Source organism: Oryzias latipes, chromosome 13, assembly GCF_053564925.1.
Source record: "Oryzias latipes strain Hd-rR chromosome 13, Olatipes_Hd-rR_3.1".
Lineage (NCBI taxonomy): Eukaryota > Metazoa > Chordata > Actinopteri > Beloniformes > Adrianichthyidae > Oryzias > Oryzias latipes.
In genome coordinates this window covers 16,098,268-16,346,632 of record NC_136249.1, presented here as the reverse complement: position 1 = coordinate 16,346,632, position 248,365 = coordinate 16,098,268, and the positions used below count along the sequence as shown (strand labels likewise).

The following is a 248,365-nucleotide window of genomic DNA, read 5'->3' as shown; positions in this document are numbered from 1 at the left end:
GAGCAGCACTCCAAACAGCTGATTAGGAACTGTTTCTTCCAGTTGAGGAACATTTCTGAGATGTTGACATGCATGATGATGCAGGGCTATTATCAACATGCTGCATGATGTACGTATAATTTGCTGTCAACATAAATGTAAACTTTATTTTGTTGAACCTATATACAGTATACTACGACTGGGCTATTATAGTAATATAGATTTATACATTTCTGACTTTTCTTGCAGGTTTCCAATGGATTCAGACTTAAGGAAAAAGTTGGCCTTACTATCACAAGAACTAACCCAGATAGATCATAGTGGTTCCCAACTAGTAATATAGTCTGGCTATGTTCAAAACATTTTGTGGAAACAGATTTTGATAAGACTGGCCAGACTCTTTGCTTGAAACCCAGCACCATACCATCTGTGTTACACCAATTGATCACTCACATGAATCAATAGGGTAAATCTATTGTTTTTTTTTGTTTTTTTTTTAAGGTATATCTGTTGTTAGCTTTTGGACTTTTTGTTGACTCATTATTGATTTATTATTATTATTTATTGACTTATATTAATTTATTATTATTATTATTATTATTATTATTAGTAGTAGTATTATTGACTTATTGTTGGGTTTTTTCTAAATAATTAAAATTACATGTCAAAGAGGTCTAAAAATTATTTGTAATAATTATTTTATTTGTAAAAAGTCCTCCAAGTACGCATGTTTCATCAAAGTTTGAGCTTTTAAGGCTGCCTGCTTCTCTTATTTAACACCAACAAATGATGTAACTAGAACATATATATATATATATATATATATATATATATATATATATATATATATATATATATATATATATATATATATATATATATATATATATATATATATATATATATATATATATATATTAAAAAAAAAAACGCCCTTCTCACCCTCCGCGGGTGGTTTCTCCTCCAAGCTCAGGTCCTCTACCAGAGGCCTGGGAGCTTGAGGGTCCTGCAGTATCTTAGCTGTTCCTAGCACTGCGCTTTTCTGGACTGAGAGGTCTGAGGTCTTTCCAGGTATCTGTTGTAGCCACTCCTCCAGCTTGGGGGTTACTGCCCCGAGTGCTCCAATTACCACAGGCACCACTGTCACCTTCACTTTCCATGCTTTCTCCAGTTCTTCTCTGAGTCCCTGGTATTTCTCCAGTTTCTCATGTTCCTTCTTCCTGATGTTCCCATCGCTTGGCACTGCCACATCCACCACAACGGCTTTCCTCTGTTCTTTATCCACCACTACAATATCTCAAGTTGTGATGGAAGTTGCCGTTTGTGGATGTTAGAGCACTGAGCTACCAGTTGTTTGGCAGTTAGCCTTGATTGTGGGTTTTGAAGCATCCATTCATTCCTCATTCTCTGCATGTAACCCCACTGGGTGGGATTACTTGAGTAGTAGCATTCTAACAGAACCTTGTTCTCACATCTAGTCCATTTCCGTCTTGTTCCAGTAGCCCACTTTCCATCAGGGTGCTCTGGTTCCTCAGCACCTGACGCAGACCTTGTTTGGCCGGGAGACATCTGAGCCGCCATGACATATGGTTCATTGTCTCTCATGTTGTGAGGTAGGCATTAACGTTAAGGGTCTTGCCCAAGGACCCTCACTGGGTGATGTAATTGCCCGTCTTTGTTATGGTAATTGCCCCATTTCCATTGTTATGGTAATTGCCTCCATTACCATTAATTGTCCGTTCCGCCCTGGGAATCGAACCCGGGTTTCCTGCATGACAGTCCATGACAGTATATAAATACGTATATATATAAATACGTATATATTTATATATACGTATAAATATATGTAAATATATATATTACATAAAAGTTACTTAGATGCCACTAAAGGCTATAGAAAGCAATGTCATGTGGGCGCTGACGACCTCACCAAGATGGCATCACGCTCTGAAACTGGGATTGAAAGATTTAATTGTGAAATATTTAGTTTTGAAGCATTTAATTGTGAAGCATGAATATTCAGAAGTCTTTGGCGGTTGGGCTCAGGGCCGTAGTCATAGTGCATTCTAGTGATGACCTGGGACCGAGTGAGGAGACCCCAGATCCCAAACGTTTGTGGTTAAGACGGACCAAACCAACGGCCAAGAGAAGATCAGGGCGGAGGCGGGCTGGTTAAATGTATGGAATGTCATCGAATTGAATGGCGAGAATTTGATTTTTATTGGCTGTGAAGAAAGTAGCACCCAATAGAAAGCGTTCCACACCCTGGAGGTGAACTGGGGGCCTCGGTCTGACACAATGTCCTGGGACAGCCCATGCAACCGGAATACCTGCTGGACCAGGAGTTTGGCTGTCTCGAGGGCAGATGGGAGCTTGGGAAGTGGCACAAAATGGACAGACTTTGAAAAACGGTTGACAATTGTTAAGACTGCTGTGTTTACCTTCAGAAGGTGGGAGGCCAGTAATGAAATCCACAGCTATGTGGGACCAGGGTCGATGAGGAACTGGGAGTGGTCGCAGAAGACCAGCTGGTGCTCGATGAGAAGCCTTTCCACGAGCACAGACAGATCAAGCCTGGACAAACTCCTGTGTGTCCGCAGATATGGAGGGCCACCAGAACTGTTTAAGCAACGTCAAAGTCTGGTGTATTCCAGGATGGCAAGCCACCTTGGAGTTGTGGCCCCACTGCAGCACAGAAGAGCGAGCAGGTGGGGGAACAAACAGGAGACCTCTGGGACATTTAGGAGGAGAGGGAAGGTCCTCCAGAGCTCTCTCAACCTCACGCTCCACCTCTCAGATGGCAGCACCGACAACACAGGAACGAGGTAGGGTGGTGTCTTGAGGAGTGTCACAGGAGGCTGGCAGCTCAAATTGCCTGGACAGGGCATCAGGCTTTTGGTTGCGAGACCCTGGGTGGTAAGTCAGTGTGAAATTGAAGCGTCCCAGAAAAAGGGACCACCGAGCTTGACGGGGATTCAGTCTGCGGGCAGAACGGAGGTAAGACAAGTCCTTTTGATCTGTCCATACCATGAAAGGTTGAGATGTTCCTTCCAACCAGTGGCGCCATTCCTTCAAGGCCAGCACAACTTCAAAAAGCTCAGGATTCCGTAAAAAACTGTTTCCTAATTTTCCAAATCGCCCACCAGAAACTCTTCTGGATGTTCTTCTCTCCAAAGACCCTTTTGTTAATGGATGCATTTCAAGCGTTTACAAGTCAATTTGGACAGCATCCTCAAAGCCGTCCGATACTGTCAAAACTGCGTGGGAAGACGGTCTAAACCTTAACATTACGGAACAACAATGGAGGTCGGCATTGTCTCTTGTCCATTTGTCCTCTATTTGCGCCCGCCATAGATTGATTCAATGTAAGATTGTTTACAGGGTCCATTACACCAATGCCAGACTGGCCAAAATCTATCCTTCTATTAGTGATGCCTGCAGCAGATGCCATCTCTCTCCTGCCAATCATGCCCATATGTTTTGGTCATGCCCAGTGATCGCAGCTCTTTGGACAGATGTATTTGATACACTAACGAGGGCTTATAGATACACCGTCAAACCAAATCCCATGTCGGCAATATTTGGTCTCCCCCCAACTTCAGACACGCCGAGTGCACTAAAGCGGGCCGTTGCATTTACCACCCTATTAGCACGCAGGCTGGTCCTGCTGAACTGGAAGCTCCCCCGTCCCCCTTCGCATGTCCGCTGGGTCCGCGAGGTGCTTTACAATCTCAAACTTGAGAGGCTTAGGTACTCACTTCATGGCTCACTCAGGGTGTTTCATGAGACCTGGAGCCCTTTCCTACAATATATGGACTCCTTGACATTTCCTCACAATCTGGAGGCTGACTGAGCACCAGTGCAACAAAAAGCCACTGCTGTTACCCTGGTTTTCTCACTTATTACTACGTATTTAATTACCTTTTTTTTTTTTTTTTTTTTTTCTGGACGTATTTCTTATTTAAAAAAAAAAAAAAAGCCCAAGTGATTTGTGTTTTTTATTTATTTACTTTTTTTTTTTTTTTTTTTTTTGTGTCTGACTTGGCCTCTGGGGGTTGTTGACGGGGGTGGGTGGGACGGGTTGACATGTGAGTGTTTATTTTTACACATTGCCTTTTTTACATTTCATCATTTTACACTCTGTATGTCTGTTTAATACAGAAAATGTTCAATAAATAAAGTTATAAAAAAAAAAAAAAAAAAGCTCACGATTCCCCACGTCGTCATTCCTCTCCGCAGGAGACAGCTGTCGGGAGAAGAAAGCGCAGGGATGCATCTTCCGATCTGAGGATGAATGCTGAGAGAGCACCGCCCCAACTCCAGACTCGGATTTTTAAGATTTTTCAACTTAATAAAGGCCGCCTCAGCTCCTGAGGACCAGGAGAGGGGTTCTTTTACAGAGGTCAGCAATGGAGAAGCCACAGATCTGTAGTTTCTGATGAACCTTCGATAAAAGTTGGCAAACCCCAAAAACCTTTGGAGTTGCTTCCTGGTTGTGGGTGTAGGCCACCCTTTTACAGCTTTGATCTTTGGAGGATCTGGCTTGAGTTGGCCCTTCTCAATCACAAACCCAAGAAAACTGACATTGAAGGCATGAAAGTCATATTTATCACCTTTAGCATAGAGCTTGTTTGCTTAAAGCCTCTGTAACACAAGCCTGACATGTTTAACGTGCTCATCAAGAGTCCGTGAAAAAATCAAAATATCATCAAAATAAACAAACACAAATCTATTCAACATGTCATGCAGAACGTCATTGATGAGACATTGAAAGACAGCTGGAGCATTAGTCAGTCCAAAAGGCATCACTAAATACTCAAAATGTCCCAGAGGAGTATTGAAAGCCGTTTTCCACTCATCACCCTCCTTTGTTCTCACTAAATGGTCAGCATTTCGAAGGTCGAGCTTGGTGAAGATGGTTGCAGTCTGGATGGAGCTGAAAGCTGAGTCCATGAGTGGGAGAGGATACTTGTTTTTGACAATTATATTGTTTAGACCTTTGTAATCAATACATGGGGGAAGGGACCCATCCTTCTTATCAACAAAGAAAAATCCTGCTCCAACAGGGGAAGAGGATGGATGGATAAATCCAGTAGCCAAACTCTCAGCTATATATGTCTCCATCGCATCCCTCTCAGGTTTGGAGAGGTTGTACAGTTTACTGGAGGGTAGAGAAGCACCAGGTAACAACTCTATCTCACAGTCATAGGGTTGATGGGGGGGCAGAGAGGAAGCACGGCCCTTACAAAAAACGTCCTTGAGGTCATGATAATCCGATAGTACAAAAGAAAGGTCAATAGGTTTAGGAGAGGTGGAAACAGGTGGTACAGCAGCATGTAAACAGTGAGAGTGGCAAAAAAGACTCAAATTAACTATGGATTGTGAAGACCAGTTTATGTGTGGATTATGAAGTGAAAGCCAAGGTAGACCCAACACCAGCAGGGAGGATGGAGATGAAATGATGTTAAAACTAATCAGTTCTCTGTGGTTGCCAGAAACCAGCAGGGACACAGGACGTGTACGGTGAGTTACACAGGCTAACAGTCTACCATCCAGAGCAAACACTTTTTTAGGGCAAGGTAGAAGTTCAGTGGGGATGTTGGATTGGGACACAAACTGAGAGTCAATAAAGTTGTCATCTGCACCAGAGTCCATTAAAGCCTGGATCTGTAATGTTGTGGTGTCATATGAGATTGTAACTTTGAGATGGATGCGTCTGGAAGAGGGATCCACAGGGGTTTGGCTCACCAGTGCCCCTCCTGAGCCTGATGAGCCCGGTCTTTTGTGTGCTGCGTTTAAATACCAGTGGAATTTTCATATCAGCCTTCCCAGACAATGAGTCAATCAATACATGAAGACAGTAGATGTTAGTGTTGAACATAGAGGCTACTTACTTCGAGGCGCTGACCACCGAGATGGGCCGCCATTCGTCCCGTGACTCTCTCAGTCTGACTGCCTTTGATTTTTCCGGAAGAAAAAAAAGTGCCTCCTACTGCTCGTTCCTGTTACGCATTTTGTATCAATTCGGTGTCTCGGAGAATAATATACTTTTAATATATATATTAGCATTTAAAAGTGAACGTCATATTCTCAGATAATAATTTTTATTTTCCTTTAAAGTTTTTTTAGGCCCTGCTACACCCACTGAAGGAAATATGTTTAGAAGGGAAGGCTTATAGGAAAACACACAACCATCTCACCAGTAAACACCCCCCTGTCTCCACCATCATAATCCACGCAGGTACCAATGACATTAAGTTCCAGCAGTCTGAGACTTTGAAAACAGACTTCATATCTGGTTGAAAATTTACTACCACTCCTTAAATATCCACTACATTGAAAATTTCACCACTGTTCTGCTTTTTAGATATAAAGTCGTGGATGGCAGAAAACGTCTTGCTTCTTACTGACAAAACTGAAGTTTTAATCATTGATCCTGAAGACAAGAGAGAGATGATTTTATCCAAACTTACCGTAGGAATTTTAAACCTTCTCAATGTGTGAGAAACCTGGGCTTACTTTTTGACTCTGAGTTGAGTTTTGTTCCTCACACCAGAAACATTGTGAAAATAGGATTTTTTTCAACTTAAAAACATTGCCAGACTCCCCCCATTGCTCTCTTGCCAGCACAGAGGTGCTGATGCATACTTTTATTTTTATTATAATTTAGATTATTGTAACGCCCTGCTCTCTGGTGTACCAAAAAAGTCTCTTTCAAACCTACAACTATTGCAGAACTCTGCGGCACGAGTTCTGACAAGGACCAGAGGGTGGGAACACATTACACCACTTATAAAAATCGCTGCATTGGCTTCCCTGTGTGTTTCACGATTGATTTTAAGATTCTTTTAATGGTTTATAAATGTTTTAATGGTCTTGGGCCCTTTTACTTAAATAATATTATTTAAAAATATGAGCCCTCTGGCACTGGCCTCCTAGTTGTTCCTAAGGTTAGGACAAAAATGGAGAGGCCTCGTTCCACCATTACAGTCCTCGCCTGTGGAACAGCCTGCCGGAGAACCTCAGGGCAACAGAGACTGTAGAGGTTATTAAGAAGAGGCTGAACACTCACCTTTTAGTCTGGCTTTTACATGACTTTGGTAATTGCTTAAGTCTTTTATTCTTTATCTATTTAATAATGTATCTATTTTCTCTACTTAATAAATTATATAAGGACTGTTGTTATTTTTATGTTTTGATATACTAGCCTTTTTAATGTTATTATATTTATGACATTTAAGGTTATGTTTGAATAATTGACTTATTTTTTTTAATTACTAATATTGTTGAATCTTAATTTTTTTTAAATTATTGCTATTTTACTATAATTTGTATTCTTATGTTGTTTCTTACTCCAGTTTATCCTTTTGGGGATTCATTGTTCTGGGGCATTTCTGGCTTCGTCTTTAGGGGGTGCTGGGGTGCTTGTTCTCATTGGGCCGGCTGGGGTCCCGCTCTGTCGTCTAAAGTGAGTGGCCCCAGTACCAAGCCAGACTGTGTCTTTTAAACTGCAGTTTTTATGTTTTTGTTGAGGGTTCCACTGGGGGAACTGGGTGGGTGGAGGGAGAAATCTGGTGAGGGAGGGGTCCCATCTGTGTGTGTTTGTCTGGTCTTTTAGGTTTTGATTAATTTTCATATTTTATAACTATTTTATTTGCTTTTATGTTAAGCGCTTTGTGTTTTCCAAAAAACTGAAAGGCGCTATACAGATAAAAAAAGTTAGAGTTTATTTATTTATTTTGTCTAACTTGTCTTGTCCAACAGCTGAGTAAACAGATGAGAGCTGAAAGGTAATTTTCTTTTACCCATGTCATCTCACAGGGTCTGTAGTTTTCTACTGACCTATTTTGACCTTTTTTCCTTGCCAGACTTTGGATGATCTTAACACGTTTGTGCATGGCACAATTGTGTTTATGTGTCCACTTGGAAATAAAGAGAAATACAGTTAAAAAATGTTAAACTTATTATTAGTGTTAATACTAAATTAGATGTTTCTGCTCACATTTCCTGCAAGCTGTTGTGTTTTTCTTTTATCTCCAAATGATGAAATGCATCCTATATCTGTAGAAAGGAATTTCTGTTTTCTCCAGAAAAAAAGCTATAATTTTACTTTTGGAAAGCAGTTTCATTTCGCCATTAGCTTGAGAAAGTACCCAAACAAGAATTAACAGATGTTCTCATCGTGTGTACAAACAGGTCAATCAATGACTTCTTCTTCTTCTTAAAAAAAAGAAAGAAATAAGTTGTCTATACATCAGTCATTTTCTGTTTATATCATGGAGGTGTTTTAAAAGCTCCACTTCCACAGCTTCCACAGAAAAATGTTTTTTGCATGAGGTGAGATAAACGATATATGAAACCAATGTCCTGTTTCAGTACATTTGAAAATTTACATTTGTAAACAAAAACATGAACTAAAGATGTGTTCCTTACAGCTCCAGACACCATCACCACCTGGGAAACAGAGACTTTCTGTTTGTCCAGTCAGGGTAATAAAGAGTCCATAGCATTTATTCTGGGGGAAACCTTCTTTTATTACCGTCATCCGTAACACACAACATGAATGCGCGCCCACACTGCCCCCCCCCCCCCCATTCTCTATCGCGGCACGCGCTTGCACACACACACACGCGCGCGGGCGCGCGGCTCCAACACATGCACATTTCCTTTCCACAACAGTGGGTACAGACAAACCCGACTCCATTACCTTCTTAAATTGTAATTGTGCTGCTCCTTCGTGAAAATAAATTTAATATTACAAAAAGAGCTCCGCTTTTGACAACACTGTTGTTGACATCCATTGTTAACGTTTGCTCCGCAAACAACAAGTGACATCGTTCACTGTTGTTCACTGTATTCTTCTGGCTTCTGCGCATGCGGGTCTTGTTTGGGTCGTGTCACGGTCACACTGGAGATCACAAAAGTTCGGATTTACTTGGAAATGTGAACGGTCTAGCAAACAAATCAGATTTTTTTCAAAAAATCCGAATTGAGCATTAAGCCCTGCAGTGTGAACGTAGCCTTTGTGGCTCTTTCAGAGGTTATGATCTCGCCAGCACCTGGTCCTGGTAAAGCTAGGCCAAATAAGTAGCACTACATTCTTGAAATTATATTTTCATTGTTTTTTTTTTTTAATCACGTTTTGTCTAGTCCCACCTTGACCTGTATTTTTGCAAAATAGGAAAAGGTCCATGGGTGGGTAACTGGGTGATGGGTCATCAGTCCAGTAATAGCCGAACGACCGTACTTCACGCTGCAGCAGATAAAAAACACCTCCTATTACAAACATGAGTTGAATGATGAGTTTTTTAGTATTAAGTCATAAAGCTCAATACCAGTTGAGCTGTGTTTTGTATTGTTGGTCTTTGGTATTGTGACTGCTGGATTTTTACTAAACATCTCTATATTTAGACTTGTAAAACTATCAAAGTTCAAAGCATTTTGTTTGCAGGATCCACCATCACTTGGTAATCCAAAGGCCTTTTCATGTTAGTAAAAACAAGTAAACTAATAAGAAAAAGACAATCAGGTACAGTACATTAGACATAAAATACCAAAACCTTTTTTATGGAGTTTAAATTTAGTCATAGTAGCTCCTTGACTTGAAATGGGGAACTTGAAATGACTGATGCGAAAACTTAAGGCTTTAAAATCCTTATAAACAATGTCAGGTTATCAGTGTACATAATGATCATTCCAAGAGTAAATGTTTTTGAATGAACTTTGTTACAGTTAATTTAGCTGCTAGTGTCCCCATGTAATAAGTTGTACTGGAGCAGTAAACATTGACATCCAATCATCTCAGAGAAGTGATGGTTACATTATCAAACAAAATTCTTCTTCGTCTTTTGAACAGGTGAGAGTGACTCCAGGCCTCTCTACAGGTTACGTTCTCACACCTGTTTCTACTGAGGAGTACACATCCTGCCTGTGTGGCAGTGAGCGAAAGACCTTCCACTGGAACATGAACCCCACAGCATTAGGTGAAGCTCAGACTTTTTGACATCACAGCCGTTCCCTCGTCTGTAACATTTCATGTATCTTTACAAATTCCATAAACCTGCAGCAATCTACAGATCTTTGCCACACCATGACAATCCATGACTTGTGTACATTATCTTTAGGGGCTGTAAATATAACCGTTACTGCTGAGGCTATACCGTCCCACGCATCGTGTGACAATGAAATTGTGAGCGTTCCAGAAAGGGGTCGCATTGACATAGTCACAAAATCCTTGATAGTAAAGGTATGTGTTTTACTACTAAGATCACAAAACTTGGCATTAATAAAAAAGTATATTTTTTCCCAGTAAGTAGCTATATTATTTTAAACTATTTGAAGGGAAATTATTAAAGATTGTATTTCAATAAATACAGTAGCTTATACTTCTCCCCATTTTCCCATCAGGCTGAAGGAATTGAAGTCACAAAGACTTACAACTGGCTGTTTTGCCCAAAATGTCAGTCTGTTCGACATCACCAGCAATCCATTGACAGCTTTAAGTCTCATTTTACATGTGGAGAGTAACAATAAAGGCATATCTATATCCATATAACTAAAACAGTTTTTTTTTTTTTTTTTCTGAGCAGGAGAAGCTGTGATTGAGGAAACCGATCTACAGCTCCCTGAAAATGTGATTGATGGATCTGTTCGTACCACAGTATCAGTCTTAGGTAATTTATAGTCCCACTCCAATCCTCTTTTGATCTATTTTTAAAACGTTTCCGGTGGTTATAATTATGCTTTTTTTTAGCCAGAATCGATAAATGTATGTCCTTTTTCTAGGGCATAGTTTCTGCAGAGCTGCAGTAGTTCATTAAAATTTGCCTCTGAGATGTGGCCTTTGAGGCAGAGTAAGCCTGTCCACACTTCCTATCATCAATTTGTTTAGACTCTTTCGCCAGCTCACACCCTCCCTCACACCCCCAACATAATATTATAGATGCAAAAAAATAATGGAGAGCAACGTTGGAGCTAGCCAGCTGTACAGTTTTGAGCCAGATGCCACCGTAGATGAGGAAAACAACGACGTACATGGATCTATGTCTACAAGTGGATGCATCAGAATGGAGCAGAGCAGGGAGCTTGTGGACCTCCTACTATAGCACTTAAGTCACACCAACAAGCTTTTTCCAAAGGAATTTTTTTATCTGCCCCTGGTTTAAAAAAAAATTAAATAAAGGAAGACTCAGAAATGAAGAAAAAATACCACAAAAATATGCTAAAAACATAAAAAAGACCATTTTCTTTATGTGAATTTAATGAAATGTTACTTGTGACGTAACTTACGTCCTATTATCCCCGACATGGGAACACATTCTTTCTGTACCAAAGCCTGGTCTCCAATCATGGACAAACTGTAAGCCCACCTGACAATCGAATGGAGACGACAGTTCAAGAGCATTGAATGAGCAGTGAATTTTTACTTTGTAAAAGAATTCCTGGACTGAATGAATAAACCTGATAAATCTGTACTTCATGAAACAATTTGGGTTTAAGTAATAGTGTCTTCTGTAGAAGCATTTCTGTCATTAGTCGTGCACTGAGGAATATAGAAGGAAGATGCCATATGGATGTGGAGAGCAAAATATGGCTCTTTTGGCCCCCAACATCTATATCCTCCATTATCTTCAGAACACACATCAACTGACCCCGGCCATCAAGGAGAAGGCTTTCAACTTTCTGACCAGTGGTTTGTTTCATTTAATTTCATTTTAAAAACAATCTTCAAATGTGACGTATTTCAGGACAATGTGAGAAACTGTCTCAAATGACTGTGTATGTTTTGTTGGATTTCTTTTACTGCACAGGTTACCAAAGACAGCTGAACCACAAAGATTTTGATGGATCATACAACACGTTTGGAACAGGACCAGGAAACACTTGGTAAATAGATTTAAACTTCTAGTGTACACTTTTGTTAGAAACATTCCTACAAGTGAAAGATAAGCTGCAAGATTGCAAAGAAATACACAGAATTCATTCTTCTTCCAAAAAACATTATTTCAAAATTTCTTTGATTCTTTATTATTTTAGTCTTGTGATAAATAAACTCCTATAAATGTGACGTGGTAGTTAGTGGACTTAATAAAAAATAGGCTGTTTCGGGCCATTGCTAACAACACCACCATATTGTACATGTCAATGAAAGAATATTTCCTCCTGATATCAAAATACTTTACAAACAAACTTAATTTTAATGTTAAAATTAATATTGTGTAAATTTTTCATTTCATCATTAAAATTCCCACTCAAAAAACAATGGATTTTTTTTGCTGCCTTTATTTTGAAAGGAGAGGATGATAAATAACGGATCTCTTTGGATTTCCACTGGGCTGACTGCTTTTGTTGTGAGGTCTTTTTTTAAAGCCAAGTCATTCGTCTACATTGATCCTAATATGGTTGATATATCAATATCGTGGTTGAAATCCAAACAAAAAGAAAACGGCTGTTTTAAGAAGTCTGGCAAACTCTTCAACAACAGAATGAAGGTAAAGTAACATCGTCTTGAAGTTTCTGCTGTTTCTTGCTGCTGTAACTGGTAACCAGATCATAAATGTATCTTTGACCCATAAGAACCTCGACCCATTTTTTCTTCAAAATAAAATTGTGGTTTTTATTGCACAAACCAAGTGTACCACGGAATCCATGTCTGATTTTTGTCTGTTACATTGATGTCATCATGGGTTCTTATGGGTTAACATTGGGACAAGCAAAAATATGCTTACGCTAAATAGACTAAAAACAAGAGGCAGAACAAGCTGACCCTGAAGGCTGGCCCTGTTCTTGGTTCGCTTCTGAAGCCTCTTAAGATTAATGTTCAAGAAGGACGTCTTTGTTTTCCTCATCTGGAAATCTGGCTCTAAACTGTACGGCTGCATAACTCCAATATTTCCCGCCATTTTTGTTGCAGCTGTATCATTAGGTTGGGTTTGGTTTGTGAGGGCTGCAAGCCAACAGGAGAGAGTATATGGATACACTTTGGAAATATATCTAAAATGATTGGAGTGGCACTTTAAGATGTAGCCGCTTCTCTCTACAACCTTCCATGGGCCCAGACAACCCAAAAACAGGCATGTGACTAAGCCTATAACCTACCAGCTGCTTATGGCTGCTTTGGAATTGTGGAAGATGTACTCTGGTATTGACCTCTTTAAAGTCGGATTATAAAACTTACTTAGCTGATTATCCAAATAAACTCCAACAGCTGTAGGATATCAGTTATTGATCTAAAGACATTTCTTCTGTGGTTTGCCGTTTTTGTACGGGGGGGGGGGGGGGGGGGGTGTCTGATGAAATGACTCTCAGTGCTTACATCACTGCTGCATTCTTGGAGATGAACACATCCACAGATGTAAGTACACCTAGATTCATCTCACAGGTCAAAGTTTTAAAATCTGCAACACCACTGACCACTAAAGATTTTTCCAGTCTGAATACACCCGTAATTATGATCACAAATCCATTGTACTGCCTAGATGTGCATTGATCTAATCCAGGGGTCTGCAACTTGAGAGTCCGGAGCAACATGTGGCTCTTTTACCCCTTCATTGTGGCCTTTCTTACGAAAGGAAATAAAATTGCTGATAATTTAAAAGATGATGGGTTATTTAGTCAGTTCTGATCCAATAAAATTATGGCTGAGGTTCACCTTAAACAGGAAAATATATTGTGTAAAGTTTTTTAAACGAGTGCTTACAATTGACTTTTCCTTTTTCATTGGAGAACATTTACTCATATGAGCCTATGTCAAAACCAACAAGTAATTTAATTATTGGAAAAACATTTTTTCTCGCTTTTTATAAATGGAGATAAAACAAGGTTACATCATATTTATAAAAAGTTACAGCAACACAAATACCGTAATTTCCGGACTACAAGCCGCTACTTTTTTCCTGCGCTTACCGCCCTGCGGCTTTTTCAGTGACGCGGCTAATTTATGGATTTAATTGGCGGCCGCCGTGTACGTACTTTCGAACTTAGTGAATAGTTTGAACTCTATGTCCAACTCCAAGCACAAGGCATTTCTTTTCAACACACCTCTTGGCAGCCAAACAGCATGGACTTGACTTTAGGTCTTAGACACTTCAGTCATGGTTCAACAAAACGAAACACGCATGCCCGGCCGCATCCCAGAATCCTTTGGGGCCATTAGACCCAACGTGCACGTGATCGCCGCTACAATATGATGAAGCTTTCAAGTTAAAAGCAATCGTTAAAAGCAGCGTAAAAAAGTCCACCATCACCAACGGGTTTGGAAGAGCCGGTTTGCTGCGTGACGGAGAGAACAGCGCATGGAGTGAATTTACACTCCATTTACGGTTTCTAAGGAAACCGTAAAAGTGGAATTTTGCTTTGAAAAGCTCACAGCCTCCGTGTGAGTTGGAGACATCTTCTCCTCCTGCTGCTCTTAGAGCTGCGGGGCCGATGGCAGTCTGATGGCTCCCACACGTAACAACGCATCCGCCCCTCATACACGAAACGTACAGTATTAAGTCCGATTGCTTTGCACAGACACGATTTGCTCGGTCCACCGGCGCAATGGGGACGAAGTGCTCCTCCTTGAAGCCGCCCTGGCCAGAGGTGTCAGAGTAGATAGGAAGGGGAGACAAGGAGCGCGCGGGGCGGGAACGGAGCGCAGAGGCTTTTGAATTCTGACGCACGCGCCGCACTGAGGCGCGCGTATCGCGCTGAGGCGCGCGCTTTTCAGTCGCCGCTGCTTTATTTTACCGGTGTGTTTTTTAAACAGCCCTGTTACTCCCACAACGCTGCCGCGACACAAACGGAAAGAGAGCTTTTCCCGTTCACCCCTCCATGCACTGCTGATACTTGCTCATTCTTAAACACATACAACAGTATGGCGAGCCGGGCGTTGGCCCCGCCTTTAGCCCCTAAGACTCATGGGAAATGTGGAATCGCGGATGTAAATTTCCTCATCATAACTGAGGGATGTAATGTTGATTATATGGTTACTGTTTGTAATTTTATGTATGATACCTAGATTGTCAATAAGTAAAAAAAAAAAAAAAAGAATGAAATAAAAACACCATAACTGAGGAACTTGTGAACAGAATACAGGTCCATGCTGTTAGACAGATGTCGATACACTCAAATGCATGAGCCAGAGGCAAAGCTGTCTACACCCACAACGTACTAATGAACTGCACTCACTCTGGGATGCTGGCCCGTGATCTGTCAGGATGACAATATCGCCTAACACATGCGCGGCTTGTACTCTGACGCGACTTGTGTATGTATAAAAGTAGTTAAACACGTAAAAATGGGTGGGTGCGGCTTGTAATCGGGTGCGCTTTGTAGTCCAGAATTTACGGTAAATGGCAGAGTTGTGTTTCTCTGACAGCGAATTGACTCTCCTTCTTGGTGGTGGTCAGTGAGTCACAGGCCCAAATGGCTCTTTTAGTGTTAAAGGTTGTGGACCCCTGATCTGACCCATAAACTACTAAAGCTAATCACTGGAGACAATCAGAGCTGCTTTCAAACAGTACATTTTAAAAATCTGTTTCAGAACCATGTGGTAACTAGGAGCCTCTCTTGCCTAAAAGGATCCATTAATGAGCTCAACAACACCTACACCACAGCTCTGCTAGCATATGTCTTCACACTGGCAGGAGACATGGAGACTCGTGCTCACCTTCTGCAGCACCTTGACAGAGTGGCAGTAAAAAAAGGTGAGTTATCCTCTTGCTGAAAATCATTCATTGTCTAAATTGTCAGTTACATTGTTGATTGTGAATTTATTTTTTAGGAAATGTCATCTACTGGACTCAGGCTGCAGCTGAAACATCTGACTCTCTGTCAGTGGAAATCAGCTCTTATGTCCTGATGTCTTTACTCAGTACCTCCCACACTGCTGAAGACCTGGGATATGCTTCAAGTATTGTTAGGTGGATGACCGGGCAACAGAACTATTATGGGGGTTTTTCTTCTACCCAGGTACAGCAAGAGTCAAGCTCTCCAAACCCACATTTGGTTTTTGTTTAAAGATTGTCAGCATCAATATCCAGTTCACTGCATAAACCCACAATAAAATACAACAATTCTGAAAACTAAAGTCATGCATTTTCTTCCTGTGTACCTTAAATGTCATCACAAAAAGCATATATTCTGTCTCTCTGAAAGCTCATTGATGTAACTCGCATATTTTTAACTTTGTATTGCAGGACACAGTAGCGGCCCTTCAAGCTCTGGCTCTTTATGCTACAGTCGTATTCAGCCCAGAGGGTTCCAGTACCGTTACAGTCCAGTCCTCTAGTGTCCAACTGGAGTTTGATGTGAAACCAGACAACAAACTGCTTTACCAGGAGAAGGTGATGAATGATGCGACTGGAAAGTATACCCTTCAAGTGAAAGGGACTGCATGCTCCTCAATCCAGGTAAACAAATACAAATGTTCTTACCTGACAGATGTTTGTTTCCATTTTTTGCATAATTCTTTCTAAAAGTTTTTGTTGCTGTTAAGTGATGAAGTGCGGAAAAATTGATTCTGTTAAATATCCCAATATTTCATTTGGCAATACTGGTATAAATTTAAAATACTGACAAAACACATTTTGAATTAAAACTTTATAAGCAAATATGCAGTTCAGGGTCTTGCTTTTCTGTTCCACCAAAACCTGACCAAAAATAAGCAGCACACGAGCCTCTTTAACAATAATAATAATAATAATATTAATAATAATACATTTATTTCAAGGGCCTTTCAGGTCACTCAAAGTCACTGTACAAGGTTAAAAAATAAGAAAAAAATAGAGTAAAACATCAATAAGAAATAATAAAACAGGACAGAAAAAGACATACTAAAACGGATACAAAAAACAGAAAAAACAGGATAGAAAACAGCAGCTCTACACTAAAACATATGTCGCATGAACCATCTTGTGATAGATGTTCTCTCAGTATTCCCACAATCGTTGTTGTTACAGAGCTCAATGACACATATAAAACAGTTTTTACTATGGATGGGCACTGGAATTTTGTGCCAAGTTGGTACCGATACTCTGGATCTACTGGCACCACATAAAAATGTGGATGTCAAAGCTACAACTCAATGTTTTTTGTGTCAGACATGCCAGTCATTTACATTCTATATAGTTTTGCTTTACAATTCTAGCCAATCATTTTACCTTTCCAGCGACTGTGGGCAGGCTTATATAAGAATAAGTGAGGCTGTGAGGATGGGTGGAGCATCCGGTCAAATGCTGAAAGTGAAAAGAGCAAAAGTTTGTCTGTACTACAAAAGATTTTAATTTAGGGAATATGGAAAAGAGCGACATGTGCAATGTCTGAAAAAAGACTTGTGGTGATTAAAGCACCTGTTCAAGCACTGTTCAGGCATCAGAAGTACTGATTTGGCACCAGATCAAATCCAAACAGTATCCATCTATAGTTTAAACTGAAAAAGACAGATTGCTGTGTTGGAGATTGTTCATTGTTTGTTTAATCCAGTTAGCATTTGCCATCTCATAAAGTACATTTCAGCAGGTTGGAAAAATCACTATATTTTCTTAATCATAATTATCATACTTTAAAATTCTTAACGGTTAAAGCACCTTTAATCTTTGTTTTTTTAACTGAAATAAATTCTAATGTGGAAACCACAGCAAACAAGAAAAACAGCGAGACACATTTTTTCAACAGTGTTGAAACATTTTTCTCTTAATTTATCAAAAGAAAGGCCTTTGGAAATTACTTGGGTAAGAGTAACATGTGTGTAGGAATGCAGACGACACTGCAGTATTAGGAATCGAAGGAAATAAGATCATTGGATGTAATTTTTTAATGTCGTTGAATAAATTACGGACATTGCGGATACAAAAAAATTAAGAACCATGCACAAAAAATTTGACAAATCTTCATCAAACCCCAGAAATGAATAAGAAAGAACAGTATGAAGGTCAAGATGATCTTAAAGACCATTCCAATATAAACTTTTTGGTGTTTTTCAGATGCATATGTAGCATTTTTCTCATGATAGAGGACATATATTGAGAGAAGTCCAATCAAAACCGCATTTGGGAGTATTTATTTATTTGAATCATGATAATGCAGGTGTAGACAAAAATACTGTTTATAAAAGATTGCAGTTTTTACATACAAACTACAATTTGCGGTCTACAAGCTACCTGTTCTCCTTCATTCTATTGTAGACAAGTATATCCACTAACGTCTGCTTTTTTCATGTCCATGCTGGCATCTGGATCAAAACTATACGGCTGGATACCTCCAATATTGTTCACCATTTTTGTAGCACAGCAAATGTTAGCTTGGGGTTGTGAGGGGCTGTAAGCTAGTAGGAGAGAGTGTTAACAAAGGCATGATGGGAAATGAGGGCATGCTTATCCTGCACAGCGTGACATTTGATTGGCGATTTCTATGGGTCACGGGATTCCCTTGGGATGGGAGTCATCTCTGCCATTAATGATGGGATGGCATGGGATAAAATTCTCAGGGGAGCGGGAACAAACAGTCTAGCTCAGTGCTTCTCAAAAAGTGGGGTGTGCCCAGGGGGGGGTGCGCAGTAGTTGCGGTTTTAGGGACAGGTAATGCTGGCAATTGCCCCGGACGTAAAAGGGGGGCGGTGGCGGCAGCGGCTCAGTGCTTGGAAAAAATATCTGCGCCACAATTGTGTTCCTAATATCTCTTATATCACAGACTTTGTAACAGCCTGAAACCTGTGAATTGCCGTCCCTGCAGCTGCTCCTGTCTCACGTGTGTGTGAGAAGGGGAGGGGTAGTGGACTCAGGCTGCGAGGTGGAACAAGAAGGAACGAGAAGCACTGCCTCTGTTGCACAACACCAGGATCATTGCGTGCCTTTAGATCACTCGGCTCATTCTAATAATGTCATTCTTCATGAACTATTGTAGACATTTTCATGATGTCTTTATTTTCCATTTAAACACTTTCCATTTTCAAGTACCAGATGGCGCCGTGAACAGACGCCTGTTGCCATAGCTCATGTAATCGTGTTGTAATCAAGTTTGTAATCATCTTTGTTTTTACTTATTCTCTTTTTTTGTTCTTCCATTATTTCTGTTTACCTTCATTTTTCCTTTTTTGCGCTTTTCCCTCGTTTATATTATCCTTACGTCAGTTTTCGCATCTGAGGTAATAACACTGGGAAGCATGGCCCTTGTTTACACCACCACGGCTCTGACGGAGTCTAGTCTGCTTCATGGAGCTCGGCATTAGATTCCGAAGGAGATATGGAGACGTTGGGGTCGCAGCAGAGCTGGGACTCACATTAAGATGAACAGGAGGAGATTTAAGCCCGTTGTGCCTGCAGTCATTATGGGGAATGTGCACTCACTGGCCAACAAGACTAAGGAGCTAACAACGCTTATAAACACCCAAAAGGAGTGTCGGGAATGCAGCCTACTGAGCTTCATTGAGACGTGGTTGCATTCCCACATCCCGGAAAGCAGCGTCGCGGTTCCCGGTTTTATGACCTTGAGGGTGGACAGAGATGCAGCCGGCTGCGGTAAGAAGACGGGAGGCAGGATTACTCTCTATGTGAGTGACGGTTGTGCAACCCCGGACACATCTGAGTCAAGGAGTGACTCGGCACGCCGTATGTGGAGCTGCTGGCGATCGGAGTCCAACCTTATTATCTGCCGAAGGAGTTCACAACGGTTGTGGTGGTGAATGTCAGATGGATGAGGGTGAAGCCCCAGAGCTACCAAAATTTTAGGGATCCGCTGGGGAGTTTGCCAGTCGCTCCAGAGACAGTCAAAGCCTTTGTAGGTAAAAGGTTTTAATAAAATACTCTAAAACCGGGAAAGATAAAAAAAAAAAAAACAGGATGACACAAAACACATTTAAAGCCATGCACTGTACTGGTGGCCTGCATTCCAGGCCACCAGTACACATGCAATAAAAACAAGACAAACCCACAGATAGTTTTAAAAGCACTAAAACAATTGTGCAAAAGAATAAAAGTCAATCTCTAACCCAAATAAAATCCACTGGCGACTGAGCTACAGGCTGTTCATCAAATCTTGGGGTATAGCTGGCACACTTAACTTTAGGAGCGGTGGAGCCCGTTCACCCCTCTGCATCTCCAAATGGCAGTGCACGGGGAATGCTGTCTCCCTCCTCCACGCGAGTGTTTTGCTGGTCCTTGCCCCGATGAAGACCTGTGATGGCTGTGGCCGGTGCTTTGCCGCCTCCGCGTCGTGAATTGCGCGCCACCTCCAGCTCCTGCCTGCACCTTGCAGGTCGCGCCCAAATGTCACGGACTCCACACGCTGGCTTCAAATGTTCTCTCTCTTCTGTAGGCTGCAACCTGGGTCCAATAGTCGTCTCTCTGCCCTTGCATGCCGCGCACTGGTTTACTATAAGAAAGGAACAACCTCCCTGCTCTGTGTGTAACCACGCCCTCCCACACAGGTGTCTCTCATTCACCATTAGCAAGTTCTGAAAGCAGTCCCATACGACTTGCTGACATGAATGTTTCTTTTTCCTCCATCCACCGCTGACGTCATCACTACCACCGTTTCCCGCCTGCGGATACAACAGCCTAACTCCTTTTGCATTATCACTGGAGACTTTAACCACCAAACCATGGACAGAACGCTCGGGGACTCAGTATGTGAAATGTCCCACTTGGGAAAATAAAACTCTGGATCTGCTGCATGCAAATACCCCCCCCCCCCGGCAGGTCTGACCATAACCTGGTTCACCTTATCCTGAACTATGTCCCTATTACCCTGCGGGAACGTGTGCACAAAAAGTCTGTGAGGAGGTGGACCCCAGAAATGGAGCAGACCCTGCAGGAGTGTCTGGGGTCCACAGACTGAGATGCTCTTTGCATGCCTCATGGCAAAGACATTGACGGCATGACAGACTGCATTACAGAATATATTAAGTTCTGTGAGGAGTCTGTTGTGCCTACTCGAACTGTTTGATGCTTCCCCAACAACAAACCCTGGATAAGCAGTGACCTGAAGAACCAAATGGCTTTGAAAATGAATCTGTCCGTGTTCCTGGCAATAATTCAACCGTTTTTCGTGAGATCAAACTGAAAACGAGCAGATATGCAGCATCACAGGACGGCAAGGACAAGCAGACATCTCAGAAGATTTCCTCTGGATGCCCTGACCAGACAGAATAACTTGTGAGTTAAACTTAAAGCTTTTTTTTTAGTTAAACTTAAACTTTAACTTAAACTTTGTTACTAATCATGCTCAAGGTTACACAGTCTGCTGGGTAAGAGTTTAACATTCTTTTTCAAGTGAGTTGTGTAGTCCAATTACATGAAACACTTGTGAGTTCAAAGTTTAGAATTTTTTATTCAGTCAAACCATATCACTTGTTTTAAACAAAAACAAAACAAAAACTTTCATTTTTAAAAGTTTAAATGAAAATCCAAAAATCCAGCCAAATAAAAACCACGAGATTTTCCAGAATTAATAAATACTTCATAATCTAAAATGTAAGACATCAAAATAAATAGAAACATTAAAAAAATGTGATTTAATTTCCTCAATGAAATAATTAATGTTGCATTTTCCAGGGTCTTCCACGTCTCTACTGCTTTACCAACACAAAGGTGTCTGTCCTGGCCCTTTACGCTGACGGTCAGTCCGACACAAGACTGGATTTTCGGTTGACCCGCAGGACCATCGAGCATCTGGGTCGATGGTCCTGAAGCATCAGCTTCGGGTTCCTCACACTCTGGGGGGTCACAGGAGACTGACGTCCTGGTGTTTCTTTTCTGGCTGGCGTGTGGCACATCTTACAGTGTGGTAGCCAGAGTCTTTGACATGACACGGTCCACCGTGAGCGATGTTGTCCACAGGACGGCAGACCGCATCCTCCAGCTGATGAGCAGGGTCACCCAGCTTCCCAGTGGGAATGAACTACCATAAGTCGCCTCTGGATTTTAGCAGCTCGCTTGGTCTTTCTCCTTCAGTGATGAAAGTCAGGTAAGGAAAAAATCCCTGAACTTTTCTTTGAGCGATATGGCGGGCACAGAGCGAAATTTTGGAAAAATACGTGGTCTTAGATGCATTCTGGTGCATTCTGGCAGCTAGTTATTCACTTCTTTATCAAGAAACTAAGACTAATTAGAGCATCATGATTTGTCATTCTAACCCCTAGTTTGACTCTCCATTAAGGACTTGCTGGTCCTAAAAAAGAATTTGGAAAATTGCTCAAAGTAACACAATCCTACAATCTACGCTTTTCCTTAAAGCTGCAAAACATACAATTGCTAAAATATAGTAACATCAAAGCCCCAAATGGCAAAAAGAACACCAGTAACTATGATATTCTATGAAAATACCTCAGTTATTAGGGCCCGAGCACGGAGTGCAAGGACCCTATTGTAATTCGAATGTTTATTAGGGCCCGAGCACGGAGTGCAAGGACCCTATTGTAATTCGAATGTTTATTATTATTAGGGCCCGAGCACGGAGTGCAAGGACCCTATTGTATCTGTTAGAGTTATTATTATTATTATTATTATTCTTTTTCTTCCGACGGAAGAGTCGCCTTTTTGAGGCCTTTAACATACCCCAAAACTCACCAAATTTGGCACACACATCAGGAGTCGCGAAAAATTTCGTATTTTACAGGAGATTGGCATGGGCGCACAAAAACGGCTCGACAGCGCCACCTACAGTGACATTTGTCCCGAGCCCCCGCATATGCTTTAACATACAAGCTTGATTTTTTCAGGACATGTTCATCAGATGGAAACCTACAAAAAAGTCTCTTGGTACCAAGCTGTCAGTTGCACAGGAAGTCTGCTATATTGATGTCAATATGTCATTTTTGCTGCATTTTGGACATTTGCAGGTCTCGTTCTAGAACGAACTCCTCCTAGAGATTTATGAATAATGACTCCAAACTTTGGTTTTGTAAACTAGACCCATGTCCCATGTTAAATTGCAAAGCTTTTAAGTTTTTACGGTTGTTTGTGACCGTGGCGGCGCGTCAAAATTCGAGGTCATTTTGAAAACACGCCATGAAAAGAAAAATGGCCATTATTCAGCCATGCATAATCCAATTTGATCCAAAATTTATGTGCATGATTGTAGTCTGACTCTGAACACATCTGCAGTGGAAGAATCCGGAACAGGTGTAGCGCCACCTGCTGGCAAGAGGAAATGACATGTTTGACTTGGAGCATCACTGCTCCAAGTAGGATGAGCCGACACACCTCAAAATGATATCCACCTGTTGAAAAGCCATTGAAGTTTACTCTGACAAAAAGCCATAACTTTCAATGCGGCGGTGTGGTCGTGACAGAGCGGCGAAGTTGGGCGTCTCGCCATGCACACAAAAGTTGCTCTCACGTGCACATTCCTTGTCCGATCTCACTTAAATTCGATGGAGATGATGATGCTTCCATTCTGAAACCATGGATATGACAATCTTGGACGAGCTCTATAGCGCCACCTAGTTATTGCATTGGGCACATTCTGCCCTGTATTTTCTCTTTGCTTTGTCCGATGTGCATGAAATTAAAACTGGAGATACTCAGAAGGGTCCTCTCTCATAATCTGAAGTTTCATGGGTGTACACCTGACGGTGCCTGCGTAACAGGAAGTGGTCGATTATGTGCACCCAAATAATAGAAATTTATTATAAATCAGCCGTTTGTCTCAGGAAGCTGAGATTTCAGAATTAGATGCCTTTAATAACCTCCAGCTTTGATATGTAACACAATAGGGTCTATGAGAAACTTCATACCTCTTTTTTTCCTATGCAATTTTGGACTGAACAAAGATTTTTAGCATAAATTCTGTTTAGGTTATCAGCACCAAGAATTCAACTTTCATAGGCATTTATGTGCTACTGCTTCCTAAAAAAATTCAGAATGATTGAAGTTACAGGTGAACTTTTAGACAACATTTCATCCAAAAAGGTCCGAAAACGTCTTTTTAGGCAAAACTACAAACACCTATCATTTTTCATAACTTAATCATCATATATCAACACCATTTATTTTTTTAAATGTAGGGATCTGTGTTTGCTGCCTTCCATATTTTTTTCAGAAGTCCAGGTGAAACAGATGATTTTTAAAAAATCCTGATTCATCCCAAAACCTGTGCTTTTTTCGTCTGGACTCCAAACAAGTGTGTTTTAAAATTACTTATGCTTCAAATATCCACACCAAGTTTCACACGCATATAGCTGAACATGTCTAAATGCTTCTTGAATATTCTTTACAGATATAAAATGAACTGGTCAACTGTAGGATGTCATTTCCTCTTACATGCTTCAGTCTTTTCCTCATGCTGCAGCCTGCTCCTCAATCTGCCCTGTTGCTGGAGTCAAATTTCACCCCCCCCCCCCCCCCCACACACACACACACCGGCTGCCTGTTCATATGCTAACTAACCCAGAAGTGAGGTGACAATAGTTTAGACACAAGAGGGAGGGCAGACTGCTTTTTCATTTGTTTTGTATGTCTTTCATAGATTTTTATGAATAATCATTGCTTTTCTAGTCATGTAAAATGCAATTAACTTAATATTTTATCTTTTTTTTTTTACAAACAAAACATATGAATGTGCTCCAAAACAAAACCCAACTCTCAGTACAGTTCTACAGATGTAACATAAGACTTAGACAGTAAATGTCTCTTTTATCCTTTTTTAATCAATGCTGCAACTTCTTTTCCTTAATATAAATCCAATGAAATTAAACTACAAAACCAAAAAACACAACCTATAGCAAATTTCTCTAAATAAATTATGTGTATATACAATATGTAGCACTTTTAAACAAAATAATAACAAATCCTTCCAATACAAGCACAGAAAAATGGAACACAAAATTTAAAACCCAAATTTGAAATGGCAATTTTAAAAAGATAATTTTTTCAGCCTGCTAAAAGTGCACAATTGTAAAAGCTCTTTTATATAGACAAATGTTTGGTTGCCTAGAGCTCTAAATATAAAAACAATGCCTTTATGGACGTGGCACGGATGGCACGGATGTTCAGCAGGGTAAACCCCAGGAAAGCGGGGGGACCTGATGGAGTTCCCGGAAAGGTTCTGCGGGCCTGCGCCGATCAACTCTCCCAGGTCTTCACAAAAATCTTCAACCTGTCGCTAGCTCAGGCTTTCATCCCTGCTTGCCTGAAGTCATCCACTATGATCCCGATACCCAAAAAGTCCTCATCCACAGCCTTCCTCACGGACTTCCGCCCAGTTGCACTCACTGCTGTCATCACAAAGTGTCTGGAGCGGCTGCTCCTGGGACACATCAAAGACTCCCTCCCTCCAATCTTCGTCCCCCACCAGTTTGCTTACAAAGCAAACAGATCAACGGATGATGCCATTTCCATCACCCTCCACACTGCGCTGAGCCACCTGGAACACAGAGACACCTACGCCAGGATGCTCTTTGTGGACTATAGCTCAGCCTTTAACACAATCATTCCTGACATTCTGGTCAACAAACTGTCTGAACTAGGACTCCACCCACTCACCTGCTCGTGGATCAAGGACTTCCTGACAAACAGACCACAGACAGTCAAACTTGACCCCCACCTCTCCTCCACCCGGACGCTGAGCACAGGCTCCACACAGGGATGTGTGCTGAGTCCTCTGCTGTACACACTGTACACAGCAGACTGCAGACCAGCCCACACCAGCAACACCGTGGTGAAGTTTGCAGACGACACTACTGTGGTGGGGCTGATCTCTGGGGACGACGAGACGGCCTACAGAGACGAAGTCCTGAAACTCTCAAGGTGGTGTCAGGCTAATAACCTCATCCTGAACACCACCAAGACCAAGGAGATCATCCTGGACTTCAGAAAAAACAGAACAGATCCACCCCCACTCTACATCGATGGAAACTGTGTGGAGAGGGTCCACAGCTTCACCCTCCTGGGCACCACCATCTCTGCTGACCTCACATGGTCTAACAACACCATGACTGTCATCAGGAAGGCCCAGCAACGCCTGCACTTCCTGAGAAAACTTAGGAGGAACGACGTCAGCCAGGAGCTGCTGGTAACGTTCTACCACTTAACCATTGAGAGCATTCTGTCCTATGGCATCACAGTGTGGTTTTCCCACTGCACTGAAGCAGAACGGCAGAGTCTCCAGAGAGTGGTAAAGACAGCGCAGAGGATCATCGGCTGCCCCCTCCCCTCACTGAAGGACATTTACCAGTCTCGCTGCCTCAGCAGAGTGACTAGCATCACCACTAACTCCACCCATTCTGCTTTCCCTCTGTTTGAACTGCTGCCCTCTGGAAGGAGGTACAGGTCCATCAGAACCAGGACAAACAGACTAAGAAACAGCTTTTTTCCATAGGCAATTATCATACGGAATGCACATACGTCCACCAACCACACCTCACTCTAATTTTACTACAATGCGTGCAATATCCTGACTGTCTAACCGGGTCACTGTGCAATAACTTGATATTTATTAAGCTGTGCTCACAGCAACTCATGTAATTCCATTCTATTTTATTCACAAATATTTAATATTTAACAGTTTCTGTCCATATTGTTCATTTTTTGTTAAGAGTTGTAAATACAGTATTTCTTTTTCTATTCTATTTTTATTTTTATTTTATGTAACTCCTTCACTCCAAGGCTGCTGCAATTTCATTGTATCCCCATGTACAATGACAATAAACGATTCTGATTCTGATTATATCACTTAGACACAGATGGAGAACCATATCAACTGGATTAGTAACAGGGTGGCATGTGTAGGTTTAACTAGGTTAAAAACTTACATCACTAGACAACATGAAGCTATTCATCACATTTTTGACCTAAACATGTAAACACATGCTTGGCTCTGCGGTTAAGAAACGGTATTTGGGAATCTCTTCATACCAGGAGCCAGCCTGGCCATAGGAACATCGCCACAACACCCACCCAGACTGGAACATCAACGGGGTCCACTTCACAGCTGTGAGGCTGCTGTGTTTGACTCCAGCTGCCCCAGTAAGGAAGACAACTGCAGCAACAACCACCGACCAAGCCGGCAAGCCCTGGCAGAAAAGATCCCCAAAAGAAACACTGCAGGCTGTTCCATAAACAATATAGTATTAACCTTGCCTTGCAGATCACAGTTGAAGTGGTTTAGTTTTCCAGTAAAATTAGTCAAAAATGCAATTTCATATTTACCATATTCATATTCACCATATTCAGCAGACATTTCCTCCAATAGCACCTTGAAAATCCTGTGCTGTTTTGCTTTGCAGCTGAGGTTTTTTTTTATGATTTTCACAATAGGAGTCTTTATGTGTCCAGAGCCAATCACTTCTCCACATAAGGCCTGCTGGTGAATGAAGCAGCAGTAATGCAGACATTTTGGGAAGTCTGGGTCAGCTTTACAGTGAGTGATGAAACCTGTTTGTCTATTGATCATAGCAGGAGCCCCGTCTGCAGTCACTGCTACTAGCTTTTCTAATGGTACCTTTTTCTGCACAAAAAGTCCTTCACCGTGTTATACATTTCAACTCCTCCTATATTTGTTTGTAAGTGCAGTTCTGTCAATAGTTCTTCTCTTGATGTTGATTTCTTGATGATGTTAAAAAGATTCAGAATGATTGAAGTTACAGGTGAACTTTTAGACAACATTTGATCCAAAAAGGTCCGAAAACGTCTTTTTAGGCAAAACTGCAAACACCTATTTTTTTGCATAACTTATCTTTCAAATATCAGCACAAAAAAATTAAAAACGGTAGGGATCTGTGTTTGCTGCCTTCCATATTTTTTTCAGACTTAAAAGTGTAACAGATGATTTATAAAAAATCCTTTTTCATCCAAAAACCTGTGTTAAATCTGTCTAGACTCCAAACAAACATTTTTTTATGGTAACTTATGTTTCAACAATCGACACCAATTTTCACAGACCTATAGCTGAACATGTCCCATAGCTCCCTGAATATTTTCATAGATATAAAATGAACTGGTCATTCTAACATCTAGCATTCTAACATCTAACATCTTACATGTCAAAGCCTCTCTCAGCCTGGCTCTGCTGAAGGAGTCGTGTTACAACCCCGCCCCCTCCTGCTGGGACCACGGCTCCTATGTAAATTAGCAAGCAGTGAACAGAGAGATGAGGAGTAAGAATGGCCATTACTCAGGCATGCATAATCCAAAGACAGCCAGTTAAACACTTAAAGACATATTTTTTCGGTATGTCTTTCATACATCTTTAGTATTAAAAACTCTCCAAGATGAATGTGCCTGACTCCACCTGCAGGTGGATCACAGACTTCCTGACGGACAGACAGCAGTATGTGAGGCTGGGGAAGCTCGTCTCAGATACTCGGACCACAAGCACCGGATCCCCCCAGGGCTGTGTCCTTTCACCCCTGTTACTCTCCCTGTACACAAACAGCTGCACAGCTGGTCACCTGTCTGTCAAACTCCTGAAGTTTGCTGACGACACCACACTCATCGGCCTCATCTCTGACGGAGATGAGTCGGCCTACAGGAGTGAAATAGCCAGGCTGGTGTCATAGTGCAGCGCTAACAACCTGGAGCTTAATGCTCTGAAGACAGTGGAGATGACAGTGGACTTCAGGAAGGCCCCAGCCCCCCTCCCCCCTGTCATCCTCTGTGACTCCCCGGTGACCTCTGTGGAGTCCTTCTGCTTCCTGGGAACCATCATCAGCCAGGACCTCAAGTGGGAGCAGAACATCAGCTCCATCACTAAGAAGGTCCAGCAGAGGATGTACTTCCTGAGGCAGCTGAAGAAGTTTCACCTCCCTGAAAAGATGCTGGTAGACTTTTACACCGCCATCATCGAATCCACCCTCACGTCCTCCATCACAGTCTGGTTCGCTGCGGCCACGGCCAGAGACAAGGCCAAGCTGCAACGCGTCATCCACTCAGCAGAGAAGGTGATCGGCTGCCACCTCCCGTCTCTCCAGGAGCTGCACATCTCCAGGACCTGGAGGCGGGCAGCCAGGATTGTAGCCAACCCCTCTCATCCAGGACATAATCTCTTTCGGCCCCTCCCTTTTGGCAAGAGGCTCCGGTCCATCAGGACCAGGACCTCGCGCCACAAGAACAGCTTCTTCCCCACTGCAGTCAGCCTGCTGAACAGTACCCCAACTCCCCCAGGTGACCCCCCCCCCTCCCCGCCCACCAAAGGACTGTCGGTGCCACTTACAGGCCCCACCATCCCAGCCCATCTGTGCTCCCACTTTAATTCACCTTACTCTACTGTATATAGTGTGTTGTTGTTGTTAACTTAATTTTTAACTTATTCTTAATTGCACTATACACCAAGTCAAATTCCTCGTTTTGTATAGTGCGCTCTACTGAACCTGGCAATAAAACTTTTTCTGATTTCTGATTCTGATTGTTATTCTATTAATCATTGTTTTTTATTCATTCAAAATGCAATTAAATCAATATTTTATCTTTTTTCTTTTCCTTTTTCTTTTTTTTTATCTCTTATATCCTTTTTTATAATCAATGTTTGAACTTCTTTTCCTTTCTATTGTCATGGTTTCAGTTTGTTGTCTTGTTTTTCGCTTTAGTTCTTGTTCTGTCTTGTTTGGTTCTGTTTCCTGTTTTATTTTGAAAGGTTTCCTGTCTTGTCATGTTTCTTGAGTTTTACTTCCTTTGGTCCCCATCTGCCCTAATCGTGTTCACCTGTGTCTTGTCTGCCCTGTCTGTATATAAGTCTTGTCTCTGCCTTCCTCCTGTGCTGGTCCATTAACTTCTGCTCATGTTGATCACGTCTTCTTGTCTGGCGTCCATGTCCCTTGCCATGCCACAGTAAGTTTTTGTTTTTAGTTTTGTCATCCTGCTCTGCAGCGCTTTTTGTTAGTTAAATAAACCCACTTGCCCTGAACCCGTTTGCCTCCCGTTTCTGCGCCTGGGTCCTACCTGCTCTCGAGCCTCCCCCCCACACGACATCTATACATCCAATGAAATTAAACTACAAATCAACAAACACAACTGATAACAAATGTCTCTAAAAAATGATGTGTATATTTGCAGAACCTTAAAAACACCAAACAAATAACAAATGCTTCCCAATTAAAGCACAAAAAATGGAACACAAAATGTAAAACCCAAGTTAGAAATTGCAATTTGAAAAAGATACTTTTTTCAGCAGCTTTTCAAAATCAATCACCAATTCTACTCTTCTGTGGATGAAACAAAGAACTCCAGAACAATGAAGCCATTTCTCTAAGTCTCTCTCACCTTCAGTTTTAAACAAGGTCTGTGAAAATCCACCATACATTGGTCACATGAACTCAGAGACCTGCTAAAAGTGCACAATTGTAAAAGCTCTTTTATATAGACAACTGTTTGTTTGCTTAGAGCTCTAAATATAAAAAAAAATGCTTTTCTATCACCTAGACACAGATGGAGAACCATATCAACTGGATTAATAACAGGGTGGCATGTTTAGGTTTAAACTTACATCAATAGACAACATGAAGCTGTCCATCACATTTTTTACCTAAACATGTAAACACATCCTTGGCTCTGCGGTTAGGAAATGGTATTTGGGAATCTCTTTATACCAGGAGCCAGCCTGGCCATTGGAACATCGCCACAGTGCCCATCCAGACTGGGACAGCAACGGGGTCCACTTCAGAGCCGTGAGCTGCTGTGTTTAACTCCAGCTGTCCCAGCAAGGGAGACAACTGCAGCAACATCCACTGACCAAGCTGACAAGCCCTGGCAGAAAAGATCCCCACAAGAAAAACACTGGCTAAGGCAGGCTGGTCAAAAAAAAATAGTTTTGCCATTGTCTTGCAGCTCGCAGATCAAGTGGTTTAGTTTTCCAGTAATGTCAGTCAAGAATGCAAGTTCAGATTCACAATGTTCATATTCACCATATTCAACAGACATCTCCTCCAATAGCACCTTAAAAATCCTGTGCTGTTTTGCTTTGCAGCTGAGGTTGTTTACGATTTTCAGAATAAGAGTCATTATATGTCCAGAGCCAATCACTTCTGCACATAAGGCCTGCTGGTGAATGACGCAGCAGTAATGCAGACATTTTGGAAAGTCTGGGTCAGCTTTACAGTGAGTGATGAAACCTGTTTGTCTATTGATCATAGCAGGAGTCCCATCTGCAGTCACTGCTACCAGCTTTTCTAATTGTACCTTTTTCTGCACAAAAACTCCTTCACCGTGTTATACATTTCAACTCCTCTTGTAGTTGTCTGTTAGGGCAGATGTGTCAGGAGTTCTTCTCTTGTGGAAACCAAAAGCTATGCTGTACTGTTGCCGTCCACAGACTCATCACACTGGACGTTAACCACCTGCACTTTGCAAGATCCCGGTCCAGCTAATTGGCCAAGTTATCAGACATAGCTGACACTCATCTAGACATTGTAGTGGAAATTGAATGAGTTCTATTGTTCTCATCCTTAGGGACAGTGATAGCAATTATCATCATTGCTTGAATTTTTTTCATGCTATATGCAAAAGTCTTTGTCCCTTAAGGCAACAGATTACAGCCCCCCCCCCCCCCCCCCCCCCCCCCCCAGGCTGCTGTCGTATTAACATTAGCTTGGAGCTCCAGAATGGACAAGAAAAAACGACGAGAATGGCTCGAGCAGGGCGTTGCTCACGGGGCGGTCGCTCGTGCCATGCGGTCGCACGTGCTCGGGCCCGCTAAATGCTACTTGTAGCTTTAATTATTATTATTATTATTATTCTACCGGAAGAGTCGCCTTTTTGAGGCCTTTAACATACCCCAAAACTCACCAAATTTGGCACACACATCAGGAGTCGCGAAAAATTTCGTATTTTATAGGAGATTGGCATGGGCGCACAAAAACGGCTCGATAGCGCCACCTACAGTGACTTTTGTCCCGACGCCCCGCATACGCTTTAACGTACAAGCTTGATTTTTACAGGGCATGTTCTTCAGATGGAGATCTACAAAAAAGTCTGAAAGGACCCACCTGTCACTCGCACAGGAAGTCTGATATATTGAGGTCAATATGTCATTTTTGCTTCATTTTGGACATTTGCAGGCCTCGCTCTAGAACGAACTCCTCCTAGAGATTTTGGAGTAATGACTCCAAACTTTGGTTTTGTAAACTACACACATGTCCGATGTTAAATTGCGAAGCTTTTAAGTTTTTACGGATGTTTGTGACCGTGGCGGCGCGTCGAAAATGGAGGTCATTTTGAAAACACGCCATGAAAAGAAAAATGGCCATTACTCAGCCATGCAAAATCCAATCTGATCCAAAATTGATATGCATGATTGTAGTTCGACTCTGAACACATCAGCAGTGGAAAAATCCAGAACAGGTGTAGCGCCACCTGCTGGCAAAAGGAAATGACATGTTTTACTTGGAGCATCACTGCTCCAAGTAGGATGAGCCGACACACCTCAAAATGATGTCCATCTGTTGAAAAGCCATTGAAGTTTACTCTGATAAAAAGCCATAACTTTCAACGCGGGGGTGTGGTCGTGACAGAGCGGCGAAGTTGGGCGTCTCGCCGTGCACACAAAAGTTGGTCTCACGTGCACATTCCTTGTCCAATCTCACTGAAATTCGATGGAGGTGATGAAGCTTCCATTCTGAACCAATGGATATGACAATCTTGGACGAGCTCTATAGCGCCACCTAGATATTGACAAATACATTTTATGTCACATTCTGACCTGTCTTTTCTCTGTGCTATGTCCGATGTTCATAAAATTACAACAGGAGATACTCACAAGGGTTTTCTCTCATTATGTAAAGTTTCATGGGTGTACACCTGACGGTGCCTGCGCAAGCCACCGCCAAACAGGAAGTGGTTGATTGCGTTGCAGTCAGATAATTAAAAATTCATAAAAAATCAGCCGTTTGTATCACAAGGCTGAGATTTCAGAATGAGATGCCTCTTACATATTTCCAACTTAGATATACAGCACTTGCATGGGTGAACAAAAACGGCTCAATAGCGCCACCTACCATGTTTGTTTTTGAGAGCCCCGCCATGTTCTTTAACATACAAGCTTGATTTTTACAGGACATGTTCATCAGATGGAGACCTACAAAAAAGTCTCTTGGTACCAAGCTGTCAGTTGCACAGGAAGTCTGCTATATTGGTGTCAATATGTCATTTTTGCTGAATTTTGGTCATTTGCAGGCCTCGTTCTAGAACGAACTCCTCCTAGAGATTTTTGAACAATGACTCCAAACTTTGGTTTTGTAAACTAAACACATGTCCGATCTTAAATTGCGAAGCTTTAAAGTTTTTACGGTTGTTTGTGACCGTGGCGGCGCGTCAAAATTTGAGGTCATTTCGAAATCACGCCATGAAAAGAAAAATGGCCATTACTCAGCCATAAATATTCTAATCTGATCCAAATTTGTTGTGCATGATTGTAGTCTGACTCTGAACACATCTGCAGTGGAAATATCCGAAACAGGTGTAGCGCCACCTGTTGGCAACAGGAAATGACATGTTTTACTTGGAGCATCACTGCTCCAAGTAGGATGAGCAAACACACCTCAAAATGACGTCCACCTGTTGAAAAGCAATTGAAGTTTATTCTGATAAAAAACCATATCTTTCAACGCAGGGGTGTGGTCGTGACAGAGCGGCGAAGTTGGGCGTCTCGCCATGCACAAATGTTGCTCTCACGTGCACATTCCTTGTCCAATCTTACTGAATTTCAACGGATATGATGAAGCTTCCATTCTGAACCCATGGATATGACAACTTTGGACGAGCTCTATAGCGCCTCCTAGTTATTGCATAGGGCACGTTCTGCCCTGTATTTTCTCTGCGCTTTGTCTGATGTGCATGAAATTAAAACTGGAGATACTCAGAAGGGTCCTCTCTCATCATCTTAAGTTTCATGGCTGCACATCTGACGGTGCCTGCGTAAGGCACTGCCAAACAGGAAGTGGTCGATTGTGTTGCAGTCATAGAAAAAGCTTGATAGGAAATCAGCCGTTTGTCTCAGGAAGCTGAGATTTCAGAATTAGATGCGTCTTACAAAGCCCCACGTTTGAGAAGCAGCACTATACGTACGAGAAACATTTAACCACCTTAATCACCCTATTGTGCTGAAAGCAAATTTTTGGACATTTTGACTTAAGCAAATATTTTTATTATAACTTCTGTTTAGTTTATCAGCACCAAAATAAAAAAATATTTACATTTATAAAATGAACTGGTCAACTCTAGGATTTTATTTATTCAATCTTACATCCTCAAGCTTTTCATCAGTCTCCCCTGCTGCAGGAGTGGAGTTAGCCCCCCCCCCCCAACCCCCGGCTGTGTGCTCACATGTAAATTAGCCAGGAGTGGCAGACAGAAAGTAGAACAGTTAGAAAGCCTAGTTCAACACTAAAATACAGCAATTTCCTTTGTTTTGTTTGTCTTTTATACATCCGTAGCACTAATCATTGCTTTTTTATTCATCCAAAATACAATTAACTTTATATTTTATCTTTTTTTTTTTTACAAACAAAACATATGAATGTGCTCCAAAACAAAACCCAGCCTCAGTACACTCCTACAGATGTAACATCAGACAGTAAATGTCTCTTTTATGCTTTTTTAATCAATGCTGCAACTTCTTTTCATTTCCTTTCTATACATCCAATGAAATTAAACTACAACGACAACAAACACAACATATAGCAAATGTCTCTAAGAAGATTGCATATATACAATATGCACCACCTTTAAACACCAAAGAAATAACAAATCTTTCTAATAAAATCACAAAAAATGGAACACAAAATGTAAAACCCAAATTAGAAATTGCAATTTTAAAAAGATACATTTTTCAGCAGCTTTTCAAAATCAATCACATATTTTACTCTTCTGTGGATGAAACAAAGAAGTCCAGAATAATGTAGCCACTTCTCCAAAGTCTCTGTCACCTTCAGTTTTAAACAAAGTCTGTGAAAATCCATTATACATTGGTCACATGTATTCGGAGACCTGCTAAAAGTGCACAATTGTAAAAGCTCTTTTATATAGACAACTGTTTGTTTGCTTAGAGCTCTAAATATAAAAAAATGCTTTTTATCACCTAGACACAGATGGAGAACCACATCAACTGGATTAGTAACAGGGTGGCATGTTTAGGTTTAAACTTACATCAATAGACAACATGAAGCTGTTCATCACATTTTTGACCTAAACATGTAAACACATCCTTGGCTCTGCGGTTAGGAAATGGTAATTGGGAATCTCTTCATACCAGGAGCCAGCCTGAACATTGGAACATCACCACAGTGCCCATCCAGACTGGGACAGCAACGGGGTCCACTTCACAGCCATGAGGCTGCTATGTTTAACTCCAGCTGTCCCAGCAAGTGAGACAACTGCAGCAACATCCACTGACCAAGCCGGCAAGCCCTGGCAGAAAAGATCCCTACAAGAAAAACACTGGCTCAGGCAGGCTGGTCAATAAAAAAATATAGTTTTGCCAATGTCTTGCAGCTCGCAGATCAAGTGGTTTATTTTTCCAGTAATGTCAGTCAAGAATACAAGTTCAGATTCACCATATTCATATTCACCATATTCAGCAGATATCTCCACCAATAGCACCTTTAAAATCCTGTTCTGTTTTGCTTTGCAGCTGAGGTTTTTTATGCTTTTCACAATAGGAGTCATTATGTGTCCAGAGCCAATCACTTCTGCACATAAGGCCTACTGGTGAATGACGCAGCAGTAATGCAGACATTTTGGAAAGTCTGGGTCAGCTTTACAGTGAGTGATGAAACCTGTTTGTCGGTCAATCATAGCAGGAGCCCCGTCTGAAGGTATGGCTACCAGCTTTTCTAATGGTACCTTTTTCTGCACAAAAACTCCTTCACCATGTTATACATTTCAACTCCTCTTGTAGTTGTCTGTTAGGGCAGATGTGTCAGGAATTCTTCTCTTGTGGAAACCAAAAGCTATGCTGTACTGTTGCCGTCCACAGACTCATCACACTGGACGTTAACCACCTGCACTTTGCAAGATCCCGGTCCAGCTAATTCGCCAAGTTATCAGACATAGCTGACACTCATCTAGACATTGTAGTGGAAATTGAATGAGTTCTATTGTTCTCATCCTTAGGGACAGTGATAGGAATTATCATTGCTTGTTTCTTAATCTGATAAAACCTTCTTCTACTTGATGAGAAAATGAGCAGGCCTAAACGAGGCTTAGATTTAAGAATTTTTTTCATGCTATATGCATAAGTCTTTGTCCTTTAAGGCAACAGATTGCAGTCTACCCCCCCCCCCCCCCCCCCCCCACAGGCTGCTGTCATATTAACATTAGCTTGGAGCTCCAGAATGGACAAGAAAAAACAATGAGAATGGCTCGAGCAGGGCGTTGCTCACGGGGCGGTCGCTCGTGCCAGGCGGTGGCACGTGCTCGGGCCCGATAAATGCTACTTGTAGCTTTAATTATTATTATTATTATTCTACCGGAAGAGTCGCCTTTTTGAGGCCTTTAACATACCCCAAAACTCACCAAATTTGGCACACACATCAGGAGTCGCGAAAAATTTCGTATTTTATAGGAGATTGGCATGGGCGCACAAAAACGGCTCGATAGCGCCACCTACAGTGACTTTTGTCCCGACGCCCCGCAAACGCTTTAACGTACAAGCTTGATTTTTACAGGGCATGTTCTTCAGATGGAGACCTACAAAAAAGTCTGAAAGGACCCACCTGTCACTCGCACAGGAAGTCTGATATATTGAGGTCAATATGTCATTTTTGCTTCATTTTGGACATTTGCAGGCCTCGCTCTAGAACGAACTCCTCCTAGAGATTTTGGAGTAATGACTCCAAACTTTGGTTTTGTAAACTAGACACATGTCCGATGTTAAATTGCGAAGCTTTTAAGTTTTTATGGATGTTTGTGACCGTGGCGGCGCGTCGAAAATGGAGGTCATTTTGAAAACACGCCATGAAAAGAAAAATGGCCATTACTCAGCCATGCAAAATCCAATCTGATCCAAAATTGATATGTATGATTGTAGTCTGACCTTGAACACATCTGCAGTGAAAAAATCTGGAAAAAGTGTAGCGCCACTTGCTGGCAAGATGAAATGACATGTTTTACTTGGAGCATCACTGCTCTGAGTAAGATGAGCCGACACACCTGAAAATGACGTCCACCTGTTGAAAAGCCATTGAAGTTTACTCTGACAAAAAACCATAACTTTCTAATCAGCGGTGTGGTCGTGACAGAGCGGCAAAGTTGGGCGTCTCGCCACGCACACAAAAGTTGCTCTCACGTGCACATTCCTTGTCCAATCTCACTGAAATTCAATGGATATGATGAAACTTCCATTCTGAACCCATGGATATGACAATCTTGGACGAGCTCTATAGCGCCACCTAGTTATTGCATGAGGCACATTCTGCCCTGTATTTTCTCTTTGCTTTGTCCGATGTGCATGAAATTAAAACTGGAGATACTCAGAAGGGTCCTCTCTCATCATGTAAAGTTTCATGGGTGTACATCTGACGGTGCCTGCGTAACAGGAAGTGGTCGATTATGTGCACCCAAATAATAGAAATTTATTAAAAATCATCCGTTTGTCTCAGGAAGCTGAGATTCCAGAATAAGATGCCTTTAATAATTTCTAGCTTTGATATGTAACACTATAGGGTCTACGAGAAACTTCATCACTTGATTTTTTTAATGAAATTTTGGACTGAACAAAGATTTTTAGTATAAATTCTGTTTAGGTTATCAGCACCAAGAATTTATGTGCTACTGCTTCCTAAAAAAATTCAGAATGATTGAAGTTACAGGTGAACTTTTAGGCAACATTTGATCCAAAAAGGTCCGAAAACGTCTTTTTAGGCAAAACTGCAAACACCTATTTTTTTGCATAACTTATCTTTCAAATATCAGCACAAAAAAATTAAAAACGGTAGGGATCTGTGTTTGCTGCCTTCCATATTTTTTTCAGACTTAAAAGTGTAACAGATGATTTATAAAAAATCCTTTTTCATCCAAAAACCTGTGTTAAATCTGTCTAGACTCCAAACAAACATTTTTTTATGGTAACTTATGTTTCAACAATCGACACCAATTTTCACAGACCTATAGCTGAACATGTCCCACAGCTCCCTGAATATTTTCATAGATATAAAATGAACTGGTCATTCTAACATCTAGCATTCTAACATCTAACATCTTACATGTCAAAGCCTCTCTCAGCCTGGCTCTGCTGAAGGAGTCGTGTTACAACCCCGCCCCCTCCTGCTGGGACCCCTGCTATGTAAATTAGCAAGCAGTGAACAGAGAGATGAGGAGTAAGAATGGCCATTACTCAGGCATGCATAATCCAAAGACAGCCAGTTAAACACTGAAAGACATATTTTTTCGGTATGTCTTTCATACATCTTTAGTATTAAAAACTCTCCAAGATGAATGTGCCTGACTCCACCTGCAGGTGGATCACAGACTTCCTGACGGACAGACAGCAGTATGTGAGGCTGGGGAAGCTCGTCTCAGATACTCGGACCACAAGCACCGGATCCCCCCAGGGCTGTGTCCTTTCACCCCTGTTACTCTCCCTGTACACAAACAGCTGCACAGCTGGTCACCTGTCTGTCAAACTCCTGAAGTTTGCTGACGACACCACACTCATCGGCCTCATCTCTGACGGAGATGAGTCGGCCTACAGGAGTGAAATAGCCAGGCTGGTGTCATAGTGCAGCGCTAACAACCTGGAGCTTAATGCTCTGAAGACAGTGGAGATGACAGTGGACTTCAGGAAGGCCCCAGCCCCCCTCCCCCCTGTCATCCTCTGTGACTCCCCGGTGACCTCTGTGGAGTCCTTCTGCTTCCTGGGAACCATCATCAGCCAGGACCTCAAGTGGGAGCAGAACATCAGCTCCATCACTAAGAAGGTCCAGCAGAGGATGTACTTCCTGAGGCAGCTGAAGAAGTTTCACCTCCCTGAAAAGATGCTGGTAGACTTTTACACCGCCATCATCGAATCCACCCTCACGTCCTCCATCACAGTCTGGTTCGCTGCGGCCACGGCCAGAGACAAGGCCAAGCTGCAACGCGTCATCCACTCAGCAGAGAAGGTGATCGGCTGCCTCCTCCCGTCTCTCCAGGAGCTGCACATCTCCAGGACCTGGAGGCGGGCAGCCAGGATTGTAGCCAACCCCTCTCATCCAGGACATAATCTCTTTCGGCCCCTCCCTTCTGGCAAGAGGCTCCGGTCCATCAGGACCAGGACCTCGCGCCACAAGAACAGCTTCTTCCCCACTGCAGTCAGCCTGCTGAACAGTACCCCAACTCCCCCAGGTGACCCCCCCTCCCCCCCCCCCGCCCACCAAAGGACTGTCGGTGCCACTTACAGGCCCCACCATCCCAGCCCATCTGTGCTCCCACTTTAATTCACCTTACTCTACTGTATATAGTGTGTTGCTGTTGTTAACTTAATTTTTAACTTATTCTTAATTGCACTATACACCAGGTCAAAGAGTTGGGCGTCTCGCCATGCATAAATGTTGCTCTCACGTGCACATTCCTTGTACAATCTCACTGAAATTCAATGGACATGATGAAGCTTCCATTCTGAACCCATGGATATGACAACTTTGGACGAGCTCTATAGCGCCACCTAGTTATTGCATGGGGCACATTATGCCCTGTTTTTTCTCTGTGCTTTGTCCGATGTTCATAAAATTACAACAGGAGATACTCAGAAGGGTCTTCTCTCATCATTTAGAGTTTCATGGGTATACACCTGACGGTGCCTGCGCAAGCCACCGCCAAACAGGAAGTGGTTGATTGCGTTGTAGTCAGATAATTAAAAATTCATAAAAAATCAGCCGTTTGTATCACGAGGCTGAGATTTCAGAATGAGATGCCTCCTACATATCTCCAACTTAGTGTCCAGAGCCAATCACTTTTACACTTAAGGCCTACTGGTGAATGAAGCAGCAGTAATGCAGACATTTTGGAAAGTCTGGGTCAGCTTTACAGTGAGTGATGAAACCTGTTTGTCTATTGATCATAGCAGGAGCCCCGTCTGCAGTCACTGCTACCAGCTTTTCTAATGGTACCTTTTTCTGCACAAAAACTTCTTTACCGTGTTATACATTTCAACTCCTCCTATATTTGTTTGTAAGGGCAGTTCTGTCAAGAGTTCTTCTCTTGATGTAAAGAAAAACAAAAAAAACAAACAAACACACAGCTGAGCTGCACTGCTGCTGTCTAGAGATTCTTCAAACTGGATGCAAAACAACATGCGCTTTTGCAAGATCCCGGTCCACCTGATCGGCCAAGTTATCAAACATAGCTGACACATGTCTAAACATTGTAGTGGAAATTAGATCACTTCTATTTTTCACATCTTTAGGTACAGTGTTAATGATTATCATCATTGCTTGATTGACAACTTTTTAATCTGAAAAGGCCTTCTGGATGAGAAAATGAGCAGGACTAAACAAAGCTTTGTTTGAATTTTTTTTTTCACAATATATGAAAAAATATCTGTCCTTAAAGGAAACAGATTACAGCCCCCCCACCCACCTTTCGCCGACAGGCTGCTGTCATGTTAAATGTGGCTTGCAGGTCCAGAATGCAGAAGGAAGAACGACACAAAACGGCTCGAGCAGGGCGTTGCTCATTCACTCACTCGTTCATGCTATATGCAAAAGTCTTTGTCCCTTAAGGCAACAGATTACAGTACCCCCCCCCCCCCCCCCCACAGGCTGCTTTCCTATTGACATTAGCTTGAAGCTCCAGAATGGACAAGAAAGAACGACGAGAATGGCTCGAGCAGGGCGTTGCTCACGGGGCGGTCGCTCGTGCCAGGCGGTCGCACGTGCTCGGGCCCGCTAAATGCTACTTGTAGCTTTAATTTATACATTATTTCTGCTTTAGAAATGACTGATGTACAACATCCACTTGCACTGTTTTCTCAAACTATAATTACATCAAAATATGGGATCTGCTTTAAACTATAATTCGATAACATAATACATCAATTCTTTAACACCAATACTAAGTAATCTTGGAAATATCAAAACAAACATACAAACTAAGCTAAACATTGTAAACATTATTTTTTAAGGGAGTGCGGGTCCAAACCATCAAATACTTATAATTAATGTCAACTATACTGAACTAAATCATGGTAATTAGGAAATACAAATAAATTAGATAGAGAAATGTATTCAAAATAAAAACTGAAACTCAAAACTAAAATTGAAATTATTTCAAAATGTGGTTTTGAAATTATTTTACACAAAAAAGTATTTGACCTACACTACCTTAAAAATCTTTTTTTTCCAGCCAAGACCACTTCAATTTGTTTTTTATCGTCTTCTCACAACTGAGGTCGTGACCACGCACAATAATGACGATGCCTGCCATTATTTTAACACAAATTTGATCGCAAACTCTTCAGATGTGTTTGTGAAAGTTTAGCGTGGGTCCGCCAGTTTTGGTCTCTAGGGAAGCAAGTCACGCTGACCACGTGGTGCAGACAGAGCCAATCAGACCCGTCGACGCATCCGAAAGCAACTAAAACGTCCCGTCATTGGTCAATTAGGCCGGGAAGACGAGAGATGGCCACGGCCATAGAGGAAGCGATCTGCGGAGAAATATAGAAAATAAAGCTAAAATTAGCTGATTTCAGACCATTTTTTAATCCGGAAAGCGATTTGTCCGTAGAGATCAGGTCTTTATTTCCCGGAAAGTACGTTCGGTTTGCTCAAAAACCCGGATTTCCGGGAATTCCCGGAAGACTTTCATCACTGCTCCTTCCAAAGGGTCACAAGGAGCATTGATGGCTGCCACATAAGAAATAAAGGCCCTAAAAGAAAATGCAGCTTGTTATTTTAACAGGAAGCTTTTTTATTCCATTAAAATGCATGCTGTATGTGACTCTAATGCCAAATTTATAGATATTTTTGTTGGGAATCCAGGATCAATCCATGATTCACGGGTTCTACGTAAAAGCCCAATTTATGTAAATCAAACAAACCCACCTGAAGGATCCTTTTGGGTGATGGTGGGTATCCCTGCATTGCACATCCCATCATGCTGCTGACACCCTACAGGGAACCCATGAGGAATGCCATTGAGGCAGTTACAACCAGAACCACTCCAGAACACGCTCTGTTGTGAAGAGAGCATTTGGCATGATAAATATGAGGAGGAGAGCAATATTTCTGGGGGCACTGGAAGTAAAACCAACCTTTGCAATGAAAATCATTGCCTGCAGTTCAATTCTGCACATTCTGTGCATCAGCAAAGGGGACTGCTTAGCCACAGATGTTGAGCCACAGCAGGACAACACCAGGAACATGCAGGACGAGCAGAGTCACGTCCGTCTGCAAGGACAAATCTTTGCTTTCCTTTCAGCTCCAACTGTGACACACATGACTCTAGAAGACCAGGATTATTGTTAACATGTATAAAAATAAATATTAACATATAAAACGAAATTCTAAATATGTACATCTGATATTTATATGAAAATCCTTTTAAGATTGTTAAAAATAGCTCAGATTTAAATAATACATGTAAATTATTCATTTTTGTTCATACATTTATTAAACAAATTGGAAAAACAATGGCTGCATTACATTTTAGAACAATAATTTCAACTCAAGTAAACTTAACAGACTCTCCTGTCGCTGTTCCTCCCTTCTAGCCCTTTCCTCCTCTCTCTTCTGGGTCTTTAACATAAACCTTTAACCCAGTACGACAACGATTAACCGTTTATTAAAATGAAGTCAAATCTGATCATATGTCTCTACCCATCTGGCACGAGCTAGCTTGAAAACAAACAGGCTATCTTTCTCCATCCGCAAATGGATCGGATTTTCCTCATCCTCGTCTGTCCCTACATATATGAACACATTTAAAACATGTGTTAATAACTTGTGACTACGGTTAGAAGTCACTGCTTTTTGATGTAATATCTAGCGTTTGTTTTTAGCCTTCGGCGCTAATTCGCGTTAGCTTTAGCATTACTGAAATTGATGAGCTTCAAAACAATCTAGGTTGTTGATTGAGGAATATAACATATTAAACACATCATCTTAAGTATTTACAAATATATTTTACAACAGATACTGGATATTTTTTAATATACTTACACGTTTCGGTGGTTTTCCTTGCGCAACCGGCTGCCATTTTCGAATGATTCAGACGAATGATTATCTCGCGATAATCAGCCAACTTCCGTTTCTACTGAAATGCCTTCCGTTTCTGTCGAAAATTTCAGTAGTGTATGTGAGAGCGTTTTGGATAGTGTATGTGAGAGCATTTTCACATGTGTATGTGAGAGGATTTTCACATGTGTATGTGAGAGGATTTTCACATGTGTATGTGAGAGGATTTTCACATGTGTATGTGAGAGCATTTTCAGTAGTGTATGTGAGAGCATTTTCAGTAGTGTGTGTAAGAGCATTTTCAGTAGTGTGTGTAAGAGCATTTTCACATGTGTATGTGAGAGGATTTTCACATGTGTATGTGAGAGCATTTTCAGTAGTGTATGTGAGAGCATTTTCAGTAGTGTATGTGAGAGCATTTTCACATGTGTATGTGAGAGCATTTTCACATGTGTATGTGAGAGATTTCACATGTGTATGTGAGAGATTTCACATGTGTATGTGAGAGATTTCACATGTGTATGTGAATGCTAATTCTGAATTATGTCCTACACGGCACCTCATAGTTTATACACTTAATTTGTAGGAAACATTGGGGAAAATAAGTATTGAACACGTCAACATTTCTCTAAAAAAACATATTTCTATTCCAGCTATTGACACGAAGTTTTCATCAGATGTCGGCATCAACCCAAGTAATGCACACATAGAAAGAAATCCAACCATTTATGTCCATAAATGAAGTTATGTGTAATAAAGTGAAATGCCACAGGGAATAAGTATTGAACACATGAAGAAAAGGAGGGGTAAAAAGGTCTGGCAAGCCAAGAAAGCAGCTGGAGTTTGTCAGTATTCAGAAGGTTAACCTGCCCCCTATTAGTGCAAAGTAATATCAGCTGGTATAGTCCTGATTGATGCCTTTTAAAAAGGTTTCTCACCAGCAAGGTGTTAGACAAGAAGCATTGCATGATGGGTAAAAGCAAAGAGCTGTCCAAAGACCTACGCAACCTTATTGTTGCAAAACACAATGAAAGCATTGATTACAGGTGCATTTCTAAACTTCTGAAAGTTCCAGTGAGTACCATTGGGGCCATCATCCGAAAGTGGAAAGAACACGGCATTACCATAAACCTGCCACGGCCAGGTGCTCCTCGCAAGATTTCAGACAGAGGAGTCAGAATAATTATCAGAAGTGTTCTCCAACAGCCCAGGACCGCTGGGCGTGGAGAGCTTCAGAAAGACCTGGAATCCGCAGGTACCGTTGTTTCAAAGAAAACAATAAGTAATGCACTCAACCGCCATGGCCTCCATGCACGCACACCACGCAAGACTCCATTTTTGAAGAAGAAGCATGTTGAAGCTCATTTGGAGTTTGCGACACACCATTTGGATAAACCCATGACTTTCTGCGAGAAGATACTCTGGTCAGATGAGACCAAAATTGAACTCTTCGGATGTCATGAGACACAACATGTTTGGAGGAAAAATGGCACCGCACATCACCCCCAAAACACCATACCAACAGTCAAGTTTGGAGGTGGGAGCATCATGGCGTGGGGCTGTTTTTCAGCATGTGGTACTGGTAGACTTCATATCATTGAAGGAATAATGACTGGAGAAAAGTATCGAGACATTCTTGATCAGAATCTGCTGTCATCTGCCAGGCTGCTGAAGATGATCTTTCAGCAAGACAACGATCCCAAGCACACAGCCAAGGTAACACTCAACTGGTTGAAGAAAAAGAAAATAAAGCTGCTAGAATGGCCCAGTCAATCACCAGACTTGAATCCAATAGAAAATCTTTGGAAAGAACTGAAGATCCGGGTTCACAGAAGAGACCCCCGGAACCTTGAAGATTTGAAAGCAGTTTGTGTGGATGAATGGGCCAAAATCACACCTGAGCAATGTATTCGACTGGTTTCTCCATACAGGAGGCGTCTTGAGGCTGTAATCACCAACAAAGGTTTTTGCACTAAGTATTAAATAAATTTCAGTAAGCGTGTTCAATACTTATTCCCTGTGCCATTTCACTTTATTACACATAACTTCATTTATGGACATAAATGTTTGGCTTTCTTTCTATGTGTGCATTACTTGGGCTGATGCCGACATCTGCTGAAAATTTCGTGTCAATAGCTCGATTGTTTTTTGAGAGAAATGTTGACGTGTTAAATACTTATTTTCCCCGCTGTATTTGATACACTTCGTTGTTTAATTTAACTATGAAATAACATTGTCTGTGCAATAATCAAAAACAGCAATGCAGTTGAAATACTGAAATTGTTCTTCTATTTGAGTAAAAAACAAAAGAGGGCAACAACATAAATATAAATTTTGAAAGACTCTTAAGTAACTGAATTGAGAGAAAAAAATTGATTCATGTACACAATCATAAACAACAAAGTAAAGCCATTGTGCAAATCTGATTGCTGCTGATTGCACAGCATTGCATTGAGGCTCATTTCAGCAGTTTACTCACTAAACAAAAATGCTTCATTTGTGTCCTATAAATGTAGGAATGAATCTTATTTTGAAAAAAAGGTTTTACATTTACAGGTTTCTGGTAAAGAAATCAAAGTTCTATGTGAATTGAGGGATAAATATTTTGTTCTGTTCTACACATTTCAATAAGGAGAGATCTTGAAACTGGGATTGAATATTTAGTTTTGACATAATCATAACACACTTCTAAACCAACAGAGCAAAAGGACACATTACCAAGCAACAATAATGAGAGAGAAATTCTCTGAAAGGTAGTATGTGTGCCTCCTCATCCATTTGTAGTGGATGGATGGAGAATCAAGACCTGGATGACTAACAGTCCTGCTCCTTTTAGTGTAATGCAGTTGGTCCACTACAGGTGATGCAGACAAATGTTCTTGTGATTTAGTAAAACTCTCTTAGACTGACTTTATGTTGATGATTAAACATGTGAAACAACCATGAAACATCCTCTACAAATAAAAGAAATGAAACTTTGAAACTGCAAACATTGTGAAAGTTTATGAAGCAATTCTGTTACATTGACCAGAAGAAAAGACAACGTGTTTTTCATCAAATGTCATGGTACTACTTCATTAGGATCTCTCTAAAATATTGTCATACATGTGTCAATGTCAATTTGTTAGTTTTTGGTTTGCTGAAGTAAATTCTGATGATTAAAACAAATGAAACCAGTACTATTGAATTTTTATTTTTTTATTGTGTATTTATAGCTTGAAATGCTGGAAAATGTAGTTTTAACAACAAGTGGCTTTTCAAGAAGTATCATGTGTTGCCAATTAAAGACCCTGACCAGAGATGTGGGTTCATAAATGACTAAAAGATCTGACAGATAAGAAGCCCCAAGAACATTAAGACATGGAAAAACATTTCAAAATATCTTAAAATCATTTCCTGAAGTATATGGGGAGCCATTGCAGGGATTTCAAAATCAGGGTGATGTGAGCCCGCCTTCTGGTCTTGTTGAGAACTCGTGGAGCAGAGTTCTGGAGAAGCTGAAGGGTCTTAATGTTAGTTTTTTTGAAGACCAGCAAAGAGGAAATTCCAACAGTCAATTCTACTGATAATAAAAGCATACATTAGAATCTCCATTTTAGCAAGAGAGAGCAGTGGGCGGCCCAAGCCAAATTTCTAAGACCATAACAACCAGTTTAAATATCCTGCTTAATCAAAGTTAGTTTAGAGTCGAAAATAACACCCAGGTTTCTAACTATTTCTGAGTAACTTAATGAAAGGTATGTTAGCTTCAATAGCTGTTTATCTCTTTTGGCTTAAGAACCAATGACTAAAACTTCAGTTATTTCCTAGTTTAGCTGCAGAAAATTATTTGCCATCCATGATTTCACATCGTAACCCTTGTGCTATCCTAGAGACTTAAACATTGGGAGTTGGGTCATCTAGATCCACTAGACTGAACCTTTTTTCTTCAATGATTTGTGAACCTCACTGGTGTTCATTGATTATATGAAATCTTCATCCTCCTTTGTCAGGGTAGGGAGAACACGTCAATGTAAGGGTGGGGTCATCTAAGATAGCACAAGGGTTAAATACAGTCAAAAGGTGCTTCTGTTGGTCTTGTGTCACCAGGAGATGTAACTCTGTACAGCTGGATGTAATCAGCATAGTTATAAAAGCTGATGTTGTGACATCTGATGGCATTCTCCAAAGGAAGCATACATATAAAAAATACTACAAGAAGCTCAGTAAAACAGGAAAAATGATTTATATCTGTACAAATAAGTAGTAAAAACTGTGTTCAGAATTCTAATGACTGTTGAAAATGCTGTAGAAATTATTTGATTTATAGAAATCCTGTTTGAAACAAAAGACTCCTCATTCAATGTGTTTTAGCTGCTGGAAAGCACAAAAAAAGAAAAAAAAAATTTAACAGGTAAAAAAAAGTTTGCACAATGACATCATCAGTGATGATGTCATCACTGATGATGTCATTCTAAACTTTAGATGTAATGACATCATTTGACATCAGCGGCTGGATTGTGTCACTTCTAATTTTAGTCTTCAGAGGCATCATTTGACATCATGTGACATCATGTGACATCATTGGACCTACTGAATTTCATCCTCAAGTATGAGGCATTTTCAGAGCAAAGGGATTTAGAGTTCGTGGGCAAAGACACGATAGAGAAAGAAACAGGAAGGTTTCACATCTTTTGAAAACAAGAACTTGGTGCGCGTCAACTTTTTGAGATTTCTTGACAAATTCCTTCAAAATGTCACACAGCGAAGAATTTCAGCAGACGGCCGTTTCCATTGAAGAATTAAATAACGTCACAGAGAGCATTCTGCAGCAAAATGACACTTTGAGCAAACATCTGGAGAAAATTTGCGAGAGTTTGCAGAAAAGGAAAGATTTGGACGCTTCATGCAAAGAATTGAAAAAGACACGCAAAGCTGCTATGGAGGAAAACAAAACACTGGTGAAGCAGCTGGAGAGTCTGAGAGTGGACGTGGAAAAACAGATCCACGTGGAAAATGTGTGTGAAAAAGAGAGGACAAAAAGATCTCAGGCCTTGGAAAGTAACCAAGACCTGGAAACAATAATAGCCTCTCTTCAGGACAGACTTCAGCAGCTGCAAGAAATGGAACTAGAAATTTCTGGCATGAAAGGTGAACGTAAACTTTTGGAACGGGAGAACAGAGGTCTGCAGTCCCAACTTAAGAAACTCCAGAAGAAGACTGCCCGCAAAGCACACCTGGAACCTGATTTGAAAAATGAATTTGATGAATTCCAGGCTTTAAAACAACAAACTGAAGAACTGAGGCAAAACCTTCAGGAGCTGCAACAACAAAATGAGGAACAAAAAGAGATGGCAGACAACTATCCTAGCATGATAGAAGATAGGCGACGTCTCACAGATCTGAGGGCTCAACTGGAAAGAGAGATTTCTGATCAGAGACAGCAGCAGGAGGAAACACGCCAGCTGTATGCTCGACGTGAGGAGGAAAAGAGAGAACTGGAAATGCTCAGAGAACAAACAAACGCCTTCACAGCAGAGAAACATGCACTGGCAGATGAACTGCAACACCGTGAAGCGTTGGAGTCTGAATATAAGGAGATGCAAGCACAAACTAATGACTTGATGACAACATTCCTCCCCCTAAACATAGAAGTTGCCGAGCTGCAGCTCAAGGTTTCAGACATGGATGAGGTGCAGGAAAAACTGAATGTTGAAAAGGAGAAAAATTTGAAGGCAAAGACTGAGGTTGCAAAACTAAAACAGCAGAAAAAAGAACTTTGTGAAGTGGCTGTGCAATACAACAAGCTACTGAGCAAACTGGGACCTCTTCAACAGCAAACAAAGGAGCTCAAAGATGAAAAAACCATGCTGACTGATCTTCTCAAACACCGTCAAACATTGGAGTTTGAATACAATGAAATAAAAGCAGAAACTGAGGAGGCAGAAGCTTACAACAGTCAAGCTCTGGAGGAGGTTGATTTTCTGAAGGGGAAGCTTTCAGAGCTCGAAGATGTGGAGACAAGAATTTTAAAAGTAAAGGAGGACAAATTGAAGGCAGAAGAAAAATATGAGCGTCTCTATAAGGAACTACAAGACGTTACAGTTCAGATCATGGCTCATAAAGGAAGCAATGCTGCTCTGGAGAAAGAAATCCAAGATCTCCAGAGAGAAGAACAAGAAATAAAAGAGCTCAGCGATGTAGTGAACAGAATCTCTGAAGAAAAGTCCCAACTTAAAGACAAAAAGAAGCAGCTTCAGGATAAAGTTTCAGAACTAAAACAGCAGAAAAAAGAACTTTGTGAAGTGGCTGTGCAATACAACAAGCTACTGAGCAAACTGGGACCTCTTAAACAGCAAACAAAGGAGCTTGAAGACGAAAAAACCATGCTGACTGATCTTCTCGAACACCGTCAAACATTGGAGTTTGAATACAATGAAATAAAAGCAGAAGCTGAGGAGGCAGAAGCTTACAACAGTCAAGCTCTGGAGGAGGTTGATTTTCTGAAGGGGAAGCTTTCAGAGTTCAAAGATGTGGAGACAAGAATTTTAAAAGTAAAGGAGGACAAATTGAAGGCAGAAGAAAAATATGAGCGTCTCTATAAGGAACTCCAAGACGTTACAGTTCAGATCATGGCTCATAAAGACAGTACTGCTGCTCTGGAGAAAGAAATCCAAGATCTCCAGAGAGAAGAACAAGAACTAAAAGAGCTCAGAGATGAAGTTAACAGAATCTCTGAGGAAAAGTCCCAACTTGAAGACAAAAAGAAGCAGCTTCAGGATAAAGTTTCAGAACTAAAACAGCAGAAAAAGGAACTTTGTGAAGTGGCTGTGCAATACAACAAGCTACTGAGCAAACTGGGACCTCTTCAACAGCAAACAAAGGAGCTCAAAGACGAAAAAACCATGCTGACTGATCTTCTCGAACACAGTCAAACATTGGAGTTTGAATACAATGAAATAAAAGCAGAAGCTGAGGAGGCAGAAGCTTACAACAGTCAAGCTCTGGAGGAAGTTGATTTTCTGAAGGGGAAGCTTTCAGAGTTCAAAGATGTGGAGACAAGAATTTTAAAAGTAAAGGAGGACAAATTGAAGGCAGAAGAAAAATATGAGCGTCTCTATAAGGAACTCCAAGACATTCAAGTTCAGATCATGGCTCATAAAGGGAGCAATGCTGCTCTGGAGAAAGAAATCCAAGATCTCCAGAGGAAGGACCAGGAACTAAAAGAGCTCAGAGATGAAGTAAACAAAATCTCTGAGGAAAAGTCCCAACTTGAAGACAAAAAGCAGCAGCTTCAGGATAAAGTTTCAGAACTGAAACAGCAGCAAAATGAACTTTGTGAAGAGGAGTAAACATTGGGAAAAGCCTTTATTTAGTACATAGTAGGACACAAGTAGGCAGAAACTAATGTTTAAAATAGGGTCAATGGAAAAATAAAAACAGAAATGTGGTAAAAAGTTGGGAAAAGCCTTTATCTAGTACATAGTAGGACACAAAATGGCAGACTTATAAAAAATAAATAAAAATGGGATGAAAAATAATGTAATTAAAAAGGAAATGTTTTTTTATTGGTTTCATAATCCTTGTGTTATCTTGGTATATTATATAATGCATGTGTTTGATGTGTGTGTGTGTGTGTGTGTGTGTGGGGGGGGGGGTGTTAACATAGAGTGCTCCCCCACCCACTCAAGTCGCCTCCTTAACAAGCAATGTCACTTGTTAGGGGGGGACCTGAGGGGGGGGGTGCACATTTTTAAAATACCTGCCTCCCCCCCCACTGGACAAATGCAAACACAACACACACCATTCATGAAAAAAGGGTTAATTAAGTTCTCAAGATCCATTCCGGTATTTTAAAAAAAAGGGCGACACACTGATAAGTGTGTTTGTGTGGGTTTTCTCTGAGCACTTCAGTTCCCCCCACCCAACCTGAGTGTCTTTAGGAATATTATTAGTTAGAATTTGTAAATTGAAGAAAAAAAATGTTGCAATTCTTTCTGCTGGTTGAAAAAAAAAACGCAGAAAATGAAAAAAAAAGAGATGATTCATTAATTATTTATAATCTGTCCAGACTTAAAATGAAAAAAAAAAGGGCGACACACTAATAAGTGTGTTTGTGTGGGTTTTCTCTGAGTACTTCAGTTCCCCCCACCCAACCTGAATGTAGTGTCTTTAGGATTATTATTACTTAAAATTTGTAAATTGGAGAAAAAAAATGTTGCAATTCTTTTTGCTGGTTGAAGACAAAAAACGCAAACAATAAAAAATGGATGAGATTTATTCATTATATAAAATTTGGCCAGACCTAAAATGTAAAAAAAAAAGGGGCGACACACTAATAAGTGTGTTTGTGTGGGTTTTCTCTGAGCACTTCAGTTCCCCCCACCCAACCTGCATGTAGTGTCTTTAGGATTATTATTAGTTAAAATTTGTGAATTGGAGAAAGAAAATGTTGCAATTCTTTCTGCTGGTTGAAAACAAAAAACGCAGAAAATAAAAAATAGATGATTTATTAATTATTTATAATCTGGCCAAACTTAAAATGAAAAAAAAGGGCGACACACTAATAAGTGTGTTTATGTGGGTTTTCTCTGAACACTTCAGTTTCCCCCACCCAACCTGAATGTAGTGTATTTAGGATTATTATTAGTTAAAATTTGTAAATTGGCGAAAAAAAATGTTGCAATTCTTTCTGCTGGTTGAAGACAAAAAACGCAAACAATAAAAAAAATTACAATAGATTTATTAATTATATAAAATCTGGCCAGACTTAAAAGGAAAAAAAAGGCAGGCACACAAGTGTGTTTGTGTGGGTTGAGTACTTCAGTTCCCCCCACACAACCAAAATACAGTTGTAGCAACTTCAAAACCAAACAGTGTCTGAGAGGCTGATGCTGGGTCTGGGTATTGAATGAAAAAAAAATGCATAATTACGTTTGTATTTTGAAGATTTAATAGTGAAAAATGAAAGTAATTAAATCCACTTCTTATATTGTAATTAAAAAAAAGAGAACAAACAAGAAATCAAGAAAAAAACACAAAAGCGTATAGAGCGTATAGAGAGGTCAACAACAAATACAGCAACCCATCTCACCCCCCCCCCCCCCCCCCCCCCCCCCTTCCAGATGACACAGGGAAAAACCACAGGGGAGTTAAAGTCAATTGATGTCACCGCCCACAAACATGTGACCCACCAGCTGATTACCTACTCAATGACCTATAATCAAAACAAATCAAATCATTCACCATAAGAAAGACCACACTGAATTCATGGCACCTACAACAGTTCCTGTAAAAAAATTAACAATTTGATAATTTATTTGTATTAAAATTAGTTTCATTCATTAAAAAAAGAAAACATGAAAAAAGTTGAAAAAGAAAGAATTGCAACACACTAAATTTATCCCCTCCGTGAACCGCCACCTTAACGTGGTGGAGGGGTTTGTGCACTTGAGTGATCCTAGAAGCTAATCTGTCCAGGGCTAATGCCAATGGCATGGTGTCCCATGACAGACAGGCTCTAGGTGACGAGTCAGACTAAGAGCGGTTCAGAATCCCTCAACTGAGTCAGAAAGAACAAGGTCCAGTTGCAACACAGGTTGCAGTCAGGCCAGGCCAGGCCTATGAAGCCTAACCCTGCTTCACATGAATCTCTGTCCTCTGTGTCTCTCACCACTGATGTTTAGAATTTACTGCTCCAGCAGGCTGTTCCACCATTTCCATTTGCTCCTCAGGTCGGTTCGATAAGGTGCTGATCCGTCACCAGGTCAAGTATCTGGGTCTGATGGAGAACCTGAGGGTGAGGAGGGCTGGCTTCGTCTACAGACGGCGTTACGAGGTCTTCCTGCAGAGGTGATCTGCCACAGTTCAGAGTCAAGCATCGCTGAAGCTTTTCATGGAGATCAGCTGAGAGAGTGTGGAAGTAGAGACACTTTCTATAGCTCCACATTCTAAAATAATTCTGTGGAGGTGTATTGATTTAGGGTTGAGGGGAGGGAGACATATAACTGTAATGATTCTCCTCATCTGAACAGATGAAACTAAAGAATAGCAGTACATCTTTATTCTCTAGACATATTTAGGATGTATTCAAGCTAGACACATTTGCCGTTTAAAGTGAACCAGAGTTCATTTCCCCAGATAATCCGGAACAAATGGTCAATTTTCAGTCTGAATACACCCAGGAGGACCCTGGTCCAGGACCAGAAACCGCTCTCTGACCCTTCTTTGGTTCTTTGGTGTGTTTCCAATCAGTCTGAGCTTCAGTTTGCTCTGAGATTCCTGTCTGAAAACTGATTAACTCCTCTGTGCACTTTGTGTTTAGGTACAAGTCTCTGTGTCCAGAAACGTGGCCTAACTAGCACGGAAAGCTGTCAGACGGAGTCTCCACTTTGGTCAAACATCTGGAATATAAACTATAATCTAATATATAATCTAAAATTTTCATCCGTTTCCCGAAAACTCTGTGGGCCACTGAAGATGCTCTGGAGACCCGGAAACATGGTCTTGGTGAAACGTTTAGCCCCTGGTGCTCAGCTGTACTCCATCTGGAGGTCGCCCTTCCTCCTTTGTCCGCCCTTTCTTCCACAGCTGTTTCTCATGTCACTCTGATTTGGATCCTTCTTAAGGTGTTCTGTTCCTGTCTATGTTAGTCGCAGCGTTTCTTTTTGATTATCTTCTGTTGGCTTTCGTCTTTGGCATTAAAAAGCCTTCCTACTCCTTCTGTCTCCTTGTCGTTCCTGCATCTGGGTTACCTCCCTTGGTTTCACGTATCACTTGGTAAGAATCCACTGGTTTGTCCTGGCCAACAGTTTCGGTCAGCAGGTTCCTTGTTTCAAACATCAAAAATGTTTTTATGGAATCTCTGTTATGTGACAGCCACCAAACTGCAGGCGGGATGGAAGGGCTACAGCCAGAAGTCCAAATACCAAAACTCAGAGGTTCAGGTGAGGAACACAGACCCAGTTATGCTGAACCATAAATGGTATCGTACATTAATGCATTTGCTGCTGTCTCTCAAAGCCATCGCAATCCAAGCGTGGTGGAGGGGCATCCTGGCCAGGAGGAGAGCAAAGAGCAGACGGCAGGCTGCTGATACTATTCGCAGGTATGAGCTGTGCAAGAATGGCCAGCAGGAGGCGCTGTCCACCTCCTAATCTGCCTTTGATTTTTGAAGATACTATGAGAAAACAGCCAGAAATGTGTGCCTTTATATCATTTTTAATTTAATATTTATACATGTTTTTAACGGTTTAGATGACTTATTGTTGGACTGAATTACTATTATTGCTATTGTAAAGTATCTATCCTTTCATTTCACTTCAGGTTTATCAAAGGTTTCATCAATCGCCACAAAGAACGCTGCCCAGAGAACGAATACTTCCTGGATTATGTTCGTTACTCGTTCCTGACAAATCTACGGAAGAATCTGCCCAAGAACGTTCTGGACAAGAACTGGCCGACACCTCCAGCGGCTCTCACTGAGGTGGGACAGCTCACTGTTTTCATGGAACTCCATGTAAATTGGATGTCTTTTGACATAAAGGGGTCATGTTTGCTCATAAAACATCTGACCTGTCTAGAGCAACAACTTTCAGGTCATTTTAACGTTTTTCTTTAAACTTCAGCTGCTTTTTCACTTGTTCCCATGTTCGTTTCATTCCAGGTATTTTGAAAATATATTGAAGATTTACATTTATTTCCTGGAAAGTTTAGTCTCACTGTTTCTCCTAATTTTCTAGTGTTTTTCAGTTTAATAAACTGAAATGAATACATCCAAAAGTACTTTGGCGAAAGAAATGGATTTTTGCAAAAACCTAAAGTAATTTTGTTCCAAAAGATTAGTAAGGAAAGTCTAAAATTCTTGAAAAGAAAACAGAAATGTGTGAGAATTAAGACCGATGTGGTAGCATCACGTAAAAGGTTTAAAATTCTGTGAACAGAAAACCTGTTCTGCTGATGTCCTTTAACTGAAGGGTCTAAGCGTCCAGCAGGACCTTCATTAGAAACTAAAGACCAATCTGTTTTCAGGCCTCAGAACTTTTACGGAAGATGTGCATGCAGAACATGGTGTGGAGCTACTGCAAGAAGACAAGTCCAGAGTGGAAACATCAGGTGAATATTCATCATTTAGATTTTGTTTTCAGAGATGGCTCCTTTTTTTTTTTTTCACACCGTCACTCTTGTCTTCTTAGATGGAGCAGAAGATGATTGCCAGCGAGATCTTCAAAGATAAGAAGGACAACTACCCCCAGAGCGTGTCCAAGCTGTTTCTCAACACGAGGCTCAGTAAGGCTGGTGTGATTCCTGCTGCATCATCATATCTGCTTTACCCTAATCCAACATGTCTGCCTCTGCTCAGCTGGAGAGAACATCAGTCCCAAGGTGCTGCAGGCTCTGGGCAATGAGAAGATGAAGGTGGGTGGAGCTCTGAACGACACAACAGCATGAATTCCTCATGAGCCTGACTTCTCCTCCTTCTGGGCACAGTATGCAGTGACGGTGACAAAGTACGATCGGAAGGGCTACAAGGCTCGGACCCGCCAGCTGCTGCTCACCGCCAACTCTGCCATCATTGTGGAGGAGGGCAAACTGAAGCAGCGCATCGACTATGGAGCCCTCAAAGGTCAGACAGTCTGGGTTTAATCTGACTTTGCTTCGTTATTTTTCAATAAACTGAACTTATAATTTCATGAATGTCAGCCAAAAACATGACAAAAAAAACGCATTAATTTAAATTGCTTGTTCATGAAGGCTGACGTGGAGAAGTGACAGTATTTATGAAGGTGGGCGGGGTCACAGAAACAGTGTTGCATGATTAGACCCTTTCCTTATGACGCCATATGGGAAAATAGCTCATTATGAGAAGAGATGATCATTCGAAACAGATTTTTTTTAGTGAGTAATTTTGAAGTGTTTATTGTCGTCACACCCCCGGAGCCACTATCTTTCCCTCTGTGTGCTAAATGTGGTGCGCGTGCCCCAGGTTGCGAAGAAACGTCTGCATGTTTTTGACTGAACTTCTAGCTGTTGTGACTAAAACACGACTTTGCTCTTGCTTTGTTCTCAGGCATCTCGGTCAGCTCTCTCAGCGACGGCCTTTTTGTTCTGCACGTGCCCAGTGACGACAACAAACAAAAGGTAAAACGCCGTCTCAGGCTCGCTTTTTGGAGGTTTCTGTACTCATCTGGTTTGTGGTGGATTCTTTTCAGGGTGACGTGATTTTGCAAAGCGAGCACGTGATTGAGATCTTGACCAAGATCGCCATCTCTGCCGACAAAATCAACAACATCAACATCAGCCAGGGCAGGTGAGTTTGGTTCTGTTCAGTCCTGATTGAGCCAAACACAAAAGCAGCTGAATTAAGGAGAGCCAAAGTAGAGCAGGGGTGTCAAACTCATTTTCACCAAGGGCCACAGTAGCAGAGTCGCTGTCCTCAAAGGGCCAGATATAACTTAAAATAAACATAACTATTCCCTAATGTTAAATAACTTATTTATTTATTTGTTATAACTTTTTAAAGTGACAATTATAGTTGCATAGAAAATATGTTTCGTTGTTACTCTAGCATAAATCCATCTACATTTGATTCTGTCAGGTTTAGTCAGGGGTGTGAAACGTACGGGCCGTTTTCGGTCCGCCAGATGGTTAAATCCAGCCCAGTCATGAAGAGTAAAAATTAAAAGAATGTTAAAAAAAAACAAAAAAACATGCACGTTTCCAGTCCATTCCAGTGGCGAGTTATGATTTTCTTTTTTTAAGATACAGTGATCCCTTGCTATAACGCGGTTTACTTTTCACGGTTTTGCTACTTCACGGATTTGCATCATGCATTGTGTTCTGCATTCTAAAGAGTCACTCCGCTTTTTCTCTACCTGTGCGTCAATAACGTTGCAGTTTAATATGTACAGGTACGTAAATCAGCTTGCCAAATTTACAACATGTACGTGCAAATTCTCTTGCAATTTCGAGTTTCTCTAAAACCCATAGAAAAAAGAGCGACAACACCTGCCTATCACTATGTTCTTCTCCCGAACAAACACAGCTGCACCGCGGGGTTCAAAACAAGAAAACACTGCAGAGCGGAGTCAGGATGCAGCGGCTCAGTATGAAGAGCAGGGAAATACACCTGAGTCACTATTTGTCCCACTGTACTTTGTATTTTTTTTATTATCATTTTAAAGTTTCTCCCGTTTAATTCAATTACTCTCGGGTCGCGGTGGGCGGGGCTTAACTCCGCGATTTGAAGCCTTCTGTTCACATTGATGATTAAAATTATTATTTGACAGTACAGAAGTTATTTGTTGAAAAAAAAAACGTTTCTAAAGTACTTTTATTTGTGAAACAAATGCTTGAGCCTGTAAAATTGTTTGATCTTTCTTTTCAATGTATAATAGAGGATTTAATAGTATAATACTTGTTAAAAAAATAGAGGTTTCTACTTCACGGATTTTGCCTATCACGGGTTCTTTTTGGAACGTAACCCCCGCGAAAAACAAAGGTTTACTGTATAACCGAAATGAGCACTTCCACAACTAGGGGAAGCAAAGGAAATGCAAAACAAGTGAAACAGCATATCTATGCATGTGCCTAAAGCGAAACTTAACAGCTCTGCATCTGGGTAAGATGCAGTTTGGTTCCCCGCGAGCCTCAACACTGTTACATTGCTATAAGAGTGATCAGCAGTGACACAATAATGACCAAAATGTTGTCAAAAAGAAAAAAAGGTTGAAGTAGAGGGCTGAGCTTTCCAGGGAAAATGGAAAGGGTTTTATTTTTTTCACAGAGATGAAAGTAAAACCTGTGTGCTTTGTATGTCATTGTGGCAGGATTAATTGGCCCCGGTGCAGTGGGGAAGATAATGACAGGCAGGGCGCTATAAAAAGGCCAAGAAGCCATCGGTTGGTCATGGGTAGCATTTGGCCAATGGAACTGCTCTCTTCCTGTTGCACACCTGCGGTTAGCCTCACAGGTAATGTAGCGGTGGTAGGCTGATTAATAAAAGCGAAGGTTTACCAACTATTAGCTGGAGTGACAAAACAACCGTCTCCATTTACTGCAGCCTTGACGTCAGTGATGGAGCAGTGACAGACACCTGATTGCAAACAAATTGGAGAAAGCATCCAAACCATTTTCGGATGGTGAGCTTGTTGAAAAATGGCAGAAGTCTTGTGCCCCAAACAATCGACCTTTGCTAGCATAAGTCTGTCAATGATTACGATCAGATATAGCATCTCTGAGGAGACTTGGGCAGCAAAATGAAGGAATCCATTTACATACATACATTTATTGCATTTTTGGTCGCTGTTGATGAGGGCACCAACATCACAGATATATACAGCTGTGCATATTTATTAAAGGTGTTGAGACCATCACAGCAGAGTTTCTTGAGTTGATGGACATAACAACAGCTGATGACATAGTCAGCTCTCTTGTTACAGTGCTGGACGATGTTGGAGTGAACTGGTCACGTGATGTCAGTCTGGTCACTGTTGGCGCCCCATCAAAGGTCAGGAAGAAGGCAGGTGATTCCACAAAATTTCGGCAGAAGAAAAAGACTCTTGGACATTTTATTGTGTTTTGCGCACTTGAATGACAGTAAATGTGTTTCTGCACAGGATTTGAATCCTGATATTGATGGCCGAGTGAAGTTTCAGGAGAGAAAGGGAGATTAACTCCAAATTCTTATGTTTGCAAGTTTAACTTAGTTTAATTTTTCATTAAGTTGTACATTTACATTCTAGGCAGGGTGTTTCATTCTTTTTCCATATCCCCTCTTGAGTTTATTATTGGGATTCCTTCAGTGTCAGATGTAAAATATTCAGTCTGTATAAAATTGAATAAACCAATTTTTTTCTTTTTCTTAAAGTTTAATGCATTTTATTTGAGATCCATTAGCCTCTGTGAATGAGTAGTAAAAAGTGATTAGGCTACCATGTTGGTTAAGGCATTTTTCGTACTGAGTATTAAAAAAAAAAAAAAAAAAAAAAGCTGTTTTTTTTCTTGCTTAATATGATGCTTAATAGAGCAGACGAGGCTCAAAACAAAGACAACATGGTCGTGCATGTTGTCATGCATACTGTGTGTAATGAAGGGGGTTATGGGCATTTTGTGTTATATATATATAATTTTTATTTACAGTATATTTAATGTGAAGGCCTTTGTTTCAGTTTTGAAATTTGAAACGATTTGTCAATTTTGTAAAGCATTCTATGTTTTCCATGTATGAAAAGTGCTTTTCAAATGAAGTTTGATTTGATTTATGAGTCCTTAATGAGTTAAGGCAAGTCAGGTGGGTGGGGCTTAGTAAAAGCCTATAAAAGGGATTAAGACTATGAGGATCATTATACCAGTCATGGTTTGTCCACGGACTCGGTTGTGGATATGGACACTTTGTGTCTTGTGTGGGATGTGTTTGGGTCAAGAGTTGACCGAACCGTAAGTTTTTGTAAACATTCTTGTTTGTGAGAGTTAGAGCCTTTAATAAGCATGTGGCAGGAATTTGTTTTGGTGTGAAACTGAATCTCCCTTGTTGTAGGCATTACATGGTGGCCATACCTGCTGTTCTTGAAGCTGGAACTGTGAATAAGTTCTGTGCGAGTCTCCTGGAGCCAAATGAAATTCTTACTATGAAGGTTGCTCTGATGTACCAGCAAAAGAACACAACTCTTTTTGAAAAGACGTCCAACACAGAGTTTCATGAGTGCATTGATTTTCAGGTCAGCTCTCACCATAGCTTAAAAAACGTTTATCTTTTGTTTACAGACCTTATGAAATACCTTTATTTTTTTATTTTTTGACAGACTCCTTTAGTGCTAAATTCAGAAGTGCTGATGTTTGAAGTGGTGGTACAAGGCAACACATTTTACTCCAGAGAAGAGAGAAAAGTCATGATCAAAGTCTATAAACCAGGAACATTTGTTCAAACAGATAAACCAATATATCTCCCTGGACAGACAGGTAACTGGGTTCATAATAATTCTCCTCGATAGTATGCAACTTTGACAAAAGCAGAAAATGAAACAAGTACATAAACAATTCTGTGTCATTGGTTCAGACACATTTTGGTCTCAAAACTCAAAAAAATATTTTTTCCCCAATGTCTATAAAAAGTATTTAATGATCTTCCCACAGATTACTGTAAATCTGTTACATCTATGTGACATCATGTGTTTACATGCTGCACTCAAGGCTGCTCTGGGTGCAGACACTTTTCATTATTGTTTCATTTATACACAAAGATAAAACCTTATGCAGTCCAAATGACAGTATAGCTCTAGTTTTCAAAGATTTAATAGCTATTCTTTTATTTACTGTTGAATTTCTTTTAGTGCATTTCAGAGTCGTCTCACTGGATAATAAACTACGGCCTGCCACCCAACAGGTGAGTAGATACCAGAAAAACAACAATCTGAGTCAAACCTTCTGGGAAAAACACTGTTTACAGTTGGGGCCTCTTGCACTTTGCAACATAAACACCAGATATTGAACTTTAGTTGAAGTTACTCAATGTTCTGCTCTTTAACCAAATCCATATTTATGTCCATAACAAACTGGCCCCAATAAGGAAACCAATTCTTGACACAGGATGTTTATTAAATCAAAAAATGTTTCATTATTAGCCCAAGTAACATTATTGATGCAGTGATCCAATTACGTTACAGTCACAAACAACTGCCATCGGGCGATGGGGAGGCATTGGCAGAATCCGTAAGATTAGCTGCCACTGACCAATTCTTTTAATAACCATTGTCGTAGTCATGAATGCAGACGGCGACAGTCCGGCGGCTGTCAACCAGGCAGGCATGACGCCTTCACAAAATCGTGCAACAACTGGGTGGCCACAGGCGGTGGTAGTCAGACTATCAACCAACAGCAGCTCTGATTGGACTGTGTGTAAATGTCTCTGGACAGTGGCCGTTCATATGAAGTGCAACCAGCTGGCAGCTGCCTCGGGGCAATGTTCCCTGTGCACATGCACAATCGTGCACTCCTCAGACATCCTCAGCGCACAGGAAAACATGTGCAGCGCACAAAATAAAATTACATATTAGAATACACATTAACATTACATTATACTATTTACATAAAAAACTAAATGACAAACTCAAATTGCTCAAACATGTTGATCCTTCTTATTTCAGATGCAATTATCACATTTTTTGCACACACCTGATTTATGTGAGTACCTGCCTCTGCAAAAAAAGTAAAAAAATAGAGCCTCAGAGCCGCAGCACGGGGGTTGGTGCTCACAGTTGTCCTCAGTTTACTTAGGGAGCTTTTGTGTATGCACAGACACATGAAATATTCAAGAGAACAGTGGTCCGGGGGTCCACAGTGACCGGGGTCACCAGATTGCTGTCTGGGTATCGCCGGACCCCTGGCCCTTTTTTAACAGCCATCGTCGTGTGCGCGCACTGCTACCATACAATGTCTAACAACTGGACGGTGGCAGTGGAATGGCAGCGGTGGGGAAGGGGTGTGCCTGAAGGGAGGCATGCGCAACTTCCAAATGTGCCAGGGCAGCCACTGCCCAATGTCAAAACATCGTCTGCTCCCCGCTCAATTTAAATTTTTTCTTAAAACCTCGGCTACCGCAATGCAGCATGTGATAATGAGACAGACACAGACAGATTTGCTGAAAAACTGGCATTTAGGAGGCCCGCGGTGGCATTTTGCAAATGTGACCATAATCCTAACAATATTTTATCCCTTAACTGTTGATTGAAAATTATTTTCTTGTGAATGAGGTCAATATTAAGTGAAAAGCACATTGACTTTCATATTATTAGCTATTGTTTATTTATTTTTTTGTTTATTTAAAATGGGGACCGGACTGAAAAACTAACGTCTAAGATATTTTTGTTAAAGTTAACATATGTGTGCTTTTGTGACTAATCATTTAGTTATCTTCATAAAATGTATTTCTGCAGTTTTTATAAATATATATATATATCTTTTCCCTTTTTCAGTACCATTCAATTGACCTGAAGGTAAGATATTTTCTACCTTTGTGACTCTTATAATTTTAGCATCTTTTAATGAGCAAAAAAGGGAGCATTTCTGTAAGATATAAAACACTTTTTATGTTCAACATTATGTTTCACTAATCTGAGCCTTTTTAAAATGTTTGCTCCTCTAATCTTGCAAAGTTTTTCTATAAGATTGCTCAGAGGTGGTTTCCACAAGGAAATGAAGCTATTACTCAGGTCATATTTTTTACCCTTGGCCTGATGAAGAAAGTCTTTTTCTATGAGTTCTGTCCAGCAGCTGAGCAAACAGACAGGACCTGAAGGCGTCTTGTGTTAAGGCCCGTACACACCGGGACAAATTTCGCGCGCGATATTAGCCGACGTTTAACACCTCGTGACTAAACAAAGGGCACCAATGTGAGTGTGCACACCAACGCGAAAAAACGCCACGCGTCATAGCGTCACTTTTTAAAAAACGCCTCGGGTTCGTTTTTTTGGTTTGACGCGCCGCGTCGAAAACTATATGACCAATGAGAATGGCACTTTTGCACATATGTCTGGAGCTTCTGAAGTTACAGTAAAACACAACTTGGGGGCGCTCAAACACAAAACTGCCTTTCTGAGCACATGTACCAGCGAAGAAGATAGACGCCAAGAAGCCTCTACACTGACGCGAAGAAATAATGACGGACATTCTAAAATATCGCCGAACAACTTGTATTCATGTTTTCTTTGTATGATTCTGACAAGCGCGTAAATACTTGCTCTCTTCTTCTGAGTATACTTGCTCTCTTCTTCTGAGTGAAAAGCGACTTTAAGAAGCGTAAAGTTGCGCAGCGCCACCTTGTGTACAGGAGTATTTCAGTTTTACATTAAGCACCATCTAATGTCAGGGAATGAAATTGCATGTTCGCTCGGCTCATCGTCAGCGAAAATCGCCTGGGTGTGAACACAAAAAATGTGTCGAAAAACGCTGGCGAATAACGCCTGGCGATTATTCGTCCCGGTGTGTACGCGTTTTTAGACAGATTTAACTGTTACCATAGGGAGGTTTGTTGCAACACGAGTTGTATATTGGGGAGCAGCGAGACACAGTAATGTTGTTCTCAGTCAAAGTTCTTTGGTAAAACATTCCTAAAGTCCTCAAGAATCTTCTTTGTGGCTCACCTGTATCTGTATGTAAAAAACAAATTGCAAAAGGATTACATTTCTAAGGGTTATGTGGAGTTTAAAACAGTCTAAAGTTCTCACAGTGCCAGTTTGTTTACCTTAACAGTTCTTGAGGGTAATTTCAACCTTTTTTCTATTATATATTCATATATTTGTTTTTGTCCTTGAAACAGGATCCTTTAGGCAACAAAATTGGACAATGGCAAAATAAAACATCTAATAGTAAAATTTTGCAGCTTTCTTACCCTTTGAGCCCAGAAGCTCGTGTGGGACGCTACAACATCATTATAAAAATTGGTGAAGAGGAAGTTGATCTCGATTTCAGGGTGGAAAAACATGGTATGTTTTTTTTAATTTTTTTGTTTCATTTATTTTCATCTTTAATAATGTATAAATTTCAACACACTTTATTTTCCATCCACAGTTTGGCCCAAATTTGACGTTGTAATAAATGTGGCTGAAGAAGTAAGTGTTGCAGAGGAAACTATTGGTATAGAAATATGTGCTATGTAAGTAAAAATTCTGTCTTGACAAACATTTTCAAATACACTCTGTTCTCCATTACTACATATAAATTAAATTCTAAATAACATTTTGGTTCATTTTAAAATACCAGGTACACATATGGACAGCCCGTACCAGGATATTTTTTTGTAAGGCTATGCCGGCCCATTCATCGAGATCTCATAAGTGGCCTTTGTAACATCCAGAAGAAAAGGGTCTGTAACATTTGTCTTGTTGCCTCCATGACCCTCATGTACCTTCATTCACAGCCTGCTCACTTTTTTTTGTTAATGAGAGATATTTCAACAATCGTACAATTTTTGATGGTATAAGAACAGCAGGGGAATGGTTTGACACGCTTGCAGATAAGGAGAGGAAAAAAATAAATAGCTTGCATTTGAAATTTACAGTATCTGGTCAAAGAGAAATAAAGAAATGGGACTACATTAAACCTAGCATAATACTAAAGGGATCGGCAAAGAAAACAAGCAATAATTAAATCATAGTTCGTATTCTTAAAGCTAACTTAATTTACCTAATCGTGTTTTGTAGGTAGATAAAAAAGTCTGTGAGAGATTTACTTTTGAGATGTCACATTTCATCAAGGATCAAAAGAATTTATTGGATGACATACATATTCATGCAATAGTTCAAGAAGATGGTTCTGGTAGGTTACATTTTAAATTAAAAACTAAATTATGACTTTTTGTGTATTCTTTTGCTAAAAATGATGGACATAACAAATATAGTTGATTTGATCTGGATTTTTTTCTTTTGCAGATTTTAAACTCAGACAAGAGAAAATAATTAAACTTTCACATGTTACTGAAAGGCTCTTCTTTCTTGACACTGCAGAGGTTTTTATCCCTGGATCCAACTTTGAAGGAAAAGTACGTAAAAATTATGAGCATTGTCTTTGTTGTGTTGGAATTCAGAATGCTTGATGTGAAAATATTCTTGTTTTACAGGTGAAAGCAGTTTATTACAACAATACACCGATTGCTAACATGCTAGTGCACCTTTCAGATGACCATTTATGGTCTATGGATAGGCCACTCAATCTCACAACAGACAGTAACGGTGTTGCCACATTCACACTGAAAACAACAACCTATAGAAGAGTAATTCGGCTACGAGTAAGTAAACAACAAAACTAGATATTTTCAAAAACATGTTTGGACATTTTGTCATCATTTTTAACCTTTAATTTTTTTTAGTCCTCAGGAGTAAATATGAATGTATTATTAACTCTGTCTTCTGCTATCTGCTTCCCAGTGTTTTCAAAGCTTTTGTAAAATACTTAGTAACAAATGTGTTTTCCTGTAAAGCCTTTATTTAAAAGGATTGATTTTAGATTACTAACAAAGTTGGTTGTTATAAACCAGATAAGTAAGAACATGGACCACCTACAGAGGAGGTCATATAGGACAGAATCGCACAGGCTTTTTGAGTCACCTCCAGTCAGCTCTCTGGATGTAAAAACTGACAGCAAACCTCTTCCCTGTGACTCGGAACAAGACATTTCTGTCCACTACAGATTAACGGGAGAACCAAAGGTTTCTGTGAAAATCATGTACTTGGTGAGCATTTTTATATTTATATTCATTCTGTTGTAAAAATACAAAAAAGTTGTTGTAGCTAGAGTGTTACATGGTTCATATTCATATTTTTTTTAATTTGCCAAGTCATAACAAAGTCTTTGTCCGGGGTTAGCTATGATGGCCCAGAAGGGTCACAACACAACACTTTAACTCACAACACAACACTTGATCTCACAACACAATAACTCGCAACACAGCACAATAGCTCGCAACACAACACTTCAACTCAAAACGGAAGTATACCTGCTACAGAAGTTGCTGTGCTTTTATTCTGAAAATTCAACTGGGCTAAAACATTTGTAATCACCAGTCTCCATTCAGGGTTTATAAGAACGTTCAAAGATTTTTCCGCAGCTTACTCTCCATGTGACCCATTTTGAATGCTCACTTTTCTGCAATATTCCGAGAGGGTAAAATTAAAAACCAAAAGAGGGGATCTTTTATGTTATAATTTGCATTTTTGCAATGAAAATAAGAAAAACGTCGGTTTGGTAAAGTTAGAAAGATATTCACAGATTGGGACTTCCAGCCTCAATAATTCTTCTGATAAACGTTCAAATGTGACAGCAAGTATCTCAATCATTTTGTAATAACACAGAGTCAACTACTACTGAGCCCGTGTCCTGAAATGGAAAAAATAAAATATATCTCGTTCCCACAAATGAATATTATGTTCCCACAAACTAGTATCTTGTTCCCATGAAATCATATTACGTTCCTACGAAATAATAATCCGTGTCATTCATAAACACCGATATGCTCTCCGTCCGGCTGCAAAAGCCGCTTTCAGTGTTAACTTCCGTGTCTCTGTGACCCACATTTGTTCGAGGATGGAAAAAGAAGAACAAGAATGATCAATTTATTAGTGTCTCAATGAATATAAGAAAAATATCATAAGATTTACAATACCTAGGCTGCTTTGCCACATGATTCACTGGACATAGCTCCTAGCTCCGCCGCAGAGCTCTTTTGCTTGTCATGCCAGCATTCGGGCAGCTGGCTGGTCGGTACACAGACAGACAGCTGATATTGTAGTTGTAGTTTCCTTTCTTGAACAAATGTGGGTCACAGAGACACGGAAGTTAACACTGAAAGCGGCTTTTGCGGCAGGACGGAGAGCATATCTGTGTTTATGAATGACTTAGGACGTGAATAATTACATTGTTTGCACAAATTAATTATTTCGAAGGAACGAAATATTATTTTGTGGGAGCAGGATATTAATTTGTGCGAGCAAGATATTAATTTGTGGGAACAAAATATATTTTATTTTTTCCATGTCAGGACACAAGCTCAGTAAACTACAAATGCATTTACATGTCTGTAAATTCAGACATGCAGTGAACCGGCTGCCAAGGGACGGTTAACAAAGTGCAAACGCAGAAAAAAGACCATTCTTTAAAAATCAATAATTTCTCAAAAAGGAATAAATGTCAACATTTATGTGAGCTGGTAATGAAGACTCGTCAGTATATTCATGCTACAATCAATATTTTGCAATACGATCAATCTTTATTTTATTTTATTGTATATATTTGTTTTAAATTTTAATAGTTATGAATTACAATAAAGGTGCTCAATTGCTCTGAAGATACTGAAGCTTTTGTCACCATACTTCCTGTACTGGTGACAAAGAGTTGTAGTGTGTTATTTTGTGTTGTGTTGCGAAATCTAAAGTGTTGTGTTGTGACCGTTCTGGACAGCCGTAGTTAGCTCTTCTAGAGCAATATTCTCATGTCTCCCTTGTTTCCAACCCATATCCTGCTTAAGAGTCTAATGTTTAGAGTCTAATGAGTCTAATACTTTTTAATTTCCCTGAAAATGATGACTTACAGACTCTTGTAATGTGGAAGTGGAATAGGGAATTGGGAATTGCCAGGTTAATTAAACAGAAAACAATGGGAATTGTGGGAATGTGGTTGTTATGTACAACAGGTGCTTTGGTCCAAATTATTGGTAAGACACAAACATTGTCACATAATTTATTTTTTACCTTTTGTGTATTTAGGTGTTGTCCAGAGGAGTAATTGTTTCTCAAGGAAATAAAAAAATTCAAGTACAAGATGAATCAGGTTTGCAATGTCGGATTATTTTTATGTTTTTGCACAGTAGGTTAATTTCTTAAGCAATTTTCCTTCACATTTAATGTATTTTCTTTGACTCCATTAAACATGTGTGGAAGGTCATTACTAGTAGGTTAATACTCTACTCTTGCAGAGAATGTGGGTAAAATAACATTGAAACTCAGAATTACCCCGGACTTGGCTCCAGAATTCCAGCTGGTGGTTTATGCTGTCCTCCCTAGCAAAGATGTGATTGCCAGCAGTGGGGGCTTCTCCACAGAAAAATGTTTCTCCAATAAGGTGAGATTAAAAATAAGTGAGACTAACAGCCTAATTGATTGATTGATTTGATTTGATGTATTAATTTATTTCAAGCATTGTAGTCAAAGCAATAAAGAATTTACACATATTTATAAAACTCATTACAGAAATGTTGGAATGCATAGATTAAAAAGACAGAAAATAAAACAAAAACGTCACGTAAATCACATTTGGTTAATTAAATACAGTGATCATTTACTATAGTCAAGTAGAGCTTGATTTATTGCTTGAAAAGGAGTGGGAAGAAGCAAGTTTATATAATCCCACCCCTACTGAGTTAATTTATTTGATAGATTTACAGTTTTTTTTATGCAGTTCTGATCAGATAGATTCTCTTCAAGTAACAAAATCTAATGCTTAGTAATGATTATATTCAGAAAACAGTCATTCATGATTTCAGTAAACAGCAACGGTAACCATTATTACATAATGCTGAACATTATGCTGACCATTATTACCATTATTACATAATGGTTACCGTTCAGAGGGGGGGCACATCAGAGACCACCTCCCAACTGACTTGGACACCCACCAGTTCGCATACCGCAAGAACAGATCCACAGAGGACGCCGTAGCCGTGGCTCTCCACTCCGCAGCAGAGCTACGTCCGGATGCTCTTTGTGGATTACAGTTCCGCTTTCAACACAATAATCCCGGACAGACTCTGCGATAAACTGATCACTCTTGGCCTACCACCCCTCACATGCAATTGGATTAACAACTTCCTCACAAACCGAACACAGATGTGAGACTTGGCCCCCACCACTCCTGCACCCTGAACATCGGCGCCCCACAACTTCTGAAAGTTCCAGTGAGTACCATTGGGGCCATCATCCGGAAGTGGAAAGAACACGGCATTACCATAAACCTGCCACGGCCAAAGAGGGTGGATCTTTTAGCAAGACAACGATCCCAAGCACACAGCCAAGGTAACATTCAACTGGTTGAAGAAAAAGAAAATAAAGCTGGTAGAATGGCCCAGTCAATCACCAGACTTGAATCCAATTGAAAATCTTTGGAAAGAACTGAAGATCCGGGTTCACAGAAGAGACCCCCGGAACCTTGAAGATTTGAAGGCAGTTTGTGTGGATGAATGGGCCAAGATCCCACCTGAGTATTGTATTCGACTGGTTTCTCCATACAGGAAGCGTCTTGAGGCTGTAATCACCAACAAAGGTTTTGGCACTAAGTATTAAATAAATTTCAGTAAGCGTGTTCAATACTTATTCCCTGTGCCATTTCACTTTATTACACATAACTTCATTTATGGACATAAATGTTTGGATTTCTTTCCATGTGTGCATTACTTGGGTTGATGCCGACATCTGGTGAAAATTGCGTGTCAATAGCTCGATTAGAAATATGTTTTTTTAAAGAAATGTTGTCGTGTTCAATACTTATTTTCCCCGCTGTATATTTGCACACTTGTATATACTGTTTGTTTGTTTGTTTGATTCTATTGTATTACAATGTTTTTTTTGTATTATTTTTTTCATTCCTTGCTGTTCTTGCACTGATGGCGATGCTTAAATCTCATTGTGCAATGCACAATGACAACAAAGCTAATCTAATCTAATCGAATCTAATCTAATCTAATCATTGATTAATAGAACCCATTATCACAATAAACCAGTAATTATTGCTACAAAATAAAATCAAGTAAACAAAATTGATAGCTTATTGGTTGTAATTCAAACCTTTCAGTAATCATTAATGCACATTACAATGTAATACTCATTGGTTGTAGTTAAAAGAGCCTTGATTATTTCATCACAATCAAGTTCACACATGCATTTGGAATTATTCAAACACCTGTTGATCCTTAAATCCACTTATCTTCATATCCTGAAATAAGAGTTTATTTCTACATTTTTTGAATATTTGGATATTTGAACATTTTTTGAGCTCATTACTTAACCCGTTCCAAAGTTTAGTGCCATACACCGACACACAGAAACTTTTCTTTGTGGTTCTTATCAGTTTGATCTTGAAGTTCCAACATCCCCTCAGTTTGTAGCCTCCTTCATTTTCTAAGAACTGTTTTTGGATATTGAATGGTAACGATTTACGATAACAATAACGATTTCCCACTAGCTCTGTATAAAAGTTGCGCAGTGTAAAAATCCACAAGGTCATACGGTTTTAAAAGTCTAGATTGATAAAATAAATTGTCTGTATGATCAAGATATCCGGCTTTATGTACAATTCTGACGCTTGATTTTGAAGTAAAAAGAGAGGATGTACTGAGCTCCTATAATTATTCCCCCAAATTTCTATACAGTAGGTGAAATATGGTAATATTAAGAAACAGTACAATAAATATCGACTGTTGTATTCTAAGATATGTTTAGATTTATTCACGATTGAAATTTTTGACATTTTAGTTTGTATGTGTCTGATGTGTGGCTTCCAACTAAATAAGAATTTGATTTCTGTAACACTTTCAATTAAGAAAATTATTTATTTCAATTGAGAGCTCTTTATTTGGGTTATAGTTTTCAAAAAAATCACTTAGGTTTTATCTTTGAACCTAGATAAAACCAAAGTGATTTTGGATTTGTTGTAATTCATCCATAATTTTATTTTGTTTAACTCAGTGTTTACCACATTGATAATTTCCCTATGATTATCTGTAGAATAGAATATATTTGTGTCATCAGCAAATAATATGAGTTACATAAGCTGTGAAACATTGAATATATCATTTATGTAAATATTGAATAGCAGCGGGCCCAGAATTGTTCCTTGTGGGACACCACAACTTATCTCTTTGGTTTCTGAAGTAAATTCATCAATCTTGACGTATTGTTTTCTACCCGTTAAATAGCTTCCAGTTTGTCAAGTAGGATGTCATGATTGATAGTGTTAAATCAATATAAATTCCAGCTGCATATTTCTTTTTGTCCAGAGCATTTGTGATTTCCTCCACAGCAGCAATGATAGCCAATGAGGTCGATTTGTTTTCTCTAAAACCATATTGATTTTCATTTATATTGTTATATTTATCAATAAATAAAACTAATTTATCACTCAATATTTTTTCTAAAGTTTTTGAGAATTGTGGAAGAAGAGAAACAGGTCTATAGTTTATAAATTGGTGTTTGTCTCCACTCTTGTAGATAGGAATCACTTTTGCAATGTTCATTTGTAATTAAGTTACTTTTTAAAATTCACATTTGTAAACAAAAATGTGTGATGTTTTAAAAGCATCATTACACTCTTATCTTAAATAGAAATATAAAAAAAATACTCATACAGTCAATTAATTCTAGTAAAGCTTGTGTCTGGTTGATTACGGATTCAAACTTAATGACTCAATGTTATTTTCTGTCTGTGTTCATAAGGTGTCGCTGACGTTTTCCCCGTCATCAGCCGTCCCAGGAGAGCAGATCAAACTCCAGCTCACTGCCCAGCCCAATTCTCTATGTGGTCTCAGTGCAGTCGATCAGAGTGTGTTGATAAATGACCCTGGGAAGACCCTTAGTGCAGACAAGGTAACATGAAATGGACTGTGACAGATGTAAAGTTAATAAAGGAGAGATTTTAGGATTGCAAGTAAAGATGTATGCAAGTAAAGATGTATTTGTGATACAGGAAGATGTGCATGAAATAAATCCATCGTTATTTGCAGTCAGTCTCTGGGCTGGTGACGTAAACCTCAGAGCCTAGATGCTGTGGTTAAGAGGTAGACAGTCCAAAAACATTGTTCTGGTTTGGAGAACGGAGTGGAGGATGGCCAACAAAACCAGCTAGAATCAGGAGAAACTACCATCCATTAAATTAAAAGCAAAAACAGTGGAATTTTTGATTTCCGATTTTGAAATTTTTTTGAAAAATTTCACGGAAGTGGTTTGCAGTGTGTAAAACATCAGTGGTCAACAGATTTGGAGGCTTTATTCAAAGCTGCAGCCCAGATGATAAGGACCAGTTTTGGCACATAAATTCCTATTTTAAGATTAAGTTGAGATTAAGTTCTGCATTGCGGCTTCACGTCCTTCTTTCAAATGAACCAATGAACAATGAACAAAAACATGAAGTTAATATTCTCTGTTAAGATGTAAACTCATATGAAAGTCACTTGTTTTCAGTAAATTTGAACTTTTTTATGCAGTTTAACCAGAGCATTTTGTTTGTTTGATTAGAAACAAAACAGTTTTTATTCTTTATATTATAATTGTCAATCTGCTGCTCATAAATTTTACAGTTATACCTTTTTCAGATTTTTGATTTATTACCTGTAAAGAAAGCATCTTCTGTTCCACATGAAGTTGAGGGCTCTATGGAATGTTTGACTCTGAGACACAAGAGGTCCAGCACATCATCTTATCAGAAACCTGATGAGGCCTATAGAGTGTTCCAGGTAATTTAAACATGTGCCGCAATTCAGACCCTGAAATGTATTTATTCATTTCTTACAGTTTACTGTTGTTATTGCATCTCTGTGTTTAACAGGGCGTAGGTTTGAAGATTGCAACTAACTTGATGATTCGATTCCACCAGTGCATTGTGTATAAGGGACAAATTTACGATCTAAGTTAGTTCAAATGCTTTTGTAAAAAGGTTCAGATGATTGTTAAACCAGACACGATGGAATTTTGCTTTATGTGTTTGTTTGTTTTTTCTTTAATTACAGATTATCGGTCACGATATACACACAATTCAGTATTTGAATCTTATCCTTCTAGCAAATCTTCATTTTCTCCCCCACCAACAGTCCGCTCCTTTTTTCCTGAGACCTGGATATGGGATCTGGTTGAAGTTGGGTAAGGTTACATTTAACATTTATACTTATGTTTAGGATTTAGATATGTTTCATTTTAACTCTTTAACTTTCATTTAGCAGCATGATCATCCTGACAAATCACGTCATGACTCCTAGGATGAGTGTGATTCATTAGCACACTGTGGAAGGGGTCAGCCTTGCCTAAGGCTCATGTATTTGAGTACACCCACATCTGCCAGACAGCATGGACCTCTATTCTGTTCACAAGTTCCTCAGTTATGTTTTTTTTTTTACTTATTGACAATCTAGGTATCATACATAAAATTACAAGCAGTAACCATGTAATCAACATTACATCCCTCAGTTATGATGAGGAAATTTACATCCGCGATCCCCCATTTCCCATGAGTCTTAGGGGCTAAAGGCGGGGCCTTTAAAGCAGCGGCGACTGAAAAGCGTGCGCCTCAGCGCGAGACGCGCGCGCGTCAGAAGTTTCCTTCCAAAACAAACACTGTTGCTCCGCCGACGCTTCTGCGCTCCGCGCTCGCCAAGCGGGCTCCTTGTCTCCCCTTCCTATCCGAAAATCTCACACGGCGGCTGTGAGCTTTTTAATGCAAAATTCCGCTCAGTCCTTAGAAACTGTGAAACGATCACGTGGATTTGTGTTTCCAGTTGTGTCCCGACAAAATAAAGGCTGATGTTATTCCCACATATTTACGTGCACCCAGCCGAGTCACTATGACTCAGAGGTAAATTCACTTCTGAGCATGCGCTGTTCTCTCCTTCACGCAGCTGACCGGCTTTTCCAAACCCGTTGGTGATGGTGGATTTTTTCACGCTGCTTTTAACGATTGCTTTTAACTTGAAAGCTTCATCATATTGTAGCGACGATCACGTGCACGTTGGGTCTAATGGCACCAAAGGATTCTGGGATGCGGCCGGGCATGCGTGTTTCTTTTTGTTGAACCATGACTGAAGTGTCTAAGACCTGAACTGAGGTCCATGCTGTTTGGCTGCTTAGAGGTGTGTTAAAAAACTAATGACTCGTGCTTGGTGTTAGATAGAGAATTCGAACCATTCACCGAGTCCGAAAATACGAACATGGCGGCCGCCAATTCTTCCACTTTCGGCTTCTCCCATCCGGGGTCGCCACAGCGAACAAGTCGCATGGTAAATTTGGCAATGTTTTACGCCGGATGCCCTTCCTGACGCAACCTTCTCAAACCGGGCTTGGAACCGGCACAGAGGTAGAGAAGGGAACAGGGAGCAGCCCGGAGTCGAACCCTGGTTTCACGGACGGAAGGCGCCGCAAACCAGCACGAGCTAAACCAGCTCCATGGCGGCCGCCAATTAAATCCTTAAATTAGCCGCATCACTGAATAAGCCGCAGGGCTGTAAGCGCAGGAAAAAAGTAAAGGCTTATAGTCCGGAAATTCTCTTTTGTGGAAGTTTTACTTCGTACAAACAGCACAGACATTTTGTACGAAGGGGACAGACAGATGAACATGATGCATTCAAAGTCTGAACTCCGAAGCGCAGGAAGATGGGCTTGGTATAAAAACCCTACATTTTCATTATGAAGATTATAAAATGGACAATGACGTCGGGTCCCCGGCGGAGGACCACTCTGGCCTGCAGGACCATTTATTGAAGGCTGGGCTGGCCTGCGTGCTTCCTCAACTGGAAGTGAGACTAAGACGCCTCGTCTGACCCAGCTGTCAGACAAAGCGGGGACAGCATGGGCTCTGCTTGTGCAACTAAACAAACTAGATGTACTGGACTGGGCACGGGGATTCAAGTTTGCAATACCACCGGACGAGCTTATCTCTGCTTCTGCCACTAATGCCCCAGCACTGGCAGCTTTGCTGCTAGCACTAGCTTTGGCAACCAGAGACAGTTAACTCCAGTTAACTCGTTTCTTGGCAGTCAACTCCAAAAAGGTGAGCGACAGATTAATAATGACTGATCGAATAATTTCAGTGATAAACAGCAGACGAAACTCTGACCAGCGGCTTAGCTGAGATGACTGGTGTGCCTGTGTCTACTGAGACTGTCAGCGAGCGACAGAGTGAAATAAGATTAAGATCAACTTTATCAATCCCCGTTGGGAAATTCAGTATTAAGTAACTGCACTCTCTGTCTCCCTATGCCTCCCTGCTCTCTGGCTTTGGGGGCCCCGGCGGGCGGTTGTTTTCTATCAGCTACCTTGCGCGTGTTAGGGGGGAGGGGGGCTGCCGTTGCTGCTGCGACGGGGGTCTTGGTGTGGTGATGACTGGGCACTTTTCCTCCTTCCTTTTACCAGGAGGGAGACCACTAACACTCACTCAGCCACAGGAGCTATCTCAGCTTTGCACAAATAGTTTGCGTGACTGAATGAAATGTTACACGAGTTGGTCTGAAGGCATAAGTAAGCGTGTGGGAACATGAGTTGTATTGTGCACATGTTGACATGTCAGCCACAGGTATGTTTATAACATTTGAGTGTGTGTATGGACAGGCCCCACCCTTTCTAGATTTGTATTACTTTTAAACCTGACTGTAAGGATTATCCATCCAGCAACTTGTTGCTTTATGCTGCTTCATGGTTTAACCCTCCCCCCTCTCTAACATCCCTCTCTTCTTCGTCCTTCTCTTCTTTTCTTTTCGGTCCGGTCCAAAAATGTTTCATAATATAAGTAAGATGAATAAAGTTTACCCTAAAGTACAAAAGGGGTTCATTCAAATATACACCTAGTGTGTCAAAAGATTCATAACCCGTGTTGTAAAAGTAGAACATGTCCAACACAAGAGGCCTTCAGCTCCCTTCTGTTTGCTTTGCTGTTGGACAGGACAAGTTAAGAAAAATAAAAATAAAGTTTAGTCTAAATTACAGATGTCAAAAGATTCATAACCCATGTTGTAAAAGTAGAACATGTCCAACACAAGAGGCCTTCAGCTCCCTTCTGTTTGCTATGCTGTTGGACAGGACAAGTTAAGAAAAATAAAAATAAAGTTTAGTCTTAATTACAAATGTCAAAAGATTCATAACCCGTGTTGTAAAGTAAAACATGTCCAACACAAGAGGCCATCAGCTTTTCTCTGGTTGCTCAGCTGTTGGACAGGACAAGTTTAAAAAAACACACAAAAAAAGCACACATGGACAAATAGTATTTTATGATATTGTACCACAACCAGTAACACCGCTTTAACCATGCAACCATGTGACATGTCTTTTTTTGTGTCTCTGCTCTTTTAGAGAGTCTGGAACAAAAGATGTGTTCCTTACAGCTCCAGACACCATCACCACCTGGGAAACGGAGACTTTCTGTTTGTCCAGTCAGGGTTTTGGGTTGGCTCCTCGTAAGAAGCTTACAGTCTTTCAGCCTTTCTTTCTGGAACTGACCCTGCCCTCCTCCATCATCCGGGGGGAAAGCTTTGAACTAAAGGCAACTGTCTTCAACTACCTGAACAGCTGCATCATGGTAATGAAGAAAATCCAATATTACATCTCAACAAACCCCCATGAATGTGTTTCATAACAGTTTAAAAAGAAAAAGCATTTAACAGCAAAGAAAATATAGTTCTTGTGTGATCTCAAGGAAATATATTATGCAAAATAAATTCCAGATTTGATTAATTTGTTAGTTTTGGATTTTAAATGTTCATTGTTTAAAAAACATACAAAAAATATTTATTACAAACGAAACAAGTTTACATTTACATTTAGTCCTTTAACAGGTGATTTAATCCAAATAAGTAATAAGAATATAAAAAAAACTTAAGCAGAAACCAAGTCAAAGTCAGCACAATCCCATTTAAATGTTGTTTAAAGAATCTTTCTTCAAGCAATTCCTCATTCATCTGGCTGATAATCATTGTTGCCAATTTGGAAATGTTTAGTTTTATTTCCTCCTCAAACAGTAAGCCAGAAACTCAGAGACTCCGAGGAGAAAGCCTGAGGGGTTTGGGTTAGCCCATGCATGTCTTACCTACTTGGTTTGTTGAATGTCTCTTTCGTACAGATTACTGCACACAAATTCATAACTAAATGCACTTACAACAGAACATAATATAGTCTTAAGTTGTCTAAACTTAAACTATTTTACAGCTGAGTTCTTTTTAACCATGTCAGAAATCACACCCCCACCATCCAGCAGCTGAGTCCCCAAATCTCTGCATCCTCAGTGGAAAATGTGTCTGTGGGATGGAGGAGTTCACATTAAAAATATGAAACGCAGTAACTTAAGGCCTGTTAGTCCTTATAAACAATGTCAGATTGTTTATATACAAAAACTATATTTTCAACCTTGACCTTTGTAAAAGTTAATTTAGCTATTAATGTCACCAAGTAACTTTTTGAACTAGAGCAGTAAAAAGCTGACATTCAACCAGGTCACGTAAATAATAATGTTTTTAAAACAAATTATTTGACTATTTCAAATGTTACATTATGAAACAAAATTCTTCTTCATCTTTTGAACAGGTCAGCGTGACTCCAGGCGTCTCTTCAAGTTACGTGATCACACCTGTCTCTACTGAGGAGTACACATCCTGTCTGTGTGACAGTGAGCGAAAGAGCTTCCACTGGAACATGAACCCCACAGCATTAGGTAAAGCTCAGACTTTTTGATATCACAGCGTATATTTTATAAACATATAAAATATTTTATATATTTCATAAAATTCACCTATGACCTGCTGGAATCTACAGATCTTTGTTGTACAAGCCATGACAGATATTTATTGTCTTTAGGGGTTGTAAATATAACTGTAACTGCTGAGGCTATACCATCCCACACAAGGTGTGACAATGAAATTGTCAGCGTTCCAGAAAGGGGTCGCATTGACATAGTCACGAAATCTTTGATAGTAAAGGTATGTGTTTTATTATAAAGATCACAAAACTTGGCATGCATGACAATGTATCTTATTGCCCAGGTTTATCTGTTAACTCAGTATTTTAAGTTTTTGTTTATCAAGAAGATATTGATCCAAGTAAAATACAAGTCTACCATGCTGTGTTAAGTATGTGTGCTTATAAATTTCATGATTTTATTGTGACACCAATATCAGAACAATGAGTTGTTGGGCCAATAATGTTGTGCAGTTACAATTTATCTTTTATATTATTGTAAATTATTTGAAACAATGACGGATTGTATTTAAGTTATTACAGTAGCTTTTACTTCTCCTCATTTTTCAACTAGGCTGAAGGAATTGAGGTTAGAAAGGCTTACAATTGGCTGTTCTGCCCAAAAGGTCAGTTTGTTTTTCGTCAAAGGGAATACGTTGTGTTGGCTTCTGGTTTTGAAGATTAGGCACTAATTAACAGCAAATTCTTATCTCAATGCTCATCACAATTTAACTTTACAGCTAACAGAATAACACAAAGATGTAATATGTTCATTAGGAAGTCAGCATCTTATCCCCATCCATGGCAATGGGCACTTCTTTACCAAAGGCCCAAAGAGTTTTACACTCACAGTTCCATTCACACACACTTAGAGATTGATGGTAGCAGATGTTATCATCGATTGGAGACAACTATTCTTCATAAAACTGTGATTTCTTTTTTCTGAGCAGAAGAAACTGTGATTGAGAAAACTGACCTAGAGCTTCCTGACAATGTGATTGATGGGTCTGCTCGTGCCTCAGTATCAGTCTCAGGTAGATTTACCGTAAGGTTATGTCAAATTTAAGTTTAACCCTTGTGCTATTCTAGGCACTTTACCATTGGGAGTTGGGTCATCTAGGCCCACTAGACAGTGCGCTGAACATGTTTTCTTAAATGATTTGTGATCTTCACTGGTGTCCATGGATTACATGAAATCTTTCCACCTTTATCATGGTAGGGAGAACAAGTAAATGTAAGGGTGGGGTCATAGGATAGTGTAGCACTTATGTCAAACTTAACCAGCAAAAGCTACACAAAGTTAATAGGTTCTATTTACAAAGAGAAGAAAAACAACAATGTGTTTAAATAACAGAGGGCAGGTTTATTCCATCACCTTTCACAACACAAAATAGAACAACAACATAAACAATAATTTCTTCCTAAAAGTGAATTTCTTTTACAAAATAAATCAGCTTTATAAAAAATAGTATAAAATAAATTGTCCTTTGTCTCGTTTGTGCACTCAATTTGTTCTCTACCCGGGTAGGATAAGTGAATGTGTATGGAAATGTTCCTTATCTCTTATCCTGTCAGATTGGGTTCAATGTTGATGGGAATCAGTAACAGCTGGCCACACTGTACTTCAATCTTCAACAGGATACTCTTGTTCTACGCCTGGCTCGCCATCGACTTCCAACGAAGAATTGTAGTCCGAGTTACAATTGAGGGTCATCAAAACAATTCTGCACATAGTACAGAATGAATCAGACACATTATAATCTATATTTTAAGTGAGATCTCATCTTTCAATAAACTCAATATCTTTTCCCTGTAATTTGGAAATTGTTTTTATGGTTTTCTCTTTTTTTTTAGTAGTTCGCCAAAACCAATTTACAAACAAAAAATTCAGTAATCCTTTTAACAAGTATTTACTATTAGTAAAAGGAATTTCCCTTTGCACAAATCTGAAAAAATGACTGTATGAATTAAGTTTTAACAAATAAAATTATTATAACCATGGTATAATACAATTCTTTTTAAACAATGAATACTTCAACCACCATTTCAATTAACTTATCAAAAGTACATATTCACGCATATGTGTACCAGAAAGAAATCAGATAAAGTAAACATTTATAACACAGAACAAAAATTAATATTTTCTACATACTCCAAATTGTTTTGTTCCCCTTTTTAACAGAATTTAATTTAAAACATAACCATCAACTCCATTTTACAACTCTTTCCTACTCACCGGAGTTTCGACACGTTCACAACGTAGCCGCTCTGAAAATGTTCTTTCGGCACACAACGTAACCGATCTCAAAAAACCAAAAAGTAGCTTCTTTTAACTCTTTAACTTATTTTTCTTCTTCCGTCTATAACACTGCCGATCTTTCTCTGCTGGTCACGCAGCTCCTTCTCTCCCTCGTGCTTGCAAGAAAAAAACACGCAGACACAAGATGGCATCCTCCACAGAGCCCTGCATGGTATGCCTGGAGGGCCAAACCATCTCTAACGCAAAGGAAAAATTAACCCTTTAATTGCCTGTAGGGAAATTAACCCATTAAAACCTGTAGGAAAAAATAAATACTTTTTATAAGTGGGCTACAATAGCACAATGGCTAATTCAGATTAGCCCAAGTACAGTACACAAAAAGCTTCATGGAATGAGTTTCCATGGCCACACATCCCCAAGTGCAATGCAAAACGTCGGACACAGTGGTGTAGAGCATGCCAACACTGGACTGTAGAGCACTGGACATGCGTTCTATGGAGTGATGAATCAAGCTTTTCCCTCTGGCAATCTGATTGACGAGTCTGGGTTTGGAGGTTGGCCTCTTAGTTCCAGTGAAAGGAACCCTGAATGCTTCAAGATGCCAAAACCTTCTGGGAACAGTTTGGAGCGGGCCTCTTCATCTTCCAACATGACTATGCACCAGTGCACAAAGCAAGGTCCATGGATGGCAGAGTCTGGTGTGGATGAACTTGACTGGCTTTTGCACTGAGTCCTGACCTGAACCCTATAGAACACATTTGGGATGATTTAGAGCTAAGTCTGAGAGCAAGGCCTTCTCGACCAACATTAGTCTGTGACCTCACCAATGCGCTTTTGGAAGAATGATGAAAATTCCTATAAACACACTCCTCAACCTTGTGGACAGCCTTCCCAGAGGAGTTGAAGCTGTAATAGGTGCAAAAGGTGGACCGACATCATATTGAACACTATGGGTTAGGAATGGGATGGCACTTTTATACTTTTGGTAATGTAGTGTTTGTCCTCTATCATCAGAAAAATGCCACAAGTTAAAAACAACAAAAATACAATCTTCATCGGAATGGGTCTTTAATTAAATGTTCCCTGTCATGCACATTACATGTCTTGTTATCCCCCACATTGGATCACACACATCCTTTCAGTTCTAGTGCTGTACCAAAGCCTGCTCTCCAATCATACATAAACTGCAGGACCACCTGAGACTCAAGTGGAGAGGTCAGTTCAAGAACAATAAATGCAGATCCAAATTTTGTCACTGACTCACACTAGAGCATTGCATGTTCAATTTAATTTGAAGATGTTTTTAGTATTGAACTGGAAAAATTAGGTACACCTGATAATGTACACCATGACATGACTTGTTTTTGAGTAATATGGCATTTATTTGCAGGAGATGTCATTGGTCGTGCACTAAGGAACATAGAAGGACTGCTGAAGATGCCATATGGATGTGGAGAGCAAAATATGGCTCTTTTGGCCCCCAACATCTATATCCTCCATTATCTTCAGAACACGCATCAACTGACCCCGGCCATCAAGGAGAAGGCTTTAAACTTTTTGACCAGTGGTTTGTTTCATTTACGTTTTTTGAAGCTAATTTTCAATTGCTATGTCTTTCAGGACAAATTAAAAAATGATCTCAAATGACTGTGTGTGTTTTGATTTCTTTTACTCCACAGGTTACCAAAGACAGCTGAACTACAAAGATAATCAAGGAGCATACAGTACATTTGGAACAGGACTAGGAAACACTTGGTAAAAAGATATAAATCGGTATTCGGTAATATGCAGAAACTTTTCCAGTCAAAGGATGTTATTCCAGCCTTAGACTGCAAAAATATCTGTGTAGCCATACTGACTTTGGAAAGGCATTTGACTTGGTTGACCAAAAATTCTTTATATGTAAACTCTCCTGTATTGGTCTGTCTTCTTCCTGCTGTGACGCTAACTGCTTCTCTGGCTGCGTCCAACAGGTGAAAAGTAAAAATGTCATGTCTGAACCATTCACCATCTCCAAAGGTGTGCTGTAATAATCCATTTTAGGCCCCACCCTTATTTCAATGTACATCAATAACATTTCTAAAGCAGCTGGGATCTCCCAGATCCATTTTTTTGCTGATTACACCATAATATACTCAGTTGGCCCCATTCCATGGTCTGCAATGTAGCCTCACCTCTGCCTTAATATGAGAAAAACAAAGTGAATTATTTTCAGTCAGAAGCCTGACTTGTAGCATCCTCTCTCTAGCATGATCTCTTAGACCAGGGATCAGCAATCTGGGGCACATGGAGGGAAAGACAATGGCACACAGAGGTGTGAAAACAATACACACTTGATCTGTTTTCTGCTGCATTTTTTGTATTTCAAAAAAAAAAATTGGGTTTGCGTCTCTTCTCAAAATGATTTTTTCCCCCTGTGGCGTCATTGGGGAAAGGGTCCAGTCATGCAAGGCTGTTACAATGACCCCCGCCCACCTGAACCCTATAAACACTTCCTCATTTCAACGGCAACCTTCATGAACAGGCGATTTAACACGACTAAGAATCATGGGCCTACTCACTCTGGGTGCAACATGTTTAATTTTTGAAAAAGCTGCAAAATATTCAAGAATACAGTAATAGGCTCCGTGCACGTAACTAAGGAGTTCTACTTCCGCCGCCTTGAGTGTGAGGCCGACCATTTCTGGCTTGCGACTTCTATTGCAGCGACACGGCAAATTATGATTGTGAAAGATGGCATATTTCAACCGTTGTCTGCAAGGTCTCCCAAAAATCGACGTGAAAGACATCTACAGGATTGTCGAACAGTGCGTGGTTACATGGGCAAAATATCGTGTCGAAAAAATATAGTGTTGAAAATACCGGAAGGGAAATGTGTCCCGTAAGCAAACCTTTGCTGTCACATGTATTTATGCAGCAGCTCGATAATATACAAGGCGATCTTCCAAACGTGCTTTTATTATTGTTATGAATGTTATGAAGTGCCTATTCGCTCATCATTTTATATTTAATCCTTGTGGTCAGTGCTTTTTTTGTGGAAGAACAGAACTAAAGAAGAACCCAGTGTTAGGATAGGCTAACAACACGGGCTAACAACATTAGCCTTTTGATGGACACAAAATCCAGGACAAACCATGTGGGAAACGCTGCAATCTGCATCCTGGCTGCACGTAAATGTCTGGGAATAACATCAGCCTTTATTTTGTCGGGGCACAACTAGAAACACAATTCCATGTGATTTTTTGAACAGTTTCTAAGGACTGAGTGGCATTTCTGCTCTGCTCTGTCCTCGCGAGTCCGGCAGCCGCTAACCCAGAGCGGCGGTTCGGCTCGCTGCCGAATTCTCACACATAACAAAACGCACGCGTAACAAAGCACCCTCCCCTCAAACACATTAATAAATCCAGCTGCTCTGCTCAGAGAGGTTCACCCGAACGCAGAGCTCGGATGCCGGGTCCAGACGTCAGCGGACACGCATCCCCCCGCATCTCCCTCGTGAGGGGTGAAAGAGAGGGGAGAGCCAGCGGGGCGTCCGCAGAGCAGCTGGTCGGTCCCGTATGAGCTCCAAAGCTTTCTCTCAGCGAAACACCGTCTATGCATGACGTAACCCAGAGCAGTAGTGACACACGATTGGAATGACCGTTTACATGAAAAACGATCGGTAAACCCAGCTATCTCGATCGGAAAGAAATTTTGATCCGAACGAGTCTGACCGGGGTACAGTATTCCGAATGGCGTGTTTACATGACGCATTTTCTTTCCGATTGCTGCAAATTCGAAACACGACTCGTCTTGCTTGGGGTAAAGTCCTCCCGCCGTGTTCACCATCCATTCGGCTCTCACCGACCCATATACTGGAAAGCTCTGAAAGCTTATAGTATTGTTGTACTTTGACAAATTCGCACACGGGTACACAACAATGTTGTGATGTCTTTGTCATGCGTTGAAACACCAAACGCCTGTCTTTTACCCGAAATCCGCTCCTATTTACTCGAAACTAGCAACTCAACAAAACTCCCCACAACAATAGTACGGCTAACAGGAAGTTGTCGGCCTTACACTCGAAACACGGAAGTTAACCGGAAGTTCTATCGTGCACGTAGGCTATAGGAGCGCACTTTGTCACATACTCTGTAGACTCGCTCATCTACGCTCGACTACGCTTCTTCTGCTGTTGTCAGCTACTGATGGATTTACATAACCCTTTACTATTACCACATACAATAAACTAGTACTGGCCAAACACAGAACCTAGCTCTTTAGCAATATCTCTCAAAAACATGGCATTATGCCAACAATGGTACAGTTCTGTATGATTTTACAGATGACAACCTTCATGAAATCACAAAATGTTTTTTACTCCATCAGCAAACACTTGAACTCCTAACATAAGAACTCCCTTTACCGTGCCAAATTGTCTTTTACTCTTTTAGACCTGTTTTTAATCTACTTGTTCACTGCTTGGGAATTTCTAGTTTGGATTGTATCTACTTAAAAAAATCTATATTTCAGGAAAACTTTTGTCATTTTATCATGATAAAACGAAATTAGGCTCTCTGGTCCCGGGCCAGCCGTTTACATTCAGACATAAATAAATATTTCAATAATAATATCAATGTGATATCAGTCTCTTACAGTGTGGTTCCTGATGAGTATTGCACAGAAGTATTTTTCAAATTGCACAGTATATTATGTTATGTATTGCACAGCCCTGTGATATTGCACTTGGGAATTAGCTTGTTGTCCATAGAGGGGGGGCTGGGGTGGGGGTGGGGGGGGGTGCAGTGATCAACCGGAGTTCAGCAGTCTGACTGCTTCAGGAAAGAAACTGTTCCTCTGTCTTGTGGTCCTGCTCTTTATGCTCCTCAGTCTCCTGCCTGAGGGGAGCAGGGAGAACAGAGGGGTGAGGGGTGAGTGGGGTCTTTCAGGATGTGGGAGGCCCGTTTCCTGCATCTGGTCGTATAGATGTCAGTGGTGGACGGCAGGCTGCAGCCCACAGTCCTCTGTGCAGCTTTGGTCACTCGTTGCAGAGCTTTCCTCTCTGCTGCAGAGCAGCTGCCGTGCCACACCGTGATGCAGGAGGTCATGGCGCTCTCCACCACACACCTGTAGAAGGAGGTCAGGACTGAGATTCCCATCCCAGCACGCTTGAGCCTCCTCAGGAAACAGAGGCGCTGGTGTGCCTTCTTGACCAGGCAGGAGGTGTTGGTGCTCCAGGTGAGGTCGCTGGAGATGTGCACGCCCAGATACCTGACGCTGGAAACCCCTTCCACCGAGTCCCCTCCGATGTGAATGGGGGGAGGGGGGCATCTGTCCTTCCTGAAATCCACGATCATCTCCTTGGTCTTCTTCCCATTGATGCAGAGGTTGTTGTCTCTGCACCAGCTCTCCAGATGTTCCACCTCCTGCCTGTAGTCGGACTCATCGTTGTTGGTGATGCGTCCAACCACAGCTGTGTCATCCGCAAACTTCACGATCAGACAGCTGGGGTGACTCGTCGACAGTCGTGCGTGAGCAGGGTGAACAGGAGGGGGCTTAGCACACAGCCTTGGGGAGAGCCCGTGCTGAGGGTGATCGGGGAGGAGGAGACGTTGCGGATTTTTACAGACTGCGGTCTGTCTGTCAGGAAGTCCAAGACCCAGTTGCACAGAGTGGGGTTCAGTCCAAGTGTGTGTAGTTTCTGGGTGAGGGTCTGTGGGATGATGGTATTAAAAGCTGATGTGAAGTCCACGAAGAGCAGTCGAACGTACGCGTTCTTGTTCTCTAGGCGGGTGAGGGTTGTGTGGACCACAGAGGAGATGGCGTCCTCTGTGGATCGGTTTGACCTGTATGCGTATTGGTGCAGGTCCTTGGTGATGTCGATGGATTCTGTGATGCGGGTCATGACCAGTTTTTCGAAACATTTCATGACTATCGGTGTCAGGGCAACCGGCCGATAGTCATTCAGACCTGTCACTGTGGATGATTTGGGTATTGGAATGATGGTGGCGGTTTTCAGGCAGGTGGGGACCACTGCCTGCATCAGGGAGGTGTTGAAGATGTCTGTCAGCACCTCTGTGAGCTGGTGTGCACAGTCCTTCAGCACCCGTCCAGGGATGTTGTCGGGTCCAGCAGCTTTGTGAGGGTTGATCCTCTGGAGGGTCCTCCTCACCTCAGCGGGCGTCACACTAAAGGGCTCTTCGCCAGGGATGGTGAGTTTGTTGCTGGGAGGGGCGGTGTTGGAGTCCTCAAAGCGGGAGTAGAAGAGGTTGAGTGCGTCTGGTAGAGAGGGGTCCTCAGGGCATTGTGCATCTCTGGTGTTGTAATTTGTGATGCACTTAATGCCCTTCCACATACTCCGAGGGTCATTCGACGTAAAGTGTCCCTGAATCCTCTGAGCATAGGCGGCCTTGGCCCTCCTCACCCCAGCATGCAACTCCCTTCTTGCTGCTCTGAGTGCCACCTTGTTACCTGACTGGAACACAGCATTCCTGTGTTTCAGCAGAGCCCGCACCTCTGCGTTCAGCCAGGGTTTCTGGTTGGGGTAGTCCGTTACAGTCCTGGTGCTGGTGACATCCTCTGTGCACTTACTGATGGACCCGAGGACTCCTGATGCATAATCCTCCAGGTCCACCTCCCCCTCATGCGAAGCTGCCTCCCTGAAGATCTGCCAGTCTGTGTGCTGGAAACAGTCTTGCAGAGCTGATGCAGCCTCACTAGGCCACACTGTGATGGTCCGCTGTGTTGGTGCTTGTCGTCTGAGGAGAGGGCGGTAAACAGGGGCCAGCATGATGGCTATGTGGTCTGAAAAGCCCAAATGAGGATGGGGGACAGCTCTGTATGCGTCTTTTTTGTTGGTGTAGACACAGTCCAGAATATTATTTCCGCGTGTTGGAAAGTTGATGTGCTGGTGGAACTTGGGCAGAGTGTCTGTCAGGTTTACATGGTTGAAGTCCCCTGCAACCACGTAAAAAGCCTCCGGGTGCCTGTGCTGGAGCGAGCTGATGTTGTTGTGTAGCTCCGTTAGCGCTTCGTTAGCATTAGCATTAGCATTAGCGCCCGGCGGGATGTAAACAGCCATGATAAACACCGCCGTAAACTCACGAAGCAGATAGTGTGGCCGGCATTTAACAGTCATATGCTCTATCGCAGGGGTCGGGAACCTATGGCTCGCGAGCCATATATGGCTCTTTTGATGGTCACATGTGGCTCGCAGACAAATCTTTAATTATAGTTTTTTTTTTCATTAGACCAGTCCTTCTCGGGCGCGATGTCAGAGGCGCGCAGTAGTAGCAGTGCTTAGAGAGAGAAATCTGCGCCAGCGCTATCAGTTACTATTATCTATTATTTCACAGAGTTTGTACCAGCTGGAAACCTGTGAATTGCCGTGGCTAAAACTGCGCGCTCCCGTCTCTGAGAAAGAGCGCGCAGTTGCGGGGACGGGATGTGTGAGGGAGAAAGCAGAGGGTGGGGCTGAGGTGTTGTGGGGACAGGCAGCAGGTGAATCGCGCAGGGATTATAAAAACGTAAAACCCGCTTCCCGTCACTCACTGCAGCGTGTGAGTGTGTGTTTGGCTCCACGTCTGCATGTGATCAGTCTTTGTCACATCTAAAGAAAATTCAGACCTACGATCACGTTTAAAGTCTCAACGCCTGCATGAAGCAGAAACTCACCACGTATCAACCAGACTAGACCATCAGCAAAACTACCACGAGAAATACTCATCATTTATTAGCAACAGCATAACAATGTTATTAAAAAGAATCCACAGACTTATTGTACTTTAAAAATGTTGAAATTAAATCAAATGCACATATTGATTTGTGTATTTAGTTTTAAACAAATTGTCGCGGACTGAGTTGGATGGCTGTTGGGCCGCGTTAAAAGTTCTGGAGTTCATTGAACGCGTCAAGCAGAGATCTGATTGGCCCTCAGTTCTGTCGCTCAGCCTGTTGTTAGGTAGTTTGGACCAATGGGGTTCAGCTATGGGCCGAATAAGGGAAATGGGAGGGCTGCAGCGGGAGCAGGGGAATATAAAGTTGGGAGAAGCGCTCTCGTCTCAGCGGGAGAGATTTAGGAGTTGCTGAATTAATTGAAGGGCGTTTGTTGCGGTCTGCAGTAATCGGAATAAAGAACTTTAAAAGAGGTTAAGTCTCCATGCCTCAGTGTGGGGAAGGGACACTTCATTATTGTATGGCTCTTTCGAAATTACATTTAAAAATATGTGGCATTTATGGCTCTCTTGGCCAAAAAGGTTCCCGACCCCTGCTCTATCGCCTCGGAGCAGTGGCTGTTCACCACTGTGCAGTTCGTACACCAGCCTTTGTGGCTGTAGATACACAGTCCACCCCCGCTGGTTTTCCCCGACTGCTGGTTGCGGTCCGCCCGGAACAGAAGCCGTCCGTCGAGCTGAAAGCCTGGGTCCGACATGTTGTCTTTCAGCCAGGTTTCCGTTAGATCAGGGGTCGGCAACCTTTTTTACTCAAAGAGCCATTTCGGACCGCCCCTAATGAAAAAAAAAGCACCCGGAGCCACAACCCGTTTTGACATCATTATATATATTATGCATGTATATATTATATCAAGGGTGCTCATTACGTCGATCGCGATCGATTTTCAAGGACATAAGTGTAGATTGCGGGCCAGAAAAGATTAAAAAAAAGTACTTCTTTCTTTTCATCTTCATGTTTATTTGTTACATGTTTATTTCAACATTTTTGTTTATGTACTGATGATTAAAAACTACACAGTGAGTTTACATAAAGATACTTTTGTATTAACAGATGAGGCGTTTTATTACAAAGACAGAAAGCAGCGACCATCGTATTCATGCTCTGCTGTAAACGGTGCAATGCGGGGAGCGTGGCATATTGTGAGGCATTTGGCGCTGCTGGCTCCATATTGATCAGTATTGATGGGGAACAACGACTACTAATTTAGTGCTCCGTCCTCCGAACACACAATATATTTCACGCACACACCTCCGCTCCGTGCTCACACCCCCATCTCCACCTGCACGCGCCCCTCCCTCGTGGCACGCGCGCAGCTCAGCACAAACACACACTCCGCAACAGTATAAAGCGCGTGCCTCACAGCTTCCTTGATGAGCTCGTATTTATCGGGCGAGAACTGCAAAGCTTATAGCAGGAGGAGAAACGCGGGGCGGCTTTAATAAACTCCGGTTGCTGGACTTCTACCGGGGACATGATGTGCCGCGGGGAGAAAAAGACGTTCTGAAGGCAGAGTTTGTCAGAGGATGTCCGATTGGCCATTCTGCATGTCAATCTGAACAGACCATAGAGTCTGTTAACAAGGCATAGTCATCGAAAGCAGTCCTGTAAACGGTGTTGGTACCGGGAGCATGAGAGGCCGCTGCACCCCTGCGCGCCGCCATACTAGCCAAAGACTGTTATTTTACCCCATTTGTTCTCTTTTTACACAAATGAAATTGCTATAAGTATTTTACAAAATCTGGTAGTGATGAATACAGACTCCTGTACTTGCTTCTTGACTGAATTAACACTGTTATAACTCCACACATGTATATATGCTTTAGATTTACTTAGCTCCGGATCTAACAATCTCATATTCTCAACACTTTCATTTTTGTTAACGTCTATTCCATTAAGTCGCACTTGTGCAAAGCTTTTATACATCTATCAAGATTTTGCTTTTTACATTTTAGCTGACACCGTTTCTTAGGTGTGTTACCACGCTCGCCATCAATCCACATCCACCATCATAGTAACAAAATGTGGTGTCTGAGTCATACCAAGTGAAAACAGGTTAAACTATGCATTAGCTTCACTAATGTTCTCTTTAAAGGACTTAAGACATCTTTACAGTTACATATCATTTGTGTGTTGATTTCAACCAGCTCACCTGCAAAATATACAAGAATACGGTTATACAAGCACACTTGCTCACATACTCACAGGGCTGCTGGAGCCTATCCTGGCCACTTGTGGGCTAACGCAGGGGACATTCTGGACATGTCACCAGTCTGTCGCAGTGACACAAATATTACACCCATGCACACTCACATTCACACCAAGGGGCAATTTAGAATAAGCAGTTAACCTATGAAGCATGTTTTTGGACAGTGAGAGAAAACCCTAGTTTGCAAGGGGAGAACATGCAAACTTTCTTGCTGCTAACCAATGCGCCACTGTCCAGCCAATATCCAAACCAAAATATGTAAAATACATTTGACAACACACTGAATGTTAAAAGAATAATAGTGCAACTTTGAAGGACTATAATAATTTGGAACTACCTCAATGGATTTTACTTGCCTTCTTTATTTTGAAAAGAGATAATGATTAATAATGTTTTTTTTATTTCCTCTAGGCTGACTGCTTTTGTTGTGAAGTCTTTTTTTAAAGCCAAATCATTCATCTACATCGACCCAAGTGTGGTTCAAAGATCTACATCGTGGTTGAAATCCAAACAAAAAGAAAACGGCTGTTTTGAGAAGTCTGGCAAACTCTTTAGTAACAGAATGAAGGTAAAGTGAAACTTAATTAAAGTAATTAGCATAATCATATATCATGAATGTGTCTTTAACATTGGGACAAGCACAAATGGACTTTAAGGACCTATATCTTGCAAAATCAACTTTTTGAGCTTTTCCGTGTATTATAATGTTCATTCCTCACTATAAACAATCCCAAAGTGGTATATTGATCCATTCACACATTTCAGAGTATTACTCCAAAAAGCTGCGCCCCTCCCAATCCACGAAAATGAGTTGGTTATCACATTCATACGTATGAAAGTGAAGAACAACCCCCAGGCTAAGACACACATCCACTTTATCCCCGAAATAGCAGCGATCGGCAAAATGCTTTCATTTTAAATGCACAATAACCACATCATTCATTCATTCATTCATCTTTTTCCGTTTATCTCTTTCGGGGTCACGGGTCTGCTGAAGCCTATCCCGGCTACTTGTGGGAGAAGGCAGGGGACACCCTGGACAGTGCGATAGTCTGTCATAGGGTCACAATCACACACCCATTCACACTCACACCCATGGACAATTTAGAGTTGCTAATTGACCTATGAAGCATGTTTTTGGATGGTGGGAGGAAGCCGGAGACCCTGGAGAGAACCCACATATGCACGAGGAGAACATGCAAACTCCACACAGAAGGATCCCCCATTGATGTTCTGTTTCAGGTCACCCTGCCGGGACTTGAAGCGGGGGCCTTCTTCCTGTGTGCCACTGTGCAGCCCAATATGAACATCCATCTTTGCAAAAGTTTGGGTGTTGTTTGTTTTCGTGAGTGATATGCAGACATGCTGACGGTTGATGTTATGAAATGGGCGGCACCCACACTGAGCGAAATCCGGGTCCTCAGAGATGAAGTCGTCTGTACTTCAGGGTTGGAAATTTAGCTACGAAAGTAACTGATATTTAACTTTTTCAAAATTGTTCTGTAGTGTGCCAAAGGTAATAGATGATCATATATAGTTTATTCAGAAAGGTTTAAGAGAAGCATGATATGACATGGGCCCTTTAAGCAAAATAGAGCTAAAACAAGAGGCCGAACAAGCTGATGAAGGCTGGGTCTGTTATTAGTTCTGTTCTGAAGCCTCTTAAGCTTAATGTTCAAAGTCAGACACTTCTTCCGACACAACAGGATTTCTTTCTGTCCACACCTGTAAATGCCTACAATGAGACTGAAGAATAATACAAAATAGGTTACCACTGTTTCCTATTTAGTCCCAGAAAGTAAAGTAATACAACTTTGCAAGAAGATGACAGATATTACAATTACTAAATCTATATGCTGCTTAAAGGTGCTTTGGAATCGTAAAAGTTGTACTATAGGTTTTGATCTCAATAAAAGTTGGTCTATACTCTTAAAACTTAATTTACTGTTTATCTGATTAGCTCAAGCATCTGTCAGACATCAGTTTCTTGATATCATATCACCACTTTTTATTTAGCAAATAACAACAGATACAAAAAAACACTGGTTGGTCTCAACAGTTTGACATCAAATTAGCTCATCGGTTTTCTATTAATAACAAGAATTTGGGCTTTGGATACACTTGAAAAGATTTATATTAAGTCTCTTCTGTGGTTGTTGTGTCTGTACAGGGTGGGGTGTCAGATGAAGTGACTCTCAGTGCTTACATCACGGCTGCTTTCTTAGAGATGAATCCATCCACTAATGTAAGTACACCTACATGCACGTTTTACAAACCATAGAGACTTAAAAATCATATATCATGTTAAATCATATATCAAATCATACAGAAAAAGAAAGAATCAACAAAACTCCAAACTGCATAAAACAGATTTTTACGTCAATATATTAGTAAGGCTGTGAATATGAGAACTGGACTGAGTGAATCACATTTCTCACATTTACCTCAAGGTGACAACGGGACAGCCTCCACCGCCATCAGGAGCTCTGGAAAAACTATCCTCAAACAGACGGGACACTATTGGCCTGGTCTGAGAAGTTAAATCTGTCTCCCACAGGATGTTCTAGTTACAATTTAAAATGCCAAAGCTTTCTTTATGCGTTCAGTGAATGATGGAAAATGATGTGTGCATTAAAGGACTAATGCGCTAATACTGCTAATACTGCACCACGCTCATCAAAGTTATTCCTGCAAGACCTCAAAGACAGAGGTCTAGCATTTTCTATGCGTTTTTTGTTAACCTGTCAGTTGTCCAATTAACCTGGAGGGGTTTAGTGAGTTTACTGAAAGTTAATCCCACTATTTTACTGAATGTTTTGAATTGGCTGTTTTGAGCCATCCTCTTGAACTACGGGCAAGACGACTACGTATTCTGAGGACGAACAGCATCATGAGCTCAGCTCTGTCAGAGGATTGAACATTGATATGAAGAGGACAGCTGTAAGGCAGAGGAATTGTTTGTCACGGGCCTCATCACACAACGGAAAATCGTTCACAAAGCAAAGATGTCATGTAGGATTGTCGAAGCTGTCATTGGGGCTTATAATAACAAGGAGTTGGGTTCCTCTGCAAGTTTGTTCCATGTGTGGGAAGGTGCTTTTCTTGGCTATTTTATTTTATTTATTTTTCCAGGGACAGTGCACTTTAAAAGCATCACTGCAATGAGCCATAATTAGCATAATGGCAATTTTTCCGCTGGTGTCCCCGATTCAGGGACATATGTAAAACTATCATATCAGTGAGGCAACAGCCCATATTTTTTCTGGATTCTATAAAATATGTGTACCCTCATAGACTATGTTCCAGGCAGTATTGGATGTGCCAATTTAGATTACTTGGATGAATTTTTGCAGTCTCTGATTAAAGCTTGACCAACAACACAGGAGTTTCCTCGTCCCATCATTAAATGCTGAAGCTAATGTTTTAAACAAAACGTAAAGTGAAGTGTCATCAGATGACCAAACTTACCTAGAACAAATGGGGATGTGCTTACTAAAAAGTTAGGAGAAAAGTGGATGTTCAACACATAGTAGGAGGAGGGCCCTCCTTCTAGTGTTTGCATTTTTTTCTGTCTGCCAGTGAGAAGTTGCGTCATGTGAAAATGGTTATGGTGACAGCGCACAGTTCCAATAGTGAGATACCCCTCTGATGCCTATAGTGAGCTACTCCTATGATGTTTCTGAGAACCAGGGTTAATTCCTTAACCAAATATTTTACTTTCTGATAAAACTGAAATTAAATGGTTATAAATGATCACCACAAATCCAATTAATACTTCGATGTGCATTGATCTCACCCATAAGACTAATAACTGGAGACTATCAGAACTGCTTTCAAACAGTACATTTTTTAATATCTGTTTCAGAACCCAGTGGTAACTAGGAGCCTCTCTTGCCTAAAAGGATCCATTAATGATCTCAGCAACACCTACACCACAGCTCTGCTAGCATATGTCTTCACACTGGCAGGAGACATGGAGACTCGTGCTCACCTTCTGCAGCACCTTGACAGGGTGGCAGTAAAAAAAGGTGAGTTATCCTCTAGCTGAAAATTATTCATTGTCTAAACTGTCAGTTACATTGTTGATTGTGAATTTATTTTTTAGGAAATGTCATCTACTGGACTCAGACTGCAGCTGAAACATCTGACTCTCTGTCAGTGGAAATCAGCTCTTATGTCCTGATGTCTTTACTCAGTACCTCCCACACTGCTGAAGACCTGGGATATGCTTCAAGTATTGTTAGGTGGATGATCAGGCAACAGAACTATTATGGGGGTTTTTCTTCTACCCAGGTACAGCAAGAGTCAAGCTCTCCAAACCCACATTTGGTTTTTGTTTAAAGATTGTCAGCATCAATATCCAGTTCACTGCATAAACCCACAATAAAATACAACAATTCTGAAAACTAAAGTCATGCATTTTCTTCCTGTGTACCTTAAATGTCATCACAAAAAGCATATATTCTGTCTCTCTGAAAGCTCATTGATGTAACTCGCATATTTTTAACTTTGTATTGCAGGACACAGTAGCGGCCCTTCAAGCTCTGGCTCTTTATGCTACAGTCGTATTCAGCCCAGAGGGTTCCAGTACCGTTACAGTCCAGTCCTCTAGTGTCCAACTGGAGTTTGATGTGAAACCAGACAACAAACTGCTTTACCAGGAGAAGGTGATGAATGATGCGACTGGAAAGTATACCCTACAAGTGAAAGGGACTGCATGCTCCTCAATCCAGGTAAACAAATACAAATCTCTTACCTGACAGATGTTTGTTTCCATTTTTTGCATAATTCTTTTTCAAAGTTTTTGTTGCTGTTAAGTGAGGAAGTGCGGAAAAATTGATACTGTGAAATATCCCAATATTTCATTTGGCAATACTGGTATAAATTTTAAATACTGACAAAACACATTTTAAATTAAAGCTACAAGTAGCACATTTTAAATTAAAACTTTATAAGCAAATATGCAGTTAAGGGTCTTGCTTTTCTGTTCCACCGAAACCCGACCACTAATAAGCAGCACACCTCTTTAACAATATTAATAATAATAATAATAATAATAATAACAAATAATTAACAAAGGCATGATGGGAAATGAGGGCATGCTTATCCTGCACAGCGTGACATTTGATTGCCGATTTCTATGGGTCATAGGATTCCTTTGGGATGGGAGTTATCTCTGCCATTAATGATGGGATGGCATGGGATAAAATTCTCAGGGGAGCGGGAACAAACAGTTAGTCTAGTTCAGTGCTTCTCAAAAAGTGGGCCGTGCCCAGGGGAGGCGCGCAGTAGTAGCGGTTTTAGACACAGGTAATCCTGGCAATTGCCCGGGACGTAACAGGGGGGCGGTGGCGGCTCAGTGCTTAGAAAAAAATCAGCGCCACAATTGGCTTCCTAATATCTCTTATATCACGGACTTTGTAACAGCCTGAAACCCGTGAATTGCCGTCCCTGCAGCTGTCCCTGTCTCCTGTCTCACGCGTGTGTGAGAAGGGGAGGGGTAGTGGACTCAGGCTGCGAGGTGGAAAAAGCACGAGAAGCGCTGCCTCTGTTGCACAAAACCAGGATCACTGCGTGCCTTTAGATCAGTGTTTTTCAACCTTTTCTGAGCCACGGCACACTTTAACCTTAAAAAAAATCCCGCGGCACACCAGGATCCAAAAATTTAAAAAAAAAAAAAAAAAGAGAAACTCATAGTCTGTATTGATCTACAGTCCCTCTGCAATCTCACATGCATTTTAGTGATAATTGTGGCAGAAAAAGCTGGAAACTACAGCTGTTTTTTTCTAAAAGATGCAATAAAAGTTAAGTTAGAAGATGTAAAAACAGTTTGATGTGTGTTCGTTGATTTCAAGACGTTTAACAACAGATCTCCTTGAGCGCTGTCACTCTCACAACCCAATGCATCATGGGAGATGTAGTGCATTAAACGGCCGGCGGAGATCGCGTCTCTGAGCTTCCTTGTTTTGTTCACTTGTTCCACGGTCTGATACCGGATTCTGTGGAAAGCTGCACCGATAAAGACGAGCTTTAGCTGGTATTTATGTTAGAACTGAGCGACTTTACGAGCTAAATCAGGAAAAGGAAGTGAAGACTTTAACCACTTCTGATTGGTCACACTGATGACATGTGATTAAGCTCCCCAAGAAGGATTGGTGGAGACAGTTAAAGGGGCGGGACTTTTCCAAAATACAGCCGGAGTTGCAGCTGAATCGCGGTACGTCATTCTTATCAAAATGTCTTTAATAAAATAAAATAAACGCAAAGAAAAAGTATTTTTCGATCTTTTATATTCCTAACTCCTCAGTGTTTTATCAGGGCCTGTTTGGATGAACAGAGAGCTGAAAACCTGGAGATGGGAAATGTTTAATTTTTCAGTTAATGAGGGCAATTCCCCACGGCACACTTGACCATCTCCCACGGCACACTAGTGTGCCGCGGCACACTGGTTGAAAAACACTGCTTTAGATCACTCGGCTCATTCTAATAATGTTATTCTTCATGAACCATTGTAGACATTTTCATGACGTCTTTATCTTCCATTTAAACACTTTCCATATTGAAGTACCAGATGGCGCAGAGAACAGACGCCTGTTGCCATAGCTCATGTAATTGTGTTGTAATCAAGTTTGTAATCATCTTTGTTTTTACTTATTCTCTTTTTTTATTCTTCCATTATTTCTGTTCACCTTCATTTTTCCTTTTTTTATATTATCCTTACGTCAGTTTTCGCATCTGATGTAATAACACTGGGAAGCATGGCCCTTGTTTACACCACCACAAGCTGCTGGCTCTGACAGAGTCTAGTCTGCTTCATGGAGCTCGGCATGAGATTCCGAGAGGAGATATGGAGGAGACGTTGGGGTCGCAGAGCTGGGACTCACGTTAACATGAACAGGAGGAGATTTAAGACTGTTGTGCCTGCAGTCATTATGGGGAATGTGCACTCACTGGCCAACAAGACTGAGGAGCTAACAACTCTTATAAACACCCAAAAGGAGTGTCGGGAATGCAGCCTACTGAGTTTCATTGAGACGTGGTTGCATTCCCACATCCCGGAAAGCAGCGTCGCGGTTCCCGGTTTTATGACCTTGAGGGTGGACAGAGATGCAGCCGGCTGCGGTAAGAAGACGGGAGACGGGATTGCTCTCTACGTGAATGACGGTTGTGCAACCCCGGACACATCTGAGTCAAGGAGTGACTCGGCACGCCGTATGTGGAACTGCTGGCGATCGGAGTCCAACCTTATTATCTGCCGAAGGAGTTCACATCGGTTGTGGTGGTGAATGTCAAAGGGATGAGGGTGAAGTCCCAGAGCTACCAAAATTTTAGGGATCCGCTGGGGAGTTTGCCAGTCGCTCCAGAGACAGTCAAAGCCTTTGTAGGTAAAAGGTTTTAATAAAATACTCTAAAACCGGGAAAGATTTAAAAAAAAAAAACAGGATGACATAAAACACATTCAAAGCCATCACATCAAGAGTCTTCATGAGAACGGTGGTGAGTTGTCCATGTGACGCGATAGTCCAAGAGTCCACCTTGATGTTTGTCCCACCCCCAAGTTCTTCACATAAGCCAGCCTGCATTCTAGGCCACCAGTACACATGCAATAAATAGCGTATGGTAAATGGCGTATACTTATATAGCGCTTTCTACCTTCTTACGAAGGCCCGAAGCGCTTTACAGTCACAGTCCCATTCACCCATGCACACACACATTCACACACACATTCACACACTGGCGGCGGCTCCGCTGCCGAACACTGGCGCCAACCTCCCACCAGAGGCAAGGAGGGGTTCAATGTCTTGCCCAAGGACACTTCGACACATGGGCGTGCAAGGCGGGAATCGAAGCTGCAATCTTACGATCATGGGTCGACCGCCCTACCGCTGCACCACGGCCGCCCCAATAAAAACAAGACAAACCCACAGATAGTTTAAACGGACTAAAACAATTGTGCAAAAGAATAAAAGTCAATCTCTAACCCAAATAAAATACACTGGCGACAGAGCTACAGGCTGTTCATCAAATCTTGGGGTAAAGCTGGCACACTTAACTTTAGGAGGGGTGAAGCCCGTTCACCCGTCTGCGTCTCCAAATGGCAGTGTACGGGGAATGCTGTCTCCCTCCTCCACGCGAGTGTTTTGCTAGTCCTTGCCCCGATGAAGACCCGTGATGGCTGTGGCCGGTGCTTTCCCGCCTCCGCGTCGTGGATTGCGTGCCACCTCCGGCTCCAAGCTCTCCTCCTGCCTGCACCTTGCAGGTCGCGCCCAAATGTCACGGACTCCTCACGCTGGCTTCAAATTTTTTCTCTCTTCTGTAGGCTGCAACCTGGGTTCAACAGTCGTCTCTCTGCCCTTGCATGCCGCGCACTGGTTTACTATGAGAAAGGAACAACCTCCCTGCTCTGTGTGTAACCACGCCCTCCCACACAGGTGTCTCTCATTCACCATTAGCAAGTTGTGAAAGCAGTCCCATACGAATTGCTGACATGAATGGTTCTGTTCCTCCATCCGCCGATGCTGAGTCCGTCCGTCATCACTACCACCGTTTCCCGCCTGCAGATAGAACAGCCTAACTCCTCTTGCATCATCACTGGAGACTTTAACCACATAACCATGGGCAGAACGCTCGGGGACTCAGTATGTGAACTGTCCCACTTGGGAAAATAAAACTCTGGATCTGCTGCATGCAAATGCCCCCCCCCCCCTTCCCCCCCGCAGGTCTGACCATAACCTGCGGGAACGTGAACAAAAAATCTGTGAGGAGGTGGACCCCTGAAATGGAGCAGGCCCTGCAGGACTGTCTGGGGTCCACAGACTGGGATGCTCTTTGCATGCCTCAATGGCGAGGACATTGACGGCATGACAGACTGCATTACGGAATATATTAAGTTCTGTGAGGAGTCTGTTGTGCCTACTCGAACTGTTTGATGCTTCCCCAACAACAAACCCTGGATAAGCAGTGACCTGAAGAACCTCCTGAACAGGAAAAAGAGAGCCTTCAGGTCTGGAGGCCGAAGAGGGTGCAGCACCAGCTTAGGGATCAGCTGAGGAACGGGAGAGACTCCCACAGGAGGAAGCTGGAATCCAAACTCCAGCAGTACAACATGAGAGCGGTGTGGAATGAAGAAGGTCACAGGATGTGGAAGGAGAAACATTTTCTTATTCCTAGGGGGGGCCTTGCAAAAAATAATTGAGAAGCACTGGTCCAGCTCATGAATGAAACGTCTGTGCACAAACGATGTCTTAGAAATCAACAGCTGGTTTTATCTTGTCTAAAAACGGGATAGTCATAATTAAAAGACCACTGGCAACACTTTTGTAATACAGTACATCAAAAGATGGTTGGAGTGGGACTTCAATACTATCGAACAACAAAAATTGAGCCTTTATGCAATCACCTTCACTCAGTCAGCGTGTGATTGATCATTGTAATGAAGATAATCTCTCACTAACATACATGTTTTTTCTTCAGATTTCTCAACACTACAACATCCCTCCTCGTCCAAACATCACAACTTTGAGTGTGGAAGTTGAAGCACAAACCAACTGTTCGGACATATCCAGACAAAAGCTAACTTTGCATCTTAAGTCTCTGTGCGTGAGCTACAAGCAGATTCTGTCTGATTATGCTTTCTTTCCTGACTGACAATCCTGCGTATTCACCAATAGATACAGTGGAAATGAAATGAGTTCCAACATGATCATCCTGGACATCAAAGTGCTCACTGGATTTGTTCCAGTAAAGGACTCTTTGGAGAATGTAATGACCAGAGTTTTGACACAAGTCTGAAAATGTATTGCTTTTGTCTATTGAGTAACGATAGACAAACTTGTGTTTGCAGCTGAAAAATGCCTTGCTGGTAGATCGTGTGGAACAGAAGGAGGATCACATTGTTATTTACCTGAGGGAGGTAAGAAGCATTCAAAAGATGGAGATTAATTGATGATAATATCTAGATCTGTGAGTACGTGAACTGACCTTTCTTTTTTTGTCAACAGTTAAAACAGGGAGAAGCCATTACTCATTACTTGAAGCTTGTACAGCAGCTGCCAGTACAGAACTTGAAACCTGCCTTGGTCAAAATCTATGACTACTACCAGCCAAGTAAAAGCCTAAATTTGGACAATTTACTTTTTGAAATATTTAAATCCTGTTATTATTTAAGTTTTCAAAAGTTACGATATTACTAACGAATGAGAGACAAACATTAAAAAATGCGTTACAAACGTTGACACATTTCTTGGTACCCTTCAGTTAATCAAAGACAAACTCACAATTGTAATAGAAAACACATACATTTGACAAAAGTAAAAATAATAAAAAATCTATAAAATATAACTGTCACAAACATTATGCACTGTATGAAGTTTACTGGGCTGCTTGTCTTTGATTGTACGTCCCTTTTTTGTCTTGCAGGTGACCAGGCTGAGACTCAATACATCTCCCACTGTGCTTAAAGAATCAGTGTGTAAAGGAGCTGAGAAGACTTATCCAGTGGTTTTGTGTTCTTTACACTCAGTGATCAGTTTTTAAATAAAATGTATAGCAAAAGCTGAGAATTCTGGATTTGTCTGGTATATGTAAAACATAAGGTTTTTACACTTAATTTGTAGGATATTTGATACACTTCGTTGTTTAATTTAACTATGAAATAACATTGTCTGTGCAATAATCAAAAACAGCAATGCAGTTGAAATACTGAAATTGTACTTCTATTTGAGTGAAAAACAAAAGAGGGCAACAACATAAATATACATTTTGAAAGACTATTAAGTAACTGAATTGAGAGAAAAAATTCATTCATGTACACAATCACAAACAATAAAGTAAAGCCATTGTGCAAATCTGATTCCTGCTGATTGCACAGCATTGCATTGAGGCTCATTTCAGCAGTTTACTCACTAAACAAAAATGCTTCATTTGTGTCCTATAAATGTAGGAATTAATCTTATTTTGAAAAACAGGTTTTACATTTACATGATTCTGGTAAAGAAAACAAACTTCTATGTGAATTGAGGGATACATATTTTTTTCTGTTCTACACATTTCAATAAGGAGAGATCTTGAACCTGGGATTGAATATTTAGTTTTGACATAATCATGACACACTACTAAACCAACAGAGCAAAAGGACACATTACCAAGCAACAATAATGAGAGAGAAATTCTCTGAAAGGTAGTATGTGTGCTTCCTCATCCATTTGTAGTGGATGGATGGAGAATCAAGACCTGGATGACTAACAGTCCTGCTCCTTCAAGTGTAATGCAGTTGGTGCAGTGCAGGTGATGCAGACAACTGTTCTTGTGTTTTAGTAAAACTGTCTTAGACTGACTTGATGTGGATGATTAACATCTGAAATAACCATGAAACATCCTCTACAAACAAAGGAAATGAAATCTTGAATTTGTAAACACTTTGAAGGTTTATGAAGCAATTCTGTTACATTGACCAGAAGAAAAGACAACGTGTTTTTCATCAAATGTCATGGTACTACTTCATTAGGATGTTTCTAAAATGTTATCATACATGTGTACATACATGTCCATTTGTTAGTTTTTGGGTTGCTGAAGTAAATTTTGATGAATAAAACAAATGAAAGCAGCACCATTGAATTTTTTATTTCTTTATTTTGTATTTATAGCTTGAAATGCTGGAAAATGTAGTTTTAACAACAAGTGGCTTTTCAAGAAGTATCAACTGTTTCTAATAAAAGACCCTGACCAGAAATGTGGGTTCATAAATGACTAAAAGATCTGACAGATAAGAAGGCCCAAGACCGTTAAGACAAGGAAAAACTATTCAAAATATCTTAAAATCATTTCCTGAAGCATATGGGGAGCCAGTGCAGGGATTTCCAAATCAGGGTGATGTGAGCCCGCCTTCTGGTGAGAACTCGTGGAGCTGAGTTCTGGAGAAGCTGAAGGTTCTTAATGTTCGTTTTAGGAGGACCAGCACACAGGAAGTTCCAACAATCAATTCTACTGATGATGAAAGCATGCATTAGAATCTCCATCTTAGCATGAGAGCGTGGGCGGCCCAAGCCAAATTTCTATGACCATAACAACCAGTTTTATTATCCTGCTTAATCAAAGTTAGTTTAGAGTTGAAAATAACATCCAGGTCTCCAACTGTTTCTAAGTAACTTAATAAAAGGTATTTTAGCTTCAATAACTTTATTTCTTTTGGCTTCAGAACCAACGACTAAAATTTCAGTTGTTTCCTGGTTGAAAAATTATTTTCCATCCATGATTTCACATCTTAACCCTTGTGCTATCCTAGACACTTTAACATTGGGAGTTGGGTCATCTAGACCCACTAGACCAGGGGTCGGCAACCCGTGGCTCAGGAGGCGCATGCGGCTCTTTAGCGCTGCCCTACTGGCTCCCTGGAGCATTTTCAAAAATGTTTGAAAATATAAAAAGATGGGAGAGAGAAATATATTTTTGTTTTAAAATGGTTTCTGTAGGAGGAAAAACAAGATACAAACATTCTTAACGTTTTCCAATGCTGTAAGAATGTGTAGAATAAATATTAAATTCAACATTTCTGTGCGTCATAGCCTGCGACACACGTTTCTACCAGCAGGGTGGCGGACCGCTAGTGAGTGATGTAAATGAACCACTGTCAGTTCCGTGCATTGCTTTGTAACAATAGACCTTTTTCGCAAAAACCGGAAGTACGTCATCAACGTGTAAACCTAGTTCCGGTTTGTGCTTCGCTGGCGGAGGAATGGCAGAGCCTAGAGTGTTTTCGAAGAGCCTGAGTTGTGTTCCGAAGTTCACCAGCGCCGATGTGATGAAGAGTGTGAAGATGCAATCGTCCACTAAAGGAAACAAATTGGACATGGGATATAAATTCGTCCACGAAGAGTTTATCCACCATTACCAAGGTAAGCTTCAGCTAGCTTTAGCCATAGCCGCATCACCGGTAACTCTTTGTTTACGTCAACTGTAAATCCTGGTGTTATTAATTTGTAATATAAGGTATAACACATCGCAGTGAATATGTTGTGTGTATGTTTAAGTGAAAAGGCATGAGATTAACATAACACCCAAAAATTTGGTGAAGCTGTAAATAAGAAATGTTAAGTTGCCCGTATGCGTGTTCATTTTGCTGCGGTTGCGGCACATTCTTCACTTACTAGTATTATTTTTCTGAAAGTATGGTGAGCAGAAGTCCTCTTTTCCTGGACATGTCCTCTCTTTTGATACTTATATAATAAAATAACATTGAACATAGATGAAATGTAATTATATTTGCTTCATGTATGCAGCTCTGAACACCAATTACTCTCGATGAAATATCTCACAAACTCACTTCACTCCTCTTTTTTACAAACTCAAATCTGGTCACCCTACTGACAGTTATAGTTTCATTTTACATTGATGTAGCAACATAAGTATGTCCTAATTTTAACCTATATAATTTATTGTGTCTAGATATCACTGGATGCAGAAAGTGCCAACCTGAAAGCTTTCTTCTGCAGTTGTGTGGCTGGTAAAGGATTCTGCAATCACATAGTTGCCATCCTGTTCCAGAGCGCACATTATTCACAGCTGGGTCTGCAGGCTGCTCCACCCCCCTGGCCTGCACGAGTGGCTTGCAAAGATGGCACAGACCAAGAGCACAGGTGGGTTTGTCATCAAATTGTCATTAGGATTTAAGAACGTATGTGTATCCATAACAACTCTAAATTATTATAAAAACACCCCAAGTAGTTACTACAGACTTTAATTGCTTTCTGCCTTTTACTTATAAGGGAATCCATCCTGAACCGGTTAGTGAGCTGGTGGTGCAAAAACCCAAAACAGTTGGCAGAGACGGTCTGAGCTCCACACTGTACAAGGCATTTACAGGTGATTAACTTTTTGTTGCTTTGTGAGCAAGTTAAGTTTTTTTTTTTTCTAATCTTATGACTAACCAAATTATGGTTACAGCAGATATAATGAATTAAATTGAAATGTAGTTATGCACTTATGTCTAACTTTTGTGTGTTGTGTTTCTCTTGTGTAGGACCACAGCCAGATCCATATATGATGGCATCTGGAAGCAGATTATGCCAGGTGCAGCCCCAACCTCTCATGGCTGTGTTTGGGGTTTCTGAGATGGAATGAAAGAGAACTTGGATATATATTATGGCAAATGCATGAATGCATACCTTAAATTACACTTATCTTGTCTTTAACAATCAGTTCAGCCTTCTGTCTTACTGTTGATCTGTAATGTTATTTTTTATTGTAAATGTTTGATGTTATTTGAGTTGTGATTAATCAGTTGTTGTTACGCATACCAAAAAATTAAATGAGGCACAATTTTGACCAAAATTGTTTTATTTGTTCATCAAATTTTTTTGTGAAGTCAAAGTCACATTTCAACAGAAAAATATTACGAATATAACAATTATATTTAATTAGATTTTAAGAATATGTGGAAACACTAAATTTTTCCATACTATTTGCACATTACACATTATTTACATACCAAACATTAATTCACTCTTCAAAACAAAAGTCCATGATCATTTGCCAAAACACAGCAGTTAAGCCAGATCTGATTCCCACCGCCCATCAGTGTGAGCGGCACAGAGAGTTCCTGATGTGAAAGGACTTTATCCTACTGATCACTCTTTCCACCATAATTCTGAGGCGGGTGATGGCTGCGGTTTGTTCTGTTTCCTCCTTGCTGATGGAGTCGAAAGCTTAAAAGGTGGAATGATGATCTTAGATCCAATGTCAGTTAGGAGGTCTTGAACGAGGAACTCTTTGTCCGCCATGACCGTCTCCTGGCTCCAGCAAAGGAACTTGGCTTCTAAGTCATGGATGTAATCCAAAGCCTCATCCAGAGCACCTGTGAAGATAAAGAAATTAAAAATCAGTCTTAATATATTAATGCTACCTTTCAACACAACACAGTAATCATGTTTTGAAAAGTATGTTAAGTATTTAATTACAAATACATTTCATTTATTTTTGTTAAGGAAATTACAAAATGACAAAATACCCAATATTAATTAAATACATGTAATTAAAATAGGTGAGAGCATGAACATCTTTTATTATAAATATTAATTTGTTCAGGTAGAAATGCATTTATCCAATAACGGTACACATAGTTGACTAACGTTAACCAAACACATTATGAACAACCTTACCTGCAGGTGGGGGTGTCACGTAGTCGTGATCCATCTACTGCCTTAGCTTAGCTTAGCCACCATGTCGCTAGTATCTTCACAGCTTAGCTGCATAGCCTGACGTTTGAGGTTCTGTCATATACTGACTCCCTTCTCAAAGGATCAGTAAAGTTGTTCCAAGGGAAAATACTCGGGGCAACACCACTCTTCAGGCGACGAACGACGCAGCTGCACCACAATCCGGAGTGAAGTTAGTAAGTGCCGGCAGCAGAGGGTGCTACCTGTGTTTACATTAAAACTATGCCCTTCCTCTCTTCGGATCGCCTATATCCATTTGGGTTTCAGGTTTGGATCCACAGGAAAATAATGAAATGAAAGGTAAGGCTGTTTTTGGTTGGAAGACGAACAGCCTGGAACGCAACAGAGACTGCAACTCTTCGACTCTGCCATTCTTCATATCTGCTGCTACGCTAACAGGAAGTTGTTTTACACGTCATTGACGTATTTCCGGTCGAAAAATGCGGAAGTGTGAAAAAGGTCTATTCACCCTCCACTCAGCGAGGGGAACATCACAACGCTGTTCTACGGCTGGGGCATTAAATACCAAGACAATCTGCTCTCTAATATTACCAAGAAAAAAACTCATAACAGTTTGTTTGTGCAGCCGTGTTGTGTGAGCGTGACAAACGTACATTAAACACTTCGCCCAACACTCAAACATCAAAAACCCAATTTCCCCAAATACACAATATATACAAAAACCCACAGTTCAAACCCAAGTCCCGCTGTTTTGCTAGTAAAAAAAAGAAATGTTCTGGAGGAAAAATGATAGTTCGACAGTCTCACGCGTTTGGTGGGAGGCCGCTCGCCTCACTCGATGGAACGCATTCCACCCGTCAAAGAAGCTGGCACAGATCCTTGTACCGCACGATCCGAGCTCTTTGGGAAAATATATTCAGTAGGCAAATAATCCTAGCTGGGAAAGGTAATCCGTATGAGAGATCGCTTGCTCCTCCACGCTTCTGCGTCTCTGTCAGCTGTGCATTTCCCCCCTCGCGCTCCCGCGTCTCCTTAAAAAAAAAAAGGTGTGTCGCACCGTCACCTGGCTGTCACCTGTCAGCTGGTACAGTTCAACCAATGGGGTGACGACAAATACAACACATGACGACAAAGTTTCATTGAAATAAAACTTTTCAATAAATAACCCAGTTTTCAATCTTTACGTCAGGCGCTGAAACTCATCTGTAGTGGCAACCATTACAGTTTGATGAAGTTGAAAGCGAATATTCTGATCTCCTGCTACACAACAAAGTCCGATGGCTGTCCAGGGTGACGTTTTGCGTCACTTTGTCGTCTGTTTAGAACACGTGAAAACATTCCTGAAAAGCAAAGACCTGGGGCCTGTTTCAGAAAGGAGGTTCAACCAACTCTGAGGTTAAACTTGAACTCTGAGTTGGTCAATCGGGAGATTAACAACTCTGAGTTTTCTGTTTCAGAGAAGCTGATCCGAGTTAGATCAATCAACTCTGAGTGGACTGATTCGGAGGTGAGCGTGCGCACCGCGACTATAAGAAGCCATTATCAATGGAGCGCAGATATCACGAGTCACCATGGTAACCGTGAAAAAAAGAGGTCTGCGTATTTTTCGCCAGCTGAACTTGACGTGCTGCTGAAGAGTTACAGTGAATATGAGCACATATTACGGAAGAAAAGCAACACCGCTGCATCTGCAAAACAGAGACAGTTAGCGTGGGAAAACATAGCTGCTCAAGTTAATGCGTAGGTTTGCATTTAAATCATTGTTATAAAATATTGGCTGTAATAACTTTCTAAATAGCGTAAGGAGTGAAATACAAAATGGCGATATTAAGGTGTACTTTTGAAGTGTTATTCCTGGTGTAAATGCATGAAATGCTGCATAGTGTACAGAACCAATCTGGGGGGAAATGCATTTAACGTCGGTAATGTTTAGAGGACTTTTTTGTTAACCTTCCCCTCTTGCAAACGTTGGTCAGTTTAATATTAATACATGCAATTGTGTTTTAAAAGTGAACTTTTGTCTACTGTTGAACCTTTCGCTGCGCGAAGACTTCTCCTTTCTTTTCTCTCGTCTTTCCGACCGTGGTCAGAAGCGCAGGGGAGATTTCCTCCAGGGCCGAAGGGAATTCTCCTTCGGGGTTCACTTCCCGTTCGAAACCCTCAACCTCCAGAGCGGATTAAGAATGACTCCAAAACAGCTATTCTGGGAATGACACCTTCTCTTTATTTAACTAAGTGCTCCGTCCTCCGAACACACAATATATACCACGCACACACCTCCGCTCCGTGCTTACCCCCCCCCCCCCCCCCATCTGCACCTGCAATCGCCCCTCCCCTTCTCTCTCGTGGCTCGCACCCCGCTCAGCACACACACGCTGCAACACTACCCTTGTATTGATCAAGTGGTATAGGTTTATATGGGATTAAGAAAGTAAGCAGTGCTAGAAAATTGTGTTTCCAAAAAGTAATTGTTACATTAATCTAATCCAATGTCCCTGATTTCATTTTCATGTAGATGCAATCCTGCAGGAATTAAAAGAACATGGCAGCAGCTAAAAATGAAGTATAAAAACATAATTCAATCAGGTAAAATTTGAGCATGTCATGGATGTAGGCTTTGTTGACAATATTTGACATATGAAACATCTACATAGCAATACATATCTAATGTTGTTTTCATTGTATATATGTAATTGACTGCAACGAAAAACGGTAACGCTCAAACAAAAACGTATGGGGAAATGACAAAAAATTGAGTCTTCTCAAAGTCTTCGTACGAGGTAAATATAATTTTCTACGAATTAATGCAGCCTCCTCGTCTATTGGGTCCTCCAAAAAAGGACAAGCCATTCTTGTCACTTAGACCGTCTCTGTGTGACGGACATTTGGGTAATGAAGGTTAAAGCGAAAAATACCGCTTCGTCTTTAAAAAGGGGAGGGGACCAGCAGAAACTTTGAGTTTGGAGAATAAAACCTGCTCCCGACCAGGTTAGGTTCACAGCATAAGTAACCATGGATACTGACTCCGAGTAAAAGTTACCTCTCTTTCAGAAACGGGTTTGACTTACTCTGCTTTCTCTGGTTTAACAAACCTCCCATTCTGAAACGAAAAACCCAGGGTTTCCCTGATTTCAGGGTTAATGCACTCAGAGTTTACACTTAACCTCCTTTCTGAAACAGGCCCCTGAATACCCGCAACTGGAAGATCCTGAGTGGCTGGAAAAGCTGCACTTTTTGGTGGATATGACTGTGACAAGCCATCTAAACGAGCTGAATGAAAGTCTCCAGGCGCCGCAAATGCTTGAAGCTGTTCTGTCATTCGAGCGCAAGCTGACTGTCTTTGCCAGATATGTACAGCGAAAGAAGATGATGCTGCTGCGTTTTACCCATGCACTGACTTGCTTGGCGTTTGCACAGAAATCAAACTTAACTGTATTAATTTGATTTTATATACTTTACCTTTTCAAAAGGCTGTTTTCTTTTTTATTAACGCAGTCTGTGTTTTATTGCACTCTGTTTAATTCCCAAAGGGGTCTCGTCATGCACGTTCCGTTTTATTGTTTTTTGTTCGAATCCTCAAAATAAAAATGATATCAAAAATCGGATTTCTTTATTACATTTCTTTAATTTTATCAAAGCAATGAAACATAATTCATTAATATTGTAATGAAGTTAAACTTGCACAACAGAGCAGTCACGTGACGCGTCGTTCTCCACAGAATGCACTGCAGGGCAAATAAACATTTAATCGTTAATGCTCATTATGTATTTGTAACAACATTTTGATAGTAGGCTAATATAGCTAATATAGATACATATTGCATGTGTTGCCTTCATTAGAAGGCTTAGATAGGGCTTTTAATATTTTGCGGCTCCAGACATATTTGTTTTTTGTCTTTTTCGTCCATTTTGGCTCTTTCAACATTTTGGGTTGCCGACCCCTGCACTAGACAGTGCGCTGAACCTTTTTACTTCAATGATTTGTGAACCTCACTGTTGTTCATGGATTATATGAAATCTCTCCACCTTTATCCACCTTTGTCATGGTAGGGAGAACATGTCAATGCAAGGGTGGAGTCATTTAAGCTATAGCACAAGGGTTAAATACAGTCAAAAAGTGCTTCTGTTGGTCTTGTGTCACCAGGAGATGTAACTTTCGGGTCGGGCACTAAATGACAATCGATTACGTTCGGGTCGGTTCGGGCCGGGCTTCTCTCTCGCTGACTTTTTTAATAAATATATTGTAATGTCTGCAAAGAAGCTCCTTAGGCGGGCGGCTGTCAAGCAGCTCTTTATTAATCCTGTATGTCAGAACGGTTACCGCACGAACCGAAAGGCGCAGCCAGCTTCTTCTTACTCGGATTGAAGTTGGAACACACAGACACAGGTAGACCCCGCCCCCTCCCACCAGTCACCAGCCCACCGTTGATTGACACAGTGTTGTCCAGCGACTGGCAGAAAGAGGGGGGCGCCGGCCACCCGCAGCTCGAACTACCCCTGGCTGCAGCCCGCAGAACTGCGCACGTGCCGTGAATGTAATCTTCCCTCGCAAGTCCGCACCTATTTTGTTTAGTTATCCCCGATATGGAGCAGCAAGAAGTCAAGGATAAACTTTAGACTGGGGTACTGAAAAGGCAAACATGCAACACCGCAGCTGCAGTATTTCTCCGCGTAATGAAGGAGTGCGCATCAAGATCTCTCTCACTCAAGCTTTCTATGGAACAACAAACCTGCAAGAATTAGTCTAAAAACTTTAAAATCTGCAAAAAGCTGTGGAGGATTAGAACTACCTAATTTCCACAAATACTTTCTTGCAAATAGATTACAATATATCTTAAAATGGTTAAAAAATAATCCAGAAACCAACTCATGGTTAGACTTGGAACAGGTGTTATGTGGAAAGATCAACCTGTCACAGCTACCATTTATTAGCCAAATAGTTAAAAAACAGGATTGTTTCAAAAGCATTAATATAAATGCCACCTTAACAGCCTGGTGGGAATTTCTCAAAATATCAAAATCATCAATTCAACCGTGCAAAATGACACCCATCTGGAACAACCCGGACATCCTTATTAACAAAAAAATGATTCACTTCCCAGCTTGGCAAGCAGGGGGCATAAAACAACTAGAGCACGTAATTATTGATAGAAGATTCATAACCCCCCAGGAACTTCAAGACAAACATGGAATAAATAACTTCTTGGAATATCAGCAACTTAAATCAAGTATTACTAAAAAGTATAAAATTAAAGACGACGATTTAAAGCTACCAGATGTAGTTACCACTCTGATTAATTTTTCAATGAATAGAACTCTCTCCAAAATATACAAACTTTTATGCAATTTAGATAACAATATTGCCCTTCCAACAAAAAAATGGGATGCAGATTTGAGCATCAGCACAGATGAAAGCTTCTGGTCAGAACTTTGTCTAAACACCTTTAAACTGACAAAAAGTTCAAATCTACAGCTAATCCATCTCAAAACTCTTCACAGAATTTACTACACTGGACAGAGGATGTTCAAGATGGGTCTCAGTAACTCAGACATTTGCGAGCACTGTGATAATAATCTACCCGACAGCTACATGCACGCACTGTGGTTCTGCACTCCTGTCAGGGCTCTCTGGCAGCAGGTATGTGTCGATTTATCAGTCTGGCTTAAGGTTTCAATCACTGCCTCACCGTCACTTTGTGTGCTTGGTGACATGAGTGCCATCGATATAGAAGAAGGATTAGCATCTATCATTTTCATAACTCTTTGTATTGCCAAAAAAACTATTTTAATAAATTGGAAAAACAAGAAAAATATAAACATAAGTCAACACAGAAATCTGCTGTTTGATCATATCAGCTTGGAAAAAATGTCAGCCCAAAGCTCAAGTAACTTTGAAAGAATTCAGTCTCTCTGGTCTCCTGTGGTTGACTCCATGACTTAGGGGGTGGAGGGCTTGGTCGTCGCTGCTCCTTGCCCTTCTGCCGTGGTTTGGGGTGGGGGTCGGGGCTTCCGGTGCCTGGCGGGGGCGGTGGGGGGCTCCGTTGGTCGGGGGGTCGGGTCCGGTGCCTGGGTGGGGCGGGCTGGGGCGCTGCGTGGTCCTCTGGGCTTGGGTGTGGGGGTGCGTGGTGGGGGGGTGGGGTGGTGGTCTGGCTCGGCTTGGGGGGGTGGTCCCTTTGCCTGTGCTGGGGGGGGTTGGCGGGGGGCCCTGCTCGGGTGGGGGGGGCCCAGCGGCGCCGGATGGGCTGCCCATCTGCACCTGGGGCTGGGATCGGCCCTTCCCTGGCTCTGGGACGGGACGGGACAACCCTCTCGGGGCCCCCGGTCGCTCTGGGTATCACCCGCTTCGGCTGCGGGGTCTGGGGTGGGGTGGGGTGGGGGGCTTGTCGGCCCTGTCCTGTGGGGGGGCGTTCTGGGGGGGAGGGGGGGCCCATTATTAGTACGGGTCGGGGGGGCTAGCGGGTCGGGGTCTCCGCTGAGGCAATCAGTGGTTGCCTCGGCCGGTTGGCCTCCTCGGTCCCGTCGAGGCCTGACCAGAGCTCTTCTAGGGCCGGCGTCTGGGGGTGGGGGCCTGGGCTTGCTCCGGGGGGGGGCGACGCTTTCTGGCTCCTCTCTCTCTGTGTGGGGTGGGTGGTGCCGGGCCTGGGGTGTCGGCGCCTCCGGGGGTGGGCCCCTGGGCTGGGTGGCCCTGGCCCCTTTGCTGGGGGTGGGCTGGGGGACGGCTGTTTGACCACCGGGGGACAGTCTACCAGCTGTCCCCAACTTACCCCCTTCCTTATATAACCTCATATTAGGGTGAGGGGGTGGGGGGTTTAGCCTGCGATGCGCCTTGGGGGGGGGCTACTTGGGAGTGGCCCCCCTCCTATGGTTGCCGTATGGAGTGGGCCCCCCCTCTTTCGGTTTTATTTGCACCTTAGACACGTAGGGTCCTTGGTAGGGGGGGTGCCTGGACATCACTGCAAGCAAGCAGCAGATGTCCTCCTGGCACCCTACCCGCCAATTTTAACCGCACCTTAGACATTTAGGGCCCCTTGGTGTGGAGGGTGAGGGGACATCACTGTGAGTAATCAGGAGATGTCCCCTTAGTGCCCTACTCGCCAATTTTAACTGCACCCCCCTTAGTACACACACCCCTCCCCCTTCAATATATACATTCAAACATAAACACACACACATGCACACAAACACCCTCTCAAACACCCATACACGCACACACATTTTACAAGGAAGGTGGGACCTGGGTCCATCTGTCCCCTACCCCGTCCCTGGTGGGGGGTGCGGGCCTCTTGGCGATGGCGGCCGTGTCCCTTGGGTGCCGGCTCCCTGGGCCCGGCGGTGCTCTCTCCGCGCGGTGGGGGGGTTCATATTACACCTGAGCCGGGGGTGTTCGTGTCCCTGGGGGGTGGGTCCTGGTCCTTGCCCCTGGGCGCTGGGCCCCGCCAAACTTCCAACATGGCCGAGCCTGGTCGGGCCATATTTATAACATCCCTTATGGGCCGCCCTTTTTTCCCCGGGGTTCCCCCCTCCTGGGCGGGGGCGGCGGGCCCCTGCCTTGCTCCTACCTGGACCAACCGTGGGCCGGGTGGGTGGCTGCCTGGAGTGCGGAGCGGGTCTCCCTTGGGGGGTCCTGGCTCGTACCTGGGGTCGGGGCGGGGGGATGCCCGGAACTCCTGGGTGGTGGTGGGGTGCTCGTCTGGGGCTGTGGGCGTCCCTCTCCGGTGGGGCCCTGCGTTGGGCTCTTCCGGCGCGGCGGGGGGCTGCTTTCCTGGCTGGGCTGGGGCGGCGCTCTCTCTCCCTCTGCGCCTCCCTGCTCTCTGGCTCTGGGGGCCTCGCGGCGGTCCTGCTGGCCCTGGCCTGGGTGGCGGTCTTGGTCGCCCGGGGGGCGGTTGTTCCCTGCCTGTTCCCGTGTGGCGCTGGGGGAATTCCGGCTGCCGCTGCTGCTGCGGCGGGGGTATGGGTGTGGGGGTGGCTGGGCGCTCCTCCTCCTTCTTTTCACATTCCACCATCCATTTTAGAAGAACATAAACACTCACCTGAGCACAGGTGTTAGCTCACCTTTGCACTAATAGTTTGCATGATTGAATGAATGAAAGATTTCACACTAGTTGGTTTAAAGGCATAGGTATGCGTTCGTGAACACTATCTGTTTTGTGTGCATGCTGACATGTGGACATTTCTGCGGCTAGCAGGTGTGTTGATAATATTTGAGTGTGTGTGAACAGGCCCCGCCCTTTTTGTACTACATTTGAACCGTACCGTAACGATAAACAACCAGTAAACCTGTCTGCTCTATGCTGCTTCATGGTCTTACCCCCCTTCCCCTCCTATTATCACCCTCCTACCCCCCCCTCTCTCTAACGTCCCTCTCTCTTGTTCCCCTCTTTCCTTTTCCGTCCGGTCCAACACCAAAGATTTTCAAACATGATTGAAATTAATAAAGTTTGGCCTCAATTACAAAAGGGGTTTATTCAGACATACCTTTGGTTTGTCTGAAGATGAATAACCCCTCTTGTTAGAATAAAATATGTCCAACACAAGAGGCCCTCAGCTCTCATCTGTTTGCCTAGCTGTTGGACAGGACAAGTTATAAAAAAAAAAAAAAAAAAAAAAAAAAAAAAAAAAAAAGATCTCTCTCACTCTTTGTCTGGCCTCTTATTCTGTGTTCCAGCGTTATTTCGTTGTGCAAATGCATTCATCATGTAGGGAGGAACCTACATGTTCCGGCGGCGACCACTCTTTTTAAAAGAAAATAACTTTCATGATAATAAAAATATGTCGATTATTTTACCTTTAAGAAATCTGGCGTTTCTTTTTCTGCCAAAAATACTATGGGATACATTGAAATTTCGGGTTTGCTTCGGGCTCGGGCCTGCATATCAAGTTAATTGGTCAGGTTCGGACCGGGTTCGGCTTTAATGCCCGCGGTCGGGCTGGATTTTTTAGGTCCAATCTTACCTTTAGTAACTATGTACAGCTGGGTATATGTCAGGGTGAGGGGGGGCTTGAGAGCAGGTAGGACCCAGACGCAGAGGCGGGAGGCAAACGGTTCCAAGGCAAGAGGGTTTATTGCAAAACAAAAGGCGCTGCCGAGCAGGATAACAAAAACAAAACTAGACTTACTGTGGCGACATCCAAGACATAAATAAAGCTATGACATGAAGACGTTAATGGACCAGCACAAGAGGAAGGGAGAGACGAGACTTAATACAGGCAGGGCAGACAAGACACAGGTGAACATGATCAGGACAGATTGGGACAAGGAAGTAAAAATCAGGAACATGAACACACAGAACACCTTTCAAAATAAAACAGGAAACAGAACCAAACATGACAGAACAAGAAATAAATCAAAAACCAAGACAAAAGAAACCCAAACCATGACAGTACTCCCCCCTCAAGGAACCGCTCCGAGGTTCCAACAGTCCACCAAGGAGGAGGGGGCCCGTGAGACTAACTTTGACAGGCAACACAGTACAGGGAGGCCGGGCTTCGCACGCCAGCAAGGCCGAGAAGAGTCCGGAGGACGGCCGGGAGTCCGAGAGGTCCGGCGAGGGAAGGTCCGGAGGACGGCCGGGGGGCCGAGCGGTCCGGCGAGGCAGGTCCGGCGTGGAGTCCTCCGAGGCAGGTCCGGCGTGGAGTCCTCCGAGGCGTCCGGCGCGGAGTCCTCCGAGGCGTCCGGCGCGGAGTCCTCCGAGGCGTCAGGCGCGGAGTCCTACGAGGCCTCCGGCGCGGAGTCCTACGAGCCGGTCGGGCGTGCAGTCGGCCGGCGGGTCGGGCCAGCAGTCGGCCGGCGGGTCGGGCCAGCAGTCGGCCGGCGGGTCGGGCCAGCAGTCGGCCGGCGGGTCGGGCCAGCAGTCGCCCGGCGGGTCGGGCCAGCAGTCGCCCGGCGGGTCGGGCCATCAGTCGAGCTGGGGCCAGAGTGGGTCCGGCACCCCGTTGGAAACAGGGGTGAGTTGGGGTGCGTCCGGCACCCCCATGGAAGCAGAGATGGGTCGGGGTGCGTTCATGACTACCACTGGAGCGGGTTGTGGTGCGTCCGGGACCACCACCGGAACAGGATCGGATTGGAGTGCAGCCGGCACCCTCCTGGGAGCAGGGATGGGTCGGGGTACAGGTGGCATCCCCCTGGGAGCCGGGACGGGTCGGGGTGCAGGTGGCACCCTCCTGGGAGCCGGGACGGGTCGGGGTGCGTCCATGACCACCACTAGAGCGGGTTGTGGTAAGTCCGGGACCACCTCTGGAACAGGAACGGATTGGGGCTGGAGTGCATACAGGACCACCACTGGACGGGGTTGTGGTGCGTGCCGGACCACCTCCGGAACAGGAAGGGGATGTTGAAGGGGACGGCGGGGACGGCGGGGACGGCGGGGACGGCGGGGACGGCTGCCTTCCCTCATGGTCAGACGGCTCCCTCTAAGGTCAAGATGGCTCCCACTCCAGGCATAAGAGGAGAACTGGGCCTGGTCAAAAACCCCGCAAGTCCTGGTCCGCTCTGCTTCTAGGCAGTAGGCCTCTAGAAGCCGCATGTCCCGCTCTGCTGGGTCCAGAAAAAAGTGTGGCTGGTCCATTCTGTCAAGGTATGGGGGGCTTGAGAGCAGGTAGTACCCAGGGGCAGAGGCGGGAGGCAAACGGTTCCGAGGCAAGAGGGTTTATTGCAAAACAAAAGGCGCTGCCGAACAGGATAACAAAAACAAAACTAGACTTACTGTGGCGACATCCAAGACATAAATAAAGCTATGACATGAAGACGTTACAGACGTTAATGGACCAGCACAAGAGGAAGGGAGAGACGAGACTTAAATACAGACAGGGCAGACAAGACACAGGTGAACATGATCAGCAAAGTTAGGGACAAGGAAGTAAAACTCAGGAACATAACCAAACAGAATACCTTTCTAAATAAAACAGGAAACAGAACCAAACATGACAGAACAAGAAATAAATCAAAAACCAAGACAAAAGAAACCCAAACCATTACTATACTATAATCAGTATAGTTATAAAAGCTGATATTGTGACGTCTGATGGCATTCTCCAAAGGAAGCAGACATGTTAAAAATGCTACAGGTTGGTAAGAAGATCAGTAAAACAGGAAAAATGATTGATATCTGTACAAATAAGTAGTAAAAAATGTGTTCAGAATTCTTAGTGACTGTTGAAAATGCTGTAGAAATTATTTGATTTAAAGAAATCCTGTTTGAAACAAAAGACTCCTCATTTAATATGTGTTTCAGCTGCTGGACAGCACAAAAAAAGAAAAGAAAATTAAAGGGAAAAATGTTTGCACAGTGACATCATCAGTGAAGGTCTTTCCTTTAGCCTTAAGAGCTAATGACATCATTTGACATCAGCAGGTAGATTATGTCGCTTCTAATTTTAGTCTTCAGAGGCATCATTTGACATCATTTGTCATCATTTGACATCATTTGACATCACTGGACCTCCTGCATTTTATCCTCAAGTATGAGGCATTTTCACAGCAAAAGGATTTAGAGTTTGACACGATAGAGAAAGAGAAACAGGGAGGTTTCACAACTTTTGGAAACAAAAACTGAGTGTGCGTCAACTTTTTGAGATTTCTTGACAAGTTCATTTAAAATGTCACACAGCGAAGAATTTCAGCAGACGGCCGTTTCCATTGAAGAATTAAATAGCGTCACAGAGAGCATTCTGCAGCAAAATGACACTTTGAGCAAACATCTGGAGAAAATTTGCAAGAGTTTGCAGAAAAGGAAAGATTTGGACAATTCATGCAAAGAATTGAAAAAGACACGCAAAGCTGCTATGGAGGAAAACAAAAAACTGGTGAAGCAGCTGGAGAGTCTGAGAGTGGACGTGGAAAAACAGATCCACGTGGAAAATGTGTGTGAAAAAGAGAGGACAAAAAGATCTCAGGCCTTGGAAAGTAACCAAGACCTGAAAACAATAATAGCCTCTCTCCAGGACAGACTTCAGCAGCTGCAAGAAATGGAACTAGAAATTTCTGGCATGAAAGGTGAACGTAAACTTTTGGAACGGGAGAACAGAGGTCTGCAGTCCCAACTGAAGAAACTCCAGAAGAAGACTGCCCGCAAAGCACACCTGGAACCTGATTTGAAAAATGAATTTGATGAATTCCAGGCTTTAAAACAACAAACTGAAGAGCTGAGGCAAAACCTTCAGGAGCTGCAACAACAGAATGAGGAACAAAAAGAGATGGCAGACAACTATCCTAGCATGATAGAAGATAGGCGACGTCTCACAGATCTGAGGGCTCAACTGGAAAGAGAGATTTCTGATCAGAGACAGCAGCAGGAGGAAACACGGCAGCTGATTGCTCGACGTGAGGAGGAAAAGAGAGAACTGGAAATGCTCAGAGAACAAACAAACGCCTTCACAGCAGAGAAACATGCACTGGCAGATGAACTGCAACACCGTGAAGCGTTGGAGTCTGAATATAAGGAGATGCAAGCACAAACTAATGACTTGATGACAACATTCCTCCCCCTAAACATAGAAGTTGCCGAGCTGCAGCTCAAGGTTTCAAACATGGATGAGGTGCAGGAAAAACTGAATGTTGAAAAGGAGAAAAATTCAAAGGCAAAGACTGAGGTTGCAAAACTGAAACAGCAGCAAAAGGAACTTTGTGAAGTGGCTGTGCAATACAACAAGCTACTGAGTAAACTGGGACCTCTTCAACAGCAAACAAAGGAGCTCAAAGATGAAAAAACCATGCTGACTGATCTTCTCAAACACCGTCAAACATTGGAGTTTGAATACAATGAAATAAAAGCAGAAGCTGAGGAGGCAGAAGCTTACAACTGTCAAGCTCTGGAGGAGGTTGATTTTCTGAAGGGGAAGCTTTCAGAGCTCGAAGATGTGGACACAAGAATTTTAAAAGTAAAGGAGGACAAATTGAAGGCAGAAGAAAAATATGAACGTCTTTATAAGGAACTCCAAGACGTTACAGTTCAGATCATGGCTCATAAAGGGAGCAATGCTGCTCTGGAGAAAGAAATCCAAGATCTCCAGAGAGAGGAACAAGAACTAAAAGAGCTCAGAGATGTAGTGAACAGAATCTCTGAAGAAAAGTCCCAACTTGAAGACAAAAAGAAGCAGCTTCAGGATAAAGTTTCAGAACTGAAACAGCAGAAAAAAGAACTTTGTGAAGTGGCTGTGCAATACAACAAGTTACTGAGCAAACTGGGACCTCTTCAACAGCAAACAAAGGAGCTTGAAGACGAAAAAACCATGCTGACTGATCTTCTCGGACACCGTGAAACATTGGAGACTGAATACAATGAAATAAAAGCAGAAACTGAGGAGGCAGAAGCTTACAACTGTCAAGCTCTGGAGGAGGTTGATTTTCTGAAGGGGAAGCTTTCAGAGTTCAAAGATGTGGAGACAAGAATTTTAAAAGCAAAGGAGGACAAATTGAAGGCAGAAGAAAAATATGAGCGTCTCTATAAGGAACTCCAAGACATTCAAGTTCAGATCATGGCTCATAAAGTCAGTGCTGCTGCTCTGGAGAAAGAAATCCAAGATCTCCAGAGAGAAGAACAAGAACTAAAAGAGCTCAGAGATGAAGTTAACAGAATCTCTGAGGAAAAGTCCCAACTTGAAGACAAAAAGAAGCAGCTTCAGGATAAAGTTTCAGAACTAAAACAGCAGAAAAAGGAACTTTGTGAAGTGGCTGTGCAATACAACAAGCTACTGAGCAAACTGGGACCTCTTCAACAGCAAACAAAGGAGCTTGAAGACGAAAAAACCATGCTGACTGATCTTCTCGAACACTGTCAAACATTGGAGTTTGAATACAATGAAATAAAAGCAGAAGCTGAGGAGGCAGAAGCTTACAACAGTCAAGCTCTGGAGGAGGTTGATTTTCTGAAGGGGAAGCTTTCAGAGTTCAAAGATGTGGAGACAAGAATTTTAAAAGTAAAGGAGGATAAATTGAAGGCAGAAGAAAAATATGAGCGTCTCTATAAGGAACTCCAAGACATTCAAGTTCAGATCATGGCTCATAAAGGGAGCAATGCTGTTCTGGAGAAAGAAATCCAAGATCTCCAGAGGAAGGACCAGGAAGTAAAAGAGCTCAGAGATGAAGTAAACAAAATCTCTGAGGAAAAGTCCCAACTTGAAGACAAAAAGAAGCAGCTTCAGAATAAAGTTTCAGAACTGAAACAGCAGCAAAAGGAACTTTGTGAAGACGAGTGAACATTGGGAAAAGCCTTTATTTAGTACATAGTAGGACACAAAAAGGCAGAAACTAATATTTAGAATAGGGTCAATGGGAAAATTAAAACAGAAATGGGGTAAAAAGTTGGGAAAACCCTTTATTTAGTACAAAGTAGGACACAAAATGGCAGAATTATAAAAATTAAAAATTAAAAATGGGATGAAAAATAATGTAATTAAAAAGAATTATTTTTTTTATTGGTTTCATAATCCTTGTGTTATCTTGGTATATTTATATATAGTTTATACATATGTGTGTTGTTCAATGCATGTGTTTGGTGGAGGAGGGGGGGTTAACATAGAGTACTCCCACACCCACTCAAGTCGCGTCCTTAACAAGCAATGTCACTTGTTAGGGGGGGACCTGAGGGGGGGTGCACATTTTTTAAATACTTGCCTCCCCCCCACTGGACAAATGCAAACACAACACACACACATGAAAAAGGGGTTAATTAATTTGTCAAAATCCATTCCGGTATTTAAAAAAATGGGCGACACACTGATAAGTGTGTTTGTGTGGGTTTTCTCTGCGCACTTCAGTTCCCCCCACCCAACCTGAATGTAGTGTCTTTAGGATTATTATTAGTTAAAATTTGTAAATTGGAGAGAAAAAATGTTGCAATTCTTTCTGCTGGTTGAAGACAAAAAACGCTAACAATAAAAAAATTACAATTGATTTATTAATTATATAAAATCTGGCCAGACTTAAAAGGAAGAAAAAAAAGGGCGACACACTAATAAGTGTGTTTGTGTGGGTTTTCTCTGAGTACTTCAGTTCCCCCCACCCAACCAAAATACAGTTGTAGCAACTTCAAAACCAAACAGTGTCTGAGAGGCTGATGCTGGGTCTGGGTATTGAATGAAAAAAAAAAAACTTGACGCATAATTACGTTTGTATTTTGAAGTTTTAATAATGAAAAATGAAAGTAATTAAATCCACTTCTTATATTGTGATTAAAAAAAGAGAAAAAACAAGGAATCAAGAAAAAAGCACAAAAGCGTATAGAGCGTTCAACAAAAAATACAGCAACCCATTTCACCCCCCCCCTCCAGATGACAAAGGGAAAAAACCACAAGGGAGTTAAAGTCAATTAATGTTACCGCCCACAAACATGTGACCCACCAGCTGATTACCTACTCAATGACCTATAATCAAAACAAATCTATATTCCTTCACCATAAGAAAGACCACACTGAATTCATGGCACCTACAACAGTTCCTGTAAAAAAATTAACAATTTGATAATTTATTTGTATTAAAATTAGTTTCATTCATTAAAAAAAGAAAAAACATGAAAAAAGTTGAAAAAGAAAGAATTGCAACACACTAAATTTATCCCCTCCGTGAACCGCCACCTTAACGTGGTGGAGGGGTTTGTGCACTCGAGTGATCTTAGAAGCTAATCTGTCCAGAGCTAATGCCAATGACATGGTGTCCCACGACAGACAGGCTCTAGGTGACGAGTCAGACTAAGAGCGGTTCAGAATCCCTCAACTGAGTCAGAAAGAACAAGGTCCAGTTGCAACACAGGTTGCAGTCAGGCCAGGCCAGGCCTATGAAGCCTAACCCCGCTTCACAATGAATCTCTGTCCTCTGTCTCTCTCACCACTGATGTTTAGAATTTACTGCTCCAGCAGGCTGTTCCACCATTTCCATTTGCTCCTCAGGTCGGTTCGATAAGGTGCTGATCCGTCACCAGGTCAAGTATCTGGGTCTGATGGAGAACCTGAGGTTGAGGAGGGCTGGCTTCGCCTACAGACGGCGTTACGAGGTCTTCCTGCAGAGGTGATCTGCCACAGTTCAGAGTAAAGCATCGCTGAAGCTTTTCATGGAGATACGCTGAGAGAGTGTGGAAGCAGAGACACTTTCTACAGCTCCACGTTCTAAAATAATTCTGTGGAGGTGTATTGATTTAGTGCTGAGGGGAGGGAGACAAATCACTGTAATGATTCTCCTCATATGAACAGATGAAACTAAAGAATAGCAGTAAATCTTTATTCTCTGGAAATATTTAGGGTGTTTCAAGCTGGACACATTTGCCGCTTAAAGTGAACCAGAGTTCATTTGCCCAGATAATCCGGAACAAATGGTTAATTTTCAGTCTGAATACACCCAGGAGGACCCTGGTCCAGGACCAGAAACCGCTCTCTGACCCATCTTTGGAAGTGGTCTCGGTTTGTTTCCAATCAGACTGAGCTTCAGTTTGCTCTGAGATTCCTGTCTGAATAAAATCCGTCCTCAGAACGGAACAACTGAACCAAAACGGCCACCGTAGCCAACATAAACAGTAGGAATGAAGCAACAGATGAGACACAGACAAATGTAACGCAACAGAAAAAAGGGTCCAACTGCTTACTTGTTAGAACGTTTAATTTAACACAGCAGAAAATGCTTCTTACATCTCTTTGTGATCAAATGAACCGTCAGCCGATCAGAAATTTCCCAGGATTCTGTCTGCTCCTGTGCAAATCTCGCCTCCAGTTTAGGAGAAGCAGAAGGAAAAAAATAACTATCAACGTTTAATCAAAGGAAGCTCTTTAAAGACTTTAATTTTAAAACCAAACATTTGATTGACTCCTTTGTGCACTTTGTGTTTAGGTATAAGTCTCTGTGTCCAGAAACGTGGCCTAACTGGCACGGAAAGCTGTCAGACGGAGTCTCCACTTTGGTCAAACATCTGGGATATAAACCTGAGGAGTACAAAATGGGCAGGTCAGATGTTCTGCTGTAGCTCCTGCAGTCTGAGGATTCTGTTTCCCTAATTTTTTTATTTTGTGTCTTTCAACCGTTTAGATCTAAAATCTTCATCCGTTTCCCCAAAACTCTGTTTGCCACTGAAGATGCTCTGGAGACCCGGAAACATGGTCTTGGTAAGAATCCACTGGTTTGTCCTGTTTCTGTCAGCAGGTTCCTTGTTTCAAACATAAAATATGTTTTTGTGGAATCTTTGTCACCTGACAGCCACCAAACTGCAGGCGGGATGGAAGGGCTACAGCCAGAAATCCAAATACCAAAAACTCAGAGGTTCAGGTGAGGAACACAGACCAGGTTATGCTGAACCATAAATGGTATCGTACATTTATGCATTTGCTACTGTCTCTCAAAGCCATCGCAATCCACGCGTGGTGGAGGGGCATCCTGGCCAGGAGGAGAGCAAAGCGCAGACGGCAGGCTGCTGCTACTATTCGCAGGTATGAGCTGTGCAAGAACGGCCAGCAGGAGGCGCTGTCCACCTCCTAATCTGTCTTTGATTTGTAAAGATGCAATGAGAAAACAGCCAGAATTGTGTGCTTTTATATCATTTTTAATTTAATATTTATACATGTTTTTAACGGTTTAGATGATTTATTGTTGGACTGAATTACTATTATTGCTATTATAAAGTATCTATCCTTTCATTTCATGTTTATCAAAGGTTTCATCAATCGCCACAAAGAACGCTGCTCAGAGAACGAATACTTCCTGGATTATGTTCATTACTCGTTCCTGACAAATCTACGGAAGAATCTGCCCAAGAACTTTCTGGACAAGAATTGGCCGACACCTCCAGCGGCTCTCACTGAGGTGGGACAGCTCCCTGTTTTCATGGAACTCCATGTAAATTGGATGTCTTTTGACATAAAGAGGTCATGTTTGCTCTTAAACATCTGACCTGTCTAGAGCAACAACTTTCAGGTCATTTTTTTACATTTTTCTTTGAACTTGATGTTTAGTTTAACATGTTGTTTAAACATGTTTAACATGATGTTAGTCTGCATAAAATTGAATAAACCAATTTTTTTTAAGTGAAATGCTTTTTATTTTAGATCCATTGGCCTCTGTGAATGTATGTGTAATAATAACTGATTAGGCTACCATGTTGATTGAGGCATTTTTTTCCAACTCAGTTAAAAACAAAAAGCTGTTTTTTTCACTTAGCGTTTTGGAGGTTGAAGGTGGAGAGAGTTGTACGTGGCGCGCTGAGGACAGCGGAGCTTGAGAGGAGAGACGCGTGGACGGGTTGGGGCGTGGAGCCAGAGGGAGTGAGACGTGGGCGCTGAGGACGGCAGAACCAGCTTGGAGTGAGGTGTGGAGCTCTGGATGAGGAGGAACCAGCGAGACCCGTGGAAAAGAAACTGAGGGTAAGTACAAGGCTTGGTAAGTTGGAGGCTGACAGGAATCATAAGCTTTGACTAAAAAGGCCAGACTTAAGCACCGGAGTGAGTTTAACGAACTGGCGATGGATACTGCTGTGGAGCTCCCTTAAGAAGGTCTGGCAGGATGATGAGGTGATGAAGGGCAGCTGGTTCCAATCAGCAGAGCAGTAGCTGTGAGTGGGGAGGTGAGCTGACAGAGGCACCATGACACTACTATCCTCTCATCTATGGAAAATATGAAAAGCAAAAAAACATATATCTTGTGGTTAGTCTATAAATCCTTTGAGTCTCTAAGCATTTTTGTTGTCTTCCTATTACTATTACAGTTTTTCCCTATTGCTAAAACACCAACTGCAGACCAGGTTCTTTACCCTTTTTCTCAAAAACAACACTCTTTGGTCTAAATCTAAAACACAATTTGCAGTTAACAAACACTTGCAAAAGTCTGAGTCTATTCTTTGCAGAACACATGACACATTCTCACTATTAAAACACATTTAATATTCATAACGGATGAGGCAAATAGTTAACACAAAGAGGCAAAACTCAAACTCTGTTCCAATACAGCAGTCGCCAATCAATACACAACTAGTCAACGTCAAGACACGTGACCAATCAACTGCAGCAAATAGAAGCTCAGTTCTAGAATAACTGAGTGGCTTTGAAAGATGGTTAATAGAGCAGACGAGGCTCAAAACAAAGACAACATGGTGAAGTGCATACTGTACGTAATGTAGGGGGTTAAGGGCATTTTTTGCTGTGTTTTTTTAATTTATATGTAATGTGAAGGCCTTTGTTTCAGTTTTGAAGTTTGAAAGATTTTTTTTTTACATTTTGTAAAGCATTCTATGTTTTCCATGTATGAAAAGTGCTTTACAAATAAAGTTTGATTTGATTTATGAGTCCTTAATGAGTTGAGGCAAGTCAGGTGGGCGGGGCTTAGTAAAAGCCTATAAAAGGGATTAAGACTATGAGGATCATTATACCAGTCGTGGTTTGTCCACAGACTCGGTTGTGGATATGGACACTTTGTGTCTTGTGTGGGATGTGTTTGGGTCAAGAGTTGACTGAACCGTAAGTTTTTGTAAACATTCTTCTTTGTCAGAGTTAGAGCCTTTCATAAGTATTTGGCAGGAATTTGTTTTGGTGTGAAACTGAATCTCCCTTGTTGTAGGCATTACATGGTGGCCATACCTGCTGTTCTTGAAGCTGGAACTGTGACTAAATTCTGTGCGAGTCTCCTGGAGCCAAATGAAATTCTTACTATGAAGGTTGCTCTGATGTACCAGCAAAAGAACACAACTCTTTTTGAAAAGACGTCCAACACAGAGTTTCATGAGTGCATTGATTTTCAGGTCAGCTCTCACCATAGCTTAAAAAACGTTTTTCTTTTGTTTACAGACCAGAAATACCTTTATTTTTTATTTTTGACAGACTTCTTTAGTGCTAAATTCAGAAGTGCTGATGTTTGAAGTGGTGGTACAAGGCAACACATTTTACTCCAGAGAAGAGAGAAAAGTCACGATCAAAGTCTATAAACCAGGAACATTTGTTCAAACAGATAAACCAAAATATCTCCCTGGACAGACAGGTAACTGGGTTCATAATAATTCCTCTTGATAGTATGCAACTTTGACAAAAGCAGAAAATAAAATAAATACATAAACATTTCTGTGTCATTGGTTCAGACACATTTTGGTCTCAAAACTCAAAAAAATATTTTTTCAACAATGTCTATAAAAAAGTACTTAATGATCTTCCCACAGATTACTGTAAATGATGTGACATCATATGTTTACATGCTGCACTCAAGGCTGCTATGGGTGCAGACACCTTTCATTATAGTTTCATTTATACACAAAGATAAAACCTTATGCAGTTCAAATGACAGTATAGCTCTGATTTTAAAGTTTTCAAAGATTTAATAGCTATTCTTTTATTTACTGTTGAATTTCTTTTAGTGCATTTCAGAGTCGTCTCACTGGATAATAAACTACGGCCTGCCAACCAACAGGTGAGTAGATACTAAAAAAACAACAATCTGAGTCAAACCTTCTGGGAAAAACACTGTTTACAGTTGGGGCCTCTTGCACTTTGCAACATAAACACCAGATATTGAACTTTAGTTGAAGTTACTCAATGTTCTGCTCTTTAACCAAATCCATTTTACGTCCATAACAAACTAGCCCCAATAAGGAAATCCATTCTCGACACAGGATCTTTATTAAATCAAAGAATGTTTCATTATTAGCCCAAGTAAGATTATTGTTGCAGTGATCCAATTACGTTACAGTCACAAACAACTGTCACCGAGCGATGGGGAGGCATTGGCAGAATCCGTAAGATTAGCTGCCACTGACCAATTATTTTAATAATCATTGTCGTAGTCATGAATGCAGACGGCGACAGTCCGGCGGCTGTCAGCCAGGCAGGCATGACGCCTTCACAAAATCGTGCAACAAATGGGTGGCCACGGGCAGTGATAGACGGACTATCAACCAACAACATCTCTGTTTGGACTGTGTGTAAATGTCTCTGGACAGTGGCCTTTCATATGAAGTGCAACCAGCTGGCAGCTGCCTCGGGGCAATGTTCCCTGTGCACATGCACAATTGTGCACTCCTCAGACATCCTCAGCGCACAGGAAAACATGTGCAGCGCACAAAATAAAATTACATATTAGAATACACATTAACATTACATTATACTATTTACATAAAAAACTAAATGACAAACTCAAATTGCTCAAACATGTTGATCCTTCTTATTTCAGATGCAATTATCACATTTTTTGCACACACCTGATTTATGTGAGTACCTGCCTCTGCAAAAAAAGTAAAAAATAGAGCCTCAGAGCCGCAGCACGGGGGTTGGTGCTCACAGTTGTCCTCAGTTTACTTAGGGAGCTTTTGTGTATGCACAGACACATGAAATATTCAAGAGAATAGTGGTCCGGGGGTCCACAGTGGCCGGGATCATCAGATAGATGTCCGGTTATCGCCGGATCCCTGGCCCATCTTTAACAGCCATCGTCATGTGCGCGCACTGCTACCATACAATGTCTAATGTGGCAGCGGTGGGGAAGGGGTGTGGCTGAAGGGAGGCACGCGCAACTTCCAAATGTGCCAGGGCAGCCACTGCCCAATGTCAAAACATCGTCTGCTCCCCGCTCAATTTTAATTTTTTCTTAAAACCTCGGCTACCGCAATGCAGCATGTGATAATGAGACAGCCACCGAGCGGACAAATTTGCTGAAAAACTGGCATTTAGGAGGCCCGCGGTGGCATTTTGCAAATGTGACCATAGTCCTAACAATATTTTATCCCTTAACTGTTGATTGAAAATTATTTTCTTGTGAATGAGGTCAACATTAAGTGAAAAGCACATTGACTTTCATATTATTAGCTATTGTTTATTTATTTTTTTGTTTATTTAAAATGGGGCCAGGACTGAAAAACTAAAGTCTAAGATATTTATGTTAAAGTTAACATACCTGTGCTTTTGTGACTAATCATTTAGTTATTTTCGTAAAATGTTTTTCTACAGTTTTAAAAATATATACATCTTTTCCCTTTTGCAGTACCGTTCAATTGACCTGAAGGTAAGATATTTTCTACCTTTGTGACTCTTATAATTTTAGCATCTTTTAATGAGCAAAAAAAAGGGAGCATTTCTGTAAGATATAAAACACTTGTTTAAGTTCAACATTATGTTTCACTAATCTGAGCATTTTTAAAATGCTTTCTCGTCTAATTTTGCAAAGCTTTTCTATAAGACTGTTCAGAGGTGGTTTCCAAGAGGAAATGAAGCTATTACTCAGGTCATATTTTTTTCCCTTGGCCTGATGAAGAAAGTCTTTTTCTATGAGTCCTGTCCAGCAGCTGAGCAAACAGACAGGACCTGAAGGCGTCTTGTGTTAGACAGATTTAACTGTTACCATAGGGAGGTTTGTTGCAACACGAGTTGTATATTGGGGAGCAGCGAGACACAGTAATGTTGTTCTCAGTCAAAGTTCTTTGGTAAAACATTCCTAAAGTCCTCAAGAATCTTCTTTGTGGCTCACCTGTATCTGTATGTAAAAAACAAATTGCAAAAGGATTACATTTCTAAGGGTTATGTGGAGTTTAAAACAGTCTAAAGTTCTGACAGTGCCAGTTTGTTTACCTTAACAGTTCTTGAGGGTAAGTTCAACCTTTTTGTATTAATATATGTGTTTTTTCCCCCCCTTGAAACAGGATCCTTTAGGCAACAAAATTGGACAATGGCGAAATAAAACATCTAAGGGTAAAATTTTGCAGCTTTCTTACCCTTTGAGCCCAGAAGCTCGTGTGGGACGCTACAACATCATCATAAAAATTGGTGAAGAGAGAGTTCAACTGTATTTCTGGGTGGGAAAATATGGTATGTTTTTTTTCCCGTTTATTTTCATCTTTAATAATGTATAAATAGCATCACACTTTATTTTCCATCCACAGTTTGGCCCAAATTTGACGTTGTTATAAATGTGGCTGAAGAAGTAAGTGTTGCAGAGGAAACTATTGATATAGAAATATGTGCTATGTAAGTAAAAATTCTGTCTTGACAAACATTTTCAAATACACTCTGTTCTCCATTACTACATATAAATTAAATTCTAAATAACATTTTGGTTCATTTTAAAATACCAGGTACACATATGGACAGCCCGTACCAGGATATTTTTTTGTAAGGCTATGCCGGCCCATTCATCGAGATCTCATAAGTGGCCTTTGTAACATCCAGAAGAAAAGGGTCTGTAACATTTGTCTTGTTCCCTCCATGACCCTCATGTACCTTCATTCACAGCCTGCTCACTTTTTATGTTAATGAGAGATATTTCAACAATCATACAACCTTTTGATCAATTGAAGTTACAAATTATGACATAAATGTTTTTCAGTTTAGTAAAAGAACTCAGCAGGGGAATGGGTTACAAGCTTGCAGATAAGTAGGACAAGAAAATAAAATAGCTTGCATTTGAGACTTACAGTATCTGGTCAAAGAGAAATAAAGAAATGGGTACTCGTTAAAACAAGCATAACAGTGAAGGGATCAACAAAGAAAACAGACTAAAGCAAAGAACATTATCAATAAAAAAAAAAAAATTAAAAAAAGCTAAACTAAGAGTAGCATCAAATGGGTGGAGCACCCTGTCTGCCTGTCCATCACCACAGCTAACTGGAAGGAGCTCAAATCACACATTTTTGATTTTCAAATATTCTTACTTTCCCTCTATAAAAATGGCAAAATAAATTCAACCATCATCAAAAAAATACACAAAACCTACTGTATTAAAATAATAAAACTTCAAATCAATAAGTAAATCATAGTTTGTATTCTGAAAGCTAACTTAATTTACCTAAATGTGTTTTGCAGGTAGACAAAAAACTCTGTGAGAAATTTTCTTTTGAGATGTCACATTTCATCAAGGATCAAAGGAATTTATTGGATGTCATAAATATTCATACAGTAGTTCAAGAAGATGATTCTGGTAGGTTACTTGAAAAGAAAATATAAATTCTGAGTTTTCATGTATTCTTTTGCTAAAAATGTTGGACATAACAAATTGAGTTGGTGTGATCTGGTATTTTTTTCTTTTTCAGATTTTAAACTCACACAAGAAAAAAGAATTAAACTTTTACATGTTATTGGAAGGCTTTTCTTTCTTGACACTGCTGAGTTTTTTATCCCTGGATCCAATTTTGAAGGAAAAGTATGTAAAAAATTATGAGCATTGTCTTTGTTGTGTTGGAATACAGAATGCTTGATGTGAAAATATTCTTGTTTTACAGGTGAAAGCAGTTTATTACAACAACACACCGATTGCTAACATGCTAGTGCATCTTTCAGATGACCATTTATGGTCTATGGATAGGCCACTCAATCTCACAACAGACAGTAACGGTGTGGCCACATTCTCACTGAACACAACTACCTATAGAAGATTCATTGGCCTAGAAGTAAGTAAATAACCCAACTAGATATGTTCAAAAACATGTTTGGATATTTTGTCATCATTTTTAACCTTTAAATGTGTGCTGTCCTCAGGAGTAATTATGAATGTTTGCACGTCTTCTTCTTTTTGCTTTCCAATGTTTTCAAAGCTTTTGTAAAATACTTAGTAACAACTGCGTTTTTCTGCAAAGCTTTTATTCACATTGATTGTTTTAGGATTACTAACAAAGTTGGTTGTTATAAACCAGATAAGTACCGGTAAGAACATGGACCATCTACAGAGGAGGTCATATGAGACAGAATCGCACAGGCTTGTTGAGTCAGCTCCAGTCAGCACTCTGGATGTAAAAACTGACAGCAAACCTCTTCCCTGTGACTCGGAACAAGACATTTCTGTCCACTACAGATTAATGGGAGAACCAAAGGGCTCTGTGAAAATCATGTACTTGGTGAGCATTTTTATATTTATATTTATTCTGTTGTAAAAAATACAAAAAAAGTTGTTGTAGCTAGAGTGTTACATGCTTCATGCTCATATTTTTTTAATTTGCCAAGTCATAGCTCTTCTAGAGCTATATTTTTATGCCACCCTTGTTTCCAACCCATATTCTGCTTTAGAGTCTAATGTTTCTCAGATGCTCTGGCACACTGTTATATGACTACATTCAAATTTCATGCTTGGATTTAAAAATACTTCTTAATTTCCCTGAAATAGGTGACTTACAGACTCTTGTGATGTGGAAGAGGAATAGGGAATTGTGAATTGCAAGGTTAATAAGACTTAAGATTTATTTATTTTGTTATTGTCATTAATGAACAACGAAATTCCGTTTAGAGCATCAACAATCACCTTAATTATGTGTGAAAAGCTCCCATTCACCATATAAATACCCAATGAATAAATAACCAAAGTGCAACATCCCAATCTGTGTGATGGAAACAGTCCTGAAGGAACAGCGTCATGTTGCCATGTTTCCACTGTATTTGTTGTATTCTTCACCCTTTTGATTATGGATGTATACACTGGGTGCAACACAAAAGAAAGGTGGTCAGATTGTCCTAGATGAATGTAAACCAGGGCTTTGTATTCTGCTACGCTTGTGTACTCCTGGTCTGTTCTTATGTCCTCTGGTAGCACATTTCACATTTTGGCGGAATTTATGAAGGACTGATTTTAAGTCTGCGTGATTGAAGTCCCCAGCTGCAATAAAAATACAGCCTGGATGTTCTACTAGGCTGTTGTTGATGCTACTGTGAAGCTGTACTAGCACTACTTTAGCATTAGCATCAGGTGGGACATACACAGCACAGATGTAAACAGCAGAAAATTCCTTCTGCTGTAAGTATACTTGCAGATGGTCTAGCTATCTTCGGGGGGATGAGGTACTAATCTAACAGGTGATGTTCTCCGGTGTTTAGTTGGCAGAGTTCCTTATGACTGTACTGAAGTGATAATGTTCTTGATATATGCAAAATAATGCACAGCACCAGTGTTAAATTGCAAAAAAAAAGAGTGATTGTGTGAGCTCCAGGCCACTTCATCTATGCGCACCGCCATCTTAGTCAGAAAACAATGAAGTTCTGGGAATGTAGTTGTCATGTAAAACAGCTGCTTTGGTCCAAATTATTGGTAGGACACACACACTGTCACATCATTAATTTTTTTACCTTTTCTCTCTTTAGGTGTTGTCCAGAGGAGCAATTGTTTCACAAGGGTATCAACAAATTCAAGCACAAGATGAATCAGGTTTGCAATGTCAAATTATTTTTATGTTTTTGCACAGTCAATTAATTTTTTGACTGACCTGGAGTATGCTGACGACACCATCCTGCTCAGCACTTCTCTTAGCCAGCTAAAAAACGGCCCTGGGTATTTACAGTGAAGAACCAAAGAAGTATAGTCTCCAGGTGAACTGGACAAAAACCAAATTTATGCAAGTTGGTGGTGGCCCAAACCCACCGCCCCTCTGGCTTGGCAATGATCTAATCAGGCATGTGAAGAGCTTTGGATTCCTGGGATCCAAAGTGATGGCTAACGGTGACCTAAAACCAGAGATCACCCGCAGAAGGGCAATGACAGCATCAGCTCAGAAGTCTCTCAAAAAACCAGTGTGGCGTCATCAAAACATCGCACGCAAGACAAAGCTCCAGATCTACAACTTAGCTGTACTCTCCATCCTGTTTTATGGTTCTGCTTTATGTCTCCGGCTCGACTCGCGCCTTTGACTGTCCCCACAACCACGGCTGGATGAAGCTCGTCTGCTAGACTTTTATATATGTAGTTGTAGATTTAGATAAGTTAATTCTTCTCTAAGAGTTCTGGTAAATCGCCTGTCCGTCCTGGGGGAGGATCCCTCCTTCATGTGGGCACCCCTGAGGTTTCTTCGTTTTTTCTGGTATCCGTTTTTTGGGAGTTTTTCCTTACCGCGAAGGGGGGTCTAAGGGCAGGGATGCCAGTATAGCTTAGTCAGTTTGTTAGTTCATTTTAGTATTTTCCTATTAAACTCTTTGCATTCGTGATCCTTTTGAGTTCATGTTTTACCTCGAAGCCCATCGAGACGACTGTTGTTGTGATTTTGGGCTATACAAATAAAATTGAATTGAATTGAATTGAATTGAATTGAATTGAATTGAATCTAATTGAATTGAATTGAATTCGGAGACATGGCCTTGAAATAAGAGCTTAGCTCTAACAGAGCCTTAAGAGTCCGAACTTACCAGCCCCAAGCCTCCTGCCTTGCTGCGCAACGCTGTACCAGACAGTTCGGCCATGTTATCCGTCTTTCCTCTTACCATCCGACGCGAGCCATTTTGCAGTTTAATCCAGGGGCTGCGGGCTGGAAACGGCCTCAAGGCAAACCCCGTACTCGGTGGACAGACGTCACTGCGGGAGATGTTAATAATGTTAATCCTTATTGCGTTGCTATGAAGAATGCCGAGCTTCTGGCACAAGACTGGAAAAAATGGAAAACCCTGATGATGATGATGATGATGATGATGATGATGATGAGTTAAATTCTTAGGCAGTTTTCCTTAACAATTAGTGTATTTCCTTTGACTCCATTAAACATGCATGGATAATAGGTGATAATATTAATCTACTCTTGCAGATAATGCAGGTAAAATAACATTGAAACTCAGAATTACTCCGGACTTGGCTCCAGAATTCCAGCTGGTGGTTTATGCTGTCCTCCCTAGCAAGCATGTGATTGCCAGCAGTGGAGACTTCTCCACAGAAAAATGTTTCTCAAATAAGGTGAGATTAAAAATAATTGAGACTAACAGCCTATTAAAAAAATAATCAGAAAAGCTAAACTAAGAGTAGCATCAAAAATTCACATTTTTAAACAGAAAAATGTGATGTTTGAAAAGCATTACTATACTCCTAATATAAAATATAAAAAAATACTCAAACAGTCAATTAATTGTAGTAAAGCTTTTTTTCTGGTTGATAATGGGTTAAAGCCTAATGACTAGATGTTATTTTCTGTCTGTGTTCATAAGGTGTCGCTGACGTTTTCCCCGTCATCAGCCGTCCCAGGAGAGCAGATCAAACTCCAGCTCACTGCCCAGCCCAATTCTCTATGTGGTCTCAGTGCAGTCGATCAGAGTGTGTTGATAAATGACCCTGGGAAGACCCTTAGTGCAGACAAGGTAACATGAAATGGACTGTGACAGATGTAAAGTTAATAAAGGAGAGATTTTAGGATTGCAAGTAAAGATGTATGCAAGTAAAGATGTATTTGTGACACAGAAAGATGTGCATGAAATAAATCCATCGTTATTTGCAGTCAGTCTCTGTGCTGATTATGTAAACCTCAGAGCCTAGATGCTGATAGTAGTTAAGAGGTAGACCATCCAAAAACATTGTTGTGGTTTGGAGAACGGAGTGAAGGATGGCCACCAAAACCAGCTAGAATCAGGAGAGACTACCATCCATGAAATTAAAAGCAAAAGATTGGAACTTTGGATTACTGAATTTTAGGAACAATTTTAAAAAATGTCAAATAAGTGATTTTTTTTCAGTGTGCAATGTAAAACATTCATCAACAAATTTGGAGGCTTTACTCAATGCTGCAGCCCAGATGATAAGGACCAGTTTTGGCACATAAATTGAATTGAACTGAATTAAATTGAATTGAATTACACTTTATTAATCCCCCGAGGGGAAATTAGGTTCCAGTAGAACTCGAACAAGATCAGATATACAACAGAAATACACACATACATTTTAAGTTGACTGAGGTTGCAGCTGTGACGTCAGCGCACCTTCCTTAGCGTGTAGATGGTTTACAATATGGGGAGGGGGGGGGTCATTGGTGACAAAAAAAGTTTATTTGTATAGCACAATTCGTTCAGACAGTAATTCAAAGTGCATTAAGTCATATGTCAACACTGCGTCCAATGTGTAGATACAAGGAAAAACTAGTAGACCAATTTGTTTGTTTGTTTAGAAACAAAACTCAATTTCTTCTTCGTTATATTGTAATTGTCAATTTGCTAGTCATATGAATTACATTTTGACCTTTTTCAGATTTTTGATTTATTACCTGTAAAGAAAGCATCTTCTGTTCCACATGAAGTTGAGGGCTCTATGGAATGTTTGACTCTGAGACACAAGAGGTCCAGCTTGTCATATTATCTGACCCCTGATGAGGCCTATAAAGTGTTCCAGGTAATTTAAACATGTGCTGCAATTCAGATCCTGAAATGTATTTATTAATTTCTTACAGTTTACTGTTGTCATTGTAATTTTGTGTTTAACAGGGCGTAGGTTTGAAGATTGCAACTAACTTGATGATTCGATTCCCCCGGTGCATTATGTATAATGGACTAATGTACAACCTAAGTTAGTCCAAATGCTTTTGTAGAAAAGTTCAAATGATTCTTAAACCAGACATGATGGAATATGCTTTAAGAGTCTTTTTTTCTTTAATTACAGGATATCACGTACAATATACCCACAATTCCATATTTTATGGACGGCCTCCTAACAGATCTTCATTTCATCCCCCACCAACACCAACAGTCCGCTCCTTTTTTCCTGACACCTGGATATGGGATCTGGTAGAAGTTGGGTAAGGCTCTGGAAGTGAAAATTAAATCTCTTTTGAAAAATTTATTTTTTTCTCTTTGCCAGTGAAAACCTTTTATGAAAAATACTTGAAACTACTTTTAAGGTCTCGACAAGTTATAATTCAATGTCAATTCAATTCAATTTTATTTGTATAGCCCAAAATCACAACAACAGTCGTCTCCATGGGCTTCGAAGTGAAACATGAACTCAGAAGGATCATGAATACAAAGAGTTCAATAGGAAAATACTAAAATGAACTAACAAACTGACTAAGCTATACTGGCATCCCTGCCCTTAGACACCCCGCGATAATAATTTTGTTAAAAAAAGAAAATTTCAATTGACAAATTTAACACAGCTCACAAATGGATAAAGCTTTTGTTTTGGTGGATTAAATATTGGTTCAGCTCATTTTCAAGTTTAAAAAATAAGACATTTTTATAGTTATTTAGTTATACAGGTTAAACAGAAGAACCCAAAGATATCTAAAAAAAAAAAAAGAAAAAGTATGTGAATGCCATACTTAAATAACTTACAAGAAAGGTTAGATTTAAGTGCAACAGCACACGTCTGCACACTCAGACGTCCATGCAAACAAAACAGATAAAATATCATGGATTTGGAGTATACTAAGAATCCTACCAAGCCTTAAAATGCATTTAAACTGTGCTAATGTGCGTTATTGCTATTGCTTACTGTGATCCACTTGTTTTCTCTTCACGGTTTTATGTAGTATGACATTTCTGACACTACCCTTTGCATTTGTCCAGGCTTGGGGGCAATGCAAGTGCAGTGATCAGTGCAGTCATCTTTTGTAATTTTTAATCCCTTTTGCATATTTTTGGTTACTTTAATTTATTTTTAGCCTGTCTCTCCGTTTTATCCATCTCTTTTTTAGTTTTTAGTTTTTTAACCATTTAAAATTTATGACGTACTTTGTGTCACTTTTATTTACTGTTAAGTTTGTCATTGGCTTAGTTTTTTTGTCTCCTCTTTTTCTTTAATTTCTTTTTAAAAGCACTTTTTGTCACTTTATTCACTTATTTTAAAGTTTTTTCAGCCATTTATTCTTTTGAGTTATTATTTTTTCTTTTATTAATTTTTTGGTTATTTTTTGTCACCTTTGTTTATTTAGTCGTGAACACACAGGATGGGTTATATCAGTCATTGCAGCATTAGTCTTCTGTTATGTTTTGTTTTTGCAAAAGTCCTAAAAAATGCGACCAAAGTTCTTTTTATGGCCTTCTCATTAGCCTAAATAACTACATTTAGTTTTCTTTTGTCCTGGCAGTAGGGTCCTCGCCTGTGGAGAGTCTCAGGGTCGCAGAGACTTTAGAGCTTTTTAAGAGGCTAAAGACCCACCTTTTTAATTTCGCTTTTATTTGATCTTTTCTGCTTATTTATTCTATTAGTTTATATGTATGTTTTATAAATATATAAATTATATTTATTCTTATATGCTATTTTATGTATTTAATTTAATTTTATGAATCTTTTTCTCAATTTTATGTTTTTATATTCATCTTATGTCTTCAATTTTAGTATCTTATCATGATTTTGGGCCCCAGTGTTTCTTGTGGGGATCTTTTCTGCCAGTGGTTGCCAACTTGGTCGGTGGTTGTTGCTGTAGTTGTCACCCTTGCTGGGGCAGCTGGAGTTTAACTTTGCAGCTTCACAGCTGTGAAGTGGACCCCGTTGCTGTCCCAGTTTGGGTGGGCATTGTGGCGATGTTCCTATGACCAATGTGCTCCTGGTATGAAGAGATTCCTAAATACTCTTTCCTCACAGAAGTTACTTAGTCAGTATTCATTGTGTGTGAGGGTAACAGAGGGGAGTGGGAAGGGTGAAAGGTGGGTTGGGTTTTTATTGTGTGTTTTGTGAGTTTGATCTGATATTTGATTTCATGTAACAGAGAGAGAGAGAGAGAGAGAGAGAGAGAGAGAGAGAGAGAGGGATATCATAGAAGGGGTTTGTTCAAATATAAACCTGGTGTGTCAGAAGATTCATAACCCTTTGTAAAAGTAAAATATGTCTAACACAATAGGCTTTCAGCTCTTATGTCTTTACTCAGCTGTTGGACTGAACAAGTAAAAAAATTATAAAATAAACACATACAGACAAATAATATTTTTGTGGTACTGTAGCACAACCTGTAACACCGGTTTAACCATGCAACCATGTGATATGTCTTTTTTTGTGTCTCTGCTCTTTTAGAGAGTCTGGAACAAAAGATGTGTTCCTTACAGCTCCAGACACCATCACCACCTGGGAAACGGAGACTTTCTGTTTGTCCAGTCAGGGTTTTGGGTTGGCTCCTCGTAAGAAGCTTACAGTCTTTCAGCCTTTCTTCCTGGAACTGACCCTGCCCTACTCCATCATCCGGGGGGAAAGCTTTGAACTAAAGGCAACTGTCTTCAACTACCTGAACAGCTGCATCATGGTAATGAAGAAAATTCGGTGACCATTTTACATCTCAACAAACCCCATGAATGTGTTTTATAATAACAAAAGAGAAATAAAAAATAGTTCTTGTGTGATCTCAAGGAAATATAAATTAAATAAATAAATAGATTCCCGATTCGATTATTCTGATAGTCTTGGATTTTAAATGTTAATTGTTTTAAAAAACATACAAAAAAAAAGTTATTGTTACAAACGAAACAAATTTCCATTTACATTTAGTCCTTTAACAGGTGATTTAATCAAAATAAGTAATAAGAATATAAAACAGGTAATGAGAAAAAACAAAGTCAAAGTCAGCACAATCCCATTTTAATGTTATTTGAAGAATTTTTCTTCAAGGAATTCCTTATCCATCTGGCTGATAATCATTGTTGCCAATTTGGAAATGTTTAGTTTTATCTCCTTAAACAGTCAGCTAGAAACTCAGAGACTCTGAGGAGAAGGCCAAAGGGTTTGGGTTAACCCATGCATGTCTTACCCACTGGGTTTGTTAAATTTTCATCACTACATGCACCTAAAACAGAACATAATATAGTCTTAAATTGTCTCAACTTAATCTTTACAGCTGAGTTCTTTTTATCCATGTCAGAAATCACACCCCCACCAACCAGCAGCGGAGTCCCCAAATCTCTGCTTCTCCTGTGAGAAATGTGTTTGTTGGATGGAGAAGCCCACATAAAAAATGTTAAACACAGTAACGTAAGGCCTTTTAGTCCTTATAAACAATGTCAGATTGTTAATACACAAAAACTACATTTCTAAGTGCATGTGTTTTGTGAAAAACCTCTGTAAAAGTTATTTTAGCTATAAATGTCACCAAGTAACTTTTTTAACTGGAGCAGTAAAGAGCTGACATTCAACAAAGCGCGTAATAATAACGCTTTTAAAACACATTATTTTACTTTTTCAAATGTTACATTATCAAACAAAATTCTTCTTCATCTATTGAACAGGTCAGAGTGACTCCAGGCGTCTCTTCAAGTTACATGATCACACCTGTCTCTACTGAGGAGTACACATCCTGTCTGTGTGACAGTGAGCGAAAGAGCTTCCACTGGAACATGAACCCCACAGCATTAGGTGAAGCTCTGATTTCTTGACATCACAGCCGTTTTCTCGTTTGTAACATATTTTATATATTCCATAAAATGTACTTAGATCCTTCTGGAATCTACAGATATTTGTCATACAAGCCATGACAGATATTTTTTGTCTTTAGGGGTTGTAAATATAACCGTGACTGCTGAGGCTATCCTGTCACAAGCATTGTTCCAGAAAGGGGTCGCATTGACATAGTCACCAAATCTTTGATAGTAAAGGTAGGTGTTTTATTATAAAGATCACAAAACTTGGCATGCATGAAAAAGTATGTTATTGCCCAGTAATTATCTGTTGACTCAGTATTTTGAGGTTTGGTTTATCAAGAAGATATTGATCCAAGTTTAAAAAAAAAGGCTACCATGCTGTGTTAAGTTTGTGTCCTTATAAATTTCCTGCTTTCATTTTGACACCCATATCAGAACAATGAGGTGTTGGGTCAATAATGTTGTGCAGTTATAATTTATCTTTCATATTATTGTAAACTATTTGAAATTATGAATGATTGTATTTAAGTTATCACAGTAGCTTTTACTTCTCCCCAATTTTCCATCAGGCTGAAGGAATTGAGGTTACAAAATCTTACAACTGGCTGTTTTGCCCAAAAGGTCAGTTTGTTTGTTTGTCGTCAAAGGAAATCAGCTTCTGGTTTTAAAGCTTAGGGGCTAATTAACACCAAATTCTCATCTCAATGCTCATCACAATTTAACTTTACAGCTAACAGAATAACACAAAGATGTAATATAGCCATTAGGAAGTCAGCATCTTATCCCCACCCATGACATTGATTCAATTCAATTCTATTCTATTTTATTTGTCAAATCCAAAATCACAACAACAGCTGTCTCAATTGGGCTTATATTTATAAGGCACTTCTTTACCAAAGGCCCAAAGAGTTTTACACTCACATTTTCATTCACACACACTCACAGGTTGATGGCAGCAGATGTTACCATCGGTAGGAGACAACTATTCTTCATAAAACTGTGATTTCTTTTTCTAAGCAGAAGAAACTGTGATTGAGAAAACTGACCTACAGCTTCCTGACAATGTGATTGATGGGTCTGCTCATACATCAGTATCAGTCACAGGTAAATTTAAGGTTATGTCAAATTCAATTGCGACTTTAATCATTTTTTGTTCTGTTGTAGTAGTTTTTCTAGCAGTCTTTTAATTATGATTTAGCTGTTTTTAGCCACCATAAAAAACTGCCATTTTCTAGGACATAAATTTTGCAAAGCAGCAGTAGTTCATCAGAAATTTGCCTCTATATTTTGGGCAGAGTAAACCCGGCCCTTTCATCCTTCTGTTTACACTCTCCTGCTAGCTTACACCCAATCACAACACCAACCTAACATTCAGTGCAGGAAAAATGGGGAGCAATGTTGCAGCTACCCAGCCATACAGTTTGGAGTCAAGTGCCAGCTCGGATGAGGAAAACCAAGACGTTATCGGATCTAGTCGTCCACAAGTAGATGCATTAGAAAGGGATTACGCAGGGAGCTTGTGGCCTTCCAATTGTAGCCTCTACGTCACAGCCACAAGCTATTTCTAACCGCATTTTTTCATTTGTTCCTGATTCACCACAATTTGAATTAAGAAATACTTAGAAATGCAGTTTTAAGCTTAATTTTCATAACATACACTATGGTACCAAAAGTATTTACTCACCCATTCAAATGGTCAGAATCAGGGGTCCTAATCACTTGGCCTTGCCAAAGCTGTATAAAATCAAGCACTCAGGCATGCAGACTGTTTCACAAACATTTGTAAAACATTGGGCTGCTCTCAGGAGCTCAGTGAAATCCAATGTGGACCTGTCATAGGGTACCACCTGTGCATCAAATCCAGTCCTGAAATGTCCTCGCTCCTAAATATTCCAGCCAACTATCAGCTCTTTCATAACAAAGTGGAAGAGTTTGGGAACAACAGCCACTCAATCAGAAAGCCAGGTAAACTGACGGAGTCCTCCACAAGAGTCCTCCACACGGAGGCAGACTGCCTTGTGTCGAGTGTGAAATTTGGTGGAGGAGGAATTATGGTGTTGGGTTGATTTTCAGGACTTGGGCTTGGCCCCTTAGTTCAAGTGAAAGGAACTCTGAATGCTTCTGGATACCAAAACCTTGTGGGAACAATTTTGAGTGGGCCCCTTCCTCTTCCAACATGACTGTGCACCAGTGCACAAAGCAAGGTCCATAAAGAAATTGTTTGCAGAGTCTGGTGTGGATGAACTTGACTGGCCTCCACTGAGTTGTGACCTGAACCCTATCGAGCACCTTTGGGATGAATCAGAGCAAAAACTGAGAGCCAGGCCTTCTCGACCAACATTAGTCTGTGACCTCACCAATGCGCTTTTGGAAGAATGATGAAAATTCCTATAAACACACTCCTTAACCTTGTGGACAGCCTTCCCAGAGGAGTTGAAGCCGTAAAAGGTGCAAAAGGTGGACCGACATCATATTGAACACTATGGGTTAGGAATGGGATGGCACTTTAATACTTTTGGTAATATAGTGTTTGTCCTCTATCATCAGAAAAATGCCACAAGTTAAAACCAAAAATACAATCTTCATCGGAATGGGTCTTTAACTTAATGTTCCCTGTCATGCACATTACATGTCTTGTTATCCCCCACATTGGATCACACACATCCTTTCAGTTCTAGTGCTGTACCAAAGCCTGCTCTCCAATCATACATAAACTGCAGGACCACCTGAGACTCAAGTGGAGAGGTCAGTTCAAGAACAATAAATGCAGATCCAAATTTTTTCACTGACTCACACTAGAGCATTGCATTGCAAGAGCATTCAATTGATCTTAAATATTTTTTTAGTTTTGGACTGGAAAAATTAGTTAGTCCTGATAAAGTACACCATGACATGACTTGATTTTGAGTAATATGGCATTTATTTGAGATGTCATTGGTCGTGCACTAAGGAACATAGAAGGACTGCTGAAGATGCCATATGGATGTGGAGAACAAAATATGGCTCTTTTGGCACCCAACATCTATATCCTCCATTATCTCAAGAACACGCAACAGCTGACCCCGGCCATCAAAAAGAAGGCTTTCAACTTTCTGACCAGTGGTTTGTTTCATTTACGTTTTTTAAAGACAATTTTCAAATGTTATGTCTTTACGGAACAATGTAAGAAACTATCTCAAATGACTGTGTGTTTTGTGGGATTTCTTTTACTCCACAGGTTACCAAAGACAGCTGAACTACAAAGATAATCAAGGAGCATACCGTACATTTGGAACAGGACTAGGGAACACTTGGTAAAAAGATTTAAACCACTATTGGATAATATGAACAGATATTCCAGTCAATGGATGTTATCCCAGCCTTTAACTGCAAAAATATCTGTGTAGCCATCTTTACTGACCTTGCAAAGGTGTTTGACTTGGTTGACCATAAATTCTTTATATGTACAGTACAGACCTCAATACCTTCCCATTCATTTCAATGAGAAGGTGTGTCCAAACTTTTGGTCTGTACTGTATGCTCTCATGTATTGGTCTGTCTTCTTCCTGCTGTGACTCTAGATGCTTCTCTGGCTGTGTCCAACTGGTGAAAGGTAAAAATATCATGTCTGAACCACTCACCATATCCAAAGATGTGCTGCAATGATCCATTTTAGGCCCCACCCTTATCTCAATGTACTATACATCAACAACATTTCCAAAGTACGTGAGATTTTCCAAATCCATTTTTATGCTGATGACACCATTATATACTCAGTTGTCCCCTTTCCATAATCTGGAACTTAACTTTACCAAGTTCTCAGAGTCCTGCACTTTGATTGGTTGACTCCCCCCTCCTTTAACCCTCCCTCCCCCCTAGTTCCATTATCGGACACAGATCAGTTTTGACACAAGTTTCTCACAAGGCATGTGTCAGAAGTCAGAGCGCCATTGTAGCGCAATTGTGATTTGCGCCAGCAGATTCACACACATGCAGAAGCACATTTGAGCAGTTGTAATCACAGATTTGACGTAACTCTAAATGATGACGTGCAAATGGGAATTTGTCAGTTCACAGCAGACGATTTTTACACACAGATGCAGATTTTTTGTGCACAAGTTTTCACTTTCTGTTTTACAAGTTCTCACATCAAATCTACAAGCTCGTCCATTTGGACACATTTTTACCATAATACAGGGGTCAGCAATCTAGGGCATGCAGAGGGAACAGTGGTATGCAGGAGTGTGACAACAATACACACTTGATATTTTTTCTGCAGCATTTTTCAGATTTGAAAAAAAAGTGTCCAGTCACGCAGGGCTATTACTGTCACCCCCGCCCACCTAAACCCTATAAACACTTGAATGAATGCACAACGGTGCAACATATTTAATTTTTGAAAAAGCTGCAAAATATTCAAGAATACAGTCATATGAGCGCACTTTTCATATACTCTGCAGACTCGCTCATTCCATACCAACTACACTTCTTCTGCTGGCGTCAGCTACTGATTCATTTCCATAACCCCTGTACTAATTACACATACAATTACGACACGCAGGGAATAAGTTGGTAGTATTCTTTTCGAGCCCCTTACCACAGGCCACAGTGTTTGAGTCATACCAACTGAAGACTGGTTAAACTACACATTAGCTTCACTAATGTTCTCTCTAAAGCACTTAAGACACACCCTTACTGTTACATATCATTTGTGTGTTGATTTCAACCATCTTACCTGCGAAATCTACAATAATACAGTCATGCAATCACACTTGCTAACATACTCTGCAGACTTGCTTATCACGTACTGACAGCACTTTTTCTGCTGGTGTCAGCCACAATATCTAAACATTCATTCATTTTCTAAACCTGTTTCATCCCCTTCGGGGTCACGGGGCTGCCGGAGCCTATCCCGGCAACTTGTGGGCGAAGGCAGGAGATACCCTGGACAGGTCGCCAGTCTGTCGCAGTGCTACAAATCATATACCCATGCACACTCACATTCACACCAAGGGGCAATTTAGAATAAGCAGTTCACCTATGAAGCATGTTTTTGGACAGGTCAAAAAAACCTACCCTTCTAACCACTGCGACACAGTGCAGGCAATATCCAAACCAAAAAATGTAAAATATATTTGACAACACACTGAATGTTGAAAGAATAATAGTGCAACTTTGAAGGACTACAATAATATGGAACTGCCTAAATGGATTTTACTTGCTGGCTTTGTTTTGAAAAGAGATAATGATAAATAATGGATTTCTTTTGATTTCCTCTAGGCTGACTGCTTTTGTTGTGAAGTCCTTTTTTAAAGCCAAATTATTCATCTACATTGACCCAAGTTTGGTTGAAAGATCTACATCGTGGTTGAAATCCAAACAAAAAGAAAACGGCTGTTTTGAGAAGTCTGGCAAACTCTTCAACAACAGAATGAAGGTAAAGTGAAACAAAGTGAGACCAACTCTATGTTAACGTTCTGAAATGGGCCATGTTCTTGGTTCTGTTCTGAAGCCTCATCAGCTTAATGTTAAAGTCAGACACTTCAAACACAACAGGAATTGCTTTCTGTCCACAGCTGTAAACACCTACAATAAGACTGAAAAATTATACAAAATAGGTTACCACAATTTCCTATTTAGTCCCAGAAATTAAAGTAATACAATTGCACAAAAAGATGACAGATATTACAATTACTAAATCTATATGCTGCTCAAAAGTGCTTTGGAATCATGGAAGTTGTAGTTTTCTTACAACTTTTGTACTTTTTTGATCTCAATAAAAGTTGGGCTATATTCTTAAAACCTAATTTGCTGTTTATCTGATCAGCTCAAGCATCTGTCAGACATCAGTTCTTAAAATCACATCACCACTTTTTATTTAATCTTAGCATTAAAATTTTTTAACAGATACAACAAGACACTGGTTGGGCTCAATAATTTGACATTAAATTAGCTCATCAGTTCCTATTAATTACAAGGATTTGTGCTTTGGATACACACGATAAAATTTCTAGTAACCCTGTGCTATCCTAGGCACTTTAACATTGGGAGTTGGGTCATCTAGACCCAATAAATAGTGCGCTAAACCTTTTTTCTTCAATGATTTGTGATCTTTATTGGTGTCCATGGATTACATGAAGTCTTTCCACCTTTATCCACCTCTGTCATGGTAGGGAGAACACGTCAATGTAAGGGTGGGGTCATCTAAGATAGCACAAAGGTTAAGTCTTACATAAATATAGTTGCAGTACCCCACTCCACCCCCATTCCAACACATACTATTATTATAAAACTCAGAAATAAAAGCTAATCAATGCTTATTGCCACAAATGCATGAACAAATCTCTTCTGTGGTTGTTGTGTCTGTACAGGGTGGGGTGTCAGATGAAGTGACTCTCAGTGCTTACATAGCGGCTGCTTTCTTAGAGATGAATACATCCACTGATGTAAGTACACCTACATGCAATTTTTACAAATTTGTAACTTACAAAAAGTTACAAATTTTACAAATTCATGTATTATAACAAATCATATATCAAATCACACAAAAAAAGAATGAATCAACATGCAAGGTTTTTGGAGGTAAACAAAAGATAAGAGCATTACAAAAATCAAGGCATGAAGTGACCAGACTATGAACCAAAATGGAAGCGTAGTGAACAGTAAAGGAGGGACGAAGATGATTTATAATACACAGATGACCAAGTGATATTGTTGATGTGGGGTTTGAAGAAGAGTGAAGTATCAAGGATGACACCCAGACTCTTTACCTGAGGGGAGGGAAAACTGAAGCAGTCAATGGAGAGCGTGAAGTTTGGAACTTTAGAAAGCATGGATTTAGAGGCAACAAGTAAGAGTCTTGTTTTATCACTGTTGAGTTTAAGAAAGTTTTGAGTCAACCAGTTTTTAATTTTAAGCAAACAGGAGGTAAGGGAGGAGGGTGGGAGAGAGGAATTGGGTTTACTGAAGAGAGAGCTGGGTGTCAGCCGCATAACAATGAAAGTTAATATTGAATTTACGGAAGATGTTACCAAGTGGAAGGATGTCAGTGATAAATAAAAGAGGACCAAGACAGTGCCTTGGGAAACACCGGAAGAGATAGGTGAGGAATAGTAATTTAAAGAGTTCAGCTGAATAAACTGAGTGCGGCCTGAGTAATAAGAATGGAGCCAACAGAGGGGGTCTGAAGAAATGCCAAGAGAGGAAAGTCTGGAGGAGAATTGAAAGGGACAGTGTGAAAGGCTGCAGTCAGATCAAGGAGGATGAGCCAGGAGTGCGGAGAAGGTCGTTCAAAATGTTTCAAAGATTTAGTGTAGCCCTCTTTGAAGTGGTAGGGGTGAGGCCTTCCAACAAGCTTACTCCTGACGTGGGTTGCCATAGAAACGTTGACTCAGACCAATTCTGACCAACCACTGCTTACAGATGTCATCTGGCTCCAACATGATGGCGTCCATGACACAAATGGCGATTGAATTGGCTTCATGGCAGTAATTCATAAGCCAATTTTTTGTGTGAATTCTCAGTAATTTGGTCCAGTTTCATATAAAATCTATAGTCATGTATGTATGTGTGTGGGAACAAGTGCTGGGGGCGACACTCTGATTCTGGTTCGTTACTGGGGCTGCATTATATCAATAACACATCAGCATCTCTTGTCACTTGTTAGCACTACAAACATCTTTGCCTTAAAACCTGCTATTGCAGGCTTACATGTCAAGTTAGCAGGTCTCTTTCTGTAGAGTTGACCAACTCCACATGCACAGTTTGCCTCAAAGGAACGTCAGCTGAGGCGATGATTCAGTACCAAATCTGGCATCTGAGCTCTCAGCTGCTCTGCATCTGCTCTGTCCGTGTTACGGTGGGGAAAGGGGAGTACCCAGGTGCAGAGAGGAGGAGGCAGGAGGGTTCAGGAGAACAGGATCTTTAATAACTAAAACTAAACAAACCAAAAACCACTGCAGAGCAGGCTAGAAACACCGAAACTCGAATTACACAGGAACGGGGAAACATTAACCTATGGAGCAGCACAGGAGGAAGGGAAAGACAGGACTTAAATACATACAAGGCAACAAGACACAGGTGGAAACACTCAGGACTGATGGGGCAAGGTAAAACTCAACAACGGAACAGGAAAGACTACAAAATAAAACAGGAAGTTAACTGAAATCACAGAACAAAAAGGAAACAAACCACAAGGGCTAAGAAACAGAAACTGTAACAGTCCGAGGACTGCACATTGATATGAAGAGGACAGCTGCAAGTCAGAGCAGTTGTTTATGTCATGCGCCTCATTACACAATGGAAAATCTTTCACAAAACAATGAATGTCATGTTGTATTTTTGAAGCTATTGTGAACCTGAGGGAATTTATTTTTCTATTGGCGGATGCACACAAAAGGCAGGAGACGGAGATACCAAAATTAGAATGATTCAATTACGAAATGTTAAAACCAATTAAATGGACCAGTTTAAAAGCCATGCACAGACAGAGCGAGTATGCTGAGGACCAGAAGACTTAAAGGTGGAGGCTCCCAGAGAACAAAGATAAAATTTCACCCCACTCACGTGATGCAGACCACACACACACTTGTGCACCCTTCACCCAAGGACACGTCTGTCATGATCAGATCAAGGTGGACCCAGATGCTGCAACCCGGAAGGAAGAGGCAGGTATGTGAAAAGGTAAGTAACTAGTTTTATTTTGAAGGGGCTAGCGGATCCAGTAGGGGAGAGCGGCGTGCAGCTTGACAGCGGCTCGTAGACCAAGGTGAGCACGGAGATCTTACAGCGGCGTGACCGGAGCTCACAGCAGTGGCGTGAATGGAGTCTTTTGACTGCAACGTGGCTGGAGTTCTTGGCGGAGGCGTGGCTGGAGTTCTTGACGGTGGTGTGGCTGGAGTTCTTGAGGAGCGTGAGGGATTCAGCTTCTGCTCGCGTCGGCTGAGGACTCGGGAGACTCTCGTGGGAAAGGCAGACCTGAAGCACAGCAACAGAAGGTAAGCGAGGCAACATGACACACAGAGGGCCAGACAAGGCATGAGGTGAGTTTAGCACCATCAGGTTTAACGATCTGGCGAAGAATGCTTGAGGTGAGTCTCCTTAAGTAGCAGGTGCGTGGATGAGGTGATGAGTCACAGCTGAGAGTCTGGAGCAGAGCTGGGAGGGGGAGGAGTCTGACAGGCCACCATGACAGTACCCCCCCCTCAACGACCACCTCCAGGTGGTCCAGGACGCCGATCCGGGTGTGCACGGTAAAAATCGGCGATGAGGGAAGGGTCGAGGATGAGGGAACGGGAGACCCACAAGCGTTCCTCAGGTCCGTACCCTTCCCAATCCACCAAGTACTGAAAACCCCGGCCACGGCGGCGAATGTCCAAAATCCTGGAGACCGTGAACGCCGGAGCGCCGTCGATGATCCGGGCGGGTGGTGGGGAGACGGAAGGCGGGCACAAAGGGCTGTCCTGAAAGGGCTTAATTTGAGAAACGTGGAACGAAGGATGTACCTTAAGGGCTGCAGGCAGACGGAGGCGAACGCAGGTGGGATTGATTATTTTCTCGATGACGTAGGGCCCGATGTACCGGGGCGACAGTTTGCGGGACGAGGATTGAATGGGGATGTTCTTGGATGATAGCCACACCTTCTGCCCAACCTGGTACACGGGACCCTCCACCCTGTGCCTGTTGGCTATGCGACAATTGGCATCCTTGGTACGTAGGAGTGCCTCTCGGGTTTGGGTCCAAATGCGCTGGCAGCGCTGAAGGTGCTCCTGGACGGAGGGAACGGCAAGGTCGAGCTCCTGTGAGGGAAACAGAGGGGGAGAGTAGCCCAGCGAGGCTTCAAAGGGGGAAATGCCCGTGGCCGTGGAGGGGTGAGTGTTGTGGGCATACCCGATCCAGACTAAGAACTCGGACCAGTCAGATTGGTTCTGGGCAGCGAGACAACGGAGGCCGGCTTCGAGTTCTTGATTGGCACGTTCAGCCTGTCCATTAGACTGCGGGTGGTAACCTGAAGACAGGCTGACGGAAGCACCAAGCGCAGTACAGAAAGCTCTCCATACTTGTGAGATGAATTGTGGTCCTCTGTCGGACACAATGTCGACAGGGATGCCATGATGGCGGAATACATGGTTGACAAGTATCTTGGCAGTCTCAGTGGCCGAGGGAAGCTGTGGAAGGGGGATGAAGTGTACTGCTTTGGAAAATCTGTCGACAACGGTGAGGATAACCGTATTACCCTGAGAAGAGGGTAACCCCGTGACGAAGTCTACAGCAAGGTGGGACCAAGGACGGTGAGGAGTGGGCAAGGGATGGAGGAACCCAGCAGGTGGAGAGTTGCCGGACTTCGACCGAGCGCAGATGGTGCAGGCTCCAATAAACTCCCGAACATCCTTTTCCATTTTAGGCCAAAAGAATCTCCTGCGGAGGAGAGAGAGAGTCCTATGCACTCCCCCGTGGCAGGCGATACGGGAACTGTGCCCCCAGGCAATGACGTCAGACCTGAGGGACGTGGGAACAAAAGAGTGCCGTCAGGACAGGGGGTGTCACAGGTCTCCTCACCTTGGGCATTTTTGACGCGGGTTTCAATGTCCCAAGTTAGATTGCCAACGATGCAGGTAGCAGGTATGATGGTAACAGGAGGCAAAGCATCATCAGGGCTGAACTTTCTGGAGAGAGCATCGGGCTTGGTATTGCGGCTTCCGGGTCTGTAAGTTATCGTAAAGTTAAAGCGATCAAAAAAGAGACACCACCAGGCTTGACGGGCGTTTAGTCTTTTGGCTGTGCGTAAATAAGCTAAATTCTTATGGTCCGTCCAGACAATGAATGGGTGAGTTGCTCCCTCCAGCCAGTGACGCCACTCCTCCAGTGCCAATTTAATGGCTAGCAGTTCCCGATTTCCCACGTCGTAGTTACGTTCAGCCGGGGATAATTTGCGGGAGAAGTAGGCGCATGGTTTTATTTTGCTGGAGGCTTCCTCACGTTGGGAGAGGACAGCTCCTACCCCAGTGTCTGAGGCATCGACTTCAACGATGAATTGCTTGGTAGCGTCAGGTTGAATGAGAATGGGTGCAGAGATGAACCGAGATTTTAATTGGTCAAAGGCTTCTTGGGCTTGAGAGTTCCAGGTGAAGGGCTTGGAGACGGAGGTGAGCTGAGTGAGGGGAGCGGCTATGGTACTGTAGTTACGGATAAAACGGCGGTAGAAATTAGCGAAACCCAGGAATTGTTGAAGTTTCTTTCGGGTGGTAGGGGGTTCCCACTGGGAAACTGCTTCGAGCTTGGCCGGGTCGGGGCGAATCTGACCGGCTTCAAAAATGTACCCCAAAAACTGAATCGAAGTAGCGTGGAATTGGCATTTCTCTGCCTTAACGTAAAGTTGATTCTCGAGAAGCCTGGATAAGACGAGACGGACGTGATTTTCGTGTTGAATAGGATCGCGGGAGAAAATGAGTATGTCGTCGAGATAGACGAACACGAACCGGTTAAGGAAATCGCGGAGGACATCATTGGCAAGTCTCTGAAAAACGGCGGGGGCGTTAGTAAGGCCGAAGGGCATCACTAGGTATTCGTAGTGGCCAATGGGTGTGTTAAAAGCCGTCTTCCACTCATCGCCCTCCTTGATGCGTACGAGGTGATAGGCGTTTCGAAGGTCTAATTTTGAGAAGACCTGGGCCCCCTGGACCGAGTCAAAAACCGAACTGATGAGGGGAAGAGCGTACTTGTCTTTGATAGTTATCTGGTTGAGTTCACGATAATCAATGCAAGGGCGGAGGGTTTTATCCTTCTTTTCTACAAAGAAGAAACCAGCGCCTACTGGAGACGAAGAGGGGCGAATCTGGCCGGAGGAAAGGGCTTCATGAATATAGGTTTCCATGGCGGTTTTCTCAGGGCCGGAGAGATTGTATAAGTGGCCCTTGGGGAGCTTAGCGCCAGGAAGTAGTTCTATGGCGCAATCATAGGGACGATGTGGTGGTAACGAACCCGCCTTACTTTTACTGAAAACTGCTTTGTATTCGTGGTAGCAAGAGGGAACGGATGATAAATCGATGTCCTCGAGCTGAGGAATAATAGCAGGAGGAACGGGTGGAATAGCTGATTGAAGGCAGTTAGCCAGACAAAACCCACTCCAATTGGAAACGCGTTGCTTGGCCCAGTCAAACTGAGGGTTGTGGACCTTAAGCCACGAATAACCCAGAACAACAGGACTGTGTGGGGATGTGGTGACGAAAAACCGAATATACTCGTGATGGTTACCAGAAGTGATGAGTAACACGGGTCTCGTGCGGTGGGTGATGCATGAGAGATGTTGACCCCCCAAACCGGCGGCGTTGATGGGATTGTCGAGGGGCTCTAAAGGGAGAGAGAGACGGGAAACCAAAGAATGATCAATAAGGCTTTGCTCAGCGCCAGAGTCTATGAGGGCATGAGAATCAGAACACTTAGACTGGAAACATAGCTTGACAGGAACATAACAAAAGTTATTTCGGGTAGAAACAACTGACTTATCCTCCCGTGGCCTGGCTTTTACCGGGGGGGTACGGGGTTTTAAACGAAGAGGACACTGAGAGACTTGGTGACCATGACCCCCACAGTAGAAACATAGCCCTTCTACACGACGTTTGCTACGTTCAGCTGAGAGGCAAGAGAGACCAATCTGCATTGGTTTATCAGGGTTTTTACGTAGAAAACTCGGTGGTGGAGGTTCTAGGGCGGGCGGCGCTGTAGAACTGACCATGGTGGTCTTACGTACAGGATGCGGGCGTTCATGTTGGCGTTCTTTAAGTCTGATGTCAGAGCGCAGGGAGGCGGCCACAAGTTCCTCAAAAGAGGTGGCTTCTGGCTGGGTACATAAATGATTTTTTATGGTTTCATTGAGTGATTGGTAAAAAACACCCCGCAAGGCGGGATCTGTCCAGCCTGCCTCCACCGCCAGAATGCGAAAATCTACAACATGGTCGCTGACTGACCGGTTGCTTTGTTGGAGATTGAGGAGTCGCCTGGTGGCTTCTTCTTGCTTGCGAGGTTGGTCGAACACGAGTCTGAACTCGCAGATGAAGCGTTCGAACGGCAACTGAGCGATGGGGTTGGCGGCGAGGAAGGCTTGAGCCCACTGGAGCGCCTTACCCCTCAGGGAATTAACAATCATCGTAATCTTGCTGTGGTCTGTGAGATAATATCTGGGAGCCTGCTGAAGTAATAGTTGACATTGGAGTAAAAAACCCCCAAAATTCTCTACATTACCAAAAAATGGCTCTGGCTGGAGACGGTAGTTTTCTGGGTTGGCGGTGGAAGTGGAAGGTTCCAGGTTGACTGAAGGTGGAGCAGGGGCTGGTGCTGCGGAACCTGAAAATTGTCCAGTTAATTCCAATAAAGTTTGTGACAAACCATCGAGGCGGTGAAAAAGTTCTTGTTGAGCTGAAGCCATTTTGGAAAGGGCGTCGGCTTGGTGTCCCAGCATAATGCCTTGATGATTTACGGCCGAACAGAGTCTTTCCGGGTCAGCTGGGTCGGGGTAATGGCCAGATCGTTCTGTCATGATCAGATCAAGGTGGACCCAGATGCTGCAACCCGGAAGGAAGAGGCAGGTATGTGAAAAGGTAAGTAACTAGTTTTATTTTGAAGGGGCTAGCGGATCCAGTAGGGGAGAGCGGCGTGCAGCTTGACAGCGGCTCGTAGACCAAGGTGAGCACGGAGATCTTACAGCGGCGTGACCGGAGCTCACAGCAGTGGCGTGAATGGAGTCTTTTGACTGCAACGTGGCTGGAGTTCTTGGCGGAGGCGTGGCTGGAGTTCTTGACGGTGGCGTGGCTGGAGTTCTTGAGGAGCGTGAGGGATTCAGCTTCTGCTCGCGTCGGCTGAGGACTCGGGAGACTCTCGTGGGAAAGGCAGACCTGAAGCACAGCAACAGAAGGTAAGCGAGGCAACATGACACAGAGGGCCAGACAAGGCATGAGGTGAGTTTAGCACCATCAGGTTTAACGATCTGGCGAAGAATGCTTGAGGTGAGTCTCCTTAAGTAGCAGGTGCGTGGATGAGGTGATGAGTCACAGCTGAGAGTCTGGAGCAGAGCTGGGAGGGGGAGGAGTCTGACAGGCCACCATGACAACGTCACTCCAAACTGGGGGGATAGCCTCCACCTAGAACTCAGGGCTGGCACCAGAGTCCTCAGCACTGAGGGAGGGGGGAAAACAAGGTGGATTACACGATAAAATGCACAATTAAAGCAGTTCTAAAAGAATTGTGTAAAAATGCTAAAAACAAAATAAAAGAAACTCTCGAGATGTAAGTCCGCCCGTAGGGTGCTGCTCAACGGAGCGCGGCCGAGCTTTTATTCTTGTTGGTGGTGGAGGAGGATTCAGGCGTGATGCCCCGTTTAGTCCTCCGTCGCTCTGGCTCAAAGGCAGCTGAGGAGCACCCGGGCCCGGCAGAACCCTGGTCAGGAGTCTGCAGGGATTCTGATCACGAGCGGTGACAGTTCCTTAAAATATTTCTAGCATTCAATATATAAGAAGCCGCAGCTGTTCAGCAGGTGGGAGTGTCAGAAAGTCCCCGGCGCTGCAAGAACAACGAACGTTACCAAAATAAAAATAAAAATAAAAAAATAGCTTAAAGGCAAGCGCAGGACTTGACCCTCGCCGGCTCACCAGACAGACTGTTCGTCACCTGGGAGGCGCGCTCCATTGCAGAGGCTGTATTTTGCTTCAAAATCTGTGCCTGCAGGTCTCATCCGGAGCTGAAAGAGCATGTCAATAAGAAGCAGCGAACAAACTCCTGTCATTAGCCTACCACCGCTACTTTACCTGTGAGGCTAACCAGAGGTGTGCAAATTGGAAGTGGGCGGTTCCAATGGCCAAATGCTGCCCATGGCCAAGTGAAGGCTTCTTTGCTTTTTATAGCGCCCCATGAGGCCACTGCTAGTAATTATCCTGCTTACTGCACCTGAGCCAATTAATCCTGCCACACTATCATTGGGGCTTATAATAACAAGAGGTTGGATCACTCTGCAAGTTTGCAAGCTTGTTCCATGTTTAGGAAGGTGCTTTTCTTGGCTAGTTTCAATTTTATTTATTTTTCAGGGACAGTGCACATTAAAAGCATCAATGCAATGAGCCAGAATTAACATAATGGCAATTTTTCATCTGTTGTCCCCCATTCAGGGACATATGTAAAGCTATCATATCAGTGAGGCGGCAACAGGCCATATTTTTTCCTGAGTCTTTAAAATATACGTACCCTCATAGACTATGTCTCAGGCAGTATTGGATGTGCCAATTTAATTACCTGGATGAATTTTTGCAGTCTCTGATTAAAGTTTTCCAGCAACACAGGAGTCTCCTCATCCCATCGTTAAATACTGAAGGTAATGTTTAAAGAAAAATGTAAAGTGAAGTATCTCATCAGATGACCAAACTTACCTAGAACAAAAGGGGATGTGCTTACTAAAGAGTATACTAGTAAAGTGGATGTTCAGCACATAGTCAGAGGAGGGCCCTCCTTCTAGAGTTTGCATCATTTTCTGTCTGCCAGTGAGAAGTTGCGTTTTATGCAAATGGTTTTGGTGACAGCACACAGAAGAATGTTCCAATCGTGAATCGTGAGTGGCATCAAAGTATACCCCTCTGATGCCTATAGAGAGCTACTTCTATGATGCTTCTGAGAACCAGGGTTAATTCCTTAACCATATATTTTACTTTCTGAGAAAACTGAAATTAAATGGCAATAAATGATTACCACAAATCCAATTGATACTTCGATGTGCATTGATCTCACCCATAAGACTAATAACTGGAGACTATCAGAGCTGCTTTCAAACAGTACATTTTTTAATATCTGTTTCAGAACCCAGTTGTTACTAGGAGCCTCTCTTGCCTAAAAGGATCCATTAATGATCTCAGCAACACCTACACCACAGCTCTGCTAGCATATGTCTTCACACTGGCAGGAGACATGGAGACTCGTGCTCACCTTCTGCAGCACCTTGACAGAGTGGCAGTAAAAAAAGGTGAGTTATCCTCTAGCTGAAAATCATTCATTGTCTAAACTGTCAGTTACATTGTTGATTGCGAATTTATTTTTTAGGAAATGTCATCTACTGGACTCAGACTGCAGATGAAACATCTGACTATCTGTCAGTGGAAATCAGCTCTTATGTCCTGATGTCTTTACTCAGTACCTCCCACACTGCTGAAGACCTGGGATATGCTTCAAGCATTGTTAGGTGGATGATCAGGCAACAGAACTATTATGGGGGGGTTTCTTCTACCCAGGTACAGCAAGAGTCAAGCTCTAAAAACCCACATTTGGTTTTTGTTTACCTCCCCTTATCTATTATTCAGCTGTTGTTAAAATTGAACATTTTCAAGTAGGGTAATTCTAAAAAAAACTTTTTTACCCACAATCTAATTACACAAACTACAACCCATGTGGGCTTGTTTTGACATTGAAGTAGAGGAAGGAATTCCACCTCATTATCCAGTCAACTGGCTAAAAAACATTATAACAGTGTTTACATTTGATGCTAGAAAAAGAAATGAGTGGAATCAAACCCACAGTCTTTCTGTAGTTCTGAAAACAAAAGTAATATGTTTTAGGGATGTCTAGACCCGTCTTGTGATCTAAAATATTGGCCAATCATGTGGTTTCAGACTTGAAAGAAATGTTGTTTCCCCTTCAGGATCAGATATTTAATTTATATATTTTTTTTTGTTTTAACCTTGTTATGTCACATAAATGCCTTAATACAGGGGTGTCCAATTCCAGGCCTCAAGGGCCGGTGTCCTATATGTTTTCCAATCAACCTGCCATTAAAGCTCCTAATTGGCTAAACACACCTGATCCAGGTAATCAATAGCAGAAGAGGCAGGGTGTCTGGAAAACTAGCAGGAGGCCGGCCCTCGAGGCCTGGATTTTTGGCACCCCTGCCTTAATAGAAGTTTGCATATCGTGGATAGAATTACTGCCATAAAGTGCAGCAGAAAACAACACTAGTTTGAGCAGGAGGCTGGCCCACAAAACCAGTTAAAATGTGTTCTCCACATTTGATCCATCCCCTGGGGGAGCGGGGAGCAGCAGGCACAGCCGCGCTTGAGAACCATATGGTGGTTTAACCCCCCAATCAGGCTCACCAACTCTTAATAAATGTCTAAGTCTATGAAGACTCTCATTCATTCAGGTTGATTCCATCATAGTAGTAGGTTTAGGGGCTGTCATCTGGACTTCGTTTTAAAGTTAGAACCCTTAACCCTTAACGACCTGAAAGCATGTAGGCTAAGTTGACAATTCCATCCAGTTTCAGGTCTGACTCCTCCCCCATGAGCGCATATATACCAGCTCTTCTACCAGCAAATTTAGAATTGACAAAGCTTCTTGGATAAGAGGTGAAACGTCTTCTAACTTTAAAACTAAGTCCAGATGACAACCCCTAAACCTACTAATATGATGAACTCTTAATAAACATTTAAACAGACAGGAAGTGTCTTTTGCTGTTTGTCTTAACACAAACAACCTACAAAGGCATTTCAACAGAACAGATCGGATTTTTGTTTCTTTTTAATGAGAATGGCTCTCTTCTGCTGCTGACAGAGACAACAGTGAGATGGCTGCAGAGTGCAGCCTCTGGGAAAAGGTGATTGGGAAAAAAAAAACCCAAAAATCCATAATGTCTCAGAGACAACAAAAACTGATAATTGTAAATTGATACAAGCTAGTTATGAAAACTCATCATATTAATGCTACAACAATGATTATGGAAGAAAGTCATTGCTCTAGTTTTTTATGGAGATGTGAATAACATGACAAAATGTTCTGAAGATACTAAAGCTACAGTCACCAAACTTTGTCACATGACTATTATTAACTCACTGTCGTACTGGACCATTTTTTTTAAATCACCTGTTTTTGCTAGTTAACCATTTTTTTCTTGTTAATAGTTACACCAATTTTACTTGACTGTTCAAGCTACTTTATAGAAGTGCTCTGTTACAGTGTTAAAAAAAATTGGGAGCAACCTGGATCAGTTTATGACTTTTTTTGTTGTCATTTTCTTAAAAATGTTTAACAAAAGTATCAGGTCGGGACTATGTATCGGTATCAATAATCAAATGACTTGGAATCAGATTGGGGATACAAAATTCTGCTTGGGATATCCTTAATGTGTTTTCTTTTTATCTACCTGTTATGCTATGACAAAAAGTATGTATTTTCTCTGAAAGCTCATTGGTTCAAAGCTAACATTTTTTCACTTTTTCACTACTTTGTGTTGAAGGACACCGTAGCAGCCCTTCAAGCTCTGGCTCTTTATGCTACAGTCGTATTCAGCCGGAAGGGCTCCAGTACAATTACAGTCCAGTCCCCCAGTGTCCAACTGCAATTTGATGTGAAACCAGACAACAAACTACTTTACCAAGAGAAAGTGATGAATAATGCGACTGGAAAGTATACCCTACAAGTAAAAGGGTCTGCATGCTCCTCAATCCAGGTAAACAAATACTGACCATAAAAAGGGTAAAGATGGGATGGAAAAAGGCCACTGGGCCGAGAGGCAAAGACTTTATAGAATCAAATTGTTGTACAACTTTTCATACTAGTTCTGAATTTTTTAAAATATCATGTAAATCTTCATATAATTTTCTCCTATTGTTTCTATCAGAATTGATTTAGATGTTTAATGGAACCAAAACAAACTTTTATTTAAATACCATTGATCACTGTAGTGAAGACAATATCTCACTATCTATGTTGACTTTTCAGATTTCTCAACATTACAACATCCTGCATCGCCCCAACATCAAAACTTTGAGTGTGGAAGTTGATGTAGAAGCTGAATGCTCTGCTGTATCTCAGGGCCACAAGTTAACTCTGCATCTGAAGTCTCTGTGCGTGAGCCACAAGCAGATTCTGTCTCATGATGCTTCCTTTTTAGACTGCCAATCCTATGTATACAGATACCATGGAAATCAGTCAAGTACCAACATGATCATCTTGGACATCAAAGTTCTCACTGGATTTGTTCCAGTAAAAGACTCTTTGAAGAACGTAATGACCAGAATTTTGACACAAGTCTGAAAACGTTTTGCTTTTGACTTTATGAGTAACAAGAGACAAACTGTTGTCGTTGCAGCTAAAAACTTCCTTTATGGTGGATAGCGTGGAAGAAAAGCAGGATCACATTTTCATTTACATTAGGGAGGTAAGGGGAGTCCTGAATCTAAGTGATGATGATCTCTAGATCTGAGCATGTGAGTTGACTTTCTCTTTTCTTTTGTCAACAGTTAAGACCATGGGAAGTCATTACTAATAAGTTGAAGCTTGTACAGCAGCTGCCAGTACAGAACTTGAAGCCTGCCTTGGTCAAAATCTATGACTACTACCAGCCAAGTAAAAAGCCTAAATTCTGACACTTTACTTTCTAAAACATTTAAATCCTTTTATTACATAGTTTTTAATAGAGGAGACACAAACATTGGAGCAGCAATATACATTACATTCACTCCGCAGAGCTTATTAGCAACATACAGGTTGACAAAAGTGGAGGGTGTTGTGTTTGAGACAACTACTTTCTGGCAGAGAACTGGTGGTGAGCCGAGCAATAAATAAGGTAGGTGAAAAGATACATACAATGAGGATCATAGCTGGAGAAGACAGACACCAGGAGTGGCAGAATCCTGATAGGCCCATTTCTCTTTTAAACTTCAACACCATTCTTTGCCAGAAAGTATATCGTGAGTAGCATTTACACTATTTGGGAGCTTATGGTGTACTCTTAACACAACTCTTCTCTTTTTTCTTTTCTTTTGGTTGTTGTTGGATTAAGCATCCCATTTTGTTTGCAATATGTAGCCTCTTTTCTTCTTTAGATCTGTGATGTGATATTCTAAGTTTCTTTTCTTTTATTCCTTAAAAATGTTGTAGCCTCTCCTCACCTGAGGATCAAAAGAAATTATTTGGGGAAAGAAAGAAATTTGGAAACCGTAAGAACCTCCTGTCAATTGGCTTTAAAACTTCAGGTTGTCCTCGTAGTTGTTTTAGATCTTGTTCCCTCATTATCCACTGAATGTGAATGACCAGGTCAATCAATTCTTCCATCTCTTCCTGCACTTCCTTTGCCACCAGTTTGTCTTTGAGTGTGCTGTCAAGACCAGGAAGAAGAAAAAAAACAAAGTCTCATCCAGAAAGCAAGTGCTGACACTCTGATCTAGCGAAGGGAGGTTCTGGTCCTTTTGATGAGGGGAGGGGTTCAAAACATCTGTGTCCAGGGTGAGAAGGGTCAGTCATGATCCATACTGCACATCATAAAGAACAACATCTTACCACTTTGAGGAACTGGGTGATTGGGGTTCTTAGATAGTCTGTGGAGGTGGAATGGGTGGGTGCATGGAAAGAGGTCTATGGGTTGCCAGGTTATTTTTCAAGGTGGCAGTAGAATTCATTTAGGCTGCTGGCTCTTTGCAAGTCATCAATAAAGTGAGGGGGCCTTTGGCTTGTACTTTGCCTGACCCTTTTACCACATAAAGGCCAAGTCATTACCTGGCTGCTATTGTTAAAGTTTTTCGTCAAACTGATTTAGCATTTTTCAGCTCTTTGCTAAACCTGAACTTGGGCTTTTTATAGGTGTCCTTGTCCCCACCCCTGAATATAACCGCAAATGCTACAAAGCATGACTGTTTCTTAGAGTCTTAAGCTTTGCTGTGAACTGGGGGGTTTGCCATTAATATAACTCATACTAATGCATATTGGAATAATACTTTCTTCACAAAATGAAAGTATGAGGTTGCAGTGTCCATGTAGTCTTTTAGACCATGAGAAGCAGTCTTAAATGCCCTACAATTACTTGTATCCAGACAAGGGCAAAGTCCTTTACAGCCTCACAATTCCACTTCTTGGAGTACCTGAACTCAGGTCTGGAGAGCTTCAGTGTCTGTCTGTATGTAAGGATCATGCAGATCAAAGACTCGTTGAACAGTCCAAACCTTTCACAAATGGTTGTGTAACAATGACCCAACGTGTTATCCTGCATGGTGAGGCATTCAACGAGCTGTTTATATGTAGGAAGTTCCTGGCTCAAACGTCCAACAACAGTATCTGATTCATGAGTGCACTTTGAGCTTCATGCTCACTTGGGCTTGGCAGGATGTAAACTGCAGCCAGAATTCAGGCGTTTCCAGCCCTGTTCCTTGTGGAACCTATGACTAAAATGAAAAAAAAAAATGGGTGAAAAAAGCAACTTAAAGTACACAGTCCTGACAGAACTTGGGGTATTGTTTGGACATAATATGTAAAGCCACAGGTTTACATGACAAAGTTGTTCTACACCTCCTGAGTGCATGTATGCAACTTAAGGAAAGAATGGAGCTGACAGGCAGGCATGGGGAAGAGGACCTTTTCTTTAAAGAGGATATAATATGTTGGTGAGTAATTGTCACAGGTGCACAAGTCAACTTGGCTCCTCCCCCTACCTCATAGGCACTTAAAAAAAGACTAAACAAATGACCACACGAAAGTAACAAAGAGGTCCAGGTCTGGAGTGTCAACACATGTTTTGCTAAGCTTAACTGCTGCAAACAATTATGCATTGTTTGAAGTTTATTTGGTTTGTTATGCATTCAATCATTGTCCTCTTTTTTGTCCTGCAGGTGACCAGGCTGAGACTCTATACATCTCCAATTGTGCTTAAAGAAACAGTTTGTGAAAGAACTGAGGAAACTTTTCCAGTTATTTGGTGTTCTATACACTCTGTCATCAGTTTTTTTATAAGTCTGAAGTAAGAGCAGAGAAAATTCTGTATTTGTCTGGTAGATGTAAACATTTTGTTTTGTACTTAATTTGTGGAAAATCTTATGCATTTACTTGTTTACCGGTGAAAACAAATTCTCTGTACAGTAGCAAACATCAGCAATTCAATTGAAATATTGAAAGTGTTCTTCTATTTTAGTGAAAGGTAAGGACGGTAAATACAAAGACTATGAAATAAATACCCTAAACTCCATGATGCCTGAATTTATTTTTAGTTATGAAAAAAAATCAAGTTTGTCTTTGCATTCAAGTAGGTGCTAAATTAAATTGACAGTTTATTTTAATATAGAACATAAAATAGATATAATTTTAGGTTTGTCACAAAATACAGCAGCATCTCTAAAAAACAACTGTTCCCATCTCCAATACCAAGAGACTTTCATTTGAACAACACAATTATTTCAAGTATTTTCACTTTTATGACTGCCATACTATCAAACCACAACTTTGAGCAAAAAAATAAACATTACAAAACACAACACTTAATCTGACTGTCCTTTTAGCCTGGAAATTGTGCACTGCTTTATTCTCATTTTGTCTAATTAAGAATAGATGCTAGGTTCTCTCCTGCAGCTGCAGCATTGGTGCTTGAATATACATAATGTGTTCCATCAGTGTCTTCATCACTGCTCCCATCAGCTGACCGCTCACCTCTACAGCTGTTTGCACCACGTGGTGTAGAAATAAAGAAATCACTTCAGAAAAGAGCAGCCATTTAATGTATTTAATGTGTTTACACTATTATATTCATAGATATTACAACCAGGCTGAAACTTTACACATCATATAATATAGTTCAGAAGTGGATTCCTCATCATTGTCCCACAGACACAGCTGTCAGTCCTGAGTCGAGGATTACGTAATGGGTTTCTGTAGAATGATTCATTTAGATCATTCACTTATAGAATTAGAGATATACAGAAAATAATTAACACAGATTAAATCTATATCACCACAATATTTCTGACAGAATCATAAGTACTAGCTGGACTGGCAGTTTCTAAAGAGAATATGTATGAGTGTGGTGCGTCAGTCAGAAACAACAGCTGATTTGCAGTCATTGTGGCAGAGAGTAACCATTGTGGCTGAATGAGATGTTTTAGCATAGAACACAAATCGTCAAATATCTTAAAAAATATTCATCATAGGTACTCCACTGCTTCGCGGTACTGATATAAGTATGCAATAAGCATGTATATATTTGTATCTATGAACAACTTACCTTAGATTGGACAATTTTTCCAAGATTGCTGCCAACAATGCCTATGCAACACCAGGTGATTTTGTCACCAGAGCGAGCAGGGAGACCAGGGAGATCCCACTAGAGCAGTTGGTCATTTTGAGGAGCATACCCCGCAGAAAACACTGGAGTTAACATTAAATGTAAAAAGAGTAAATCCCTAAAGGAAATGTAGCCAGTGGAAATAATGTAGCCTGACAGACACCAAAACTGGGGTTTGATAAAGCAATTTATTGTGTTGAAAGACCCCCATCCCCATCATCTTTGGATCTGAAGGCGTTCCCAGTGATCTTTTAATTAGACCTATGTGTAACGGTTTCAGTTTCTTTGTGTTTTGTTCCTTGATTTCCTGTTTTATTTTGTAGTATTTCCTGTTTTGTTGTTGTTTCGAGTTTTACCTTGCCCCATCAGTCCTGAGTGTTTCCACCTGTGTCTTGTTGCCTTGTCTGTATTTAAGTCCTGTCTTTTCCTTCCTCCTGTGCTGCTCCATAGGTTAATGTTTCCCCGTTCCTGTGTATTTCGAGTTTCGAGTTTGAGTGTTTCTAGCCTGCTCTGCAGTGGTTTTTGGTTTGTCTTTAGTTTTGTTATTAAACCCCGTTCCCCTGCAACCTCCTGCCTCCTCTCCTTCTCTGCGCCTGGGTACTTTCCATTCCCCCCGTAACACTATGCTGTTTTAGCCAAAATAAAGAAAAACCTGTGTCACTCTGTAGAACATAGTTTCTGCAGGGCTGCAGAATGTCATTAGAAATTTTGCCTGTGTCGTGGGCCAGACTGACTGCTGTTATTACCAATTACTGATTTGATTACCAAATGAAATAGTTTTCATGCCAGAATTTTTATGTTCTTAATACAAGGTAATCAGGTATATTGATCTTGTCTTTCCTTAAAAGTGCACTTTGGTGTAGAAAAGTAAATTATATAGGTCTAGTGTCTTGCGGTAAAGAGAAAGCACTTCCAAAGGAAATGGTTGCCTCCTGACTTGTAATTGAGGTACCCATCCCTAGTTTTTCGCTGTCTTCCACACTTTGGAACACTGGAAATGGCGGCGTTTTCTTTCCAGCTATGCATCTGCAATGGCTTCCTTATGACCCAGAGTCCCGAAACATAGATTGTTCAAATTGCGCGTGCACACTGAGGTTCATTTGTTAAACTAAAATAAAATAGGACTTTTTAGAATGTTATTGATCCCATAACGGATAAATTATATTGTTACCATAACTATGTTGAAAATGCAATAAAACAGACTGTAATACAGTGATCTCAGCCCGCATGTTGTCAGTGCTAGGCGACAGCAGCTGAGAAAACAATGCACCAGCAGATAGTTACAGACCCAGAAGTGGTGGAAAACCAGTGACGTGCGGTGAGGTGTATGGCTGGTGAGGCACTGAATCCTCTGGATTCAGATTTACAATGAAAGAACTCAATATGTCACCTTTCATCTAACAACAGCTAACAGCTTATAAAATACACACAAGAAAATATTTGTCCTACAGAAAATATTTATTTTATAGACATAGATGGAACACTCTTCTTGATAAATTATTCATATATACTGTAAACAAATGAAACATCATACAGATGTGTTCAGCACACATTTGATCCTCAGTAATTATTTCTGGTAATTTTCCATCTTCAAATTCTGGTGCTTTATCAGTTATCAAATATTTTCTGTGAAAATGATCATAAAATAAATGATTTTACTTACATTTTTTCTACTTACTCCCAAGTTATTTTTAAAAAACAAACATTGAAAAACATGTTTGGCCTTATTTTTTAAGTCCAAGTGTCAATCTTTTTCCACAAAAAGCTCTATGATCTGTTGGAAAACTCTTCCTTATTTTCCTTTAGTTTATATGAGTTTCTCCCTCTCGATGGAGAAAGACATCCTTAGTATGTTTCTACGGCAGCAGTGTAGCTACAAAGCAGCTATCAGCTCACGTCTGCCCCCTGCTGGTGAGGCATGCCTTACCTCAGGGGTCGGCAACCCATGGCTCCGGAGCCACATGTGGCTCTTTGATCCTTCTGTTGTGGCTCCCTGTGACTTTGGAAAATAATGAGTATTTTATAAAAATTCAATTTTATTTTAGTTTGTTCATTTTTCATGGCATTTCAAAGGCGCTGCTGGCTCCATACGAAGCGCGTGCGACGTAAAAAACAGCTTCCTTAATGAATGAGCTCGTATTTATCGGGCGAGAACCGCAGAGCTGATAGCAGGAGGAGACACGCAGGGCGACTTCAATAAACACTCCGGGTCCGGAGTGGTTTTCTGCGGGGAACTTGACGTGCCGCGGGGCAAAGAGCAACTCTCTGATGACAGAGAGCTTGCGCTCAGTGTTTTTAAACATGCATGTGCATTGATGTATGTTTCAGAGCAGGGGTGCTCATTACGTCGATCGCGATCGACGTTCGATCTTCACGGACATGAGGGTAGATCACGGGACAGAGAAGATTAAAAAAAAAAAAACTTCTCAAAAATCCACCAGCCAATCAAAATCCTTGATTGACATGCAGAACGGCCAATCGGACATCCTCTGACACATACGTCACTGCAGACGCGTGTTTAAATTCACTAAGCGCAAAATCTGTCATCACAAAGTCTTTTTCTGCCCCGCGGCGTATCATATCCCCGGTAGAAGACCAACAACCGGAATGTTTATTGAAGCCGCCCCGCGTGTCTCCTCCTGCTATCAGCTCTGCAGTTCTCGGCCGATAAATACGAGCTCATCAAGGAGGCTGCGAGGCACGCGCTTCGTACGGAGCCAGCAGCGCCAAATGCCTCATAATATGCCACGCTCCCCGCATTGCACGGTTTACAGCAGAGCATGAAATACGATGGTTGCTGCTTTCTGTCTTTGTAATAAAACGCTTCATCTGTTAATACAAAAGTATCTTTGTGTAAACTCACTGTGTAGTTTTTAATCATCAGTACAGAAACAATAATGTTCAAATAAACATGTAACTAATAAACATGACAATGGAAAGAAAGAAGTACTTTTTTTAAAAAATCTTTTCTGGACCGCGATCTACACTCATGTCCTTGAAGATCAACCAGTCGATCGCGATCGACGTAATGAGCACCTTTGATATAATATAAACATGCATAATATATAAAATGATGTCAAAACGGGTTGTGGCTGCGGGTGCTTTATTTTCATTAGGGGCCAAATGGCTCTTTGAGTAAAAAAGCTTGCCGACCCCTGCCTTACCTGAAGCCTTTTCTGCGGGTCTACAGCAGCATTTTGAGTGCACGTTTCTGTTAACATTGAGCCCTACCGTCAGAAAGGAGGCACAGCACTTCAGAGCCTCACCAGGAGTTTCCGCTCCATCTGTGATCGCGCAATACTCAACTTCGGCGATTTTAACCTCAGAAACTGTGGGGAACGTGTTTATTTGACTGAAAATGTATATTTAACACTGTCATTTTCAACATCTTAGCTGTTGGGAATGTCTCCACCCGGGCCAAACCTACAGTCTCCACCCGGGCCATATATGCCCATGTCAACATCAAACAGACACCTAACTCAACTCATTCATCACTGAAAAAACTTACACCTGCATCTTTGTTTGGTCTGATTCCACTCCAGCTCCAGAAACCAAATCAAAGACACAACTGGTATGGACTGATATTGAATTAAGAATCTGTTTTATGTTGAATGCTGGTTATTGGTTATAATTTGAATTTCATGAGCATTTTGATGTGTTTTTACATGTTAAGGTTTGAAATGTTAAATTGAAATTCTGATTTATGTCTTTTAAGGTTTTCAACCTGTCATGTTCATCTAATATCAGAGAGCTACCAGCCAAAAATAAATACAAAGGCAAATCAAAGTAGATGTGTGATTGAGTTGATTCCATGTCCTTTGGAAAACATGATCTATCGAGTCAGACAGGAGCTGGGGGAGACCAAAAGTAAGGTGGCACTCGACAAAAACAGATCGGTGAAAAGTAATATTTACTTAATTTAGCTTTTTCTATTTTATCAGCATTATGTTAAACTCTTATTTTGTTGTTGCTGATTTTCTTCATTCTTACAGTTATTCTGGACTGTGAAGCATTTTTGTCAAAATTGTTTTGGTTTTTCAGTGTTGTTGTATTGAATTCTAATGGATTTGGATTTATTGATGCGTATTGATCTCCACTGGTGGAGCTTGCTGTTGTCCTGTGAGCTGTTCTTGGTGGATAAACCAACATGACAAATAGGAACAGCTGAGCTTACTGAAAAAAATCCAAAGCAATTATTGGTGGAGCAGTGAATCTTTGCAGTCTAATAGTGCTCTCTATGTTTCTTTTCAGCTTTTAAACTAATTCAAGATTGATTGCTAATTATCGGTGAGGAGATCTCCAGAGACAGCCAACCTACCTCCCACCCCCCTTTGCCTTTATCACAACTTGAAAGCAACTAAAACTTTACAGCTGCAGGTCCTCAGAGCTCAATGGCCTCCTGGATGCTGAAAAATCATTGCACCTTTTTCCCTCAGCAGCACAAAGCTTGGATGCAGGAAAATGTCCTTAAAGATTAGAAGTGGGTAAAGTGGATCATACATTTCAAATCAACAAAATCTAATAAGCGTGTGGCATTGAAAATCTCCTCGTCTCCTGATCTCCTCATAGCTCAGTGATTGATGCTGGCGGTTTGGATGCGAGTCCCTTTACCAGCCTGCTAACAGAAGCATTAACAAAGGAGCATCATTGGTGACAGCGTGCCTATTTCTTCGAAGGGCGGATCAATTGAAGCACAGGTTTTATCTTGGATATCCATCCTCAAACTTGCACTCTGCTGCAAGATCTGCACTATAAAGGAGGAGCCAGTGTGGTGAAGCAGCCCAGAGCCAAGAAAACCCCAGGAGCTCATGCTGGAACAAATGCAGGTAAAACCTGGTATTTTCATTCATATTCTGAGGTTTATAAAGAGTCATTTGAGGATAAAAAAAATGAGCCATTTAAAGCCAACTGATGAAGACAAAGTAGCTGCCTATGATAATCAGAATAGAGTCAAAAAGATTATTAGAAAAATGGAAAAACTATGACTAGTAATTGATAAGCTAACAACACATATCCCACATAAGGTAAACCTCTGTATTTGAGGAGTTATACGCTTTGTTTGACATTTTTAGCGGAAAGTTCCTTTCGGTGTTTTTGATGACTGATTCTTGTTAAAGTAGATCTATAGTAGCTGGTTTTGACAGGTTATGTGTAAACAAAGACGATCCCTCTGAAATTGAGCGTTCTGGTGCATTTACTGGGCTTTCAGAAGTGGAAATATTTATAGCACTCATACAGTTTTCTTTGCTCTTGCTTCTGATGATGTTGGTTTTTGTCTTGAAGTTGATTCATGGCATCTGGACTTAAATTCTTCTTTCAATTAAATGTTTTAACTCTGACTCAAGTGGCATCAGACTTAAGGATGCCACTTAGGGTTATATGATTCAAACTCAAGACTTTCTCTTGATTAATGCCTGTTATATTCTGTTTGTTTTTGACAGACGCCTCATTTATTTCCAGCACTATCTCATCCATATTGGGTTGTTTTCTACAATGTCGTACATCAGGAGCAAATGAAGAATTCTAAACAGTGAGGAGGTTCAGTATTCTGCTCAACGGCACATTAGAACGTCCAGAATTCAAACCATGAAAGTAGTTCTGCAGACAGGAACCAGTGGGGCTGCTGTGACTGACATCAGTTGATGGTATCGCTACTCTGAGTCCTGTTTAAATGTGTCCCACACACCAACCATGCTGAACATCAAAGCTGCTTTAGTGATGCTGATGGACTATCATTCACTTCACCTCAGGAAGCTGCTACAGAAAATTAGAAACAGCTTAATTTAGAATATTGGTTTCTTCGTGAGTTTTTTTATTTTATTTATGTTATTGCAATAAAACCAAAATAAATGCAGAGAGCCCTTATAACACCCAGAAACACATCATTTTGCAAACAAATTAGTTCTAAAGAATATTACTTCACAAAAAAATTCGCAAAGAAATATCCCACGACTAACTCACTTTTGGATCAAGTATACTAATGGCTAGCATGTGTCTACACGCTTGTTAATTAAAACTAAAGGATTTGGACTAATTTTAGTCTAAAAAACTAAGCTTTTGCTCCAGTTTTTCCTACTACAAAAAATAGTCACTGACTTTTTTTCCACACAAAATTTTAAAGTAATGGGGTTTTTCAGCACCAAAAAAATGCTGTCTTGTCTTTTTTAAGTAAGCTCAGCTGTTCCTATTTGTCATGTTGGCTTATCCACCAAGAACAGCTCACAGGACAACAGCAAATGTTCCAAAAAAATGTTCTCCCATGAAATTATATTTACTTTTCTTTCACAAAACTTTATGATCTAAAACAATAAGCAGAAAGAAAAACTTAGATTACTCCATTTGTCTGCTATCAAGGTATCAGATTAACAGTCTGGACTACACTATCACAAAGATCCAAAGTGAGGCGCCAGAGCGCCATGCATGAGTTTCTTGCATTGTTCTGGGTTATTGGGTCTGGGGTATGCTGTCTGGAGAAAACACCTTGTTTGGTTCTGCTGTCCGGGCAAATTCTCCATAAAGGTCCACCCACAGTCTTCTGCAGCTGCAGAGAAAGTGGGCTCAGCAGACTTTAATACGTTTGTTTCCTTATTAGACACATTCTGTGAGGATTTTGCACTCTCGTTTGGATTTTTACTGACATTTTCGAAGTTCTTGTCATGTTCTGTTTCCAAGTTTTCCCTGTCAGCCACACCAGGCATAGGGTTGTTTATCATCCACAGCTGTTTTGTTTTGTGGTATTGATCCTCAGTGTATTTAAATGTCTAGTTTTCTGTTCTTCATCATCAGGTCATCTGCTTTGTCACCTTTGTGTTGCTCCCTAATTTATGTAAGGGTTAATGAACGACGAAGTTTGCATTATTACTTTTTAACGCACGCCGTGGAAACCTGAACCGTCCGAAGTGCGTTAAAAAGTAATAACTCACACTTTGAAGCCCATTAACCCGCTTATACCATGGTTACTTACAAAAGCAATACATATGAACCGGTTTTTAGTCCTTAATTCTTGTTTTTTTTTCCGATTTGGATCGTTTTTCTCACAAAAAGCGGACTATTTGTTACGTCGTCGCGCCGCACCACCGCTGCAGTTAAGATTCAGCGATATATATATGCTGATCTTTCTGATGGGTTGAATAAAGCATCAGTTCAGAGAGAAAGTTCACCTCTTACCGCTTGTTTTTGTCCAAATGATGAAGCTAAAGGTTATTTTAAAGTAGCCGTCGCAGTAATATGAAACATTTAAGCTAGGCGACTTCTTTTTTCACCGTGCGGTTATCACTGTGGTTTATCACTTTTTAATGTACACCCAGCAGCCAATCAGAATCGAGTATTCACCCGGACCATGGTATAAGTCATGTTTAAGTTTATTTATTAAATGTAAACACTTTTGCAACAAAGCCTGGTCTTCTGCATACCTCTGGTTCCTGACACATTATCCCTACCTGCCTACTACCTCTAAAATGCCTAAATACATTAAAAAAACTGAAAACACTGAAACATGTGTCTACCTGCATGCATGTTTGTATGTTTGTTTCTGAATGAGCGCCTAAACGCTTACTGCAGCCAGTTCTTAAGCTATGTACACTCAGGGCATTTGACGCGTGTTAAAAAATGAGCTAAACATACATTCTTGAATGGACTTTTAGCCCATGGTGTTCACACTGGACAAGGAATGAGGGACTTCTTCTTTTTCTTTTGTTAATGTTTACTAACGCATATCTGCCACCTACAGTCGGAAGAGGCTTGGTGCGAAACGTCAAAGAGGTGCAAATCTCAAAAATCTTGCTCCAGGCTTTTTATTTCACGACTGTTTCTCCTGGTACTGATGTTACCAGGAAGACACAGCAAACACCAAACCCCTGAGCTCCGTTTCAACAGGACCTTTTGCTCCTTTAACTGGTTTATTCTTGTGGATCAACTGCTATGTCACTTATTCTGCTTTGAACTTCTTGTAAAAAGCAGTGGGCTTTTTAATCAAAGCACTGCAAATACATTGGTTTGCGACCAGCTTCTCCAGTCAAAGAGCAGCCGTCAGAGGAGTCGACGTCTAAAAGCTCTGTCAGCCTCTGTTTTAAACAGACAAGCTGTGGGGTTGAATGTTTTGCACAACAGCCAAGTTGTAGTTAATGACCAGGCTTTGTTCATTGTTGGGTTGACCACAGACTATGGTCAGGGTCAGAGGTCCTCAGACACCCAGGGTCACAGCCAGTCTAATGTGTCAGTGCTGGTCTTAGACCAGAGTGGTGATGGGGTCTGCAGTGGCACGGCCAAGGCTAATTGATTTTTTATTTTATTGTATTTATTTTTAAAAGAAGGCTTTATTCAAGTAGAATTTCATCACAGACTGAGACGTTTCCTCTGGACGTCCAACACAAATAATTTTTAGTTCAGAGTTTCCTTAAAGCCCCACTCTGATGAAAATGGTGTTGTTAGTGTTCTTATGGAATTTTTCTGATGATGAAGGACATAAAAAGACAGTTAAGGTGAAAATTGCATTTCTGAGTATTTCTGTGTTCAAATCATTATGAATCAGATCAAAACTAATCAAATTTTTTTATTTGTGATGGAGAAAGTACAATTCGGATACATCTACTTTTAGACAGATCCATTTATGTCTTTGTTTTCCTCATCTGAGCTGACATCTGGCCCAAAACTGCGAAGCTGGATAGCTCTGATGTTGCTCGCCATTTTTGATGCACCACTAGGTTGGGAGTGTAAGGGGCTCTAAGCTAGTGGGAGAGTGTGTAAACGGAGAGCTTTCAGCAACGGGGAAGGGAAGGGAGTTGGGGAACTCCATGCCAAATGTCCCACTCACACTCAGAGAGAAGTTTCTAATGAACAACTATCGCTTTGCAGAAACTGTGTCCCAGAAAACGACACAGGTTTTCCCCTTTTTTCTAAAACAGCATAATCATAATTAAAAGACCACCGGGAACGCTTTGACAATAGATCAACCGATGATCGGAGCGGGACTTTAAGCTTACTAAATGTTTATTTTTTTATTATCATCAGATAATACACGTCACACTAAGACACATTCTTTTTTAACAGTCAGGATGACAATACAAACTAATCAGATCATGACGAACAGACTAAAAACGTTTTTTTATCCAACAGCAAGAAATGCAGTAAACAACCCAAAAAAATCACAGCCCTCTTCAGTTTCTTTATTTTACTTTAATCTCTTTTGTATGTATATATCTGTTTTAAACTGAAAGACTTTAAAATTTAATTTTACATGCTGTATTATGTCATTATAAACTCCTTACTTTATCTCATGAGCAGTTTTCTTCAGGATGAACTGTTGTTTAGATCCGAAGATGCCTTTTCAGTATTGGTATGACGATACTTAGTATAGGAGAAATCTGATGACACAGAATCAAGATGATCAGTCCTTTTGAATGTTTCTGTGCTTTTATTGATGCTGTGCTTTCGTGGTGATAAAAATATTCCTTTTAAAAGCCTTTCAACTTTTTCTTTTTTAATGTTTATCTTTGCGTTCTTGTCAAACATTTTCTTTTGCCTTAACATCTTTGAGAAATTGATCTCAAATAAAAGTCTTGGTCCAAAGCAGGTGTAGGATTCAGCGTTAATCTTAATTTCAGTCATACAATGCTTTAGTGAGACGCTTCTGACCTCACTATGAATTGCAAATAAATAAAAAGCATGACGAGTGTCTTCAGTTAAAGACATTTCATGTCGATCATAACTAGAAACCATTGCAGTCTCTGATAACAATGGTAATAATAGTAATACTAATAGTAGTTTGCTGTTCATAACAGGGATTTTAATGGTTTTCTCTTTGAGCTAGTGGTGTATTTTTCTGTTTGTTTAGATGTAAATGATATTTGGGTTTGAGCTAAATCCGCCGCAGCATTACTTTGGATGCTCCCCTTCTTCAGACTGGGCTGACCCCCCCTTTGTTTGTCTTTTGTGTGAAGCTTTTTAATTCTGATCTTGTTACTCATTTGCCCCCATGGCCCGTCCCGCCATCAACTGCCACCAGTTCGCCACAAGCTGCTCCAGCTACTGCAGCTGTGGGGCAGGCCACTCCTCTTCAAACTGACCTGCTGTTTCCCATGATCCCTGACCTCACGAGGTCAGCCGTCTGGACCTCCTCCACCTGGCTCTTATCTCCACCCTTCACATGTTTGAGATGGATTACTCTCTGTACCAACAGAGCATCGTTCTGAGGAGCTCCGCTCTTTTTGTTTTGCGTCCTCTGGTGTCTCTCTGACGGTCTCGTCTTCGACTCCTTCATTCTGCCGCCCACTTCTGACAGACAGTGTCCTGATATTTTACCAGGGAGACTGTGGATCAGCTGGAGAAAAGGAGAACAACAGTGTGCTGCTGGAAGACAACAGTATTGACTTTACCTCAGTTGCTCCTAAAGGACAGTTCTTTTTGCTCCTGAAGTTGACAGGCTTTGATTCAGCTCCTGGTTTCAGGGTCTGGGAGAAAGGAGGTGGGGAGACCAGCGAGGGAGGAGGGGAAGGCATGGACAAGAGAGGAAGTGAGTGTGCATTTCAGAGCGGGCCTTTCAATGGTGGGCATGTCCAGGAGAGCTTTCCCTTAGCCTCTAAATTTGACTAGAATTGAGAAGAGGTCACCCGTTTTTAACTGCTGCTCATCCTGCCTTTACTCACGATGGAGCGCAACGGTTTCCTGTCACGGAAAAAAGGAAATAGGCAGGATCCTCTTCAGTTTAAAAAGAAAAGGTAGAAGAGAGAAGAAGACAGTAAAGGAAAGGCAGGAGGACTCCTTCACACCCTCCTCCATCCATGCCTTTTACCTCCGACAGAACAGTGAAGCACCTTCGAAAGGCTGTCAACGCGAGATGGAAACAATTTCAGCACCAAAAGGAGAAGCAGAGCGGCTTTTCTGGAGCTGTCCAGGTCAGTCACGGTCAGACCCCGTCTTTTGTCTGTGATTGTCATTAAGGGATGGTTTATCCTGCTTCTGCATGTGGTTCCTTCAGTTTCAATAGTGTCTTGTGTCCTGGCATGAATCTGCATGATCACAGTCTCCGACCAGCTGGAGAAACTGCTGCTGCTCGCTCAGCATTGTGTTTGGGGTCTGTTTGAATTTGTGTCTGCATGTGCAGAGGAGCACTGCTGCACGCAGACACGTGGTCGGAATCCAGCAGGAATCCCAGATGAACTCCTGGCTGAGGAATTGTTCCCAGGCGGGTGATTGTTTCTGAATATTATTAATCACATCAGTTTTTTTTTTTTCTGTGAGCTGCTGCAAAAGGACCTGCATTATAACTGCTTTGTTGGGTTTTGTCGGATTTTAGCGGACCTGCTTCACGATCAGCAGCCTGCTGACTGAGGGCTGATGCTCTCAGAGATGACAGCGACTTAAGATATGAAAAAACCCAGAGTGAACATACATAATTTTGCTTATTTCAAGAAAAGTTTTCACTTCTTAAGAATTTTCGACTTATTTCTAGAGGGCCTGTTCTTGCAGAGCAGTTTGTACTCTCACAAAAGAAATCTTTAAAACATATTGCATTCTTATTCTCAATGGATCTGTTTAAAATTCCTCCTGTGTTGCTTTCTGTAGCAATGCCTTTCATTAATGGGTCGGTTTTTACCCACATCTTAACCCTTTAACATCAGAGATGTTGCCAACCATAAATACCACACGCTCTTGACATACCATAACTCTTTGATCCTTTACGTGATCAACTTGGATCGGCCGATTCTGACGTGGAGAGAAACGGCTTTTCGTGTCAGCTTTTGCACACACACATACATAACCAATGCAAGACATTAATTATTGGTACTTTTTGTTTATTTCTACCAATTGAAATAAGACTAGACTTACACAATTCAAGATTGAGTTCTCTAAATTATATGTAAACTCTGAGTGAAAGCAAACTTGTTTTGTTGAGATTTTGCTTAGAATAAGATGTTTGCAAGATCAAATGACTCAACATTTTCAAGATTTATTGTCTTAAAAAAGGAAATTTCATAAAACTGAAAATGTACTAATAAGTTAGTTTTGTAATATATTATGTGTAATAAGATATTGATTAGGCACACATCTGACATTTTGTTTTTTTTACATTTTTTACAGTGTAGTAATAATTTGAGCAATTAGTATCAATCAATTACATCATAGGACACTTGAAACTTTGAATTCAAAGCAAAATTGCTGTTTAAAATGTGTGCTAACATTAAATGTTAGTATTGCATAGTCCAGTTAATTTGTTAAAATGAACAGATGGTTATTCAGTCTGTAGTTGTGGTTGTAATTTAACATCCCAGAGATGTCACATGACCACACAGAAACATTCAAGCACCTGAAGGATGATCCGTTTGTTGTGGATTCTATTTCTCGTAAAGTCTTTTCTTAGCATCTCCAGGAAAACCTTTTCTAGTTCTATCTTATTTCAGATGTTCTTTAAATCAATAAGTGGCGCGTTGCTGTGAGCAGAGCCATCAGAGGCATCAGCACGTCATTTTTCAGGAGCAGCTTTCAAACAGCAGAAGCTGCCTAACCCCTAGAAGTTCATGTGGTCTCTCAGCGGGATGATTCCCCTCCTTCAGGGAAATTGGGTTCCCATGCTCTCCCGCTGGGTGATGGACCGTCTGCGGCTCCGTGATTCATCACACAACAGGCAGCCGGGTCTTCAGAAAGCCCTGTGAACTTCTTACCTCTCCCGGAGTGCCTGAATGTCAGGCTCACTTTTCTTTTCCCTTCCAAGGTCCAGAGGTGTAAAGTACTTGAGTAATTTTACTTGATTACTGTACTTAAGTATTATTTTTGGGGATTTTTACTTTACTTGAGTACAATTAAAAATCAATACTTTTACTTTTACTTAATTACATTTTTTTAGAAAAAAAAGTACTTTTTACTCCTTACAATTTTATTTACAGTCAAAAAGTACTTATTTTTTGGAGATCACTTCATTCTATTTTCCCTTGCTATTACCAAACCAATTGAATTGCGCTGATGCCCAGTTTAATTTAAATGTTATTTATTCTGCCTATGAAAATCGTTTTCACATTATATGAAATTGGTCAGACATGTTCATTGGTCCTTTGGAAGTGACGTCATGTCACATCTATTACCACAATGCACAGCACCTTGACCTGGAAATTAGGGAAATTATAACAGTCAATCAGTGGAAGAAAATGGAGGAAGTATGTGATTCATCAGCAGCTGCGAGCAGCACAGTCCAAAATCAGCCACAGGATCAAGAGCACCCGTGGCCGTATCTTCGCGAATTCTTTTCTTTAAGTGGTGTAAATAAAGATTCATTCAAGATGAAATGTGTCCTCTGTCTCCCGCTTAATAAAGAAATATCGGCCTTCAAAAGTTCGCCATCAAACCTAAGGAAGCATATTGAGGTAAGTACATTAAGTATTTTGTTTTACTGATAGTTTTTTTTTTTTTTTTTTTTTTTTTTTTTTTTTTGGGTGTGCATGTTTTGACGTTGATGGCGCGCCTTTTATATGTGTAGTAGGCCTATTTTCACTAATGCATGCGATTGACAATATAAGGCTCACGTAATAAAATGCTAAAATGCATTTGTAATTGGTAACGTTAGGTCCACGGGAAATTTGGCGCCTATTGCAGCTTTGAATAATCATTATCATTCCGTGCTCTCATTGTGTTTGAATTCATGCAAAACACAAGAAAACCAAGCGAGAAATTTTTTTCCAAACATGTTGTATTGTCAAAACGGTAACACTTTACAATGAGGTTGATTAGTTCATGTATTAACTAACATTAAATAACCATGAGCAATACATTTGTTACTGTATCTGTTAATCTTTGTTAACGTTAGTTAATAGAAATACAGATGTTCATTGTTTGTTCATGTTAGTTCACAGTGCATTAACTAATGTTAACAAGATATAAAGTATTAGTAAATGTTGAAATTAACATGTATACGTGCAGTTCATTATTAGTTCATGTTAACTAATGTAGTTAACTAACGAACCTTATTGTAAAAGTGTTACCATCAAAACTAATGTAATGAAATCAATTCACCCTGTCATGTCAGCCTTACAGTCCTGTGTTTTTGTCAATATAATCAGAAATAAAATTAATGTTTGATTGTCACTAAATGCTACTGTATTTCTAAAATCAACAAGTATTTAACATTATAAAGTGTGCAATTGGCTGCAAATGTCAGTTTTATTAAAGGGTTAGTTCACCCAAAAATGAAAATAATGTCATTAATGACTCGCCCTCATGTCGTTCCAAGCCCGTAAGACCTCCGTTCATCTTCAGAACACAGTTTAAGATATTTTAGATTTAGTCCGAGAGCTTTCTGTGCCTCCATTGAGAATGTATGTACGGTATACTGTCCATGTCCAGAAAGGTAATAAACACATCAAAGTAGTCCATGTGACATCAGTGGGTTAGTTAGAATTTTTTGAAGCATCGAATACATTTTGGTCCAAAAATAACAAAACCTACGACTTTATTCGGCATTGTATTCTCTTCCGGGTCTGTTGTCAATCCGCGTTCACGACTTCGCAGTGACGCTACAATGCTGAATAAAGTCGTAGGTTTTGTTATTTTTGGACCAAAATGTATTTTCGATGCTTCAAATAATTCTACCTAACCCACTGATGTCACATGGACTACTTTGATGTTTTTATTACCTTTCTGGACATGGACAGTATACCGTACATACATTTTCAGTGGAGGGACAGAAAGCTCTCGGACTAAATCTAAAATATCTTAAACTGTGTTCCGAAGATGAACGGAGGTGTTACGGGCTTGGAACGACATGAGGGTGAGTCATTAATGACATCTTTTCATTTTTGGGTGAACTAACCCTTTAATGCTGTAATCAGAGAGTGTATGTGTAATTGTTACATTTATTGCATACAATATAAATATTTATTTGTTGTTTTTACAGAGAATGCACCCAAATTACCTCAAAAACTACTCTAAATTGACAGCACAGAAGAGAAAGATCGGGACCTCCACCCATGCTTCCAGCAGTAAGCAACTGAAAGTTGACTCAGTTTTCCCAGTCAAACATGTGTCTCCAGTCACTGTGAACAAAGCTATATTAAGGTACATCATTCAAGGACTTCATCCTTTCAGCACTGTTGATCTGCCATCATTTAAAGAGCTGATTAGTACACTGCAGCCTGGCATTTCTGTCATTACAAGGCCTACTTTACGCTCCAAGATAGCTGAAGCTGCTCTGATCATGAAACAGAAAGTGACTGCTGCCATGAGTGAAGTTGAATGGATTGCAACCACAACGGATTGTTGGACTGCACGTAGAAAGTCATTCATTGGTGTAACTGCTCACTGGATCAACCCTGGAAGTCTTGAAAGACATTCCGCTGCACTTGCCTGCAAAAGATTAATGGGCTCTCATACTTTTGAGGTACTGGCCAGTGCCATGAATGATATCCACTCAGAGTATGAAATACGTGACAAGGTTGTTTGCACAACCACAGACAGTGGTTCCAACTTTATGAAGGCTTTCAGAGTTTTTGGTGTGGAAAACAATGATATCGAGACTGAGGCAAGAAGGTGTGAAAGTGATGACACTGATTCTGAAGGCTGTGGTGAGGGAAGTGATGGTGTGGAATTCCAAGATGCCTCACGAGTCCTGGACCAAGACGATGGCTTCGAATTCCAGCTACCAAAACATCAAAAGTGTGCCTGTCACTTACTTAACCTAGTCTCAAGCGTTGATGCCCAAAAAGCTCTCTCAAATGAACACTACAAGAAACTCTACAGATCTGTCTTTGGCAAATGCCAAGCTTTATGGAATAAAAGCAGCCGATCGGCTCTAGCAGCTGAAGCTGTTGAATCAGAAAGCCGGCTTCAGCTTTTAAGGCCAAACCAAACGCGGTGGAATTCAACTTTTATGGCTGTTGACAGAATTCTTCAAATTTGCAAAGAAGCAGGAGAAGGCGCACTTCGGAATATATGCACCTCTCTTGAGGTTCCAATGTAAGTGTTTTTCCCCTCTATCGATGTAAACAAATGTGGGTTGTTTTTGTTTAATACTCTTTGATTATGCTGATTTCTCCTGTAGGTTTAATCCAGCAGAAATGCTGTTCTTGACAGAGTGGGCCAACACAATGCGTCCAGTTGCAAAAGTACTCGACATCTTGCAAGCGGAAACGAATACACAGCTGGGGTGGCTGCTGCCTAGTGTCCATCAGTTAAGCTTGAAACTTCAGCGACTCCACCATTCTCTCAGGTACTGTGACCCACTTGTGGATGCCCTACAACAAGGAATCCAAACACGATTCAAGCATATGTTTGAAGATCCTGAGATCATAGCAGCTGCCATCCTTCTCCCTAAATTTCGGACCTCTTGGACAAATGATGAAACCATCATAAAACGAGGTAAATGAATGCAAGCAACATACACTTGACGAATTCTAATCTGGGCAACCTTTGAGCCATACCAAAATTATTCTTTTATTTATTTATTTTTGCACTTTTTAGGAATGTTATATCCCATCTTTGGCTGTGATCTCAATATGAATATTGATGTAAAGTATTCTTGCAGCAGGTTGTAGTTATCCCTCAGTGTTTCTTGAAACCAAACTCATATGTATCATATGTGGTTTGGAAATGCAGTTAGATTTTATGCTAAAATAAGGGATTTGCATGATTTTAGATGTAGATGACTGCACGTAAATGTAGTTAATGACAAAATCCATAAAATTTGTTCCCAGTCAGAAGCCCCTCAACCAAACTTTTCTTTGTGTCTGCTCACTGTGCTTGTAGGCATGGACTACATCAGAGTGCATCTGGAGCCTTTGGACCACAAGAAGGAATTGGCCAACAGTTCATCTGATGATGAAGATTTTTTCGCTTCTTTGAAACCGACAACACATGAAGCCAGCAAAGAGTTGGATGGATATCTGGCCTGTGTTTCAGACACCAGGGAGTCTCTGCTCACGTTTCCTGCTATTTGCAGCCTCTCTATCAAGACTAATACACCTCTTCCCGCATCGGCTGCCTGTGAGAGGCTTTTCAGCACTGCAGGATTGCTTTTCAGCCCCAAAAGAGCTAGGCTTGACACTAACAATTTTGAGAATCAGCTTCTACTGAAGTTAAATCTGAGGTTTTACAACTTTGAGTAGCGTGTACTGGCATTAGATTGTCTGTCTTATAGTTTGATAATTAAATACAAACAGTTCTAAAGCAGGATAAAACCTTGTATGCATTTCATTTAATGTTTTTTGAGATTAAAAGCTTAAACAAGAATCTCTAGTTTTCTTTCTTGCTTTTACTTTTACTTCCTTAATACTCAAGTACAATTTTAATGGAGTACTTTTTTACTTTTACTCAAGTAAGATTCTAGCCAGATACTTTTACTTTTAATTGAGTAAAATTTTCCCTAAGTACTTGTACTTTCACTTGAGTAAAATTTTTGAGTACTTTTTACACCTCTGCCAAGGTCTGAAGATGTCCTGAAGCAATCATGCTGGCGGCACATTCTGAATAGATCCACGGCATTTGGTGACACCACTTCTCATGACCTTCTGTCTTTTCTGTACCCCTCCTCTGAGGTTTGATGGTACATCCTCATGACTTATGCCTCAAGGTGGAACAACTGAATTTCCATGGTACTTCATTTACAGTGGGTGAGCTGTTCTCCTGTGGTCTGCTCTTCCATGGGATCCAGCCTGGTCACTGTGGCATCCATTAAAAACTGAGAACCTGAAAGGGTTTTTTTATTCTTCTATATTCTCTTTTCTTTCTGTTTATCTTTTGAGACGTTTTGGGGGGGGAATGAAACCAAGCAACCTTACAGTTAGAAGAAGAAGGAGGAGATATCCATTTGTTTCCTCTGAGAGAAGAAAATAATCAATGTGAAATGAATCATTTTTTCAATAAAAGAAGGTGATGGAGATGTCTGGGGAAGAGGCGGCAGAAGCAGTTCTCGTTAAGGAGTCAGAGTACCAGCGGCACTTTAAATTTCCACCTTTATTTCAGGGGTATCTGTGGAAGTGGGGAAGAGGACTGTCGACAGTAAAAGGATGGGTGCCTTCAGCATGAGGGTCATTTACATGGTATCAAATAATTATTTTAAAAACTGAAGGCAATCTATTCTAAATAAACAGTAATTTTCATAGCACTTGATATACATTGGTCTGTGTGTATACTGGGTTCTGATTGGCTGCAGGGTGTCCATTAAAAAGCGATGGACACATAAAAAATAAGATCTGGTCTCATGGCCTGAATGTTCTAAATCATTGCACTGGCCTAAACAGTAGTTGGTCACCAGAGCAACAGAAACTTGAAACATAGGTGGACACACGTTATTCCACAGTTTATCACTACAGGAAGACAGTAGAAAAGATCTCTGTCCTTCAAATGACTCCATGATGGACATGCAGGTATCTCTATCAAATTTTGCCATCAACATGTTGACTTTAAATGCAAATAGTTTGATGTCTGCTTATTTGTCTTGTTTACCTGACGGCTGTATATAGAGTGAATATGGGTTTATAAGCAATTTTAGAATTAATGAATGAATTGTTTGTCGAGTCACATTTAATGATCAGAGAGTTGAACTGGTTTCAGACGTTGCTCTTCCCCTGTTGCCGGTTTGGTATTATCCTTTTCTCAGGCCAGTATCTGTTTAAGTCACTTTCTTCCCTTTTAGGAATATTACATAAATACCTCGCAGCTGTATTTAAGTCTTTTTATTATTTTTTTTTGTGGAGAATTTGTTCTCTGTGGATCCTGAGAACTGAAAATCACATCTAGAAGAAGTATAGAAGTATTACTCAACCCAGAGAGCCTTTTCCAGGCTGATGCTACACCTGTTCTTTAGAAAGTATTGTCTGTAACTGATGCTACTGCTTCTATACGGCTGTAAATGTATGGCTCATTTGAAGATTTAATGTGAGGAGAAACACGAAGAAAGTAAAGAAAAACTTGAGCTATATCACATTGAGCGCCTGGAGTTTTTCAATGTTTTCATTGGTTAGATGTGGAATGTTACAGGTGAGACAGTTTTCTTCCTAATTTTTAAAGCTTTCATGTATTATTCAGACATATCCTCAGGGTTCATTCATGTTTCACTCTGAAATTCACTCTACAGTTTCTCTCAGAGCAACAGAATGATGTGCAGTTTGAACTCACTCAGCTCCAAAGCTTCGGCTACCTCTGTGCCCTCTGGCCCATTCATATGCTAATTCGGGTCAAGAGATGAGGGGGTTCTCACATGGAGCTTCAAACCTGATCATTTCAGCAGCTGCAGCTCAAATCACTCAGCAAGGCCAGAGGGGAAATGGAATTCCCCAGTGAGTCTGGCCCTGGACAGGGCTGCATTTGGCCTGGCTGGAGGGGTGGGGGGGGTGGGAGTGGTTAGACTGCTGTCTAAGTCACAGTTTGGGGTCTGACCGGATGTTTGAAGGTGTTCGATAAATAAACAGTTACGACTGAATAGAAATGGAAGCTAAGGGGCCTTTAGATCAAGATCTTGGAACAAATGGGTCAGAATCCAAAAAGATTTTTACACCTTCATCCCCATAAGTGTTAAAGTGCCATTGGGCAAGACACTGAACCCATATTGCTTCTGGTGGCCTGGCGAGAGCTGTGGGTGGCAGCTCTACAATCTTTGATGAGTAAAATTTGGTGAATCCCAATTCTTCACCTTCCCCTATGGCTTCTCTTTACCACTACATTTAGTCCTCCAAGGAGAGAGTTATGGAAAAATAGTGTCCTCAAAATCGTATAAAAGTATAAACAGAGAGCTCTCAGCAATAGGGAGAACAAGTACTTGGGGTTGCTCTGCGCCAACAGTACTGCCAACAACATTTTTGATTAACAACTGCTGCTCTCAGAAACTGTCATAGAAGTCTAAACAGGTTTTTTGATTTTGGTTAGAAATTGTATATTCATAGTCAAAAGACCACTGGGAACACTTTGAAAATAGATTAAAAGATGATTGGAATGGGACGTTAGAGGTGTGAAACTCAGGTGATTGCAGCAAACCTTTAGCAGGTCGGCCTGTATCTGAGCTGACAGCTTTTGCAGGAGGGACTGGAGACAGGGTTCAGGCAGTGGCGATGGTCGTCATTGTCAGGTGTAAAGACCACGGAAGGGAAAACTTCCAGCTTGAAACACTGACTGCAGATTTTGTGCATGAAGTGGTGAAATTCCTAATAGGCAAGATGTTCTGGGTGACCCAGAGTCAGGCTAACACAACAAATGCTGGTTAAAGATGGGGTTTTTAAATCTTTCATACACGACTGAACCTGCTATTTGTTGAATGATTAAATCATTAATTGTTATGTTTTGTTCCTTTAAAATTTAATAATCTGATCCTCCAAACAACAGTCAATATGGTTAAAAGAAGAGATGTGCTTCAAACTTAAATACATCAACTATTTATGAACCTTCCTCTGGATTTTTTATTGGACTTCTCACACAGTTTTCCAGTATTTTGAATTATCACATAAAAATAAAAAAGACACTGAAGCACACTCTGAGGAGGAAATGAGACAAAGTTCAGTACAGAAGGGATTTGAGTCTCAAGTTAGCCTGTTTGCTAATGATTTGGCTTTGTGCTCAGCCTGGAGAACTCGTCAAATAATGTGATTTCATTTGAATAAAGAATGGGTGTTTCCTCTCAATGTGAATTAAAGGAAATGTCTGTTTAATAATACAAGTTCATTGGGTTCATTGTGTCATTTTTATCCAAATTTTCCTTTGCTGCCATGATTATTTATCTTAGCGCCTTCTAGAATGTACTCTGTGTCCTCCCGGCCTGTTCCATACTCACACGCTTGTTTCCAGTTTCCTTTCTGGGCAGACTTTTTAAAAAATGCAGACTGTGGTGCAGAGTTTATGCCACAGCAGAAGGTCCTATGACAGCATAAGAGTTATACCCCTGAGAAAAAAAAGGTGGATTCCTTTTATCAGCTGTGTATTTTGTCTCTGCCCCCCCAAAAAAATGTAAAAAAGGGAACTAATGATGATGCAACATGCTTGATAAAGTGTATCATGATTCTTAAGGCTAACGGAAGTTACACCCTCTCATTACGTACAGTCTAGTCGTTATATGGTGCAATACTGGTCTCTTACCTACCGAGAGCAAATGTAGAACACACAGTGTGCTCGTAATACTAAAGTGCCCGTCGACACCCCTAGGATGTTCACACAAACTACTCTGTTTGTCTAATCAGTCAGCAAGGATTTGGGGGATTGAAAGAAAATGAAAAATGAAAAATCTGTACGACACGCCTGCGTCTCACCTATTGTACACTTAATTACCCCTAAATGTCTAAGTTTTCCCTACAACATGTTGCCTGCAGCGTGGCGTAGTGTGCCAGAACATTTTTGTTCTACGGGTTAAATGTGTGGTTTTAGGCCTTGATGTTTTGCACTGGTCTCCTGTGTGCCCTGTACAGGTTTAACCATTTGTCACCTGCAAACAGCAGGTATCCACCTGTGAGGGTTTGGGACTGAAGCTGCATTTACATCAAACGCAATGCATGCAACAGAGTTGTCCAGTTACAATGTCAATAAAGTCAACATACAGACACAGTCAAAGCTCCTGCAGCACGATTTGAGCGTTGCAGTGAGTCCAGAGTTAAAAAATCTGAACTTTAGCAAGGACAACACGTCGCTTCAATCAATCAGAGACTCAGCTTTAGACACACGACCAACTCTAAGCTCATTTGGCAATGGCACCATCCACATGGGTCTGGGGTGTCAAGCTTATGAACACATTTTTGGACAAGCATCAAGCAGAGACTTCGCCGGACGTTCAATTACGGGCGGCTGACGCAAATTTGACCCCAGTTTGTTGTGAACGCAGCATTAAGCTACATTCACACCGTGTTGCGTGTTCGAGAATGCGCTTCATGCAGTTTTGTGAACGTGCATTCAGCCGATGGTGGGAGGGACGTCTTCTTTTGTTTCTTTATTGATAACTATCTCCTGTCCGCCACCAAAATTGGTAGAAACTCTTCGTGAAATCGTGCTAATCTTGCAAATCTTGCTCCAGGTTTGTTTTTTCACAACTATATTATGATGTACATATGAAAGACCTGATGTCGTGTAATTCCGGCAGGACACATGCTGCAATTATTAATTTCTCCTTTGTGATACAACACTTGGAACTGAAAAGGCCTCTACCCTTATGTCGCTGCCAAATCCGAGTCCCTGATTGGTCAAAGTCATGGACTTATGAGATCACTGCTTGGTTATAACGCAACATTTAGAAATGTTGTGTGTGGCGTGTGCCCGCTAAAAGGTGGTCATGGTTCTTCAACCTGCCGCCTTCTGTCCCTCCCCTCTACCCCCTACCCCCCGCCTTTGTCTGTGTCCAGCCAGAGTCTGCTGGGCTCAGACAAAAGGGTGGTTCCTGCCATGGAAAGAGCAAAGGTCTTGACTTTGGTGTTTGGTCGGGGGGTTGGTGTCTTGTCTGTTTGTGGCCTCACTCTGCCTTTTCCATCTCCCTATTCTAAATATATCCACTGTTTAGATCCTTTATTTGTTTTTGATTCTTTAATATCAGGGGACAGAAATGATTGACATTGTAGATTCTAAAGGACGATACGGTTTGAAACAAAAATCTCACCCACTACATGAATGGTGACGCATTTGCTGCAGTTCATTTTATTCCTCCAAGGAGAAACTAATTAATAACTGAGCATATCCCATATCCCGGGCACAAAGCTGGGTGTGGTCAATGTCGTGTGTTGTTAAATTCATTCAGATCCATAAGCTTTAACGTGTTTTTCTCCACTCTGGCAAGACAAACCTACAGTGACGTGACCTCCTGATGTCACTGTGTGTTTGTGTATTTGTACACCAGCCTTTAATCTGAAAGGTTCAGGACAGAAGTCAGGCAGCAGCTGTGAGAGGTAGAAGTTTACTTTTTTGGTTGCAGGACAAAGCTGAGAGCTGCTGTCAAAGTAGAACTATTCATGATCTTTGAGATCCTGAATCTGCTGAACTACATTAACAAAATAGTTTTCAAAAAAAAGATTAAATCTTTTTTAGAGATAACTTTTAAACATAGCGTTTTGAGATTTTACCCAAAATGTAAAGCACATTCTAAATAAAATATATTGTTATTATTATTATTATTATTATAACTCTTGTGAAAGAATTCAACGTGTGTGGTAAACCTGCTCTTTTGTCAGTCTGGAGACAAATGAAAACCCAGAGAGCAAGTTGTCCACTTCTTGCTGTGATTTGCTGAAATTTCATCCACATAGATGGATGTTGTGATCTGTACCTCACCTTTGGAGTGAACAGAAAGTAAAATGAAAGGGGAGAGCCCCCACCCCCTTCTACCTGCCCTCGCAGGCTGAGCGACTGCTACAGGCCCCTCCCCTGCCTTTGTCACCCGGGTCAGAGCTTCACATGTCAAATTCATGACATGTTGGTTTCATCCCCATAGCAATCATTTTATTATAATTTTTTGGTTGCCTGGAGGTGATGAACATGTCATTTCTAGAAGAATCGGCAAAGGTAAATTTCCGTGGCAATTGTGGTTTCTTGTTTACCGTGTACCTAATATATTCATTATGTAAGTCATGTTGTTTGAATGATCTTGAGCCAACAATTTATGTGTTACACATAAATTTATGTCACACAGAAATCACAATAAAAATGTGAAAATCACCAAATTTCACACTTCACCACAAAATGGCCGTCAAGCTATAGGTCCTGTGGCCATCCCATAATAATTTTTGATATCCCCAAACCGTGTGTTTTGGTTTTGTTACTTAAATCTGAAAAAAAAAGTGGAGCCCCATAAGTGATCTCGATCCAGATCATTTTTTGAACGTTTCTCCCGCTGTGATGTCATTCCTTTTTTGTGGGGATCGTACTAGATGTGCAACTTTTTGTGAGTTTTTGAGTTTTTGGCGAGGGTCAAATTTGCTCAAAGGCGCTGTAAGAAAGAAAAATTGTGAAAAGAATCTGGTCCTTACAGTCCACGATGGCTGTGGGACAGAATCATCTACGATGTCCTTCACAGTTTTTCCCCCAGACTAATATAAAGATCAATCTGCATGACACGAAAGCTTAATAATAAAAGCAAAAAGTGAGATTTAGGCATCCGTCTATTGTCCTCTTTTGTAGTTCCTACCTTAAACCAGCAGATGGAGAAATGAGACAAAAGAGACAAAAGCAGTTCAGCAGAGGAGCTCAGTGTGAGCGAGGCGGCTGAGGTTCTTTCAGGGCGACAAAAATGATCCGTACTGTGAGCAACCCATCTATAAAACACAATTTTTAAGGTACAAAATATACTTTTTAAAGGAAAATTTAGGCTGTATTTTTATTTATAGAAATTATTTTCAATTAGAAGTCGTCATTAGTATTTCTAAATTGTGAGATGACATCCAGCAAAGTCAACAATATGTAGAGACAGAATATTGATTCTTTAATTATTTATATTTTCATTTTTACCCATAACTGTAAATTTTACCTGAACATACGTTAAACTAATTGATGATCAAATTGTTTATGCTACAATACATTTAAATAAATTGAGGTTGGCAGATCAAAAGAATTGAGTTCCCAGTTCATTCCAAACCTCTGCATTTTAATATAATTTTCAAACCACATTTGAATTTTCGCTACATCTAAATCTGTCTTCAGGATGAGCCTCAGCACTGAACAGTCACGTTGGGTGGAGAAGTGGGTCCAGATGAGGTTTTTTTTTTGTTTTCTAAGAAACACACCTTCCAGCCTCAAACCCCCTCCCCTCAGAGAAATGAGAGCAGAGATGATTTCCTTCCCTGCTCGCCGTCTCCCTCGCACCCCCTCGGCTCGCCCCCCTCTCCTTTGCTGTGCAGTGTAAACACAGCGTTCCAGAGGAATGTTGGACTCGCTGACCTCCGCCGCAGTTCATCGGGTTCAGCCTGGCCGCGGTGTGCTCCGGCAGCAGCAGCAGCGACGGCGCTGATGATGGCAGCAGCAGAACCCTCCCAACTCTCCTCCTCCTTTTCTCCCATCCTCCTTCAGGGACCCTCCCTCTCACCATCACTCTTTTCTCCTCCAGTCCCCCATTCTGCTCTCCACAAATGCAGCCTCCCCTTCCTCCTTTCACTCCTTTCTTTCATCATTTCTCCTGATTATATTTTTGATAATAGTTCTTTTGATGACTGCATCACTCTCGTTTCCTTACACAAAGACCGTTGTCTGCAAAGCTGCATCATTACTACAATCCCATTCTCTCATTCCACCTTAAACCCAAAGTAGATTCAGCTTCTCCTAGTGAAAGTCAGGTGGATCAGGCGGTGAAGAAGAGCATGCTGATTCTTCCAAAGTGTCCACGGCTGACATTAGGTCTGGCAGTTTTGCCTGACTGCGCAGCGCTGAGCAGACTATAAATATTCTCGCGATGTCACTCAGCATGAATGTGCAGCAAGGCCAGACGGTTTATTTGTGTCCCGTCCCGATGGTGTTGCAGGATCTGCCGCTGTGTCAGACTGACTGGCTGCCTGTATGCATGTCAACATGCACACTAAGCCCACCAGCGACATCCAGCTCTGCAGCATGCTTATGCTGGATTCATGAGGGGCCTGCGCTTCAGCACTCTTTGGTCTTTGCAGCTCTAAATTAAATTCAACAAGCTATAAATGAATAAAAAAATCGGAAGTAAAAAATTGATCAAATCTGTTTTTCCTTTGGTTTTAAAGACCCACTCCAGATAAAATTGTGTTTTGGGGGATTTTAACATGTTCTTGTAGCATTTTTCTGATAATGGAGGATTAAACCCAAAACTGCATTTCTGAGTATTTGTAAACAAAGGGGTTGATGGGAAATAAGGGTGGGCTCCCACTGCCCCAACAGTCTCGCCCACAACCTAGAGGTGAATTTCTAATGAACTACTGTCGCTCTGCAGAAACTATGTCCTAGAAAATGGCACAGGTTTTCTGATTTTGGCTATAAACGGAATAACTTTATTCAAAAGACCACTGGGGATGGTATTAAAATAGATCAAAAGATGATCAGTGGGTCTTTAAGCGAGCAGAGAATGAAACAACGCAAAATGATTTTCCACCCAACAGGAAGAACTGATTTCCTTTTTTTAAACCACCTTGAATTATAATTTGAAATCTTCACATTTATTTACCAAAATACACAGACTTATGATGGAAATCAGATTTCAATGCAAATCAATTATTTTGAATTAAAGTGATACATTTCGATAAAAGTGAGACTACAACATGATAAAAAAAAGTCCCTCTGTCATTTTTCCCTCAACAGCTCAATTGAACTGGACCTGTGTGTTTGTAGTTGTCGTGTTAACAGCGCTGCAGCCCACGGTGTGCCAATAACAGAAATGTTCTGTGTGCACTCTGTTTCATGTTCTTTTTACGTGACCAACCTCGGAGCATTTCAGAAAAGATGAGGCGGATTAGCAGCTACATCTACCGTTGAGAATTTGACGCTGATCACTCACTGAAGATATGCTAGTGAAGCGTGGCGCTCAGTTTAGTGCGAACGCACATGTGCAGAGGATGTTCGATTGGCCATTCTACATGTCAATCGAGTGATGTACTTCACAGCGAGTATGATGATTAGCTGGCGGCAATTTAAAAAAATATTTTATTGGTTCATTTATTTTTAATGGCCCGCGATCTACTCGTTCCTCTTTCACGATCGACATGTTGGGCACCTGGGGTATTGAGGAATAAAAAACTAAAGAAAGGATAGACTTGATATAATTGATATAATTGATATTCTTCACATCACTAAAGTACTTTATCACTGTAAGGTAGAAATGATCTATTTTCTTTAAACAAAACCTCATGTGGTCAAAGAAGTACTAAAGCGAATCTGAACATTCTGCCTTCTTTTTAGGTTTGACGTTAAAATAATGGAAACAATTTGCAGTGAATTACTTTGCCCTTTTAATAGTTATTTTTAGATCATATTTATAACATATATTTTTAGTGTTGAGGAAACAAAACACCTGATTAGACATACAATTCACCTATTTAGATCATCATTTACAAAGGGTTTCATCCGAATTTTTCTTCAACCAAATCTCTTGTTGTGAAAAACACATTTTTAAAATCAGTTTTAGGCTTTTTGTTAGCCAAGTCTGTGCTAAAAAGAAAGACATCAGAACCTGCAACATCTTGACTGATGTGACTGTTGTGATGTCTGTCTGCACCAGTTACCAGCTTCATTCTAGATTAAATATTTTGAAGAATACAGTATATTGTCTTTTGGAGTTTTTTATCTGCAATTTTTTTAGAACGTAGACACTTTTTATTTTTCTGTCTTTCTGAATATTTCTGTTTTGATGCTTATGTAAATGTCTTTATAAAGCAAAAGTCACTTGACCCTAATCTGTCAGCACCAGGTTTGGTAGAAATCTAAAAATAAAAGCAGGTTTGATTTATACGATGTGGCGGCGTTTGTACTCACATCAAGTGATTGTGTGGCGGCGTTTATGCTCCCACCCTGAGTCTGTACCGTCAGATGATGCTAAATGTAGGTCAAATTAATCTACTAATGTGGGCTAAAATGCAGATTGTAGCAGGTAAACTTTAGAAAATTCAACTTGAAAGAAGGAGAAAAATAAATTAAAATGAAGAAATGATTACCATCAGAGTTTCATTAGTTTTTTTCTGAGGGATCTTTGGCGGCTTCGATGTAGCAGCGCTTCCTCAGGAACTCATCAGGTTCACAGCCTAAAGGACCGAGGCTGACCTCTGCTGGTCTCTGACCAGTAGTGTTGAGTTGCTGCCAAATAACTTGTCCGTCACAAAACGTCTTCAGTGCTGAATGAAGAGTGAATGACCACAGGCTGCTGACAGAACAGAACGTCTGCTCAGAAGCTGCAGCAACATCTCTGTTCATCAGAAACAACCTGCAGAAGTCTGAAATAATCCTCTGTCCATTTACATTCTAAAAAAGTGAAGATACTTTTGTAGTCATCTGTCATGTGGGGTGAAAGTCCATCAGCATCCACAATATTCTTCCAGACAGAAGACTCTGGTCCGGGGACGGAGAAAGCAGAGGATTGATGGAGAATCTGGCAGATGGCTGGAAATATCCCCTACTAAATTATTCATCCAGTTCTTAGGCAGAACAGACACTTTTATTGCTAAAAGTGAGTGTTAAAAAACAACTGTTGATGAAATTAAATCTTAATCAAGTTAGTCTAAAGCTTTGTTTGGGTGTAAAAAGCTTTGGAGGTTCAAACTCAGGGCAGCGTTTCTTATTTTTTATTTGATCTTTATTTATCCAGGCAACACCAATTAAAAACAATATTCTTTTTTTCAACTGTGGCCTGGTAAAAGGCAAGACCTTTTGAGAGAGGGAAAGAAAAAGGGGTTACAGGAAACAGGCAGAAAACATCAGCAAGAAGACAAGAAAGTCTAAAATGACATAAATTATCATGCTGTATTATAGCAGCTTTTTCCTTTAACATGATTATTAAGATACCTTTCAAAACTGCTTTTAAAATAAAAGTGTCCAACCTGAGTGTTTTTTTGTAAATCATTCCAGCCTCTGGCAACAGCAGACTAAAAGGACAAAGAACCAAATGCGGAGCACGCTGATGTAACTGCACCTTTTTATGTGCAAACCTGCAGAGGAGACGGGGATCGAGAGTTTGGCTCTCAGTTTATGTCATGTTAACGTTGTGGGCAGACATAGGTGCTTCACTGCAAAAAGAGGTAGCCTAAATTATGGAAAAGGACACTAATCTTTAGAAGAAAATTGCTGGAAAGTAGTAAGAATATCTGCTTATTCAGTCATTTTTGCTGAACAAGAGTCTTATAATATAATATCAAGAAATGAGGAGTACCACATAAGCATTCAAAAAGGGAAGCCTAAGCTAAAAATCTGACTGTTAAAAAGAATTACTTCAAGTTGAATATAATACAGCCCAATAATATATATATTTTGCTAGTTGGAAGCAAATGGTTTGTATTTTTGGAGTGTTTCCTGTAGTTCATTTTGATTACAGTGACAAAAAACTAGTTTAAAAAACTAGGCTCATTTCAGAACAAAATGTGAACAAAATGACAATCTTAGTAAGAGTATGACCATCTTAATAAATCCTCATAAATTCCCAAACTAGCACTTAATCTTAGAACATAAATCTACATTTTTGTTTCACAAAATAATGACAATGAATGCCAGTCTAACTTCATAAAAGTTGTTTGCCTTTAAAAGAATCTCCTTAAAATGAAATCCAAAATTACAGGTTAAATTATTTGGACTCATTTTATTGCTAAGATCAGAAATATACTTTCTAAGAGTGATGCTGAAAAACTCATCCATGCATTTGTTACGTCGAGGCTGGATTACTGTAACTCCTTGTTAGCAGCGTGTCCTAAGAGTTCCTTAAGAAGTCTCCAGCTTGTTCAGAACGCAGCAGCTAGATTGTTAGCTGGAACCAGCAGAAGAGATCACATCACTCCTGTGTTAGTTTCGCTCCATTGGCTCCCAGTTGATTCCAGAATCAAGTTCAAGATCCTCCTGTTAACCTATAAGGCCTTACATGGAATGGCCCCGTCCTATATTAAGGACTTCATAGTCCCTTACCACCCAAATAGAACACTTTGCTCGCAAAATGCAGGACTTCTTGTGGTTCCTACAGTTAGTAAAAGTACAGTTGGAGGTAGAGCGTCTGGCCACCAAGCCCCTGTCTTATGGAATAAACTCCCAGCTCATGTAAGAGAGGCCGATTCAGTTTCTACATTCAACGCTAGAATGAAAACATTCCTCTTTGGACAGGCTTATTATCAGACTAGTTAGTATTCAGAGATTATTTAACTTAATGTTAATTTGTTTAAATTAAACTTAATAACTTTTTCCTTTAAAAGGCTGCTAGAAGTTGAAGCTGGGGTAACTATGGTACACTGGGGTTCTGTCCTCTTTCCTTTTTTACTTCTACCCTTCCTCTCCTCTATTCTTGATCATAATTTATCATTTAGTTCTCCATGCCTCTGTTTGGTGCAGTGCGATTCATGTATTGTCCCTCTTTTCCTCTCCCCTCCTGGGGAGTGGGAGTGCTTCCAGACTCCAGTTGGCTCATCCGTGCTCCAGTTCCTGACCATCTACCTCGCCTTTGCTCCTGCTCCTACACCTGGCTGTGGATCCTGCCTTTGGCTCATCTCTGGCTCGTCTCTGCTCTGTACCTGACCGAGTACCTCGTCTCTGCTTCTGCTCCTACACCTGGCTGTGGATCCTGTCTCCGGCTCGACTCGCGCCTTTGACTGTCCCCACAACCACGGCTGGATGAAGCTCGTCTGCTGGACTTTTATATATATATATATATATGTAGTTGTAGATTTAGATAAGTTAATTCTTCTCTAAGAGTTCTGGTAAATCGCCTGTCCGTCCTGGGGGAGGATCCCTCCTTCATCTGGGCACCCCTGAGGTTTCTTCGTTTTTTCCGGAATCCGTTTTTTTTGGGAGTTTTTCCTTACCGCGAAGGGGGGTCTAAGGGCAGGGATGCCAGTATAGCATAGTCAGTTTGTTAGTTCATTTTAGTATTTTCCTATTGAACTCTTTGTATTCGTGATCCTTGTAAGTTCATGTTTTACTTCGAAGCCCATGGAGACGACTGTTGTTGTGATTTTGGGCTATACAAATAAAATTGAATTGAATTGAATTAATAATAATTTCCTTATTTCCAGATCAAAGCTCTTGATGAGACACAAATTCTGGATTTTGCTGATTTTTAGAAAAGCTTTAGAAAAGGTGTAGAGCAAAGAAACGTTAAAAACATTCTAAATGGTAAAATATCTCTAATGTCTAAAACCTAAATCTGTGCAATGATCGAATAGCTTCCAGAGGTGCTAGGTAGTTATGAATGTTCTGTACTCTGAGTATCAGAATAGCACTCAGCAGACTCCATCTGGCTTCTCTGTTGTTTGGGTAGTTTAGGTATCCCATTACATATGGTATAAGATGTAAAAACTTGCTTTACGGAAGAAAATCTTGAACAGTTGATCATGAGAACATCTTATTTTAATTCATGTCTCTATGCAATATTTTTAGCAGAGAGTTTAATTGTGATGGTGAGCAGTCTTGTTTCAAGAGACAAGTTACTTGATTTAGGGAAACTGTGAAGCTTTAGTCGACTCATGAAGCCAATGCTTTTGACAACAGCAGGTCAGAAATTTGACTTTGAATTTGATAATATTTTCTAGAAATAAAGATAGCTGGACTTTTTATTTAAGGGGGAAATGTAAACATATACATATTTTAACTCATTTTCGAGCAATGCACAATTAATGTAACACATAATGTTTCCAATTACCATACTAGGTATCTAAATAGGTGTGTTTGTGGCTAATTGACGATTACAGTTCTCTTGTATTCTATACTTTTAATTTGAAGGACATGTTTTCCAGTGTGCTACATGGGGGTGTAGTGGTTAGCCTTACAATGAGAAGGTCCTGGTTCAAATCCCATCTGGGCTCCATCTTGTGGAGTTTGTATGTTCTCCTTGTGCATGGATGGGTTTTCATAGGTTCATTAATGTCTCTAAATTGCCCTTAAGTGTGCATGTGGGGCCTGGAGGGCAAACAAGTGAGAAGAGAGCTGGTCCAGTCAGGAGCAGGACGTACGGTCTGACTGTGGAGGTCACAACTTGCAGAGTCCCTTATCTTCAGCGACCAGCAGCTGTTCCTTATGAGGATTACTTACGTGAAAGCAGGAAGTACCTCAGTTTTTGCAGAACTTCATCCTGACCGTCTCTCTGCTTGATGTAAAATACCTCCTTCTTTTATTCACCTCTCTAAGTAAAATATTCCACATTTGTGGGACAAACAGATGCAGGTGCGCTCCTCAGCATTAGGCTCCAGGGAAATAGAGCAGAGAGGAAGCTACGTGCCTTCACCAAGCCAGAGCTGTCTGGTGTCATAGCAACCAGTGCAGATTACCCCACCCTCCATCCGTCAAAGAGGAAGGGAGTGGAAAAACAGAGATGACATCCACCACAGGGTTTTAAATGATCGGGCATGAAAAATATTCAGCTGTAAAGGATTTCCACACAGTTATGAAGTCGTCGCCCCCCCCAAATCAAACAGCTCTGATAAAGTGAGTGGAGGACGCAGATGTGCAGCTTTGCTTTTTAGATCACGTGTGCACAGGGATGCAGAGGCGGTTGCACATGGCTTAAGCACAGGGAGAGAAAGAGGATGAAAGAAGATGAGGATGCTGGAGCCTGCGGGGCGTGGAGCGCCGCTCCATTGTGTAAGACGGGCGTGGAGCGACTGAATGGCAGCAGGAGGAAGAGGAGGGAAAGAGAGGAAGAGGGGAAGAAGCCAAGGTCTTGTGAGGACACTGACTGCAGTCATAGTCTGAGTTACATCACAGCTGAGCTCAAACTCAGCCCCCTCCCCTCGGTTTCTGCCACCATCTAACTCCTATTTAACTGTCAGGTTAAACACTGGGCTATTTGTGATTTTAACCTATACACATTACAATAAAAACATTTCTCCATCTTTTTTTGCTCATGAGAAACCTAAAGATTTTTCACACCACATATCTTTCAAAGAGGAATTATTTCATATGGCAGTGAAAGTGCTCAGAAAATATCCACCTTTGACAGAAACCACAAACAGCAGCATCCTGAACTCCAGGATTACAATGTTGCTCACAACCAATTTTCAATTTATGAAAGGATGAAATCCTACGCTCATTCTGGAAATAAGAAGGTTTTAACTCTTCTTGTTCATCTCTGAAGAACCATCTTAAAACCTGCAGTACTAGAAGTTCTGCTGGTTGTAGCTTCAGAATCAAAGTTTGACGCTGAAGCGGGATGCTTCTTCATGAAAACTGGACATCTATTACCGTGACGGAGATCAGCAGGTACATGTTTCCTTTGGCAGAAAGGAGTTATGTAGTTTGACTTTTGGCTCAACATAAATTAGCATTTTTTTATATCTAGAGCATGTATGAATGCTGAAAGACAGAGCTGCTGCAATACAACTTAACAAATTAATCAAAATTTCACATACAAACAACCTAACCAAAACCAAACAGATGATTTTAGGATGGAAAAATTATAAAGAAAACTCGGTTTACTTCTATCACCTGTGTTAAAGTTTAAGTTAGAGATGAGGAAATTACACAGTCAGAGCGGAGTTTGCGTGGCACCTATGTATCACGTGGAAATCCCATGCATGCAGCATTAGGTCAGTAAGAAGCCACCTCAATAATGACTAGAGGTGGTGTAAGGACGCCGTATGACAGCAACACCCGTACATCATAAGTGTGTGAAACTTCCTTTAGCCTTACGAAAAAATTCACTATAAAGTTACCTCACGCATCAACAATGGTGCGTTCCACTTTTATGTTGTCCCTTGGGGTGGCTGTAAGAGACTGCAAGACAAACCTGCGCTCCTCTTAGGATGCCACCACTCCTCTCTATAACCCTTTACGGGCCTGGACAACCCAAAAACCAGCAGCACTTGTATGGACCTTAGGTTCACAGGAATCCAGAAAAAGTTTAGAACCTGAAGACTTTCTCAGAAACCGATACTGGGTCAGAACCACGAGAAAGGCTTGAAGATAAAGGCTGGAATGTGCAGGTATTGCAAACTGTAATTGGAGAGTATAATAAATGACTAAATTGGACCGAGGACAAAAACTGACAGAAAAAACCTTGTGGAACAAGAACAGAAACTATATAACAACCAAAATAAAACCATCACTAAAAAGCAAAAATAAAAAACAACAAAAAGTGCAGGGTGTCACTGAAACAGGAGATAAAAAGTTGCCTGATCGCAATCATTCTGTGTAACATGTGGAAAAAGTTTGGATTCCTAAAAGAACTTCTCACATGCTGGTATAGTCACCTTTTGGTTCTAATTGTATCAACAGCTGAACCACCAACCCAGACGTTTTTTTTACATATTTTATGTTGTAATACGTGTGTTTGGGGGGATGCTGATCTCACATTTAAAAGACCTTTAGCCGTGATTTCCACATAGAGGGTAATATTTTCATCAATTCAGATAAGCTTCTGGTTGGAGGATAAAAATGCTGGAGGTGGTGCTGTGCGTTTGGTGCAGTGTTTAATTTGTCTGGACCTCCGTGCAGAGCATTCAGAGCATTGGGCGTGGCTTGCTCAAGCTCTGAAAAACCTGATGAGAAAGGAGAACATCTGCTAAATGTGCGCATGTGTTGTGTCTGAAGGTCAAACTATCTCCTCACCCAGCTTCATGGAGACCTGCCAGCACTGACAGCAGCTGATGCTGCTGCTGCCGCTGCTTTGGGTGTCTGCTTCTTCCTCTGCAGGTCAATGATCAGGTAGCAGAGTCCTGCTTTACCTGCTGAACCAGCCGATGAAAGAACAGTTGGTTCTTTACTGAGACAAGCAGCGCAGAAATGTTTTATTTTTTTTTACCTCATCCTTCATCTTGTCCACATATTCAGGAAAGATTGGATGTTATATGAAAGAGTAGTTAAAATGGGACATACCGTAAATCTTCATACCGTTCATCATCATGGAGCGTGTGTTATTTCGTGTCACCGGCGACATCGCCTGTGTTAAAGAATTTTTGGATTTGTAGATAGAATTTTTGTGCTTCAATGCCAGACTAACTGTATTTAAAATCAGGCTTTATTTAAATGACCTTAAAATCAAGACTTCTTGGGTTTTTTGGGTTTGGGGATTTTTGTGAGTGTGATGAGCCAGTTCTAGTGTTGTTGGACCATGTTGGGGATATGAACGTGCCCAAGTCAAATCTGGACCAAGAAAAACTGCAAATGTGCAGTCTAATTATTCTTATCTCTATGTGATCTTTAACCCATTGGTCAGATTACCAGGTGTTTCAAGAATGTGTCTCCAGAATGTCCAACCTTGATCCACTGGAGTCTATGCTTCTGTTTTTGTTGGTCCTGATCAGTCCGAACAGGTGATTTCAGATTTTGATTACACAATTCCCTTGTTTGGGTCATTATAAACTTTGGTGAAAATACTAAATAATGCACACAACATAAAAAAGTTACCTTCTTTTTCTTTAGGCCTACATACTGAAAGCAGCATAGAGGCAGAAAGTGGATGTTGCCCAAAAAATGAGAGCATAAAAATGCAGACTCAAGCTTTTTTTCTGGTTGGAATGTGAAGCCAGATGTTGAGGATCTTAGCAGGTATGCCTGAAAGAAGTCCAAAAACAACACGTTACCAAAGGAAGCACACAGAGAAGTTAATAACGTTCAAATGCAAGTTAATAAAAATATAATAAACACAATAAGTGACTGTTTACTGTCTTTCTCGTGATCCTCTTTCTATAATCAAAATGTCGACAGCTGGACGGGTGTAGTGTTAGATTTTGTGAGTACAGCCTTTCTCACGTCGCCCTGGCTTGTGTCCTCTTTTTCAGGTATCCACTTTCTGGAGCCATATGCTGTGCGTGGTGTTAGAGTCCCAGTCTGCAGGCCACGCTCAGTGTCCTGCTGTTTTCAGGTCACAGCTTTTCTCATCCAAACAAAGGCCACTCCGATAAGAGCAGCTGAGCGTTAAAGAAAATTTCCAAGTAGACACTTCTTTCACTGATCCACTTTCAGCATAACTGTTTATTTTCTGTAACAGCAGGTCCTGTGATAGCAATAACAAAATAAAAAATAGCTGTCAATTATTAGTGGAAAATCCTTCTTCGAAATCAAATCTGTTTTGTAGAGCAAAGATTAATGTTCCTTCATGTTTTAGAGAACATAAGTAATATAATTTTTATAGATGACTGTCTGAGACAGCCATTAGTTTAACTAAACCATTATAAAAGCATCTTAAATGTGAATTTCCATTTAATTTTTTACCAGAAAAACACCCTTCTGATATTGCACTGTGGTTACATGTCACAAAGGTCATTTTATCTATGTGCTCCAAAAGCAGAAGAATCAAAATAATCTAAAAAGTTCTTGTAATCATTCAACAGTCTTCGCTTCTGTCTTGTCTACAGTGCTAAAAAGAAAATAATTCATATAGCTTTTTGAATTCCGATTCTGTCACTCATGTATATGTGACAGACAGAACTGTGGGGGGTAGTTTGTCCCTCATGGTGCACCATAGGCCTACCTTCATGGCCACCACGGTTGTGTCCGACTTCCTTCCCCACACACTATATAGTGCACAGCACTTCTCGTCTAAACATGGATTGTTTTTTAATGCTATGATGGTATTCTCTTTCTGAATTTTTTGTATAGATTGGTTATTTTGATGCATGATAGCTCAGATAGGGGTTTTGAACAAGACACTGTGCTGCTGCACGAGTGTAGAAACAGGAAGACTCTTCCTCACACTACTGTCCTAGAAATGCTCTCAGAGCTGCTCGGTGTATTCTGTTTGAAGCTCTGGTTTGACGGCTTCATTTGTGAAGCATCTCAATTAGGAGGCATATTTTTGCCGACATAGCCCCACTCCCAGACTGTCTCACCAGAACATGAAAGCCGGGGCTTAAAGAAGTCATCACACTTCTCGGCGAGATGGGGAGAGACACACACACATTCGCTCGCTAAAAATAGAGGCAGCTATCCTACTAAGGCTGGTTAATGCTTCTCACTCCAGACAGTTGAATTTGCATATCTTTAGTGTGTCTTTTTTCCTTGCTCTCTGTTTTTCTGTTGTGTGAAACTGTCTGGTTTCTCATCAGAATTCTCCGGAGGCCTCACACTGCACATCAGTAGGGAGCTTTTTGCATAAAAGAAGCCCAGAAAAAAAGAGCTTGAAAGGATTTCAACAGTTGTACCACCACCTACTCTACTTTCCCCTTTCAATCCACCCTACTCGGGCTTTCAGGTCACAGACATGAACTCTGTCTGGTCTGTAAGGATAGACAAGAAATGATGGAGGCTCTGTTCTGTACAGATTAGCCTTTGGAGCTGTCACATTCTCACGCCTCCATGGCCACCTCTTAAGCTTCCCAACCAGCTGCCAGAACATAAATACTTCATATGTGTGAAGTTTCAACGTGGCTTTGGTTTCTTCACAAATCAGTGAAGCTGAACGCTAAGAAAATGGACAACTCAGAAACAACACAGGACCATACTGAAGATTTGTTAAGCTTGGTGAGCCTGTAGAGAGAAAAACGAGTTGAGACGAAAGTGCGTTGCCCGAATTGTTCCTTTTTTTGGACGCCCCAAAACTTTCACACTGCACAAGGAACCCCTTAGTGCTGTTCGTGTGATAAGTGTGTGCTCTTTGAATCCAGCATGACTGTTAGAAATGAGGAAATTAGACAATCAGAGTGTAGTTGTGTAGATATTCTGTGGGCATCCTACTGTCACTCACCTTTCACATGCGCCCCCTGTGCATGTGACATTCCCACGCGGTCAGTAAGGAGCCAGAACTCACACCTTACTGATAACTAGAGTGTGGTGTAAGAACACCGCAAAACAGAATCACCTGTGCGTCATGTGTCCGGGTGACTTGCATTATCCTTGCAAATTCTTCACAATAAATTTACCACACGCACAACAATGGAACGTCCTATTTTCATGATGTCCCTTGAGGTGACCATACACAAACCTCAAAGGAACTGCAAGACACACCTGCGCTCCCTTTAACCCTTGTGCTATCTTAGATAACTCCACCCTTACATTGACGTGTTCTCCCTACCATGACAAAGGTGGATAAAGGTGGAAAGATTCATATAATCCATGGACACCAGTGAAGATCACAAATCATTGAAGAAATAAGGTTCAGCGCACTGTCTAGTGGGTCTAGATAACCCAACTCCCAATGGTAAAGTGCCAAGGATAGCACAAGGGTTAGGATCCGGCCGCTCCTCTCTACGACCCTCCACGGACTCGAACAACCCATTGTTCCCGTAACAACCTTAATCCACCCCCCCCCCCCCCCCCCCCCCCGTGTGTTTGAATGTGACTAAGGCTTTAATGAGATGGTCCTAATATCTTTCTGTAATGCACTTGATCATATTTATTATAATGCTACCTGTGGTTTTATCCTCCATTTCTGTATTTCTATTTCACTGTTCTATGATGCAGACAAGCATGTCTTATGTCTGTCTGTGGATCCTGGTCATTCCAGCGTTGTCCTTTGCTGTTCCAGCTCAGCTTTATGTTTATTTATTTTATTAATTTTTCATTTTACAGTCTGGTTTGCACTGTTTATGTGGATGGCATTCATTATGGATGGCAACGTACAAAAACCCAATTCCTTCACTCTGCACATAACAATAAACTCCTTGAACCTTACAGATTTTGACTGATAGATGCATTACCGGCCAGCCTTCATGCTTGTTGAACCCTGAGAAGACATGAAACTAGACTGCATGTGTTGTTGGCTGGCATTAATGACACTGAAATGTGACCACAAAAAGAGACAAAAGCACAGTGTTCTCCTGGTTCACTTAGATCGCTTTTCCCTTGGTGTAAAATGTGTGCACTTCTTTCCGTGTTTGGTACAGAAATGGCTTTTATCATTCCATTTTGGATGGAATGGACTTTAGCATAAACCTGATAGCTCTGTGATCCATTGTTTTAATTACAGTCTAACTCAGTTGTTGGTGAACATGGTTTTTTCTGTAAACACAGGTTGGGGGGGTCAACAGCTAAATTATTTAGACTTCAGTTTAGGTAAGAATTTTTTTCAGGAGCTCCAAATAAATGTCTGTGTTTTTAAGTTCATGCAGTGTCGGCAATGTATTGCATAAATTGATATTTAATTAAAATTAAATGTTTTTCTCTTAACACTGAAAAACAAAACAACATTTTAACATAAAAGCATGAGTTAAAAGGCAAGTCAAGATAACAACATTTGTTGTGTTAACATAACCTTTCCTTGTATTAAATTTCAATATCTTGTTTAACCAAAGTACTGGTGTTGTATTCTGATATGGATTTGTAAGTAAAGTAAACTTTCTTTTGGCTTCGTTTCAATTTAAAAGTTTTTTTTCAAACAAATTTAGAAACTTAAATTGTGTGAACCAAGAGGTTTCAATCAAAATAAATTGCAAATATCATTCAAAAGAACTCACATATTTGACTAGACCTAAGAAAGACCATAAAAGAATTATAAATTAGAGCTACAATAGGGCAACACCAAGATTCCTTCTCTCATTCATCCATTTTCTTAACCTGCTGCATCCCTTGGAGCTGCCTCAGCCCAACCTGGCCACTGAAGGCAGAGCATACCCTGGACAGGTTACAAGTTTGTATTAGGGCCACACAATCACAAAACACAAACCTACAGGGACAATGTAGAGAAATCAATCAACTCATGAAGCATGTTTTTGGAGTGTGGGTGGAAACACAGGTGGAATGAACATAGGAACTCCGCACAGAAGCATCCTGGCAGGGATTTGAATCACAGCATTCTCACTGTAAGGTAGGAGCGCTAACCACTGCACCACCACGCAGCCTATGGAGTCTGAACTTAATGAAGGCTTCAAGAGGCTTCTTCTTCTGAGAAAAAGGTGAACATTTCCCCGCTTAGTGCCATCTAATTGTTGCAAATTGGAAGTGCCAGAAGAAGATTGAACTTCTAATGTTAAATCAACTGACCGTAAATTCTCTCATATTAAGACGTTTTGTTTAGTTGAGACGTATTTGACTTCAAATTTTAATTTACAACATGACCAAGAGTTTCAAAAATTTCAATATGTAATTTACAGTGACTATGGTGGGTCCATAGAATAAATCAATCAATCAATCAAGAGTAGATTCAGGACCATTTGTTGTTCAATATTTCAACACATAATGGAAAAGGCATAGTATTCTGTGGAATTTGAATTTGTGCCGCTGCTCTAGTCCTCCATGCAGCCTCCCAGCAGTCAGCTAACACTATGGACGGCCCAGGTTAGAGAAGGAATGCTGGAAATAGAGCCAGATAATCAGGAGCCAACTGGACGGTCCAGGAGTGGCATTAATGACATGTCATTCAACCAGGCTTCAACTCCTGCAGTGAAGCTCCCATGCTGCTACACGGGTAGGGGGGAGGCCCTCCACCCTGCCTTCATACTCGCTCTGGGATTCTTTAGAAAGTGCAAAGAGTTTTCTCTTTACATAACTAATGTGACAGTCAGTCACTCAACAAGCTGCTTTAGATTTCTGAAATTAAAAACCCATAAACGTAAGAGGGTGGGTGGGTCAATTCTGTCTGTATCCTTTTCAATTCTTAAAACGAAGGGAAACAAAAGATTAAACTTGGTTTTCTGACTCTGTTTAGTTTTTACAAAGAACTACAAAAAAAGTACAAAAGTACTGGAATTCAACTTGTTTTTTTCAAATGACAATTTCTAAAGAATCTTTGAAATGGAGAGCATATGTGTTTGGTGCAGCTAAAATAATGTCTTTTATTGATTTAGAAACACTGTTGTTGTTCTCTCTGCATCCCCATCACTGCAGGGATGGCTGAAATGTCCTGGTGTTGCGGGTTTTTGGGTTGTCTGGGTCCATATGGTCATTGAGAGGAGCGGCTGCATCCTAAAGGTAGCAGGTGTGCCTTTCATTTTCCTTAAGGAACGTACCATTGTTGTAAGTGTATTGTGAAGTATTCGTATGGTTAATAGAAGTTACACGCACTTATGGCGTGCACATGGCGCTTTCGTACAGTGTCCTTATGCCACACCTATACTGACTGCGCACGAATGCTGCACGCACAAGGTGTGCACGTGACACGTAGATGCTAATGTAGGACGGCCACACAAACTACACTCTTGTCTACTACACTCTTGGATTGTCTAGTATCCTCATTTCTGACAGACAGGCTGCATGCAAGGAGCACACACTTATCACGTGAACAGCATTGATGGAATCCTTGCGCAGTTTTTGGACTTGGGGAGGGTTAAAAATGAAAAATTTGTAAGAAAAAAAACGTGTAAAATCTGCGTCTCACTTCCTACACCCTGACTTAACTTACATGTTGTATACGTGTTGACTAAGACCTGTTACCCGCTGCATGCCCGTAGAAAGTACACATACACAAACATTTTCTCTGTGCGGGCTCACTCAGCGGTCTTGACCCTTTTTTACCAGCAGACAGCTCAAATCCACTTGTGAGGACAGTTGGGAAACGGATTCTTGATTATTTTTAGAAAATTGTCGTTACGAAAGTTGTTATTCTAAGGGTCCAGTCTTTGATTTTTTTTAAAACACAAACACTGATGTTTTGCAGATATCATCTTAATTTGACACTCGGGGAGATTCAGAAAACAGGAAAAGCCTTTAGTCAGACACACAAACAGGTACTGCAGGAATTTATAGTTTTTATTCTTCATTCTTGAATGCATGGGTTTTAAATAAACTCCCAGGTTCACCATAATCGGTCTACATATATTGACAGTAATAATGTAGCTTGTTTGTGGAATGCAGGATGTATTAATGTGTAAAACAAAACAAAACTTTCATTCACAGGAACACAAACTCTTATCTGCTGACAGGAGAAGGTGTTTGTACGTTAGTAAAGCAGAGTTGTTGAACTGCAGCCTGGCTGGCCTTGACCCAAAGGTTGTTAAGATTACAACTCTCATCGCCTAATAGTCAATGCTGTCACATCTGTTCATCAGGCCATAGTTTTACTGAATTGACTCTGAATTGAGTCTGTGTTTATTCTCATTCATCCACATTAATTCCATTGAGGTTGCTGTTAAACTTTACAGCTTTTTTAACCAACTAGTCTGATAAATTCTAAAAACACTGAAAACAAAGTTTAAAGTTTGAAGGGGACCGTGCTTTTGCTGCAGGAGCTCCAAAACTTTGGAACCATCATTCACTTAATGCCAGACCATCTTCCTCACTGGGTTAAACGTTAAACTTCAACCCATGAGGATGTTGGATCCCACAGATGCTTGTGCTTGGTTGAGCTGCTCTGATGGATGTGCTGGGCATGATGAAGCAGTAACAGGAGTGAAGACGAATCCAGGAACAGAGCAAACCAGCAGGCACCATTTTGAATGAAACTATAGAGACTCCATCTTGATAATTTGTTGGAACATTTGCTGCAATGGCTGCTTCCCCACTGAAGAGAAGCAGAACAAAGGAAGGCGGTTGTCTCTCTTTCCTGATAGTTAGACGCTTTCCTTTGTGCTGCCCTTCATGGGTCAGTGCCAGACCCGCTGCTGACTCTGGAATTTTTACTGTAATCTGTATTCCTCACGAATGCTAGTGTCTCCGAACACTAGTAGAATTTTTTTCCCCACTTTCTGATGAATTCAGGATGCTGTGTGGTGCTCTTAGGCTTTTCCCTTTGCAGAAAGTGTTCCTATTTGAAATTTGAGAAGCATTAATCAAATTTCATGTCCAAATCCGCAGAAAAACCCAAAGCCCAAAGTTTCCCTGGAATGTGCCCCCCCCCCTTTCAAAGCTGCTGCCGCCGCTGCAGATCTCAGGCGGTGTCTGATAAATTCATCACAGAAATATTGGTGTTGCACACATACTGTGTAAGGGAATGGGGTGGGAGGAACGGCAGAGGTATCGACCGGCATAGTAACTAATGGCAGGCAGTCAGGCTGTCAGCGCCCTGCGACAGCCCTCCACGGGGGGACTGACAAATGACAGCAGCAGAACCCTGGGAGGGGCATTACAGCTGCTAAAGAAGTATAAAGAAGTTTCTAATATACCGGTAAGATAGGTACTACAACATAACATAACTTTATGTTTCTTCACTTTAATACACCCTTATACATTAAATCTGATTTAATATCCCTCTTAATTTCCACGTGTCACACTCAAAAGAAACATGCATTTGTTTATTTGTTGGTTGGACTCATAAATAAATCTTTCCTAAAAATGCCAAAGTGTTGTTTTGAACCCCACCCCCCACCCCACCCCCCCGCCGCTGCAGTGGTCAGGTGGTGTCTGCTACAATAATCCAGCCACAATCCATGCATTTAGGTTGATTTGGATGAAGCTGATCTTCAGTAAAACATAAGTTGTGGCATCGATTGGAGTTAGCCCTGTTACTAAAGTGAAGGTCAGTCCTCACAACAGGGAAGTCATTTGCTGTGCCATGGTCAAAAAGACCAACATAACTCTGTTGGCTGGCTGGTTGAAGGATATGGTGCCATCTCGCAGCAGTGTGTGACCAGGCTGGTGACCAGCATGACAAGAAGGTGCCAGGCTTTTGTGGCTGTTCATGATTCATCCATAAGGCTTCTGTTTGTTATGAATTGAATTAATTACTGTAGTGTTTTCTGCTTATATTCATTAGTGTGTCAACAGCTGCACCACAAGCTGTGGCCATTTAGATCAATAAAATAAAATACTGAAGACAAGATTGATTGCAAAATAGAGACTGTTCTAGAAAACACATTTGTTGGTTCTCATACGCACCAGTTGGTTGAAATTTACTGCAAATGTATTGATTTGCAGCTTAATTGTAGACGTCCACTGTATTCTTCTTTTAATGATTTTAATGATAAAATGACACCCCTTTTTTTATGTCACAGCAAACAACCTTTGAAAAACATCTTTCTGTTGTGGAAACTAAGAGAGACTCCCAACCTATTCAGGTTTAAACCCTCTTCGTCCAACAGTGCCTGGGATGGGGTCCATCAACCCCCTTGAAAGATGGATGGATGGACGGATGGATGGAGGAATGGGTGGATTTTTCTATAGCTGTTAATGAAATACAACTAGAGATCAATATAATGTTTTTTGTGTGTGATAACTAATGTTAATAGAAAACTACACAGCCATATGAAATTAGTCATTATTAAAACAGATTAACATTTCTCAGGAAGACTACCTACATCTCTTCAAAAGCTTGTTCTGAACTATTTGTCATTCAATATGCTGTCCTTATCACACCTACAAAGCATCATGGGAAACTGTATGTACCCCCTATAAGTAGCAGGCTGCTCTCCTTAGGAGTATTTTCTTTGCTCTCTTTGGTGTGTTTTTCTCACTGTCATGGTACCGATGCAACTTCATCCTATAGGGTGAAAACACACAACCTCCACTTCCTGTTCCTAATCAGTGATCTGACGGAACAACTTCTTTTGTCTAATTTTTTTTTTTGTTATTTTATTTATTAATTAGATGCTTGTACTTTGTGTTAACTTTTAATGTATATAAATAGTAATTATGGGAGAAATTACAAATTACTTCAAAGTACCAAAGCAGAGAAACCATAGAATTCTGAGAATCTTCTATGGTTGTCGTACAGAGACCTTGTTGTGCTTGCCACTGGTGTCACCAGCAGTTCCTGATTCAAGAGGCAGCTATTCAGTCAGGCAAGGGTCACACGAGGACACCATGGGGGAGAGGGGGAGACAAGGATTGTAGGATGGAAGGGAGTGGGATCTTAAAGTGTGGAGAAAGTGAAAAAAAGGAATCAGGGAACAAAGACTTGATTGGACCTTTTCTGAGTTCTCTTGAAGTCTTCCAGTCTGGATTCTTCCTCATTAATCTTTATTCCTGTCTATTGGACACACTTTCAATTCTGTAATCTTGCCTGCCTCACTGACTTTATTTAAGAAGATTACATATATTGTTTGTGGTAATAGGTATACTTCCTATTATATTAAAAACAAAATACTTTTTACAAAAAAGGTTCTGTTGATCTACCAAATGTACTATGTACTACTTCTATCTGTGAAGACTCTCCTTCATTGAGGATGGTTCCATGGCAGAAAAGGTTTAAAAAGGGTCATCTGAACAGGAAATTCAAACACATGGAGACAAATGCATATATTAAGAATATTAAGCTCAAAATTGCATTCTGAGGATTTCTAAAGTTAAAATGTTTGGTATTGTATTTGGGACATAGAAACCATGGCAGTCTACAAGGTTCCTGCTCCACTCCATTCTGATGCATCCACTTGTAGATGACTAGATCAAGGTGTGTCTTCATTTTCCTCGTCTGAGCTGGCATCTGGCTCAGACCTGTACGTCTGGATTGCTTCAATATTGTTCGCCATTTTTCTTGCACCATTACTGTAAGGCTGGGGGGGGGGTGAGAGGCTGTAAGCTAGCGGGAGGGCGTGTAAACAGAGAGCTCTCAGGAATGGGGAGGAGAAGGGGTTGCTCTGTGCCAAAGGTTTCGCCCACAACTCAGAGGTGAATTTTTAATGAACCATTGCAGAAACTATGCACTAGTTTTAAATTTAGCTAAAAACTGCATAATCACAATTAAAAGACCACTGGGAACAAAATAGATCGGATTATCAGTGTGGGTCTTAAAATCATCTTTACAGAACTGGGGGGTCATTTCTTTTCCGTTTCTAACATGTCTTATCATTTCTGAGTGAACCATTTTCAGAAGGCAAGACAGCCCAAAACCATTGTATTGTTTTTTTTACACAGGTTTTTTTCTTGGACTTGACTGTCAAAGAATGACTCCAGCGATAAACCATTGAAGACCATGAAGGGTTTTGGCATTACAATGAAACCATCCTGAGTTTATCCTGTTGAGGTCCTCAGTTGGTGTTTTTCCTATTTTATGCTTTCATTTCATCGAGCATTTGTGTTTCTCTGCACTCTTGAAAGGTGTCTCCACTGAGTGCTTAAAAAACCTGAAGAAAAAAAATAAAAGCATTCAGGCTCCATGTGGCACCAGTTATGCAGCAGGCCTTGTATACCATTTATCAATTTCCAGAAAAGCGGTTAAAGTTCTGCTTCTCTAATATTTTCTGCTGAAAACATCTAGTGTGGAATTACATCCACAGCATTTTGGAGCCTATAAGTTTAAAAAATTGATTACATCAATTTGGCAAAGTAAGCTCTGAGTTTTTCTTTGAAAGCCTTAATTGAAAAACTGCAGTGAAGCAGTTTCTTTGCTTCCTTTGAGATAGGATTTCACTAAACTCCAGATTTGAGACTCTTTAGAGACTTACACAAATCATGGTGAAAAGTTGTTAGATTTGTGTTTATGTTTGAGTTTCTGATTTGGATGATCAAAACAAGATGGTGGGAAGATCTTAATTTGAAACATGTTTTGTCAGAACTTTGAAGTGCAGATCTTTAGGTTGTCTAGATGGTCTTCCTGTGGACCTCAGAGTTTCTGTGAAGCTTCGACATTGTTGCAGTCAATAAGCTGTATAGGCTAGAGGTTCTACGCTAGCTTGTTGCATACGCAAAGTTGGACGCCACATTGGACATGTCGAGACGCTGGTTTACTGCTGTGCTACAATTGCACAAACAGAGCTGGAAAGACACATGAATGTGACTTTTCACAAGTAAATGATTTCTTTCAACTAAGAAAGGAAAACATTTTAGGAAGATCTGAGTGAGTTTACTCTTAATAATGAATGTTTAGACTGATCTTGTTGTCTATTAAAGGTCAATGATAGAACTAGACTCAGCACTGTTTCCACATTTTCTGGCAGGACCACAGATATTTTTATGTTTTTTGGAGGATGATCATGGTATTTATGTGTGTGTTCCACTTCAGACCAGATCTGATCTGCTGGATTTAAGCAACAGATCAGATCTGGATTTAAGCATATTACGGAGCAATAAAGTGGTGGAAAAGAAACTAACCAGGATTTACTCAGTAGCTGCTAGCGAAGAGAGAACAACCCAGTGCCGATTCCCCGTCCAGCGGGCCGACAGGGACAAGTGGCGTACAGAAAACTGCCTGCCCGGTGTCGCATGGGTGATATACAGTAGGGTGGGCGGGATCCACTTGTGTGTTTGCCCCACGGCGGGGCTTCTTGACCGGCCGCGTGCTTTAAGGCGAATGCCCCCCGGTGTCGCTATCCACCGGACCCATTTATAAACACGGGCCGAGGAGCCAGGGTCTTATTTTTGTAATAGTAAAAAATAATTCTTTTTAAAATCAGACCAAAATTAAACATTTTATGGTTATTTTACTGTATCTGCTAAGCCGTATCTCATTTTTTACTGACCTTTCTAATATGGTGTCGCACTTTGCCTATCTTGGACAATGGGAACAGGCTAGCGTAGTGTCTCTAGCAATAACTCATTGGTTGCAGTGATGAAGTTTTATTTTAAAATGACATTGGGGGGATTAGAAGACAACTAGGCAAGCTTTAAAGGTTTAAAGTTAAAGAAAATAAATGTGATTTTGGAAAGACAAAAAAAACAGACAAAGAGCTGCACCGAGAAAGACAAACACAAAAGGGTCTGAAGAGGGAGAAGGCCAAATGGGTCTGGGAAAGTTTTGAAGCAGAGGTGCATTGTGGGAGAGCAGACAGTGTGTCTGGGGGGTCTGAGGTGTGGAATAATGCCAGCGATTGGAGGAGGGCTGCTGCAGTTGAACGTGAGCAGAATATCAGATGTGAGAAGAAGAGAAGGAAGAAGGGATTGAAAGAACACAGAAATTTGGAAGAAAAAGGATTCTTTGTTTAGGATGATGCAAACATGGGGTGGCTGGATGTGAAAATGAGCAGACGTTGTTGGAGAAGTAACGGATGATCCACCGGCCTGGACTGATCGTGCCATGATGACTTCTTCATTTAAAGCAGGATAAAGGAAGGAGCTCAAAGCGATGTCTGAGACAGTAAAACTGAATCCAGGGTTCATCAGGTACATTCAAGTAAGAACCCATAATCCACTAAATGGCTCTGTGCAACTTTTACTCCAGTATGAAAAGCAATTTAAAGGGATTTTACAAGCAGACGACACATCTCATGAACCTTGACACTGGCTTAAGGCTTGACACAATAAAATTTCATTACAACAAGATTATGGATCTACATTGAGTTCACGGCGTGCATTTGTTATTGTTCCTGCAGAGAAACCTTCTGGGCGCTACCTGTCTGCTGCAACCTGTGCTGGAGTCAGCCAATCACAGCCTGACCTGTGCAGCCTAAACTGATTTTAAAAAGTACAGTAGATTTTGCTGTTTTTAATGTGTTTACATCACATTGCTGTTCATTTAAAAAACAAAAATTGTTTTGTCTATTCTCTCCTTGACATTAGTTCATCAGCTGACAGTGTTGTCCATTAAGGTATAGCTTTAATTCAATTACATTTCAGTTAGTTTGTGTTGTCTGTGAAATCTGCCAGAGGCCTAAACAGGCTGTCATTTGCTGTCAGCAGGAACAACCAACCAAATCTCGGGATTGAGTGGAATTTGCACCATTGACTGTGTATGAGATCTGGACTGAGTGACCCCTCCCCCCTGGCGTTGTTCACTGCTTACCGACAACATCTGACTCCAACACTGTTGCGTCAGTATTTTGAAAGAAAGCGACTGCAATAATTTAATTTTGTTGGAGCCGGAAGTAAACCATTTTCTATCGGACGTCACACTCACTCCAGTTATCACGTATAGTCGATGGAGTGTACATTTTCTACTGAAAACTCCCATGTTTAGCTTTGCTCTTATTTATTTAACACTTTTCAAACACAGTGTGCTTGACACTGTGTTTGTGTTGGTGATTGCAAACATTTGACACCTAATGGTTAAAATCGTACTGATCTGCTTACGCGTTGTGGGAGTTTAGGATTTCTATAGTTTTAATACATTGGTGGGGCTGCATGGCGTGGTGGCTAGTGCCCTTGCCTTACAGCAAGAAGGTCCTTGCTCAAATCCTGTATGGCACATGTCTGTGTGAGGTTTGCATGTTCTCCCCGTGCATGTGTAGGATGTCTCCGAGAACTCCGGCTTCCTCAAAAACATGCTTCATGCTTGACTGATGATTCTAAATTCTGTGTAAGTATAAGAGTGTGGTGCTGCAACAGACTGGTAACCTGTCCAGGGTGAACCCTGTCTTCACCTAACAGTAGTTGGGATAGGCTCCAGCAACCCCATAACTCTGGAAGGAATTCAGCTGATTCTGCAGATAGACAGATGGATACGTTACATTTCTGAGTCTTGAACTGCTGGAGGTTTTGTTTGCATTTTGGTGGTTTCACTCATCTTTCAGAGAAAGTGATCTCTTTGCATGTAATCTGCACATCTGTGTCTAAATGCGTCAACATTCTAAGATTTGTTAAATGTCTCATTTAGTGGGTTTCTCTTGAACTATTTGAAAATGAAAAAAATGCAAACAAACAGAAAACAAATAACTACAGACAGCTTAATACACACAGACAGAATTGACTGTGAAGAGGAACTACTGCAGTTAAGATTAATAAATGAAATACTTAGAACTTTATTGTTTTGAAACAGTTTACCGAATGTCATTTTTGTAATGCATTGGTTAAATAAATTTAAATTTCAGCATTAATTTGAGAAAAATGTGTGTTTAAAACCAGTTTATAAGGTCTTTATATAAAAAGGAAATAAAACATGAAAAAAATCCTAGCCCCTGGAGTGTCAGAGGTAACATAGGCCACCCCTGTTTAAATGCAAGTACCTGCCTGCACATCCTTTACTATTGACATACCTCTGCTATCTGTGCTTTTACCTTTGTTAAAACCGACCCACAGACCAAACACTTTCAGAGAGTTAATTACATGAGCCTCAGTTTAAAGTAGGGGTGTGACATTTAAATAGATTAATTGATTAATCGGTTTATATTCATACGATCCAACCAAAATGATTTGTTAGAGGAGAAGTTGTTAATCAAATTGCATCGACCTGTAACAGTATAGAATCATGTCAAACTATCATAATCCTTTTTGGAAAACACCATTTGGATTGAGGAACTGTAGGTTTGTTTTACTAAAATGTAAAAATGGCCAAGTGGATTGCGACGGCAACAAAACATGATCAATCCATCATTCCAGTCCAATGTGTGGAACTACTGAATTTTACAAAGACATGTGTGACCATACAGTGTGCTAGAATGTTCTAATAATGTTCCTTTTGTATTATTTTTATGTGAAAAAACAGCAGTGGGTTGAACTTTATGAAACTAAAACGTGAAAGAATTTAACATTAATTCTTGTTTACTTGTTTGTTTGTACACATATTTAATTTACACTTTATTATCTTGCAAGAAAAACAAGGAATCTGAAAAACTTCAGCTGCACCATTCAGTATCCAGGTATTTATCTCTGAGTCACACTGGTTGAATTTTTGGCTAAAGATGTCCTGGATCGGTTTTAGGTCAGTAAATCAGTTCATTCAAACCAATATTGACTATGAATCATATTGTCAACCACAAATTGTGAAATCAAATCAAATCGTTGTCAAATTGAATAGCTACACCCCTAGTTTAAAGTCTTAGTCCCAATTGCCCTTAAAAGTGAATATGAGCTGTTTGCAGGCAAAAAATGATCAAACCTGTACAGGAAACGCAGGTAGCCAGGCCAAGGTCGTAGACCCCTAAATGTTACAGACGACAGGTCATAGTGAACACTTAGACGACACATATAAGTAAGTAAGGGTGGAGTAGGTAAAACGCAGACATGTCATACAGATTTTTCACCCTCCAAATCCTGTGGATTTCTCAAGGAGACCATCAGTGGCGTTCATGTGAAAAGTGCGTGCTCCCAGCATGCAGCATGCCTGTTAGAAATTAGCTAATTAGACAGTGTAGTTTGTGTGGACATCCTACAGGCATCATAAAGGCAGTTACATATCATGTGCACACCCTGTGCATGCAGCATTCAAGCTAGTACTCACACCTTTTTAACGACTAGTGTGGCATAGTAAGAACACCATATACAGCATCACTTGCATGTCATAAGTGCATGTAATTTTGATTAACCTCACGAATGATTCATGATACACTTACTACCTGCGCAACAATGGTACGTTCCATTTTCATGACATCCCCTTGAGGTGGCCGTACAAGCCTCAAGGGAACTGCAAGACACACTTGTGCTCCCCTTAAGTTCAGGCCCGGTCAACCCAAAAACCAGCAGCACCCGTACGATCAACCCCACCCCTACAGGTGCATGAAACTAAGGCTTAAATTTCATGTAATCTCTACAGCCAAGCATCAATTTCGATGTATGTAACATGAAATACAATGTAGAACAAGCTTTAAATATTCATTTAAAGTGACACATTTTAATTAGTTGATTCAAAGGGCCTATTCCATGCTATTCTTAAGCCTTTCAGAGTTAACTATATCCATAAATATGAGCATATATTACCTTTAGCACACTAAAGAACATGTTTTTAATGAAATATTACTTATTTCCGCAGTTCATTTTTCTACCCGGAAGTAGGACGATCTCTGAGTCACCGGCTTGCGCTCCGCGTGGGTGCTGCCCATTTCATGATGTCAACCCAGAGTCGGCCTCGGCAGTGTGTCTGTGTTTCCCTAAAAAAATAAACAACATCAAAAATTTTGCAAAGTTTGATTTGCATATTGTGAATATGCAATGAAAGTGTTTTATTCGATCACCGCTACTGTAGCTCCGCAGAGAAAGTGGGTGTGTGTGTTAGCCTTTGGGGCAGTACTGGCGCTCTCAACCTGAGCAGGACTCCAATCAGGTTTGCACCCGAGGCGAACCAAATGTCAGAATTGGTTTTTGATGCTTTCTAGAAACATGCTTGTGTTTCTGCAGATTAGTGAGCAGTTTGGAATGAGAAACAAAGCATGAAAGCCACCATACCTGAACTCAACAGTTCTCTTTTTGTGTTTTGAGTGGAAGACGGAGGGGGAAAGAGAGGAGGAGGAGGAGAGAGGAGGAAAGGGGAGAGGTTCAGGGGTGACAGGAGGACGGCTTCATGGCTGTGCTTTTCCCTTCGCTGGATTTGCAGCGCTCTTCTTTCTCCTTTCACTTTGCCTCATTCGGCATGGAGAAGGAGGGAGTCGGAGAGACTAGGAGTTTTTACAGTTTTAACAAAATATTGAGGAAATTCCAGCCAGATTTTCTGTTTTGTCTTTTTCTTTAAGCTGGGCTCTTGGCCGGGTTACAGATGTTGCTCGTCTCATGCTGATAGGGCAGCTTGAAGTATGAAAATACTAAAAGATTCCTGCTTTTCAAGGTAAACTTGCATTGTAAAAACACCAAAGAAAAGTAGGTTTTGCTGTTCTTTCTCTCCGTTTTCTTTCTTCTTGTTTTCTCCTCTCCCCGAGCAGACTTTCGGGCTGATTTGGTTTCATTACTAGCATGTTTGCGCTCTGTTTCTCCTTGACGGTCCCGGGCGGACTCGACTGCCTACACCTTCTGCCAGACTCAGCCCCGCTCAGTGTTAAAAACACACATGGGAAGCAAAAATGAAGCCAGACCGGTGAGTCCTGCTGCTGCGGCGGCGGCGTCCTGAATTTTTCTCGGCTTTGCTTTGTCCAGTCAAGGCTTTTGGCTGTTTTCCTGCAACAGACTGTGGACTGTGGAGAAATTCTACCCATTGGTCAGTGGGGGCCCTCCTTTGACCCTGTGAGATGCGAGTAAGTGCCTTTTTCTTCTCTTGCATCTTCTTCTGTACCTCCCCCCCAGCTCACCTCCCCCATGCCCATGGTGCTGAGCATGCTGGTCCTGTTGCTGGGTAGACTTTGGTACTGCGTTGTTGCTGCTGGCGCTGCTGCATGCAGAGCCATGCAGGCTATGGCCTGTTTGTGCTTTTGTTAGTCTTGCTCACACACATCCACCCTTTCAAACACATGCTGCTCCAGAGGTGTCGACTCCTTGAGACCTTTCTGCCCATCCAAACTATGTTCCTCTCAGCTCTCAGGCAAATACCCTCTGACACGTCTGAGGCAACCCATCATCAGCCTTAAACATTCAAGATCTCGCTTGAATGTAGGAGGCAGAAATAAAAAGAGTTGAGTCTCTGCTGTCTGAAAACTGAACATTGTGTCTCCTCTGTAAGTAGGTTCGTCTGTTGCTCTTGAAGCAGAAGCAACAGATTGCAAACCAACAGAGTTTTTACTTTTTCTTTATATTCTCTGATGGAACTAAGGCAAAAACTAGCATGCATTTTTGGCATAGTATTTTTTTTTTCAAAATAAATACCAAATCTCAACATCAACATTTTGTGATGCTTTTTAAAAAAAAATCATTCGATTGTTCGATTATTTTGAATTGATTTCCATGTTTTCACATTTAAATTTTAACAAAATCTTTTTTTTACTCTTACATATGAACCTTTACCCACAGGGTTGGTGAAATTTCCATTTGGAAAATGCTCTCTTTTTTTTTGTTTTTCCAGCTGAGCCGCGAGCCGCTGGAACAAAGAATTTCAGCTTTTTCTGACTAAAGCAGATCTGCAACAATGATGCTTTTACAATAAGTCAGAACTACAACAAAGTTTTTTTTACAAAAAAGTAAAAAAAAAAAGAATTATTATATTATATAAAAGTATTTTTTTATTTTTATGTGAAAGTAATAAAGCTAAAACATAATTATTTTTGCAGAACAATAGAAATATAAATACCATTGATTTTTGTTCAAACGCAAAGAGAGACAGAACCTATAGAAGGTGTTTTTTTTCTTAATTGTCCTGCTGCTCTTGGATTCATGAGGTAACCTGCTTGCAGCCCCAAACCCGTAGATCCGAACTTGTGTCATCTGACACCACAAGCTTGCATCTACAGGTCTGCGTCTGTGCAGCTTCGGCGACTCAGCAGTGGCGACCAGCTGGGGCTGCTCCAGTCTCCCAGCAGCTGCAGTGACTCTACCCTCATTACCCATAGCAATGATTGGCTGGACCTCGCCTGTAGCTGAAGTACAAACTCTGATCACTGAAGCTTTTTTGTTTTTATTCTAAAACAAGTAAACTTCTGATTAAGTGAATAAAACACTAAAAAATGTTTTAACCATTTCTTAAAAATAATCACATTTTCTTTTAAATCAAAATTCTTTAGAAGACATTGGCACATTAAAGACCCACTCCGATCATCTTTGGAATTATTATGAAAGGGTTTCCAGTGGTCTTTTAATTATGATTATGCTGTTTTTAGACCAAAAAAAATTCTTGTGCTGTGGTTTTCTAGAACATGGTTTCTGCAGAACGGCAGTAATTCAATAGAAATTCAACTGGGAGATGTGGGTGAGACCGTTGGCGTAGAGCAACCCACCAATCCTTCCTGTCACCCACAATTGAGTGCTATGTTTACATGCTCTTCTGCTAGCTTACAGCCCCTCACATCCCCAAACAGTACAATAAAAATGACGATCAATATTGAAGCCAGCTATGCAGTTCAGAGCCAGATACCAGCTCAGATGAAGAAAACAGAAAGACAAACATAGATCTAGCCATCTACAAGTGGATGCTACAGAATGGAGCAGAGCAGAGAGCTTTTGGACCAGCATATTTTCAACGTCACAAATACAAGTTTTTTCAAATGAAGTTTTTCGTCTGCTCCTGATTTACATCAATTTGAATAACGAAATACTCAGAAATTAAATTTTAAGCTTTAATCTCTTTATAACTGTCCTCTATCATCAGAAAAATGCTACTAGAACATGTTAAAAGCACAATTTACATAAGAGTGGGTCTTTAACAGAATAAGTCAACCTTTATTCTCCTGAATGCATCGCTTCTTCTTTCACAAAGAGTTTTCTGACCATCATCAGTAGCTTTGCTGCTGGTTGAAGGAAATAGTGCACATCCCAAACTACCTGTTTCTGAATGTCGTGGACTCTAACCTCCAAAATGCTAAAGATCTTCAGCTAATGTGTGTTCAAGTTCTTCACTAGGCCTAGAATAAAGTCTGTGATAAGATTTAGCAGAAAGTGTGGAGAGTGTGAGGTGGGCAATGAGAAGATGGCTGCAGAAGCAGCATGTATAGAAATCATTTACAGATCCAGATCCAGTAAGAGGAAAGCAGTTCTAAGCTGCTGGGTGTTACTGCGTTACTGAATCTCCCTCGTCGGGACCGAGCTGCTGTGGAGGAACAGACGGAAACTTTAGCAGAACATGAGCAGTTCCCTCCCATGGTACTGATGTGTGGCTTTGCTTGCTCCCAGGATGAGGTAGTGGGTTGTATAGTTGAGAATGACACCCCGGGAGATGACTGTACAACCTCCTAGCTTTTCCTGAGGTTTGCCCGGCACCCCTTCCTGCTAGATCAGACCAGTCTGATGCTTGTACACAGCCAGTGTTCAGTTACACTGCAGAGCAGCTGCAGGCAGGGCCACATTTCTGTGCAGTTACGTCTCTTGAGGGTTCTCACAACTGCACAATATTTCAGAAAAGTAAATGTTTGAAAAAACATCATTACACATGCAAAACTCTGCTTTTCATTAAATCAGCTCTCTCACCGTCACACGGAAAATATGAAAACAGTGTTAGTGTTTCACATTAAATGAATGTAAATGGATTAATTCCATATTCCACGTAGGAAAAGTGAATTTGTTTTACTTTGTTAACAAGTTAAAAAGACCTGCCAAATATACAGCAAATATTGCAAAATATTTAGAAAAAAGGCAATTTTTTTCAGCAGTTTGATGTAAAAATTATTTTGTATCACTGTCACTAAACAAATCTTTTCAAAAACTGAATTTAAGTTATTCGTTTTTTAAACCTGCACTATTAGGTCAAAAACTCAGGAAGGTCCCAACTTCTTTAGCAAGGTCAAAATGTTCAAGGGCCAGCTTTCCAACCAAATAGCTTTGAACTATAATCAGTAATGTTAAAAAACAAAGTCTAAACAAGTCTTGCTATAATTTCTCTGCCTTTCATGTTGAAGTCCATATGTTCATAAAGAAAAAAAAAAAGACTCATAGTGGCTTAAATGTTGCTTAGTTTGTATTTTGAAGCATTGGTACTGTTAAAAAAATAAAATAAAAATAAATAAATAAGGGTTAAACTCCAAACATATTTACAGTAAAATTATGGTAGTTGATATATTTTCAGAAGTGCCAAATAAAAGATGGCAAAAATAACTATTTTTTCCCCCCCAGAATATTCTGGCTGTGTTTCAGTCACTGACTGTATCAGAGAACTGGAGTGAGTGAGTGTGACATCATCCATAGAAAAACTTCTGGCCCCAACCAAGTGAAGTAATTTCCGTCACCATTTTTTCACAAAATGGGCGCCACCATGTTTGAGCCAGACAATGTCAGTAGGCAGTGATTGGTCTGAGTCGGCCTGAGCCAATGTTTCTATGGCAACAGCTTGTTGTAAGGCCACAGCCCTACCACTTCAAAGAGGGCTACATGAAAACTATTAATCAAACTTTTTGAACATTGGATATGGGGGCCAGCATTCTCCACTTACTTTTATTAAGGCACCTGATTGGTTAGTTTCTAACTTAAATAACTTTAACTACAGAAAAATATCATAAAAATTAAAAGTGTATTATCAAGAACATGTTTAAAAAGGTAACAGGGCAAGATTGATTACTTTGACTGAGTAATAGCTGTTCATTTCTCTATAGAAGTCAATGGAATAATACAATCTTTGTCTTTAGCATTGCTGCTAACAAAAGCACTAAAGCTGGGCCCCAATTCACTCACCAGTCTCCTGTTAGTGCACCATTCAGGCGGTTTGCCGTATTTTTAGGATGTCCAAATATACATTTCCAGTGCCCAGGAAATTTCCCAGAAGTCTCTGTGAAAAACTAGTGTTTGCTCTCTAGAGTGGCGAATATAGACCACAATTCTTTGCATTCCAATAATTTGTCATTTAAAAAGTATTTAAATAAGCGACTCGTCGCATTTCGGGCAGACACTCGGCAGAATTGCAGGTTACTCCCCTAGGGCGGGTCTGTTAATTAACCCACCTGCTTAGCGTCCTATTTAAGTCAGGTGTACAATTGTTCATTCTCTCTTACCTTCAGCGCTCATTCTTCGCCGGTCTCCGAGCCCGCGGGTCTCCTTCTCTTTCGGCGTCTTGCCGTGTTCCCCCGTCCTTGGGAAGGATGATCCCCATCTTTCTGATGTGGGGTTTTGGTTTCGCCGCGTCTGCTCTCCTTAATTTCTCCTCCGATCCGCGGGCGGCTGACGATCCGCGGGCGGCTGACGGCGCACAGCGCGTTCGTTTCGCCGCGGTCGCGTGCATCTGCAGGGGGTGTGCTTTCTGCAATGTTCGGGATGTCCGTGCCCCCCGATCAGGAGTAGTCGGGTCTTCTCGTCTGCCGTGGTCACCCCAATTATCCACGGTGAGCGTCATGCGGTACTTTTCCCGTGTAGTTTTCTATGGCTGCGTCTCACTTCCTGTTTACTTCGGTGACGTCACGCCCCTAAGGACCCTGGGAATTGTAGTTTTTTCCGGGTCCTTTATGATGCACTTCTGATTCTTTTTCGGCTGCGTCGTTCTGCGTCGTCCGGTTGTTTTATTTTTTTTTTTTTCAGGGGTTGTGGGGTCCTTTCTGTGGTTGTGAAGGCTGGCAGACCTCGTTTGGACAGGTTTCTCATGCTGGCTGAATTTATCGTGGCTTTTAGCATTTGTTTTCTATTGCTGTTTTGTTCTTTGGGAGCTGTGTGTAAATCTTGATTGTCTTTAATTTGATGCTGGCTTTATTATTATGGCGGTTCTTCTGTTTGTTTTCTTCGTTGTTGTAGCTGCTGGTTAGTTGGAATGTGAATCAGTGTCTCTTGGACCCGTCTCTGCTCTATGGACATTTTCCCTTATGATTGGTCTCTCTTATGCAGCGTCTATGGCTCATTTTATTCACTCAGCGATCCTCATTCATTGCCCCCGCACGTTCTGCTCCGCCTGTTTTTCCCCTGCTCTGTGTACCCCAGTGGGTCCTGCCCTGTCCTCAGGGACTTGCGTCGGCCGCATTAGTGAGTGTGTCGGTCTCGTCGCGGCCTTGTTTTCTCGGCTGGGGGTAGTTCGATCCTGGGCCGCGTGTTCCTGTTCTGGATTTTCGTGTTTTGCGTTTGATCTTTCCCTCTCTATGCCTGGAGTGGTTTTGTGATGACTGTTGTGTCTTCAGGCTTCCTCCACTTGTTCTCCTGTGTCTGCGCCTTCTGGTTTGGGGGAAAAGGATTTAAGAAGAGTGGTTTGTGTTTGACCGGCCGCCAGAATCTACAGCTCTGATGGTTCTTAAGGGGTCGTCCGGTTATTTCATCCTTGGAGATTATATTAAGGCTGTTTCAATATTGAATGATAGTATTGTGTCATCGGTTGACTTGGTTAATTAACACTTTGAGCAACTTCTACCCTGACCATAGGAAATATATCACTTGCGCTCTCAAGCTTAGTTCAAGAGTTAAATCTTGTGTCCACAAGTCAGTCTTCGGTCTGCCTTTTCTAAGCAGATGGCACTCTGCTAGATGCATCCCCATTTGGAGGCTTGTTATACTCCGCCTCTGAATGCTTAAAGGTTCAGTCTAGCAAAAATAATATCAAAACCATGATCCCTCATGGCTCTCAAGTTCTCTTTTGCAGTATCCAGTCGCCCTTGGCTAAATAAAAAATTTGAGAACCATTAATATCATATACAAGGCATCAACTCCAGCCGAGCTGTAATCCTCTGCTACGTGGGATGTTGACCTTCCTCATCTACAAATCTCCTTGGCTACTCTTCCCATCTACTACTCCTACTCCTCGATGGCCTCCTGAAGGTGCGTCCCTCTGAAACTGTCAAAGGTTACTTTTATCATTGGAATATATAAAAAAATTGGTGTTAAGATTTCGTGCAGGTCATATATTTCACTATTATTTCACTGTTGGAATTTGTAATTATGGTGGTTTCTAGGGTGCGATAAATCCACAATGGGTCTTTACCTTAACTATCTACTAAATTTCACTTTCTCAGATTTGTTTTTAAAAGCACTGTTATTTAATTTATCTCAATCATTTTGAAACTGATCAGTTTCTGGGTTATTTATATATTCTTGTCAAGACTAATACTGCTTTGTTTTTTATCTATGCATCGCATCCTGAGCCTGCGAACCCTCACGCCCCGATCAGCTTCTCCGTTTCCAGGAAATGATGTCACCCATGCATTCCCTGATCTGGTGCTGCAACGATGACTGCTCAACGTACCTATTGCTGCACTGAAAGTGAAGGGGTGGTGGACCTCCTCTGCGTTCCAAGGACACGTCTGGCTTGAATCAATCTACGTCAGCTGCAGAATGAGTGTGAAATTCTTGGATTATAAATGTTGAAAGAAAATTATTGTCAGGTGGAAGCCTCAAAATTTAGGTTGCTCTAAGTTGTATCAATTCAATCATTTTAATTGGTATGCCAAATGGGAGAAAACTTTGTGGCCGTTAAGCTCGTTGTGGTATTGTCGTTGGAGTTCGTAATAATGGAAGTTATTAAGCCTGCGTGAGTAGCATGCATAATGTGTATATAATGGCGTCGAGCCCGTCATAGTGTGATGGCAGCTTAGAATAATGGATTTTACTAAGCTTGTGTGAATATTATGCCAGATGAAATGTTTATGGCCGTTAACCCCGTCATAGTATGTGATGGCAGCTTCAAATATGGGGTTGTTTCATTCATGGCATAGGATGTCATCGGGAGCATTGTATTGGATGTAAGTTTGTGTCATCCTAGGGTCGTCCATGGCGGCTAGAATTATAGTTCCGCACAGCGTTTTGCGGACGTGGGCTTTACGTTCTAAGATCAGGTAGGAGTACTTCTTATGTCGGCTCCCATTTCATTTCTTTCCCTCTCTCTTTGAGGTAGTATACTCCCCTGGTGAATGGGAGCGGCCCAACGGTCAATGGTGCCGGGGTAAACACATAGCAGATACACTACATAGCATGTTCCTTTCGTAAAGTGGTTCTCGAACGGGAGCGGCCCAACGGTCAATGGTGCCGGGGTAAACACATAGCAGATACACTAGATAGCATGTTCCCTTCGTAGAGTGGTTCTCGAAGGGAGCGGCCAAACGGTCAATGGTGCCGGGTAAACACATAGCAGATACACTAGATAGCATGTTCCCTTCGTAGAGTGGTTCTCGAAGGGATCGGCCAAACGGTCAGTGGTGCCGGGTAAACACATAGCAGATACACTAGATAGCATGTTCCCTTCGTAGAGTGGTTCTCGAAGGAAGCGGCCCAACGGTCAATGGTACCGGGTAAACACATAGCAGTCATACTGGAAAATGAAATGAAATGAAGTGAAAATGGAATGCAGCCGAAAACACACCTCATCTTATTTACACACTGATTATACATTCACATTTTCTTCTTCTGGATGATCTTGGCGTTGGGGGTTTTTTGTTACCCTAAAGCGTAAGGAAAATAATTATCTTAAGAGAAGTCCTCCCTCAAGTAGAAGCCGCGAATGATGAGTATAAAATGCATGGTGTTTAAATTGAATCAGGTTGTGTAATCTTGTTGGCTCCCCTCCAGTCTTCTTTTTCTCTCTCTCTCTTCAGATAGTATGCTCCCCTGGTGAACGGGAGCGGCCCAACGGTCAATGGTGCCGGGTAAACACATAGCAGATACACTAGATAGCATGTTCCCTTCGTAGAGTGGTTCTCGAAGGGAGCGGCCAAACGGTCAATGGTGCCGGGTAAACACATAGCAGATACACTAGATAGCATGTTCCCTTCGTAGAGTGGTTCTCGAAGGGAGCGGCCAAACGGTCAATGGTGCCGGGTAAACACATAGCAGATACACTAGATAGCATGTTCCCTTCGTAGAGTGGTTCTCGAAGGGAGCGGCCAAACGGTCAATGGTGCCAGGTAAACACATAGCAGATACACTAGATAGAATGTTCCCTTCGTAGAGTGGTTCTCGAAGGGAGCGGCCAAACGGTCAATGGTGCCGGGTAAACACATAGCAGATACACTAGATAGCATGTTCCCTTCGTAGAGTGGTTCTCGAAGGGAGCGGCCAAACGGTCAATGGTGCCGGGTAAACACATAGCAGATACACTAGATAGCATGTTCCCTTCGTAGAGTGGTTCTCGAAGGGAGCGGCCAAACGGTCAATGGTGCCGGGTAAACACATAGCAGATACACTAGATAGTATGTTCCCTTCGTAGAGTGGTTCTCGAAGGGAGCGGCCAAACGGTTAATGGTGCCGGGTAAACACATAGCAGATACACTAGATAGCATGTTCCCTTCGTAGAGTGGTTCTCGAAGGGAGCGGCCAAACGGTCAATGGTGCCGGGTAAACACATAGCAGTCATACTGGAAAATGAAATGAAATGAAATGAAATGAAGTGAAAATGGAATGCTGCCGAAAACACACCTCATCTTATTTACACACTGATTATACATTATACATTCACATTTTCTTCTTCTTCTGGATGATCTTGGTGTTGGGGGTTGTTACCCGAAAGTGTATGGAAAAATAATTGTCTCAAGGAATTGAACGGAGCCTTATGCCAAAACGAAGTTGTGAATCAAATTGTGAATGTCATCCTAAAGATGTTGTGAAATAAATGTTCTTCTGCAAGAGTTGTCTGACTGAAATAAGCGACTCGTCGCATTTCGGGCAGACACTCGGCAGAATTGCAGGTTACTCCCCTAGGGCGGGTCTGTTAATTAACCCACCTGCTTAGCGTCCTATTTAAGTCAGGTGTACAATTGTTCATTCTCTCTTACCTTCAGCGCTCATTCTTTGCCCCTCCCTCCTCCCCGGCTTCCACCTGTGGGCTCCGTTACGGGGGTTGTTACCCGAAAGTGTATGGAAAAATAATTGTCTCAAGGAATTGAACGGAGCCTTATGCCAAAACGAAGTTGTGAATCAAATTGTGAATGTCATCCTAAAGATGTTGTGAAATAAATGTTCTTCTGCAAGAGTTGTCTGAAATGTGTTTCATATAAATAAACCAAAATGGGGGGGACACAGTGGATTCCTAAATAATGCTGCTTTTAGGCTAATGCTTTTTTTCAATGAGGCTGTGGGCTGGAAAGAAATGGATGACGGGCTGCATCTGACCCACAGGCTAGACCACGGCTGATTTGAACAAACTGGTATTATTTCTTTTGTGGGAAAAAAGATGGAAAAGAACCCATATCTAGTTAGCACTTTAGAAAAAAGGTCAAGATATTTGACAGATCCAAAATGGATTAGAATATAAATATGAATGTCCCGCTGATTGCCAGTGGGACCGGCAGCCACGCCTCTGTCAGTCTGCCCCAGGCTAGCTGTGGCTACTTTAGTCGCTTACCATCACCAAGCATGTATGAGGATTGAATGAATAATGGACACAATGTAGGCGCTTTGAACAGCTCTAAAAGTGCAGGAAAATCCAAGCCATTAACATTATTGATAATATTAAAATAACTGCTTTTTGTTTCAGGTCTACAGAAGTTTCAGAGAGCCCAGAGATTCCTGAAGGCCAAACCACCTGCCTGGACACAACAACCACCACTGACAGGTGGAGAAGAACCGGGACAGGACCTGGAGGACAAAAACATTGGACCTCGAAGGACCAATGGTCCTGTTATCCTTCTAGACAGCTTGGCCACACATGCTGGTCTTTGAACAACACAGATGGGATAAAAATGATAAAAATGAAGACGTCTTTCTGCACATTTATCCAAAAGAAACCAAACATCTTCTACCTTTGGTTCCTCCTGCTTCAGTGTGTTTGTCCTTGAGGATCTCCACACTAATAGCAGCACAGGTTGTGGACACACACTAAACCTCCACTTAATCATCAGATTAGAGGAGTAAAATACTGCCCCCTGTTGACTCACTCTGGGAGGTGTTCATAGTTTTGTGACTTGGCACCAACAGATTTCTGAGAAGTTCCAGTTTGATTCTTGTGTAGCTTTGTCGCAGAATCTCTATATGGATGGATTCATGTGTCGTGGATCTAAAGCAACAAACTGAGGTGAAGCTCTTCTTCATGTACTCTTTTAATGTGAGCCTCTGCTGTTATTTTTCCTGCTCTTAAGTGTATAACTAAAGAAGGAAATATAGAGCTGAAAGTTAGAAACTCTGCTCCTGTGACAGCTAATAATAAGAGGTAGGTGAAATGCTGGTGGCGTGACGCCCTGTCACCTCACATGTGATGTCTCCTTCTGCCGCCGCTGCCTGGTCTCAGTGTCCTCATACACACACTTCTCTGTCAGCTGGCTGTCTTAAGGCTGTGCAGGTCCAGAGGTACTTGCAGATTTGCCGCGCTGCTGCAGTTTGCTGCGATGCGTGGGCCACAACGTGACAGATCTGGGTCTCACTGACGTATGACTTGGCCAGCTGACTGCTGATTCCAGGCCATTGTTCACAAATGCTTCGAATTAGTGAATGCTCAAAGAAAGCAAAACGGGACAGATAAATCAGTAGTGAATGGAAAGTGAATCATTCATTATGTGGTTGAACTGTTTCTTATTGTTTTTGTGGGAAAATCAATCTGATCTATCCACACACTGACCTTTTTTTCCTGTTGGAATAATTCACACTAGAGCGTCATGTACAGAGCACTCCACATAAAAACACAATTTCCAAGAAAACCTGAAAGTTTTCAAGACGTTGAAGAACTACCGTACACCAATCACAGTCTTAGTACAAGACAACTGATAAGCCACTTGAATGAGTGGTGAAACATTTTAAAGAAAGAGGACTTTAAGTCCAGACGCCATGACTCAACATTAAGACAAAACAGAGACTTGTTTTAACCCTTTTACACTGACCTAAAGGACAAACGCTTTTTGACTTCCCGCAACTCTTGAACTGTTTATGTGATTGCAAATCAGCTGATTCTGATGTGGAGAAAAGTGGCTTTGCATATCAGATTTACAACAAGTTTCCAACGTAGTGTTGCATATCGCCGCAAAACGTGATATCCTGTGGATTCTGAACTTATTTAGGTGAATTGCAAAAACAGTTGAAGTGTTACGGCGGTTGGAAGGATGTCAACATTGGAGATGTCACCGCCTTGAACTTCTGTGACTCTCCTATCATTTACTCAACCAACCTGAATCAAACAACGTAACATAAAGCGTTGCATGTCGGTCCGAGGCCGCTTTTCTCAGCTGGAATTACGGTTATTAGCTAAACGGTTACAGAGTAACGGTAGTCAAAACACTAGAACTGAAGCTCCAGAGATGTTGTCGGAAACACCCAAATAACATGTGCTCTTTGACATGCCGTTAACTCTTTGAATATTTACGCAACCAAGGGAAATCAGCTGATTCCGATGCAGAAAAAGTGGCTTTGCACCGATGTGCAACAGTTTTCATGAAGCATAAGAAGAATGGTTGAAGAGTTATGATGTCAAAAGATTCAGCACTAAAGTGCCAAAGGGTCATTGCTAAAGCGTTAAGGGGCGTGGCTGTGAAAACCCCTCTGCACTTGAAGTTGGAAATGACTCCAATGACCCGTGACCTTTGACCGAAAAAGAGTGATGCAGCACAAGCCCTTGTCTTTACAAGCCAGAGAAGCAGCTCTTTCTGGACATAAGCAACTGATGGATGAAAGCCATTGCAGTTTCATGGTGTGTGTTAGTGAGGAAATGTCTCGATTGGTGGCATCAGTGTTCCTCGAGTGGTTTTCGTTTTGGATGCACTACACGTTTTCCTTCCAGATGTACCGAGTTCTGCCGACGTCGCAGCTGCACGGAGAGAAAAACTTCCAGAATGTGCTGTCTGCCAGGCAGCAGTCAAAGAGGATTGGAGATTAGCCGGTTTGCAGACATAGTCAGTCGATCAATCAGCCGGAGGGAGGGAATGATGTTGGGGGGTGGGGGGGTGGGGTGAAAAGTGAGAGGGAGTGTGGCTTTTTTTTTCTTTTCCTGTCTTTCTATCCCTTTTAGCCCACGTCGCTTATTTGAGCTCGCCGGTTGCTCGTCGTAGCTCTCCTTCTCTTCCCTCCGTCTTTCTGTCCCTCCCCCATCATCTCGCCTCTTTCCCTCCCTCCTCCCACCCCCGCCCTCCTTCTCTCTCCATACCAAAGCCTGGGGGAGCCAGTGGAGATTAAATGTAGCCTCTATAAGCCAAAGCACATCATGTAGCAGTGTTTCTATGGCCCCTGCTCTGCCTCTCCCCTGCTCTCTGCAGGCCTCTCCTGTTTCTGAGGGGACGCTGTGGGTGTCTGGACCCAGCTGAGGCTCAATGAGAGGACAGAGATGCACACAAAGTCCCGCAACTCCGGATTTTTGGTCTTTTTTTCTCTTATTTCTTGCATGCATGGAGAAGAAAAGAATGGATTTATTTCTGGGCGGACTACAGACGACAGCGAAAGGACTACTTTCTTGCTCCCCCCCCCGCCTCCCCCCCAGCCCCCCCCCCCCCCCCCCCCCCCTTCCCCTGTCTAGTCTGATACAGAGAGGACAGCAGGGCCTCTGGCTGTAAGTGATCACAGCTGTGGGCCAAATTAAATGATGATCTTTCACCTTCATGCAGATGTCTTCCCTCTTAAAAAGGAAGGTTTTCTCAGAAAGGTAAAGGTGATGCGAGGGGGGAGAGTGATATTCTGAAATTCTCCCCTTACCCCGTTTCCTCCTTCACACCTTTTCATGTGACTCACAGAGAAAACAATGTGAGGGAAAAAGGCGAGAAGCAGAGAGCCGAGTAACCCAAGGAGAGATCAGTCGTTTAACTTTGTTAGAGCATTGTGCATTTTTGTGTGTTTGTGTTAATGTGAGACCAAGGCTGTGTGTGTGGATTCTTGTTATTTTCTTACCCGCCTGGCCTCAGGTACAGGTGAACAGTGAGCACAAACTCAGGGAGTTATTAAAAGTGTGCATTTTTGTACACGGCATCTGAGCACAGGTGTGTGTTATTAGATGTGTGGCATTGCAACCCCTCCTTCTGTTCTTTGGTAAGCCTGCATGCTGGCATGCCTTGCTGATTGGCACTGCGGAAAGCCCTGGTTAAGTGAGCTCACTGTCATTTGTCTATCCCACTGCTTTGCCATCGTCCCTCCATCGTGCCTGTCCTGTCTCACCTGGAAGAAGGACTTTGTTTGAGTGTCTGGCTTCAAGGTGAGAGGAAGGATGTGGACTGGTGGATCCAGGAGTGAGTCTGTTGAAGGGGAGGGAGGGCAGGAGCAGAAGTGATAGAGTGAGTGTGCACATGGCTCACTCCGGCTCAGTTCCACCACCCATCCTCATCTAGCTCTTTTGTGTTGTTTCTTGCGATGAGCGTCTGCTCAGTTTCTCTGCAGAAATATCTTTTCTTTTCTCGCTGAAAGTTCCGATTCGGGCTCTTGTTTACTGTTTTTTCTGCCCTCCTCGAGCAGACAGAGCTGTGGACGAGTAACGGGGGCATCGTGGATCTGAAGGGGGGGTGAGTCAACATCAGCCAGCACTTTTTCTTTTAGCCTCCAAAGCTTTAGACCACCATGGCAGTTCGGAAGAGCTACAGAGCTTTGTTATCTGCAGCCGTGGCTCTGAATGATTTTGTTTCACCGTGTGGCAGATGTGGACAGGCGTGCACGTCATGGTGTCAGACGGATTGCAGCTACAGACTACGGTGCACAAATCGATGCGTCCATGCTTGGCTTTTGTTTTGTGCACCGTGAATAATCGGCCAATGGAGATTTTCCGGGCTGCTGCAGGAAACCTGCAGGAGCGGTGGGTGCAGTACCTGATGGCAGGAGGCATTTCTCAACTGCTGTATTGTTCAGCTTTGATGGGGGAGGGGGTTAGGGAGACAGAGAGTTGGAGGGGGAGGCTGGTCAGTGTTGTGTCTGGCTGAGGTTTGCACTTGTTGTATGTCCAGAGCCTGTGCCGGCAGAGGCTGCAACCAGCAGGTACAACAGCCAGCAAAGCGAGTGTGATGTCTGCGAGCTGACGGGCTTCCTCTCCACGCAGGAGATGCTCACATGCTCTGAGCCGTGTCGTAAAGGTGGGAGGTCGTGCTGCGCACTCTCTCGCAGAAGATCTTACCTCTGGAGAGCCGTCAGTTTGAAATTGTGTCTCTCTTCGTCCCTGAGACCCTAACTTGTGACGTTGTTCTTTCATGTCCACGGGTTTGGCTCTCGGGAGCTGAGAGGGATGCACGGCCATCTCCCGCACATTCCTGCCTCCAACAATGGCGATCAGAGTGTGTGGTGTGTGTGTGTGGAGGGGGGGCATGGCACACTAAACTGAGGCGTTCACTGTACCCTCACGTCTCACGCTGGAACACTCGGCTCGCACGCTGTGATGTTCTCGTACATTTCTGTTCCTTCGGGAGAAAACGGTGATGCTTGAAGATGGAAATTAAATGACACGGAATCACGTGACCTGCCGTTTTGTGAGGATGCATTCACCTTCCTGCCTCTGCAACCTCTGATGTCCACGTCAGTCCTTTCAAAAACTATTTTATTTTCTCTAATAGAACACAAACGGCTTTCACTGTTTTTTAAGTAAAATTAGTGAGCAAACCAGCTCAGACAGAAGCTTCCCGCAGCGAGCTCGATGCAAACCCTCACACATTCGTCTGACTGAAGCTGAAAGGTGTTGCTGCAGGTTTCTGGCTCAGAATTCACACTTTCATTCTGTCTGCAGACTATGAGCAGAGAAAGCTCCTCCTGTCTGCGCCATCATTGAGAGCAGCACAGGCTAATGTCGAGAGCGTTACCATGACAGCTCTGTACATCATGTGCTTGACCTCAGCAAAACCCACTGCTAAGTTCAAACTTTCTTTTGTGCAGACTCAAAGAGAATCTGACTCCCAACAACTGCAGGCTGATGCACGAACAGCCAGAGAAGCTAATGGAAATGAGGATTCAGAACTTTACCTTTAGAACTGGATTTACAGAAGGTGTTGGGTTCTTTTGGCTGCTCTGTGAACCTTTCCTTCTGTATTTGACCTTCTCAAATCTATCCATCCAACAGATCAGTCGCTTTATATCTGCCTTTAAAAGGAAGAAACGTTTTACTGTCTGTTTTTCGCTGCTCTGGTTCCTCCTGTGATTTCTGTAAACGAAAATGTGTTGCATTTTTATTGTTCCCTGGTTATTTGAAGCAGTATTTGAATTTGGAAAGACATTTTCAGCACTATGGTGCAGAACCTTAATCTATTTGGATCAAAATACGTTTTTTCTGCACACAGAAAAGCTTGCTTTCGAACCTCCCTTCATGCTTCAGGGTGTTGCGGACATGATCTGTCTCATTGAGACGCACCTCTGTACTGAAGCACTCAAACCAAAACAATGTTAGTTTTCTGCAATTCTGTTCTTTTATTAAAAAAAAAGGTAGTCTGGACAGATTTAAGGATTTAAGGGTCCCTCCAGCGAGGGGCTGCAGGCTGACTCTGCATTGTTAAGCTACTGCTCTGGCTGCCTGAACACCGTGTCCCCAGATTTAAAAAGGGTGAATAACATTTTTTTTCTGTGCCAGGTTTCCATTAGAGCTTCCTGCAGGAGAGCTGCATCTCTTCCAACTGTCCCTGCTTTTGTGGCTTTTCTGATGCCCCTCAGGTGTGCATATGTGTGCAGTGGTTTGCTCCGGCATCACTGTGCAGTAGTGAGGAGCTGTGGATGCTTCAGTCAGTCTGTGCTGCTGGTCAGCGTGTGGCAGCATTCCTCCTGCAGCATCTTGTAACGCGTCTGTGAAGCAGAAGGACTCCAGAAACAAGATGGCGTCTCCGCTCCACGTGGGTGCTCCCCACCCAAACCGGTGCCCTCCACACAAGCCGAAAACTGTTATTTTTTCAATTCCCGCACTCCTATTGCATTCCTATTTGCGATCAAACCTGCAGAGTGTTTGGCTGAATTTCAGATATTTCCATTTTAGAGCAGACTTTGTGTTTTTCACTGTTTTTCTCACACAGTCTGGGCATCGGCTGCGTGCTGTTTTGTCTGCCATCTGGGGTTTCAAAGTATCCCGGTGGGATGGACCTGGGCGCTCCTCCAGTGAGGTTGGATGGTGTCGAGGAGTTAAAGGCCCATGCAAGGCTTCTTTGGACCTGAGGAATAAGTGGCCCGCATCCAGACGTCAATAATCGCAGCGATACAAACGTCACCAGCAGTGTCCGCAGTCACAAACCTGCGCAGAGCAGCACAGAACGCTGCGTTTGTCAGAAACAGAACGTGGGCTCTGCTGCATGTCAGAAAATAGCAGCCTTTTTCAGCCCTCCTTTCTTTTTTTCTCAGTTTTTCCTCAGGACTGTGGCCCTGTTTCATATATTTGAGCATTCCGTGGCTCTGTAGGCTTTCATACTAGGAAGCTGAACAGATGTGAGACTGTACTGAGGTATTACGTCTGGGTTCAAGTTGGCTTCCTCTCTGAGGTTTTTGAAGTCAGTATCAGCTGTCTCTGTCGACATGATGTGAGATTCGTGCTGCAGCTAAGGAGTGATGAGATGAAGATTTTTCGCACAGACATGCAGCTCATGTTGGTATTTTCTTCCATATGTTTGTTGCAAGTCTTTCAGTTGAGAGAAAGTCATTTAGTTTAACTTTTTAAATGTACAACAAAACTGGGAGATGTGATGGATCATTTAAAGTTGTTCACAGCAACTTTCTGACAGTATCTTTATAAAAGAAGAACATTCTTTGTCCTACAATGGAGGAAAGAGCACAGAACTACCAGTCTCAGTGTCCTTGTGGGTTGAAATTCTTGACTGTATCTGAGAACTGGACTGAGTGTGACCTCATCCATAAAACATGGTGTAATTATGGCTCAAACCAAATGAAATTCGCTTATCATTTTTTTGCAAAACAGAGTTTCTATGGCAACCACTCTGGCCAATCAGGAGCGAGCTTGATGGAAGTCCTAATCTCTACCAATTAAAAGCGGACTACACCAAATCTGTCAAACGTTTTGAACATTTGATATGGGGCCAGCAGGCTACACCTTCCTAATCTGATTGGTCATTTCCTAACTTGAATAATTTGAAGTACAGAAAAAATTTTCATTAAAAAAAGAGGATTATCAAGAAGACGATTTAAAAAAAAAAAGTAGCAGAGCAAGAACGGTTATTCTGAAAGGTTATTTTGGGAGTCGGATTGGAGGGTTAAACCATCATCATCCAGGTGTGGGACTACTCATGGGACTTTACCTGAGTTCTCATCTCATTGAGCTCAAATGGTAACAGTTTACCCTTTGCACTCATTTGCATTGAAATATTCAAGAATTGACAAAAAATCCACATTTGTTTAATTAGATTAGACATATGAGCGTCCGGCCTCTGGAAGCTTCAGTTATGAAGCAGTGAATTATGATTCACATTATTCTCTGCAATGCAGTCATTTTTACCCTTTAACTCACTCCACTATTTTTCTTCAGCAAGGCCTTCTGGGAATGCGTCTTTTGGAAAATTTTCATTGTTTCCACTCTGAGCGTTAATGAGTGAACTACAGCAGGCCTATTCTTTTGTTGCAGATTGACCTCTTTATGGTTTTAGACCAAACTAGAAATTTTAAAGCATAATTTTTCCAAATAAACTGTATAAAGCAAAATGGATTGTGTTTTTTGTGTGTGTGTTCCTTTGAGCTCAGAGGATTGATATTATGTGTAACCTGCTAGTAAACCAGCCACTATTACAAAAACAAGATATAAGAAAGAAAATCACTAGTGGGTGTGACATTATGAAAACACCAGCTTGTTATTCTTTAAATCAAAATGACAAAAGGTTACAGATATGATTTAAAAAATACTACAATGCAAATAATTTAAGACAAAGATGAGATGAAAAAACTTTTTCCACAGAACAAAAACTGTTTTAGGAAAGAGAAGAGAGAAAAATGACAAGGATGGCAGGTCTGTGCTTAACGTGTTTGGTGAGGTTATGGAAAAAAATGGAGGGAATTATCAAAATGAATAAAAATGTTAGACAAAAAACGGACAATATACAAACAATCATGACATTGTTTTGAGAGCAGAATGCTTTTCCATCTTTTTTTGTGTTTTATGTGTTTATATTTATCTGTTTATGTGACTAATGATTATGTGTATAATATGTTAAAATGTAAGCATAAAATATAGAAAGATTGGGTTGCAATCAGTAGTTTATCATTTTCTGTTTTTATTTGGTGTTTCAAAATAAAGTGAAATAAAATCTATCAATTTACTTTTTGCTAAAATGTATTCATGATTTTATTGTATTGTGTTTTTGAGAAACATTAAGGTTACTTTTTACTAAAATGTGATATTTACATGCTTAATGAGAAATGCTGAGTCAAGTCGAACACAAGAAAAGCTGGTCTGACACCAAAGCGATGTGTTAACTTTCTCCTGCAGCTTCTCAAGGATCACTTCTTGTTGGCGTGAAGGTGTATTTTTAGCGTTTCAAAGCTCCATCTGAAGTCACCCCACATGTCCTCCATACTGTGTTTTTTTTCCCCTTTACAAATATAAAAAGTGAGACAATCTCTTTAGAGATCAGAACAGAGCTTTGATGCTGTCATTCCTCATGAGTCTCAACCCTTTCTGCTCTCAGATCTATTACTGAACCACCGAGCTTTTGAGGATTGAGATGTTCTTCTGCGTCTTTGGAGCAGTTTTGTTGTTACGTACAAAGTCTGGAGCGAATGCGATGACTTATTTAGGGATAAAGATCTGAGTGACAAAAAACGTTTGTATGATGACTTTAATCGAGTCAGAACCGTCAAAACAGCGGCCTGCTTTATCAAGTAGTTTAGATGAGATGTTTTTATGGGTTAAGACCTCAAACAATCTTCCTGCTGGAATAAATATGGTTGATATTTCATCTGAAATACTGCAGGTATGTTTAAACAACGCATTTATGGTTACTTGTTAGAGGAAAGGGAAAGCAGAAATGTAGAATTGAGCTTTGTGGCGACTCTTCAAGACTTCTGACAGACGATCAAAGGCTTTCTGCTGAAACAGCTTTGTCTTCCTCTCTGTTGCAGACCAATAGAGCAGGTCCTGACTCGTCGGGGAATTCTCCATGAACCTGATAGGAGAACTTCACTGCCGGCAAGTCTCAGCTGCCGAGGCTTTTCAGGCTGCCCATCGAGTCACCTGCAGAATTCACATGAACACCTAGACGCTCATGTCTGCTTAGGTCATTATTCATTTCTCTGTGATTAAAAGTGATTTTAATAAACATAAAGGAGTTTGGTGTTTGTTTGTTTTTAGGATATCTTTATTTCCAGTGATGCATATGTCTATCAGCATGCAGGAGTGAGTCAATAAATAATTCTGTGATCCATGAAGATATTTAGTTTTATAAGGTAGAACATGATATAAACAATACATTTGAAGTGCTGATCCTGCATCTGGATCAGTCCATGCTTCATGCTGTCCCAGCTTCACCCCAGTTTTATTCTTCCATAATTGCTGACTACCTAAAACTTTTTTTTTGATTGCCACAGTTTGCCTTATCCCTTGTGCTATCCTAGGCACTTTAACATTGGGGTATAACCTGAATTTATACCCCAAATTAGTCAACATTTTTCTGAATATCATCCTGATAAAAGCTGGTGTCTGATCAACCCTTGTGGTATCTTAGATGACCCCACCCTTACATTAACGTGTTCTCCCTACCATGACAAAGGTGGATAAAGGTGGAAAGATTTCATGTAATCCATGGACTCAGTGAAGATCACAAATAATTGAAGAAAAAAGTTCAGCGCACTGTCTAGTGGGTCTAGATGACCCAACTCCCAACGGTAAAGTGCCTAGGATAGCACAAGGGTTACGATGGAACAGTCCGTTGATGTTATAGGCTTAAATGGATTTAAGCAGTAACATACAGCTACAATTACATCTAAAATCCATGCATTTTATACCCCAAGATGTTTATCAATTATTTCTTTAATAAACCGGTTTTTCAGCACAGCCTTTTCATGAGATTTATGTATTAAAAAAAGAAAAAAAACTTATTGTAACATTTGTGTTTTGGTAGCTTTTATTGTAAACATCCTTGTAGATCAAGCAACATGATGCAGCAGACATGAATCCCCCAACAAAATCTACTTACTTTCGTGTTTGTTGTTTGTTCTTGCTCAAAGTGGAGTTTTAACTTTTAAAAGCAACATTTGAGTATTTTGCTAAGTTTTTCATTTGTGTAGCTGCATTAAGAAAAGATTTTTAAAGTTTCTTGTCAGATTCTTCCTGTGTCAGCTGAAATGTCTTCCTCTGTCTTAGACTAACATTCCTTCGCTGAACGTCAACAATGAGACTTTGTTTAAATGAAAGTAAAATGTTTTCCAGTTTGTTGCGGAGGAATTTTATTGTGTAAAAAAAAAATACTGGGTACAAGACTGTGTTGTACATTTTCTTACACGCTATTTTCGGTCGAAAAATATATTATATTTTTCCTTCATAAATGGTAGACTTCTAATTAATTGCAAACTTGGATATTCTTTTTGTTTTCTCTGCTGGTTCAGCTCACCTGAGCAACAGAAACGTGATGTTCTGCAACAGAAGAAGAAACTTTTATTCACTGGACTTAACCAAAGTCATCTGGTTTTCCTCTTACAGATTTAGGCTATTTTTCAAAGTTGAATATCAAAAATACAAAATTAAACTGAGCAGAAATTGTTCGTACTTTTGCATTATTGTTTTACTGTTATAATTATAGATATATTTCAAAGTGAAATTGTGAGATCTGAATATTCAGTGTAATTTTGCTCTATTCCATGAAAAAGTGGAGAACCGGTTTCTTATTACAAATTAGGTAAAATGCAGTTTTCTGTCATCCTGACTATTTAAGGTAAGGTCTACTGCAGATTATGTTTTTTTTACTTATGTTTGATTATGTTTTTTTAAATAATTATAAACAGGAAAAGGTTTTAATGAATTTGTATTTTTATGACTGCAGGGCTGTCCTCTTCCACAAATAAAAGAAACTATTTGCTTCATAACTCAGCAAGTTCTGCTTGAAATTCAAAGTCAATTATTAATAAAATTAAAAGTTTTTAAAATTAAAAAAATAACAGATGTTTACCAAACTGATTAACGTCAAACATAGAAAAAAAGTAGAGGAGAACATAAAGAGAAAACATAAATTAAAAAGAGCTGAACATCTTTTTTGACTCTAATATGAGACACTAGCAGAATCCTCTGATACTGAAATTGTTTTTCATTTTTTTCACTAATATATGTTTCTGTTTGAATCACATTTGAGCTTTTATTGTTTTGTTAATTAAAAAATGTGTAATCATCATTTTTTTAATTGCTCACCACGAACTTACACAAACAACCAATATGTGTTTTTAACTCTTAACTTTGGTTCAATGCAAAGGATAAAATGGAAGTGGAACAAAATGTTCATGTTTTTAAAAATGTTTTATAATACAATGCCCCAAGATGATTCAACAACTATTTAACAATATTTTTAAACTGAAGATAAAGTATAGCTGTGAATTATGCAGATCATCCCGTTAAAAAACCCAAACCAGAATTTAAAACACAGGAGAGGCTCAGATAAAAATTATAGTCCATGAAAATATCAAATGCAGGTTTTTATGATGTCACAACAAAAATATTTAACTTCATAAACATGAAAAAATGGTTCTTGATAATATTATCTTGGAACAGGTTGAGAAGTCTCAATTATTTTTGACACAAGGCTGTTTACATTTAAGTGATACAAAGTAACTTAGAAAAAATACCAAAAAAGATGATTGAACCCACGAAAGAATTGTAAATACTGAAACAAACACATAAGCAGAAACTTCAATGTAGAAAGTGAAGCTATGCTTTGTAATGACTTTGTTTGCTCCAGCGCAGTTCTGTCCCCGTTCGTCTGTCTCCTACACACACTCAAATCCACGCTGAGATCTGCTCACAGGCAGCAGCTCTGCAAACAGAAGTAGGCCAAAAGCCATGTGAGGACAGAGCCGGGGAGACGAACAGGGAAACGCAGGGTGATCGCTCAGCGGGTGGCTGCAGAACACAGACGCCAAGCAGAGGCCTTTCAGTTTAGACCTTAGGTTCATCCCAGCCTCGTTTTTCTTTAGCCTCTCTGCAAATTAATGTAGAACCTGAATAAATTATTCAGGCCTTTGAATTTTAAACATGTTGTCTTTTTTGCAACATGACTTATTTTAGAGCTCAACTATTTTCCTTTTTCCCCCTTTATTTTTCCCAAAAGTTTCTTGCAACATGATTAGTTATCAAATCCATGTCAACTTTTATAGAAGAAAATGTCAGCATGTTTCCCTGATCAAAAGAATATTTGAAACAAATAAAGATGTCAAAATTCAAAACCTTTTTACGCACACACAAGATGTCCGCCAAAAACAAATCCACTATATTTCTTTGTGTTTTCTGCATTTTTATGCACTATTTTTAACATTACCAACAAGAGCCATACAACATTGAGATGTAAACTCAGATTATTTTTTACAACTTTGCAATTTTTACTAATAATTAAACTTTGAAATAGTTATTTTTGATTCATATTTATATTTTTAGCTTCGTTTTTAGATATATGTTTTGATTATTTAACACATTATTTCTACAATAAACCAGAGAGTGCACAAAATCTAGATTCCGAGTAGAATAATTGATCTGATTGTACCACAAAAATCACAAAAAATTGCCATCAAACTGTTTTTCAGTTGTTACAACAGACATCAAAAAGTACAAAGACATAATACAGGTGTGTAAATCCCCCCCAAAAAGGCAATGACAAGGTCAAAAAAAAAAAAAACGTGAAGCTCCACAAAACTGTTTTCAATGTTCCAAGATTATATTCAAGGAGAATCACAAGTATGTGTCATAACTCTTGTTATGTTTTTTAAAACCCAAATTTTCAAAACTAAATTTTTTTTTGCATTTTCTCAATAAATGTCGAAGGAAATGTAATGGTAGGTCGACATCATTCGTATGTTAACCCCTTGTGCTATCTTAGATGACCCCACCCTTACATTGACGTGTTCTCCCTACCATGATAAAGGTGGATAAAGGTGGAGAGGATTTAATAATAATAATAATAATAATAATAATAATAATTTATACTTTATTTATCCCACAATGGGGAAATTCTTCTCCGCATTTTGGCCCATCCCCTGGGGGGGGGAGGGCGGTGGGCTGTAGGCTAGCCACGCCAGGGGGGCAACAGCTGGCTGGGGAGGGCAGGGATTGATTCGCCAACCCTTCGGTTGTTGGACGACCTGCTCTACCGCCTGAGCTAAGATGCCGCCCATTCCATGTAGTCCATGGACACCAGTGAAGATCACAAATCATTGAAGAAAAAAGGTTCAGCTCACTGTTTAGTGGGTCTAGATGACCCCACTCCCAATGTTAAAGATATCACGAGGGTTACAGTGACAGTTCACAATCACCATTGAGTTCAGAGACTACTGAGGGTTAATTAATGAACTGAATTCATGCTTTGTTCATGGAAGTCATATTTTTGTTCTTTACGTGTTATGCAGGAAATCTCCCTTTTTTAAAATCATCTATTTTTAAAATCATCTAATCTGCTTCTTTGTAAGTTTTACCTTAAATTGGTCAAATATCTTATTTTGCTTCATCTCAACAAAGTCCAGACAAACGTTTGTTTTTTAACACACAGATGAATAATCATAAACTGTTTTATGTAATTTAATAGAGATATATAAGGCATGTCCCTGGCAATGAATGTTGAATAAATAACTGTTTACTTTCTGATCACATGTTGTATTATTTTATTAATCAGTGAAAAATAGTTTTTGACTACATGGAGCAATTATTGATCATCCTACCAACAGAAATATTGTTTTTAAACAACTGTTGAAATGTTTTCTAAGTAAAGGTTTTTTTTGTTATTTTACTGTTTACTACTAAAGTGGATTTAAATATGTTGTTATCACATTTATTTCTAAAAATAAGAGAGGAAGCAGTCAGTAGCTGCTGAAATTATTGTAAACAAAAAATACATATAAAATACCTACAGATAATTTGTATCTTATGTCTGTATGAAAAGAATTTAAAATTGTGCTCACGATCAACTCGTTTATTTATTTGCTTTCTGGCTGTTTAATCCTAGATGTCTTTTGGGGGGGTTTGTTCTTTTTTTTGTTACGTACATGTTTCTCTAATATAGAAAAAACTAAGCACCATATCCTAACCTTAAACTTCCTGCTGGAACTTCTGCAGGACCTCAGTCTAAAAAAACAGCATCTATGTAGAAAGATTATCATTTTCTGCTTTTAAGCTTTTGACAAAACAATATACTGTAAAACAATGCTTGAAATTCCTTAAACTAGAAGTCAAAATGCTGTTTTTTAAACCATTAATTTACAGTTTGTTTTTTTAAATAGAATAAAGGTTTTGCAGACAAAATCAAATGAAATACACAGAAATGTTCAGCATCAACATAATTATTTCTGTCAAGAATTTTTGGTTTTAATGCATCAGCTGAACCCTTTTTACTTGATGCTAAATATCACAGATTTTGTAAGTAAAAAAAGTATGAAAGTATTAAAAATTTTTGTGTGAAAAGCAGGAAAGTCCTTATAGTAGAAAATCGTCGTGTCGGCTGGGTTCTCTTTGTTTAACCTGAATCACAGGAAGGTTTTTCATGCATGTCTGTGCTGGCTTCCACTCCCCGTCATGGACGCAAACTCCTCTGCTTACTGGGATTGGCATTGCTAAACTAATGCACTCTATGGAGTCATCATTTTTTTAGTGGCAATCAGAATTTTTCTCCAGCAGAAGTGTTTACCTCTCCAAAACCAAAAATATAATAAACGATGAAGTCAGGTTTAAAGTTACAAACTGAAGCATAAACATCACTGCATTCATGAGAACACATGCCTGTCAAGTTATCCGTCATGTTCTGCTGGACTTTTCTTCCTGTGATTTTGTGTCAAAGTTGGAGCTTTGTGGAAGTTTCAAAAGCGGGAGCGCAGAGCGAAGGACAACCAAGATTTAACCCTTGTGCTATCTTAGATGACCCCACCCTCACTTTGATGTGTTCTCCCTACCATGACAGAAGTGTATAAAGGTGGAAAGATTTCATGTAATCCATGGACACCAGTGAAGATCAGAAATCATTGAAGAAAAAAGGTTCAGAGCACTGTCTAGTGGGTCTAAATGACCCAACTCCCAATGTTAAAGTGCCTAGGATACCACAAGGTATACACTGATTACATGAAATGCTGCAAAAAAATAAAGAGGCAAAAACAAACATCAGCACTTTTTATGATCCACAGAAGACAATGCGGTAAAATAACCCGATAATGGCTAATTGTTGCACATGCTTTCCAGAATGACACTGATTGTGCTTGTGCGGGGTGGGAGGGCACATCTTTCTTTGTGTGATGTTTATTTGTTTGTTTTTTAAATCCTTCACAGAAATTGGAGGATAAACAATATTCCTGTAAATAGTCATATCATCCTGGAGGCTGATTGAGAACAATTTCAAACTTTTGTTTTCAGTCTGTCAAAGGTCACATCATGTGAGATGTTTGCAAGCTCGGAAAAGTGTCAATAATTTAGATGCATTCAAACAAACCAAAAAACTGGTAGTATATTTTTAGGTCCAACTGAGTCTGTTTGTCCTTACTACTAATAGTTTTTGGTCGTATAAGGAAGTCGCACTTCATTTCTTCATCCGTGTCACAAAAAGAATTTTCCTCATAACTAAACACATTCCAGGAGGTTGTCACCTTTGTGATCATCTTTGGGGACTGTTTAACCTTCTGTCTTTTTGTTTTCATGCAGCACTTGAGCACACAACCTGGAAGTGTGGTGATCTCTGAGCAGTTCAGTGTTTCATCTCGACCAACTCAGTGGCCTGTGGATTATTGTCTGCCCTAAAATTGGAAGGTTGTGGGTTAATGTGGAGTCCATAGTTAAGTCATATCTAAGATTATAAATGGGACCCAAAGCCCCCACCTTGCTTGGATCCATCTTGACTGGATGGATGGATGGATGGATGGATGGATGGATGGATGGATGGATGGATGGATGGATGGATGGATGGATGGATGGATGGATGGATGGATAGATGGATGGATGGCTGGATGGATGGCTGGATGGATGGATGGAGGGGTGGATGGATGGATGGATGGATGGATGGATGGATGGATGGATGGATGGATGGATGGATGGATGGATGGATGGATGGGTGGATGGATGGATGGATGGGTGGATAGATGGATGGATGGATGGATGGATGGATGGATGGATGGATGGATGGATGGATGGATGGATGGATGGATGGATGGATGGATGGATGGATGGATGGGTGGATGGATGGATGGATGGATGGATGGATGGATGGATGGATGGATGGATGGATGGATGGATGGATGGATGGATGGATGGGTGGGTGGTTGAGTGGATGGGAAGGGGGTGTTAATGGCAGTCCCCCATTCATCTTATTCACAAATTCTAAGATGATGTGTGTTGCAAAGACGAGATTCAGTGAAAAAAGGGAATTTGTACTGAGAGTAGCATGCAAGGAGAAAGAACTACGTAGCAGATGTAACCTCTTTCTCTTACTGTAACCCTTTAAAACTCAACCTTTAGCTACATTCTTTGCATTGTTTTGACTAGCATAACTCTTCAACTGTTTACGTAATTAATGCAGATTCAGCTGATTCTGTTGTGGAGGGAAGCAGTTTTTCATTCATTCATTTCTCTTGTAGAATCAGATTATTCACAGTGATCACGGAAACAGTTGAAGAATTACGGTACGTCACAGAGCGTGACTTATTTTAGTATCAACGACAGTTATTCCCAGACGCGCTGTGTCACATAGTCATGTGACTTCAGTCAATCGTCCATTGATAAACTTCGTTTACTCTTAAGTTGAATTCTTGCTTTGTGGAGCACTTTGCCACAGCATAGATTCTTTGTACCAGAGCAGTTTCTCCAGATGTAATCTTGAAAACACTTGTTCCTACTTTCCCATGAAGATACATTTCCCCCTTCCTTCTCTTTCTTTTTTTCTTTCTTTCCTGCTTTCTTTCCTTTCCCTCCTCCTCTTCAGGAGTTGCAGAGGCTCCTCTGGATCCTAAACTCAGCATTCATTCCAGCTCATTCCTGAAATAATGAAACTAATGATGCCCATTCGCTGCTGCTGGTCATGCCAGAACAAACCCGCTGACCTTGACGGGGTTTGTCTTTGCATGTCAGTTACCCGAGGAAGGAAAGAGATATTTTGATCAAATTCTTCCTACTTTTTACTTTCTATGTGCAGTTTTGTCTTTCCTACCAGCAGACAAAAGAACTTTTTATGAAAACTCACATTCAAACACTAGTTATGAATTCACGGACGACAGCTTGTGGAAGTTGAGAGGCGATATTTTCCAAGCTCAAGCGGCAGAAGTATCCATTTCAAACTGGAATGACTGCTTCCTGCACAATAATCGTTTCCACCTTGTAACACACAACAGCGTCGCCTCGATTCTCTCAGATATCACTCTACAGAAAGTACACACCGTACTGTCAGTGTTACATTTAATATCCCCACATGCAAGGGAAGGGTGAAAACGCCTCCATCCATGATCAAACAGGCTGTTTTACTCTAAACTTTAAAAGTTTCTGTCTTTAAGACAGTTTTCTAGTGCCAATTCAAAACTTAAATACCAAGATCAGGCCTTGACACCATTTTCTATAATCTTGAAACTGAATGAGCTCTCCAAATATATAGAACCACAGATGCTCCAAAAGAGATTTTTAAGAAGTGAACTTCTGACCAAAGATACTGGGTTGTTCTAATCAGTGTGTTTGTGTTGAAAGTCTGCACTTTTTTGCACCTTAGGAAAATTATCTGCTGTTGGGTCCTAACAGATGCAGCCTTCCTTAACAACCTTTTAATCTCGTTAGAGTTACTAGCAACCGCAACATCTTGCAGAAAAAAAAAAGACCTTAATTACTTGCACTCGTACGGGGGCGTTGACCCTAACGGACACTGAGGGTTTTTAGGTTGTCCGGGCCTGTAGGGGGAGGTAGAGAGGAGCTGCTTCATCGTAAGGGTAGCGCAAGTGTGTCTTGCAGTTCCCTTGGGGTTCGGATGGCCAGCCTCAAAGGTCGTCATGAAAATGGAACATACCATTGTCTTGCATGTGGTAAGTGTACCATGAAGTATTCGTAAGGCTAATGGAAGTTACACGCACTTGTGACGCTGGAGATGCTTTTGCACGGCATCATAAGCCACACTGTAGTTGTTTGTAAGGTGTGAGTACTGGCCCCTTACTGAGCATGCGCAAATGCTGCACGCACGAGTGTGCATGTGATACATAAGTCCCCAAAGGACGTCCGTAGAGTGTCAACAAATTACACTCTGACTGTCTAATTTCCTTTTTACCAACAGTCAAGCTGCAAACAAGGAGTGCACACTTATTACATGAACAGCACTAACGGGCATTACGTGTTTGTTTGAACCTGAATTTACACTGGCCTGTCAGCAGCGGTCTCCGTTGCATTCCGTGAGGAGTCCGTCTCACAACAGAAGTTTTTTATTTTATAACCCGGACCTTTTTTTGGTTCCCCGGCTTTTTGCTGTGATATTGACGCATAAACAGCCTGGAAAAAGAACCTATGCGTAAAGCTGGCAGTGCAGTCTTGAGGTACGGACGTGGAACGTAGACATGACGGAGGCGATGTAAACATTCTGACCGATTAATTAAAGTTTTATTTTTTTGTCAAAGAAACGCACTGCAGATGGACCAGCGGAAATCAGCCTTAAGTGTTCACTATGACCTGTTGGCCGCAGCATTCCAGGGTAAAAAAATGAGCATAAACATTTTTTTTTGTAAGACCTTTATGTTTTATGTGGGCCACCTGCGTGCCCCGTACAGGTTTGACCCTTTTTCACTCTCAAACAGCCTGTATCCACCCATAAGGGCATTTGGGACTAAGGCTTAACATATTTAAAAGCATTTTAAAGTCAGGTGGAGCAGTGACCAGGAGCAGAAGTAAAAATCTCTGATCTGAATACCACATATACAGTTCCCGCCTTGTCCAGCTATGTGTTTACGGATCCTTGAGAAATTAGAAAAGCACTATATAAGTATTCACCATTTACCATTTATGGAAATTAAATAACATCTCCGTCCCTCAATAAAATGTCGATATGTATATGTTCAGATTAAAATCCATTGAACAGAAACCGAAAAACTACTGACAGAAAACGCTTGCGCCTTACTGCAACCATCATAGACAGAAACGTAACTCTCTTTCTTGTGATTTTTCACGGATAAAACTTCAACAGCTATGTTTTTGTCTGACTTAATATATGAATAATAACAGACATGATCTCGCTTTGTTCAGTAGAAAAAACAAACTTCTCTTCTCTGTGTTTTTCTTTCAACTCAAAAATCAGATCTCAGGTGAATTGAAATGAGACCATGGGACTCAGAAGCTACTACTGGGGGTAGATGGATTCCCAGAGTCCAAACTTCACCTGCTGTTTGAGAGCTGTTTGTGTGGGCTCACACGATATCTTCTTTGGGTCTGGAGAAGCATTCAGATGATGAAGCTGGGTGCTTTTAGCTCTCCTTTTGCACTTACAGGGGTGTTATGATGGTGAAGCTAAACTGATGTTGACATCAGTGAGATCAAGCAGAAGGTCTCACTTACATGGCTCTTTGCTTCACCTCATCACCTCTGAACTGCTCAAACACAGCAGATCTGCCCAGCTTCTTACACTCCTACTATCTTCATGACCCCTGTTGAAGTCAGATTCCCTCATATGGCTGTTGCCATAGAAACCACAAAGCAGATTCTGCCTTTCCTCTCTTTTCATTTTCTCCCAGGGAAACAAGTGAGTATCTTATTGTTCAGTTTTTCTGATTTCCTGCAGGATACTTTTGTGCATCCTTCCCTTCATCTCCCCACTCATTCAACCCCTCCAGCTGCCCCTCTTTAAGGCCTAATCTTGCTCAGCTGCAGACAGCTTCACATGCAGGAAGCAGGGTCGTGTTGAGTTTACGTTTGTGTGTTTGCACGACGTCTTCTCAAGAGATGGCACGAATTATGCCTGTTCTGAGACGCCCACTCAGGCCACCTGCAAACTTAACCTCTAAAAGCTTCAACACGCTCCTTCTCCAGTTCCCTGAGCCCAGTACTGCCTGATGGGATTCATGTCACTGGTAAGTTTTAGGAAGAGCTTTGAGTGTTCCTTCCAGCAGCACATTTCGTACCATCAAAGCATGGATTAAAACTTTTTTTTTCTCCGTCTGCTGATGGAGGAGCAGCTTTGGTTGTTGGAAGATTTAAGCCTATTAGCTTCATGAGCAAGGGAAGTGAGGTTTCGACTGATGTGTGCAAGACTTCAAAGTTAGTTTAATCTGTCAGTACACATGCTCTGTACAGGCTATTTGTACTGCAGGAGCCATGTTTTACCGAGCCACTTCCTCGAGCCGCCCCGCCATACCTCCGGGGTTTCTGTTTGTCAGGGTGTGGAGGTGCTGAGGTGGCTTTTTCTGTGCTTCAGCAAACAGGATCCACGAACCAATAGGAGCCATGAGAGCACACCACTATTCCACTGCATCTCAATATGATAACTACTGCATCATGTTCTTCTATACTGTCTTAGTTCAGATAGACAGACTTTACCTCTTTCTAGAAAAGCGCTGAGGCCGGCAGTGCAATTTCTTCTTTTGTGTTTACACTCATGCTCACCACAAAGAGCAGATGTTGACATGATTGATGGCCATGATTATGGAATGAATATGCAACCCTGTAACATAACTGTGAGTCATCTGTGCTTTCCAAGAACCTTTAATGGTGTCTTTTATGAGACATATGGAGCTTTAGTGTAGATGAAAGTGAAGATTTAGACTCATGTTTAATTTCATCTTAATTTAAAAACGCAGATTGAGATTGTAAACGCCATTTTACGATTTTTAAAATTATATATGAATTTATTTTTGTTTCATTGATTTTATTTGTTTTGGAGACACATTGAATGCATAAATACCTGTTGTTTAGCTTAGAAACGTAAGCATGAACAAGATGCTTTGCCGTTCATGATTTTGTTGGTTTTAAAATACAATAGACAGAGGATCAACACGGTTATTTTATCATGTGCAGGGACTTAGAAATGAGAATGTATGTCATCCAGGCTTTAAGAAAAAGATAAAATTATAAGTCAAAGAAAGGAACAGAAAAGAAGTTTAATCTTTACAAAGGTTGAATTTGTGATGTGGAAAATATGCTGGGCAGGCCACAAGTTCCCTATTTCACTCCATTCTGATACACTTGTAGACGACCAGATCCGTGTACGTCTTTGTTTTCCTTGTCTGAGCTGGAATCTGGCTCAAAACTGCTGGGCTGGATAGCTCCAATATTGTCGCCATTTTTTTTGCACCAGTAATGTTAGGACGGGGTTATGAGGAGCTGGGAACTAGCGAGAGAGCATGTAAACAGATTAGTGATGGGAAATGGGGTCGTGCTTACTCCATGCCAACAGTCCCGCCCACAACTCAGAGGTGAATTTCTAATGAACCACTGGCGCTCTGCAGACGATATATCCAAAAAAACAACACAGGTTATTTTATTTTGACTTAAAAGGACATTATTATAACTTCCTAGGCCTGGTTTCAACATAACGTATACAAATTTCTAAATCAAACATAGCACAGATTTGTAAAAAGCAAGATCATTAGGCTAAATTTCCTTTTTTTCCAATCCAGAAAATCCAAATGAATCCAATAAATAAGAAAATATTGTAACAGGAACCCATTTTTTTTTCATTTTTAAATGTTGATATTTTATATGTATATATTTGGATAGCCAATATTTCTTTATCAATATTTCATATCATAACATTTTATTAATTATTAATAATACTTCATATACTCTGCATAGTTCCTGTGATGTTTCTTTGACTGTTCAACATTCTTTGATGAAATCAAAGGTTGGAACTTCAAAGCTTCAAAGTGTCGATGTCTGTGGTTTTTCACCTTATGGTCTTTGCTCCACAACTCAAAGAACTACAGTTAAGGATTTCCTTAAATTTCCTGGATGATGGGACGATATGCTTCTAACTTATGATGACAATGAATCCATTTTTTTTATGTGCACGTGAGTTTAAAAGCCACTGTGGCTGGGAATGCTGTCTGTGTGGCAGCTGGCCCCTTTGATCTTAACCTTCCCCTTGTCTATTGTCAAAAGAAAAACCCCTGAGAGGAAAAAGTGTTTGCACTGGAGGAGAAAAAGAACGCTGCAGAGAAAGAAGGAAAAAAAGCGGGTAAGAAGAAGACGGAGCACAGAGGTGAGGACCACTGAAGTGTGAAGAGTGTGCAGCTTTCTCCCACATTGCTTTCCCTTTAAAGAATGCCTTTATGTGTGTGGGGAGTGGGAGAAGGAGCAGGGCTTTGCTCGCTGCTCCTTCATATAGGAAGCTGGTTCCCACAGGCCGAACAATACGTCAGCCAAGTGGAGCAGCATTGTCTGGGGGGAGGATTTTGTGGAACTGAAACTAAAACACCATACATTGGCTGCTTATGGCTGCGGGGGACATTAAAGCTCTATAGTACAGAGGGAGGCTGATGTGGCTTTCACAGGATCTTTGCTAACTCAAGCATATTAAAGTCACCAAAAGTAATGAGTTCAAACTGCAGAACCATGTCCCTGACTCACATTTTTCTGGAGCTGTAGTCAGGCAAAAAGGTGAACGGTTTGCTGTTAATTTTCATTTTCTCTGAACTGGAAATTCAATTAAATGACCACGAGCCCACTAAAGATTTATCATGCTTCAAAGGAAGATATCCCCTTTCTGCAGGTCTGGACTGGCTGATTGGAAAGTTTGGTAGATGTCCATGTGGGTCTGTTAGGCTCAGTAACTGTATATGAGAACTTGACTGAGTGACTCCTCCCTCCTGGGGTTCCAAACAGGAAGTACCTGTTGGCTCCAAGAAGCTAAAGTACCATAGGCTTCTACAGAGTCATAAACAGCTATGCCACTGTCTTTCTATTTGTCAGAATAACCCATTTTGATCTGCTACCTTTTTTTAACATGTTCTTCATAATTCTCGTTTTTTTTCATATTTTTGTCTGTAGTGCAAATTCTAAATTAAGCAATCAGATGCCGAAATAAAAGTAGGTGGGGCCTGTTGGCCCAATGTCCAACTTTCAAAGCATTTGATTGACAGATTTAGTGGGGCCTGCTTTCAAGTGGTAGTGGTATGATCTTCCAACAAACTCAATTCTGATAGATAAGAGTGTTTGCCATAGACCCTCAGACTGACTCAGACCAATCACTGCTTACTCACGAGGACTGGCTCTGAACATGGCTGTGTCTGAATTGCAAACATGGCAACTGAAATGACTACATTTGGTTGGAGCTGAAAGAAATCAATTTTCTATGGGTGAAGTAGCACTCACTCACTCCAGTTCTCGTTTACAGTCAATTATTTGCAGCATTTAAAAGATGAAGACCTGAGCAATGCAGCAACCTCTGACCAGGAACAGCCTTCATGGATCAGCTGAAACGAGTCTGTCTGGATTCTGAAGGGGAGGCAGAGTCGCAGTTAAGTTCACATCTCAAGACTAAAACAGTATTTTAGATAATAAAAAAGAGGATCAAATCACATCTGACAATAAATGAAATGATGAAATCAATAAAGTGATTCTTTATTGTGGCGCTTCAAATATCTTGATTTACTGTTTTTTAAACTTTTAAGAACTTTTGCAGAAAAGTATTTTTCTTTCCTATCTTGCTCCTCCCCTCCAGCAAATCATTCTCCACCTAACCTTCTCCTCATGCATCCTCCTTGCTCTAACATGAGCTGTTCCTCTGATGCATTCATTCCATTCATCTCAAAGATAACCTCAATATCTTCCTCTCAGCTTCCTCCAGCTCTGCCTCCTGTCTTTTTCTCATTGTCTCTAACCTAACAACATACCTGCTCTTACAACAGTCTTCTACACCTTTCCTTTCACTCTTGATTAAAAATCTTTGGTCACAGTGCACACCAGATCCAACCTGCTCTCCATTGCTCTGGACAGTTGATCCTAAGTCCTTGAAGACTTCACCTTCTTCACCACATTGAAACCACCACCTTACAGTCTCAGGTTGGACACTTTACCAAAAGGCCACTAAGCTGGTCTTTTGCATCAGCACAATGGTTTGTGTTCCGTTGTGTTTGAATTTCTGTGCAGAAAAATAAGTACCTGAGGCTCATTTAACCCTTGTGCTATCCTAGGCACTTTAACATTGGGAGTTGGGTCATCTAGACCCACCAGACAGTGCTCTGAACCTTTTTTCTTCAATGATTTGTGATCTTCACTGGTGTCCATGGATCACATGAAATCTTTCCACCTATATCCACCTTTGTCATGGTAGGGAGGACACGTCAATGTAAGGGTGGGGTCATCTAAGATAGCACAAGGGTTAAGAGATTTACTTAACTTTTAGGCCTGACATTTCTCAGGTTCAAGTACAAACAGAGAATTGGATGAATGTGCAATGTGCACCGTAATCTTACCTGTCACAACAACCCTATACTGTTAGCTTTACTTTGACTCTAGACCACACAAGTGTAGAGAGAAATTCGCCTCGCTCTGTGACTACAAAACAAGTCCACTTTTCCCCATTGTAGGTCATGCTAGTAAGTTTCTATGAGGAGTTTGTGGTCAAAAGCTCTGTGTGCTTTACTTTGCATCATGATCAGAATTATGAGCTCTCATCAGTTAGGGCTGCTCTTTAGGTTTCAGCTTGTTTAGGTGAAGAACCGTGTGCTTCAAAATATTTTATGAATAAAGAGTCTTTCTCCGAAAAACCCTTAAACTCCCACTTTGATCATATTTTGATCTTTTGTCAAAAAGTTCCCAGTGGTCTTTTAATTATGATTATGTCATTTTTATCTCAAATGAAAGAAACCTGTGTCGTTTTCTGGAACATAGTTTCTGCAGAGCAGCAGAAGTTTGGTACAATTTTATCTCTGAGTTCTGGGCGGGACTGTGGGTGAGGAGCGATCCCACCCCCTTTCCCGTTGCTGAGAGCTCATATCAGGGAGCCTGTGGCCCACCCGGCGTATTTTCTACATCACAAATATAATCTTTTTTAAATGGCATTTTTTCGTCTGCTCCTGATTCAAAACCATTTAAATAAAGAAATACTCAGAAATGCAATTTAAGCTTAATACGTGTCCTCCGTCTTCAGAAAAATGCTACAAGAACGTGTTAAAAAGACCAAAAATTCCATTTTCATCTGTGTGGGTCCTAAAAAAGGGATTTCTGAATGACTGGCAGCTCCAAGAATGGGTTTAAAGGAAGATGTATGTGACACATACTTACAGGCTTTCATGAGGACGTGTCGCTCTTTTTCTTACATTTTATCCTCACTGTTTGACTCACAGCTGGATCAAAGGTGAGCTACAGCCATCCAGTCATTAGACTAGCGTTCATGGAGAAAGAAAAAGAAAAAAAGGAGGTCAGATTCTTTCACTCAAGTTCAAGAACACGCTGGATATCAGCCCCTCATTATGTATCTCACCCCTACCCACTCACCCCCTCATCTAAATCCCTTTCCTGTTTTTTTTTCTGTCCTTTTTTTCTCTACAGCTCAAACGGCAATCACCAAGGTATGTAGCTCTACATTCACAATGGTCCATAGGGGGTCTTTCCTTTGAATCTGTGCCATGGTTCACAGGATTTCAGAACACCCCACAGGCATCAACCTCTTTTCTCACCAGCAACCACTATCCCCAATTCAGATACCACCCAGCTCCACATAATGGGTGACCATGGTAAAGATTTTGTCCACAATACAATAAAAGTAGTTTTTCCTTTTTAATTCTTCAGTGAAACACGTAAAAGCCCT

General features: G+C 41.1%; 6 protein-coding genes, 7 long non-coding RNA genes, 2 other non-coding genes and 1 pseudogene across 24 annotated transcripts; 13 read left to right on the top strand and 3 right to left on the bottom strand.

Moving 5' to 3' along the window:
• The first annotated feature begins 11,541 nt into the window (after nt 1-11,541).
• LOC101159244 (alpha-2-macroglobulin-P-like) lies at nt 11,542-20,295 on the top strand. The gene is made up of 8 exons (XM_078930129.1): nt 11,542-11,671; nt 11,790-11,864; nt 12,313-12,469; nt 13,258-13,333; nt 15,506-15,668; nt 15,746-15,933; nt 16,161-16,373; nt 20,275-20,295. Exons 1-8 carry the CDS (start codon nt 11,542-11,544, stop codon nt 20,293-20,295), a joined length of 1,023 nt encoding a protein of 340 aa, XP_078786255.1.
• Nucleotides 20,296-47,661: 27,366 nt separating this feature from the next.
• On the top strand, nt 47,662-51,100 carry LOC111948427 (uncharacterized). Its single transcript, XM_023961540.2, has one exon. It carries the CDS (start codon nt 47,770-47,772, stop codon nt 50,365-50,367), a length of 2,598 nt encoding a protein of 865 aa, XP_023817308.2. The 5' UTR covers nt 47,662-47,769; the 3' UTR covers nt 50,368-51,100.
• Nucleotides 51,101-52,755: 1,655 nt separating this feature from the next.
• LOC111948431 (unconventional myosin-Ic-like) lies at nt 52,756-56,343 on the top strand. 2 transcript variants are annotated; one of them, XM_023961575.2, is made up of 11 exons: nt 52,756-52,867; nt 53,340-53,524; nt 53,894-53,961; nt 54,038-54,122; nt 54,341-54,500; nt 55,046-55,129; nt 55,210-55,303; nt 55,377-55,432; nt 55,505-55,640; nt 56,085-56,155; nt 56,227-56,343. In XM_023961575.2, exons 3-11 carry the CDS (start codon nt 53,913-53,915, stop codon nt 56,326-56,328), a joined length of 837 nt encoding a protein of 278 aa, XP_023817343.1. In that variant the 5' UTR covers nt 52,756-52,867; nt 53,340-53,524; nt 53,894-53,912; the 3' UTR covers nt 56,329-56,343. The 2 variants fall into 2 exon arrangements, with proteins under 2 accessions (XP_023817343.1, XP_078785621.1); XM_078929495.1 differs by lacking the exons at nt 52,756-52,867; nt 53,340-53,524 and adding an exon at nt 53,606-53,794.
• Nucleotides 56,344-59,355: 3,012 nt separating this feature from the next.
• On the top strand, nt 59,356-99,721 carry LOC101160088 (alpha-2-macroglobulin-P). 5 transcript variants are annotated; one of them, XM_023961529.2, is made up of 36 exons: nt 59,356-59,452; nt 59,553-59,733; nt 59,818-59,974; nt 60,346-60,398; nt 61,987-62,007; nt 63,330-63,495; nt 63,581-63,665; nt 63,773-63,875; nt 64,213-64,327; nt 64,441-64,550; nt 64,629-64,796; nt 65,046-65,240; nt 67,270-67,333; nt 67,479-67,624; nt 70,990-71,139; nt 71,865-72,005; nt 72,098-72,179; nt 72,279-72,408; nt 75,604-75,829; nt 76,831-76,957; nt 77,101-77,222; nt 77,555-77,606; nt 77,931-78,014; nt 80,631-80,807; nt 80,920-80,995; nt 89,571-89,727; nt 91,330-91,404; nt 91,610-91,687; nt 93,025-93,187; nt 93,265-93,452; nt 93,680-93,892; nt 98,634-98,755; nt 98,831-98,921; nt 99,004-99,072; nt 99,161-99,266; nt 99,579-99,721. In XM_023961529.2, the coding sequence occupies exons 1-36, from the start codon at nt 59,370-59,372 to the stop codon at nt 99,617-99,619; spliced, it is 4,317 nt and encodes a 1,438-aa protein (XP_023817297.2). In that variant the 5' UTR covers nt 59,356-59,369; the 3' UTR covers nt 99,620-99,721. The 5 variants fall into 5 exon arrangements, with proteins under 5 accessions (XP_023817297.2, XP_023817296.2, XP_023817300.2 ...); XM_023961528.2 differs by having other exon boundaries at nt 71,850-72,005; XM_023961532.2 differs by lacking the exon at nt 91,610-91,687.
• Nucleotides 99,722-101,912: 2,191 nt separating this feature from the next.
• On the top strand, nt 101,913-103,304 carry LOC144981457 (uncharacterized). Its single transcript, XR_013647106.1, has 4 exons — nt 101,913-102,052; nt 102,603-102,793; nt 102,923-103,019; nt 103,177-103,304. It is a non-coding gene; the product is annotated as an uncharacterized LOC144981457 (long non-coding RNA).
• Nucleotides 103,305-115,820: 12,516 nt separating this feature from the next.
• LOC111948494 (uncharacterized) lies at nt 115,821-119,264 on the top strand. Its single transcript, XM_023961871.2, has one exon. The coding sequence runs from the start codon at nt 115,928-115,930 to the stop codon at nt 118,523-118,525; it is 2,598 nt and encodes an 865-aa protein (XP_023817639.1). The 5' UTR covers nt 115,821-115,927; the 3' UTR covers nt 118,526-119,264.
• Nucleotides 119,265-119,975: 711 nt separating this feature from the next.
• Nucleotides 119,976-122,619, top strand: LOC111948432 (unconventional myosin-Ic-like). Its single transcript, XM_078930128.1, has 8 exons — nt 119,976-120,003; nt 120,167-120,332; nt 121,146-121,259; nt 121,341-121,417; nt 121,509-121,577; nt 121,654-121,740; nt 121,954-122,111; nt 122,466-122,619. Exons 1-8 carry the CDS (start codon nt 119,976-119,978, stop codon nt 122,478-122,480), a joined length of 714 nt encoding a protein of 237 aa, XP_078786254.1. The 3' UTR covers nt 122,481-122,619.
• A 1,033-nt stretch (nt 122,620-123,652) lies between these two features.
• On the top strand, nt 123,653-159,513 carry LOC101160335 (alpha-2-macroglobulin-P-like; annotated as a pseudogene). The gene is made up of 35 exons (XR_013647102.1): nt 123,653-123,757; nt 123,858-124,038; nt 124,118-124,274; nt 124,645-124,697; nt 126,264-126,284; nt 126,919-127,084; nt 127,159-127,243; nt 127,351-127,453; nt 128,078-128,192; nt 128,305-128,414; nt 128,494-128,661; nt 128,905-129,105; nt 130,340-130,403; nt 131,767-131,912; nt 132,161-132,310; nt 133,191-133,331; nt 133,424-133,505; nt 133,599-133,734; nt 135,948-136,173; nt 137,150-137,276; nt 137,416-137,515; nt 137,851-137,902; nt 138,302-138,386; nt 140,208-140,383; nt 140,499-140,574; nt 142,541-142,697; nt 143,632-143,706; nt 153,098-153,260; nt 153,338-153,525; nt 155,523-155,735; nt 156,008-156,132; nt 156,202-156,292; nt 156,378-156,446; nt 156,529-156,634; nt 158,890-159,513. The product of XR_013647102.1 is annotated as an alpha-2-macroglobulin-P-like (transcript).
• LOC144981455 (uncharacterized) lies at nt 150,849-151,356 on the bottom strand. Its single transcript, XR_013647103.1, has 2 exons — nt 151,226-151,356; nt 150,849-151,149 (listed from the first exon to the last, which is right to left on the bottom strand). It is a non-coding gene; the product is annotated as an uncharacterized LOC144981455 (long non-coding RNA).
• LOC144981456 (uncharacterized) lies at nt 151,622-152,116 on the bottom strand. 2 transcript variants are annotated; one of them, XR_013647104.1, is made up of 3 exons: nt 152,059-152,116; nt 151,922-151,991; nt 151,622-151,813 (listed from the first exon to the last, which is right to left on the bottom strand). It is a non-coding gene; the product is annotated as an uncharacterized LOC144981456 (long non-coding RNA). The 2 variants fall into 2 exon arrangements; XR_013647105.1 differs by having other exon boundaries at nt 151,677-151,813; nt 151,903-151,991.
• A 4,314-nt stretch (nt 159,514-163,827) lies between the features above and the next one.
• LOC144981451 (uncharacterized) lies at nt 163,828-201,056 on the top strand. The gene is made up of 5 exons (XR_013647100.1): nt 163,828-163,902; nt 164,583-164,811; nt 164,901-165,157; nt 165,773-171,223; nt 200,604-201,056. It is a non-coding gene; the product is annotated as an uncharacterized LOC144981451 (long non-coding RNA).
• On the top strand, nt 173,028-177,542 carry LOC111948414 (uncharacterized). Of its 2 annotated transcripts, XR_013647098.1 has the most exons (4): nt 173,028-173,686; nt 175,213-176,270; nt 176,356-176,672; nt 177,060-177,542. It is a non-coding gene; the product is annotated as an uncharacterized LOC111948414 (long non-coding RNA). The 2 variants fall into 2 exon arrangements; XR_013647097.1 differs by having other exon boundaries at nt 173,029-176,270.
• An 8,257-nt stretch (nt 201,057-209,313) lies between the features above and the next one.
• Nucleotides 209,314-234,248, top strand: LOC105355476 (uncharacterized). Of its 2 annotated transcripts, XR_909873.4 has the most exons (5): nt 209,314-211,995; nt 212,090-212,241; nt 212,331-212,398; nt 222,112-222,648; nt 231,558-234,248. It is a non-coding gene; the product is annotated as an uncharacterized LOC105355476 (long non-coding RNA). The 2 variants fall into 2 exon arrangements; XR_013647099.1 differs by having other exon boundaries at nt 209,316-212,241.
• Nucleotides 213,469-213,568, top strand: mir100-1 (microRNA mir-100-1). The gene has a single exon (NR_107156.1). It is a non-coding gene; the product is annotated as a microRNA mir-100-1 (primary transcript).
• mir125c (microRNA mir-125c) lies at nt 226,660-226,766 on the top strand. The gene has a single exon (NR_107157.1). It is a non-coding gene; the product is annotated as a microRNA mir-125c (primary transcript).
• LOC144981452 (uncharacterized) lies at nt 226,746-247,929 on the bottom strand. Its single transcript, XR_013647101.1, has 2 exons — nt 247,840-247,929; nt 226,746-234,619 (listed from the first exon to the last, which is right to left on the bottom strand). It is a non-coding gene; the product is annotated as an uncharacterized LOC144981452 (long non-coding RNA).
• Between the last annotated feature and the right edge of the window lie 436 nt (nt 247,930-248,365).

Bases quoted from the DNA above. Each gene is read 5' to 3' on its own strand.
- LOC101160088 (XM_023961528.2), top strand. From the start codon at position 59,370: ATGGTTTGTCCACGGACTCGGTTGTGGATATGGACACTTTGTGTCTTG. The intron at 63,876-64,212 runs GTCTGTAACATT...CGTGTTTTGTAG, and splicing joins GTAACATCCAGAAGAAAAGG to GTAGATAAAAAAGTCTGTGA. The intron at 77,607-77,930 runs GTCAGTTTGTTT...TTTTCTGAGCAG, and splicing joins TTGGCTGTTCTGCCCAAAAG to AAGAAACTGTGATTGAGAAA.
- LOC111948432 (XM_078930128.1), top strand. From the start codon at position 119,976: ATGGTGTCCCACGACAGACAGGCTCTAG. The intron at 121,260-121,340 runs GTCAGATGTTCT...TCAACCGTTTAG, and splicing joins GAGGAGTACAAAATGGGCAG to ATCTAAAATCTTCATCCGTT. The intron at 121,741-121,953 runs ATGAGCTGTGCA...TTCATTTCATGT, and splicing joins TGCTGCTACTATTCGCAGGT to TTATCAAAGGTTTCATCAAT.
- LOC111948431 (XM_078929495.1), top strand. From the start codon at position 53,661: ATGTTAGTCGCAGCGTTTCTTTTTGATTATCTTCTGTTGGCTTTCGTC. The intron at 55,304-55,376 runs GTAAGGCTGGTG...GCCTCTGCTCAG, and splicing joins GTTTCTCAACACGAGGCTCA to CTGGAGAGAACATCAGTCCC. The intron at 55,433-55,504 runs GTGGGTGGAGCT...TTCTGGGCACAG, and splicing joins TGGGCAATGAGAAGATGAAG to TATGCAGTGACGGTGACAAA.
- LOC101159244 (XM_078930129.1), top strand. From the start codon at position 11,542: ATGCCATATGGATGTGGAGAGCAAAATATGGCTCTTTTGGCCCCCAAC. The intron at 11,672-11,789 runs GTTTGTTTCATT...TTTACTGCACAG, and splicing joins TTTCAACTTTCTGACCAGTG to GTTACCAAAGACAGCTGAAC. The intron at 13,334-15,505 runs GTAAGTACACCT...AATCTGTTTCAG, and splicing joins AGATGAACACATCCACAGAT to AACCATGTGGTAACTAGGAG.
- LOC111948494 (XM_023961871.2), top strand. From the start codon at position 115,928: ATGTCACACAGCGAAGAATTTCAGCAGACGGCCGTTTCCATTGAAGAA.
- LOC111948427 (XM_023961540.2), top strand. From the start codon at position 47,770: ATGTCACACAGCGAAGAATTTCAGCAGACGGCCGTTTCCATTGAAGAA.